The 288,358-nt window shown below is 39.0% G+C and overlaps 2 protein-coding genes across 6 annotated transcripts; both read right to left on the reverse strand.

The window, feature by feature from the left end:
* Positions 1–27,236: 27,236 nt before the first annotated feature.
* Positions 27,237–27,935, reverse strand: LOC126456019 (uncharacterized). Its single transcript, XM_050091775.1, has one exon. The coding sequence runs from the start codon at positions 27,933–27,935 to the stop codon at positions 27,237–27,239; it is 699 nt and encodes a 232-aa protein (XP_049947732.1).
* A 5,853-nt stretch (positions 27,936–33,788) lies between these two features.
* Positions 33,789–238,444, reverse strand: LOC126457226 (uncharacterized). 5 transcript variants are annotated; one of them, XM_050093353.1, is made up of 11 exons: positions 238,309–238,408; positions 232,971–233,099; positions 227,446–227,555; positions 179,417–179,629; positions 177,580–177,889; positions 166,898–167,048; positions 155,928–156,294; positions 152,913–155,444; positions 146,137–146,525; positions 96,809–97,387; positions 33,789–35,809 (listed from the first exon to the last, which is right to left on the reverse strand). In XM_050093353.1, exons 3-11 carry the CDS (start codon positions 227,516–227,518, stop codon positions 35,120–35,122), a joined length of 5,304 nt encoding a protein of 1,767 aa, XP_049949310.1. In that variant the 5' UTR covers positions 227,519–227,555; positions 232,971–233,099; positions 238,309–238,408; the 3' UTR covers positions 33,789–35,119. The 5 variants fall into 5 exon arrangements, 4 of the variants coding, with proteins under 4 accessions (XP_049949310.1, XP_049949309.1, XP_049949311.1 ...); XR_007585451.1 differs by lacking the exon at positions 232,971–233,099 and adding an exon at positions 54,021–54,090 and having other exon boundaries at positions 35,736–35,809; positions 238,309–238,444; XM_050093352.1 differs by lacking the exon at positions 232,971–233,099 and having other exon boundaries at positions 238,309–238,444.
* Between the last annotated feature and the right edge of the window lie 49,914 nt (positions 238,445–288,358).

Below are 288,358 nucleotides of genomic sequence, written 5' to 3' on the forward strand. Positions count from 1 at the left end.
CACACGAGGAAGAATTTGAACCTGCGGCTGTAGCGGTCGCGCGGTTCCAGACTGTAGCGCCTAGAAACGCTCGGCCACTCCGGCCGGCACTGAGTTCGTGTCAAGTATAATGTTTCCTGACGAGACCATATTCCATGTCTCTCGAACTGTGAACAAGCATAACGTTGCGGAATCCACAGTGTCAGGGAAAGGGTACAAGATAGCCCAAAAGCGAACGTTCAGTGTGGCCTCATGTTTGACAAGATAATTGGGCAAGTCTTCTTTGCTGAAACAACTGCCACAGGAACGACGTATCTAGACATGCTGGAGACCGTTGTCTTTCCCCAGGTTGAAGACGTGCAACCAAACCTTTGGTTTCAGCAAGATGGTGCTCCACCTCACGGGTCGCTGGATGTTCGGAAAGCTCTAAATGCAACGTTTACAGGACGCTGGATTGGACGAGCTGCACTTATGAATTGGCCTCCACTTTCTCCTGACATCACACCATTGGAATTTTTCTACGGTGCTACGTCAAGGATAGGATGTTCATCATTGTAGCGCGTGACATTCAAGACCTCCGCTCTCGGACTATGAAAATCATTGACACCATTCCTTCGGACATGTTGCAGTGAACCTGGGCGGAAAATGAAAACAGACTCGACATTCTTCGTGTCTCCGCAGGGGCTCATGTGGAAGTGTTTTGATTTGTTACTGTAATTTTTTTCAAAACTTATCTTTAGATCAACCTATTTTTGTGAAAAAAATAAAGTTATTTCATTTAGTTTTGTATGTGGAAAACATTTAAAACAGGGAATTTCGGCGCAGAGAACCTATATATCTGTGAAGCCATCTTTATTTACACTTACAATATTTTCAACAGTTTGCTGCCTACTTCTTTTCCTCTTTATGTTTATACGTGTTTATTTTTATTATACAGGATCATTCTGTGATATGTGAAATGGAATACTGGTATCAGAAGTACTGAAATTAAGAAAGAAAATCGATCATTCTTATTGAATACCAGCAGAAACACTAAGATATACAATATTTTCCTTCCAAAAATGCTTTCACGAATATTATTTGTTGAACAAAGTTTAAGTAAACACAAGAAAAATAAAAATTTCAGCTATAGTGGCTTACTTTTAAAAACTAAAGTAAGTATACCTACTACTAAACATCTGCCACTGACAAACATTTCCGTCTGATTTCAGCCCATTTCATTAATAATTTGAAAGAGAGGACAAAAATATGATATGTAAATATATAAATCACTTGTAGAATTATCTGATATATCTGTATCATGTTCCAATTCTTCCTGGGTCTTCTTAGCTTGTGTTGACATAGTTTTGGTATATTTTTGTAGAAATAGTGAAAACTTTGAGGCAGCCACCTTAGTAGCTGTTGCATATCTTTATACTTTCCTGTAGCCATGGGTCTGACAGTATTTCGTATAGCACGAATTTTCAGGACATACCGCCCTCTTGTTCGCTATTGTACATCAGTCTCTTGTAATGCACCGTGTGTTTTGTAGAACACAGAATGTGAATACTCTGATCACACTTGTAGATGCACTACTTGGCAACCCAACAATTTTTTTGTTGACAAACTTTTGGTTGTCCATTTAACTAGAGGCGATGATGCTCTAAAGAACTTCAAAGTCTTGCCATTTGTAAATCATACACTTCACTCAGTCCCATGAAGCGGCATTGGCGAACAGACTGTTGCCAATTGCAAGGTGTTGTAGTCATGGTATTTGACCCCAGTTTGCTTTTGGTTCGTCCAGTAACGGCACAGACGCTATCTGTCTCCATATGAGTGTGTCCCTTCAATAAGAATTTATGTTTGATCACTTTAAGATCAGGAACACACCTCAGAATCCAAAAAGATGACACAATTATGCGGAAGTTACGATTCTGACATCCACAGTTACCAGTCCACATCGTAAGTTCCTCAGTTTGAGATTCAGGCAGTTAGATAGGGCCTATTTCAGCAAAAAAGTTGACATTTCTTTAGGTACGTGACCTGCAACAGTTTCATCGCACATGCGACTATAGGCTTTCTGCTTCGAAGCGTCAAGGATTGTCAAATTGTATGTGCAGAGCTTTCTTAGATAAAAGAAACTGGAATTAGTAAGGCGTGGTGTCAGCATACATTTCTGAAAATCAGACATGGGATCCTTTGTTTTTGATCTAGATTCTTTTGATCGATTTTGTCGAAAGTTTTGTTTTTTGTATCTTATATCTGTTTCTGAAAAGTGGGCATCATAATCTGATTTAATTTGGATTGCTTCTTACATCATTTATTAGTTTCACCAGAAACTCATCACAGTCACCACATGTATAATTAGCAGGTTCCTTTAAACCTAAGTTAAACTTGGTGTTAAAAATGTTATGGTAAAGCCACTGCTTTGCACTTAACTCATGCTTCATTTGGTTTTCCTTGCAGTGATCTACATACAAAGAACCTAGTTTTGATATATTGATAAGGCTCCCAAGATAAGCCCAATTGATACTGTTCGACATGGCACCGACATATCACAGCACCATCATGTCAAGGTGTGTTCACACTGTCTGTCATGTCACGGCACTTCACGTCAACTCGCATGGCTGTCATAAACTGTTTTTTCGCTGGAACTCCGATCTTCGGAAGATGATTTTCAACTATTTTATGTGCGAGATTTATAGGTTTTCTTTACATCTTGTATTTGGCTTTTAATAGTTCAAGTGCCTTATCTGTACTCAGGTTAGCTAGTGAAACTACATAAATATTGACCAGTGACACTTGCAAAACTGTTTCACACAATCCAAAGAGCCACTTAACAATAAATAAGTCTACCATAAACACATATTTAAACAAACAATTCTAATACATTACTTTATTTAAAGTTCACAAATGACGCATTTTGCCAGTGTTGCAGGGTTGCAGTGCACTTCTTTATCAGACACCACTAATCAGCAGACAATTATATTCCACTCATTAATCAAGCTGATTCCACTCACAGTACTTTACTCACTTTAAGTTGCAGCCATATTGCATTCCATTTCATTGTAAAATATTAAATATGGTACCAGTATGTACGAAAACTTACTTTATAAATCTAGTAGAGGACCACCTATTTTAGTACACTCATGGACTGCTACCTCATTGCTTCAGTTAATCTTTCATCAGTTATTGTAAATTTTAACAAAAGAAATAATGAAATAAAAGAATTTATAAGATATAAGAACAATTGACATCAACCACAAAAATCACAATCAAATGAAATATGGAGATCTGTGCATGGCTGTGTATTGAGAGGAAATAAGATTGGAGGTTACGTGATCAAAACCGAACTGATGATGCCAATCGTCAAACCTTTCTTCCCAAGAAAAGTTGACGTTGATGTGACTTGACATGGCAGGACAGCCAGTGTGCATGTCGCCACTTGAAATGCAGTGCAGAACGTTTTGACAGTACGTGATGTGACAGCCAATGTGAATTGGCCCATAAAGTCCATCTGACTTCTCTTGTTCGTAGTAACCCTCAATTGTGGGGAACATTTTGATGTTCTGTTGCTGTTCCTTATTTCTTCATCGAACTTATTTTATGAAACCTTATTTCCTCTCTGATCTGGTTCAACAATTCGACCAGTAGTTTCTTGGCCAAAACTGCCTTGAAATACATTTCCAAAATACTCAATGTATTTAAGAAAATTTTTTTGCAAACTTGAAGTCTCTGGCCACCAACTTCAAAGAAGTTAAGGTGTGCCACAACACACCTAAACCCCCTCTTTTGTACTAACCGTCTACTCACATTTTTCTGCAATTACATGTGAAGCTCCATATAATCTCTTTAGGCCATTGTTATTTCCTTCACTCCAGAAACTGTTAAAAATACACTGCTTGTGTTCAGAAGTAATGTTTCCTGTACAATTTCTTCTGCAAGAAGATTTGTATGCCGGTATAACACATTTTTGCCGACACTATTGCACCAGTTTTAGATTTTTATTCTACACTTGCTTCCCGTTCTCTTTTCCTTATACTTCACTTCCACTTATTGTGGTGATGCACTCGTTTCTGGCGTCTTGCAAATTCCGTTCTTTCTGTGGTGTGAATATTAATGTCTTTCAGGGTATTAAATAAAAATTAAATTAAGCAGTATCATCTCCATCATCAGTATTATCAGCCAACCTATATGACTGAACACCCTCAGAATTTAAGGGAACTGCACTGTCAGAGTCCTCTGCCTCAGTACGATTGCATTCTATCTCTTCACGTCTATCTCATAGTTGCGTTTGTTACCAATGTCGTCGTGATCGGAGGTGTCCAAATGGTCGAACCCTCTACACTTGTCCTCAACTCTCAACTGTGATAAAGATGGTGACCTCAAAACATATGGAAGGAAGCAATTTAATACAATTTTAAATGATAAAGTCATCGTTAGGTGAATTTAAATAGCAGTAATTGTGTTTAAGTCTACAGAAAGTCTGTTTAGGTACATTTACATAAATGTATATCATACGGCCAACCAAAATGAAAACTGAAAATTGCACAACTGGAGTTCTTCATTTGTCATCAACATATCGATTCCATCATAAAAGTTGTCATAAGGTAATTTCACAAACCCCCTTCATTCGCAATGTCCTAAGCAAATAATCAAAATAGCATTATTGTGCAAAAACGTGATAAATTTCGGTGGTTGAGTAGTAGAGGTGTACCTTTGCTTGATCATGTGATAAGCATTCCAGTTGTGTCAGTTCTGCATATTTCAGCCACTCATTTTCGTCAGAAGAAAGAGCTGCTTCTGTAGTTGTCTTAGGCTCTGAGAGAGTTTCAACGATGTTAGTACTGTCCATTGGTGGCAAAGCATCCAGATCATCATTCTCCTAAATCGGGAAATGTACTGTACATTACGAGCTTTGTTAGTTTTCATTATAACGAATGTTATATTTCAACCTGTAACAGCCATGCACACGGACTGAAAGTTTTTGATTTATGATGGATTCAGGTTGTTCGATAGAATATTAGTTGTTGAAGTACTTGGAATACATACACATTTGCTTACCTGTATTAACTTTAGCGCTATTTCCAGTATCCTTTTACTTCTTCCACTAATAGAATTCATTTTATTATTCCAGTCCGTCATCAAATGCTGCTCTAAACATAAAATTCTACAGCAATTTGCTGTCTCCTTATGATTAACAATGCGTATGACAATACGACAGGGAGCGGCGTATTAGTTTCGGTGAAATTGTCGTATCATAACTTTCCATTGTTTACCGCTGGGTTCATACGATAGCATCACATTGCTGAATTTCTTTTCTGTGAAATACATATATGCAAGGTAAGACTTAAACAATTCGCATGGGATAAAAACCTCAAAATCCTCGTTTTTGTGCTTACGATAGTTTAGCTCTGACGTCCAAAATTTTGATGAACGTTGCTGATTTCAAGTCTTCTTCAACCTACTTAAGCAGATTTAAGAAATCACACAGTATAGGAAGTCGCAAAACAACGAAGTTTACTTCAAATAAAAGTGTAGAGGAGATGTCATTAATTCATAGTTGACATGAAGACGAAGTCTGCTGTTTTCCCAACGTCGATCGGTCAGGTGTTGCGGTAGAACTGCGAGCAAATCACACTTCATCATTTCGAGGCAAAATAAGATAGTCTTGTGCAGTTGATTAATGCTGCAACGCATTCATATATACCAATGACAGTGATAAGTATGAGTGGATCATTGTTTCTGCAGCTTTATATTGATCTTCAGGGACCCAAGTCACATTAGGGGCAAAAATTAAAAGAAGGTCTATTCAGTGGTAAAAGCCTTATAAAGGATCTATCAAAATCTGGAAAAATAGAAAAGAATAATTTTTAACAATTCATTCGAAATGATTTCTAACCAGTTGCAGAAATTAATTCAGTGCTTTTGTTGGACTCTTGCCCTGGACATAAGGATATCTCTGCCTTTCACGAGGACGACGAAAAGACTGTTAGTACAATTCAGGTTCCACCCAGAACAACCAATGTGACTCTCGATAAAGCAGTTTTTCGACTGTGGAAAGTATCTTTCAGGAAATTATCGGACAATATAATTTCCCATAGCTCCAGGCCACTTGATGTTTATCAGGAGAACAATACTCTTTGATTTCAGGAATTTGTGTATTATCAGTTTGCATCGGCACATATTACGAATTGCTTGTATTACGGTCAGTATGCAGCACAATAAGCAGAACAACGGCCAGGACTCAATAGCAATATTATTTAAATGAAGCTAGTAACAGCTTGGACATGCCTGAAAGCATTACTTTTTTTCCGTCAGGTGTGCCTGGTGTAAGAAAAATGTTGTTTCTCGCCATTCAAATAACACTTGGCTTTATTGTGACGCCTATGAGGAATAAAGAAGGAACTGTTTCATTGTTTCTAAAATATGTACAGATGCACAAATATGTCCGATCTCCTGTGGAAATCTCAGAGTAGGGAACAAGGAGGAAATGGACAGGGACTGTGGATAGGTGGCACTCGATGGAAGTGTGAACCGGTCGTCAGGCGTGCCGAGATATTCTGTGGAGTTAGCATACCGCCGCACGGGATTAGCCAAGCGGTCTGAGGCGCTGCAGTCATGGACTGTGCGGCTGGTCCCGGCGGAGGTTCGAGTCCTCCCTCGGGTATGGGTGTGTGTGTTTGTCCTTTGGATAATTTAGGTTAAGCAGTGTGTAAGCTTAGGGACTGATGACCTTAGCAGTTGAGTCCCATCAGATTTCACACACAGTTAGCATACTAGTGTGTTCTGGATGGCGCAGTGGCTAATGCGCCTGCCTAGTAAGCAAGAGATCCTCAGTTCGAATCCTGGTTGGTACGCATTTTCACTCGCCACCGTTGATTTCATCTTAGGTCCCGATGCAGCTGGCTCCCTTTCCCTTTCATTTTACTCTTCTCCATTTTCAATTTCCATATAAAATATAAATTATACAAAAATTATCATAAGGACTGTCTTACAGGAATTGTTATAAAATGATTTATGTGTAAGAAATATTCTATTTAAAAAAAAATTAAAGTCACAATTGATGGAAGTCGTCTGTGGTGTACCATTAAGCACTGCCTTCATAACAAAATCTGAAAAAGGTAAGAGTATTGTCCTTACGAAAACAAAAGAATACGTTGAAAAAAAGAAGATTTCATCAGCAAGAACAACATAAAAAAGTTAAAATCAAACCCAACTAACAGGTTTCAAACACATGTTAAAAACGCACTCAAAAACATAGAGTACACATTTACAGACAGAGAGAAAAAGAGACTCGTACAAAAACACCCCAAGCCCCCAACAAGAGATGTCAACCAAAGGTCCATAAAGAAAATTACCCAATCTGCCAAATAGTAAAATTCAGAGCAGCTCCTACATACCTACTAGCAAAACAAATGCAGTCAGAGCTCACCCAGTATTATAAACTAGAAAATTGATAGAACAATGAGAAATACCTCTCAACTGGTAGAACATATAATAGACACTAAAATCGCTGACACAGCAACATTGCTCTTCTTTGATGTAGAAAGCATGTACAGCTGCATCCCTGCTAAGGAAATCATAAAAATAATAGAAGAAAATCTGAAAACACACAACCAGCTATCTCATGAACATTCAGATGAAACAATAAAATTATTGCAGTTAATAACACAACAAAATCATTTTGAATTCAATCAAGAATACTACATACAAGAAGAAGGATTACCTATGGAATCACCTATTTCAGGAGCATTAGCCAACATTTTAATAAATCATATAGAAAAATTATTATATAAAGACATAATAACAAAGAAAAGGTACAACATCATATACTCGCACAGATACATGGATGACATAATATGCATGGTAGATGAACCTAAAAACAGAATTCAGCATCTACACAAAGACATAATTACTGTGCACAAAAACATCAAGTTCACAATAGAAGAAGAACAAGAAAACACACTCACCTTTTTAGACCTAACCACAAGAAAAAACAATAATAAACACGCATCTGATATATACAGAAAACCCACAACAAGTGACATTATCTTAAATGCAACCTCAGACCACTCACAGAACCACAAACATGCAGCAGTCAGACACATGTTAAAGAGACTTAAAAGGATCCCCCTAAACACTTCCAATTACCAGAAAGAGTTAGCGACCATAAAACAAACAGCATTAAAAATGGACACAAAGAAACCATGGCAGACAAAATAAACAAATAATGCAAATAACTAAACAAATCACACTTACTCGAACAACATGCACTATAACAAAAAATGACATACAATGACCTTAAACAACAAATTCACACATAAAATAGGTAACATATTAAAAAAAAAACAAGGAATAAACATAGCTTACAAAACAAACAATTCCATCCAAAACTCATCCCAAACTGAAAGCAAAACTAGACCGATACCAATAATGTGGTATCTATCAGCTCAGTTGCAAAGATTGTGAGAAGATATACATTGCAATGACTGGCAGGACATTCGACACAAGATATAGAGATCACATGAGAACATTTAAATATGGTATAAATCATTTGACATTTCCAGATCATCTAAAATAAGAACACCATAGACCAAGCAACATTGAAAACGATATGAAAATCAAAAAAATCAGTAAAGACAGATACTCCTCCTGTACTAAGAAAATTTCCACATACAAAAAACGTTAACATAAAATAAACAGTTCCTCAATGACAAATAAATATTAGAAACCAGACTCTATATAGAATAATTAATGAAATTAGATGAAAAAGAAATGTGCCTTTTCCATCCTTCATCCCTGGCCTCTCTCTCCCCCACCCCCCTACTCAAGTTTCAATTCCCTTCTTGCTCCTCACCTTCTCCTGTAACTCACACTCCATCATCTGCTATATACTTATGTCCACTCATCATAGTTTCCCCCTCTCCTACAAAAAATACCTCTATCGCTATTCCTTCTCTACTCTTACACATTCATAAATACACAGAATCATAATTAAATAGAATTAAACTTATACAATAATCTAATATCAAAAAATATCATAGGTCAAAGACAAAGTAGTGGAAATGTTATATTGGCAACACTACAAAACACAAACCACAACAAATACTTGAAGCACAAAAACAAACAGAATGTAGTGGTGTGCATAATAGTGTATTGTAGAAAACATAAGAAATGTAAAGTGCTGCAGAACATTTAAAAATTAGACTAAAACAATCAGTGTCTAACGCAGAGAAAGAACGTTATGCTAGCAGACGACATTTCCTGATGTAAGAGAGAAATCGATCGAAAATCACCATAAGTACAAATCAAGTTATTCTTAAGGCACTGTTTTTCGATCTAAAAGCAAATCAAAATGTAAATAACTTAATTACAGACCACTGATGATGCTTTACCTCAATAAAGCTATACGCGCCTGGTGAATAAAATCACGCATTTTTGTAGCTGCAATGTCAGAACAAAAATGCGCTCAAAGTTTTGTTTGTCTGTATCTATTTTTATTTGACATTGTACAACAATTTTTAACAGTAATTAATTTCTCTTGGTACAACTCCACATGGGCTTACAAAGTAATTTGCAAATTCGTCACGAATTTCTTTGTATGTGTTTAAAGTTCTCTGTGGTATATTTGGGAGTACAGAAATAGATGATGCGGCAGCATCTGGCCTCCAAGCCCCTGAATCATTTCACCTATCTTTAGGAAATAATAATCGAAGTCTACTTGTGGGCTGTAATAGCTCTTTGACATGACATTTCTCACTAAAAATTTGTGGAGACATACTGCTATAATAGTGACAATTGGTACCTTCAGGGGTGTAACAAAATTTTTGGGGGGGAAACGAAATACTGAGTCCATAATACCGAAAGTATTTTTCACAACCCTCCTTGCTCTTGACAATCGATAGTTAAAAATTCTTTCTTTTGAGCCTTGGTTGTGTCTTCCTGGATATGGCTTCTGATGTATTCCTGTAATGGAAAAGCATCAATTTCCATGTGTACATATGGTAGTGGCTTTGTCCCACAAAGCAAACATTAATGAGGTGGAAAGTTCAAATTTTTTTTGAGTTAGTTCACTTACAGAGATTTTCTTAAAAACACCTCCATGGCAGGGAGATCATCAACTTTATATTCCCCTATGAAATTAACTGTAAATCTTAGGGATGCTGAAGCAGAAGAAATTATCTTCACTGAAAATTAGAGTGTAGATTTAATTAATAAGAATATAATCAAATACACAGTGTGAACATTGATAAAGCTGACAAACTGCAGGGAAGGATTCGTGACTGAAAGTGGATGAAAGAAGCTCCTGTGCACATGCAACCAGAAATGCATCGTTGCCACAGTGATGGCACTGACCAATTGAGGCAAAACAACCGCTGTATCGTGTGTGAGATAAGGAGGCGAGCAAGTGTGCCGAAACTTACCCCAATTCACTGCTAGTAGCGTACGGCGTACGTCACCTTAATGCGCCTGCATGTAGTGCGCAAGTATTGCACCGCAATTAAGTGTAAAATTGAAAGTCAAAATTTACATTTAAAAATTAGGTAAAATATATTTTATGGTAATAACGTTTCAACTATCAAGTCTTAATATACCTAGACCTGATAGTTTCCATAAAAATGCAGTTTTAAGAAAATAATAAGTGGCTCTAAATAACAAAGCTAGAAAACCAGAATTTGGTCAGAATGTGCCTATGGAGCTCATAAAAAAGTGGTACACGTTTCAAAGCTAAAGAACGAAAATAACGACCGGAATCCACGTTTTTAAGAAAAAGGGAAGGCGCTAAAAAATGTTTTCTGCTTCAGTTCACCCTAAAAATCATAACTAAGAGACCATGTTAAGCCACCTCTTATAGTTTTTGAGTAATTAAGTGAAAACCAATTTTGTAACTAAAATATACCAAACTGTAGTAGATTAAGTACCTGTAATTTTAATGATAGAAAATCTTGGTTAAAGCAGACGATAAAAACCTACTACATAATAGAGCTATACCAAATTTTAGAGTTGTAGTATTAATAACAGCCAATACAAGTTTTCGTAAAGGAATGGTTCAGAGGTAACCATCTACTGATCTACTCTTAGTTCCACTATAAAAATTCTAGAAGGCAAAGCTTTTACTCGGGCAAGCTGAAACTTTTTCTGTGCTTTCAAACAACTTACTAAATACATGTAAAAATAAAGAAGATTCTGAATTAATTCATAACTATGTTATTAAAGATTATGTGTCCAAGAAAGCGGTAGTTCTGAGGTGGCTGCTGTGTGTTAAGGCAGTAGACAACATACGTTCCCTCGCCCGTCCGCTGCGGCACCTATATACCATACAGCCCGAGAGGCAGTAGGAAGGTTCACTTCGCACTCAGCCACTGTAAGAAGAGACACTGGAAGGTTTCAGATAGATTATATGATGGTAAGACAGAGGTTTAGGAACAAGGTTTTAAATTGTAAGAGATTTCCAGGGGCAGATGTGGACCCTGACCACAATTTATTGGTTATGAACTGTAGATTAAAATGGAAGAAACTGCAAAAGTAGGAATTTGAGAAGATGGGACCTGGATAAACTGAAAGAACCAGAGATTGTAAAGATTTTCAGTGAAAGCATTAGGGAACAACTGACAAGAACATGGGAAAGAAAACGTAGAAGAAGAATAGGTAGCTTTGAGAGATGAAATAGAGAAGGCAACAAGGTACCAGAAGAGATATTGAAATTAATTGATGAAAGGAGAAAATATAAAAATGCAGTAAACTAAGCAGGTGAACAGGAATACCAACATCTCAAAAATGAATCGACATGAATTCAAAATGGCTAAGCAGGGATGGCTAGAGGAGAAATGTAAGGATGTAGATGCATATATCACGAGGGGTAAGATAGATACTGCCTACACGAAAATTAAAGAGACCTTTGGTGAAAAGAGAACCACTTGTATGAATATCAAGAGCTCAGACTGAAAACCTGTCCTAGGCAAATAAGGGAAAGCAGAAATGTGGAAGGAGTATATACATGGTCTATACATCAGCAATGAACTTGAAGGCAACATTATGGAAATGGAATAGGACATAGATGAAGATGAAATGGGTGATATGATACAGCGTGAAGAATCTGACAGAGCACTGAAGGCCAAACTGTAATTGGAAACAGGCCCTGGGAATAGACAACGTTCTGTTAGTGCTAATAGCCTTGGGAGAGCCAGCCATTACAAAACTATTCTATCCGGTGAACAAGATGTATGTGACAGGTGAAATACCCACAGACTTCAAGAAGAATATAATAATTCCAGTCCCAAAGAAATCAGGTGTTGACAGGTGTGAAAAATCACCAAACTATCAGTGTAATAAGTCGTGGTTGAAAAATACTAATATGAGTTCTTTACAGAGGAATGGAAAAACTGATAGAAGCCGACCTCAGGAAAGGTCAGTTTGGATTCTGTAAAAATGTTGGAACATGCAAGGCAATACTGACCCTATGGCTTATCTTTGCAGATAGGTTAAGGAAAGGCACATCTATATTTCTAGCATCTGGAGAAAGCTTTTGACACTGTTGACTGGAAAACTCTTTCAAATTCTGAAGGTGGCAGGGGTAAAATGCAGGGCGCAAAAGGCTATTTACAATTTGTACAGAAATCAAATGGCAGTTATAAGAGTCGAGGGGCATGAAAGGGAAGCAGGAATTGAGAAGGGAGTGAGACATGGTTGTAGCCTATCTATACTGAGCAAGCAATAAAGGAAACAAAAGAAAAATTTGGAGTAGAAATTAAAATCCATGGGTAAGAGATAAAAACTTTGATGGTTGCTGACCACATTGTAATTTTGTTTGAGACAGCAAAGGATCTCGAATATTAGTTGAAGGGAATGGACAGTGTCTTCAAACGAGGATATAAAGTAAAAATCAACAAAAACAAAATGAGGATAATGGAATGTAGTCGAATTAAATCAGGTGAGGCTGAAAGCATTAGATTAGGAAATGAGACACTTAAAGTAGTAGATGAGTTTTTCTGTTTGAGAAGTAAAATAACTGTGATGATCAAAGTAGAGAGGATACAAAATGTAGGCTCGCTATGGCAAGGAAAGCGTTTCTGAAGAAGAGAAATTTGTTAACATCTAATATAGATTTAAGCGTCAGGAAGTCACTTCTGGAAGTATTTGTATGGAGTTTAGTCATGTATGGAAGTGAAACATGGATGATAAATAGTTTTGACAAGATGAGAATATAATATAGATTTAAGCATAAGGAAGTCATTTCTGGAAGTATTTGTATGGAGTTTAGTCATGTATGGAAGTGAAACATGGATGATAAATAGTTTTGACAAGATGAGAATATAAGCATTTGAAATGTGGTGCTACAGAAGAATGGGTAGGACACATTCTGAGGCATAAAGGGATCACCAATGTAGTATTGGAGAGAAGGGTGGATGGTAAGATTCGTAGCGGGAGACAAAGAGATGAATACACTAAGCAGATTCAGAAGGATGTAGGTGGCAGTAGTTATTCAGAGATGAAGAGACTTGCACTGGATAGAGTAGCATGGAGAGCTGCATCAAACCAGTCTCTGGAATGAAGACCACAACAACAAGTAAGGAAATGTAAGTATTATTATCTTCGTTTAAAAGAAGATTTTTGGATGCATTTTGTCTTGTACTCCTTTTTCAATATTATATTTTCTGTTTGCTCCACTGTTAAACATCAAAATGTCAAGATCTACTGAAACTGTACAACAAGTCGCCATTCTCAACCCACCTAAGAAACGAGTGAAAAGATTAACATTAAGCATTTCAGAGAAGAAAATTATACTGAATGTTTACAAGACAGAATGTGATTTACCTCCAACAACAATAACAAGAGAAATTATTGCTAAAACTCCACATTCCACTGGGGTCAAGTGGCTCATCCATACACTGAGTGCTTTGGGAACATTAAGCTAAACTCACCAAAGAAAGGCAGCCTCACAAAAAAATAATTCAAAATGTTGACGACTTCAGCAGAAACATCATAAGGGGGAAAGTGCACAAGTTTTTGCAATGAGCTGCCTACTGCTGATAAAATCCTCTTCCATTAATGAAGATCCTGATCTGCTGGACTTCACAAGAATGTTTCACTCTTTATTGAAGTAGATAAATTTCATATAAGTTAATCATGGATGTAAAAGCATGCTGATTGAGAAATAAGAGATTATTCTATGGAGAAGGCATTATTTAAGGATGATAAAATCAGCATGCCAGGAAGGTAGGAAAATCTATGACTTGGGCGAGACCTGGCTAAATGCAGGCCCTACATGGAATAAAATCTGGGCAGATGATTCAGTGTAGTCAACTAAGGAAGCCTTTCTGTCTGGTTTGTCTACAGGGAACAAAGTGCCATCTGGGAAAGGAAAACGACTAATAACAACGCATATTGGGAGCGAGACAGGTATGGTGGACAAGTGTCTGAGGGCTTTCAAATTGAAAAAAACCCACAGACTATCACGAAGATACTAATCTCGGTTTTCCTAAGTTCTTCCTCACCTTGAAGCTAATTGTGTTATTGTATGTGATATGCGCCATACCACTCCCACGAACTAGAAAAAATTCCAAACACAAGCTCCAGTAAACAGAATATTATAAACTGGCATTTGTCGGGAAAAAAATCCATTTGAAAATGAAATATAGAAGTGAGAACTACTGGCTGTCGTCAAGGAAAATAAACCAGCTTACTACGCGTAAGTTGTAGATGCTATGGTAAGTTCAGTAAACAAAACAGTTTTAAGAATGCCGCCATACAATTGTGAATGCTACTGAACTTGTCTGGGCACAGATTAAGAGTTATGTTGCAGCAAGAAACGAAACCTTCAAACCGGATGAAGTGAGAGTACTTCTGGTTGAAGTGGTCACTGAAGTAATGCCGGATGTGTGTACATACATTAATATTTGTTTCATAGATCATGAATATGACATTTCATATGTTGTGGAATGTGTCACTTTAATATAAGTTTTCTTTATACAAAATAATTAATTTTTTTACTTTTTATTTATTTACTTCATTTCTAAAAATTGGTTTATTGAATAGAAGGAGTTGTCATTCAGTAATTCTAATAATTATATGTATATGGTGTCTGTTCTTTCAGACATGTCCGAAAGAGCAGACACCATTTATGACCTGCACCCGTTAGAACGAAATTAGGATTATATTAATATCTTCAGCTGCTGATGGGCGTTGATATATATCAACGGGGATAAGTGAAAATGTGTGCCTCGACCGGGACTGAAACCTGGGATCTCCTGCTTACATGGCAGACGCTCTATCCATCTGAGCCACCGAGGGCACAGGGGATAGTGCGACTGCAGGGACTATCTCGCACACGCCTCCTGCGAGACCCACATTCTCACCTTATATGTCCACACACTACATTCGTAGTGTCGCACCCCAACACACTCATTACTCGTGGAAGACATTCTTACCAAGTTCCGTAAGCGTTTGGGGAATAAGTGTGCATCCGCTCAGAAGAAGAAGGTCATGGCCGGTATTGCCAGAACTACATACTTATATGGATATGGTGTCTGTTCTTTCGGACATATCCGAAAGAACTAAAACAAAACAAAAAGAATGCAGTCACCCCATAATGAAGATACTATAGGCGCTTTCCTCCTCCTGCTGTCATCAAAAGGCATGGTGACAGGCTCGAAGATCCCACTTCTGACACCAGATAAAGTATCAGAAGGATGGTAACAGACACAAGGGGCTCCATGGGCAATCATACCTAACAGTTACAAAGAGCTTTTATTGCTTTCACTACATGACATAGTAAGGCAGGCATGCCTTGTTGACTCTGGCTCAGGTTGATGAATGGCCTGCTGTGATGGCATCCAACTCAGCAGACGGTCCTTCAGTTCCATATGCGGCCACAGTGGAGGTATGTGGAGTCTGCTGTGTGTGGGGTATAACCCACTGCCCTTGGACAGAAGTTGGCTGGCGCCTGGTGATGTAGCACCAAGTCCTGCTAGGAACTCAGCAGTGGTGGCAGGAAGGGAGGATGGCAGGCCTGTGACACCGAGTTCCATGAAGGTGATGTTATAGCATCAATGACTATGGGCATTCAAAGGAATGTTAAAGTATACAGGAAAATATTTCTGGTTAGCAAGTGAGACAGCATCAAAATAGCAGAGTGTGTAAGAAGTCAAATGGCTCTGAGCACTATGGAACTCAACTGCTGAGGTCATTAGTCCCCTAGAACTTAGAACTAGTTAAACCTAACTAACCTAAGGACATCACAAACATCCATGCCCGAGGCAGGATTCGAACCTGCGACCGTAGCGGTCTTGCGGTTCCAGACTGCAGCGCCTTTAACCGCACGGCCACTTCGGCCGGCGTGTAAGAAGTCAACATCATATATTCAACTCTGAGGATGAAGATGTGTTGCACAAATGGATAAAACTCAAAATATGCCTTCAACAAGAATGCTGCAAATGAGATTCTAATGAATGGAAGAGACCCACCATGGTTCAATAACAACGTTAGAAAGTTGCTATGATATAGTTAAGGCCTGGTAGGCAAATGGAAACAGGGCAAAGCCAAAACAAGCAGTAGGAGATCGATGTAAGAAGCATTCAGTGAATTTTAAAGTAAAATTTTGCCAGATGATCTGGCTTAAAGTGGTCTTATGTAAAGCCAGTAAGTGGATCAAAATCATCCATTCAACAGGTCAGTGACCATACTTGCACCAAAACAGAAGATAAGAGAGAGGAGGAAATTCCGAAGTCAGTCTTCCAAAATTGTGTCATCATAGTACACCATAACACGGTTCCCCTTTTAATCATTGAACAGAAAATCAACTTGAACTGTTCAACAGTGAAAAGGTAATAGGACCATATAAAATACCCATGGTGTTCTAAAAGTTAATGTGAAATTAAATTGCTCCCCTTCCTTCAATAGTTTATTGTACATCACTTGAGCAACTAAGGGTACCTAGTAATTGGAAACAAGTGCAGATCATTCCTGTTTCCAGGGAAGGCTGTCACACAGATGTGCATAATTGTTGGCCTATATCACCAACAACAATCTGTTGTAGAATTATGGAACATGTGTTATGCTCACACATTGTGTCATTCTTGAAGAATAAAAATCACCTTTATAAAACTCATTGTGGGTTCTATGAGGAGAGATCTTGTGAAACGCAGCATGACGTGCAGAGGATCGATCATTGGCGCAGGGGATGGTAGTTGAACCTCAACATAAATAAATGTCATGCAATGCACATAAATAGGCAAAAAGATCCACTACTGCTCGATTACACTGTTGTACAAACTGCTGGAAACAGTAAATATCGTAAAATACCTAAAAGTAACCATTGCAGTGACCTAAAGTGGAATAACTACATAAAACAAATAATAGGAGCAGCATCTGCCAGACTGAGATTCATCAGGAGATCTTACTAAAATGCAATTTATCCACAAAAGAAATAGCTTACAAAATACTTATTTGACCTATTCTTCAGTACTGTTCATCAGTCTGGGACCCTTACCAAATGGGTTAATAGAAGAGATGGAGAAGACCCAATTAAGAGCAGTACATTTTGCCACAGAATCATTTACTTGGCAGGGAGGCATTATGGATATGCTAAACAAACTCCAATGACAGGCACTACAATGTAGCATTGTGAATGAAGAGGTTTACTGTTGAAATTCCATGAGCTTACATTCCAAGAGGAGTTAGGCAACATATTAATTCCTCCCACATACATTTCATGAAATTATCATGAGAAAATTAGGTTCATATGGAGCTTTACCAACAATTATTTTCTACTAACAGCATTCATAACTGGAACAGGAAAAGGAGGAAACAGATTGTGGTATCAGAAGTATACTCTGTAGATGTAGAACCATAAACTAGTGCTATCCTCAGTTTTTCCTCGAGGCTAGAGCCCACACAATTGTGAGAACATCTGCATTCTGATTTCGCTGTAGAGCAACACCCGTCAATGGCAGGAGTCCAGTGAAGCTCCTTCACAGTCACCTGCGTTGGGATACTCCTTAATCTGTTGTTTCTGCCATTACACTGACACACCAACACCACATTATTCTGGGTTAGCACTCTGGTATGATTACCGTATTTACTCGAATCTAAGTCGCACTTTTTTCCGGTTTTTGTAATACAAAAAACCGCCTGTGGTTTAGAATCGTGTGCAAAGTAAGCGGAAGTTCTGAAGAATGTTGATAAGTGCCGCCACAACTAACTTCTGCCGTCGAATATACACTACTGGCCATTAAAATTGCTACACCATGAAGATGACGTGCTATAGACGCGAAATCTTACCGACAGGAAGAAGATGCTGTGATATGCAAATGATTAGCTTTTCAGAACATTCACACAAGGTTGGCGCCGGTGGCGACACCTACAACGTGCTGACATGAGGAAAGTTTCCAACCGATTTTTCATACACGAATAGCAGTTGACCGGCGTTGCCTGGTGAAACGTTGTTGTGATGCCTCGTGTAAGGAGGACCATCACGTTTCCGACTTTGATAAAGGTCGGACTGTAGCCTATCGCGATTGCGGTTTATCGTATCGCTGCTCGCGTTGGTCGAGATCCAATGACTGTTATCAGAATATGGAATCGGTGGGTTCAGGAGGGTAATGCAGAACGCCGTGCTGGATCCCAACGGCCTCGTATCACTAGCAGTCGAGATGACAGGCATCTTATCCGCATGGCTGTAACGGATCGTGCAGCCACGTCTCGATCCCTGAGTCAACAGATGGGGACGTTTGCAAGACAACAAACATCTGCACTAACAGTTCGACGACGTTTGCAGCTGCATGGACTATCAGCTCGGAGACCATGGCTGCGGTTACCCTTGACGCTGCATTACAGACAGGAGTCCTGCAATGGTGTACTCAACGACGAACCTGGGTGCACGACTGGCAAAACGTCTGGCGTATCACACGGCGTGATGGTTTGGGGTGCCATTGGTTACACGTCTCGGTCACCTCTTGTTCGCGTTGATGGCACTTTGAACAGTGGATGTTACATTTCAGATGTGTTACGACCCGTGGCTCTACCCTTCATTCGATCCCTGCGAATTCCTACATTTCAGCAGGATAATGCACGACCATATGTTCCAGGTACTGTACGGGCCTTTCTGGATACAGAAAATGTTCGACTGCTGACCTGGCCAGCACGTTCTCCAGATCTCTCACCAATTGAAAACGTCTGGTCAATGGGGGCCGACCAACTGGCTCGTCACAATATGCCAGTCACTACGCTTGATGAACTGTGGTATTGCTGCATGGGCAGCTGTACCTGTGCACGCCATCCAAGCTCTGTTTGATTCAGTTCCCAGGCGTATCGAGGCCCTTATTAGGCCAGAGGTGGTTGTTCTGGGACTGATTTCTCAGGATCTATGCACCCAAATTGCGTGAGAATGTTGTCACATGTCATCTCTAGTATAATATATTTGTCCAATGAATATCCATTTATCATCTGCATTTCTTCTTGGTGTAGCAATTTTAATGGCCTACACAGGCATGCTTAGCAGGCACAAAGAAAAATATTGGCACCAAAACCTCTGAGTCAGTAAATAAATTCTAAAAAAAGGTAGAAGACGAGCTTTTTTCTCCGCCCCGAATTTCGACCACTGCATTTTCACACATTATCAAACGAAGTAAAAAGAAATTCCGTATTGCTCATCATCGAATGTAGCAGCCTTTCAAATATTCGTAGCAACAAAAATATATTTCTTTACACAAAAACACCAACAATGCACAAGGCTTTAGGATTGTCGTACAAGTTGATACGCTAGGGCTCATTAAGATTTCACGTAGCGGCACCTATTGCTTCGTGGAATTTTGTGAAGTGCTTGTTGGTGTAAGTGAATCATATTGAAGCGCTTCCATTATAGTGCCAAATTCAAAAGGGGAGTTATTTCTTTTGCTGAACAAAGTTCTAATCGCGCTGCAGGTCCGCGATACGGGACTGATGAGAGCAACGTCAGGCGATAGCGACTGCAGAGAGACAAATTATTTGAATGTTCAAGTAGCAGGAAAGCATTTAGTGGGTCAAAGCGTGGCTGATATCATCCACTAGAAATAATTTTAAATGAATTTGTTGAGGAACAGCGTCAGGAATTCCTGCCTGTAAACGCAGAAATTATAAAAATTAAAGACACATGAAATTGCTAGAGAGCAAAAAATCGAAAATTTTAAGTCTAGTCGCAGCTGGATTAATCTGTTTATGAAGCCCTGGGGTTTTTCACTTCGGAGGCGAACTTCCGTTTGCACAGAAGCTGCCGAAAAATTATTAAGAAAAACTTGTGGAATTTCAGCATTTCATAATTAGGCAGCGCACGGAAAAAGTAATACCTTCTTGGTCAGATAGGAAATGCTGACCAAAGTCCCGTATATTTTGACATGCCGTCAAATTATACGGTTGACGCCATAGTAAAGAAAGACATAAGTGTTCTTTCATCAGGGGGTGAAAAACAGCGGATGTCCGTCATGCTTGCTTGCACAGCAGATGGACATAATTTACCCCCATTCACAGTTTTCAAGCGAAAGACTTTACCGAAATCGGAAGTGTTTCCAAAAACTGTAATTGTATGAGCAAACGAAACTGGGTGGTTTTGGGAGGGCATGGTGCTGGAACGGATTAGGCGTGTGTGGAATCGTCGTCCTGGCGCACTGCTTGGTTTACGCAAGTAATCTCTGGTTTGCGCAGTCTGTTGGCAATAGATGCGTACACAGGCCATACAACGCCTGCAGTAAAACGAGAATTAGAGGAAAGCAAAACGGACGTGGCAGTAATTCCGGGTGGGATGACGTCAATTCTGCAACCACTGGACATCTGTTTGAGTAAACCATTTAAGAACAAGCTTAAATGCATGTACACAGACTGGCTTTCGAAAAGCGAGACAACTGACACCAACAGGACGCGTAAAACGCGCATGTCTGTCGCAAGTGTGACAATGGATTTATGAAGCATGGAAGCGTGTTCAAAATCAGACTGTTCAACAAGCATTTAAAAAATGTTCGATATCCAATGCACTAGATGGTACGGAGGACGATGCTCTGTATGAAGAAATGAGCAACAAAGAATCCAGTGATACTGATTCAGAATGTTTTAAATTTCAGCGTTTAATTTCGATGTTATTTTCAGTCTTATTTTATAAGTATTGCTACTCCGCATTGCACAGGATAAAAAAGCGTGGAGAGCTTCATCAAACCAGTCTACGGACTGAAGACAACAACAACAACACACACTACGCATTTGAAGTCATCACTAAAAATCTACTACGAAAATCCGACTGGCAAGACTGACTGGGATGTGTGTCAATATGACCAACTCTACGTTCTGAATTTTTTCCTACCTGTGACAAGAGATGGTTACTAATAGAAACTTTTATGAATCGTGAATCACATGCTGTATTCTCTTCACCATAAGAATAATACGTATGTAAACATTATGCCATGTATTCTTTCCTGTTTGCTGCTATCTCATTTGAATCCTATCTGCCTAATAAACTACGAAACTACATTGAGACAACAGCAAACGCGGAAGAATATACGAGGGCGGTTCAGAAAGTAACCTCCGATTGGTCACAGTGCGGGTTGTGCGGGGAGTAGCGACGCCATCTGTGCGTTCACGCACTCGACAGGTCAGTTGGCATCAAGCCGTGGTCGAGTGAACGTCGTACCTGCGCTAGTTTGGTTTTTGTGGCAGTTTGAAATGTGTGCTGCAATAGAAAACCCCGCCAAATGTGAAGTGCGTGCTGTCATAAGGTTTTTTACAGCCAAAGGATATTCTGCAGCAGCTATTCATCGTGCGCTTTGTGCCGTGTACGGACCAAGAGTTATGAGTGAAGGAGTTGTCCATGAATGGGTACGTTTATTTAAAAGTGGACGAGAAAACGTTCATGATGAAGAGAGGAGTGGTAGACCATCATTGGTGACTGACGAACTCGTTCAGACAGTTGATGCAAAAGTTCGTGAAAATCGACGTTTCTCAATGTCGGAGTTGTCTACTGGTTTTCCACAGATTTCTAAGACTCTCTTGTACGAGATAGTGACAGCAAGATTGGGTTACCGTAAGTTCTGTGCACGATGGGTGTCCAAAATTCTTACCGACCACCACAAAACTCAAAGAATGGCCTCTGCATTAGACTTTCTGTCACGTTATGAGGACGAAGGAGAACCATTGTTAAACAGAATCGTGACCGGTGACGAAACCTGGATTAAGTACGTGAACCCTGAGACAAAAGAACAATCAAAGATGTGGGCACATTCAAATTCGCCTACCAAACCAAGAAAAGCCTCGCAAGATTTTTCTGCCAGAAAACTGATGGAAACGGTGTTTTGGGATGCCAAAGGGGTGTTGTTGGTTGAATTCATGGAACGTGGTACGACCATTAATCAAGACGTGTACTGTGGAACAATAAAAAAGTTACGACGGGCTATACAGAAGAAACGCTGTGGTATGCTGACTTCCAGTATCGTTTTTTTGCACGATAACGCCCGTCCTCACTCTGCTCGCAGAACAACGGCCCTTCTTGAGTCCTTCAAGTGGGACGTTATCAACCATCCACCTTAAAGCCCAGACCTGGCGCCAAGTGATTATCACCTCTTCATGCATTTGAAGAAATGGCTCGGGTCACAGCGGTTTGATGACGACGAAGAGCTCAAAGATGCGGTCACAGGCTGGCTCCAGGCACAAGCGGGTGATTTTTATGCAGAAGGAATTTCAAAGCTTGTGAAGAGATACGATAAGTGCCTCAATCGCTATGGAGACTATGTAGAAAAATAGTGCAAAGATGTAGTTGTAAGATGTATATATTAAAATATTTTTATTTAACTTGGTGTATTTTTTTAAATCAACCGGAGGCTACTTTCTGAACGGCCCTCATACATATCATGTCATGTTTATATTCGTATTATTCTTATGCTGAATAGTGATACAGTCAGAAATGAAGCACGGCAACTGACTACATTTTTAAATCTAAGATGACTCTAATTTCTGCGCAGAATGTAATGTACTAAAGAGGCGTCCGAAAGATTTTCAAACGGAGAAAAATTTTCGCTAAACTCTCGTTCAGAACATCATCTGTCATACGCAGTGTATTATTTGGTTCGTTTGATCATTATCAAAGAAAGCAGCAGTGTAAGTAACAACAAATAGCAGTCTCTTGCCATTGTTTCGCTAATAAGACAATTCCTCTCTTTTTTTATATTGTAAGCGGCGGTAGTGCGCACAAAAGCAAGCCATGCCGCGAGCGGCGACAGATCGTAAACACTCATTATCAGAATGTGACAAACAATGCATGACATAGTTCAATGATGCATTTTCATCTTAGGGTGACATAAACACCTATAACAAAGAGAACGGCACTTATCAGATCAAAGCAAAATAAGCAATCGATTCAAACCAGACGAAGCACGTGAAACAGAAAGGGTACCTGTATAAATACGGACGGAGTGCCTGACTCATAGCAATGGCTACATGGTAAAGCTTAACTGCTAAGCTTACAACTCGAACCAAATTACTGTAGCTGTCTCTTCATCCATTCGACCTAAATTGTGTCTCATGTTACAATGGACGAACTTTGTTTCGATTTGGAGGTGCGGTCTGAACTTTTCTCTCCCCTTGAATTTCGAGTCTCAAATTTCAGATGCGGCTTAGATTCGGGAATTTTTTTTTTTTCATTGATTTCGAGTCTCGTTTTTCAGGTGCGGCTCATTTATTTATTTATATCCCATAAATCCAATACTGCGAGGCATTCGAATGGATGTAGGATGTGTCAGAATTATTACAAATAATACAAAAGGAATACATAAAAGTACCTCTTGCAAGAGGATATCTGGTATAAGACAAAATGCACATTAATAGGTATAAAAAAAAATTACATTAAAAAATATGATCCATCTTAATAGCTAAATGAAAGACACAGTAATGTTTACAATGATTGTATCATAATATACAATAGCACATCAAATTAGTAAATGAAAAAATCAGTTACAATTAACTCTACTGAAATATTCTTCTACCGAATAGAAGGAATTATCTAATAAATACTGTTTGAGCTGTTGTTTAAATTTGGGAAGCTCGTGGATAAGTAATTTCAGTGATGGTGGGAGAGCATTGAACACCTTGCAAGCTCATGTAATGGACTCCTTTTTGTACAATAGTAAGGTTTTTTTATTCATAATGGAGGTCCATCTTCCTCCTGGTATTGTGGGTATGGTATGAATCATTGGTTTTGTACGATTGTCCATTTTTACCAATGAAACATAACAGGGAGTAGATGATATATTGGCATGCAGTTGTCAGTATCCCTAATTTTCTGAAAAGGTTCCTACAAGAATGTTTAGGCTGGACTCCGCTCATAATCCTAATAGCTCTCTTTTGGGCAATGAATATTTTTTTGGATAGTGGCCGATTACCCCAGAAAACTATGCCATACAGCAATAATGCATGGAAATAACTAAAGTAAGCAGTTTTTGTGGTGTCTCAGTTACATACAGTGGAAATAATATGAACAGCGAATGTTGCTGAGCTGAGTTTTTTGTGGGGGTGTAAAATATGTTCAGACCATTTTAGACTGTTGTCACCCAGAAACTTGGTTGACTCAGCTTGTAGTAACTCACTACCATTAATTGATCCTCAACTTTGTACAATAGTAAGGTTTTTTTATTCATAATGGAGGTCCATCTTCCTCCTGGTATTGTGGGTATGGTATGAATCATTGGTTTTGTACGATTGTCCATTTTTACCAATGAAACATAACAGGGAGTAGATGATATATTGGCATGCAGTTGTCAGTATCCCTAATTTTCTGAAAAGGTTCCTACAAGAATGTTCAGACCATTTTAGACTGTTGTCACCCAGAAACTTGGTTGACTCAGCTTGTAGTAACTCACTACCATTAATTGATCCTCAACTTTGTACAATAGTAAGGTTTTTTTATTCATAATGGAGGTCCATCTTCCTCCTGGTATTGTGGGTATGGTATGAATCATTGGTTTTGTACGATTGTCCATTTTTACCAACTTTTTTCCTTACTTGGAAATGCACAAACTAGGTCTTATTAACATTTAGTGATAACTCATTATTCAGAAACCAATTACATACTTCACTAAAGACAATATTGGCCGATTCCTCAAGATTGAGGTTGGTAGTTTTGTTGATGAGGATAGAGGTGTCATCAGCAAAAAGAGTAAAGTGACTTTTAAAGCTAGTATGCAAGGGAAGCTCATTGATAAAGATGAGGAAGAGAAGGGGGCCAAGTACAGAGCCCTGAGGAACACCACAGCTAATAGAGCCCCAGCTAGATGACAGAGAGTACCCCTCAGAGTCGTTCAACATGACCTTCTGCTTTCTTCCAGCTAAGTAGGATTTAATCCATGAGCCAACTGAGCCACTTATACCATAATATCCAGCTTTTGCTAAGAGGATTTCATGATTAACACTATCAAAGGCCTTAGAAAGGTCACAGAAGATACCAACAGGAGATAATTTATTATTAAAAGACTCTAAGACTTGATGGGTGAAGGAAAAAATAGCTTGTTCTGTTGATACACCCCGTTGAAATCCGAACTGGTTATTGTTTAATACCTTATAATGCATGAGGTGTTCAATAAGTCTTTTCTGAACCAATTTCTCAAGAATTTTGGAAAAGGTTGTTAAAAGGGAGATAGGTCGATAGTTGGTAATGTCGGCTTTATCGCCTATTTTAAAGAGAGGTTTGACAATATCATACTTTAGTCTCTCAGGAACAATCCCGTGCTGGATGGATTCATTGAATATGTGGCACAGTATTTTGCTTATCGGCTTATAGCACTCCTTCGGTAATCTTGAAGAGATACCATCTATGCCAACAGAATTCTTGCTCTTCATATCTCTAACTATATTATCAATTTCATGTACTGTGACAGGGGACACTTAAATCTACTTTGTTTTTTCATAAATAGCTTTTTGAAGGGATAACATGGCTTCATTAACAGAAGAAGTTTTTCCAGTTCGTACTGCCAGAAAGTGGTTGTTAAAAATGTCAGTGATTATTTCAACATTGTCATGAATGGTATCATTTCTTTTAATTTCTATAGTGTTTTCTGCGGCAGGGATTTTACCTGTTTCCCTTTTCATTACGCGCCATATGGTTTTAATTTTGTTGTTGGAGACATCAATTTCTGATTTTATAGAAATACTCTTTGCCCTTATTAGAACTTTTTTAAGGACGGAGCAGTATAGTTAGTAATGTTTTCCTTTTCTACACTATAACTGGATTTGAGTGAGGCATACAGATTCCTTTTCCTCCTGCAAGACGTTTTAATGCGCAGAGTTAGCCAGTTTTTATTAGAGTAGGTCTCGCGTTTGGATTTGACAGTCCTTTTAGGAAAGGCCACTTCAAATAGGCAGATAAATTCATTTAGAAAAGCATTGTACTTGTCATTAACATTGTCAAAGAGCTCAATCTGGTCCCTGTCTATTTCTTGTTGGGAATTACAGAAGCTATTGATAGACTGTGTGTTAATTACTCTGAAAGTTTTACTGCAGGAATTGTTCTTGCAAAGAGGGCTAACATTATCAATTGAAAGTAGTTGACCATCATGATCTGAGAGCCCATTCAATATACGTTTTACAGTCATGTTTAGAATTCTACTGCTGTCTAAAAAGATGTTGTCAATTCGACTTGTAGAATTAGCTGTGACTCTAGTGGGAAAATCCACCAGTGCTGTTAAGTTAAAAAGAGTTCATTAAATGTGATAAATCATTTCTTCCTACGTTATCTGTAAGAAAGTCAACATTAAAATCGTCTACAATTATATCATCTTTTGTTTCTGAAAAGAGATGAGTTAACAGAGATTCTAACTGTTTTAGAAAAATACAGATTTTGCCTGCAGGAGCCCTATAAAATGAAAGGACAGTAATTTCAGAGAAATCAGTACAGATTACAACTCTACAAAGTTGATCAATACAGTATTCACTCAAGTCTAAAGATCTATAAGCTATTTTGTTCTTAACGTAAATCACCACTCCACCCTTACCTAAAGAATGTCTACAGTAAAGAGCTCCTAGGTTATAGTTATTCAGTTGCAGTGTGTGTCAACCAAGTTTCATAAAGTGTTCACTAAAACAGATTACATCAGCATTATTAATAAAGTCCTTATCTAAAATGTTAATGGATAGTTCATCTAGTTTACTTAATAAGTCTTGAATGTTCTGATGGTAAACAGCAAATTTATTAGCACTGGCTGGAGATTTGAGGTGGTTGATTGGGTTAGTCTCTCTTAAAGTATTAACATTAGGCTTACTTGGAGGTGTAGTTATGATACAATTCTCCTTTCCTTGTGATGATACCATAAAAAATCCTCACTACGAACTGCGGCTTTTTTGGACCTCTGTATCCTTCTCCTTGCAGGTGGCACTTCTCCTTGGGTTGGTGAAGAATCCTTGTCTGTTAGCTGCTCTGATGGTTCTGCAACAGCTGCAAATGATACTCTGGGTGCTGATGACGCTTCATCTTTTGGCTCTGGAACCATTCTTGATGCCAGTATATCTTCCTGAGGTGATGCTGGGAAAGCCTCTTCTGCTTGTGGGAGTGATGATATCCCCCGATCTTCTTCTGAAATTGTTGGTAGGTCTATTCTGGATTCAGAAGTGATTTCTTGAATGACCATTGGAGCAACATTATTTGTTGATGCTAGTACTACTGTTGCAACCACTTCTGATGAGGATGATTTTTCTTCAGTTGATTCAGGTTTTGCTGCCCTTGGTGAAATCTCTGTTGAGTCAGCAATTAATCCTGGTAATGCTGCCACAGGTGTCGGCTCTCTTGGATTTGCTGATGATGGTGAATTTGCTAATGCTGTTAATAGTGGGTCCACTGTTGGGAGTTGAGTTGTTGCAGTAATTTTGGGAAGTTGAGCTGCTGCATATGGCGGTGTTTGCTGAGATACTGAAAGTTGAACTGTTCTGGGTGAGTAATTTATTTTTTTTGGTACTTTCATGCAGCATTTCCACATTTTTCTGCAGAGAAGTTTTATGTCCTTCCTGTTAAGGTGCAACCCAAGTATTCGAGTAAATACAGTATGCAAATTCTGAGCCACATGGATACAGACATCCATAATGGTTCATCAGATGGCGGTAGCTGCAACATACTGGTACCAAATGTTCTACCAATGAAATCAGCTGTACTTGCACCATCTGGGTCAGGTGCTGCCAGCTCTCACCATCCCATTTCAGGGACCACTACAGTCTGTCTCACCTCAGAATACAGGAAAACCAGCATCACCCTTTGGAGACTTCTGACTGGCTGTCCTGATGCCCCATTCTCAACCAATGCAGATAACAACTGAAGTTCCTCAACTAAACATCTGTACTGTCTTCATCGTTCAAGGAATGGTCCGCAGAAGAAGACAAGTTTATCAGCCACTACCAGCAACCTATAACCTATCTACAGTACACAGCACTGCAAGATTCCTAACCCCCCCCCCCCCCCCCCTCTGCAAGCTAGGTACGAGGAGGGAGGACTCAACAGCATTGCCAAAAAAACCACCACCACTCCATATAACTGCTACAACACCTACAGACTGTGACCTGCTCGATCTGTGGTATGTGTTTATGTACCAATAGAGCCAACTACTGGGGCCAATAAAAGATCAGCTGCAGGCTGCTGTTAGCAGCAAAAATTTTTTTCTATTCCATAATTTTATGATGATCTCAGGCTACTCTTTACTATAAAGTATGAGGTTCTTTTGACTGCATTTGACAAGACAGTGTGTGACAAACAGCGCACTGTACATCTACATCTACATGATTACTCTGCAATTCACATTTAAATGCTTGGCAAAGGGTTCATCGAACCACAACCATACTATCTCTCTACCATTCCACTCCCAAAAAGTGCGCGGGAAAAACGAACACCTAAACCTTTCTGTTCGAGCTCTGATTTCTCTTATTTTATTTTGATGATCATTCCTACCTATGTAGGTTGGGCTCAACAAAATATTTTCGCATTCGGAAGAGAAAGTTGGCGACTGAAATTTCGTAAATAGATCTCGCCGCGACGAAAAACGTCTTTGCTTTAATGACTTCCATCCCAACCCGTGTATCATATCTGCCACACTCTCTCCCCTATTACGTGATAATACAAAATGAGCTGCCCTTTTTTGCACCCTTTCGATGCACTCTGTCAATCCTACCAGGTAAGGATCCCACACCGCGCAGCAATATTCTAACAGAGGATGAACGAGTGTAGTGTAAGCTGTCTCTTTAGCGGACTTGTTGCATCTTCTAAGTGTCCTGCCAATGAAATGCAACCTTTGGCTCGCCTTCCCCAAAATATTATCTATGTGGTCTTTCCAACTGAAGTTGTTCGTAATTTTAACACCCAGGCACTTAGTTGAATTGACAGCCTTGAGAATTGTACTATTTATCGAGTAATCGAATTCTAACAGATTTCTTTTGGAACTCATGTGGATCACCTCACACTTTTCGTTATTTAGCATCAACTGCCACCTGCCACACCATACAGCAATCTTTTCTAAATCGCTTTGCAACTGATACTGGTCTTCGGATGACCTTACTAGACGGTAAATTACTGCGTCATCTGTGAACAACCTAAGAGAACTGCTCAGATTGTCACCCAGGTCATTTATATAGATCAGGAACAGCAGAGGTCCCAGGATGCTTCCCTGGGGAACATCTGATATCACTTCAGTTTTACTCAATGATTTGCCGTCTATTACTACGAACTGCGACCTCCCTGACAGGAAATCACGAATCCAGTCACACAACTGAGACGATACCCCATAGGCCCGCAGCTGGATTAGAAGTCGCTTGCTTTCCGGAAATCTAGAAATACGGAATCAACTTGAGATCCCTGTTGATAGCGGCCATTACTTCGTGCGAATAAAGAGCAAGCTGCGTTGCACAAGAACGATGTTTTCTGAAACCATGCTGATTACGTATCAATAGATCGTTCCCTTCGAGGTGATTCACAATGTTTGAATACAGTATATGCTCCAAAACCATACTGCAAACCGACGTCAATGATATAGGTCTGTAGTTTGATGGATTACTCCTACTACCCTTCTTAAACACTGGTGCGATCTGCACAATTTTCCAATCTGTAGGTACAGATCTATCGGAAGCAAGCAGTTGTATATGATTGCTAAGTAGGGAGCTATTGTATCAGTGTAATCTTAAAGGAACCTAATCGGTATACAATCTGGACCTGAAGACTTGCCCTTATCAAGCGATTTGAGTTGCTTCGCAACCCTTAAGGTATCTACTTCTAAGAAACCCATGCTAGCAGCTGTTCGTGTTTCAAATTCTGGAATATTCCATTCGTCTTCCCTAGTGAAGGGACTGATGATGAGGCACATTTTACACTACAGGGTTCACTGAATACACAGATCTGCCAAATTTGGGATACTGTTAAAATGCATGTTGCGCATGAAGAGCCATTGCACTCGCCTTATGTGATTGTGTAGTGTGGACTCACAAACGCTTTTATTCTCAATCTGTTCTTCTTTGAAGTGTATACTTCCAGAAAGCTTGTCAGGAGTACTGTGACATTTGCATGTTACTGAGACCTTGTACGGCATGTAATTCCTGTTTTGGAAGAGCGCAACTGTGGGGAACATCTCATGTTACTCACCTAGTGAAAGATCTGCTTAATGTAACCATCCACGAATGTGTTATCTCCAAAGGTCATCCAGATGCATGGCCTGCAAGATCACCTAATCTAAAACCAGGTGACACTTTGGTTCTGGGGATATCTAAATGAACGCATTTACCAGGGGGCAATTACAGTCTCTACCTTATCTGAAAGCCAGTATACAGGAAAATGTTGCTCAGATTCCACCGGAGCTGTTGCAAGCAACTGTTAATCACACCGTTTTACAAATGTAGCATTTCATCGTAGTCTCTTGTGCTCATATTGAACAAATTGTGTAAGAAGTGGTTAATAATGAAATCAACATTTGTCTTTCACACTTCTTTGACCTTTTCTACCAATGTCCCATTACTGTCAAATACATACGGAACATTTCTATACGTCTTTCTTGCATTCAAAGCACAGGTTTGCATGTGGTGGCCAAAATTTGAATTTTTTCCAGCATAAATCAGTTCCCCACTAATGCATTAGAATAGCTACCAAGGTCTGCTGCCATACGACAATTACAGCCCACACTGGACTTCTGTGAGTAGCTGGACTTTATAATTCTATGCACCCGGTATTTATAGCTGTGTATGGAAAGTTCAGCATGACAGTTTAAGATTTAGATACATAAATTACAGACAAAATATTAATTATCTGATATGGAACACGAGTGTGGTGTTTTGGTCATAGAACCTGGTTGGTTTGTGGGATTAAAGGGACCAGACTGCTACGGTCATCGGTCCCACATAGAAGCTGATAATAAGTTGATGCAGCACTCTTATTCCCGATAGCTTTCTTCATTTCAGCATAATTGCTGTATCCCACATTATTGACAATCTGCCTTTACATACACCTATCTAGGCGTGGCCCTACACACTACTTTTTGCCATTCCTTCAAAGGCTTCTAATAATTTCATTTATTGTCTGTGTTTCATACCCTCAAAGAGCTGTGTTCCAAACACAAATTTTCATTAATTTTTCTTTCTTACTAGACTGGCCACACAACTCCAGTCATTCTTTGGTCTCACCAGTCAGCCTCCTACATCTTCTTTTAGTCCACATATTCTGCTCCAGCTAGTCCCATCATACTCGCATCCTCTCTGATTCTCTCAATCCATCGCAGCTGTGGTCTTCCCCTCCATCTGTTGCCTCTGATGTCTTCTTCCACCATTGACTGGTGATCTGGCCTTCTTGACGCATTACGTGCCATATCAATTCAGTCTCCACTCACTGATTTTTATTTTCAAACGTTAGTAGCTGTAATTTTTTTACAGAAAGATCCTTTGCCTAGAGGAGTCCTCGATGCTATTGCTTTTTTGCATTGATCTGTATTTATTGTTTACCTACAATTTAACTGTGCAGCATGCCCATCAATTATGCACACAGTTACCTTCAGTTTTTTCATTTATATGCATATTACAGAATTAGTTTATGAAACATCTGAGTCAGTTCTTGTTCATTTTGATGACCATTACTATCGTCAGTGAACTGTGCTACACTGATTTTCTCGTCAGGGTGAACAACTCCCACATTCACCCGTTAAGACCCGATTTTTTTCTGGAGGAAGGAAAATTCTTTATGTGGCGATACTCTCAGGTGATTCTTTAATGATTTTAGATTTATAAAAAAATATATAGCCAGTTTCAAAATAATTTATACACTTGGCTTCATTTTATGGACTTAAATAACTAATTATGAAATATTCTCATTTTAATGAATAGTGAAATGATCATTCAATAATTACCATGCAAAATAACAACAACAATATTAAATTATACAGTGGAATATAGCAAATCAACTACATCCGTGTATTCTGGTGGTCACAAGCTGCTTGCTCTGCTACACTGACTTGCTCACAGTTTAATAGTGATGGCCAGCAGTTTGCAGCACTTGTGTATGATGGAAAGGTTGAACATTTGCAAATGTATACCTCAGGTTTCCACTGGGAAAAAATACTTCTGTTGTGGCTCAGGCATAGTAAAAGTCAATGTACACAATTGTAGCCAGAAGGTCTAAAAGAATTGAGATAGTCCTTCACTCCTCTCATTTCTTTTTCTGTACACAAATGTAACCAGTGATGAGCAACTCTGGGTTATATTTTTCCTGATTTTGGTCATTTGTATCATTCTTCAATGCACTTCTGTTTTGTGTAGAGAGAGTGGATTACTCTTCTAGCATCATTGACACCACACTACAGTATTGGTGAACAGGGATGCAAAATCAAATTATGATCTGAAATCAAATTATGATCTGAAAACTGTATGGTGCCCTGTCAGGCACTAGGGGCTTTACTTGATTTCCTTTACTTCATTCCGTCCATTGATGCAAGGAAATCTCACCTATAGTGTCTGTTCTTATCTAACTGCAATCTTTTTTTTCTTTTTTGAAAATTTAAAATTCATTTAATGTGTGCATAATAGATACAACATATATCATATCATGACAAGTTACTTTGACACACTGTTTGATGAAGTCAAAGAACCGGTCGCCCTACTTCCTACATGTATGTAGATAAAGGATAGTTAAGGTTTTTAACATCTTGTTGTCAAGGTATTACAGACTGAGCACAATTTATGTTAGACATAAATGGGGGAGGATACTGGAAACTGACCCATTTTAAAGAACTTTCAGTAATTTCAGATAATCATGGCAATACTAAATATAAATAACAGTTGAGTGTCTCAGCCTATGTACCACCTCTATTGGAGTAAGCACAAAAATATCAGACTCACACACTGAGGCTGTAATACATATTCATACTTAATATAAAACAACTTTAATCTTGAACTGCAGTTATAAAAAACTGCAAGGGAAGATGAGCTCTAACTTAGATCAAATCTTTAACTGCTGGGAGATGGAGTGGGGTGGAAAAACAGAAAATGGGCCAGTGTAAAAGAATTTTGGAATAAAACAAGGGAAAAATGGAAAGCCACTGATTAAAAATCTGTCAACAAAATATTTCCAAATCTTACTGTTTTTAAGTCACAGAGGTACGAAAAAAGTGTATCTGTTAAAGCATAGAATTTAGCATGCAAGAAAGACACTATTCCATGACCAGCCTATATGAGTGTAATCCATGGTAACCTCTGCAAAAAATAGTACTATCCTCACAGACAGTGACACAGAAGGGCAAAGGCTGATGGCTTCCACATATTTCCAAGATTCTTTCAACACTATACCCATTTAATATCATACAAGAACAAAACACAAATAAGAGTCATGCACCTTTTGTTTCAAAATCAGCTTACAGTCAGTAATATATGACTGATACATGTCACATTTTGTGTATCATTATGCAGTATGCTGTTAGTTGTCACACTAGGTTCCAGAACAACAGCTTCAAGCTGCAATAACTTCCTGACTTCCAGTTTTTTCTGTGACTATGTTAAGCGAACATCTGTAACTGCTTTTTTTTTTCACTTTCACTGAAAGCAAATGTTTCAACAAAATATAGAATACAAGAATAGTTTTTAATAAACATTACAGTCTTTTGTAACAGCAACGTGAGTTGCATATGCATCACTCACTGCTTTTGAATTCTGTTTTCTACACGAGTCACATCATTTATTCCCACTCTACTATCTTTTAACATTTAAACAGCATACTTGAAAACAAACATAGATATAGGTGTGTGCATAAAATAAATAAATAACAAACTGTTATGCAGACAAAATTCATAAACTGCATCTCCAAACAGTAAAACAGTTGCAGGACTATTTTAACAATGTGTCATAACAAAATCATTACAGGACATGACTACACGTAAGAATGGTGATTGTACAATAGTAATGACAATAGTGAACATAGTGAAGGATATGAGAAAATGAACATTCATGTTCTGATAAGTTACAACTAAAATTACATTTTCTGTGAAATATTAACAATTAACATTGTATGTGTATACAACACAATAAATACTTTTAAAAATGCATAATAAATTACTACAAAATTCAGGAAAGTACTTCAAATAGAGAGCAAATATTATACAAATATTACAATAAATGTAGCAAAAGAATTAATGGTTAAAAGAACTAAATAAAAAATATATAAAGCTAAAACATGTCAATTTCATATAAGACTCAGCAGTTAAACAAAGAAAACTAAATTACAATCAAAATTTTATTTTAGCTGGCAGCATAGTATGTGCATATAAAACCTCTAAAACATTTTTACCAACATCACATTGTAAAAATTTATTTACCCTCTTAACATCATTAAAGGAATTACCCATTGAAAGCCATTTTGCAGGTGAGACAGAAGAATATACAGTAAAAGAATGATAGTGAAATACAGAAATGGAAGACAAACACAAAGTACAATGCTACTTCCCTCTCAACAATACAAATGTGTATATTTGTATAATGAACACTCTTTCACAAGACTTAAGTACATTACACATAAATCAGTCGTGAAAAAATTTTCAAGCCACTCTCACAAGTGTGCATATGTGTCACAGGAGTAACTCAGTAGGCTATAGCAATTTTTGTCCATTGCAAAAAAATCTCTCACAAAAACAGATAAGCTTTCCACATTTCACATCATTCATCGAATAACACAAGTTCCACAAAGGCGTGAAGGTCCTATGCAGTCATCGTGGCAAAAGGCTCCACATTTCTTACATATTATCATAGCTTTCAAATTGCAAGCACACGGAGATGTGTCATTTCTGTTCATAGAAACATGATTATTGTGTGTCTGCTTAGAAACATGGGCCCTAACACCACCCTGTAATACAATCTGAGATTGTCCAACTATAGGATATGCCATATTTTCCCCATTGCTGGGTACTATGGTATAACTCTGCAACATACCGTCTGATGCTACATCACCATAAGCTAAATTAGGATTATCTTGCATCCTCTCTCTTCTAGTGACAGGTTGCATAGCTGGGTTTGGACAGTGTACCATAAATTGTTGTTCACTGTAATTGTTACCCAAGTACTCAGATGATGGTCCATTTTGCTGATCCACATCAACACTGGCTGGGCGGCCTCTGCCTATACCTCCACCAGCAGTAGTAGTACTGCCCCCACTGCTTCCTGGTCTAACGATACCACATGCACCAATTTGATTCTGGTTATTGGATGGTGGCGCACTTGATGCACGTGGAGGAGCATTCTTTCTGTTCAGCATTACATGTGTTGTATCATGTTGCTGCTGATCCACACCTGCTCTCTGTACTAAAATGTATTGACCAACATGTCCAACTTGTGGTCCAGGACTTTCCACTATCTGTAATAATTACAACAGAAAAGAATTATTCATACTATTTTTTTTTTTTAAAAGTGTGGACATGCTATTTGATATAAATTTTGTTCCCACAAACTAAACTGTACAAAAGAGTAAAAAAGAAAAAAATAATGAATGGGAGAGTGGGAACACTGCTGCAATTCAGTTATTCCATAGTTTTTAAATCGTGGAGTAGATATCATCAGTAGTATAAGACAGATTTAGTGTAGCACGAACCCAATAAGGGCCACAGAAAATATGTTGGTTACATTTGTGTGTGATAGGCAGTGTGCTTAATAATTGTTGACTCTTGGTACTTGATGCAGAATCACATCTAATTGTAATTTAGAATTTATTTCCTAAACTGATGGCCTGCAAAATTAGTTGATTATGATTAGTCACCTGTTTCATCACTGGCAGTCTGTTTCAAGTTAAGTGTTTGGCAGTCAAAAGTAAATTATAGTGCAGAATTCAATTTTTTGCAACATTTAGCACCATTACTGTAATATGGATTTATATTTGCCATGTAAAACAACATTGCTTTAAAATTGCTCTAGAAACAAAGCATGTTCCTCCAAGTACAGCTAAAATAACTCTAGTATTAAAGGTGTTATGATGTGCTGCTTGTTTATATTTTCTCTGGTATTTATTGACAGTTTTTTTTCCCCAACATCTTGTAAGCACAAGTGGCTACAGTAAAAATTAGTAGGATGGAAGAAGCTGGAAAGCATGCCAACAATGCATTCATGGGAAGATATAACCTCAAGCCAGCAATAATGTAAGATGACTTTTGACAATGCCACACCTACATGCTAATGATATGTCAGAGTAACAATTGCATAAAGATGAGTTACAAAATACAGATAACAAACAGCACATCAAGAAGCTGCCATGAAAGCCTCAACAAAGTTGTTATGAAATGCTTGCTACTGAAGCAACCCGAATAAAATTTATGTTCCACTGTGTTACCAAACACACAATTATATTGTAAGCAAATTTAAAGACTCCGATTGCAAAATTAATGTCGATGTTTTTGCATGAAAGGAATAATGGTTCTTGTGGTTAAATATACAGTATGATGCTGTACTTCGAAAATTATTGAACAAGACAGTGATGAAATGACGTAAGTTAAAAAAGGAAACAGCACCTTATACAGAGTGAGGATAGAGGGCAGGGAATATTTATTTTGTTATATTAGCATGGAAATAGGGGTACTGTTCTCTCTCTCTCTCTCTCTCTCTCTCTCTCTCTCTCTCTCTCTCTCTGTGTGTGTGTGTGTGTAAAGAGAATGATAATTAATTACTTAATGTATTCCTTAAATTAATTTAAAGTAATCTCCATATGCAAGACAATTTTTGAGCAATTTAAAGGTTGCAGAGGAGAGGGGACTTTTTAGAATAAGTCACCCTACCTTGACAAACTAGCATCAGTATCCAAATAACGTGCTGCCTGTCCCGACATTGCAATGCATGAAACTATTAATACTGTTGTTTTCATAAGATCTGTTGTTACACTATAGACTTTTTATTTCGCTATATTTCAGGTTTGAAATTATCAGTTGTTTTCAAAAGGTAATATGGACGTATTCTGCCTGTGCCCTTCAAATATTAGCTAACAAGTTTACACCCATATGTACTTTTATTCCCATTTCCATCAGTTGTGAGGGTCAGAGGTGGCTTAATCTGGTAACAGCATAAAAATTCCAACAAATTTTACTTCAAATTCTTGAGGTACCCCATTGTAAAACTACTTTGGTGGACAGGTGTTATGCCTGGATGAAGATTAATCTTTTTCCTTCACCCCCTGCCCCTCCCCCAATCCAGCAGGAACCTCATGTATTCTTGCATGGTGTTGGTCCACAACTATTGCAAAGTATTCACTCGTCTTATCAATTCCGGCAAGCTAAGAAAAAACCTTACCTTAATAGTCTCGGATGTTATTGAATTTAGCATATGTTAAAATGAAGGACTAAGTAAGGAACACCTACTTTTTTGTTTTCTCCAAACAAAGTTTCTTCTCCAAGATACAGCCCTGCAAAGATAAAACTGCACATACCGTTGTGAAGATATGAATTTTGGAAAAAAATTTAAAATGCTTTATCTCTGAAACAGTTGTAGATATTTTGTTAGTCTTTTTATTTGCAAGATAATTGCTTAATGATTACAAAGAAATTCTCCATTTGGAGTTATCTGTCAAAGTTCTTTTACTATAGTGTTCTTAACTTTTTCTATAATTTACAGAATTTTTTTTTTTTCCAAAAAATGCCAACCCATAAAATTGATTTTTTTCTGTTGATTAGTACCATATAGTTCTACATTCCATGAAAAGGAGAGCTTCCACTTTTAGGTTGAACAGGTTTTATAGATAGCTGAAATTTTTGCCATGGCTGTTTTATTATCACATAACAGGCTCATAAAAATCAAAACATAGCCTTATTTAACATAATTTTAGTTTTGAAAGTTGAGTAAGAGTGTCATTTTTCAAGTATTTTAAATAGTACCAAAATGTATGTGAAAGTTGCAAAGATTTAAAAGGTTTCAATTTATACAATTTCTGTGCACTCTGTTTTGTACTGAAAGTAGCCAGTTAATGAATTAAAAATTTCTTCCACTGCATCAGTATCTTCCTTTGATATAGAGTGATACCTTCCTGTTGAATCAATAGGAACTGGAGCACTTACAATCTTCAAAACATTGTGAACAGGAAGTGAGCACTGATGGCATTGTTGCTATGCTTGAGCTGGAAACCTATATCCAGCAGCTGGTCCACGTGGTAGCATAAAGTTTACTACAATTTTGTTTAACTCATAACTGGTGTCTATAATCACTACAATTCACCAGTCACAGTCACAGTCACACACACATGCCACAAACATCCCCCTTCTCCGGTTGTGAATCCGAATATTATTCTGCTGTTTCCGAGGTGATGGCCGAACAAACGAAATTTCTCCTTTCTTGCTCTTTAAAGTGCGTGCAATATGAGTTCGCCCATCACAAAAATGTGTCTTCTGAATTCCTTTCCTAGGAGTAGTTAGTTTGGACCATTCTTCTTTTCTCTGCTCACAGAATTCTTCGATTTCCTCTTTCGACAAAAGAATGAGGGCTGTGGATGTATAAGATTTCACTAATCTCGTAAAATCCTCAGCATTCTGAATCGCAGTTTTTTATGGTCTGGAAAGATTATGTTTTGTAGCATGGTGCTTCAGCAGGCCGCCTACACCATCACAAGGCCCTTCCCGTGACCAGTAGCACTGTATACCCAGTCAGTTGGCACAAGCGACAGACTCAGTTCAAACATCAGGAATGATGATGCTCTGCTTGGCCCCTGTTTGCAGTTGAAGAATTTTGTGCATTGCTAGCAAAGCATGTGCTGAGTCATGTCTTGTGTTATCACTTATATCTGCTACACTTCTGGTCTTGTTTTGAAAATACAAGCGGGGAGGGCAAATATAAATGGGATTTTTGTTCCTGAACATCAACATTTGGTAGGACTGGCCCCACACTTCTGCTAAGTTTAGGCGGACTGTTACAAGTGAGGAGAGTGTGTTGTTAGATATTTCCTGCCGTTTCGTCAGTAACGCTCATGATATCTGAGCAACTGGTGTATCCCTCCATTGTGGAATGCATAATTATCGAATTTCTTGCTTGTGAAGGAATTACAGCGGCAGGAATTTGCCCAAGATTGACTGCACAGTTCAGTGCATTATCAAGGGGGTGTGTGTTTGCCTGGCATATAAAGTTCATGGAAGGACAAGAAATCCTCAGACCGGCATTACAGACAAAAACATTTGTGCGGTTAAAGATAATATTCATAACGATCGACGAGTGATAGTGTCAGAAATTGCCCAAAAAGTTGGAATCAGTTATGGGAGCTGTAAAGCAATCATCATAAATGACCTAGAGTTCCATAAAGTGTGTTCCAGTTGGGCCCCTAAACTTTTGACTGAAGATTGAAGTTGAGACGTTTGGAGGTCTGTCGGAGGCTTACAGCAAGGTTTGCGGAAGGAGGTGATGAAACATGGGTTCACCACTACACTCCAAAATCCATACAAGCCAGTAAGGAGTTGTGGAGGCAGCACCAGTGAAAGCCATGACTCAACTGTCAGCTGGCAAGGTTTTTTCAACCCCCCCCCCCCCCCCCCCCAAATCAGCAAGGCATTTTGCTAATTGATTTTTTTGCATGAGTGACGCACAATCAATGCTGCTTACTACTGCGAATTATTGAACAAGGCGAGAGTTGCACGTCACCGCAAAAGACGAGACCAATCAATTCAACAGGTCATCCTCCTCCATGACAATGTTGCAACCCCATACTGCAGCTCTAACTGTCTCCAAGCTACAGGAATTGTACTAGATTACACTTGATCATCCTTCTTACAGCCCAGACTTATTGCCCTGCGATTTCCATTTATTTGGACTGCTTAAAGAAGCTCTAGGAGGGTGATGATTTGAAGATGATGAGAGTGTGGAAGACTTTGTGTGCAACTGACTGGTAACATGACCCAGTTCTTTTTATGATGAGGGCATCAAAAGCTGCCCATACGCTGGGACCAACGCATTTCCAAAGGAGACTATGTGGAAGAATAAATTATAATTGCCTTGAGTTTTTCAATAAATGAATTTAAATAAAAAATAAAATCCCATTTATATTTGATCCACCCTTGTGTGTCACTCCTGTAAAAATTGAAATCTGGTCACTACTCCATTGATACCTTGTAATTCTTGTAGGAGAATTACAGACCAGTCCTCAGCAAAATCACAGTGTAGCAATGAACATAGTTCTTCAGCCTGTACACACCCCTTCACTTCTGCAATGTGTTGTTGTTTCAATTTCTTCAGATGCTGGTGTGTTACTGCTTTCACTGACGATTTACCAAGTACACCAATGAAACTGTTAAAGGCAACAGTTTTCTTTATTAGTTTATTTTCCTCCCATGTTGCATATGTAATTTCTGCAGAGTTATCTGCTACATATTCAAGGCCAAGTGTCTGTAAAGACAGTCATCCCTTTCCACGGCAGTCACCACATTCTTGAAACAAAGAAGTCTCTCGCATGAAGTCACAGGCTACTAATGACTTCACATGCCCAACTAAGGTGTCATATATTACATGTTCCAGTAAGTTCTTCAAAGTTACCACACAAAGTTCAAAATTTGTGCAGGTACACACATAAACGGACATCCCTAGGTGGGTGTGGAACTACCCACTTAGGTCGTAGTGCATAAACTTTGGATCTTCCAATATGTTAAGTTCTATAGTTGCTATTACAAATTGCATAAGTTTCTTTAATATTGCAAGTCATTTATCTCTCCAAACCTTGCACATTTTCACTGTAGGATGCACAATATTCGACAGCTGAATTGATATTTGTGAAAAATTCCTGGCAACAGGTGCAAGAGTGTTTTGATTCATTTTCTTCTGAAGATGGGATTTCTACTTTGAAGAGTGTGGTCAGTTTTGCTGTAGTGTATTCATCCATGGATTTAGTAATTTCTCTGCACTTTCTTGATGCATAGAGCTTATGACCTTGACTTCACTGACCATGGCTTCTTAACAGCTCCCAACACCTGCCTCCGTAGTTGACTGATTCAGGGTATTTAATTCCTCCTCTATTAATGCAAAATCTGCATCATCTGCACCATGGGATGCTTCACCTTGTTCAGATACTATCATTGTTGTTATTCTGTCAAAACATTTAGAACACAAAAAGTCGTCACTGGAAACATCTTCACTTTGAAACAGAGTCTTCAAATGGGAACACTTATTCTCAACCTGAACAAAGTCTGCTTTTTTTGTTTGTTTTATATATCACTCTTTTATGGATATGCAAATAATCAGCACGCTTCACTCTCCTGTGGCTCCAATCAGAAGACATTTCAAACAGTCCTTTTCAGAAAACACACTGCAACTGTGTTAACTGGCAAATTCCTCACCACACAACAGAACTCACTGGACGGTCTCAGATTTCTTGGAAACCCTTTTAGTAAACAAATTAGCACTGAACAACTACAATACAGAAACCAGCAATGAACAACCACGACAAAGAAACTGACAAGAAACTACAACAAAATGTAAGAAATATCTGCAACAATGAAAGTGAAAAGAAATAACTGCAACAGAGAAAGTGAAAAAAAAAGATAACTGCAACAAAGACAATAAAATAGACATTGTAACAAATAAATTAGTAAGAAACAACTTCAGTGAAGACATAAAAAATAAAACCTGTCCAGCTTAAAAGTGGAAACCCTCCTTTACAGAGAATATAGTACTACAAATCAACAGAAAAAATCTAACTTTTCTGGATTGGCATTTTTGAAAAAAACATTTTTTTTAGTAAATTACAAAAACATTCAAAAGGTGACAGTAAAAGAACTTTGACAGATATGTCAAAACGGAGGAGACCATTGTAATCATAAAGCAATTATCTTTCAAATAAAATAAAAAAAAAACCTAACAAAAGAACTAGAACTGTTACAGAGATAAAGCATTTTAAAATTTTTTCTGAAATTCGCATCTTCAAAATGGTGTTCGCAATGTCATTTTGGAGGCCTGTATCTCGGGGGGCAGGAATTTTTTAGGAGAAAACAAAAAATGCGTGTTTCTTACTTACTCCTGAATTTTAACATATGCTAAATTCAATAACATCCAAGACTATGAAGGTAACCCCCCTGCCTGAAGTGATACGGATTATGCCACCCATTACTGCTTTACCTTGTGCAAGGTGATCAACAAAGGATAATGCCCTTTACCTGACAAACGACACTGTCCATATTCTCCCTGGCAAATGAAATCAGAGAACCACAGTCTTCTATTTTACTGTTCTAGTAGCTGTTTCATTTCTGGTGTGTAGGCGTGTAGAACTGTTGAGCCACACTATTGGCAGAGAGAGAGAGAGAGAGAGAGAGAGAGAGAGAGAGAGAGAGAGAGAGAGAGAGAGAGAGAGGGGGGGGGGGGGGTGAGGGTGAGTGTGTTTTGGACATGAGGTGGGGGGGGGGGGGGGGCCTTGAGTCAGCAGGTCATAAGAGCTCAATGTCTGACACCATGAATTTGTGCCCGAGGGAGAGGTCATCACAGGTGCTTTCAGGTGGAAGTGGTGTAAAGATTGAAGGGAACGATCAACAAAGAGAGTCCAATCATTGCTGCCAATTTGAAGCTGCATCTTGGCAATGCACCAAGTGACACCCACTTCATGATCTACATCTACATTGATACTCCGCAAGCCACCCAACGGTGTGTGGCGGAGGGCACTTTACGTGCCACTGTCATTACCTCCCTTTCCTGTTCCAGTCGCATATGGTTCGCGCGAAGAACGACTGTCTGAAAGCCTCCGTGCGCGCTCTAATCTCTCTAATTTTACATTCGTGATCTCCTCGGGAAGTATAAGTAGGGGGAAGCAATATATTCGATACCTCATCCAGAAACGCACCCTCTCGAAACCTGGCGAGCAAGCTACACCGCGATGCAGAGCGCCTCTCTTGCAGAGTCTGCCACTTGAGTTTATTAAACATCTCCGTAACGCTATCACGGTTACCAAATAACCCAGTGACGAAACGCGCCGCTCTTCTTTGGATCTTCTCTATCTCCTCCGTCAACCCGACCTGGTACGGATCCCACACTGATGAGCAATACTCAAGTATAGGTCGAACGAGTGTTTTGTAAGCCACCTCCTTTGTTGATGGACTACATTTTCTAAGCACTCTCCCAATGAATCTCAACCTGGTACCCGCCTTACCAACAATTAGTTTTATATGATCATTCCACTTCAAATCGTTCCGTACGCATACTCCCAGATATTTTACAGAAGTAACTGCTACCAGTGTTTGTTCCGCTATCATATAATCATACAATAAAGGATCCTTCTTTCTATGTATTCGCAATACATTACATTTGTCTATGTTAAGGGTCAGTTGCCACTCCCTGCACCAAGTGCCTATCCGCTGCAGATCTTCCTGTATTTCGCTACAATTTTCTAATGCAGCAACTTCTCTGTATACTACAGCATCATCCGCGAAAAGCCGCATGGAACTTCCGACACTATCTACTAAGTCATTTATATATATTGTGAAAAGCAATGGTCCCATAACACTCCCCTGTGGCACGCCAGAGGTTACTTTAACGTCTGTAGACGTCTCTCCATTGATAACAACATGTTGTGTTCTGTTTGCTAAAAACTCTTCAATCCAGCCACACAGCTGGTCTGATATTCCGTAGGCTCTTACTTTGTTTATCAGGCGACAGTGCGGAACTGTATCGAACGCCTTCCGGAAGTCAAGAAAAATAGCATCTACCTGGGAGCCTGTATCTAATATTTTCTGGGTCTCATGAACAAATAAGGCGAGTTGGGTCTCACACAATCGCTGTTTCCGGAATCCATGTTGATTCCTACATAGTAGATTCTGGGTTTCCAGAAATGACATGATACGCGAGCAAAAAACATGTTCTAAAATTCTACAAGAGATCGACGTAAGAGATATAGGTCTATAGTTTTGCGCATCTGCTCGACGACCCTTCTTGAAGACTGGGACTATCTGTGCTCTTTTCCAATCATTTGGAACCCTCCGTTCCTCTAGAGACTTGCGGTACACGGCTGTTAGAAGGGGGGCAAGTTCTTTCGCGTACTTTGTGTAGAATCGAATTGGTATCCCGTCAGGTCCAGTGGACTTTCCTCTATTGAGTGATTCCAGTTGCTTTTCTATTCCTTGGACACTTATTTCGATGTCAGCCATTTTTTCGTTTGTGCGAGGATTTAGAGAAGGAACTGCAGTGCGGTCTTCCTCTGTGAAACAGCTTTGGAAAATGGTGTTTAGTATTTCAGCTTTACGCGAGTCATCCTCTGTTTCAATGCCATCATCATCCCGTAGTGTCTGGATATGCTGTTTCGAGCCACTTACTGATTTAACGTAATACCAGAACTTCCTAGGATCAGTGATCATCTGCCCCAGAATGCCATCACAGTGCTTCCCCCAGCCAACTTACAGTCCAGATGTGGCCTGGTGGCATTTTTCCTATTCTCTGAGTGAAGAGAGCCTTCAAAGATCAACACCATGAGGTCATAACAAAGATCATAACAGATATCAAAAAGTCTTCAAGCTGCTGTTTTAAGAACATTCCAGAAAATGAGTCGCAGGGTACCTTCCAAGCATGAAAACTTGTTGGTATCAGTGTGCTGACACCCATGGGTGCTATTTTGAAAAATTTGAACTGTTTTTTGCGATATCCTCAACACAATTTTGAATCATCACTCTTCATATAAACTGTCCACAAAGAGCACCAGTCTTAATACACTCCCACAGATCACTGGAAATATTACTTCAGTGTCTATACATGACTGTAGCCAGGAATATGCACTCCATCCTGCCAGTTGCAAACATATTTGGATACCTCATAGGAACATACTTTCTTTAGCACACGTACATACGGTATTGAGTGTAAAGCTATCCGGGAAGTGAAGAACATCAAACATGGTATTCATTTTTGACATCACCAACCTACTCATTTCCGAGCCACTTTGAGATCTGAAAACAGAAAACTGAAATGGGCCAAATTTCGAGAATAAGGTTGGTGGAGAACTATTTTTATACCAAGCTCATATACTTTTGTTGTCAGAACAGATGGTGTCAGATTTTTCCCCCGACAGGCAGTGCTTTTATTGTACATTTTCACTCTCTTCACCCACATTTTTCATGTTAGTTTCATCTCTAGGTTGTTGTGAATGGTCCACATTCAATTTACAACTATAGAACAATGCCGGAATTCTTTGGATTATGTGGCAACCTTTCAAATATGGTTTTTAAATAACTTTCCTCAACCTTCTGTTTTCAAGACAATAAATGTGTCCCCTATTGAGCATTTAGGTGTCCAAATTTCATCCAGGATATTATGTAACCTGCCATGAGAGCACTACCACCTCAATTTAGTGATCTTCACAGTCTTCCATAACATCATCATAAATGTTAATGACTAATTCTTCTTCGGAAAGCCTTTGTTGGTCGTCTACAATATACCAAGTCTGACTGTCTTACAACTACAGAAAATAATCCATTGTTATTAATTGTTTCTGAGTGCTGGTACAGAGTTTCCATTAATTTGCTTGATCTCATTGTGCATCATTGTGCAGATGACTTTATATTAAACAAAAATGTCTCATAACCACAAAACTTAGCATATTTTAACTCTTTACTGCAGTACACGCAGTGATAATATTTCGTGACACATTATAACAGCATTATAACAGATTTAACTTGACCAGGTTTTGACACCGACTATGGGTGTCTTTATCAGAAAAACTAAAATCAATTGTCTGTAAGGATTGTAACGCCATTAACATAGAGCGAAACCAAGAATAGATGGTTATTATACCAAACAAATTTATGAGGTGACTATATTGTATGTAATGACACATGAAAAACATTAATGAGCAAAATGCTCTTATCATATAAAATAGCTTCTTAAAATTGTATACAAATTACAGGTATTGGAACTAACACAACAATGGTACTTGCCGGTAAAAATTATAGCTACATGACATAGCACACTGTACGCCACTAAGGGCTGTAAGAGGAAACAGGTGCTGAAGGTGGCATCAAGCTAAGAGGCTCACAGGTAGAAGTTGCCACAATGTGGACATGAAATAAGTCACTCCTGCTATTAACAACTAAAAAATCAGCTGCTTACATTAACAAAAGTATTTTAAATACCCAGTATTATATAAAATAAAAATTTTAACCAGGACAGTGCGATAGCAGCTGGAAATATCACTTTGCCACGAAGAAAAATGATCCTAATCCTACTCCTAATGATCCAACTCCCCAAGACACTATCCAAATTGAACCCTGCCTGGAACAGTTCCGTCCTCCGTCACAGCGGGACCCACCTCCTCTTCCTCAAAATCACCCTCTCCAAACCTTCCATGAATTTCTCACTTCCAGCCTTGCTTCTCAATCCTCCTTAAAAAACCTTAATCCTACTCCCAACACCACCACTGCTGAAGCCCAAGCTATCCGTGATCTGAAGGCTGACCGATCCATCGTCATTCTTCCGGCGGACAAGGGTTCCACGACCGTGGTACTTGATCGTTGGGATTATGTGGCTGAGGGACTGCGTCAGCTTTCAGACAACACCACATACAAAGTTTGCCAAGGCAATCCCATTCCTGTTGTCCAGGCAGAGCTTCAAGGAATCCTCACAACCTTAGGCCCCCTACAAAACCTTTCACCTGACTCCATCAACCTCCTGACCCCACCGACACTCCGCACCCCTACCTTCTACCGTCTTCCTAAAATTCACAAACCCAATCATCCCGGCCGCCCCATTGTAGCTGGTTATCAAGCCCCCACAGAACGTATTTCTGCCTACGTAGATCAACACCTTCAACCCATTACATGCAGTCTCCCATCCTTCATCAAAGACACCAACCACTTTCTCGAACGCCTGGAATCCTTACCCAATCTATTACCCCCGGAAACCATCCTTGTAACCATTGATGCCACTTCCTTATATACAAATATTCCGCACGTCCAGGGCCTCGCTGCGATGGAGCACTTCCTTTCACGCCGATCACCTGCCTCCCTACCTAAAACCTCTTTCCTCATTACCTTAGCCAGCTTCATCCTGACCCACAACTTCTTCACTTTTGAAGGCCAGACATACCAACAATTAAAGGGAACAGCCATGAGTACCAGGATGGCCCCCTCGTACGCCAACCTATTCATGCGTCGCTTAGAGGAAGCCTTCTTGGTTACCCAGGCCTGCCAACCCAAAGTTTGGTACAGATTTATTGATGACATCTTCATGATCTGGACTCAAAGTGAAGAAGAACCCCAGAATTTCCTCCCCAACCTCAACTCCTTTGGTTCCATCAGATTCACCTGGTCCTACTCCAAATCCCATGCCACTTTCCTTGATGTTGACCTCCATCTGTCCAATGGCCAGCTTCACACGTCCGTCCACATCAAACCCACCAACAAGCAACAGTACCTCCATTATGACAGCTGCCACCCATTCCACATCAAACGGTCACCATTACACCAACAACCTGACAACAGCTTTCACATCCCGCAACTACCCTCCCGACCTAGTACAGAAGCAAATAACCAGAGCCACTTCCTCATCCCCTCAAACCCAGAACCTCCCACAGAAGAACCACAAAAGTGCCCCACTTGTGACAGGATACTTTCCGGGACTGGATCAGACTCTGAATGTGGCTCTCCAGCAGGGATACGACTTCCTCAAATCCTGCCCTGAAATGAGATCCATCCTTCATGAAATCCGCCCCACTCCACCAAGAGTGTCTTTCCGCCGTCCACCTAACCTTCGTAACCTCTTATTTCATCCCTATGAAATCCCCAAACCACCTTCCTTACCCTCTGGCTCCTTCCCTTGTAACCGCCCCCGGTGTAAAACCTGTCCAATGCACCCTCCCACCACCACCTACTCCAGTCCTGTAACCCGGAAGGTGTACACGATCAAAGGCAGAGCCACGTGTGAAAGCACCCACGTGATTTACCAACTGACCTGCCTACACTGTGAAGCTTTCTATGTGGGAATGACCAGCAACAAACTGTCCATTCACATGAATGGACACAGGCAGACAGTGTTTGTTGGTAACGAGGATCACCCTGTGGCTAAACATGCCTCGGTGCATGGCCAGCACATCTTGGCACAGTGTTACACCGTCCGGGTTATCTGGATACTTCCCACTAACACCAACCTGTCAGAACACCGGAGATGGGAACTTGCCCTTCAGTATATCCTCTCTTCTCGTTATCCGCCAGGCCTCAACCTCCACTAATTTCAAGTTGCCGCCGCTCATACCTCACCTGTCTTTCAACAACATCTTTGCCTCTTTACTTCCGCCTCGACTGACATCTCTGCCCAAACTCTTTGCCTTTACAAATGTCTGATTGTGTCTCTGTATATGCGGATGAATGTGTGTGTGTGTGCGAGTGTATACCTGTCCTTTTTTCGCCCCAAAGGTAAGTCTTTCCGCTCTCGGGATTGGAATGACTCCTTACCCTCTCCCTTAAAACCAACATCCTTTCGTCTTTCCCTCTCCTTCCCTCTTTCCTGACGAAGGAACCATTGGTTGTGAAAGCTATAATTTTGTGTGTATGTATGTGTTTGTTTGTGTTTCTATCGACCTGCCAGCGCTTTCGTATGGCAAGTCACATCACCTTTGTTTATATATATATATATGTGTGTGTGTGTGTGTGTGTGTGTGTGTGTGTGTGTGTGTGTGCGCGAGCGAGTTTATACCTGTCCTTTTTTTCCCCCCTAAGGTAAGTCTTTCCGCTTCCGGGATTGGAATGACTCCTTACCCTCTCCCTTAAAACCCACATCCTTTCGTCTTTCCCTCTCCTTCCCTCTTTCCTGACGAAGCAACCGTTGGTTGCGAAAGCTTGAAATTCTGTGTGTGTTTTTGTGTGTTTTTTATTGTGTCTGTCTACCAGCGCTTTCCCGTTTGGTAAGTCATGGAATCTTTGTTTTTAATATATATAAAAATAACTTTCTTGCAAAGAAACCTTCACTGATCAAATAGATCCATCCTGTTCGACACACCCTCATTCTCACAAAAAAGTCTTTTTTATTCTTCCATCAGCTGAGCTGTTTCCACTACTTCATCTGATGATAATCTCAATGCTGTGATTAATTTGAGAAGAACTATCGCTGTCAATAATGGATACCAACCAACCATAGCAAACAATATTTTCAAAAATAAAACCAACAACAGAATCACCACCGGTGACACTTCACCTAATAACGAACATAATGATACGAAAAAAAACTCTTCTATACTACTTTGAGAGCCTGTGTCTTACAGGACTAAACATCTCCTCCAAAACAAATAGGATTGTAAAGTACCATTTGCTACTAATAATAGTTTGAAAAATAATCTTATTCATAATTTGAAACCAATGCATTCTCCCTAACAAAATTCACATGTTAATCATAACACAAGCTGTGATACATGCCCAGCCTACTGCATAGGTCAGACTGGACAAGCAACTGCTATTAGATTTAAAGACCATCTCTTAGGAAAGAAAGATACAGATATAACTTGCTCTTTGCTGATCATTTATTAATTACAGGCCATAAGCCTAAAGAACTTCATGACTTCGGTATCCTGTGAAAAGAAAAAGGTTTCAGACTTAACATCCACACAGAATTAATTTTTAAACGCCTTTCTCTTAATGATGGTTTCATTCTGAAACATTTGCAGCTACTTAATAAAAATTTCTTTAATGGTGAAAAGCCCTTACATAGAACACCTAAAACTGACTCCTCATTTTCCTCAGAGCAGACTCTAAAATACCATCTTTCTCTCTCCTTTTCATTTACTACATAAAATTCATTTTCACACAAAATGCATAGAATATCTGCTATTGCATTGTCCTGGTTAAAATACCAATACTGGCTGTCAACTTGTGAGATCAACACTTACATGCTCTTTAAAATATATTTGTTAATGTAACAAGCTGATTTTTTTCAATTGTTAATGGATGGTTCGTGTCCACATTGTGGCAACTTCTGCCTCTGAGCCTCTTAATCTGATGCCACCTTCTGCGCCTGTTTCCTCTTACTGCCTTTAGCGGCATACTGTGCACTACATTAAATAGCTATAATTTTTCCTTTCAAGTAACATTATTATGTCAGTTCCAATACCTGTAATATTTATATGGTTTTAAAAATTATTTTAAGAAGTTACTCTATATGATGAGAGCATTTTGCTCGTAAATCTGTTTTCATCTGTCACTAAATGTGGGAATATTTGTTTGGTATATTAACCATCCATTCTGGGTTTTCCTTTATGTTAACTGATTTTGGTTTTTCAGACGCAGACCCCCATAGTTGGTGTCAAAACAGGGTCAAGTTAAATCTTGTAAATAGTCTTCACGGGTTGCCGCCAGGTCATGTTGTGCAAATTCGGTGATATTTCCTCGAAGCAACTGTCCCGACATCTTCAGGTGGTTCAACCTCACTGGTAGCTAGGTAAGATTGATGGTATCCACACGTCAATGCCCCATTTCTAGAATATGCGCACGAAGAATCCACAGGTGCGGAAATCATGCTTGCGCAATGATTTGCAAATAGATGGTGCCATACTCAAACGCCCTCTGCGGAAAATCACAGAGGGGCTCTCCTTCGCGTGTGCCGTATGTTGCGTTAACTAACAGTGTGGCCAGACATTATTCACTAAAGACCATACTAGACCATGTTATGATGGGCCTGTTATCGAAAAATCTTGATTTCCACGTCGTGGTTTAATAGCAGCCAATCCAGGGTTCCGGGTTGTGCTCAGTTGAAATCCCGCATCCATGTATATGAGAGTATCGGCTGTATGGATATGTATCGCTTCCTTAATGAAGCAAACCCAGAAGGTGATACCACGGATAAAACTTCCGTCTTTTCATAAATCATGCAATGTCCTGTACTCGGACAGTGTTCCGCAATTGCCGACTTCTCCAACTGACGAAAGTGTGTATGACGTTTATGTTCATTGCAGCGTTCTTGTACTGTGCGACATGTCTCACCTATATATGCCGCACCACATTGAGAAGGAATCTTGTACACACCACATTTCCTCAGGCCAAGATCATCCTTAACCGAACCCAACAGGTTTCTCAGTGTTGCAGATGGTTGAGAAACACACTTAATGCCATATCTTCCGAAGACTCCTCCGATTCTTGACAACATGGCACCAAAATACGGCAATAAGGCCAAAGTGACAGTTTTGTCAGAACACTGTCTTCAAATGTTGTATTTCACTCGACAAGCTTTCAGGATCAGATACCACATGTGCTCTATGAACTAATGTACTACTGCATTTTCCACGATGGCAGCTTGTGGCCTGCAGATATAGTTCTGTATGCGTTGGCTTGCGGTAGAGGATGTTTCCTGAGGTTCCATCTGCTTTCCTTCATACAAGAACATCAAGAAAAAGTAAAGTACCATGTTTTTCCACTTCCATTGTAAAGTTTATATTCGGATGGAGCGAATTCGAAACGTAGGCAGAGTATCAAGCCCATGCGGCCACACCAAAAATGTACCATCCACATACTGCACAAAACAAGGGTTTGAGAGTGGCCGACTGTAGTGCTGCTTCTTCAAAGTCCTCCATAAAATAATTGGCCACCACAGGAGACAGAGGGCTTCCCATGGCGGCACCATCCAGTTGTTCAAAACATTGGTCATGAAATAACAAGTATGTTGAAGTGTAAGCATGTGTTTAAATAATGCTACTATGTCCTCCTCAAACTTGTTCCTAAAAAGACACAACATTGAAACTTACTAAGAGGTCCGACAATTGCAATCTAAGAGTTTTCAGGTGCCCTACGAAATCTTCAGAGTTTCGAATATGATGGTCGCACTTGCCTACGAGAGGTCCCAATAGTGATGTCACATATTTGGCAACAAAGTAAGTGAGTGCTCCTTGTTACTTACAATGGAACAGAGAGGCACACCATTTTTATGGATCTTGGGTACACATACAGTCTAGGAGGAACTGCAGCCCACTGATGCAAACACTTAGTGACTTGTGCTGGAATCGAGCTCTTTCTGATGAGTTCCAAAGTCTTTCTCTGGATCCCACCCATTGGATCACTTTTTAATTTACTGTATGCAGGATCATTGAGCAGTTTGTATATATTGCTTTTTTTTTCTTTTTTTTTCTTTTTCTTCCATGAGAGACTGTCTGAGTATGGCACCATCTACCTGCAAATCATTGCATATGCGTGATTTCCGCACCTGCGCTTTCTTCGCGCACTTTCTAGAAATGGGGCGCCGACGTGTGGATGCCATCAGTCGTATCTAGACACCAGCAAGGTTGAACCATATGAAGATGTCTGACAGTTGCTCCGAGGAAATACTGTGGAATAAATTCACACAAAATGATCCGGTGGCAAACCCGTGAAGACTATTTACAACATATCTGCTGGGAAAGCTTGAAGAGTCACAAGTTAAATCTTGTTTGCAACCCGTTGGCTGTATTATATAAATCATACTTGACAGACACCTTGCTTCTGCAGGCAGTGCACTATCAGTTGTGCCACTGAAAAGCCTCACAGAGTGATTCAAACTTACCACAATATTAACTTTTACCCATTTCAAAAAAACCACATGTCACCCACCACCCAAGGTAGCTACCAATAAAAAAAATGGTACAATGTACTTGTTTGAAAGTTAGAAGACACTGGTTACAAGAATTACACTTACTTACAGTAATAATGTGTAACAAAATTTCCTGGTGTTTTATAAAAACACCCTATCTTCATAGAACTGCCTGTGATCCTCCCGGCTACTGGTCCATGTGTTCCCACTAAAAGGATTGCTTCTCTTGTGGACAAGTTCTCCACCTGCTCCCTAAATCACACACATCGTCTGATACCTCTTTGCATTACTAATTGCATTCTCATCTCATTTTCTTGTTGTCACCTTGTCTATACATGGATATGCTGCCACTGTACACTAACTTTCTCAGCATTCTGTATGCATCCAATTTCCCTCTTCCCTCTACATAGAGATATAAAGATGACATGCTATATGCACCTACACAGCTGCATGCCTTCAAAGGCAATGCCTGTGAACAAAGTTGGAGCAATTGTATGGCACTATCTTCAACTTGTTTATGAGTAATCAACAGAAGTTGGCCCTATGCATCCAATAAGCAAAATCTCTCATCTGATTCAGATTTACTGACAATATCTTTATGTACTACATACAGTATTAGGATTCTGTCTTTTTTTTGCCCAACATCACCATCTCTTCACTTTATTTCATTGGGTTCTCTTCCTGTGTTGAGAGAGACGTTTTACTAAATGATGCCCACCTTTTTAACTGCTCCTTATATAATTGTAGCTAAGAAAAACACACACACACACACACACACACACACACACACAACCAGCAACAGTGTGTATACATAGGCTGTGTGGAGGCATGTACAAACACACACACACACACACACACACACACACACACACACACACACACACAGGGAGAGGGAGCTGAAATCACCACTACAATTTGAGTCCTGGATTGCTGTAGTTTTTTATGGTGAGAGATTATCTTCCGCGTACTAGTTTTCATATGTAGTAAATTTACAATAATTCAAGGGCATATGCTTAGCTACAAATTTTGATCAGAAGTTCAACAAAAATATATCAAGTAATTAAACATATTTTCTTCCTTAAATTTCAGGATAAAGAATGATTAGTTACCATGCTAAATGATACTTCCGATCCACTGCACTGCACTGACGATACTCGGGAAAAGAAGTTAGAAAAACCACTGCAATAGAAGGAAGGTAGGTTAGAGTTTAACATGTTGTCGACAATGAGAGCATTAAAGACAGAGCACCAGCTCAGTTTGGAAGGATTGGGAAGGAAATTGGCTTTAGCCTTTTCCAAGGAAGCATCCTGGCACTGGGCTGAAACTATTAGGGAAACCATGGGAAACTTAATTCAGGATGGTCATTTGGGGATTGGAACTCTCTTCTTCCTGAACATGAGCCTAGTGCCTTAACCAATGCACCACCTCATCCAGCTGCTTCGATAGAGGGTTCCAGTAAAATGCAAACAGTGTATGTTAATCACATTACATATGACAATCCGGCAAGAGAGAAGAAAGGGCTGGGGGCAAACAGGAATGTTAAGTGATTAAGTGGGAATGTGGGACAAGGTAATGTAGGTAATTGACGTCTTTTCTTTTTAAACAATGGAAAATCCAGGATGGGATGTAACAATATTGTGAAAAGGATAGCTGCTACTCATTATATTGCAGAGACGCTGAGTCGCATATAGGAAAAAAATGACTGTCACACGATAAGGTTTTGGCCAACAAGGCTTTTGACAAAGGACTTGTTGGCCGAAAGCTTATTGTGTGACAGTCTTTTTTATTGTGGCTATCTGCGACTCAGCATCTCTGCTATATGGTGAGCAGCAGCTATCCTTTTTATAATAATTCTCTTCTTTTTGTATATAAAAGATCATTACATTCTGAAAGTTAGACTTTGTTTCACTATTGTCCATATGTGTATATGTTGTCATAAGGTAGGCAAACTTAAATTTTACCTTTATTTGATTGTAATTTTGTCTTGTGAGGCCAACCTTTTGATGTGACATATGTAGAAATTCAAACAGAATTGTACAACACAGAGATTAAGATCACAAATTGGTAAGGTATTATAAATCAGAAATCTGAGACTCATTTACTACGTATTTCAACAGGAAGGAAAAACTTAATCTGATAAATTAATGGACTTACTAATAAAGTAAACAGCACTAATTGATCCAATGAATGAAATTACAGACTCAATTTGGCACAACTTTGTTATCTCTTATTTTGGATGACATGTTGTGATAATCATATTTTGGATGACATGTTGTGATAATCATAATGATGCAAATAAAAAGTTAAGTTGAGGATGTAATTTTTCAAAGTGACACTCTTGAATAAATGTATGACGGAGTTCTTGCCACGTCATATTTTTCAATCTTGAGCTTTCGAGAACTTCCTCTGCCATCATTATCAGGAGATTAGAGTTCAGTAGACTGCTATGTATTTTAGTTGGCCGACTTCATGGAAACTTCAATTTGGCCAACTGAAATCTAACCTCCTGTCATCGAAAGCTTGAGGCTGACCTATCTGATGCTGCAAAAATTCTGTGAAGTATTTATTCAATCAGTTAAGTTATTCTCATATATTTACAGGTTCAAAGCATCGTAAGTAATCATTTTTCAAATGCAGTAGATGTAAGATAATTTGAACAGATACCTACACCTGACAATGCCCCAGCAGCACAAAACTAAATGTCAGGCAGAACATTATGTCTATGTTCAAACGCCACCAAGAATGTGCAATAGCTATAAGTCAGTCAAGAACCCTTGTTTCGACTATGGATAGATTCACAATTTCTTCTCTGCAGTGATCAACATTCTGCCCTGAAAGCACTTTTGGCTCAAAGTTTATGAGGGTGTTCTCTCAAATTTCTCACAAAGCTTACTGTCTGGGACTGTAGCTGCATTAGCAACCACAGACAAGACCTTCAGATTCTCACATGAAAAATGAATTACTGGAGGCTTACTGACTGAAGTTAAATGTTTTGTTCTTTGCATCTACATTAAAAGCGGTATATTTAATGATATTTGGTGTTTTATGACTGGAATAGTGTATCACTGATGGTGCAAGTAATTTTCTCGTCCATCTGAGATTTTATACTTTTGTGATATCCCTATATGGGAATATGCTAATATTAGTACAGGTGCAGGCTGATGGCAACAACTGCTGTTCACTACAATGAAGATTGTCAAATGATCATGAGAGGAGAGTACATAATGTAAAAGTATGGTGATTTGCACCACATGTTCATCTTCGCTATTCTGTTTCTCACTACACAGAGAAAAGTAAGAAAGATTAAACCAAAATAAAATCACAAGTGACATTTCAAAGGAAAAGAACAATTATCTACTACATGTTTAAAGCCCAATGAATTAAATAAGTTTCTATTCTTTAATTCAGCATTCTTCCAAGAGTACTCATCTGGAATAAATTGTTATTGTAAGAAATTACTTAAGAGAGAGGACTGAAATGGAATATTAATGAGGAGCCTGTGCTTCCACGATTAATATTCTCATGTAATAAAAATGTAAATCGCACACCATGAGGAGTTGTTATAGATAAGGTTCTACCATTCTACACAACAATGGTCACCACAGAGCACAGAGAGTTAAAAGTGTGTATCTCGTCAACTCCCAAGTCTCTGGGACTGCGAAGTCTGTATCCAGCTAGAAGTAGTTGAGCCCTCTCGGGATTACATATTGTGCAGAAAATTATGTAGAGCACCAACAAACACAACCAAGAAGGAAATATATGACTGAAAACAACAGAAAATATTCTGCAGTGTATTTTGAATTACAACGATCGGAATCTTGTACATCAGAGAGTATAAAATCTGAATACAGGTCCGAAGCAATACAAACTATGACTGCACTGTGAAGAAAAAGAAAAGACCTTGAAGGTTAAATCAGTTCAAAATACTGCTGTCTCATTGATTTATTTATAGAAAATATTAAAAAATGATTAACTTTTAGCAACTAAGCTACATTTGATGTTACTTAAAACTACATTAACATTTTTCTACAACTGATTTCTGAAAGGAACACTTCGGCTTTATATACTCCTAGCTGTGATGATATTTTCACTAACTAACGTCATTTCCGCACATTACCTTCACTGCGAACAGATACTAACGAGAACCTGTCAGCTCTATGGACTCCACGTGGTTTGGGTGTCAAGTCACTTTGCAGTAGCTGTGTGAAAATAGTGCAGAGCACATGTAAATGTGATTTAGAACAGGATAAAATTATTAAAATTTTGGTGACTAACCAAATTTACAAAGCCATTATTAGTGAATCTAGTAGTTGTCAGGATACAAAGTGACAAGCAATAAGTGACAAAGACAAGCCATTAGAGACAAAAAATGTCAGGCTGGGGAAGGTTAAGAAAGGTTGGTTGATTGGTTGTTGGAGTTAAAGGGGCTGAACTGCGAGTTCATCAGCCCCCTCATCCATCATATATGTATCGAACCAGAAATAACCCTTGGAAGAAGGCTATAAACGTCAAATCATGGGAAGCCCGATTGTAAGCAAGATACAATAAGACAGAGATAAAATCAAGGAGAAGTAGGAGGAGAGTGAGGTGAGCAAGCTGCTCTGCCGAGACTGAAGTTGATGTCCCTGAAGCACGGTAAGTGGTGAGAGCTGCATCTCACACCAGCAGAATCTCATTCTCCGCTGCACCAACAAAACAAGCAGCACAGAAAGATATTGCAATTTAGGAAAGAAAAAACATTAAAAACAGCAAATATAAATGAATAAGGAGAATAAAATTATGAGAAGGGTAGTGGCCAGGCCGGACCACCAAGCAAGAGCCGCCACGGGCCCCTTAAAGCCAGACCAGGCAAGGGGTGGTGCACCTCCAACCCCTCAGGTGGTCAATGAGGCCAAAGTGCTCCACCCTACCAATGAGTAGAAACCACTTTAGCAGGTGAAACGTAAACCCAGGTCAGCCACGTTAGCGTTATCTGCTAGCACCAGAGGTAGCACGTCAGCAAGGTTTTCGATGCCACAAAGCAGCCAAATTTGGGCAGTCTAGTAGGACGTGGGACACTGTCAGGCGGGCACCACATCGGGAGTAAACTGAGTCCTCACATCGAAGCACATGGCTGTTGGTCAGCCAAATGTGGCCAACGCATAGTGAACAAAGAACAGTGGATTCCCTGTAAGAAGCATGAAGGAAAGACTGTCACACGGTTGTCGTCTCCTTCATCACCCACAGTTTGTTACAGGACTCCTGGGCGAACCGTTCCCAGTTCCAGACATCCAACAATTGATGGCATAGAGATGTCCCAAGATTCAATTCTCGGATCCATATTTCCAAAATGGGTGTTCTGGTAGCCAACTTCAACAAGCGGTCAGCATGTTCACTCCCAGAGATTCCAATGCATCCAGCAGTCCAAACAAAGACTACTTGCCATCCACCTTCACGGAAGTCAGAAAGACAATCCTGTATAGTCGTAACTAATGGGTGATGAGGGTAGCACTGATCTACAGCCTGAAGGCTGCTCCGGGAGTCACTGCAGATTAGAAGCATCTTGCCGATGCAAGAACGAGCATGCCTGAAGGCTTGTTTGATGGTCACCAATTCAGCAGTTACAACACTGCATCCATCTGGATGCAGTTTGTCCATCGGCTGTTGAGACGTCAATATATACCAGTTCCAAACCTGGAAATGCATCAAGGACAACCAGGAACAGGTATGAAACACCACAGGGTCATCTAAATCTTTCAGTCCAAAGAATAAATCAAGATCGATTTGTGGTCAGGGTACACGTCAAGGTGGTGTACGTGACTGTTCTCCATCATGAGGTGACAGTAGGGGAAGTTGGGAGTTCAGAGCAGAGACATAGTAGTCGAATTGCAATTGTGACCTCAGTTCCGGGTCTCTGTTGTGGCAGGTGGACCTCCCAACTAGAAAAAAGGACATGGTAGTTTGGATGCCTATGGGAGCTGTGAACATGAAGAGCTTAATTGAGTAGCTATTGTTGGTGACTTATCTGTGATAGACGGACTCCAGCCTCCACGAGCAGGCTGTTCACAGGGTTAGCCTGGCAGGCTCCTGTTGCAAGACAAACCCCACAATTATGTATCAGGTCCACACAGTATAATCACAATGGTTTATCAGGTCCAGTAATCGCAATACTGGAGATGATGCCGAACCATATGCCAGACTCCCGTAATCAAGACGGGACAGGATCAGGGCTTTGTAAAGATGCAAAAGGGTAGTGCAGTCTGCACCCCAGCTGATGTTACTGAGGCAGTGAAGAGTATTATGATGCAGCCAGCACCATTGCTTAAGTTGGCAAAGAAGGGGAAGCCACGTCAGACAGTCATCAAAGAACAGTCCCAAGAAACAAGAAGTCCACCACATGCTGCTAGACCATTTATAGCCAGTAAAGAGAGTGGGACATTTAATACAGAGCTCTGCAGGACCCCATTCTCTTGGATATCTTGACGGTGGGGGTGTTACTGTAGGCAGTGCTAAATTGAACCCAGAAAGTAAGGTATGACAAGAAGTTTTGGACAGAAATCTGAAGTGCGACCCTGAGACCCAATTCATGTAGATAGTGAGTATCCGGTGTCACCATGTGATGTTACAAGCCTTTTGTAGGTTGAAGAAGACAGCAATAAAGTGTTGACAACAGTCAAAAGCTGTCCGGATGGCAGACTCCAGGCAAACCAAATAATCAGCAGTGGAACCACCCTGAGAGGAAGCCAGAGGGCCCAAAACTCAAGGAGCCAACACAGCTGCCAATTCCAGACGTGTTTAAGTAACTTACAGAGAACATTAGTGAGACTAATTGGGTGACAACTGTCCATCTCTAGGGGATGCTTACCTGGTTTCACTACCGGGACAATAATGCTCTTGCTCTATGGAGATATAGTTGAAGATGGTAAAGATGATAATGACAATCCACTGATTGATGTTTGAACATTTGGACATGGATGTGGCCTGGCTCTGGGACTGTACAGGGCACAGCGCAAGAACACTGAAGAATTCCCACTCACTGAATGGAGCAGGAGCATTGTAGGGCACCTGGCAGTGAGTAGTGAAAGGCAGGTTGATAGTTCTCAGATGCAGAGCCTCTAGTATAATGCAAAAAAAAAGGATGTGTATGTGGTCCAATGGCTGAAACGTAGGGTTCCCAGCATTCTTGCTTCCATCATTTTATTAAGTAGTGGACCTAGGTATGGAACCGTTTAAAGGCAATAAGGTGCTTGATTGATGGATACTGCTTATGGCGATGGAGAGCCCACTTACGATCTCTACTGGCCTCGGTGATTTTTGGCATCCATCAAGGTAATATCTTCCAACGGAGGGGGGAGAGGGGGGGAGAGAGATCGCTAAGTTGGTTGCCGACAGAATGACTTCTACTGCATTCTGGACAACCTCATCAATGCCTCCATTTAGTGGGGAACTCACAACGACAGCGGAAGTCACAGTGTCCCAGTCAGCACTGTGGAGAGCCCATCTAGGCGGGTGCCCAGGGGAGTGACAGGTAGATTGGGACGTGATCGCTACCATACACATCATTGTGGACCCTCCCGTGGATGGATGGGAGAAGGCCAGAGCTGCAAATAGAAAGCTTAATGGCTGAGTTAAGTTCCACGAACCACACAGAAGCGTATGGAGGCACAAGTACTGAAGAGACAGAGGTTGTGATCTGCCAGTGAGTTTTCCATGTCTTTACCCTGGCCAGTGATCGTGGTCCCACCCCAGAAAGGATTACTAGCACTGAAGTCTCCCAAGATTACAAAAGGTGGGGAGCGCCGAGAAACCAATGCAGACAAGACGTTCTGAGGCACTCTACCACTGGGAGGGAGATAAACTTTACAGATGATAAAATCCTGCAGTGCCTCCGAAGTTGTAAGAAGGGATCCAAGTTCACTATATACAAAGTTCAGAATGTATGGGTACAATTCCACCTGACACCCTACCATACCTGGCATAATTCTTAAAATATCCCCAATAGGCATGAAGGGCAGGGGTATGCATTGCTGGAAACCAAATGTCCTGAACGGTAATATAGAAAGCCGGGGAGGAGCTTAAGGGATGCTGTAGCTCAGAAAGGTGGTGGTGGTGGTGGGGGGGCTTGAATTCCACTGGAGAATTGCGCTATTGGTATACAGTGGGGGCATGACGGGATCAAGGAGGCAAGTTATGCTCCATGGTCATTCATCTGCTGCCAATGGTTGAGAGGGTACAGTATTAAGACACATAGGTTCTGAGACACATTTTGTGGTGTGATCTGGTCCCGAAGTACCCCTTCCTGGCTAGGGAAGTCAGACGAGGGTGATGCATCTCCAACTGAGGGATGGGAATCGGCGTCCTTAGTGGGTGGGGAACCATTGCTCCCAAAGCGGGTGTGGGGGAAGTACCCAATTTATTTTGACCACCCTAAATAACTGTTTGTCCAGATGCAAATTACAAAATGTTTCAAGCAAATGTTCTTTAGCCTTCAGGGGGACATCAATTAGCATGATTACCTTTGTTGTAGCTTTGCTTTTTACAAAGATATGAACAGTGGTATGACTTTTTTAAATGACACCCTATATTATTTATTCGATAATTCATTTCCTCTCCTAAAGACCATTCAAAAATGTATCACAGTGTACCATTCACTGAAATACAGCATTATTAATAATGTAACACAACACTGACTTTGAGCCCGGGATCACAAACTTGTCCACTTGCTGGAGTTTTCAGAAAACAAATGAAAACCAAGTAAAATCGTAACACAAAATTGACTTTGACTCTCCTGTACTATTGCCCAGGAGTAGAACATTCAAAGGTATTCAAAGTGGTGATCCTGGACACTGATACACTGGTGCACTCATTAAATGAAAGAATTATTTACTGCTTCCAGTGTTGCCTGCTGAAGAGAATACAAGCAATCACGATACGTTCCTGCATGTCCTCTGGAGTTGTTGGAATATCACGATAGACATCTTTAATGCATCCCCAAAGGAAAAAGTCCAGAGGATTTAAATCAGGAGACCTAACAGGCCAAGTTACTGTTCCTCCTCGACCAATCCACCTGGCAGGATACCTTTGGTTAAGAACACGATGTGCACGCAAGGGTTTACGTGCTGGACATCCATCGTGTTGATACCACACAAGCATTCTGGTTCTTTGTGGTACTTCATCCAGAAGAGGAGGAAGAATTTGTCCGAGGAAGTTGGCATACTGTGCCGTTTAGACTACCACTGATGAAATAAGGGCCAATAATTGTAGTTCCAAGCATCCCACACCAGACGTTTAACTCTCCATTGACGCTGATGTTCCACCTGTCTAAGCCATCGTGGGTTGTCGCTGGACCAATAATGCAAGCTCCTTGTTCGAGAAGGAACATTCATTGGTAAATAGAACATTGGAGAAGAAGATCGGGTTGACGAGGATTTGCTGCTGCGCCCACTGACAGAACAGTACACAATTCTGGAAATCATTCCCATGCAATTCTTGATGTAGTTGTACATAGTAAGGATGGAACTGTTGACTAGGGAGAATACGATGTACACAGGTTTTAGGAATGCCAATCTCGTGTTCAAGCTGTTGTGTGCTCACACGTGGATTCATAGCAACAGAAGTGAGAAAAGTAACTTTGGCAGCTTTGTCTGTGGGAGTGCTACAACGATTGCATTGTCATGGGTTGAAACTTCCAGTTCCCTGAAGCGTCGCAACAAGATGAGAAAACATCTGTCAGGAAGGTGGGTTCTTGTCAGGATAACGCTCTCTGTACCGTTCCGCTGCCTGCACAGCATTTCGTCTAACTTCAACAACAACAATAAAAGAAACGTTATGTCGATGAAATTTGTAGGAAGGACAGCCTTTACTGCGTGCCTACTCTACACAACAGTATTTAAAAGGACTAAACTATTGTACTAAATGTACCTGTACATAAGAAAACAGTACTGCAATTACTGTTCTGATAACTTACATTCCCCACAGATGAGTAGCACTTCCACCTTCTTTTCGATGGCGTACATGCTACTCACGCAACTCTTCAACTGACGATCGTTGACGGAATGACGGGTGTGCATTCTACTTATGTTTACATTTGTCCTCTGTCAATGTCAGCACGTGGATGTGTTCCATTACCCCGAGTACCTGCACTAAGTGCAGGGAGCGCCAATGTCAAAGTTGTGTTATGTAATTAATAACGTCGTGTTTCAGTGAATGGTACACTGTGATACATTTTCAATAGGTCTTTAGTAATTAATAACGCCGTGTTTCAGTGAATGGTACACTGTGACACATTTTTAATAGGTCTTTAGGAGATGAAATGAATTACCGAATGAAAAATGCAGAGTGCCATTTAAAAAAAATCAAACCACTCAGCAATAACCACACTAGAGGGGCAACGGTAAAAGCAAAAATCAACAGCATACAAGGAGGGTGATACAAAAGACCTTTAGCATCCATCACTTTTCAGGCAAAAAATTCCCCTCAAACACCAAGATGAAGGCCCTGGTAGCAACCCTATTGTCCTTTGACCCCCTATGGACATGACGGACAAAGCATACAACCTGCTGCCCCAAACTGTCATATAGCTCATCATCATCAGGCTGCAAGAGGTGGTCATGATGAAAATTATGAACTGAACCATGTTTAGAATATTATGGGGAGAGAGTCATCGGAATGTAACCCAGCTTGTCACAAGCAAGGAATGCTCATGAATGGGTAGGTGCGCTGTTTTAATCGAAACTGACCCACTCTTCACTTTGGGGAATACTGCGGACTTCCCAAACTTGTCCTCTATAGTCTCTACAAAGAGTAAAGGTACTGTGGCCCCATCTGTCCTCGTACAAACCTGGTATTGGGGGACCATTTCTCTGCTTGTTACTCAGCCCTCGGTTCCTCCCATGGCCTAGCCAGCAAAGAAAGATTTTGGGGTCGTATCTCTCTCAGTGTTGAACGAGTTCTTTCCTTCTGAAGAGATTGCTGTGTCTGTATGACCACCAGTGGGAGAAAGCTTCATATGCTTCAGATGCAACTCATCTGCCATGGTGCACCCACTTCAAATGTGGGTTCTCCCAAGGTACCAACAGCGCGACCCCCGCCTAGTCACGAGGCTACTACCATGGAGGTACCTGACAAACTGCTGCCCCCCCCCCCCCCCCAACACACAAAAACAAGATGGCTATTGTGCTGGATTTGGGGCATACTACCTTACTGGAAAGGAAGGGTGCTAACATGAAAAGTCACAAACTGGAACAGGCACCACACTGAGCGACCTTCTCTGCATGCCTGCATGATCCCCATTTCTGAAAAATTAAATAAAGTGGTGGATACTGAAACACAACTATGGAGATCATGTATTTATTAATGAATAGGTGTAGAGAGCACCAGAGGTGAAATGGAAAAGAATAGTGAAAGTATAGGCTTGCAGCACATAAAGGGAAGCAGTGCTGCAAAGGCTGGGGCCCTGTGGTAGCTAAGAATTGTGAGCCTTCTAGCCCTCTGGGAGGAAATAAGTTATATTTTATTTTTCTTCAAAGGAATCATCATGGCATCTGTCTTACAAGAACCACAGAAAACCTACATTTGGAAGGCTGAGTGGGGTTGGACCTACAATCCTCCCAAAAGCAAGTTCACTTTTTCTTGCCAATGCGCAGCCTTGCTTGGTGTTGACATGATAACACAGATAAGTAAAACGCTACCAGATAATCAAAAAATTATGGTTATAATAATGGGAACAAAGAATGGAAAGAGAGGAGTCATTTTTACAGTTCATCACAAATTTGAATTCATGTTAGTAGTGACATTCAGATGGACTTCACAGATGAGGTTTTGGGGAGTATTTTTAAAATGCTTTTGGCATCGAGATTTAGGTACGCATCATCAAAGATACGTAAACACCAACCATTTCTGCTGGCGCATTCTAATCTGAAGGTTCAGTGACAGGCTAGAATCTGGAATGCCACAACTGCATAAGAAAAAGTAGCTGACTGGGAACCTGAACCTGCTTTTTCGTGGCGATGTGGAACTACACGAAGTAATTGAAAGACATTTCTTGTTTCTGTGACCCAAACACTGGTGCAAAGAGAACCCACTGCTGCAACACACAGGCGTTTTTGTCAGAACATTGCATGATGACAACATGGAAAAAGTGGCTTCAAGGAAAGGAACAGACCAAAAGTACTTGTATTTGACTATAACACGCATATGGCAGCTGTTTGGAAGAATGAGAGACAGCTTGCAAACCATACAACAAAATGAGGAATGTATTAGCAGGTGGCATTCCACTACAAATCTGAATGGTATGTTTGAAAGTGCACACAACATTCTACAAGAATTATGGGTGATTATGGAATTGGAATTTCTGCTCACAATGCAGGAAAACTTGTGATCTGTGGGAGTGCAGACTACTCCAAACAAATACCAACCAAATTCACTCCTACAAAAATGTTTCCTACCTAACATGGAACATCATGAATTATCTTTCAAGGCAGTGTGTGGGGTGAACTGAAGCTACAGAAATATGTTTTACATTTCTTGTAATGATTTTTGTGTACACTTGTTTGATTGAATCCAATAAATGGACAAACAAAATGAATACTAATGTTTTATTCATTTACATAATACTTTTATTCTGCATGTTTAAATGCAATTCCTTTTTGAGATTAAAACACTGCTTCACTTTTCTTTCAGTAGCTCTAAACTAGCAACAGCCAGAGAGATTTCACTGCCTACATGGAAAATACACAAGAGTAAAATGTTTCAATTTTAACACACACTTTTTGTGCTGTTGCTATCAAGTCTACCACTGCTTCTTCTTCACAAGGCAGGGTAACTGCATTTTATATGTGGGGGTTATGATTACAATTCATTCATTTATGTATCATGTTCCTTCAAGCATATGGAAAGACACAAGTTACACATAAATAGAAACTACCACTTCAGGCAACTTCTGTTAAGTACACTAAAAACAAATTATGACTAGTACCTGATCTACTTACACTGATAATTATGAAAATTACTGCAGACTGCTTGTGCAGTTTATATCAAATATGTCAGATTGAGCATTTAGATAACTTTACACAGAACACCATTTTATGCATGTACAGGGTGAGTCAATGAAGACTTTACAATTTTGGATGATATAGAAATTTATTGAGATAACTTGCCCTTTTGTAGCAAACAACCTCAAGTTTCACATAAAAGTGTCAAGTTTATTTTGGTTTGATGTGACTGCCATTTCTCATATGGCAAACATCCCAATGTTAATAAATTAATTCCCACATCTGTTGCAGTAAATCAGATATAACTTGTGCAATGGCAGTGTAGATTTAATTTTTCAGGTGGACTAAACTGTTTAAGGGGGGGGGGGGGAGGGGGGGGGGGGACATGGTCTTCACTGAAAACCCAGAGAAAGAAATCTCTTAGTGTGAAGTCTGGGGAGCGAGGTGGCCAACCGACTGACCTGGGAAGCAATTATCGTGGAAACCTTGAAATTTCTTCAGGAAATGAGGTGGTGTATTGTCTTGCCGCTAGTAAACCATCCTATCTCGGTCATCATCACTGATCTGTGGAATTAAAAAATTTTCAAGCATATCCAGATACACAATAGCTGTGACAATTTCCTCCATGAAGAAGAAAGGGCCATACACTTTCAGTCTGCTAAGAGCGCGAGAGTAATTTGTAGGCCTGCTTGGATGTTCTTTAGCGTATTCAGTGCAAAATCTATGCCAAACATTTGTTGTAGAGTTCGTTTCATGAAATCAAAACACACACAGAGCACATTCCATACCACTGAAAACAGCCATTTTAATCGCGCACTTTGCTGGCACTCCTGGTGACAGAATGGGATACTGACACACCATGTGAATCAAATTTGACATTGTATGCTTCAAAATGACACATCCCCATTTCTGTAAGTTACCTCCATAAATTACTATACCATTCCAAAGCTGTAAGTCCTTTTGGACTCACCGTGTATAGCGGCAAAGTAGAAGAAGAAAAACCTTTTAAATTTGACTCATGTGAAATTTACATTCCAAAACCAAAATATTTTGATTAGGTACACCTTTAATTTGTTTTTGAGCATCTGAGGATTTTCGATTTCCAGCCCTTTAATATACTGGTAATCTGTTATATGTTTTTGTACTGTATATTCTGAACCCCAGACAGGGACACACGTTCTATATGGAAATTATTTTTACTTCTAGTAACATAGTTGTGAATTTTGTAGTTCATCGTAAATTAGTTCTTATAGGTAACCGGAAATAGTATTAGGGTGCAAATGATTCGTTTACCTGAAGAGGCTTTGCAAGATGTTTGGCTATGAACTTTATGTAGTATTCTTACAGCATGCACATGTTGAATAAATATTTTCCTGGTCTCAGCTGTGCTGCCCCAGAGAATTACATCTTAAGATAGAATTAAAAAAAAAAATTATTCCACAGGGCGGTATTGAGAGGAAGTGTGTAAAATATGCTAGGAATCCAGTCTGCAGGTTCAGCACAATGCACAGAAGGCAAAGTCAGCTCATAGTAAATTTATCCATGAGTTTGTGCCACTTCAGTTCATTATTGACCTGGGGCCTCATACATTGTGTAACCATCGATTCGACTCGGGGTACCTAAGTAATTTTTATTTGTTGGGAATTGCATAATATGAATCTTTGTAAGATTATAGGCTTAACCGTTTCCTGGGAACTTGTAATTCTGTACCATTATTCTCCTGGGTGTGTCTGCTACAGTTTATTTATTTATTTATTTTTTTACTCAACAACATTATACTTACATCATCAGCAGCCATCACAATTTAAGAGTCCTACAATCTTACAGGCAAATAATTTGCTTATGTTAAAATAGGAATGGGCCAAGCAATGTATCTTGTGGGATACCATATTTTACTTTTCCCCATGCTGACTTTGGTCTCATTCCTGTGGTATCTTTTCTGCATTCTATTGTTGTGGCTCCATCAATGTACTGCTGATACCAGTTGGCAATATAGTAGAAAATATCAAGAGAGTAGTTTTTCTTGTTTGGTTCTTACAGAACCGGAAGAATATGGAAGCCAAACAGAGCTGTTTTGTCAGAAAAGTAATTCACTGAAGAATATGGAAGCCAAACAGAGCTGTTTTGTCAGAAAAGTAATTCACTGATTTCTTACAAGCTACCTTCTACAACAATTTTGTTAGAGTGTGAAGGAACGAGTTTCAGCTGCAATTAAAGGCATCTTGCTTATTTCAGTGTTTATAAATGGTTGCTATTACCACATACTTTTTTTTAATTAAATATGCCTTAACTTGTTTACTGATTACAAAGGTAAGTTAAATGAAAGGGGGATGGGAGGTTTGAAATCCTACCATTATTGCTTTTCAGTGCCCAAATGAACACACTCTTTAATGGCTGATTTGGCAAAAGTGACGTCTGCAGCTGGATTACCCAAAGTTTTCCATGACCCATCTTTTGTCCCTGTATTTTCAGCTACTGTTAGCACAAATGCACTGATTTTTTTAATTAACATTTTGAATTTAACTACATCTGCCTCATTGCTAAGCACTACTGTCACCAAGGAGTTGAATATCAGGAGCTGCATTACTGAGTTTAATCATTTTATACTTACTAATGTTCCAAATTGCCCTTAGCGAACTTCTTTCCTTTGTTCATGCAGTAAACTCACTCTGAATAGTGCACTACAGAAAAGTTTGCTTTTGTCTTCCTAGCTAAACCTGATTGATGGGGGATGTTTCACTGCTGACATCTGACTTTCTTGGTCAAATAAATCAATATGGGGCTCTTTATCTACTTTATGAAAGACAGCTGGATTAGAAAGAAATTATCAACTGCTCTTTTTACTTGTATTCTTACTGGGTACATTACTTTGGGCTACAAACCAAAGCTCATCATCATCAGTAGTTCAAAGTGTCCTTGATAAAAATGAAACATGTTGTATAGTCTTCAGTCCAAAGACTTGTTTGATGCAGCTTCCTACACCAGTCTGTCTTGTTCAAGCCTCTTCATTTCTACATAACTATTGCAACCTACATGCGTATTAACCTGTTCACTGTAGTCAAATGTTGATCTACAATTTGTAATGCCAAACTTACTTCCATTTCTGAACTGACTATTCCTTAATGCCTCAGGATGTGTCCCCCATCAATCAATTCCTTCTTTATTCAAGTTTTGTCATAAATATCTTTTTTTCCAAATCAGATTTATTATTACTTCATTAGTTACCTGGTCTGCCCAGCTACATTCTACAAACATTTTCCTACAACATTTATACTAACTAATGTTTATCATCCTTCTCGAGAGTAACATTACAAATGCTTCTATTGCCTTCTTGTCTGTGACATTTGTCATCTTGGTTTTGCTTCCATGTAAAGGTAAATTCCAGATAAACACTTCCAGAGAAGACTACCTAACACTTAAATTTATATCAGATGTTTCAATATTTTCTTGTTCAATAACATTTTTCTTTTTTCTTTTTTTTCCCCCTAGCCAGTGTTCTGTAACCTTCTACTATGGTCATCATCAGTGATTTTGCTACTGAAATAACAAAACTAGTCTTCTGATCTTGTATCTCATTGCCCAATATTCTGCCAGCATCACCTGATTTAATTTGCTATACTTATTCACTCCACTATCTTTGGTTCACTTTTGCTGATGTCCATCTTGTAACCTCCTTTCAAGGAACAATTCTGTTCAAGAGCTCTTCCAAGTCCTTTGCTGTCTCTAATTGAATTACAATGTCACTGGCAAACCTCAAAATTTTTACTTCTTACCCCTGGCCTTTAGTTCCCTTCTCATTTTTCTCCTTGGTTTCTTTTACAGCTTGCTCATCGTACAGACTGAACAACGATGGATATAGGCTACAACCATATCTCATTCTGTCCGTAACTACTGCTGTATTTTAACCCTGCTACCTTCACAATTTCAAAGAGTGTATTCCAGTCAACACTGTCAAATGCTTTCTCCAAATCCATAAATACTTTAAATGGTTTTTCTCATTCTATCTTCTATTATGAATCCTAGTGTCAGCATTTTCTTGTGTGTTTCAATATTTCTCTGGAACCAAAACTGACCTTCCCAAGATCAGCTACGGGTTAATTTAAATGACATAAAAAGCGTTTATGAATCTGGGAAGTGACCCAATTGCAACAAGTGAAGTAAGTGGAAAGAAATAATAATTAGAACATATATGAACACAAATGGCAATGCTGTTTGGGATGGAGTACTTTGCACAGAAAAAGTGGTAACTGAAAAAGTTCGAAGTAAAGAGCAAGTGCTACTGATGCCCCCCCCCCCCCCCTCTCTCTCTCTCTCTCTCTCTCTCTCTCTCTCTCTCTCTCTCTCTCTCTCTGTCTGTGTGTGTGTGTGTGTGTGTGTGTGTTCATTGAAGTAGAAGCTACAATTTTTGATATCGGAGAGAAAATCAGTACTTCATGCCGTAAATGAATTTCCATATATCTGCAATACAAAAACTCTTCTTCAGCTGAAACAATGGCATCTAATATAAATGAAAACACAAATCTGGTTTTCTGTTACACTGGCTGAATTAAAGGCACATTCTGGTCTCTGTATTTGCACTTTGCAACTGAATCAACAGAAACACTTAGTGATAAACTGAAGAACATAAGGCCAATCATTTTGCAAATTGTTCAACACCAAAATGATATCACTGATGAAGTCTGAAGAAATTTAGGGGCAAATTTTCATGTGTTAAGTACAACCAATCAAAAAGAGTTAAAACTGCCACAAAGACATACAAAGTATTCTTAAGAAAACGAATACTGCCATAATCTGAAGGAAAAAGGAAATTGGTAATGTGGCTGTCAAATTTCCAGTGAGTTAGAAGGCTGTGCCCAGAATGTCTACTGCTTCGTTGGGGGAATGGAGAATGATTTGCATGGACAACTGGTACTTGTTCACGGAACTGTTAGACAGGAGCAATCGTGCTATCGACACTGTTATGACCAGCAAGGAAAAATATGCCACCTCAATTCAGTTGAACTACCCTGAGAAAGGGGGAATGAACATATGCATTAGTCAGTAATATTCGTATAGTAAAATGAGCTAATAAAAGGAAGTACAATTTTACCAGCACTTCACAGAAGGCCAGGATTTTCGGAGGTGAATAAAACTCGAAGAATGAAGTTTATACCTGATTTTTTTTATCAATTACAATCAAGGACGGAATGGAACTGACACACACACAATCAGCATCTATCTTCTTATTCTAAGACAGGTCAAGGACTATAAGATATATTTCTAAATTCTGGATGTAGCAATGTTGAATGTAAGCATCATCGATCATTGAACCAAGCACCTAAGCGAATAAAGTCAATGTGCAACTGCAGCTCTTGAAGAACGTGATGCCTCATCTGATTACGTCCACAATGTGTGGCCAAACAAAGTAGAAATCCAACAGGGTTTTAGTCAGGAGTTAGAGTCATTTTAAAGTGAAAATAATGCAGATTATCTCTCTAAAAGATGCAAGGTCTGTTATGATCATGGTCCAAATGGAGACTCATGTTTTCAGTGTTGCACAGTAACTGTTCATGTGGACAAATGTTTCATGGTGTATCACAACGAAATAACCATAGACCTTGCCGTTGGTGGGGAGGCTTGCGTGCCTCAACGACACAAATAGGTTAAAGTTGGATATAGTGGGAATTAGTGAAGTTTGGTGGCAGGAGGAACAAGACTTTTGGTCAGGTGAACACAGGGTTATAAATACAAAATCAAATAGGGGTAATGCAGGAGTAGGTTTAATAATGAATAAAGCAATAGGAATGCGGGTAAGCTACTACAAACAGCACAGTGAACGCATTGTTGTGGCCAAGATAGATACGAAGCCCACGCCTACGACAGTAGTACAAGTCTATATGCCTACTAGCTCTGCAGATGCCGAAGAAATTGAAGAAATGTATGATGACATAAAAGAAATTATTCAGATAGTGAAGGGAGACGAAAATTTAATAGTCATGGGTGACAGGAATTCGACAGTAGGAAAAGGAAGAGAAGGAAACGTTGTAGGTGAATATGGATTGGGGCTAAGAAATGAAAGAGGAAGCCGCCTGATAGAATTTTGCACAGAGCACAACTTAATCATAGCTAACACTTGGCTCAAGAATCATGAAAGAAGGTTGTATACATGGAAGTACCCTGGAGATACTAAAAGGTTTCAGATAGATTATATAATGGTAAGACAGATTTAGGAACCAGGTTTTAAATTGTAAGACATTTCCAGGGGCAGATGTGGACTCTGATCACAATCTATTGGTTATGAACTATAGATTAAAACTGAAGAAACTGCAAAAAGGTGGGAATTTAAGGAGATGGGACCTGGATAAACTGAAAGAACCAGAGGTTGTACATAGTTTCAGGGAGAGCATAAGGGAACAATTGACTGGAATGGGGGAAAGAAATACAGTAGAAGAAGAATGGGTAGCTTTGAGGGATGAAGTAGTGAAGGCAGCAGAGGATAAAGTAGGTAAAAAGATGAGGGCTAGTAGAAATCCTTGGGTGACAGAAGATATATTGAATTTAATTGATGAAAGAAGAAAATATAAAAATGCAGTAAATGAAGCAGGCAAAAAGGAATACAAACATCTCAAAAATGAGATCGACAGGAAGTGCAAAATGGCTAAACAGGCATGGCTAGAGGACAAATGTAACGATGTAGAGGCTTATCTCACGAGGGGTAAGATAGATACTGCCTACAGGAAAATTAATGAGACCTTTGGAGAAAGGAGAACCACTTGTATGAATATCAAGAGCTCAGACAGAAACCCAGTTCTAGGTAATGAAGGGAAAGCAGAAAGGTGAAAGGAGTATACAGAGGGTCTATACAAGGGCGATGTACTTGAGGGCAGTGTTATAGAAATGCAAGAGGATGTAGATGAAGATGAAATGGGAGATATCATACTGCGTGAAAAGTTTGACAGAGCACTGAAAGACCTGAGTCGAAACAAGGCCCCAGGAGTAGACAACATTCCATTAGAACTACTGACAGCCTTAGGAGAGCCAGTCCTGACGAAACTCTACCACCTGGTGAGCAAAATGTATGAGACAGGCGAAATACCCTCAGACTTAAAGAAGATTCCAATTCCAAAGAAAGCAGGCGTTGACAGATGTGAAAATTACCGAACTATCAGTTTAATAAGTCACGGCTGCAAAATACTAACGAGAATTCTTTCCAGATGAATGGAAAATCTGGTAGAAGCCGACCTCGGGGAAGATCAGTTTGGATTCCGTAGAAATGTTGGAACACGTGAGGCAATACTGACCCTACGACTTACCTTAGAAGCTAGATTAAGGAAAGGCAAACCTACGTTTCTAGCATTTGTAGACTTAGAGAAAGCTTTTGACAATGTTGACTGGAATACGCTCTTTCAAATTCTGAAGGTGACAGGGGTAAAGTACAGGGAGCGAAAGGCTATTTACAATTTGTACAGAAACCAGATGGCAGTTATAAGAGTCGAGGGGCAAGAAAGGGAAGCAGTGGTTGGGAAGGGAGTGAGACAGGGTTGTAGCCTCTCCCCGATGTTGTTCAATCTGTATAATGAGCAAGCAGTAAAAGAAACAAAAGAAAAATTCGGAGTAGTTGTTTGGTTGGTTTGAGGGATTAAAGGGACCAGACTGCGATGGTCATCTGTCCCTTTTTCCAAATACTAAAAACACCCACAGAGAATAAAAACTAGTGACAGAATAGATCACAGACAACACAGAACAAGAGAGACTGAGACAAAGACCAGACAAAACGAACTAAAATCACACAGAGTGTGACGGTGGTTGGCCGACCATAGAAACAAAAAAGGAAAAGCCAACCACCGATAAACACATTAAAAACTCAGATTAAAATCGTAGGCCAATGGCCAGAATCAACACAAAAGAACATAACAAACACTCATAGTAAACGATAAAAACCCCCTGCCCGAATAAAACGTAATACTAAGCCAGCTATGACAGGGTCATCAGATAAAAGGGCAGGGAGCGTATCAGGCAGCACAAATGTCTGCCTGACCACAGCTAAAAGGGGGCAGGCCAACAAAACGTGGGCCACTGTCAAAGCCGCCCCACAGCGACATAGAGGAGGGTCCTCCCGGCGCAGTAAATAACTGTGCGTCAGCCGGGAGTGGCCAATACGGAGCCGACAAAGGACGACTGAGTCCCTGCGGTTGGCTCGCATGGATGACCGCCACACAGTCGTCGTCTCCTTAATGGCACGGAGTTTATTGGGCGTGATCTGATTGCGCCATTCAGCGTCCCAAAGCGCAAAAACTTTTCGGCGGAGGACTGCCCGCAAATCAGTCTCTGGGAGGCCAACATCCAGAGATGGTTTACTCGTGGCTTCTTTGGCCAGGCGGTCAACATGTTCATTGCCCGGGATACCGACATGACCGGAGGTCCACACAAAGACCACAGAGCGGCCGCAACGGGCAAGAGTATGCAGGGACTCATGGATAGCCATCACCAGACGAGAACGAGGGAAACACTGGTCTAGAGCTCGTAAACTGCTCAGGGAATCGCTACAGATAACGAAGGACTCACCTGAGCAGGAGCGGATATACTCTAGGGCAAGAAAGATGGCAACCAGCTCAGCAGTGTAAACGCTGCAGCCATCCTGCAAGGAACGTTGTTCGGAATGGTCCCCTAGAGTTAGCGCATACCCAACACTACCAGCAACCACCGAACCGTCAGTGTAAACAATGCCAGAGCCCTGATAAGTGGCCAGGATGGAATAAAAGCGGCGGCGGAAGGCCTCTGGAGGGACTGAGTCCTTCGGGCCCTGTGCCAAGTCAAGCCGAAGGCAAGGGCGAGGAACACACCATGGTGGTGTACGCAAAGTGGCCCGGAAAGGAGGTGGAACAGTGAAAACCCTAAGCCCGGAGAGAAGCTCTTTGATGCGAACCGCGATCGTACAACCAGACCGGTGCCGACACTCTGGCAGATGGACGACCGATTGCGGGAACAGGAGACGATAGTTTGGATGCCCGGGCAAGCTAAAAACCTGGGCAGCATAAGCGGCCAACAAACGTTGGCACCGTAAACGCAGGGGAGGGACACCTGCCTCCACTAGTACGCTGTCCACAGGGCTGGTGCGGAAGGCACCAGTGGCAAGTCGTATCCCGCTGTGTAGTATTGGGAGCAGTACCCGCAACACAGATGGGGAAGCGGAGCCATAAGCCAGGCTCCCATAATCCAGACGGGACTGGATTAACGCCTGGTAGAGCCATAACAAGGTAGATTGGTCGGCGCCCCAGCTGGTGTGGCTCAAGCATCGCAGAGCATTGAGATGCCGCCAACACGCCTGTCTAAGCTGCCGAATATGAGGCAGCCATGTCAACCGGGCATCAAAAACTACACACAAAAACCTGTGGGTTTCCACCACAGCAAGAAGTTCGCCGTCAAGATAAAGCCGCGGCGCAGGATGGACTGTTCGGCGCCGGCAGAAATGCATAACGCGGGCTTGGCAGCCGAAACCTGAAAACCACGCGCTACAGCCCAAGACTGCGCCTTGCGGATTGCACCCTGTAGCTGACGTTCAGCAGCTGCAATGCCAATAGAGCTATAGTAAAGGCAGAAGTCATCAGCATACAGGGAAGCGGAGACAGAATTTCCCACGGCCGCAGCGAGCCCGTTAATGGCAGGCAGACACTTAAAACAGAACCCTGTGGCACACCGTTCTCCTGGACGTGGGAGGAACTATTTGAGGCCGCGACTTGCACGCGGAAGGTACGATACGACAGAAAATTGCGGATAAAAATCGGCAGAGGACCCCGAACACCCCATCCATGAAGCGTAGAAAGGATGTGATGCCGCCATGTCGTATCGTACGCCTTCCGCATGTCGAAAAAGACAGCGACCAGGTGCTGACGGCGGGCAAAGGCAGTACGGATGGCCGACTCCAGGCTCACCAGATTGTCGGTGGCGGAGCGGCCTTTACGGAACCCACCGTGAGACGGAGCCAGAAGGCCCCGAGACTCCAGCACCTAATTCAAGCGCCGGCTCACTATCCGTTCAAGCAACTTGCAAATAACGTTGGTGAGGCTAATGGGACGGTAGCTGTCGACCTCCAGAGGGTTCTTTCCAGGTTTCAAAACGGGGATGACAATGCTTTCCCGCCATTGCGACGGGAACTCCCCCTCGACCCAAAGACGGTTGTAAAGGTCGAGGAGGCGTCGCTGGCAGGCTACTGAAAGGTGTTTCAGCATCTGACAGTGGATGCCATCTGGCCCAGGAGCGGTATCAGGGCAAGCGGCTAGGGCACTGTGAAATTCCCACTCACTGAATGGAACATTGTAAGATTCTGGGTGGTGGGTGCGAAACGAAAGGCTCCGACGTTCCATCTGCTCTTTAATGGAGCGTAAGGCCAGTGGGTAATTGGAAGAAGCGGAACTAAGAGCAAAATGCTCTGCCAAGCTGTTGGCAATTTCGTCGGAGGCTGTACAAACTGCTCCATTCAGTGAGAGCGCAGGGACGTTGACAGGGGTCCGATAGTCATAGAGGTGTCGGATCTTGGCCCAGACCTGCGATGGAGAGACATGGAGGCCAATGGTGGACACATACCGCTCCCAGCACTCCTGCTTGCTTTGGCGGATAAGGCGGTGGGCCCGTGCATGCAGCCATTTGAAGGTGATGAGGTGTTCAATGCAGGGATGTTGCTTGTGACACTGTAGCGCCCGCCGGCGATCTTTAATCGCTGCAGCGATCTCAGGCGACCACCAAGGTACAGTCCGCCGCCGAGGGGACCCAGAGGAACGGGGAATGGGGAATGGCAGATTCGGCGGCAGTAACGATGCCGGTGGTGACCGATTGAACCACCGCATCAATGCTATCATTAGAGAGAGGCTCAATAGCGGCAGTGGAGGAGAACAAGTCCCAGTCAGCCTTATTCATAGCCCACCTGCTAGGGTGCCCAGAAGAGTGACGCTGTGGTAGTGACAGAAAGATCGGAAAGTGGTCACTACCACACAGGTCGTCATGCACACTCCATTGGACAGACGGCAAGAGGCTAGGGCTACAGATCGAAAGGTCAATGGCGGAGTATGTGCCATGCGCCACACTGAAGTGTGTGAAGGCACCATCACTTAAAATCGAGAGATCGAGCTGCGACAATAAATGCTCAGCGGTGGCGCCTCGACCTGTTGCCACTGACCCACCCCACAGAGGGTTATGGGCGTTGAAGTCGCCCAGTAGCAAGAAAGATGTTGGCAATTGGGCTATCAGCGCAGCTAGGACATGCTGCGAGACATCACCATCCGGTGGAAGGTAAAGACTGCAGACGGTAACAGCCTGTGGCGTCCACACCAGAACAGCGACAGCCTCTGAAGGTGTTTGGAGAGGGACAGACTCGCTGTGAAGAGAGTTAAGGACATACATGCAGGCACCACCAGACACCCTTTCATAAGCTGCCCGGTTCTTATAATAACCCCGATAGCCACGGAGGGCAGGGGTTCGCATTGCTGGAAACAAGTTTCCTGAAGAGCAATGCAGAAGAAAGGGTGAAGGCTGATAAGTTGGCGGAGCTCAGCTAGATGGTGGAAAAAACCGCTGCAGTTCCACTGGAGGATGGTATTGTCCATGTCTGAGAAAGGCGTGACGGGACTTGGAAGGCAGAATACGCCGCTGGGTCACCTGCTGCCTCCAATTGAGCACCGGTGCTAGCGCTATCCATGGCGTCTGACGGACCGGCAAGATCGCGGTCCTCAGCGGACGCCAGAATTTCCACCTCGTCCTCAGACGCAGAGCTTGTAGGAAGCGGTGGGATGGGTGCCACCGCAATGTCGTTAGCCTTGGGGACTTTCTTCTTCTTCTGTTTCTCTCACTGTGCCTTTGGTGGTTCAGGCTGGGAGGGCCTCACTGGGTCAGTCTCAGGGACAGACGACGACCGTGAGGCCCTACGACCAGGGACCGGTGGTTGTTTGAGCCACTTGCGGCTGTCTGCTTTTGTACCGGTCGGAACTTGCGAAGGGAGGTCTCCAAGGGGCCCCTTCCTGGCGAGAGGAGCTGAAGAAGACTTACGCTTCTCCGGCTGGGAAGGGGGAGCTGATGTCCCCAATGGTTGGGGGGTTGGGGGGGGGGGGGGGGGTGTTGCTCCTGAAGTAGATGGAGCAGGAGCAACAGGGAGTTTAGCGGCCTCCACCATCAAGGGGGCAGGTGTGGGGCTTCGACTCTGAGAGCTGACTGGAGCTGATGGAACTGTAGCAGGAGCGACAGTTGCGGCATAAGATGATGTGATACGCACTGGATGAAGCTGATCATATTTCCGCTTCGCCTCAGTGTACGTCAGTCGGTCGAGGGTCTTGATTTCCATGATTTTCCGCTCCTTCTGCAGAATCGGACAGTCCGGCGAGCAAGGCGGATGGTGCTCACCACAGTTCACACAGATTGGAAGCGGAGCACAGGGATGATCAGGATGGGATGGTTGACCGCAATCGCGACATACGAGGTCGGAAGCAAAGCGTGAAGACATATGGCCGAACTTCCAACACTTGAAGCACCGCATCGGGGGAGGGATATATGGCTTGACATCACAATGGTACACCATCACCTTGACCTTCTCAGGTAACGTGTCACCCTCGAAGGCCAAGATGAAGGCACTGGTGGCAACTTGATGATCCCTCGGACCCCGGTGGATGCGCCGAACGAAATGGACACCTCGTCGCTCCAAGTTGGCGCGCAGCTCGTCATTGGACTGTAAAAGGAGATCCCTGTGGAAGATAATGCCCTAGACCATATTCAGACTTTTACGGAGACATCCCCTAGCTTATTACAAGCGAGCAAGGCCCGCGACTGGGCGGAGGATGCCGTTTTTATCAACACCGATCCGGACCGCATCTTGGACAAGCCCTCCACCTCCCCAAACTTGTCCTCTAAATGCTCTACAAAGAACTGAGGCTTCACGGATAGAAAGGATTCCCCATCAGCTCTGGTACAGACAAGATACCTGGGCGAATACGTCTCGCTTTCATTCAATGCCTTCCATTCCTCCCATTGTGTGGTGAGGGAGGGGAACGATTTGGGGTCATAAACGTTACCTTTAAAATGGGCCCTCGAACGCTTAGAGACCGCTGGTGGCTGGCCACCAGCAAGAGAAGATGTGCCACGCTTCATTGCGTGTCATCCACCCTGATGCCACCTACTCCGACCAAGGGCCCTCCCCACGGGCGTCACCAAGCCACAGCAAAGGCCACCTGGCAGGATGGCTGTTGCCGGGAGTCCCGATACCCCAGGAGGATAGGTATCTACTCCTTGGCATACGTGGGGAGTTAACGGCGCAGGCATCAGTAGAGCGATCCCTGTGTTGTCAGGGGGCTACAACCAACAGGGTACAAGGCGGCCCCACTACAACGGACTGGCTACCGTGCTGGATGTTAGGTGACATGTGGTCCATGGTCGCTGTCAGTGCAGAAAGTGGCCCCGCACATTGCTTGGCCGAAAGCGCACACAGGAGCGTATCCATGCCCAAGAGATGTAGAGCGGGCAGGACTGCAACGCAACGACGAATAAGCTGGCGAAAGTTCTCAACGCAAGATGGACACAATGCACCAAGTAAGGCGCCCTTGGGGTAATTCGGAGTAGGTATTAAAATCCATGGAGAAGAAATAAAAACTTTGAGGTTCACCGATGACATTGTAATTCTGTCAGAGACAGCAAAGGACTTGGAAGAGCAGTTGAACGGAATGGACAGTGTCTTGAAAGGAGGGTATAAGATGAACATCAACAAAAGCAAAACGAGGATAATGGAATGTAGTCGAATTAAGTCGGTCGATGCTGAGGGAATTAGATTAGATTAGATTAATACTAGTTCCATGGATCATGAATACGATATTTCGTAATGATGTGGAACGAGTCGAATTTTCCAATACATGACATAATTAGGTTAATTTAACAACATACTTAAGTTAATACAACAACTTTATTTTTTTGTGTTTTTTTGTTTTCCTTTATTTTTTATTTTTATTTTTTTTTTTATTTTTTTAATATTTTTGTTTTTTTTCCTTTTTTTTCTTAATTTATATCTAAAAATTCCTCTATGGAGTAGAAGGAGTTGTCATTCAGAAATTCTTTTAATTTCTTGTTAAATACTTGTTGGTTATCTGTCAGACTTTTGATACTATTTGGTAAGTGACCAAAGACTTTAGTGCCAGTATAATTCACCCCTTTCTGTGCCAAAGTTAGATTTAATCTTGAATAGTGAAGATCGTCCTTTCTCCTAGTATTGTAGTTATGCACACTGCTATTACTTTTGAATTGGGTTTGGTTGTTAATAACAAATTTCATAAGAGAGTATATATACTGAGAAGCTACTGTGAATATCCCTAGATCCTTAAATAAATGTCTGCAGGATGATCTTGGGTGGACTCCAGCTATTATTCTGATTACACGCTTTTGTGCAATAACTACTTTATTCCTCAGTGATGAATTACCCCAAAATATGATGCCATATGAAAGCAATGAGTGAAAATAGGCGTAGTAAGCTAATTTACTAAGATGTTTATCACCAAAATTTGCAATGACCCTTATTGCATAAGTAGCTGAACTCAAACGTTTCAGCAGATCATCAATGTGTTTCTTCCAATTTAATCTCTCATCAATGGACATACCTAAAAATTTGGAATATTCTACCTTAGCTATATGCTTCTGATTAAGGTCTATATTTATTAATGGCATCATACCATTCACTGTACGGAACTGTATGTACTGTGTCTTATCAAAATTCAGTGAGAGTCCGTTTACAAGGAACCACTTAGTAATTTTCTGAAAGACAGTATTGACAATTTCATCAGTTAATTCTTGTTTCTCAGGTGTGATTACTATACTTGTATCATCAGCGAAGAGAACTAACTTTGCCTCTTCATGAATACAGAATGGCAAGTCATTAATATATAATAAGAACAACAAAGGACCCAAGACTGACCCTTGTGGAACCCCATTCTTGATAGTTCCCCAGTTTGAGGAATGTGCTGATCTTTGCATGTTATGAGAACTACTTATTTCAACCTTCTGCACTCTTCCAGTTAGGTACGAATTAAACCATTTGTGCACTGTCCCACTCATGCCACAATACTTGAGCTTGTCTAGCAGAATGTCATGATTTACACAATCAAAAGCCTTTGAGAGATCACAAAAAATCCCAATGGGTGGTGTTCGGTTATTCAGATCATTCAAAATTTGACTGGTGAAAGCATATATGGCATTAGATTAGGAAATGAGACACTTAAAGTAGTAAAAGAGTTTTGCTATTTGGGGAGCAAAATAACTGATGACGTTCGAAGTGGAGAGGATATAAAATGTAGACTGGCAATGGCAAGGTAAGCGTTTCTGAAGAAGAAAAATTTGTTAACATCGAGTATAGATTTAAGTGTCAGGAAGTCGTTTCTGAAAGTATTTGTATGGAGTGTAGCCATGTATGGAAGTGAAACATGGACAATAAATAGTTTGGACAAGAAGAGAATAGAAGCTTTCGAAATGTGGTGCTACAGAAGAATGCTGAAGATTAGATGGGTAGATCACATAACTAATGAGGAGGTATTGAATAGAATTGGGGAGAAGAGGAGTTTGTGGCACAACTTGACTAGAAGAAGGGATCGGTTGGTAGGACATGTTCTGAGGCATCAAGGGATCACCAATTTAGTATTGGAGGGCAGAGTGGAGGGTAAAAATCGTAGAGGGAGACCAAGAGATGAATACACTAGGCAGATTCAGAAGGATATAGGCTGCAGTACGTACTGGGAGATGAAGAAGCTTGCACAGGATAGAGTAGCATGGAGAGCTGCATCAAACCAGTCTCAGGACTGAAGACCACAACAACAACAACAACAATATGTGTGATTCTACAAGGGCATAAAACAAGTATATTTGTTCATATTTGTAAACCAGCAAGAATGTAAGAAGCAACTACAACTCAAATGACAGCTGAACAGGTCTACAAAGTGGTTTACAGCAATGATTAAGTCATATGTAAACACTTGAAGTGTAAAGGAGACCACTCGCCAAATAGCAGCTTTTGGCCAAGAAGACCTTCATCAGAATCACACACACACACACACACACACACACACACACACACACACACACACACACACACACACCAGTACCCCTACATTGTGCTGGCTGGAAACAGAATGCCGGGACTGCATTTCAACAAGTGGACTAGGTTGTGTCGGGTAGGGTGGGTAGGGAAGGCAGGAAATGGAGAGAAGCAGCACGTTTGCTGCCTAGGAATGTGGGAGGTGGGAGGGAGGGGTGCCAGGTGCACAGGCTTGGCCTGTGACACGCAGGTAGCAGAGCCAGTGTGCTGCAGTGCACAATGTAGATGATGTGGATATTGAGTGTGTGTGTGTGTGTGTGTGTGTGTGTGTGTGTGTGTGTGTGTGTGTGTGTGTTGGTCTCCTTTATTCCTGAAGTATTTACATTCTGCAAGAAATTCCCTTACTCAGCTTAAGTCTGAATGAAAGAAGTTTCAAACCAGCTGTAATGATCTTCACATCAGTAGTAATGGTCACACATGAATGGTATGAAAAATTCCTTGGAATCCAGCAAGGTAACAAGTTAAAATGGAGCTTACACGTGGATAAACTAATCAAGAGGCTCAGTTCAGTGAGTTTTCTCTTGGAAGCATCTTCCACTGTGTTGACCTGAAGACAGGGGTGTCAGCTTATTTTACATATTTTCACTCCCTGTCATCTTAAGGAATTACCTTCTGGGGCAACATACTTCAAGTAAATAAAGTATTTTGTTCAGAAAAAATGAACAGTAAGAATACTGTGTAAAGCAGAGCAAGACATTGGAAACTCCTCCCAATTAAAAAAAAACAGACCCCATATGCTACTATTACTACAATTTATCTGAATATATTGATTCAAGAATTGGAAAGCTCTCTTAGCAACATGTTAAGTGAACAACAACAACAGCAGCTTCCTTACTAATTTAATAAACTAAATTTAGATTGCGTAAGTGTGAATACAATTAAGCAGTATTATGAGAGTCTACTGTTAATACAGTGTACAGGTTGAGTTTCTATAAAATGTTTGTCTTATGTTAATGTATATCTTGACTCATTCCACCTCCCTGGAAGCTCTACAGAATGCAATGTATGAATGAATATAAAAATATTCACAAAAATTTTCTAAAGTAATTCCATTTTACATATTGTAATCGAAGTCCTTAGTGGAACAACAACAACAACAGCGTTAACAATAATAATAATGGAAGAAGCGAAGGTAACAACTCATCATACAGCTCAGGTGTTGAGTCGTCAATAGGTATGTAAACAAGACAGAGAATTTTGATGAGCTTTCAGACAAATCCTTCTTCAGAATTAATAGAATGCACATACGCATGCATAGCACAGCAACATTCAAATTTTTGTTTATGTGCTTGTTAACATCTCAACTGTATAATGAGTTGCTACCTTCATTCCTTCCTTTGTTCATTTCCATCCGAGTCAATTCTGGCAGTTTTTATGTAATCTTAAATCCAAAATGTGCTCGATACTATACTGCATTGCATGTTTGAAGATGCACCAAAGCAAATTAATAAAAGCCTAGATCATCATCATCATGCACAGCAGAGTATACAAAAATATAGTCACACAAACTCATTATATCATGAATGAAGGTGCAGAGGGCAAACAAACAAATGTGAAAAAACTGCTGCTGAAAGAGCAGAGCATCTGACATAATGGATTCGCATTAGGATTTAGTACTCAGTCCAACCCTTCAAGATTTAGGATTTCTGTGATTTCCTTAAACCATTATGTTTTGATGGCTCCTTTGATAAGGCAATAGCTGATTTTCTTCCCCATACTTGTACATGGGACATTATGGCATCTGCTTTCTGCCTTCTAAATACTTCTTATTTACACTTCTAAGTAGCAAACTGATTGTTCACTTTTAAACAGTAACTAGAGCAAGAAGGTGTATCAGTGAGTTACATCATGGTGGGTGACCAATTACGTGCAATGGTAAGCAAAGTTGTGGTGACACTAACTCTCCACTGATCTTCACAGTTACTCAACTACAGGAATATTTTATTAGAATAAAGGCTCAGTAAGATTAAAGTGAGATAGTAAGACATAGTGGAAATCAGTAAGGAATGGCTAATGCCACCAGCACAAAAGACAAAGGGAGGAGGGGAAAGAGCAAATGGGCCGTACTAGGACTGAGAAAATGTTGAAGGTGTAAGGGTTACCACTCTAAATAAAGAGCTGATCATAGGTGAAGAGAGAAAAAAAAAATTGTGAAGTGGCATCATCAAGAGAAGAGGTTGACTTGCAATCCTTTTTTGCAACACTTGAGAGACAGAGATCATAATTATGTTTTATCACTGTTGTTGTATTGCTTATATTTGAATATTCAATTGACAGTGATAAAACGCAACTATGATCTCTACCTCTAAAGTGTTCCAGAACGGATTCTCCAATATGATGAAGATTGAGATCTCCACAAAGCTAAATATGCCATATAGTTACTTCAGTTAGTGGATATCAGTCATGTTGATGGACAAAGAACACACCAACAGAATGAAAAGTATTCATGAAATGTGCCATGTTAACTACAGCATTTAATGGCTTAGCATAATTAGTTACAAAAAGATTTCAAATTAAAACACAATCCACCCCTCTGGAGGTAGTCAACTTTCCATTGCAACTCCGATCCCTCTACATTCACTGAACTAGGCTTTTAATAGCACAATATTTTTGTGAGCTGTTTTTCACCCTACATGTGTGTCCTAGTTTTGTCAGATATCTGATACTGAAGGTGTTTACTTTTTCAGACTGTTTCGTACCTTTGCCCACAATATATAAACTATGACTGAGAAATCTCATCTCCTTTGCTCCTACATGGCTTTTATCTATTTTGACCACAACCAGTGTTTTACTTCCATGTAGAAATCCGTAAAAAAAAACTAAAATGTCCTTTTTTCCCCTTAGAAATTGCATCTAGTTGTTTTACTGTTTGGGGTTTATAGTTTCATACTGTGATATCTGGAAGCTAGAAATTTGTTTCACTAACATATTATCACACACATACATACTTAGATCAAAATAAAAAAGTGATTTAAAGTTGAGCATAAGAGATGGCGATGTCAGTGTGCACACAATTTAACTCCAGGAGCAACAGTTCGGCATTTCTGTTCTGAATACATTCACCGGGTACACATTAATATACAGTGTTCGATTTACTTAGCAGGTGGTCATGGACTTATCACTTTTCTGCACACTCTCATAGCTATTTCAGAAAATTTTGCTGTGTAAAATAAACAAATGGCACACAGAAACAACGCAAACAATGAAAATGAACCACAATTGTTATGCCATCAGCGGCAAGTGTTGTGTGGAACTTGTGTGGCACACACACATAAGGTAACAGAGTGAAACGACAATGGTGAACAGAATAGAGAATCATTCTATGATTAGTTGATGCTGTGTTAACTGCCTTGTAAACAATTAGCTGTCATTCTGATCAAGTGTAGGACACACTGCCCAAAATGGACTGTTTTTTGAAAACTGTTTTTATTGCACAACTTACAAACAGCTTTGACTGTTCTGGTTTACTGATTCTAAGTGAGTGAAGAACAAATTTTTTTGGTATTTGATCTACATGGGTAAGCACATTTCACTAAGGCAGGAAGATAGATTATAGTCTCCTCTGACTCCTCTACAGCTGAAAGGTCATCAAAAACAATCAATATTTCTGATGTAGTTTCTCCCATATTTGTATTTCATTTTGATTAACCAACTTTTTTTCCATGTCTAGGGATTCATTTACACGTACAATTAATGGGGCTGCATCCCTTTTAAAACAATGGTTTGCACATATTTGCTCCCAACTAGAATTTAACCAATCACTATTTATTTTAATTTTGTTGTCCAATGCCCAACTACTCTTTATAAAAAGTTTTTTAGCTGTCCACAAACATGAGAATCTACCACAAGACTTTTGTGTGTAGTTGTCAACAATCTTTTCGACAAGTCTTTCCTTAACTGGCAATAATTTTGTGTTTCACTTTTCCACATTAATATTTTATAACTCCAGGAGCCTATAGTTATTCAACCTCTGTGCAGGCCTCATTCAAATCCATCTTTCATATTACATTTTTAGGTGCACATTCCTCTGTTTCTAAGATGAATTAACTTAACAAACAATGAATTGGCACTAAAATATACCAGATACTACATTCTCAATGAATCTATCGCAGCTCGTATCAAGAGAACCTTCTAACAACAGTCTTTTTCAGGTGTCTCAACATGTGCTCTATGTTCTGCAGTTTCTCCTCTGAAATCTACTCTGCAAACCACCAAGAGGTGCATGGCAGTGGGTCCATCCCATTGTACCAGTTATTAGGGTTTCTTCCCGTTCCATTCACACATGGAGTGTAGGAAGAATGATTGTCTCAATGCCTCTGTGCAATGATTATTCTAATCTTATCCTCATGAGCCCTATATGAGCAATACATAGGGGGTTGTACTATATTCCTTAAGTCATCATTTATAGCCAGTTCTTGAAACTTTGTTAATAGACTTTCTCGGGATACTTTATATCTATCATTAACAGTCTAACAGTTTAGTTCCTTCAGTTATCTCTTGGCACTCTCCCACAGATCAAACAAACATGTGATCACTCGAGTTGCCCTTCTCTGTATACATTCAATATCCCGTATTAGTCCTATCTGGTACGGGTCCCACACACTTGAGCAATATTCTACAACTGGTTGCATGAGTATTTCGTAACCAATCTCCTTTGTAGACTGACTGTAGTTCCCCAGTATTCTACCAATACACGTAAGTCTACCACATGCTTTACCCACAACTGAGGCTATGTGATTGAATCCGTTTCATATCTCGACAAAGTGTAGCACCGAGATATTTGTATAAGTTGACCGACTCCAATAGTGACTCACTGATATTATAGTCACAGCATTTTTTTTTCTTCATTTTGTGAAGCAGAGAATTTTACAATTCTGAATATGTACAGGAAGTTGACATTCTTTGCTCCACTTTGAAATCTTCGTATATTTATGCAGTTTCTTTCAGACAGTACTTCATCATGGATAACTACATCATCTGCAAAAAGTCTGAGGTTACTACTAATATCGTCAGCAAGGTCACTGGTATACAACACGACCATCAAGGGTCCTGAAACAGTTCTCGGGGGCACCTTAAGTTACTTCTATATCTGACGACGTCTCTCCGTTCAAGGTAACATGCTATGTCCTTCCTGCCAAAAAGTATTCAATACAGTCACAAATTTCACTTGATGCCCCGTATCATCGTACTTTTGACAATAAGCATAGGTGTGTACAGAGTCAAATGCTATTCCGAAATCAAGAAATACTGCATCTACCTGACTGCCTCGATAGAAAGCTTTCCGTATGCCATGTGAGAAAAAGTGTTAGGTGGGTTTGACATGATTGATGTTTTTGAAATCCATGCTGGTTAGCATTGAGGTGGTCATTTTGTTCAAGATAGCTCAATATGTTTGAGCTCAGAATATGTTCTAAGATTCCGCAACAAATCAGTGTCAAGGATACTGGATGGTAGTTTTGTGGATCACTTCTAGAGGGTGTCCAGGAAGTAAACATGAATTTTGCACCATCTTGCCATATGATGATGGGCAGCCATGATTTTTTGTTATCTGTGTTCCTTCCCATTAGCATCCTGATAGCTTGTGTGTGGTGAGTATTAAAAGTCATCACAAAACCAGTCAAAGTCCCAGGCAACCATTCGTGAATTGTGTGTGACACTCTGATGTAAAGCTGAGAGTTGAGTTGAGTTCAGTTCAGTTCAGGAGTTGTTCTGGAAGTTAGAGACAACGGGTTCTGTTTCAAACATTAAGGAAAAAGGGCAACTGCATTCTGTTCGAACACAATGAAAACACTGCTCTTGTGCTTGATAATGTAACCATAAGTCCCAGAAAATCAGTTCACCAATGAGCTCAGCAATTGAATTTAACCCCCAGTTCACTGCATGAAATCCTTCCAAAAGATCTGAAAGTGCATGCATACAAGATTCAATTTCGCAACAGCTGAAACCTACAGATCATGGAAACAGATACCGACTTGCTCAATGGGCCGGCTCAAAAAGAGGAGAACAAGAACTTCACAACCAGGGGCTCCAGCTCATTGTCTCAGATTCGACTGAAATTCAGTACACTAATTCTACAATGTGCGGAACACTCGTGTACAAAGTATTAGCTTCCCTCGCCAATTAGTTCCAGAATTATGACTTGTGAAAGAAGGTGGCGTGACCCGGAAATTGCAACCCACATCTGGCAACCTATCTTCAGACCCAACTACAGGTCTTAATAACTTTGGAACTATTCCACACAGTCCAGTGACATTTTTACAACCCAGTAACATCCACTTAGAGAACACACTCTATGAATCAAAACACCAACAACATATTTCTGAAATAAAAAATTCCAAAATGTGATTAAAAAAATGTAATATGTTAAAAGGTACATACTGTAGGTGCCCTCTATGCCAAATACAATTCACTCAAAAAGGGTATAAATTTTTTGTGGTAAGCTTAATGTGGTCTAAACACACACACAACTCATCATGCCCATATCAGTCACAAAAACTGTGTTACATGCACACGAAAATACAAAAATTTGAAAAATTACCTGAAAAACATGGATTTTCTAAGTGTGGTAGCACAACAGGGACAAGTGGTATCCAAGACAAATTTCAAACACTGCATAAGTAGAGCATAATATAACATGTGGCAGAATTTCAACTTGTTATTGCAAGACATTTGTGTACAATGGAAGTTGACAGATGTAAATTGTGTTGTGGAAAAACGGCCACATCAAATTTTGTAAAAACATGCCGTAAACTGTTCTGCGTCTTCTTATCCTCTCCCACAACTGTTTAATCCCTAAGCAACAACATATAGACAGATTAACACAACCTATCATTAACGTTTACTGCACCTTAACTGCTAAAAACCAGTCGATTGTGCTTCGAACAGAAGTTCTCCCACACTTTAGCTACTGTACTCTGTACATTGAGTGGCAAATTGTACTGTCTTCCTGACACTGTGGTGGAAACTAGAACTGTCTTACGAATATGTTCAAAAGGTATCCAACACCTGTCTGCCAAACGTGGCCAATGAAATGATCTTGCTGGTCCTGCTGGTGCCATGAAGTTCACAAATATATCACCTTCTGCTTCACAGCACTCTGCAACACATCTTAAGTACCATTTCTCATCATAAACAGCAACAACATAGCAACCTGGTTGTATGTTGCTGCTTTTGCTTCTGAATCCTGAATCAGACACACTGTGAAGACACATGCTGTGCATGAACCTATAGTTATAACCGAGCAGTCTGCTCATCTGCACATTGTCAGAGTCTGCTGGAGCGAAGTGATGATGGCTCCTTGTGCTTGCAACAGTTTTAAAGTGTTCTAGTCTGCTTTTTAGCAACTCTTTGACTGATTTCACCTCATCTTTCGAAACATAGAATGATTGTATGCCAGATATATTTTTCTGTACCCAAGTAAATAATTGAAGATGTGTTAGAATGTGACCTTCTGTAGGGTGCTGCAGACTAGCTTGTGATGCCATGCGCTTAATGGTAGCACCAATACCATCATATACATTTTTACCATGACCTGTTGCGAAAAAATTCCATTCTGCGTGAATCTGAAAGTCATGGTAATGTACACATAATTTTGAGATTTTTACAGTTTTTGTACTGACTATCTGCCCCATCACTGAAGTATTTCGCAAAAGGTATGTGAGACAGCTTGTTTTTCACATATGCCATGACAGTGTGAATGTGGGCATGAATTGCAATGGCATCATGAATTAAACAGTCACTAAAAACGCACAGGTTCATGACAGACACATCACCTGATTCACCTCTATAGTAAATCGCAAATGGCTGGAGAGTTTCTTGACTGTTGTCCCAATGATATCCTTGGATGGCATCTTGAACTATAAATGCATAATTTTCAGAAAAGTCTAGTATTACTATTATTTCATCTTGTTTCAAATTATCCTTACAAAACTGGAGATAAGCCGACTCTGCTGTTGCTGTGAAGCTGTGTGTGGTCAGTTTGTCCATTTTTTGACAACACATTTCAACAAAATCTTCCACTGTACTTTGCTCTGTTTCAAGACTTGTGTGATCCATGTGTGTCCATTGTTTATAAGAAACAAGTTCATTGTCATTCATAAGGAGTTGACCACACAGTTTGTTATTCATGTGTTCTGCAAGATTTGCCTTACCAGGACACTTTTCACACCTGTGTATCATGCACTGGTAGGAACAATTTTGTCCAAATCAGAGCATATCTGGCATGATTTCTGTTCCTTTGGAGCAGATAGTTCTTCCTGTTCCACCATTAGTGTGTCAGCTATTTTGTGTTTTAATTCCATTTGAGCTTCTTGTAGTTTTCTTCTACCACATCTGGGCCTGTCTCTTTTCCCAACTTTGTGTGTCTTCATGGGGGACAAACCACAAGCAGTCATTGAAGTATTTAATTGCTCATCCACTGTCGTTGAAGGTGGCTGATACTCTTCGTCACTGTCATGTAAATTATCAGAATATTCTTCATTTTTTAGCATTGTAACACACATGGAACGTAACTTTTGTCCTGGTTTCATGTGAAGTCCCATGCACTGATTCACTTTCAATACTGATTTTATATCAATTTCTTCGAGGCTACACTTCACTCTCTACTTATGAATCCAAAATGGATCAAAACAACTTCTTTGTAGGAAAGAATACTTATCCAGAAACACTCTCATATGATGATAACAAACACTAAAGTTTCCTGGAACTGTACTTCTTGTGCCCACAGGGTGTATCCCGGATCTCCATAGCAACAAATCTTGGTCTGATTCATCCAGATCATACAGTACAAAGTGAATGCCACATTTTGTTCCATATGTTGTTTTATGTCATTCAGATGCTTGTGCTCTACCAATACTGCAACTTGTTTGAACAAAAGCACCACTAGTACACTCTTCTGTCTCCATACCGACTTTCCACAACAGTACTGATCAGTCTGAACTACAATCTTAAAAACATTAGTAACCTGTATTGTTGCTTGTTTCCTTTGTTGTTCCTGCCTAACAATGACTCATTCTGTCCCTGAAAACTACCATTGTTTAACTTTCTGTTGCCTAATGGTTCCCAACAATTGCTGCAGCTTTATGTGAAACAAGCTGTCTGCATCATCACTATTACTGCTAAATCGTGCCAAAAGAAACATAACCAAATACATCTCTGTCAAATTTTATTGTACACAAATGCCTTGCAATAACAAGTTGAAATTTTGCCACATATTATATTATGGTATACTTACGCGGTGTTTGAAATTTGGCTTGGATATCACTTGTCCCTTTTGTGCTACCACACTTAGAAAATCCATGCTTTTCAGGTAATTTTTCAAATTTTTGTATTTTCGTGTGTGACTGATATGGGCAAGATGAGTTCAGAGTGTGTGTTTAGGCGACATTAAGCTTACCACAAAAAAATTTATACCCTTTTTGAGTGAATTATGTTTGGCATAGAGGGCACCTACAATATGTACCTTTTAACATATTACATTTTTTTAATCATATTTTGGATTTTTTTGTTTTCCCTCAGAAATATGTTGTTGGTGTTTTGATTCATAGAGCGTGTTCTCTAAGTGGATGTTAATGGGTTGTAAAAATGTCACTGGACTGTGCGGAATAGTTCCAAAGTTATTAAGACCTGTAGTTGGATCTGAAGATAGATTGCCAGATGTGGGTTGCAATTTCTGGGTCACGCCACCTTCTTTCACAAGCCAGAATTCTGGAACTAATTGGCTGAGGAACTTAAAATTTTGTACACAAGTGTTCCACACTTGGTAGCATTGGTGTGCTGAATTTCAGCCAAATCTGAGACTATCAGCTGGAACATTTTCTCAAATTGGTTCAATTGACAATGAATGACCCACAATCATTTTCTCAGATGAGGCCCACTTCCACCTCAGTGGGTACGTCAACAAGCAGAACTGCAAAATGTGGGGTAACAAAAATCTGCGAGTGACGGTGGAAGATGAGGTGTGGCCACAAAGCAGGCCTGTGTTGTGTGGTTTCTGGAGAGGGGAGTGATCAGCCCACACTCTTTTTGAAAATGATGAAGGAGCTGCCGTAACTTTGAATGGCAACTGTTACAAAGCACGCTATCTGATTGGTTTTTCCCTCTTATTGATGAAAATAACGATTTTTGGTTTCAACAAGGTAGTGAGACATTTCACACACCCCGTGAAACGATTGCTCTGCTGAATGAAAAGTTTCTTCAAAAAATTCCCTCTTTGCGTGATAACCAGGAATGGCCTGCCATGTCATGCGATTTTAGGCCTTGTGATTTTTTTTTTTTTTTTTTTTTTGGTGAAACAAAAAATTTATTTGAACAAACCGCAAACAATCACTAATAATGATTTCAACCGTTTCTCAACTCCACTGACACTAATACTTTTAATTCACTCATCTTTTCAGTGGCATGGGGATTAATTTGGGCAATTCTCCTGGGTTTTCCTTTGTAAAGAAACATTTGAAAATGGAATTAAGCACTTCAGCTTTTGCTTTTGCTACCCTCAATTTTAGTTCTTGTCTCATTCGCTCGGGACTGGACACTAACTTTCCTGTCAGAAACCACCTTTACATATGACCAGAATTTCTTTGTGAAAGATCATCTGACAATATTCTGCTACAGTAGTCACTGAAGGCTTCATGCATTGCTCTCTTGACAGCCAAATGCATTTCATTCAGCATATCTCTATCTGTAGCCCTACATTCTGTTTTACATCTATTATGCAGTAATCTCTGTTTCTTTAGAAGTTTCAGTACAGTGAGTGTTTACCATGGAGGGTCCCTCCACTTATGAACTGTCCTACTGGATACATATATACCCAGAGCGTGGTCAACCACTCTTTTAAACTTGAGCCATAGTTCTTCTGTATTCTCCTAACCTGTGCTGAAAGTTTCAAGTTCCTCATTCAGGTACACAGTATTGTTTTATTTATTTATTTATTTAAAATCTAGTTTACTGAACATATAGATCTTTCTGCTTGTTTTATTTGTCCTTTATACTTTGATAATCACTGTTGCCACAACCCCGTCATGGTCACTGACACCAGTTTCAAAGTGGACAGCCTCGAAGAGGTCAAGTCTATTTGTTGCCATTAGATCCAATGTGCTTACATCACGAGTGCCGTTCGTAACTATCTGTTCTAGGTAGTTTTCAGAGAAAGCATTTAGTAATGCTTCACAAGATGTCTCATCATGCCCACCACTAACAAAACTGTAATTTTCCCAATTCGTAGTTCGATGATTAGTCTCCACTGAGGATTACAGTATTATTGGGGAACTGATGTACTAGTGAACTGAGGTTTTCTCTAAAGTTTTCAATTACATCAAGAGACGAGTTTGCTGGACAATAGAAGGATTCAATTACTATTTTATGCCCAGCCCTGATACTCAGTCTTGCCCAAACAATCTCACATGCAGCTTCAACTTCTCTATCTCTGTGGATCTGAGTTTCTCGTCTACTGCACAAATAAACTACCCCCATTTCCCATTTGCCTATCCTTTCGATCTATACTCAACATTTGCCCAAAAATCTCACTGCTATCAATTTCAGGTTTCAACCAGCTTTCTGTAACTGGTATTATGTGAGCTTCACTGCTTTTCATGAACGCTTCAAACTCTGACACTTTGTTGTGAATGCTTTGGCAGTTGACTAAGTATTTTAAATCTCTCACCTCTGGGTGAGTAAATTACATGTACACTAATTTATCATAATACTGTTTCTGGAGAAAGCTATATATTGTTATTAAATAATTACCTGGAATGACTGCTGGGTGAAAAAAGAAGTTGTTTGGTCACATAATACAGGTATATGAGATAAAAGTTAAGGATGAGAGTATATTACATAAGGAAAGCTACAAGATATGTTATTGTCAAGAAGAAATGGGGAGTGAGTGATCCAGAAAAAAAGAAGAAGGGAAACTATAGTTTACCTTCTTGTCAACTACAAGATTATTACAGATGGAGCATAAGCTGGGATTAGGAAACGAATTTGGCCATACCCTTTCAAATGACCCATCTTGGTATTAACTGTATGATCTGTATGATATTTAGGAAAATCACAGTAACCCTAAACCTGGATTGCGAGACACAGGGAGGGGGAGGGGGGAGGTGCTGAACTGATAAACTATCGAATAAGTCCAGTGTCTTATCACAGTGCCATCTTGGTCGATGGTGGGGGTGAGGGGACGGGGAAAGAAGAGGATAGAGAGTGGGGACACAGGGATGCAGCCAGAGGATGTGATCGGTCTAATAAAAAATACAAGATAATTGAACACAAAATGATACACTAGCAACACTACCAGATTAAGTCAAGGAAAAGGGAGGCACTTTCATACACACATCCTGTTGGCTAACCATGAGATGTGCATCCGTTATTGAGGTCACAGTACACTTCATTGCAGAATGTGTTCTGCATGCAGATGGATAGATTAACAGTGGACATGTGCACCACAGCAAAGTAAAATTGACAGAGTCAAAGGCATGGGAGGTGGAATAGGGTTTGAACAACAACTTTGCAAATTTCCTGTAAACAAGGATCTAACATGATCTTCCATATCAATATTAATTGTAGAACATTAGTTTGTGGAGAAAATTAAGAACTTAAAAGTCTCTCCACCAAATATGAACTCCATCACATATGAGTACATGATGTATGTCCCACCTACTACACTGCAAAAGCACTGAGAGATTCCAGCAGTATTCCCAAAATCTTTTCACAGGTGTACCATTCATATCATGTCATGTCATAAACTCTTATTTTGTACAAATAATGCTTCCAAAACATTACAAACAAGACATCAATTAAGCAGCAAGTAAAAATAAAATATACGATGAACCCAAACTCCACTGACATAATTTTGGTAGTGGTTGTGGGGTATTTTCTGAGTACTTTGGTGTAAGAGAGCCATGTTCTATGCTGGCTCATATCACAGCAATAACGTAATTATGATTTATTCAAACTGTTACCCCAATTATGTTTGTTTCTATGAAAATATCTTCGCAATAGTGAAAAATTCTGTAATACCCTATCACCAAAACATACAGCACAAGTAATGGAACAACTCTCGGTTATAACACGTATGATTATCACGTTTTTAGTCTGTTCAGCCAGTGTACTGTACAGGCTGAAAAAAGTGCAGTATTGTTCAAAATCCCAATTAGCATGACCACAACTAGATGTACTGTGATGCATCATCAACAGTATTACGTGCTCCAGAATTTCAAGAGTTTGGTTACTGTATATCACTGTAAACATATAGCTAACAATGAATGCAGCTGGATGGTGAAGGGTAAAGTGGGCATTACTGCTGTCGACAGGAAGTACCTTAAGTGAATGGAACAAGTTTTGTTTTCACAAAAGACATTCAGTACATACCATTGATAATTGCACTGTTGTGCAAACATTTTTGTCCAGTATTGATACAAATACAAATGGGGGTAAGAAATCAAACACGATGCAATTACTCTGTAAAAAGCCCTGAACAATCTCAAATTTTGTCAGCAGAGTTTGGGTTCACCATATATAGTAAGGTTAGGTTCCTGTCACCTACAAGCTCTTTTTTTTTTTTTTTTTTTTTTTTTCAATTTAGTTTCAAAAGTAATCGTGGAAGTTATCAAAAGAATCATTAAGAAGAGATACTGACTGTGTATACTGGTAACATAAAATACTTTGTAGAACAAATCTAAATTTTAGTTTCACAGTCATGTCATGTCATAAATAAGGAAGGAAAATTGCATCTAATCTTAGCATTAGGTTCTTTTACTGTCTATTGTACTCTCATTTCTTTAACTTATTTCCATAATCTTTCTTTCCAACTAGATTTATACCTTATTAGCCAGTAACAACATGCACTTCCCCTAAATAACACATTCTGCAGTGCATTTAACAAAATTTTGTTTTGAAATAAGACTCTCATTAATGAACACCAGTATTTTGAACATCAATGCACTGCCTTCGCTGTGTGTCTACATGACAGTTTGCTCCGAGAGAATTATAATTTTTATTGCCAATTATTCTGATTCTTATGTGTTTTAACTGCTATCTTTGTCTCTTTAGTTCCAAAGGGATGACATTTTAGCACCATAAATGTGCAGTGTTCTATGCTTTTTCGCATGCTATCAATCTTTGTACCAGCCTGAGAAAACAAACAAGTCACCAAAGACTGAGCATTAATTTCTTATTAACATTAGCTTACGCCCAGCCCTGGATTGCGTTTTACAGGTAGTCCTTTTTAAAGTGAATGTTATTTGATTAAGGTGTGTAACAACCTAGAAGATATGGCAGAACAGAAAATACATTATCTCCAGTTAGCTAATATTACAGACAGGAAATAATGATGAGAAGCTGAAACTGAGAAATTAACAGAATGTTTTGCAAGGAATGTTTGAAATACAGCGTGAGAAATTTCATAAAGTACAATACAAGAATGTGTACTGCACGTGCATAATGATTTTGCATTCCAAAGTCTTCTTTCTCCGAAACTTGGGATTAAGCACTGACACTATTACAAATTGTGACTGAAAAGGGTTCACACAGTGACAGTGCAATCTTAGCCCACAAGACAAATAGAAAAATCAACTGACACTACCTACATTGAATTTAATGAGATGCCAAACTTGTTCAGAATATTTTGGAACAGATGTTTGTATTAATATGTTAGCAGGTGAAAGAAGTGACAATATTTACAAATGAAATGTATTATCTATTACAGCTGCTCGTAGAAGAATGCAACAGCACAAAGATCCATTTTTAAGCACAACAAAGCATTAAAAAACAGATCCTGTCAGTATCATTCAAAACATTTCAAGTTCTTGTGATGGCAATGGAAGAATGGTGAAAAGCAACTTACCTCAGGTACAGGAGGAGCTTGTGATTGTGGTAAGACAGCCATTGTAACTGGAATCCCTTGAGGGGATGTAAAAACATGACGAACCAATACAGGTGGTGACTGCTGTCTCTGATGATAGGAGCCTCCCTTTGAACTGGTCACTTTGTTTTGGCCACCAATGGAAGTTACGGATACTGGCTTTGACACACCAACGCTGTTGTTTACATTTCCATTATTAGGCAATACAGAAAAATTTCCAGAGGCCGGCAAAGGGGGGGTAAATGCCTTGGTGTTAGTGGAATTATTAGTTTGTCCATTTCCATTTCGTGAAGAAGTAACCACACCATACTGGGTAGCAGCTCGAGCACTACCAGGAGTTTCTGATTTTTTTGTAGCACCGACACCTGTAGTGTTCGAGTTAGCAGCCAACAAAGATGGAGGTGGCTTCAACTGACAACGTAACTGGTCTCGATTTGGGCTGTTCTGTATGACAGCTTGACATATTTGATAGCTTCGTTCTAGATTAACTGCACCAGGTGGTGGCTTATTCGAAGAGCCCCGAGAGCTTCGTCCTCCACCACTCTGCCCTCCGGAAGATACCTGCACATTAATAAAAAAAAGTCCTAAATATTGAAAAGGCATAAATAGTATGGGACATAGCATATTAAAGTGACAGAATTACAATGTGAATATAAAATTTAGAATGTAGTAATTGCTGGTGACAGCATGAAACATCAAGTCTCAAAGCAAAGTTTCAATAATCATCCAGCTACAACACTTATTGTTTGGGCAATACAACTGGCTGTTGAATGATTTTTTACACAACAGGCTTTTAAGCTAGTAAACTGGAGCCAAGATGAACAACTAAGTGATTTCAACAACCCACAACTTATTTTACCAAAACTAGTGAAATGGTATGGGACAAATGTTACTGTCATTAACAAGCTATGTTAACAATTTCTTAAAATTAGTAGTAGAACAAATTTTCTCTACCTACAAAATCATGTTAACAGACTACACCTGTGACATACTGAATAATGATATAATTATACAGGCTTTTCACCAGCAACTGTCTCTTCTTAATTATTCATTCAGTTGTTACAAGGAGAAATGGAACAATAGCCACAAAAATTTAAGTGACAGCATCTTTCAGATATACAATATCAAAAGATATAATCCCTTTTAGTGCCAAATACAATCTAACCATAATGCAAGATTTCAAAGGGGACCGGAGGGGAGGGGGGAGTCATGATTCACTTTCGGCACTATTCTGTCCACCTAAACCCTCCTTCTTAAACGAAGTTAAACAGGTTTTACCGTCTCTGCAGCCTGAACTCAGAAGGAGTTTCAAAGTATATGTGTTTCATTAAGATTGATTAGATCGATGATACACATAATTGAGTCTGATATGTTTAAAGAGTTCTTGCTGAGTGACTGAGACAAGTTAAAACTGTGTGCTGGAATGGTGCTAAGCCAGATCCCTGCCTTTCATGGACAGTCCACTACCTATCATACATGTGAGCATATTTCATGGAAAGACTCAAGGCTTCAACTTGTCCCAGGCTGCTATCAGACTTTTGAGGCAGGATGAGAGGCACGCTCAACTGAAGTAATTTGTACCATACTGGCCAGGAGTAAAGGGACTCATGTTCAGATCCTGAACTGGTACACTATGCTGGAGTAAAGGGACTCATGTTCAGATCCTGAACTGGTACACTATGCTAACTTCCCACATACAACTGAAGCAGCGTGGAGTAAATGAAGTGTTTTTCATCTTTGTTGTTACTACCTTTGAAAGGCCTCATTGTGCCATCACGCAGGGAGTTTTTTCTGAAGGTATTCTATTTTGATAACAAGAACAGTACAATAAGGATGGGTTTTCTAGTATTGCAATAAGTGAATTGTATTTAAAAACATATAATGTTGATAACGACTCATCCTTTTATTCTCTGAGTGATGCATGTGCATCAAGAATGAGCAAGATCAAATATAAAGCAGATTAAGTGAATCAGAGTAGCAGTTCGAAGACAGGTATAATGCAGCTCTCCATGCTACACTATCCTCTTCATCTCCGAACAACAACTGCAACCTTCATCTTTACAGGTATCACTATAGAAAAGGGGTATGCCCCAGATGTACTGTGCAACATTTGGACACAGTAAATAATGTCCCGAATCTTCATTTCTGTGATTTACAAAATTCAATGAGAAACTCTGCATGTGTGTTTGACAGATTTTCTCTTAGTTCCTTCCACTAAGTTCTAAAATCTGACAGAGAAACTGACCACCTTTTGTTTCTTCTACTGAGAATAGTATGCCATGTAACTGAGGTTTCTAAATGTTTCTCAATATACAATGAAGTCAGGGTCTCAATTTTTTTCCTTTAAAAATCCTTACTGAAATATCATTTTCTCTAGGAGTATGTGTTTCAATAATTTGCTAGCAGTTTAGATTTTACTTCAAATTTCATAGAGCACATTTCACCGGACAGCTTGAGAAAACGCATGCTACTATGAGTGTTAAAAACAATGTACCACTTCTTTATCTCTACTAAATAAGAATTTACCACTTCTACTTTTAATTTGTGAGTACTTCAATCACAGGCAGTACTGCTGTGTTATTGCCTCTTTGTGCATTACAAGTCAACAAAATGGCAGAGGACAAACTATGATTAATTTAGTCAGACTCATTTATATAATTCATAATGCAATCTAGAACAAAAATATAAGTATTTTCATTCAATGCCATCATTTGACCACCACAGAAAGAACCAACACAATATAGTGGCAACAGTTGTGAAATGCAATTTTAATAAACATTTTTGGAATAGTGATCAAAAATTTTTTAAAATTTTTCTTTCAAAAATTCAGTCTTGATCACACCATGTATGCTTCAAGAACAAAGGTGACCGGTTTCGGTCATATCACATGACCATCATCAGACCCATGGCAACCTTTGAAGATGGTAGGTGGAGCACTCTTCTCAGCTGCTGTGATGTCAACTAACAACTAGTTGTGAAATAAACTAACGAAGAACGAGTAGTTAATTAGAGGAAATGTAAACATATTCTGAAAAATATGGCTATTACAGGCAGTCTGCATGACCAATAAGCAAGAAAATAAAGAATTCATTTAGAAATTTCCCCATTACTGCAATGACTGACAACGCCTGCACCACAGTGTGTCACTGTATAAATCTATTAGATAAACAGCAATTCATCTTGTTACTTAAGGATGTCAGAGGTATTGAGAGATTATGCAGACTGCTGGAAGGGCACAAGGGCTTTAGGAAAGGGAATAAAATTCTGTCTTGGCTCATATAAATGAATATACTACCTCCCTGATGAAACATTTTCATTTAGTTTTACAGTCAATGTTTGTATAATAACTAGTCTGAAATGGTGAAACACACTTTTTACATAACATTCAAACTTGGTTACAAATTTGAATTTCCTCACAATGCTTTACAAAGGGTTTGTGGTGCAACTGAACTTGAGAAACTCAGTAAACGAGAAACTTGCATTTCAGCAGCCTTATCATTGGAAGAGGAAGCGTACTGTTTAGATGGTGGGATGTGATACCGAAGGGTGTTTCACCATTGGTACTACGCCATAGAAGGTGTGACACCTAATATTCTTGATTTCTTATTATATTTTGCAATTCAATTAATTTCTGCAGACATGTGAAGAGATATTGACTAACACGGACCAGCCAACTGATTTAGTAATGGTACTGTTGGACACTACAATATTCACAGTTCTTTTTAATATTGTCAATCTTTCACTTTCCAAGGAGAACAGAAAAAAGTAACTCTTAACAACAGAAGCAACATGGGATAAAGCAATTCTTTGTTTCACTTGTGTAGCTCCTCATTTGAAAATACATATGCCCACACAACTATGGCTGGACTGTACACACTGTAATAAAGGAACACATAACTACTTGTGTGGAAATCTATATGTACACACCACTGTGCAGATAAATGAGAGGACAGTAAGAATAATGCCTACTATCTATGACTTACATATGAACAAGATTACAAAAGAAGCATTTATGAAGTTAAAATGTGAAAAAAATCAGAGGATAAATCTCTACTCATTCAAGGCCAAATTTCCATCACAGGGACTTTAGCACCTTAAATTCTAACAGAAGCACAACCAGCATCAAAATCAAAAGAACTAACAGCAAAGCATCAGCAATCAGTTACCCCCAAGCAAGATAAAAGCGGGTTAGTTGTCACATTTCATGTGATTTATTTAATTAGCAAAAAGCACCAGAAAAATGCTAATGCAAAAGCTGAAATGTACAAATGCCTCAACATTTCTGTATCAAACTGTGCAAGTTTCAAGTAGCAATTTGTTTGTATCAGAAGCCCTGCTAAATGATGGTATCATGTGCAATATTTAAACATATGTTGTTAGAATTTCAGTTGTGGATTTGTAAGCTGCTTCTGCAGAAAAAATGGTACATTTCACAGAGCATGCTTTCAGGTTTGAAAGGGTCTTACATAACGTAAGACACTTTCAAATGTTGGAGGTATTAAAAATGGTCAACACTAAGATGTGTCAAACAGAAATCAGACTTAAGGTAAGATTACAGATCACCCACAGACAATGTTACATTTATTTTATAATCTCTAAGCACTCATACTTCAGACCAGAATCAAATCTGCGTGGCAGATCAACAAGCATTGGTCTAGTACATAAAACAGCCTGAGTGAGGTTTTGGGCCAATTTTCCATGCTCATTTAGGCAAACGCTACGCTAATTTTCAACCCACACCTCAAAAAATACAGTACACAAACAGTTATCATATGATGACACAGCACACAGTTTACATGATTCACAGATAAACTGTGAATGTGATTTCCCTCCCTTTTGTTAACTGATGAACATGGTGGCAAGAAGTGGATGCAGCCACAAAGCTAAAATAAAATAAATCTGCCAAATCATGAAAACAGTAGATCTCATTGTGATGGGATAAATACTAGGAAATAGAGAAACTAAAACCTTCTAATACAGTTTAAAAATCAAATAGAGAAACTAAAACCTTCTAATACAGTTTAAAAATCAATCAAATTGCATGACTGACCTTTCTTTAAAACGGATTAATACAATAGCATTTGTACATAAGCCCACAATGGTGAATAAAAAAAGTAGATATCAATTTGGAAAGCCATTAATAATAACGGGGACATAAAAAGAAAACCACCAATAACTTGTTGCAACACATGAAGGGACAAAACTACAAGAATAAATGAGGATTGCTAAAATAGTGAATGAAAATTATATTATATAAGCACAGTACAAAATTTAGTTAAACAAAAAATGTAACTCAAAGAACAATGTAGACAAGCTCAAACATTAAAATTCAATACATCAGTCTCCAGTAACTACAGTAATGAAATTTATCAGATAATAATCAGAAGAAATATTTTGTGAACCAAATTGCAACAGCACATCTTCCCATATACTTCTCACTATATTTTACACACAAAAATAGTGATGATGATGATGAAATTGAAAACTACTGCTATATCACTCACCTATAATAATCTGGAAATCACATTCTCGCTTGCCTTACAAAGTATTTTACTTAAAGACTTCAAATAATTTTTGAGACAAAATAAGAGTCGGAAAAGTTTTATACGCAAGATGCATTGACGGCAAGGAATTCTTGGGCTCTGCAGGTACCAGAAATATTATTTTCTTATACAAAATTAATTTTTAAAAATGGGGCATTATTACTTTGAGATTGGAATAAAATAAACTTGCAGATTATCAACAACAATTGACTTCATTTTTGTAGCTCAAACATCACAGAAGAAGATTACATATTTAAAGACTAACAACATCAACTAACTGTCTTAATTTCCAACCTGTGACATTAGGTATTAAACAAAACAACTTATGAACACTACTGCTGTCTCCTAAGCTGCTGTTCTGTCTCTGTAAGTGTTGAATAACAAATATGCGCAACAGCAACAGACAAAATATTAATCACACCCTTAAAAGAGCACTCTGACCACCTTGCATTGAAGAACTGGTGTCAGGTGGCCATGTGATCCTCCAGTGAAGTACAACATGGCAGTGAAGTGGTGTGTGTGTGTGTGTGTGTGTGTGTGTGTGTGTGTGTGTGTGTGTTGAAGCGTTTACACATTCGAAGTGTGACCTCTCTGAAGAGAGCATGGAAATTATGACAATGATCCCTTTTGAAAAGTTTTCTGTAGCTTGATAGTATGTGGCTGAAGAGGTCTCTCTCTCTCTCTCTCTCTCTCTCTCTCTCTCTCTCTCTCTCTCTCTCTCTCTCTACTGATTATACTTAATAGGTATAACAATTTTTTTTTCAACAACATAAATAAGTGCGATAGGTAATGTCTAATAAATGAACACCGGGAGAGAGAAAGTTGAGGGGGAGGGGTGGGGGGATTGGGGAGGGGGAGAAAGAAAGCTGCCAGAAAAGATCGTAAATGGCAAAAATTTAACACTGAAATTGGTCTTAGATTAACACCCCTACTTGTCACTACCATCAAGTGACAAGGCAAAACAGCAAAAGTTACAAGATGTGCTTATCAGAAATCACCTTCAATGGAGGGAGAACACTGAACGATAATACTGTAAATAACAGTGAAGTCAATAAGCACCTCAAGACAATCTGTGGTCACAAAACAGCCCGTAGGAGGTTTAATGCTCTGATATGCCAGGATACTTGTGGTACAGTCAAAAGACAGCGATACCATAACAAAGTCAGCGCCTCACATCAATACCAGAGAAGGTAATGAGGTCTCATAGCAAACTGCAACAATGAACGGGATATGCCGGTTGAGCCACACCCTCTCTCCACTTTGCAGTGCTAACACACCGAGGTGCCAATGTACAGGCCACCTGAGCACAGGAACGCTAAGTCCCAGTCCGTGATCAATGTTTAATATGGCTGCATTGTGTTAGATGGGGCACCAGCGTATTTAATATTTTATGCTAAAGTGGGAATATTACACTCATGTAAATTTTTAAAAAAATCTGAACCACGTAAGCCTGCAGGTTCAAGGTTGACATCAATATCAGACGACAATACCACCTATCAGTAAAACGGTGCCTGCAGCTCTCGTTGTTGCTGTAAACTGAAGGTAATGGATCACTGTGACTTGAGCAGACGTGCAGAATGCCTCGCAGACATATGCACAAACCATACCATCGTATCAGTGAGTTTAAAAGAGGGTGCATTATGGGCAGGACAGAATGTGAAATTGCTGCTCGCATGTAATGACGTGCTGCAGCAGTGCAATGGGTGTGTGCAGGATGGTTCAGCAGTGCAATGGGTGTGTGCAGGATGGTTCATGGAGGGACGCAGAACACGACAAGATGGGTGAGGTCATACCATCCAGACCACATCTGTGTCATCCTCAGCTCTGGTAGAACAGCGTAACTCATTGTACACTATCAGGGGGTGACAGTATGTCGCCATTTATTATGGCATAGATTACATGCGCATAATACACTTCTCCACCTACCTTACACGAATGTGTGGAAACACGCTAGATGGCAATGGTGTATGGAACAATGTCACTGAGAACAGGAATGGAATCAGATAGTGTTTTTCGGATGAATCCAGGTTATGTCTGTCTGAAAATGACGGGTTTCACTTGGGTTTGCCGCAGGCACGGGGAGGCACCAACTCGAGGCCCTATGGTGTGGGGTGCCATTATGTACAACCACAAACCACAGTTTGGTGCTTGTGCAGGGTGCTGTGATCAGTGTGACCTATGTGAATGACATCCTGTGACCTGTAACCATACCATTTCTGCAAAACACCCCAGATGCCATTTTTTCAGCAAGGCAACGCACAACTACCACATGTTGCTGCACAAACACGTGAATTCTTGGTGTCACAGGATGTCAGCCTTTTGCCCTGGCCCGGAACATCACCAGGCTTGTCACCGGTCGAAAATATGTGTAATATGATGAAATGGCAGTTGCAGTGCTGTAACCCAATGATAACCACTACAGATGAACTCTGGAACCAGTTGAATGCACCATGGATGGTTATACCACAGGATACCACTCGTGCTTTATATGTGTCAATGCCACCACGCATGGAACAAATTATCAGGCTTCATGACAGACCCTGCGACTACTAGGTAACAGGACACATGCTAAAGCGAGGTGACTGAAATGCTAATCATTTCTGCAAAACATACTAATATACCTGTCCTGTGAATATGAACATCCTATCTCTAGTTGTTCAAGGTATGCTGTTTTTTATGTACATGAGCATATATCTACATACTTCGAATGAAGTGTCTTGTAGATCTGTCTGTATCCTGTGATACTTTAACAGTCAGAGATAGTTATACAAAATCAGAATATTCCTGTGGAAATGGATTATACAAAGTTAAGTATACCAGTCTTGTTATGAAGTGAAATAATATTTTACATGTTCTACTTTCCACTCATTCTCCTTTTGGACCTAAAGAACCCACCATTGTACTGATGATAGTATTTCTGTCAGTGAACAATACTGTTGTTTAATTTCTAGACTTATTTTGCCAAAAGATTACATGTGGATCATAACATCAGGATTTCTCCAACTGGTCAGTAATAAAGTGCTCTAAGAAATTTCTTTCCGTTTAACCGTGACATTAATGATTTATTCGCTGACAGTGCCAAAAGCTGCCAAACTGACTGATTCCCACTGTGAAGCTCAAAGGTCAATGCAACATCGTTTGGCTAGCAGTCACAATGTCCTGCACCTACTACTTACTTTGGCTGACAGATAAGTAAGTAACACTGGCTATGTGAACACATTATAAAGAAATAAAATTTTTGTCTCTGTAATTTAATGAAAAGGAAGTTGCTCCTCACCATATAGTGGAGATTCTGAGACGCAGATAGGCACAACAAGAAGACTGTCACAAATGAAGCGTGAGCTGTCGTAGCGCGCGCGCATGTGTGTGTGTGTGTGTGTGTGTGTGTGTGTGTGTGTGTGTGTTTGTTTTGATTTTGACGAAGGCCTTATTGGCTGAAAGCTTTATTTGTGACAGTCTTTTTGTTGCGTCTACCTGCAACTTAGTATCTCCGCTATACAGTGAGTAGCAACTTTCCTTTTCATTATATTGTCCCCTTAATTTGGATGTCAAGGAAGACAGTGCAGTTCGGTCAGTCAAAGGCAGTGGAGGATTATAATTGTTGAGACTTTTGTATCTACTTGTTGAAATATTGCCTGTTGGCTACCAGTTTGGGATCTTTGGCAGACATTTTTCTTCTCTGGTCATTACTGCTGTAGCTCTTCTCCACAGCAAGAACCTACATGTTGCTAAATTTTATTACATGGTCGGTCTCACACAGCACATGCTCTGCCACAGCCGATTTCTCCACCTGTCACAGCCTGCAATACAGTGTATATTCAATGATCCTGGTGTTGATGGACGGTCCAGTCATTCCAATATAAACTTCTCCATGTGTAAACAGTATGCGGTATATTCCCAACAACAGGAGTTGTCTCCTTTTACCATTTGCCAATCAGGGACATTAATTTTCTTGGACAATTTGTAAATAGTCTTTACGCCATGTTTGCGCAATATGTGACAGATTCTGTCCATTACCCTGGGGATGTATGGCAGAAAAAGTTATATCCGATACTACTTCTTCGAACATGTCACTTCGCATGCAGCTGGCAGAGTACCTGTTACCCCTTAGAACACATTCCAGTTGTTGCATCTTATGTCTGAGGTGCTCAAGCTCACATATTAATTCTCCTCCATGTTACAAGCATATTATTCATTCCTCTTTTGAAACTCTATTGACGATTTGGAAGTTTGTGCAGGTATCGGTCTGTGCGCTATTCTTTTTTGTCACACGCTAAGACCCAGGTTCTCGGCATTCCTTGTAAATGTCAGGCACGAATGCCTTCTCTTCCTGCCTTCGTCAGCAGTTGTGTGTGTGTTTTGTGTGTGTGTGTGTGTGTGTGTGTGTGTGTGTGTGTGTGTGTGTGTGTGTGTGTGTGTGTGTGTGTGTGTGTGTGTGTGTGTGCGCGCGCGTTGGGGGGGCGGGGGCAGGCATCATCTATTTTTGATGAAGGCCTTGTCGACCGAAAGCTTATTTGTGACAGTCTTTTTGGTGTGCCTATCTGCGGCTCAGCATCTCCACTACATGGTGAGCAGAAACTTTCCTTTTCATAATATTGTTATATTCCAACATGGATTTTTCCACTGTTTGACACCAACTTATTATAAACGAAAAGCCTCGTCTAAACAAGGCTGAAAATGTTGCTAAGCTTCCTGATGATGTCCTTCTTCAGAAGTAATTACCAGAGTACACAAATATACACCACCAGTGACTAAGAGCAAAACTGACCACTCAATGGCAGAATATACTGTATTTACTCCAATATTAAAGCATTTTTTCCCAAATTTGTCATTCGAAAAATACAGGCTCATCATGCATTCACAGATTAAACTATTGCTGCTGAGTTTAACACTTTTATGTTGTTAAATTTACAGATGAAGCTTTGAATATTGAGGTCACATGCAGATTTATTTTGAAGAATTCAAAAGGGCAGGTCTGGGCAGATGATACTCGCATTTGAACAGGTTCAAGATTTCCTGATATGCCAAAGTGCTAGATACAGTATCGACGTTGCTTGAACAATCATGTGACATTTGACTCGCGCAGCGTTAGTGGAAAGGATACGGGTGAAACTATGAACTAGGCACTACAACGATCAATTGCTCTGCTTAGAATCTGAAAGTTTTGTGAAACACAGGAGGAAATAGCACTACATTCTATCCCCTTGCAAACTCTTTTTGTATTCAAACAGGTTTGCAATAAAAGCTCAAAAATATACATGGATACAAACATTAATGCTGCCTTTTAAGTAAAGGTAACATTCAAAAGCGGAAATGTTTTTCTTCAAAAAACATGACTTTACTCTGAACACAGACCAACATTTTATTCGGTTAAGATACTGTAATGATGCTTTACTAAGTGGCTTGTCATGAGAAATTAGAATAAGGTTTAGAACATGATAGTGATGTTCATCTGAGAATAAATTATGGTGGCAAGACCACCCATAGAGATAGTACCAACAGATGTCAGTACATCACAGGACGACCGAAAGTTCAAGAATCAGATTAAATCGTACTGGCAATCTTTTGTTCCTGTATTAGTTGCTGTTGTTAGATGTGACTTGCACCCAAGAAGATATTGTTTCAAATTGCTCAGCCACAGCACTACAAAAGATTTAGACTGGGAAACACTGATATGAGCTTGGCTGTAGGGGCAGGCAGCAAATTACGACACGATGCCAGACAGGTGCAATTTATACTGTGTACTTCAGTTGTTTAGAAACACCTACCATGTTTCAATCGCAGTTTGCCTGAACCTATTCATATTTGGAATTGAATTGACTTTAAAGTTGCACAAATATTCAACAACAGTATTCACTTCTGCACGAGATGGTACATATCGAGATAAGGAGCAGTGGTGTACTTATGTTTCGTGCTACAATGTTGTTAACACTCACCATGATGTATGACAGGAAGATGCTGCTACTTACAGCAGCCAATGAGAGAGTGACGGGTTGATGATACGTTTGGAAGCAAATGACATTGTAACACCCTCATGTCGGCACAAAAGTAAAATCCAATATGTATATGGATAAAAGCAGCTGTGTTCTCAGGTCCCACAGTAACCTCAACATCAGAAATCACATCTTATTTGGAAGAAACAGCCAAATATTTGTGACAATGAAGATATAAATTTCACAGCTGTTCTGTTAGGATAATGATGAAAAATTGAGAGGGTCAGTAAGTGAAAAATATAAAAAGGAATAGGTCTGCAAATTAATGTAAACCATTTCTTTTTTGTTTATAAAACAGTTTGTAATCCTGATTAGTCAGAATATGTTGATATGAAATTTTCTAAAGAAGCTTCTTGCGAAAAAAAGAAAGAAAAAGTGAGTTGTCTTATAATCAGGGTCATCTTAAGTACTTCAATGGCTGGTTCACAATCCATCACTCCCCCCCCCCCCTGCCCCCCCAATATCAGATTCTGTTCACTATGCAGATGGTAATTGTCATTACAACACATCCTTTCATAATAAAATTGCCCTGGTCTTGTTTTCTGCTAAAACCTATCCCAAACCCATCTCCACTCCTGCCACAATCACCCTCACTTCATTCAATTTACACCTCCCTCTCTGCAGGCTCCCACTTCCCCTACTTCATCTTCAACCTTCCAGTCCACTCCTTCACATAAAACTTGAGTGTCACACCCGACTACCCTGATGCTGCCAGGGTAAGTACACTGATGCCACATGTCCATCCCATCCACTTGCTGCTGCTCCCTCCCACCCATCAGTCACTTTTTTCTCAAGCCCATCCTCCCCCTCCCCACATCTTTATGCCTCTCACCAAATCCATCAATATCTCTGTATTCTTAGCCACACTAAATCTAATATTATATAACATAAAAATCTCTTGACTATAACCTATAATTTTACTTTAGCTTTGTAGGTAAGATTCAGTATGTGATTCTTTTTTCCCATGGCAGCTCAGCAATCCAAAATACCAACAACCAAACATTTATTTTACTCGTCCACTACATAGAAACAAAATTCACAAGTTACTGTAAAACATATAACTGGAATCTGTAAATAAAGAATGGGACACACTTAACAGATGCAGTGTTGTGAAGCATAATCATTTAAGAAATTCATTGTAGTGGTAACACAGCAACTGCCACTATGAATCAAAAAATAGGCCAGCACAGCTCTGTACAAATAAAAAATGGAGGTAAATCCACAGGAAGTAGTAAAAATGTTCTCAATCTTAAGAAAGAAAAAGACTTCAAGTTAAGAGAGCAGTTTCAGATCTTAAACAAAAATGCACTGATCTAGCAAACAAGATGTACTCCATAAATCAGTGCAAACATTACAACAGACTGTACAAAATATCATCATGTATGGGCACAATAGCCTTTAAATTAATTAACAAAGAAAGGAAAGAAGGGATACAATGCCAAGGCACATACATACCCCAAAGTGCTCACAATAAGAATTCCAATGACAAAAAGGGTAAGGCATTCCCCACTGTGGAAGCAATGTGTAGTAGTGTGATTTCAACAAGTGCTCCACACTGCAGCAAAATTTACCACGTCAGCACCAGGACTTGAGAACTTTTACAAGCCACAGCAAAATATCCTCTGCAGTCAATTGTAATCATATGGCAGTGGACAACGTTCAGACTCTTCTAGATCACATTGGTCAACAGCATTTTCATCACAAAGAATGTCAATGATGATTTTGTTTTTTAGTGGCATTGTGGATCCCATACTCAAAAATGATATCAGTTTCTATTTATTGGGCTGTTTCCTTTCACCGCACTGCCCTTTATCTATCGAAATCCTTTGCAAAATTTAATTTAATTGTTCTGCAGATGTTGAAAAACTTGAGGCTTTCCCAATGCATTAGTTGTAGAAATGGTTCTCAGGCTTGACATCAGATAATATCTCATCAGTTCAACTGATAAACATCTTCAGGTGTGATGAACACACTGTCAAGCTATGACCAAAGCCTCCGATTTATGTCAGTCTAAGTGGGAACCATGCAGGTGTGAAGACGCCAAATTTTCCTGTACATTTCCCATTTAGCTCAGCTGTGTGTTGGTCACACCTGGATATTTCAGACAGTTGTGCAGACAAAATATTAAGGGTCTGACATCTCTGCTGAGAATAGTTTCTACAACTACCATACATGACGTTCAGTTTGGAAATCCATCTTCAGGAAATGATGGAAATTCAGCAGCATTCTTGATTTGTCACATTGAAATGGATCCCACGGTCCCAGTTAAATAACCATTTGTGACTAATCAATGAAAAAGAATTTGTCATGATACTCTAAAGCCTTAAAAATAATAGTATCATTCAGTGTGATGGCATAATCATGCCAACAACATAAACAATGTTGGACATCCAGATTGCTCACAAAATTTTAAAAAGACATTGAAACATCTTGGTAACTATCGGTCTTAGTGCTCTGTGGTCAGATATGTGGAACTATTAACAGTTCTTAATGGATCTGCTGTAAATTTTCTCGGTTTTGTAAACAATGAATCTTATTAAGTAGGCTTCCTTTGTATTCAGTGGTTCCCACTCATTGCCTATGTCTTTGAGATCTCTCAGAAAAAATACATTAACGTGCTTTTTCAATGAGAATGCTACAATGTTCCACCTACTGCCTTGGAAATGCATGATCGGTTGCATGATAACTTCTGTGTTTCAGGAGATACTCCTGAATTCACCCAGATAGAGAATGGAAAGTATGTTGTGTTCTTGTATAACTCTGGTTTGCTGGACAAGATTTTAATGAAAACTAAGTGGGAGTTTGAATTTCACCATTCGTGATGGTGCTGTTAGCAGGACTGACACCTGTAATGTAAACAGTGAACTGGAAACTGCTAGAATTTTGAATCTTCCCCAGAACTAGGAAACAATCACTTAACACAGGTTCTTTCAAACTGAATTTGAAATAAGGTCCAGTAGGCACAAAATCCAGTGTTATAACAGTTTACAGTCAATGCAAGTGTTCATAAAACTTGAGGTTCACTCCCACATTACTGTATCTGGGTGTACGGCGTGTTATCTACCCAGAACAAATCTACATGTCACTAGTGAAACAAGTCAGCGCAAATTCGCAAAAAATGGCCTGCAGCGGTGGTGTGTTTTAAGGAATGATCTACAACACTGCATCAGACATCTACAGAATAAGATACCTTGCCATTAATGTAGGAAGTAACAGTATGCAGAACAACCATTAGTCTCATTTGAAGACTTCCTTCAAACTTTGATTGAAGAAACAAGAACAGTTTTATTGGACAAAAAGATAGGAGGGGAAGTAGTATTCAATTCCAACCCGCAACTACAATACAAGAAAACAGCATAAAAGCGGTTGGTGCAGGAATTTATTGAAAATGACAGAAGAAGATAGAGGAAAATCATCAAAAACTCCAAGGAAGCAGAAGTCTGATAATGGAATGAATTTACCAGCCTGTCTTGAGGTGGTACTCTTAAAGCAAGTGAAAGCTATGATACATCAGGCACAACAACCAAATGTAACAGACCACTTGAGTCTAACACGACAGGAAAGTAAACAACTGATGAAAAAGGAATATAGCAGACTATAAAGCAACAACAACAAACAAAGATTTCAAGTAAAAAATAATAATGAAAACAGTAAACATGTAAATAAAGTGAAACATGCTTCGAAATCTCTCTCACTGACAAACTACCAAGTGTAATGCAGCAATAATAAGTTGCTCAAACACCAAAGTGCAGCACAATTGTCAAAGGTGAAGGTCAAACTAAATTTAATGTTGCATGTCCTAAAATGAAGAACGAAGAAAAGAACACAACATGAAGATGAAGCACAGGTTGATATGATACAATCAGAAAATGAATCTGGACAACAAAAAATAAAACACATTAATAAATTGGAAAATATCAACTATTAACTGCAAGAAAAGTAGAAGATTGCAAACGCTCATAACTTTAAATATTTGTGGGATTAAAAATTAAAAAAAAAAAAGAGAGATGAACAATTTTGGGGAAATTTCTTAAAACGAATGATACCAGCCTTGCCTTTTTGCAAGCAGTCATTTGTGAAGAAATACATTTCTTTCAGACACACAATGTATATAACAAAGTTGGCTGCGGCAGAAGAGGTTGCTTTATTTTAACCAAGAATGGATTAGAATTATAGTGTATAGAAGAAGAGCTGCAAGGATGCATTGTCAAAGATGTTCCGAATGGGATAATCTTTTTAAACCTCTACAATACCTCTGGTTCAAATAACAGAGCAGCAAGGGAAAAGGTTTTCAGTGATGATCGCCTGTATTTTTTGAGACAAGCAAAAGGTATCAACATCATCAGCATTATTATTACATAGTAGATTTTTATTACATTTTAAGGGCAATGGATTCAAAAGGCACAACACCCTTCTGTAGCACCCAGCAAATCATGATTAGAGGGCTAAACATAAAGATGCAGTTGAACAACTTGCCGTCACACGTACTCACGAGGCATATGTCTAGGCAGCAGCAACTTCATGGCTTGACAGACTACTTCGCAACAGGAATAACTATGCAAGATTACAATGTAATACCCATCACATTTTCCAACCATTTTGTTGTAACTGTTAAAACAAAAGATCTAACGCATCCCAAAATAATTGGCAGAGGATACTGATAATTAAATTGTGGCTTGCTATACACGACATCGGAAAATGAGTTCAGTGTTTGTTACAAATCATGAGTTAACTGAAAATTTTTTTTCCACAATGTGACCGAATCGTGGGAGGACCAGGAGAAATAACAGAGTACTACTATCTTTACCACCTGTGAACTGCAAGGAAAAATAGGTGACAGATAAGATCAACAAAAGCAATTTTTAAAAATTCCAAAAGAAAATTTTAGAACTGCAGAAAAGCAAATTACAGGGGAAAATTATTATCTGTAAGGATTACAGGCATCTAACAGATGAGGAGTGGAGTATTTGTTACCTTACATACGACTGCCCGCCCCCCCCCCCCCCCCCCCCCCCCAATGAACCACGGACCTTGCCGTTGGTCAGATACCCGTACCATAGGTGCAACCACAACGGAGGGGTATCTGTTGAGAGGCCCCACACACGTGTGGTTCCTGAAGAGGGGCAGCAGCCTTTTCAGTAGTTGCAGAGCCAACAGTCCGGATGATTGACTGATCTGGCCTTGTAACACTAACCAAAACGGCCTTGCTGTGCAGGTACTGTGAACGGTTGAAAGTAAGGGGAAACTACAGCCGTAATTTTTCCTGAGGGCATGTAGCTTTACTGTATGGTTAATGATGACGGCGTCCTCTTGGGTAAAATATTCCGGAGGTAAAATAGTCCCCCATTCGGATCTCCGGGCGGGGACTACTCAAGAGGACGTTATCAGGAGAAAGAAAACTGGCGTTCTACGGATCGGAGCATGGAATGTCAGATCCCTTAATCGGGCAGGTAGGTTAGAAAATTTAAAAAGGGAAATAGATAGGTTAAAGTTAGATATAGTGTGAATTAGTGAAGTTCGTATAGTGTGAATTAGTGAAGTTCGGTGGCAGGAGGAACAAGACTTTTGGTCAGGTGAATACAGCGTTATAAATACAAAGTCAAATAGGGGTAATTCAGGAGTAGGTTTAATAATGAATAAAAAAATAGGAATGCGGGTAAGCTACTACAAACAGCATAGTGAATGCATTATTGTGGCCATGATAGACACGAAGCCCACACCTACTACAATAGTACAAGTTTATATGCCAACTAGCTCTGCAGATGACGAAGAAATTGAAGAAATGTATGACGAAATAAAAGAAATTATTCAGATAGTGAAGGGATACGAAAATTTAATAGTCATGGATGACTGGAATTCGGTAGTAGGAAAAGGGAGAGAAGGAAATGTAGTAGGTGAATATGGATTGGGGGTAAGAAATGTAAGAGGAAGCCGCCTGGTAGAATTTTGCACAGAGCACAACTTAATCATAGCTAACACTTGGTTCAAGAATCATAAAAGAATGTTGTATACATGGAAGAAGCCTGGAGACTTCAGATAGATTATATAATGGTAAGACAGAGATTTAGAAACCAGGTTCTAAATTGTAAGACATTTCCAGGGGCAGATGTGGACTCTGACCACAATCTATTGGTTATGAACTGCAGGTTAAAACTGAAGAAACTGCAGAAAGGTGGGAACTTAAGGAGATGGGATCTGGATAAACTGTCTGAACCAGAGGTTGTACAGAGTTTCAAGGAGAGCGCAAGGGAACAAATGGCAGGACTGGGGGAAAGAAATACAGTAGATGAAGAATGGGTAGCTTTGAGGGATGAAGTAGTGAAGGCAGCAGAGGATAAAGTAGGTAAAAAGACGAGGGCTAGTAGAAATCCTTGGGTAACAGAAGAAACATTTAATTTAATTGATGAAAGGAGAAAATATAAAAATGCAGTAAATGAAGCAGACAAAAAGGAATACAAACATCTCAAAAATGAGATTGACAGGAAGTGCAAAATGGCTAAGCAGGGATGGCTAGAGGATAAATGTAAGGATGTAGAGGCTTATATCACTAGTGATAGGCTAGATACTGCCTACACGAAAATTAGAGAGACCTTTGGAGAAAAGAGAATCACTTGTATGAATATTAAAAGCTCAGATGGAAATCCAGTTCTAAGCAAAGAAGGGAAAGCAGAAAGGTGGAAGGAGTATATAGACGGTCTATACAAGGGTGATGTACTCGAGGACAATATTATGGAAATGGAAGAGGATGTAGATGAAGATGAAATGGGAGATATGATACTGCGTGAAGGGTTTGACAGAGCACTGAAAGACCTGAGTCGAAACAAGGCCCTGGGAGTAGACAACATTCTATTAGAACTACTGACGGCCTTGGGAGAGCCAGTCCTGACGAAACTCTACCATCTGGTGAGCAAGATGTATGAGACAGGCGAAATACCCTCAGACTTCAAGAAGAATATAATAATTCCAATCCCAAAGAAACCAGGTGTTGACAGATGTGAAAATTACCGAACTATCAGTTTAATAAGTCACAGCTGCAAAATACTAGCGCGAATTCTTTACACACGAATGGAAAAAAATAGTACAAGCCGACCTCGGGGAAGATCAGTCTGGATTCCGTAGAAATATTGGAAAACGTGAGGCAATACTGACCCAAAGACTTATCTTAGAAGCTAGATTAAGGAAAGGCAAACCTACGTTTCTAGCATTTGTAGACTTACAGAAAGCTTTTGACAATGTTGACTGGAATATTCTGTTTCAAATTCTGAAGGTGGCAGGGGTAAAATATAGGGAGCGAAAGGCTATTTACAATTTGTATAGAAAAAAAATGGCAGTTATAAGAGTTGAGAGGCATGAAAGAGAAGCAGTGGTTGGGAAGGGAGTGAGACAGGGTTGTAGCCTCTCCCCGATGTTATTCAATCTGTATATTGAGCAAGCAGTGAAGGAAACAAAAGAAAAATTCGGAGTAGGAATTAAAATCCATGGAGAAGAAATAAAAACTTTGAGGTTCGCCAATGGCATTGTAATTCTGTCAAGAGACAACAAAGGACTTGGAAGAGCAGTTGAATGGAATGGACAGTGTCTTGAAAGGAGGATATAAGATGAATATCAACAAAAGCAAAACGAGGATAACGGAACGTAGTCGAATTAAATTGGGTGATGCTGAGGGAGTTAGATTAGGAAATGAGACACATAAAGTAGTAAAGGAGTTTTGCTGTTTAGGGAGCAAAATAACTGATGATGGTTGAAGTAGAGAGGATATAAAATGTAGACTGGCAACGGGAAGGAAAGCGTTTCTGAAGAAGAGAAATTTGTTAACATAGAGCATAGATTTGTGTGTCAGGAAGTCGTTTCTGAAAGTATTTTTATGGAGTGTAGCCATGTATGGAAGTGAAACATGGACGATAAATAGTTTGGACAAGAAGAGAATGGAAGCTTTCGAAATGTCGTGTTACAGAAGAATGCTGAAGATTAGATGGGTAGATCACATAACTAATGACGAGGTGTTGAATAGGATTGGGGAGAAGAGAAGTTTGTGGCACAACTTAACTAGAAGAAGGGATCGGTTGGTAGGACACGTTCTGAGGCATCAAGGGATCACCAATTTAGTATTGGAGGGCAGCGTGGAGGGTAAAAATCGTAGAGGGAGACCAAGAGATGAATACACCAAGCAGATTCAGAAGGATGTAGGTTGCAGTAGGTACTGGGAGATGAAGAAGCTTGCACAGGATAGAGTAGCATGGAGAGCTGCATCAAACCAGTCTCAGGACTGAAGACCACAACAACAACAACAACAACAACATATGACTGAAAAAAGTGGAAACAGAGACATACAAGTAACACACTGGCTACATATGGTAATGTAAAATACTAGTCAGTAACGCGTAAAAAAATATTTACAAAAACTGGACAGTGCGAGAGAGAGAGAGAGAGAGAGAGAGAGAGAGAGAGAGAGAGAGAGAGAGAGGGGGGGGGGGGGGGGGCGCACAGTGATGTTGATATGCCTATACTCTGATAAAGAAAGAAGAACTTAGAATCATCATATTTGTTCCCCAGAAACTGATACTATGAAGAACAGCAGATATAATGCCAATAAAATTGTTATGCCTAGAGTTGAAAATAATTTCTTGGTTCATAGTGGCAAGATTAAAGCAAACTCCTTCAGAAACCTCTGGTCAGAAAAGATGTTTAGTGTAACTAATGAAAGTATTAGAGCTGTAACTTGCTCCTTAAGAGATATGACCTTCTGTTCATGGAAGCATCAGGCACAAACACTAGGGCTACTGAACATAAGAGTTAGAGAAAGCCTTTGATGAAGTTAGCCATCAATACCTAACAAGTTTGTAACAACACTTCAGATTTTCACAAACAACGATAGATTTACTGTTATTAAATAAATACCAACTGACTTCCTAGGTGCAGGTCAACAGACATTTCATGGAAGCAATCCCAATCCAACCTTCTGTTTGGCAGGGTTGCCCCTTATCAATGAAGCTGTTCATCACCTCCTTACAACAGTTAATTTGAACAATCAACTCCTCAATACCAAGATTACACAATGGTGAATAATGATTCACTGTGAACACCTAATGACGTTACCATTATAATTACAGAACCCAAAGCCACCACAAAAGTATTGAAAACAATGGACTGTTATAAAGAAGCAGCAAGGACAATAATAAAGGAAAGGCAACAATAAAACACATGTCTTGTAGCTAATTGAAATTGCTCATCCCATGCCACAGCCCTTCATCAAATGTGATGAAATGGACCTGCTAATAAAGAAATTAAGGAAAAACACAAACAAGATAACAGACATCAATTTCAAATGAATGGCAGAAAAAATAAGAAGTGCCTTGTAGCAAATATTACAAGAAAATTAAATATCAATCAAAAGACTGAATGTGTAAACAGACTGGCCCTATCCAAAATCTGCTACGTTGAAGAAATCATACCCATAATTAGAAAATGGATTGTACAAATCAAAAACTACATAGGCTGGTTAATTTCAAAACGTATGTTGTTTCAGGTAGCCAATAATCAGCTGACAAAGCTACTTAATGAGGATGGCCTACCCTTAACAGGTTGTGAGGAAAAATATTCAGCTCTCGTAATGAAAAGCCTTGTAAATAGCCTCAAGGTGTCATCAAGCCTGTTGAACTTTGAAGTATGGGCGAGATATCACAACATATAATATGGCTACGACATATAATATGGCTGACAGTAGGGTGTCAGGATATATAATCTTTGCCTTGCAAATCACAAAATATGTTTTAAAGAAGACTCCCAACCTAGGATTCTACATGACAAAGAGAGTAATTGAAATCAATGGCAAGAAAGCTTAACGGTCCCCAGCAAATCAGATGAAACATGAATACTTAAACTGGCAGATGCTCTGGTCTAATTTTGCAGACAAGTCATTGTTCAAGGTTGCACTCAGCAGCTTACATGTTTACAAATGATTTAATCGCGACAGTTGCAATATGCCACATAATAAAACTGACTAGTAATCCACACTGCCAGTACTGTGGAAGGTTGATTCTGCCATACACCGCATAGTAAACTGCTCCAAATTACAGGTCTGTGGGGACAGATAAAGTTTAAATCCACAAGTCTACTATTCATGACTGTCAACCATACAGCAAGAAAATAGTGTACATGAATGTCTGTGCGTTCAGAGCACCCAAGGTGAGAACACTCACCTCGATCATGTACTGTTTTACAATAGAGGAGAGGCTTTAAAGGACTTGACACCACATTATGAACAAAAAACAAGACACTGTCAACAATAAATGGAAAAGAGAAAAGTTTTTACTTTCTGTATGCCATATTTAAATGTTGTATTTGAAGTTAATGTACGAATTTTGTTACATCTGTTGCTGAATAAATTCAATACCGTCAACCGGGATTACTTTACATGCTTCCTACTAAGTTTTATCGAGCAGTGTGTGTGGTTGGTTTTGGAAGTTCTGAGCAAAATGGCTCCTTAGATAAAGACAGAGTGAACTTTACTGGTAGGAAAATCATGGTTGTGTTACCCCTACATCATCCTGCTGGATGATAAGTACAGTTAACTGGCTGTGAATATCTTTATGTATTTTATGTTGCCTAGAAACTCTCACTGCATGTCATAATTATGCCTCATGAGAAGGGAACTGTAGGCAAAAGTTGTCTTTTGTTGAGCCATGTCACTAGGAAGCTGAAAACAACCGAAGGTGTAAGACTTATGCTTGGGTGGGGTAACTTTGCAAAGATTGTTAGGTGCAAACAAAAGCAGAAAAGAAGAAAACCAAGAACTTTATTGGACAAATGGGCAAAGTGATGTCTTGTGATGAGAGAATGACAAGTGACTCAACACATACATTTGTATAGGCTAATGTTGGAGATATCTCTGAAATCAATTACCAAGACATTGTAGGTATATAAACCTAAGATATATGAAGATAGTCTCTGAAGTTCAAGGAACACCTGCCATCACTTCTGTAAATATTCAAACTTTACTGGCATGAAATTAGAGTTAGAGGCACTGCACACTGCTGTAGAAGAGCTATAAAAGTGTAGGGTGAGAAAGCTGTGCTCTGTACACAGCAGAAACATTGATTTCAGCTTACTTCATAAAAACTTAAAATTAAAATGACTCTCCACATTTCATTTATTCTTGTAATGTGCTCCAACAAGTCAATAAAGCTATGAGAAATGTCACACTAGTTCAATTCAGATTTCTGGTTTCTTTCCATCTAAAATTTTCAGGCATGTGTAAAATTACCCATTATGAGGCAGTATTGTTAAATATCTTGCCAAGTATATGTCTGTGTAAAGTTTCCCCTTTAGAGGGAGTACCTTTACACACAATGTATTTTTACTTAAGACATGTCATAAGCATAATTTTCATTCATTTGAGGTTTCAATTGTCCTTAAAAACCCTGAGGGTATAAACAAACTTGTATCAATCAATTATATAACAAATCACACTTTATAAATTCAGGAAAACACAAAAAATGGTTACCACTGAAGGTTGCGGGTTTGTATCTAGTAAGATGTTTTGAAATTTTTAATTAACATTTAACTTTATCGAGATGACTTCGATCATTATTTTTGTTCAGTTAACTGATTTAAATGCATTTTTTTTAAATTTCTAATACTTTGCCATAGCATTTTAAATGTTTTATTTGCTCTCACTTTTTTCTTCCTAGCATTCTTTTTTGATTTGGAATCTGTGCCCATGGGACATGTGAATTGAATTATTTTTTGGTATTAACTTCAATTATTTCCTTCATTTTACCATTTTATATTTTTGTTCATGCCATTGCATTCATTATTTCTGTTCCTCATTTTGTTTATAATCTCTTCTTTCTTTTAAATCTTCATCTGTGTTATTGTGATCACACAGTAACAAGAATTTATGTCTGAATGTTTGTATGATGATTACCTTCCAAAACATAACTCTCTTTTAACAAAAATACATTTTTGACAGCATTGCACAACCAATATAAACACAAAGAATATTTCATCTTTTGATTTTTTTAAACCAATAGATCAGTATTTTCAAATGTTTAAATATTAGATACATAAAAATAATTAAAATCAGATGCACAAACATTCCAAATGAAAATGGAATGATAGAAATAAAAAATTTGAGCAAATAAGAGAGTTAATACAACGATTAAGATGGCAAGACAAAAGATTAGAACAAATAAATAAATTTCAATCAATTAACTGAATGATAATAATGATCAAATTCTTTTTGATAATGATTTAAAATCTTGCAACATCTGGAGGGATCCAAATCCACTATCTATAGCTTATCAGGAATGCATCTTCACTACTACACCATACCACTGTTCTTCATAACATTATTTTTTTTAAGCCTCTAGAGCATCATGCAAAATTTTTCTCAATGATTACTCACAAATGAGGGCCCACTAAAGTGAATGGCTGCAGGACGTGGTACCTGGGATCCTAACCAACACTGCTGTATATGTGGTTTCAAAAAGTCAGTTCTACCTCTGAAGAACCTTCTGTCCTTAGACAAAAACTTAATCATCTAGTAAAAAAATTCCTACAAACTTCATTTTTGGTGTAAGTTAGGTGACCAAGAAGTGGCCTTCCCATGTATGCTATTCCACATGTATCACATTACCGACGCGTCAGCTAAAAGAATCATTTCTTGTTGGCTGTTCCCATGATTTGGAGAGGACCAAAGAATTGCACTACAGATTATTATTTTAATCTCACAGAAATAGTTGGGCCCACCTCAAAAATAAAGCAAAAATGTGCAATATCCCAATTTTCCAACATTTTGAAAACTGTCTGCCACAGTGAATAATTACCAGTGTAAGTGATTCCCGAGCCCATGGCAGTGAGTGCAGCTAAACACAGTGAGGAATCAACAGAAGACTGACAGATCTATGCATGTTCTTGATATTTCTAGCCCTTGCCATTCACAAAGAAAGAGAAGACTGATTGTAAGGAAAAATGGACTACTAGGAATGACCCATTACCTGTCCAGGACAATTAATATTATTAAACGTGATAGGAAATTATTAAAAGAGTATCATTGGACTCATTTAATAGCCTTACATTAGAAACTGTATTGGTAAATGAATGCTGAAAAGTTCTTGGAGGGCATGTGACAAATTTCGAAAGATACCACTGTTAAACACGTGTTCACATTGTCCATTAAACTCCAAGACAGTGGTTTAGATTACTTCAGAGTGATTACTTTACTTCAATTTAAAATTTCATTGATCGCATTGTAAACAGAATAAATAATTATTGTGAATCAATAGCCCCCCCCCCCCCCCCAAAGTAAAAGAACCACAACATTATAAACACATCTTCTAAAATACTGTAAATATATTGCTATCAGTAAAATTACTGGAAGTTGTTTTGTGGATAAAGTTTTACACAGCAGACAAGAAGATGGTATACCTCTCACATGGAGAAATATAACACTGGATTTATCACAGTTTGTGTCTGCAACATCGAGTACAATGCAACACAGCATGCTGCTACTACTACTTTTAAAATCGATGTTGTTTAGACTGGAAATAGAAATGACTGTACTTTCACTGTTAAAAAAGCTGTGATATGTTAGCCACATTTCTTACCTAAGGTGCACCATACATTACGTATCCAGTGATTATATTGTTCAGTGCAAACACTACTAACAGGTTACTTAAACTTGAAACATGAAACATCATAATAACTAGAGTCAATAATGAAATTATAGCTAGACCACTTATGAAGTAATGATGTGAGACCTTTGGGCATAAGATTACCAACTGTTTTAACAGGACAGTCTCCTCGAAATATGTTCCACTATGCATGTCATGAACACTAGCACCATGGAGTGGTGAGGCAGTGCAACAGCAAACACCATCTGCAGCCAACGGGTGACAATACAGCATAAAATGCAGTACTGTTGGTTGGACCAACACCACCAGGTTAGCAAGGGATGCCCATAAGATGCCATGTGTCATAAAATTTAGATGTGATATTAAATGTTGCAGTGGTCACAATGTGGTTTGTGGAAAAGGCCTAAATTTGCCATTAGGCAGTAATTTAAGCAATAATTTCAACAATTTAAAGAAATAGCCACTCTTTGAACAATTACTCTTTTGATGTAGAGATGTGGACTCAGGCTAGTAAAGAAACTCTTGGAAAAATAATTCTCTTTATGGAGATTCAATTTTAAAGGGTTCTAGAATAAATGACTGATTATGTACAAAGGATAGAAAATATGAAATGAAAAAGGCAAACATCACATTTTTAACACAAAATGAAGAACTGGAATTAAAACAGTCAGTCATTAACTTAGACAATAAATGGAACAATAAACATCACACAGTAATTATATGTTGGCAAAGTGCCAGTGGGTATTGATTAATGAAAGCACTTTCATTCCAGGTACATGATTTACATGTATGATTTAAAAAATCATAGCCTTCAGCTGTCACTTATACAAATGAACACAAAGAAAATGTTAAGTTACACAGAGACTCTGACTGTCTTAGATAAGTATAGTTTTTCGCAGCACGAAAGAGAATAACCCATACTGCTGTAGCTTTTCAATTTGAAGATGAATTATCAGCCAGATCTATGGAAAGATGAAGTTTCATTATTAGTTTGGAATACTAACTCTCTCCTGTTTTCCCATAGACATAATTATATGAGAAAATGGCACTGTTCACCTTTATCTGCCACCTTCACACAGAAGTGTGGATTGATTTAGAACAGGAAAGTAACAATGTGACAAGTGGATGGGAAAATTAGGTCACCAAATAAAATTATGTGATGATTATAAAAAGAGAGATGGTTTGATGAATAAGAAACTGAAAATTTAGTGACAGTGGGCGTCAATTTAAGTGAACCATTATGGTAGCTTCAGAGCAAAGGGCAATGTTATGAGACAGAACTAATGCAGATCGTCATGTTACTGTTGGCAGTTAATTGTATTCCCAACAAATCATCATCGAGATCGAAGGAAATAGAAATACAAGTCCTGTTTCTCACTCCAAGTCAGCATTAATTACGTTTAGCGTCTAGGCATGAGCATAAAAGTACTACACTTCTAAGAACATCTGAGCATATGGAACTACTAGTTCCATTTCTCTAGGGCATAAATGTAAAGGTTTTGCACCCTGGCTACACTGACGGCTGATTTGGTCAGATCTAGTTCAGGACAAAAATAGTACAGTTAAGAACAGGAAGAATGATCCTGAATATTATACAATACTAGTTGTCAACCGATAAGTAATGGAGAGGGGAAAAGGGGAGATATAAAAATCCACTAATTTATATTATTCTGAATTACATTGCTGACCAGTAGTAAAGGCAGTCATTTTCCAGATCAAGACCCCCAAATTTCAGTAGTAGTAATAATGCAAATAATCAATCTGGCAAACTGGAAATTGCACTAAATAAAATGATAAGTAACAACTTTACAGGATGTGATGTTGAAGTGACTGAAGCAATTTGGAAGTCTAGATAACAGCAGAAGAGATGGGAAGATAAAATAACCAATGAATGGAAGCAGACAATCATCATTCCACTGTTGCAGAAAGGCGACTTAAAATTGCTTCAATTCAATATGAATCACATCAACGAAGTGTCAAATTACGAATTATTTTGTCAAACTTTAAGTACACTACGTAGCACTTCCTATCAGACAATGGAAACAATCTGTAAGCCTTGAATTTAATGAACTGTTAAGTAAAAATGTCATAAAAACAACTTCTAATTTCCAAGTAATAGCCACAACACAAAGGGCTAGGAAGGTAATGTTGCACATACATACTCATCAAGCAAAGATGATTCATGAATTTGAGAAAACTCCTAGTGAGTTACCTCATATGAGTGCAACTCCTTCAGAAATTGTAGGCAAGGGGCAGCCACAGCCGTGGAAATACGTCTTCATAAATGAAGGAAACTGCTGTTAAATGATCCTTTATTAAAATGATCTGTTTCACAGCTTATAGCTGCATCCTAAGGTATACATCAAGTAGAAAAAAAAAGGAGGAAAAACTATAATAGACAATACTGTCTATACCCAGTTAAAAAAGAATGTAGTAAACCATGGATAAAAGTACTCACAATCAGTTCATACAAAATTCAGACTGGAATTAAACGGACGATCCAACATTCTCAGTCTAGTCAAGATTAAATAATGGTAGTGAGATAATAAAATTGGCAGAATGATGGAATCAACCATCCCAAATAGCAAGCGATCCTACAATAAAAACCAAGAGAACTTAAGGGGTTTAAAATTACAAGTCTGAAAACATGGCATTAAAATGAAGGTAATTAATAAGACAGAAATATAATTAGTAGATAAACTCACTATTGGGAGATCATAGATGTGTGTGGCATTAGCATATGATGATATGCAGGCATGTCTTTATTGGCTACATTTTAGGTTTCCTATTTTATTAGGTTGTTATCTGATCAATTCCTCTGGCTGCATACCACTGCACACTGCTTCCATAGTAGTCTGTTCTGCACTATGTTGCTCTCTCAACAGTGTGTTTATCTAAATATACTCCTGCATCATTAGTTACCTTCATTTTAATTCCAAATTTTCAAACTTTGAATTTTTGACCCTTGATATTTGCTGTACGATTCCTTGCTATTTGAGGTGGTTGACTCCATCATTCTGCTGATTTTATTACCCGACTACCATTCTTTCAAGGGGAATTTTTATTTTGACTGAGACTGTTGGGTCATCCATTTAATCCTAGTCTGGATTTTATATGAATTAGTTGTGAGTACTTTCATCAATTGTTTACCACATCCATTTTTAACTGTTTGTTATATTTTTTCTCAATTTTTTTCTACTCACATGTATACCTGATGATGCAGCTATAAGCTGCAAAACTGGTCATTTTAATAACTGGTCATTTAAAAGCTGTTGCGGTTTGTCAAAGTAATTTTTTTAATTCTTCTATGCTTTGTGTGCAGACTGCAGTTTTTTTAAGACAAATAAAAATAAATAAACTGGACAAATAAATATCTTCCTTAGGACAAATAAATATCCTTGACCAAATAAATATCCTTGATGGTCGAATGAGGAGTACTGTCTTATCAAATCAGGACTATTTAAATGCTGAATATGGCTTTAAGATGTCACAAAATAATAGTCACAGGATGTTTCTGTTCCTATTTATTATTAACTATGCGTTTTGGGCTCTGCCCATCTTCAGATAGCCCAGTGAAAAATTTGTAACAGAATTGTTTCTAGAATCTTGCAAATTTACATAGAAATCTTGCAAATATACATAAGTGTCTTAAAAGAGGACCTATGTTAAAACATAACTGAACAACTGAGTTATGTTAAACAAAATACAGTGAAACCCCACTTTCACAATTTTCAAGGAACTTCAAAAAATGATGTAAAATGTGGGTAAAAGTAAAATGTGGGATATAACATTTTAACACACTCCAGTCACTGCCCGTAGAAACTGCGAGCGTGCATTTATTGCCGTAACAGTCGGCGCTTTGAGAATCTCAGAGCACCGCCTTCTTGATTTTTTTCAGGTTGCTGCGCATTATATCTGTGTGATGACATCTGGAGTTGAGTTTTTCATTTTTGTAGTATATCTGAGGACTGCTAGATGGGGTTCCTGCCTCCTCTACGTGCTATTTGACTCTAAAAAAGGCACCCAAGACAATTCCAGCGCACTCGTTCTTGCAGTGTGCTTCAGTAGTTCTCTTTATCGCAAACGTTTTGTTGTAAAATGAGAGACAGTTTGACTGAAGAGGAAATTCTGAGGCTGCCTGAAAAATCTGGATCTGAAGTTGACTACGATGGGTTAGAAACTGAAAATAGTACTTCTGAAACAGATGGTAATTATAATGGTCAGTCATTGTGTTTAGGGATCACAATTGTACTCTCGGCAGTTTCTCTGACTAATATAATTTATTTCGAAGGTAACAACGAGTGTTCCGAAAATGAAAATGGGCTATCAGATGTATTAGAAGAGTGTGAAGCTCCCATTCAATGAGGCAGAGGCAGAATACAACAACAACAACAACAACAGGAGTCCCAAAGCAATGTTGTTGACTGGGTAAATGATGTTCAACATCAATTACCGCTCTTTGAAGGTGTAATGTCTTGGCACCTTTGAACACCGACAGCACTGACTTTAACTGTTGGAGCGTCTTTATTGATGCAAATCTCATAAAAAAACAAAGACAGAAACAAACGAACAGCTAAGCTGCAGCAACAATTTCCATAATGTGGGGGCAAAATAAAATAACGTCCAGGTTGCTTTGGGCCAATTGGTCTGCTGTGACACTACATGAGATGTATCAGTTTTTTGCTATACTTATTCACCTGCGCCTTGTACACAAACCAAATGTTATGGACTATTGGAGCAATGAGCTAATGCCAGATTCCTCTTTACCTGCAAAAATCATGAAAAGAGACAGATTTGGGTCAATTTACTTTATGCTTCACATGAATAACAGTGACAAGTACGTACAAAGGGGTCAACCAAACCATGATCCTATACACAAAATCTGACCTTTTTTTTATATATAAAAAACTTTGTACTGAAAAGCAAGAACAGTTTTTATCATGGCGAGAATCTCACAGTTGATGAAGGTTTAAGTCCATCCAAAGGGAGAATTCGATTTCGAGTACATATCAAGAACAAACCGAGCAGGTATGGCATAAAATTTTTCATTCTAATTGATTCAGCAACAGGATATGTTTTGAACTGTGAAGTGTACACTGGGGCAAGTAAAAAAGACAACCGTGTAGATTCAGTGGTGCTACGTTGGTGCAAGCAACAGTTATCTACGTTAAGGGTCATACGCTGTACATGGACCTGTTTTATACTTCTGTAAAATTATTTGATGTTTTGATGTTAGCAAAGTAATGAGAAACAGAAGAGGCCTACCACAGAAATTCACACAGAGTAAGCTAAGAAGAGGTGAAGTAGCACTCAAGAGAAAAAATTCTGTGCTAGCACTTCACTGGAAAAATACTAGGGATGTTTTACCCTTTCTAGCAAACAGAGTGACAAGTAGTGTTACAAAGACTAAATCCTAGGCTGTTTGGAATGGTAGAAGAACTGAAGCCTGATCTCATACTTAATTATAATAAAAATAAAACTGGTGTTGATCATCGAGATCAGATAGTGACTGCTATTATTTTTAATCATGAACAATGAAATGGTGGGAAAATATATTTTTTCATTTGTTTATGATGTGTCTGGTCAACTCTTACATACCGTACAAGAAACTTTAGACCTGTCTCTTACAAACGAACTATCTTGTTTACTTTTATGGTGAACCTGGCAAAAAAAAAAACCAACAACTTAAGAAATCAGGTGAAGCTTTCAACAAAGATGGAACACAGGGTTCAGCAGCAAACAGGCTAACAACACGGGATTTCCTCACTCACGTTCCATCGACGACAAGCAAGAAGTATGCATCAAGATACTGCATTGTTTGCTCTGAGAAGGGTGCACGCAGTACTGGCAAATGAGTGAGAAGGGATACTAGACTGTGGTGTTAAGAATATAATGTAGGATTGTTTCTACCTGACTGTTTCAAGCAATATCACACAAAGAGAAATTTTGCTCAATGAAAAGAGTTGTATAAATTCAATGAAATCGTTTTGTACAGTTATTTCATAATAGCGGGTGATCAAAAAGTCAGTATAAATTTGAAAACTGAATAAATCACGGAATAATGTAGATAAAGAGGTACAAATTGACACACAGGCTTGGAATGACATGGGGTTTTATGATAACCAAAAAAATACAAAAATTCAAAAAATGTCCGACAGGTGGCGCTTCATCTGATCAGAATAGCAATAATTTGCATAACAAAGTAAGACAAAGCAAAGATGATGTTCTTTACAGGAAATGTTCAATATGTCCACCATCATTCCTCAACAATAGCTGTAGTTGAGGAATAATGTTGTGAATAGCACTGTAAAGCATGTCCGGAGTTATGGTGAGGCACTGGCGTTGGATGTCGTCTTTCAGCATCCCTAGAGTTGTCGGTCGATCACGATACACTTGCGACTTCAGGTAACCCCAAAGCCAATAATCGCACGGACTGAGGTCTGGGGACCTGGGAGGCCAAGCGTGACTAAAGTGGGGGCTGAGCATACGATCATCAGCTAACGACGCGCATCTGTCGGACATTTCCCCCCCCCCCCCCCCTCCCAATAAAGCCCCATGTCATTCCAAGCACGTGTGTCAATTTTTACCTCTCTATCTACATTATTCCGTGGTTTATTAAGTTTTCAAATTTATACTGACTTTTTGATCACCAGGTACATTCTGATTTATTGCAACTTCAAATTTTTTTTCTACCACTGAAACTTCTAATTTTCAAAATATAATGATTCTGTAAATGTGTGATATCATTCAAAAAACTTGTAACAAATGTTGAGATATAGGATGATAATGCAAACATCAGTTAAAAGGTTTTGCTTTTCTTCATTATCTTTTTGTCAGGAGCCATGCAAAAAAAGGTGAAAAAGTGTATGACTTCTAAGGGATTGCAGCGGTCCCTGTGGCCCGACTGCAATGCGTTAAGCTGTAAAAGTTATGTATGGAATATCCCCTTGCATTTTTGCACTTTATGTATGATATAAGGGCATCAAAAGGCTTGTCAGGGACTTGTTTATTATCTAATGAAGGTTTACTATCTTTATTAATGTTTATTATATAATAAAAACTGCTTATGTAACTGGAACTGGTAACTGGGAAGTAGGAGCGTCTGACTCAATTTCATACATCATTATCGATTTTTTTTAAAAGCCTGCTGCTGTTATTCATTGTTTAAATAATGAAAACTGCACTACTTAAGTATTTTTTCATGCTTAGTAAGATGCATTTTAGATTTTTTTCCTCACTGTCAAGTGCAAATATGTATTTTGTGTGGTATTCTGCATCTCATGCACTGTACTTGTCTTTTTGAGTTGGCCTGGTACTTTGCCTACTCTGTTACGAGGAAAACCATACACACGCGTGCAAACTATCACTAACATTGTTTGTTTTGTGTAACATCACAGAACATATATACATAAATACAGCATTTGATAACGAGAATAAATTCTCGAAACATGTTTTGCTCAGCTTGAAAAAAATACATAACCTGCACTGTGTTTTTATTTTAAACATTTGAGCAACACAAAGTGAATGACAGTGTTAACTAGCGCTACAACTGGCCAAATGCCAAAACATGGTAAATATGGTTCGACAAATGTATCACGATGATCACAAAACCGTGTTTGCACAGTAGAGACAGTTTGGAAATGGTTATGATTGGTCATAATATCTTTATTCGAACGAACCTAATTAATCCCATCAGACACCACACCCTTGTACAGCTCGGCAGCAGCGGGACTTATGATACGAATTTTTCCAACTTTTACACGTTTACCGGTTCAAATCCGCTGAGCAGTGCTATGGTGTCAAAAAAAAACTTAATCATGTAATATTAGTAAACACTACTGGATGGCCAGCATTATGCCAGCGTCATTTTTTCTCCATGAGCATTTTCTCGTAATGTGTAAACCGCGGGAAAATTACAAATATGTTGACATAAAATCGTGTGCAAATTAACATTGTGGACATAGGAAATTTGATGGGAATGATAAAAAGAAAAGTCATAAATGGCAGGAAAGTGTAAGCGGGGTTATAGTGAACAGACCATTTAGTACAGCATGAATACACAAGTTTGACGAGAATGTCAATTAACAATGAAAGAAACAAAATTTACTAGTCCACTCAGCAAATAACATTAATGACCTAACGTGTGTGCTGCTTACAGCTGAGTAATGGGGCTGGCAGAATGCCCCATGTAAGAGAGTTCGTTGATGCTATGCGATGTTAAGTGCTGTGACACTGCCATAAACGGCCAATATTAATCACAAGTGGTAAAAATGTTGCCTGTTACAAAATTTATACAGATATTAGATACACTATAATTAAACCCCCCCCCCCCCCAATGAACCATAGACCCTGCCGTTGGTGGGGAGGCTTGCGTGCCTCAGCGATACAGATAGCCTTACTGTAGGTTCAACCACAATGGAGGGGTATCTGTTGAGAGGCCAGTCAAACGTGTGGTTCCTGAAGAGGGGCAACAGCTTTTTCAGTAGTTGGAGAGGCAACAGTCTGGATGATTGACTGATCTGGCCTTATAACACTAACCAAAACGGCCTTGCTGTGCTGGTACTGCAAACGGTTGAAAGCAAGGAGAAACTACAGCTGTAATTTTTCCAAAGGGCATGCAGCTTTACTGTATGGTCAAATGATGATGGCATCCTCTTGGGTAAAATATTCCGGAGGTAAAATAGTCCCCCATTCGGATCTCCGGGCGGGGACTACTCAAGAGGACGTCGTTATCAGGAGAAAGAAAACTGGTGTTCTACAGATCGGAGCATGGAATGTCAGATCCCTTAATCGGGTAGGTAGGTTAGAAAATTTAAAAAGAGAAAAAAATTTAAAAAGAAAAATTGATAGGATAGATTAAAGTTAGATATAGTGGGAATTAGCAAAGTTCGGTGGCAGGAGGAACAATTGGTCAGGTGAACACAGGGTTATAAATACAAAATCAAATAGGCGTAATGCAGGAGTAGGTTTACCATATTTACTCGAATCTAAGCCGCACTCGAAATCATGGAAAAAAATTTTCCCGAATCTAAGCCGCACCTGAAATTTGAGACTCGAAATTCAAGGGGAGAGAAAAGTTTTTGGCCACACCTCCAAATCGAAACAAAGTTTGGCAATTGTAATATGAGACACAATTTAGGTCGAATGAATGACGATACAGCTACAGTAGTTTGGTTCGAGTTGTAAGCTTAGCAGTTAAGCTTTACCAGGTAGCCATTGCTGTACGTCAGGTGCTCTGTCCATATTTACACGGGTGCCCTTCCTTTTTCACATGCTTCATCTGGTTTGAATTGATGGCTTATTTTTCTTTGATTTGATAAGTGCCGTTCTCTTTGTTATAGGTGTTTATGTCACTCTAAGCTGAAAATGAAAATGCATAACTGCAGTCTCACTGTCTCATGCATTGTTTGTCGCATTCTGATAATGAGTGTTTACGGCCTCTCGCCGCTCGCGGCATGGCTTGCTTTCGTGTGCACTACCGCCACTTTTAAAAAAAAAAAAAATCATCTCATTAGCGAAACAATGGCAAGATACTGCTATTTGTTGTTCCTTACACTGCTGCTTTATTGATAATGATCAAAAGAACCAAATAACAGACTGCGTATGATAGAAGATGTTCTGAACGAGAGTGTAGCGAAAATTTTTCTCCGTTTGAAAATCTTTGCAAATGCTTCTTTAGTACATTACATTCTGCAAAGAAATTAAGAGTCATCTTAGATTTAAAAATTTAGTCAATTGCCGTGCTTAATTTCTGACTGTATCACGATTACGCATAAGAATAATACGAATATAAATACGACATGATATGTATATTCTTCCGCGTTTGCTGTTGTCTCACTCTAGTTTTGTAGTTTATTAGGCAGACAGGATTTAAATGAGATCGCAGCAAACACAAAAGAATACATCGCAAAATGTTTATATTTGTATTATTCTTATGGTGAAGAGAATACTGCATGTGATTCACAATTCATAAAAGTTCCTATTAGCAACCATCTCTTCTCACAGGTAGGAAAAAATTCAGAACGTAGAGTTGGCCATATTGACAAACATCCCAGACAGTCTTGCCAGTCGGATTTTCGTAGTACATTGAAATGCTGCTACATTCGAAGATGAACAATACGGAATTTGTATTTACTTCATTGGATAATGTATAAAAATGCAGTAGTTGAAACTCAAAGGCGGAGAAAAAAGCTCGTCTTCCACCTTTTTATTTTTTTTAATTTATTTACTGACGCAGAGGTTTTGGCAACAGTATTAAACTTTGTGCCTGCAAAGCATGCCATTGTAGCGCTACATATATGCGACGGCAGAAGTTAGTTGTGGCGGCACCTACCAATATTTTTCAGAACTTCAGCTTACATTGCACTCGATCCTAAGCCGCAGGCAGTCTTTTTTTGGATTACAAAAACCGGAAAAAAAGTGCGGCTTAGATTCAAGTAAATACGGTAATAATGAATAAAAAAATAGGAGTACAGGTAAGCTACTACAAACAGCATACTGAACGCCTTATTGTGGCCAAGACAGACACAAAGCCCACACCTACTACAGAGATAAATGAAACTATTCAGATAGTGAAGGGAGACGAAAATTAAATAGTCATGGGTGACTGGAATTCGAAGAGAAGGAAACGTAGTAGGTGAATATGGATTGGGGGTAAGAATTGAAAGAGGAAGGTGTCTGGTAGAACTTTGCACGGAGCATAACTTAATCATAGCTAACACTTGGTTCAAGAATCATAAAAGAACGTTGTATACATGGAAGAAGCCTGGAGATACTGACAGGTTTCAGATAGATTATATAATGGTAAGACAGAGATTTAGGAACCAGATTCTAAATTGTAAGACATTTCCAGGGGCAGTATGGACTCTGATCACAATCTATTGGTTATGAACTGGAGATTGAAACTGAAGAAACTGCAAAAAGGTGGGAATTTAAGGAGATGGGATCTGGATAAACTGACTAAATCAGAGGTTGTACAGAGTTTCAGGGAGAGCATACGGGAACAACTGAAAGGAATGGGGGAAAGAAATACAGTAGAAGAGGAATGGGTAGCTTTGAGGGATGAAGTAGTGAAGGCAGCAGAGGATCAAGTAGGTAAAAAGACAAGGGCTAGTAGAAATCCTTGGGTAACAGAAGAAATATTGAATTTAACTGATTAAAGGAGAAAATATAAAAATGCAGTAAACAAAGCAGGCAAAAAGGAATACAAACGTCTCAAAAATGAGATTGACCGGAAGTGCAAAATGGCTAAGCAGGGATGGCTAGAGGATAAATGTAAGGATGCAGAGGCTTATATCACTAGGGGTAAGATAGATACTGCCTACAGAAAAATTAAAGAGACCTTTGGAGAAAAGAGAACCACTTGTATGAATATCAAGAGCTCAGATGGAAACGCAGTTCTAAGCAAAGAAGGGAAAGCATAAAGTTGGAAGGAGTTTATAGAGGGTCTCTACAAGGGCAATGTACTTGAGGGCAATATTATGGAAACAGAAGAGGATGTAGATGAAGATGAAACGAGAGATGTGATACTGTGTGAAGAGTTTGCCAGAGCACTGAAAGACCTGAGTCAAAACCAGGCCCCGGGAGTAGACAACATTCCTTTGGAACTACTGACAGCCTTGGAAGAGCCATTCCTGACAAAACTCTACCCTCTGGTGAGTAAAATGTGTGAGACAGGCAAAATACCCTCAGACTTCAAGAAGAATATAATAATTCCAACCCCAAAGAAAGCAGGTGTTGACAGGTGTGAAAATTACCAAACTTTCAGTTTAATAAATCACGGCTCTAAAATACTAATGCGAATTCTTTACAGACGAATGGAAAAACTGGTAGAAGCCGACCTCGGGGAAGATCAGTTTGGATTCCTTAGAAATGTTGGAACACGTGAGGCAATACTGACCCTATGGCTTAGCTGAGAAACTAGAGTAAGAAATGGCAAACCTACATTTCTAGCATTTGTAGACTTACAGAAAGCTTTTGACAATGCTGACTGGAATACTCTCTTTCAAATTCTGAAGGTGGCAGGGGTAAAATACAGGGAGTGAAAGGCTATTTACAATTTATACAGAAACCAGATAGCAGTTATAAGTGTCGAGGGACATGAAAGGGAAGCAGTGGTGGGGAAGGGAGTGGAGACAGGGTTGTAGCCTCTCCCCGATATTATTCAATCTGTATACTGAGCAAGCAGTAAAGGAAACAAAAGAAAAATTCGGACTAGGTATTAAAAATCCATGGAGAACAAATAAAAACTTTAACGTTCACCAATGTCATTGTAATTCTTGTCAGAGACAGCAAAGGACTTGGAAGAGAAGTGAACGGAATGGACAGTGTCTTGAAAGGAGGATATAAGATGAATGTCAACTAAAGCAAAACGAGGATAATGGAATGTAGTCGAATTAAGTCGGTCGATGCTGAGGGAATTAGATTAGGAAATGAGACACTTAAAGTAGTAAAGGAGTTTTGCTATTTAGGGAGTAAAATAACTGATGACGTTCGAAGTAGAGAGGATATAAAATGTAGACTGGCAATGGCAAGGAAAGCGTTTCTGAAGAAGAGAAATTTGTTAACATCAAGTATAGATTTAAGTGTCAGGAAGTCGTTTCTGAAAGTATTTGTATGGAGTGTAGCCAAGTACGGAAGTGAAACATGGACGATAAATAGTTTGGACAAGAAGAGAATAGAAGCTTTCGAAATGGGGTGCTACAGAAGAATGCTGAAGATTAGATGGGTAGATCACATAACTAATGAGGAGGTATTGAATAGAATTGGGGAGAAGAGGAGTTTGTGGTATAACTTGACTAGAAGAAGGGATCGGTTGGTAGGACATGTTCTGAGGCATCAAGGGATCACCAATTTAGTACTGGAGGGCAGCGTGGAGGGTAAAAATCGTAGAGGGAGATTAAGAGATGAATACACTAAGCAGATTCAGAAGGATGTAGGTTGCAGTTGGTACTGGGAGATGAAGAAGCTTGCACAGGATAGAGTAGCATGGAGAGCTGCATCAAACCAGTCTCAGGACTGAAGACCACTACAACAACATAATTAAAAGTTAATAAATTAAAAAGACAGATAGGGTTTTAGTTCCACACAAGAGAGCTTTCTGGTGCTGGCTGGCATAAATGCTATGACGCTACTGTTGATGACCTGCATGTACTTACAAGTGGTAAGTATAAGACATATTACACTATTTGATATAACGTATGTAGATTTTTTGTTACATTATAAATAAAAACTGATGTCAACATGACAGAAGTTTAAAATACATACAGGGTTCTGCAATAAAAATTTTTTGTGTAAAAAACATACACCAAGAACAAAAACAAAACTAAGAGCTTGTGTCAAGAGGTGAAAGTTGCTATGTAAACCATAAAATATGGAGGAGGACACAACCTAAATTAATAAAGTACAGAAATCCGGATTTTTGTTCGTATTTTTACCCTTTTATTTTTTCAGCAATAACTCTTTCAAAAATGCTAAAGGACGGTTGTCTTTTGTTCATTAATTGTTAGATTTGAGGCTGTTAGTGTAAATTTTGTTCTCTTCAAGGCTACCTTTTTGTTTCAAATGTAAAAGAGTCGGTCTATTTCCCATTGACTGTAAACAGTGATTCTGTTCTATCAGGTGCCAACCAGGGGTATTATTGCTGCTGGCACATGTGTGCTCCATAAATGTTATTTTAAAATTCTCTACCTGCCTGCTCAATATAGAAACTATCACAAGCAATTTACAAATACAAACAAAAACTTTCAAAAAGTTGAGGAAGCAAACAGACAGTACTAAAAATGCAGTCGTAAATATTTCTCTTTCTTATGATGACACATGCTCAAAAAAATCTGATGCTTTCAAAAAATCTAATATACAAGCAAGTTTCTGAACGAATAAGAAACTAGGACTATTTTTGCACCATAACCTAGATGAGAGTACAGACAAATACAGCAACACAGGTGTTTACAAAATAAGGTGTAGGTCTTGTGATACATTTCTATGTTGGCCACACATTTAGGTTTAGATCTGACTGAACTGAAGATGTTTATTGGTATACGCCTGATGAGCTGCTTACAATATCCTATTATCCATATGTATTGGAATAACAGAAGGAGAATACTTTGAAAAGTGATAAAATGACTAGGAACAGATTCTTAATAATTAGGACCAGTTTGAAAGTTGTGTTTGATGATGATGTCAAAGAAGAAGAAACAAAGGACAGGCTATGGAAATTACACCCACTTATCACAAAAATTAGAGGAGTGTGTTTGAAGCAAGAAAAAGAGGCAGATGTGGCAGTACATGAGATGATGGTACCATTTTATGGTACAAGTAGTCTGAAGCAGTACCGCCCAAACAAGTCAAATCCTGTGGGTCTGAAAGTATTTGTTCTTGCAAATCCCAATGGACTTGTGATAGACTTCACAATTTATCAGGGGAAGACAACGTACCCTAATTATACTAAGGATTTGGCTTAGGTGAATCAGATGTAATCCAGTTGACAAAGTCTTACCCCTGGACATTTAATTTGTCATGACAGATTTGTCACCAGTCTGAAGCCGGTACACGAGCTTCTGAAAAGAGGTTTCATTTAAACTGGCACTATCCAGAAAAACAGGATACCCACAGAGGCAAAACTGAAAATGGACAAGGAGCTTACTAAGGAAGGCAGAGGGTTGTCAGATATGCTTGTCCATTATGATGGAAATATATGTTTAATTAAATGGATGATGTCTTCTGTCCATGGTATGGACCCAACAGGCAAGTGCGTAAGGTACAGCAAAAATGATAAGACTCAGACTGAAGTCACCAGACCAACGGCCATCCAAGCATACAATGTTAAAATGGGGGGAGAGGACCTCTTCGACAGAATGCTCTCGTATTGTCCCATAAGAGCCAGAACCAAGAAATGGAATTTAGAACTATATTGCACTTGACTGACATGTCAGTAGTTAATTCTTGGATTAAGGACCAAATCCAAAAGAGGGTACCTTCAAAAAATATTCCTCAACTTAGAAAGTACACACTTATTCTCAGAGAAGTTCCTCTGTACAGTGATATAAAGGAAGTAAAAAAACAATGCAGAAGACGGTGAACAAGATGAAGAAGAACAGCCAAGTACAAAAGAGGAAGAACAGCCAAGAACAAAATGAAGAAAAGTGCTTGTTCCACTGCCCCACGAAAATTTTAGATCATCAAAATCTGCACACACGCCAGCAATTTCTGATGTTGAAGACTGGCAAAAATGTTGAAGACCAGGCTGCAGAGAAAGAACAAGAACACAACATACAACTTGTAACATTTTCCTGTGTCTTGCAGTGAAAAGAAACTGTTTTAAAATGTTTCATGAAAAATAAACTCCGATGACTGTGTTATACATTTTATTTACTGTGTATGTCACTTTTTTTTAATTACACTAAAATATGTTTTTCAACATACATTGTAATCGATTTTATTACTTTCAATAAATATGTTTGAATAATATTACAACTGTTTACTTTGGATGTCATTAGTGAATTTATATGTATCTTTCATTATACAGAGTCCCAAAATACAGTATACTGTACCCATCATTTCACGAAAATTATAATTTCTACAAAAATGTGTCCGAGTTTCAGAAGGTTATGGTAAGCAGCAATCTATCATTTCCTAGACTGTTGATATACCAACATGGGGTTTCCATTGTTTTCTGCAGGTCAAATACTGTAGTATGTTTTGAAATTACTGGAAATAAAACCCTGTGTATCTCCTAAATTTGTCTTTATCTAAGTTTGGCATTAACTTTTATTCGCGGTGCAAGAAAAATCTGCATAAATTTTGTAAATACTTTAGAATTAAAGGAGACCACGCACTGAAAAGCAGAGACATTGAACTGTTGCTAGGCACAAAAAAAGAAAGAAAATTTGCTATCTTTAGAAGTTATCCTAGGTGCTCTGGTTATTGGAGGGAGGGGGGGCAAGGGGTATAGTGTTGGGTGGAGTGGGTAGAGGGAGAGGGACTCAGGTGAGCAGCTAGTGGCTCGGAGGGAGGCAGCTGGTTTGTCAGCTAGAAATGCAGGAGGGAGGGGGATGGTAGATTTATGAGATGGCACGAATGCAGTAGCTGGTGGGAAGCAGTACATGCTGAAGGCGACGTGGTGATATGAATTTGGAGGGAATGACATGACACAGAAAGGGAAACTATTGGGTGGAAGATTCAGGGCAGTGTGTTACCTGAGACCAAGGCCAGGATGATTACGGGAGCAAAGGATGTGTTGCAAGGATAACTCCCATCTGCATAGCTCAGAGAAGCTGGTGGTGGAGGGAAGGATCCAGATGGCCCAGGTTGTGAATCAGCCATTGAAATTGAACATATTATGCTCTGCTGCAGGGTTGTGACGCCAGATGGTCAACTTTGTTCTTGACAACAGTTTTACAGTTGCCCTTCATTCTGGTGCACAGCTCATTGGTTGTTATACCAACATAAAAAAAGGTCGTGCAGTGTTTGCAACAGAGCTGATATATGACACGGATGCTTTCACAGGTGACCCAGCCTCTGATGGAGTAGGATAAACCTGTGATACGCACGGGAATAAATGGTGCTGAGTAGGTGGACCGGGCAGATCTTGCACCTTGGTCTGCTGCAGGGATATGATCCCTGTGGCAAGGGCTTGGGAGTGGGAGTGGGAGTCGCACAGGGATGGACTAGGATGATATGTAGATTGGGTGGGTGACAGAACATCACTTTAGGAGGGATGGGAAGGATCTTGGTTAAGATGTCCCCAGTTTCACATCTGGATGAGAGATAATCAAACTCCTGGAGAAGGATATGGTTCAGCTGTTCCGGTCCAGGATGATAGTGGGTGACGGGGCACTTCTTTGTAACTGGTTCTTGAGGATGGTGGGATGATTGGGGGTGTGTGAGCATATGGCAAGGGAAATCTTGTTTGTGGACTACAGTGTGTAAACTTTTAGATGGCAGACCTCTCCCTAGTCCTGAATCGGTAGAAGTCGGTAAATGTCAGAAGGCTTTGGTAGGCACGCAGTTTCGACTGCTGCCAACATTACGTAGCTGACTGTGTTGTACAAGGTAGCCATTGTCGTCTGCTTCGTTATTGTTTTGCGCTGTATTGTTCTGTGTGTTTTTATTGTACAGTTGTGCTAAACATTATCAAAATGAGTGAAGAGGCAGTTGCTGGTCCATCTCGGGAGTCACCAACAGCCCCTCCCGGTAGGCCTACGGTTAGAAGGAAACCAATATTACGTAGCGATGCTCGCAAAATTATATTGCGTGTGACTGAATGCTGCGCGGCACTTTTCACGCATCTCGATGTTTACCACGTCATATCTCCTGAATTATATGTCGTACAGAGACATAAATTTGCCGGTGCATTTACTGATATATGTGGATACTGTATGCGAAATATGTTGCGATTAGAGTTAATAGTTAACGAAATAATACATTAAAATGTCATGCCTACTGCGGCAGATTTACAGTATGTACTGAGAAAATGTAGTAAGCGATAACCATTTTTCCTTTCATTATTTTGTGGGGGGTGTCAGCGAGAAAAATTTTCATAAAGGTTTGAGATTGTATGTAACGTTTGTTGCTAGTCGCTAAGTGCTCTCATTCTCAAATAGTGGATGCATAAATCTGGGTATTTTCCCGCGGTGGCATCTCATTGTTTATGACGTCATATCTCCTCAAGAATGTGTCTTATTTCTTTTTTTTCGGCTAGGAACCTTCTTGGCCGAGATGGACCAGCAACTGCCACTTCACTCATTTTGATAACTATATATTTAAAAACAAAGATGATGTGACTTACCATACGAAAGCACTGGCAGGTCGATAGAAACACAAACAGACACATACATACACACGAAATTCAAGCTTTCGCAACAAACTGTTGCCTCATCAGGAAAGAGGGAAGGAGAGGGAAAGGCGAAAGGAAGTGGGTTTTAAGGGAGAGGGTAAGGAGTCATTCCAATCCCGGAAGCGGAAAGACTTACCTTAGGGGGAAAAAAGGTCCTTCCCTCTTTCCTGGTGAGGCAACAGTTTGTTGCAAAAGCTTGAATTTTGTGTGTATGTATTTGTCTGTTTGTGTTTCTATCGACCTGCCAACGCTTTCGTTCGGTAAGTCACCTCATCTTTGTTAATAGAGGGAAACATTCCACGTAGGAAATATATATCTAACAACAAAGATGATGTGACTTACCAAATGAAAGTGCTGGCAGGTCGACAGACACACAAACACACACAAACATGCACACAAAATTCAAACTTTCGCAACAAACTGTTGCCTCATCAGGAAAGAGGGAAGGAGAGGGAAAGACGAAAGGATGTGGGTTTTAAGGGAGAGGGTAAGGAGTCATTCCAATCCCGGGAGCGGAAAGACTTACCTTAGGGGGAAAAAGGACGGGTATACACTCGCACACACACACACACACACATATCCATACACCATGGATGGATGAATATGTGTGTGTGTGCGCGCGCGAGTGTATACCCGTCCTTTTTTCCCCCTAAGGTAAGTCTTTCCGCTCCCGGGATTGGAATGACTCCTTACTCTCTCCCTTAAAACCCACATCCTTTCGTCTTTCCCTCACCTTCCCTCTTTCCTGATGAGGCAACAGTTTGTTGCGAAAGCTTGAATTTTGTGTTCATGTTTGTGTGTGTTTGTGTGTCTGTCAACCTGCCAGCACTTTCATTATATATATATTTTAATGCACATGATTATTTCAGTTTCGTTTACGAACAACATTTAAAGCGAGTTTACTTCCAAGCCTTTCGTCTGCTTTCGTGTAAGCATGACGCGCAATTTGTAGTGCCAGCACTGCAACTGGTAGGCGTGCCTTGTCCCCCCCCCCCCCCCCTCCCCCAACGGCTCCTCTCCCATCGTCAGCCAATGCTTGCTTCCTCCTCTCCCCGCACTCCGCACTCCCCTCACAACTCTGCCATCTTACAGTTAACACACTGTACATTTGGTGGCGTCCAGGAAAGTGACACATGGGGTAGAGGAGGACCATGTGAAGCAGCTGGGTGAAAAGGTGTTGACGTTGTGAAGGAAGCAAGGCCACGAACGTGAAGAATGTTGGTGTATAGGAAGGTAGCTTAACAGTAATGAACAGGGATCCCAGAGGTAAAGCGATGGGATGGTGTGTGTGCGCTTTATTCTAGCTAATCAAAGGATAACTCTGAAAGGTAGCAGGTTTTCTTTCTTTTGTGGGTGCCTATCAACAACTAAACACTTCTGCTCTTTGGCGGGTGGTCTCTCTTAACCCTAAAGCATTTACATTGTTCAAGAACTTTCCTACAATGTGTACAAATTTTGTAATAGCTAATGTTATTACCACTTTCAATTCAATATCGGCCATTTAATGCCATGTAGCATCAACAAGCTCTTTTACATGTGGCAATCTGTCAGCCACAACCTTCAGCTGTAAGCAGCATACACGCTGGGTCATTACAGTTACATGCTGAGTGGACTAATAAACTTATGTTTATTTTGACATTAATTGATATTCTTGTCAAAGTTGTATATTCATTCTATACTAAATAGCATGTATTTTGTTTAACATGTCTTTGTCGTTCAATTATGTTTTAAGGAGGGTAGGACGTCAAACGGGCCGACTTGGAGCAGGAGAGGCATCACAGGACATTTTAATTTCCAATGTCTATACTTTTATGAATAAACTCATTAAACTTTGTCAGCATCACCAGGAAGGATTCAGGATTCACACTCATTGCAGTGGAAGTTCGAAAACATAACAAAATAATTTTTTTTTTTTTTTTTTTTTTTCATGTGAAATTTCATCATTTTTTCACTTACTAATGGCTGCATTTGTTGCTATAGGTACAATTTTCTTCATAAGTTAGAGAGATTCTTCAACGACTTTTGCACAGCATACATACCATACTTACAGGTGTATGAAATTCTAGAATTTATTTAATTTATAAAAAAATGAATGATCTATTGTATTTTAAACTTCATGTTTAGAAAAAACACAAATGTTGTAGTTAATTACTTCAATTTTTACCACAGTTTTTAATAGATTTGGAAAATTCTAGAGTCTCATACACTTTTGAGTATGGTTTGTATGCTGTTAAAAATTCATCGAACTATCTCTCTTACTTATGAAGAAAAGTGTACCTATAGCAACAAATGCTGCCATTAGTAAGAAAAAAATGCTGAAATTTCACATGTAAAAAAAATTACTTCGTTATGTTTTCGAACTTCCACTGCTATGAATGTGAATTCTGAATCCTTCCTGGTCATGCTCACAAAGTTTTATGAATTTATTTGTAAAAGTATAGACAGGGGAAATTAAAATGTCCTGTGGTGCCTCTCCTGCTCCAAATCGGCCCGTTTGACATCCTACACCCCCCCCCCAACATAGGTCCTCTTTTGAGACACTTGTGTCAATCTGCAACAGCATAAAAAAAATTCTATTACCAGTTTTTCACCAGGTCGTGTAAAGATGGACAGAGCCCGAAACACGTCACGAATACTAAATGGGTCCACAAACATCATGAAGCTATTATTTTGCCACCATCCACCTACTTTAATGTTATTTTCATCATTGTGATTATACTGTTTGCCCACCTCTACTGTGACTCAGTCACATCTACGGTGTTTAAATGGCCCATTACTTTTTTTATCGGGGGGAAAGTGAGGATAAACTCGCGGTTGTAGATTACGTACTTGTACTTTTCCCTAGATTCTGAATCTGAGGAAATACCTCAGACAGCTCAAGGAAGAGAGTTTCCTAGTGAATGTGAAATTAATTCTGTTTGGACATTTGGTCCTGGGAGTGGAGATGTACTGTTTCCCATGTGAGAAGTGAGACAACCTCTACGAAGTTTCTACCCAAATGTATTTAGCATATGGAAAACAACATAAATAACAAGAGGTTTCCCTCTACCGTCTCAGCTCAGGGTTTTTAGAGACACAATCATCACTGCAATAGTGCAATGAAGTAGTTTATAAGGTTCAAGAACAGATTTACGCTACATCTTGTTCCTATGGCATCATTAGTGGCATGAAATACTAATATAAATAAGTTTTTTAGCCTGTCACCATAGGAGATGCAACATTCAGTCAAAAACTTATTAAGTAGATGAGGCAATGCACTTTCAGTTTAGCATAGTGAACTGGCTAACCGTATGGTGGATATAGTGGGATGATACAGTTATTACCAATGTTGATCAAAAATTATACTCAGTACATCATTTATGCTTGTTCAGGAATCAGCAGGAAGCAGAAATATCAAATTCTAAACAAAGGAAAATCCAAGACGGAATATAACAATATTATGAAAAGAATAGTTGCTACTCACCAAACAGAGGAGATGCTGAGTCACAGAAAGGCAGAACAAAAAGATGGTCACCCATTAAGGTCTTTGTTGAGAAGACACACACACACACACACACACACACACACACACACACACAAAACAGGCTTTAGCTACCTGAAACTACTGTCGCACGCGTGCATGTGCATGTGCGTGTGTGTGTGTGTGTGTGTGTGTGTGTGTGTGTGTGTGGTGTCTATTTTTGACAGAGGCCTCATTGGCCAAAAGCTCATTTTGTGATCGCCTTTTCGTTGCACCTATTTGCGACTCAGTATCTCCGCTGTATGGTGATTAGCAAATATCCTTTTCATAATACTGTTACATAATATAAAATTTAGTGTTTTTTGTATTTTAATATGTCACAAAAGATAGATTTAACTTATATTTTCATATGAATTGATTCTGTTGTCCGTTTTTTCTCTCACTGTGTTGAGCAAATGAATACCACAGCCAATCTAAGATCATCTGGTACATGGGTGATGAGCTAGTCGCTATTATGCTTGCTACCCATACAATGACCGTAAGAAAGTGAACTTCATAATGTAGCATAGGCATCATCCTTTGGCACTTGACAATCTTGAGCAGACTGTAGCAAAACATTATTAAATCCACTTGAATATTTGCAAATTGTATTATTTTCTGTTTACTTGATTCCACAGTCCTGCAATAGTTTAGAAATGACATTTCCTGCCTGGACTGTTATTAAATGTATTTATTCACAATTACAATTCTGGTCTATTATACCATTCTTAAGATACAGCTGCAACACCATAATCTGCTTGGAGACCAGTTCAACTTTACGAATGCATTCTGTTCTCACAGTATTTTTTAATACAAAATTATTGTTCTTTAAAAAATATACCTCTTTCAATCTCACTATGAAGTGAGTCAACATATAATCATTCATTTTAAGAGGACACTGCCCTCATGTCAACCATGTTTACATATTCCATATGCATAATAAGACAGGAGTCTTTGTCATTCTTATAAAATAATGTAGCCATTTCACAAAGACGAGAACATTATGTGAAAGCAGGTGTCTACAAGAGAATTCACTCTATTTACTGTAAACACATACTGCTGAATTCATGTCCCCTGTGCACTTAAATTTCCTTGTGCCTCTACTAGATGTAGCATTTGACAGCTGAAGTTCTACAAATCTACTGGGTGCCATAGTTTATATCTATAGTGAGAGAGATACTTTCCTACATAATTTTCATGTTATATGTTACATTATTTAGTCAAAACTTACAATTTTCTTTAAAACCATTGTATTTCTATGTGGGAGCACAGAGAAAGATCTTTACCGTGGCAAAAAACATTCTAGGAAACTAACAATGCTAAAGACATACAGTAACACAATCATTTGTATATATTCTTGTATGTAGCACGTTTCACATCTTGTTTATGGACAATTACACCTTGACAAAAAAGTCAGTACTAAAAACTGTGTGTCTTGAACGCAGACAATTCATTACAAAATAGAATTTTGTATGGCAGCAAAACCCTACCTTAAAAAAATTACTTGTAACATTGTACAAGGTGTAGGTACCTAATCTGCTTAAGTAGGTCCTTTGATAGCTTACTTACATGAGTCCACATATATGGGGCTCAGTGCTGAAACTACATTCTTAGCAATACTTTGCAATGTCTATTATATCATAATTAACCTTCTGTTAATTCTACCTCCAAAATCTTAAACACTTTACCTTTCTTTACTTTATGGAAGATCATAAGAAATGTTTTGATAACTGATATTTGGCATCCCCCTCTTCAAAGTAGGCTGTAAAACTTGATGTGTTGTGATAGGTTAGCCTTACACGTTCCTGAAGTCTGGTAGAAAACGATCCCCCATTTGACCAACATAGCACTAAGAGGATGCCCTGCAGTCTACTGTATACACCCCAGAGCTGGAAAGCAGCATAACTTTAATAGCATTATGTTGAATGTTCTGTTTTATATTATTAGTATGGAAGCTAACTGCTGCTTTTGTTTTCTTAAAAGACATACAAAAATTTTCTAACAGTGTTCCAAGATATGGCATCATAGTGAATCTTGATTATACATTCTTTGTTGCTTCTCTCTCTAGTATAATTTCATCTTTTATTGTTCTGTGCACTATATTGCATTACTGTTTATACATTCTTATCACCATTCCTGCTCCAAAGCAATTTTTAGTTGCTATATTTTGTAGGAAATTTAATTCTTCTTCGATATCCTGATTATTTAACGGTAAGCTCTTCAGGTGATTCAAAATTGCATGAAAGTATCGAATCTTCTGTGCTGATGACAGGATTGGTTCTGTATTATCAAATCTGTAGTATCTTTCTGATATAAACAAAATTTGTGTTTCGAATTAATGTTTGTCTTAATTTTTTAAGAAGCTGGTACAGTTCGTCTTCTCCATTTCCTTCGTGAACTTTGCAGTTATTCATAATAAGCAAAAATCATGATTGTGAATAAATACATTTAATGACAGTCCAGCAGAAAATGCTGTCACTTCTAAAATTTACAGATTGGGTGAGTAAGCAGTAATCAGAAAACATTTCAGTAGAAATAACTCATTTTGAACGACACAGCATTATCTAGCTAGCAACATGATTAACAAAATAACAACATTGCAGTCTCTTGAAACAAAAGTACACATAAATTTTCACATAAGTAAAAAGCTGAATATGGCTGACACTATTAACTGAAGACAAACAAACTGGAATTTATATTCCGAATTAAGCTACTTTGCATCACACAAAACACTGTAATATAAACCATTATCACTATTTAAGCAAAATAGTTGCAAAACAAAATAGAAGGATAATGTTTAAGAACCTGTGAAGTTTCTCGGACTGGTTTGCTTTTCATTTGGCTCTTTGGTATATGTGTTGGCAAAGCTCGCACAGGAGTAGTGCTGCTTAAGGCAAGGTATGGCACAGCACTCGAGCTTGCCACAGCAGCAGTCTTTGGTAGGTTAGAATTGATAATTCCATTTGATGGGACACTGACACAACCGGTCAGCTGGCTTGTATGCTGATTCATCAGATTCGGTGCTGATACCACAGATGGAAGGCATACAATCGTAGTCGGTGGGATAACAGTTGCAATGTTAGTCTTTGACACTGTTGGAGTGGGTAACGCTGCAGAAGCATTTTGGGGCAAACCACCCACACTGCTTGTCACCATAGATTCTGCATTTGTAACAGTCTCTGGTGTCAACGTCACTGAAAAATAAAAAGACAGTCTACAACACTTGCAATGACGAAACCTATTAAGATCTTATCTAAAAAAAAAAAAAAAGAAGATAATATGGTCAAACAGAAAGGAGATTATGAATGTAATGTCACAGATATTATATGTTAGTGAGAGAACAAAAAAGTAAATAGGAGGGAAACAGTATAACTTGGGTGAATTGCGGATCTTCGCCAAACATAAACTTAATTATGTAATTCGTGAATTTATACTACATATTTAGAGTATTTAATATAAAACACAATCAACCAAAAAAGTTAACAATAAGCTGCAATAAATTACCAATCATTGTGGCAGTAACTATTACCGTATGAATACCAAAGAATCAATGCTAAGAAAGATTTCATTTGCTGAAACATGAAACAATACAAAATGAACCAATGTGCTACATATTTGCATCAATCGAAAGAGATGTTTGATGTACATCCAATTAACTTTATCTGCAAATTATACATTCCTATACTCAAGGGAGTCCAAACGGAATGTGCAGTGAGAGATCACCATTCTGCGCATGATGTCACTGTCAAAGCACATGACTATAACACCGCAGAAACTACGATTATTGCAGACGCTTATATATAAACAAAGATTATGTGACTTACCAAACGAAAGTGCTGACAGGTCGATAGACACACAAACATTCACACAAAATCCAAGCTTTCGCAACAAATGGTTGCTTCATCAGGAAAGAGGGAAGGAGAGGGAAAGACGAAAGGATGTGGGTTTTAAGGGAGAGGGTAAGGAGTCATTCCAATCCCGGGAGCGGAAAGACTTACCTTGTTGCGAAAGCTTGAATTTTGTGTGTATGTATGTGTTTGTTTGTTTTTCTACCGACCTGCCAGAGCTTTCGTATGGTAAGTCACATCATCTTTGTTTTTAAATATATTTTTCCCACGTGGAATGTTTCCCATATAAACACAAAGATGATGTGACTTACCAAATGAAAGTGCTGGCAGGTTGACAGACACACAAACAAACACGAACATACACACAAAATTCAAGCTTTCGCAACAAACTGTTGCCTCATCAGGAAAGAGGGAAGGAGAGGGAAAGACGAAAGGATGTGGGTTTTAAGGGAGAGGGTAAGGAGTCATTCCAATACCGGGAGCGGAAAGACTTACCTTAGGGGGAAAAAAGGACGGGTATACACTCGCGCACACACACACATATCCATCCACACATATATTGGTATATGTGTGGATGGATACGTGTGTATACCCGTCCTTTTTTCCCCCTAAGGTAAGTCTTTCCACTCCCGGGATTGGAATGACTCCTTACCTTCTCCCTTAAAACCCACATCCTTTCGTCTTTCCCTCTCCTTCCCTCTTTCCTGATGAGGCAACAGTTTGTTGTGAAAGCTTGAATTTTGTGTGTATGTTCGTGTTTGTTTGTGTGTCTGTCGACCTGCCAGCACTTTCATTTGGTAAGTCACATCATCTTTGTGTTTAGATATATATTTCCTATGTGGAATGTTTCCTTCTATTACAACCATATATATATATATATATATATATATATATATATATATATATATATATGTGTGTGTGTGTGTGTGTGTGTGTGTGTGTGCGTGGTGTTTTAAGACAAAAATGATTGGGTGTGGCTGGTTGGTTGCTTTGGGAGAAGGGACCAAACAGTGAGATCCTTGGTACAGGGTGTGCCATCGATTGTTTTACAACAGGAAGATGAAGAGAACTGGACTTCTTTAGCATCAGTTTCCCAGAGACATACAGCTTCAAAAAGTGTGGACTGTGAAATGTTATTGAAAGGACCACATCAATGTGTCAAATGCTATTGTTTGTACACAGTACTTTAAATCTGAAGATTATGTGGGGGATTTGCAGGCACAGCTCTTGGATATAATTGCCATGCAAGTCCTGAAACAATATGCTGTGCCAAGTGGGAACCTTCTAGTTGGTGCAAATGTTTGTTCGAGAGCTGATAAAAAAACTCAAAGAAAGCACGGATGTTCCACGCAAGAGAACGTCTGAAAAAGGCTCTAGAAACTTTTAAGAACTTGACATCCAAGAAACTGAAGGTGGTTCACTACATGTTAACCATTTCAATGAGCATCAGAAATGATGAATAGCATCAGCTCAGAGATTGAGTATAAAAGAGAAGAAGACATATGTGATGCAGTGACAATTCACACTCTTTTTAGGAAATGTTACACCTTTTTAAGGAACAAACTCAATTTTCCATTAGCTGGTATTTTAATTTTGAAGAGATGGTCTTGCCCATTCCTTTGTCGTCCAAGAATGTTGAGTGACATGGTACATTTGATGAAAGTGAAGGGAAAGGCATTTTCTGACATGTGTGGATGACTATATGAACATCAATGGAAATGTGACATTTGATGAAGTGGATGATCAAGTTGCAGGCCCACATAGTAACATGTTTGTCATTAGATAGCATGTTTGTCATTATGGTTCAAGGACTTTGTTACATATGGAAACAACCAATATTTTATGAATTCACTATTCAGATGACAGCGATGTTGCTAAATTCAATTTTCTGGTGACAGTGGCATTGCTAAACTCAATTTTTTTTCTCACTCCATAACGCAGATTAAAGTGTTGGCGCAATAGTTTCTGATTTGGGCCATAAAAGTGTCTTTAACAAACCGCATATTGATCACATACATTCACATTTCCCCACATTTGCAGTAAATTGCGAAAAAAATGGGTATTTTCAGAAGTTCCTCATCTGTACAAACTGCTTAGCAACTGCTTTATTCACGATGGCATAAAGCCCTCTTTCAGGTTGTTAATGAATCATATGATATTCTTAATCAAGGGTTCATGCACCCGTAGCTCTCACAAAATGGGAAAAACATAGTGTAGTCAGGTGAATTTGTTTCGAGAAAATGATTTAAAAGTTAGTATTATGCAGGTTTTTGAGGGTCAGAACTGTAGTTGTTTTATGTCAACTAACAAGTTGCCATCCGTCTTCCAAAACATTAAAAGTACCAGATACCCACAGGTCTATCGTCTCCCCCCCCCCCCCCCCCCCCCAACTATTGTACAGGCACCATCGCTCTGCATTCTTGTAGAATGGTTGACAGAAGAAATTAGTGAGTGTTTATGGAATTTACAACAGCTCCAGAAAACAATCCAAGCTAAAATGTAATTATGCCGCGAAAAGAGGCTGGATGGCAACAGAAGGCAACTACTTCTGATCCAGAAAGAACTGCTAACACTGATTAATTCTTTGTTAGTACGCAATTGTTAAAAAGCTCCAGGAGCCACCACCACCATGGCTTCACTCAAAATAATTCTGAGGACATACAAGACTACTCCCATCCATGACCATAACCCAGTGCAGCTACTCCATGTGCAGCAGCCTCATACTCTCATCCATCTCCTTGGTCCACTGCCTCAGGAACCCTGGGCCTGTCATGCCAAGTGTTATCTACTACGCACAGCAGTGTCAACACACTTCTAAAGGTGCTTCATTTCTGACTACAGTGGTTACTTCACAACAGTTGACACTCCGAGGGGTTTGGAGTGCTGTCATACCAACTGACTCCATCTAAGCTTATCAACTGCACAACTACTGGTGGCTCAATCGGGCCTGAAAAGCAGGCTTTTGTCGGTCCCATAACCATACAGGTATAACCTGCGTTCCAGAACACCAGCAGTGGTTCCCTGGAAGAGAGCATGAAGGTGGAGGTCTCACCACAGCCTCTGCATGCTCAGCCGAACACCAACTGTACTACATGTTCACCTTCCAAAGCCCAAAGCATACTCCCGGTCACTTCCAGTCTTCTGCACCCTTTTTAGGGGGGGGATCTAGTACCCCATCTGGGTGACTTTGAGAGCCTGCCAGGGGACACAGAATTCAAATGATGGCCACTAGATGGCACTGCTACATATATGAGCTCTAGTTCTGCTGTTGTAGCACTGGCTACAGAACCAATTAATGCTCACTGCCATACTGTAAAGCTAGCCCTGTCTTCAGTTGCGATTTCCCTGCCTCGTGTCGTTCTTGCTACACACCACTGTTTTGGTTACAGGATTGGCTACGCCTTCGGTTTTCCTCTTGAATTACTCATCTGCACAAATTATTCTGATGTGCCATCTCCATTTCCCATCTTTCTCTTGCTGTTGTCCTTACTCAGTGACTCTGCTGTACCCCTTGGATGGTTGGATAGTTTCTGCTGGTTCTTGAGTCATAATCGTTCACTATAGGATAACCCTCCACGGTGTGTGTGTGTGTGTGTGTGTGGGGGGGGGGGGGGGGGACATTACAAATTAACAGTTGAGCCCTAAAACCAGTTGAGTTTTCGCATTTTTGAGAAGAGTAAAGACGTCTGGACTGTGTTTTATAGACTAAACAGCTTTCAAAATTAAGCTTCCAAAGTGTCTGAAAATGTGAGTGAAAAACATTCAAAACCTACGGGTTGTTCAGTGATCAATAGTGTAACATATGTTAGGAATAAAATGCTCACAGAATACAAAAATAAATGAGGCAAGAGAATACTCTGGAATGGTAAGAGTGATGATGACTGTAATGAAAATTGGAGATAAGCAAAACAAGTAGCCACACAAATGGATGACATAAGGGCCCAAGAAGACCAGGTAAACCTGACTGACTGGGAGAAAGATATTATAAAACATTCAGGAGCAACATGAATGCACTAATATGAGTGAATGAAGCTTTCATAGAGCAGGCAATGTCTCAAATGGCTACTGCTGCGGCTGCTAATGATGAATATATTTCGAATACAAACAAAGAACTACATTTAACAGTTACCAATACACGTGCAATTCAAAATATAAAATGGTATTTTAATAATGCAAACAAAATAGGCACCTACTTACCTGCACCTGACAGACATGTGCTACAAAGATTAATGCAACAGCATGGGGAAAAAAAAAATTAGCAGTCAGTCAACCACCTGCAAAGGTACTGATTTTCTATGAGTGACTAGTTGAGTATTCTAGTGTTGCTTGGGTTTTTATTTATAAACGTGCCCAAGACTACGCACATGCAGAATTTATTTTTGAATTATAAAGCTTCTTTGTACACAACATTTGAAGTAGTATGATTGGGGACAAGAACAAAGAATTCATTTGCTTCACTAACAGGGGAGGGATGGCAGTGCGAAAAGTAGGAGACACTAAGTTTCACGCCCGCAGCACGCAGTGTCTGGCACTGCACTTTTTTTATGGTCACGGTAACATACAATCACTGGGAACTTCACACATTTAAAGCAAAAATTGCAATCTTTTAGGAATAAGTGGGATTCAGTATATAAATCCACTCACTTGTTCCTCTTCCCGTCAAAATTTCAGTTTCTTTGACATTACATTGGAGAGAAGTTAACATCAAGCCTCCGTAAGTGAAGGATTCTGATGAGCTAGATAACACATGATGCTTTCGATCAGAATTACATCATGCCCTATTTTTGGAAGGAGTTTCCAAAGAGTGAGTTAAAGCCTGATGTTATCAAGATGCTGTTACGTCTCACCTTCATCGTATTCCTAAGACTGCACAGTCCTCTGTCTTTTAGCTATTCTATTGTCTCCAGAAAAATTCAAGTTTAATAGGCATTTTTATCAAAATGTAATCACAAATAAACTTAATAAACTTGCTTTTTTCTAACATAGGATGTAAATAAAACCCATCAACAGCAACCAAGTAATGTTGTAAAGTTTTTAAAATTCAAAGCAAAACCAGTAAACCCGTGTACCCTAGCCAGGTAAATTCAATGTTAATTTGTATTTGACTGTGTATAAGACTATGGCATCTAATTCTGTCACTGATGTAAACTTTCAAAAATAAGTCTGCCCCCGAGTTAAAAAAAAAGCTAACAGCGCAATCTATTGGTTCTTTTGTTTACTATGCCATGATGATTAAACATCTGAACTACTAAGCTGAGCAGATTATTTGAGATAGAATGTTTACAAGATTATACAGTTTGCTGAGCAGGTGATTTTAGGCAGAATGTTTACAAGATTAAATAGTTTCAAAAGTATTTCCGCCCCTCTTTACCACAGAATTCTTACAGGCATTTCTGTGACATTATGGAAGGAATGATGGCTCTACCTGTTTCTGGATCCCATAGACTCTTTGTCGATTCACCATACAATTCATACACACCAGATGGTAATAACAAACTGATGTAAAAAATAACAAACTGATATAAGCATTAAGTGTAATGTCATTTAACTCTTACAAGCAGTCACCATGAACTTTTTGAACCTCAGTAGTAGCCATTTCCATTACAATATTCTGATGGTTAACAATTCATCTCAAACTGTCACATGTTAAACCAAATCCATCTCCCAAATATTTGTAGGTATTATAACTAATAATAAGAATAGTAATAATAATAATAATAATAATACACAAACCTTCTAATTCCAGTTTTACACCTTGACTTGTTGGATAGTCAGCATACTGTGACTGCACAGATTTATTCAGCCCCTCCTGGTCCGATGTTACTGCTACCATAGATGGATCCATCTTTACGGCATACGGCCAGTCCACTGATAGGCCGTCCTCAGAAGCAACAGGAAATGTTCCTTCCTCTAACCTCACTTCCAGCTCCTCCTGCATTGGAATTACTTCTACTTCATCAGCAGCTTCTCCATCTTCAATTACCCTTAATGCTACAGGAACAGGAACTGGGACTGCCTCCAACGCAACAATAGGCACCTCTGTACTTGAATCAACATCCCAGCAACAGCCATCTCCACTAGAAACAGTTGTGGCAAAAAGGGCTGTCTGATTTTCTTCAACATCATCTTCTGCATCATCGTCATCGTCATCTTCATCCTCCTCCTCCTCCTCCTCCTCCTCTTCATCATCATCATCCTCTTCATCGTCGTCATCATCGTCGTCCTCATCATCGTCGTCGTCATCGTCATCATCTTCCACTTTGTTCATATCTGGTTCAGAGCTTGTGGGTTCAACAGTCACAGCGTGCAATGGTTTTCCTGGTACACACGCACTTTCCTCAAGGCTGGCAGTTACTTCAACTTTGGTGACAACACCTGAGCTACCGAACAATTCACTACTGTCAGTTCCAGCATGGGAAACACAGTTCTGATCATAAGGAACACTATCAGATGTCTGCGAGGTCACATTATTAGCAATGTCCACTTCTTTCAATTCTTCTTTTATATCCCCTAATGTTACAGCACTATTCACAGTTACCATTTCCATTTCAGAGTCAATAATTCCTCTGTTGGTATTGTCTGCTTCACATTTCTCAACAGAAAACTCACTTCTTGTAACAAGCTCAATCATCACATTCGTTTTCGAGTCTGTCAAATTTTGACTGTCACATTCTTCACTTTTTACGATATCATCACACATCTCACACTCAACAGAAATTTGAGACTCCAATTCCAGAGGAACGTCCGTACTAACATCTAACTTATTGTCTTTAATATCATATTTAGTATCCTGTTCATCACACTTAAAACTTGGTCCAAACTCACTGAAAAGATGACTATCACTAAATAATTCCCCTTTGTTTTCACTTTTAATGTCCTCTTTACTTTCACTTTCAACTTCATCTCTGCTTATAGTATTAAACTCCTCTCTGCTTACAGCGCTAATCTCATCTCTGCTTAAAGTGCTGACCTCATCCCTACTTTCAGAGCCAACGTCAGCCCTGCCAGCAGAGCCAACGTCAGCCCTGCCAGCAGAGCCAACGTCAGCCCTGCCAGCAGAGCCAACGTCAGCCCTGCTACCAGAGCCAACGTCAGCCCTGCTACCAGAGCCAACGTCAGCCCTGCTACCAGAGCCAACGTCAGCCCTGCTACCAGAGCCAACGTCAGCCCTGCTACCAGAGCCAACGTCAGCCCTGCTACCAGAGCCAACGTCAACCCTGCTACCAGAGCCAACGTCAACCCTGCTACCAGAGCCAACGTCAACCCTGCTACCAGAGCCAACGTCAACTCTGTTACCAGAGCCAACGTCAACTCTGCTACCAGAGCCAACGTCAACTCTGCTAGCAAAGCTGACCTCAACTCTGCTAACAGAGCCAGAATCATCACCACTAACAGAGCCAACCTCATCTCCACTAATGGAGTCAACCTCATCTCTGGTAATAGAGCCAACCTCATCTTGGCTAACAGAGCCAACCTGACCCCTGCTAACCTCCTCCCTGCTTCCACAGCTAATTTCCTCTCTGCTTACAATGTTAACCTCCTCCCTGCTTCCACTGCTAACCTCATCACTGCTAACCTCCTCTCTGCTTCCACTGCTAACCTCATCTACACTTCCATTGGTAACCACCTCCCTGCTTCTACTGCTAACCTCTCTGGTTCCACTGCTAACCTCCTCTCTGCTTTCACTTTTAACTTCACTAAATTCAACAAGTAGATCTATATGTTCATTACTGACTTTAATTTCAATTGGCATTTCAGTTAAGCTCACAGTTCCACTAGCAATATTCTTGACTGTGCATTCTTCAATTTTTATTTCACTTTCTTGTTGCATATGAACATCTGATGAACCACCAACTATTTCTTGGATTTCATTCTCAGACAACTTTGTATCAACAACTTCTGGAACATCATTTTCTTCACACTCCATAGCCGTCAGGTACTGATTACTGTGTTGTTCTTTGCTTTCTGTAGTACTCTGGCTGTCACAATCTACGGATTCTTTAAGAAACACATCTTTGTCAGATGTCAGAACATCAACAGTTTCACCTGCCACATCAATGCATTCACCGGATAGTGTTTCATGTTCTGGAACATCACATGGTGCTACTTCATTGTTAAAACTCAGTTCATTGAGCACACCAAGTTTTTCTTCATTATCTTCAAATTCCTCAGCGCTACTTTTAGGACGATCCAGTTCCAAATTGCTTTCAGGAGTATCAGTTTCACATGATACACTGGCTGGAGCAGCTTCATTAAAGCTAATATCTGAAATTTAGAAAAGAGAAATTTAGTTACAGGACACATTAAAATAAAAAAAGACCACAACAACCTCTTAATGGATAAAACTCTACTGAGTAGAGAATCTGGTACTGTTGAAGAATTCAGTTACTACATGCCCTTACCAAATCATACAAAATGATATGCCAAATCACAAATATAATGAAACAAAAACCAGTAAAAACAAAATTACCATAATCTTAATTTCTAACACAACTTCATTAAACATTCACCACTAATCAACCATACAGTGAAACCACCATTACAATATTCCATCACAGCAATAGTTTATGAATGTAGAAGATGGAAGTGAGATTTGCTTCCAAACTTTCTTAATTTCTCTTGGCACGCAGTGAATTGCATGTGGACCCTTATCATCACAGTGCTTAATATTGTAACATAAGCAGAGAACTGGAGCGACAGCCATAGTTACTTGCTGAAAAACTGTTGTAACAAAAGAAAAACACCTACCACTCTTTGACTCCTGTGGACTCAAGGCTCTCAACTTCTTTGAGGTCCGTTGAGAGTAGCATTCCGGACTTTCGAGGCTCCTCTTCTCTGTGCTACTGGTTACTGCCAAATCTGCTACTTTACAAGCTACAGCACTATCCACCTCTTCCCTGTAGCTTGCAATTGCTCTCGTAACTGCACCAACTGTTCTTAATCGCCTTGCACATGTCTGTACAGGTTTACTGTGACGTCCTCCACCAACTGATGTTGATGGCCTTAGCTTTATAGTTGTTTTCAATGGTGGTCTTACTGGACTCGGAAGCATAAGAGGTATATTTTCCGATCTCGCATCTTGCTTTTCACCCCAAATAGGTTCAAAGTGTTTAAGCTGTAGCAAAAAGTAGTAACATGAGGAATTACAAAAAGAAGGTAAAATTTTACCACAGAAAATTTATGTATGAACAACAGCTTCCACATGTGTTTTGTGTGTGGTTTTCTGGTACCTACATAACAACGCACACTAATTCTAAAAACATACAAATTGGTTTAATATAACATAATTAACTCTTAGCTTACACAAATTAACACTACAGGTTAAAAAATATGTTGACATTGCTACACTGGTACAAATGACCATATAAAAAGACGCCTGTAGATTCAAAAGAAAAGAAGCATCTGAAGGTGGGTCACCAGGATCTGAAATGTCATAGCGCAAAATTCAAATAAAGTTATTTTGGGACAAAGTGGAATTTAAAAATAAATTTACTTATTTAAACAAAAAAGTTTTTATTACTTTAAAATAAATAATAAATGTGTTATTTTTACTGTTTGCTGCTTGTAAGAGTTACTGATAACCTTACTATAGTGGTGCACACATAAGGAGCAGTGTACCACATGTTACTCCAGCAAATAGCTTCTTTCTACTCCGTCTGCCTGTAGAAAGTGCATCGGGATGCATGTACACATTTAGCACTGATTTTCATTTTAGTTTCAGTATGGTGTAGTTACTCAGCCAGTATAGAATTCATTACGGATGGCATAAAGCAAACACAAGTATTATATAAAAAAATTAGAACAAAAGTTTTCTGGTCACAAAATTTCTGACAGGCAGAGTCAGAAGCAGATACACTGCATTACCAGTTACCGGTGTAGGCTGTAGCTCCACTGTGAGACATGGGACTAAGACAGAGAGCACACTGGCACCACTGCAAAGTGTTCTCTGCCTCTCTCCCTGCACAGAATGTCACACTGCTCCCTTCTCACGTGCATCCCACTATAACTATGGATATTAGCAGCTCATTTCTGGCAGTTGTGATATTACTGATATACCAGAAAGTTCTAGATGCTAATGCATGCCTAGAGTTGGTGACAAGATATTAAGTGTGATGGTTGTACCCCAGCCCGGTTAAAAGTTAATTTTGAAAAAGGAATAGTTTAAAAGTGGTATATGTTTCGAGCCATGGAGATAAGAGAGAGTTCATGGATAGTATTTTTGTGAAAATTGTGAAAAATCCTTAGGTTTTGTCAAGTTGAAGACTGCTGAGTGATAGGTGTCTGGCAGCTATTTGTGGTACATGGAAAATGAATTTCTTTGTAGGTAACATTGTTTAAAACCTTGGATATCAAAAGAAGTCAAACCTTGGATATCAAAAGAAGTCAAACCTTGGATATCAAAAGAAGTCAAACCTTGGATATCAAAAGAGGTCTTACAGCTGTGTGAAGCAACAGAATAATTAATATTTTCCAAACAAAATCACAATGAAACAAGCTGATCTACGTGGCTAAGTGGAAAGTGCATTATTTAACTGATTACAGCCAATTGTAATTGCTCAGAGCTAAATAAATAGTGTTCAAACTGAATGACTTATTATTACTTAACAATTGTTACATGTGGTTCTCTATAATTATTGGATGCACAACACAGAATGGTTGTAGGCACATGATTTCCTGGTATAGCCACCTGTGCATCAGATGCAATGAAATCCTTCACTCATGTTATTGCTGTAAGTTAACTGATCATTTATGAAAAGAGTATGTACAAATACATAAGGGGGCTTTATGTGCTGCAGCCATTACTGTCATAAACCTTGGGATGCTGCTAATAAATTAAACATAATCTATCTGATAGCTTTTTCTTTCCTCTGATTTTTTAGTAGTTAGACAAAATACTTCTACAAATTTGTAAAACTGTGTGCAGATGAAAGAAAAGAGTTTTCAGTAATAAGGAAATACCTGCAGTCAAACACAAATCATTTCCAATATGCTTTGCACTTCAGAATGTATGATACATATCAACAATTTTATATTGAAATTTTACAACATTACACACACAAAAAATGTACTCATTAATTCACAAATGCTATTCACAAAATTCTTATAGATTCCCATACCGAACAAGAAATTGATAATCGATACTCTCACAGCTATGTGAAAGGGAGGGGGGGGGGGGGGGGGGGGGGAGGGGGGCAAAACTGTCACTGTCATCAAGTCAATGGTTGGTTTGAGCACCACAATGCTATACAAGGCATGGTCATACTGGGAGGTGATATGCGCTTGCCTTCCTATGAATTTTGAAATGACTTACCCAGCCCACTGTAGGGAGACCTACTGTTTAATGTGAACTCTGGACCATGGTACAACTTGGCATTTTTTCCACATCAGCAATCATTGCCAGAGATGAAAGAAAGTGGTAAGTGACAGACAAAAACTGAAGGACTGACAAGGCATCGAAGCCCAGACCTTTAGATCCTCCCCTTCAATAGCTGTCACCCGTTCGATGTGAAAAAGTCTCTTCCATACAGTCTTGTCACCCATGCACACTGCACCTGCAGTAGAAAGCAGGAGTTGTTGAAATATATGGATAATCTTACCAGAGCTTTCACTGGCGGAAAATATTCTGGCCTATAATCCATAAACAGATCTCCTGTGCCATCTCATGCTCTGACACCAGTAACCCACTTAACCAGCCACCAACCACCACTCCTAATCCCCCAGTATCACCCTGGCCTTGAAAAGTTCAATCACACCCTTCACCAGGGCTTGGACTCCATTTTGTCGTGCCTTAAGATGCGGGATGTCCCACGCAAAATCCTATCCACATCACCCAAAGTAACGTTTTGTCGCTCACCAAGCCTACAGAATATCCTTGTCCATCCCCACTCCAATCCTGTTCCCAGTACTGCGCCCAACTGTCTTGTGGCTGCACAAAATGCAAGACCTATCCTATACATCCCCCTGCCATCTCCTACTGCAGCCCAGTCACAGAGATCTACACAATAAAAGTCAGAACCACATGTGAAGGCAGCCATGTTACATATCAGATACATTGCAATTACTGTAAAGCATCATGTGAGCATGACAAGCAACTAACTGTCCACTCACATGAAAGACCACCGCCAAACTGTGGCAAACCTTAAGCTTGACCATTCAGTTGCCAAACATGTTGCACACCCCAACACTAATGACTTCAACAGTTGCTTCACTACACAGGCCATTTAGATACTCCTTTCCAGCTCAAGTTGCTCTGAACTACGAAGGTGGGAACTGTCTGTCCAGCATATCCTGCACACACTCCAATCCACTACTCTCCCCTCTCCCTCCTCCCCCTGCCCGATACAGGTTTCTCTCTCTCTCTCTCTCTCTCTCTCTCTCTCTCTCTCTCTCTCCCTCTCTCTCTTCCTCCCCACCCCCTCCCCTCTCATGTCCCACGTCCTGCTTTTTTCCACAACTCTCCCTTACTCACTCCCCTCCCCATCCCTCTCTTCACCATCACTTTCCTCTCATTTCTTCTACTCCCTTCCTTCCTTCTTCCCTCTATCTCCTATACGCTCTACTCTCTGAACTCTTTTCATATAGTTGTCCAGCCGCTAAGTCATCTGGTGAAAGATCTGCCACACAACACTCTACTGCCACCGCCTTGACTCGTGCGTCCTTCCCTATACCCTTCACACCTCCATTTACTCAGGCAAATGCTTTTGATAATTGATAATCAGTCTCACTGCTATCAAAAGCATGTACGTTTGGGCTACTGCTAATTGTTTTTCACTGTGTATTTCTGCACGCTACACACCAATCCTGCTTATTTTATGCATTATTCTTTTAGTGATATTCTTGGGTACAGGTGTCTACAAATCTCAAAAGTCATTAGGTATCAGACTGTCTGCTGTCATTCCCACAACTAGCTGTGTACACAACAGAGAATTCACACAGTACACACGATCAAGGTGATCACATGGATTGCATTAAGATCCATGAGGTACAGGCAAGTTCTTTCCAGTCTTTGTCTATTCTAGTCATTCAAGCATACTTCTAACCATGTAAGAATGTATGTTATTTTGAGTTTTTAATATCACTCTCCAAAGGAAAGGCAACCATTAGTTGTACGTCAAAGTGATTTGAGGTGGATTTTTAAACAAAATGACCAAACATTTGTTACAAATGGATTAATACCATGAAACATTGTTGAGACTATAATGTCGCCACCACTGAAACATGTTGTTCCAGCAACGGCTTCAGAGAGTGCCGACCTCGAATTTGGGTTATGCCGTGCTAGGGTTTCATGATGGACCTTCCACGAGTTATTTGATAGTGTTAGTTTTTCCTGAAACTCACATCACAGCTGTAACATAAACTGTACTGTTATCCATTCTTGTAATTACCCAGAGTAAACAAGTTATCATTTCCACTCGACTTGACTGCAATTATTCCTTTGTGCACCTACAACAATACTTGCATTTTTGCCTAAGAATAAGTAACTGAAATTCTTCAAATTGGCACAAGACAGTACTACTACATGATGTTGACTAATGAGTATAGTTGGATTATGAGAACGAATTATTTTGGATTATGAGAACAAATTATTTTGCGACAGCACTATTGTATTAAACATTCTTGGACTTCTCTCCATGTCAGTTCCCTCAACTGACACGGCAGGAAGCCTGAGAATGTTTTATACAAAGTTGCACTATAATTAAAAACTAAATTTCAAAAACCCCTATCTTCTCTGTACCACTTGCACATTGGTTACCTCACGACAAAGCAGCCACCGCAAGTGACCTCATCTAACTATTGTAAAGAATGTTCTTCCTTTGTTTCCAAGTTGTTCTCAGAAATCCATGGTGGCCATGAGCATTTTCCTTCGGACTTCTAAGCATGATTACTCTGGGTTCACCTGTCTCCTTGTAATTTCCTAACATTGTTAACAAATATATAAACATTTCAGTGGTCACATGAAACTCCTTAAATGAATCATCACACAATTATCTTCTTGTCATAACACCTCTGAGAGCTTGTGGTAACAAAGAAAAGTTGTGTACAATCTGATTAAAATTACTTGACAATCGAAGTCAAACAAATGCCACTACAGTGTTACCACATCAGCTGCTGGCTACCACTCGGTTATAGGCAACACAGAAACATGGCAGGTCACTTCACAAATGCTGTTAATGTACAGCACAGAGCAATGTTGAAAGTGGCCAGTCTGAGATGCAACAGAAATGTGATATGCTCTTTCGACAGCAGATTTTAAGTGATCAATGAATGAACTGTAGCAGATGATGCATTTTGTAGTTCTGTATGTAAACCTGTCCTAACCTAACCACAACCTTATAATGTGCAATATATCCGAGGATACGACGGCAGCAACTATGGTTTCTGCAGCAGAAGAGTTGTTACGGGACAGAAAACTAAAGAGAAGTTTCCTTTACTCTATGATGCAAACAAATAAACCAATACGTTAAAACAAGATTCATGATCTCTTCTAACTAAACACCAAAGTCCCCATTTGAAAGATGTGTGTTTCCTTCAATTTCTTTCATTCGTTATAATCATATACTATAGTCTGATTAAAATTACTTGATAGTTGACACTACATGTGCTGGAACTCGTTTCCTGCAATCGGAGCACTCAACATCACACCCATACTGTTTGCCGTTGCCAAACTGCCACAACAATTATCAGTTGACTTTGAATTCCTTGTCTGACTTTCTTTCTTGATGTGTTTGGATCCTGAATCATAGGTCTGGTCCTTTTATTTCATATTTCATCACATTTGATAACACACCAGAACCAGAAACAACGCGCACGCACACGCACGCACACACAAAATAAAAGGAAATAAAATACACCCATGGCATTCACAGCTCTAACCAAAGCCAAGATGCAATTCAGCATCACAGACACAGTTATTATAATCACAGAATCACAGAGATCGGCTTGCATTAGAAAGCTTCTCACAACATTCATAAAGCCGAAATTTAGAATGTTGCAGTTCATCGTTGCAACTGGATCATCATTGATTATCATATTAACCCAATATGTAAGAGGTCACAGCTTTGAATTTCGTCATAAGCCCCACATTTCTTTTTTTATTTCTACCTCTAATCAAGAGTTCATTGTAATTTTTTCTATTAATTGTTTAAAATGTAATTTATTCTATTTGTAATTCTTTGCCGTCATTTTCATTATCATACCAACTATTATATTTGCTCTTACGTTTCTTCCTGTCACTTTTCTCGTTTGGAATCTGCTTGTGTCGCCTATAATCTGCAACCACATGCCAATGAGGAAAACTCATCGGTTGGTAAGGCGACAGCTCTTATTGTTACAGGTAACCAATGACAGATTAGTTTGCTTTTAGCGTTGAAACTGAATTTTTTCTACCTTGAGTTTGCTCGCAGAGTCTAGGTTTAATCACCATGGACAATGTGATTAAGATTTCACTGATGCCGCACATTGTTGCCCACTGTTCTCTTGGATACATTGCACAACATGAGGTTGTGATTAGGTAACTTAAAATCAGCTGTCTACAGGGCATTTCACATTTATCTCACACCTTGGGACACCCACTTCAAACATTGCTCTGCATTACACATTAACATCATTTGTGAAGTGACCTGCCACGTTTCTGTGTCACCTATAACTGAGTGGTAGCCAGCAGTTGATGTGGCAACCCTGTAGCAGCACGCGACAGATGTCAATTGTCAAGTAATTTTAATCAGACTGCACACAACTTTTCTTTGTGATCACAAGCTCTCAGAGTTATGTCAAGCAGATATATTACACAATGAAGAAATGTCTCTCTATACACACTCAACATATTCTCTTTCCTATATGTAACAGTGGATTTTTCAACTGGGGCAGTACCTGCAAACTGCATTCCACATATCACTGTTTCACTTTATTCATGGCAAACTCAGGGAAAATATGAAGATGTCGTCATTTTACTTGGCATAATTTCTTTATGAGATTACAGTATGTTATTTATCGTAGGGGATAACATAAGGGGAGATCAAACAGTTTCAATCTGCAGGCGTAGCCGTAGTGTATATGCAATGCAGAGCGAGTCCAATGTGCATATGTAAGCCGCAACATGTAGGCACTCATCTTTCAAATGCGTATGCAGTAAATGTGAACTATAGCAAAGTTATTACCCAATGGGCCCAAACAGGAACAACTTGCTGTTTTTCTTTTCTCGACTGCCGAGAGACAAACAGCAGCAGACATCCATCAGAGAATTAAGAATGTTTATGGGACAATATGTCAAGTTCCGTGCTGGGTGCTGCTGCTTCATGGTGATGCAAGTTCCCATACCAAAAATGTTGTAATGCAGAAATGGAGACACTCAAGCACCTGTCCTATAGTCCTGATCTCTTCCTATGGAATTATCATGCCTTCGGTCTCTTGAAGAAGGCCTTAATGTGTCAATGTTTCCTGTCAGATGAGGATGTGCAGCAGGCAGTGTTGGGTTTCTTCATGCAGCAGGGCACAGTGTTTTACAAAATGGGTACCTTCAACTTGGTGGGTCAATTGGATGATTGTCTCAATGCTCACAGCAATTTTGCCTGACTGGCTTACCAATTTTTTACTGTATGGCCTTCACATGGAAACTTTTTGACTGACACTTATACATAACAGAAATACAACTAATATGGGTTAAAAGATTGGACCAGAAACACAAATCATACAATTACAGTAGAACAACATTCCTGGAGTAGAGATTTTGTTAGCACAATATGAAGTTGCAAATGCTGCACAATGAAAGAGGCTTTTTTTCCCTACATGAAATCTGTTGTCACGAATGCTAACATACAATAACGTTCATAAACATAGAGGAGGCATTGAGTGCAGACAAGCACAATGAAAAGACTACTGAACATTTAAGCTTTTGGCCAAAACACCTTCTTCGGAAACAGAAAGCATATATACATACACACAAGCACAGCTCTCACACACAGCTGCTGTTGTCCAACTGTGGACTCTTAACTGCATCTGAAATGAGCAGTAATACGAGATAGGCTGTGGGGATAAGGAGCAGACATATGGAGGGGAGGGGGGGGGGGGGAGAAAGGATAGCAGGGTAGGGATGGAAGAGAGCCTGCAGGGACACGATGGGGACAGGACAGGGCTGCTAGTTGCAGAGCAGGTGCCCCATAGTACTGGCTGCTGGAGAGGCGGGAGAAAGGGAGCAAAAATGGGAGAGAGGATAGGAGAGAAACAGAGAAGTGGAACAGGCTAGTGCAGGCTGTTCCAGCTCATGAGCTCCATGCTGAGTTGTGGAGCACTCCCTGCTCCAGAGCACTGTCACTCACTGTGAACAATCAAATGGGTCGGTGACACATGGTATGACAGGTGGCATGGCATGCCTTTTGATCCACCTGCAGCACCTTACATGATCACCAACAACATGCTCCTAGCAGCTATGATGCAGTGACATGACTACCTCGGGGATACAGGAAGTTAAGGAAATAAATGAGAAATAACTGTTTTGTTTTAAAAGAAATTGTATATGTTTATTGGGTGTCTGAAATTATACATGTTTTTCATATTGACAGCAAAGTGTCGCAGCGTTAATGTGGAGAATGGCCTTCAGTGTCGCATCCTAAAGAAAAGATCGTACCTTGGTTTTTATTTTTTCCATTGTTGAGAAAAGCTGCCCACAAGTATTCATAGATCCAAACAAGCACGTGATGTGTGGGGTATTTTTGTGGTACTTTTCCTTTTTTTGGTGTAAGAACGATACTACTGTGACAAATTAAGCATGTAAGCATGTTGCAGTATCTGTCTTTCATCAAAATTGAATTTTGCTAACCAATAACTTCAAACTGGAGTGCAAACAGTAAATCATCACGTGAAACCGGGACAGAAGTGCTGAACAACTTCATTTCTACTTTAAAAATGCTGAACTGTCGGAATCATGTTTCAAGAACATGATGAGCTGCTTTATCTTGGCTTGATAGTCGCCAAAACTGGTACCTTCCGGTAGTTTTAAAGAAGCCAGACAATTGAAGAATGTTAAAATTCCGTCACCTATCTGCTTCTCAAACAAGCATAACTTTTCCATGAATGCTCTGATTAGGTCTTGCATGTCTACTAATGCTGCTCTTTGCCCTGACCGATTTAAATAATTCATATGCACTTTTGTTTCGAATACTAGAGTTCTAATGTCCATTTTATATCTTTCAGACAGTATGTTTCTTCTCCTTTCATTTTGAGAAAAAAAGAGGTATTTCCTCATGAATGGTAAAGAAAACATCAAGAACTTTTCCCTGACTAAGCCAAGGAACTGTGCTGTGGTAAGGTATGTCCCATACTCTGCTTCCATATCTTTCAGGAGTTCTTTGAAATGGAGGCGATTTATAACGTGACACCATACAAAAATCACACATTTTATGACTTTCATCATACCATCTAAATCCAATAGTTGAGAATGTAGTGTCTTTTGGAGAATGAAACAATGAGCAGCAAAATATTTTTTCTTGAATTCATTCTTGAGTTCATGTTTTAAATGAGAAGTGAAACCTTGACAATGCTTGATCATTTATGGAGCACCATCTGTGGCTACAGAATGAGGCTTATCCCAAGACAAATTCATGTTGTCCACCAACTCATAACAGCTTCAAAAACATCAAGTCCTGTTGCTGTGTAATCTCGTTGTACCACATCCAGAAGTTTCTCCATTACTTGCAGCTCTATATTGACACCAACCACAAATATTGGAAGTTTAGCATAGTCTTTTGTCAAGTGCTAGCATAAATGCAACAAAGCTCTTGGATTTTCTCCTGAGCTGTTTCACTAAATTCGTTGTCACGCCCAGGTTTCAACGAGACACTGTTTGCTTTGAAAGGCAAACCCCTTCAAATGACCACAGCTCCGTTGGAAACAAACATTCTGCAACCGCTAACATGCATGATTTTATGAAAGGTCCCATGGAAAACAGCTTGTCACTCATAGCTATAATGTGAGCAACTCTGTACCTTGCTCAAACTGTATTTCAGTTCCATTTTCTTCACTGTCATTCAACAGAAAAGTATAAACACATTACAGTACATGAACTCTGCTGCACATTTCTATAACTTCTGTCCTAAGAATGCTTTTTCAAACTTACATCTCCTGGTATGTTGTTCTTAAGCCTGGCTACTAGCTCTCTGCATGCTTCGCCTTCTATCTACTCTTAATGCGCTGCGTGAAGATGTGTATAGTGACACCTTATGTTTTACTCCTTGGCAGAATTAAATACTTTATGACAGGTGAGGCACTCTGGACGTTCACCCATCCCCTCAATATATAGAAGTGTATCCTCCAATTAAGGCACAGGACTTCCGCAACTGATCACAGCTGCCACTGCCATGGATTGTTGTACGAGTTCCGGCCTGAGCACAGTGGCTTTGCTACCCCCCCTCACCCCCCATTACACAGGCTCCAAGCCACTACAGCGAGCACTCCTCCTCCCTGGGGCACTTGTGGAACAGCCTGGGCTAGTGGATGAAGTGGTAGAATAGAAAGCATGAGTGGTGCTGGAGTGGGAGCTGGGAAGTGGGTAGAGAAGTTTTGCTATTCCATCCTGGACTTTCCACGGTTTGATACTCTCATACAATATTTGTTTCAGATAATGTCCTTGCATTGCTGGTCATGTTGAAAGCAATGATCATCCCAGAGCAGCATTAAGAGTGGATAAATATGTAACTACAAATTGTTCAGTCTGAATAACTAACCTTCCACGGATCGAGACGGCTCATTTCTTTCTCCGCTTCTGCTTTCAGTCTTTGTTGGTTCTCTGGAGTAAATTCACCTTCAGCTAACCTTTCTCGCCACTCAAGACATGCTCGAGCAAAAAATTCATTATTTAAACCAGAAGAATTCAATCTGTGGAAAGAAAACAATTTTATAAGGTATTTTCAATGCCACATTACAGCTCACATTTTTACATTTATTTGTAATGACTGTATAAAATTGAAAGTATAGCCAGCTACATAGTTGTAAATGCTCTATATTTAAATCTGAATGTTGAATGTTACTATACCAAAATGCAATAGTGAATTGAATGGTGATGTTAATTTTAGGAGAACGTGTGTGTGTGTGTGTGTGTGTGTGTGTGTGAGAGAGAGAGAGAGAGAGAGAGAGAGAGAGAGAGAGAGAGAGAGAGAGAGAGAGAGAGAGAGAGGGGGGGGGGGGGGGGGGGGGGAGTTACACATGAAACCCCTAACACAATATTACAGTCTATTTCAATGAAACAATTCTGCTACAAACTTGTAACATTTAAAAAATTTTCTACTACTCATCAGGAACAAACATGCCAAGATCCAACCTAATGTTTTTCTGAACCAGGAGTTTATTTCTCAGTAAACGGTGTAACAACAACATCGCTGTACTATTGTACATATAAGTAATTTTTTTTTCCATCTGATTTTTCGATAAATTAGTGTAATCGATGTTCTGATGTCATTTCTTTTTTTTTTTTTTTTGTTTCATGTCACTGTGTTAAGAAAACTGTAAACAAATTTCAATGTTAATATTAATGTTTATGTCAAATGTCAAGCAATATTGTAATAGAATTGAAAGGTAACAAATGTTGAAACTGTTGTAACATGATTGAAATTGTAACTGTGCGTCTGGTCCATACGTAGACAATGTGTTAGGATAAGTAGAATGCAAAACCTCGGGTAAATACCCTGTCTGAAGGGGAGCGGTAAAAGGTGGATGACAGGCGAGCGCGGAAAAATGCACGCGGGTACTGTACGGCACAACGGGCTCAGCAGTAGCAGTTGGAGTTTGGCACTGGTCTGAGCAACACGTTCTGGAGCGAGGAGGCTCTCCTGGAAGACGTAGTTTCACTGAGCCTCGGGTATGCCGTTCCAACACCCATACAGCATGGCAAAATTCCATTGGCACTAAATGGAAAAGTATTGCGACGCTATGAAGAAATAAAGTGCCGATACGTCAAGAGCCATAGCTGTGATTGTATGCGTGCTTTGTGCCTCGCCATCTCGCCGCCTGCCAACCGCCGCATCGATACGAACAGGTTGAAACTTTTAGTACTGTATTCGTATGGACCAGTGTTACTTTTGTTCCATACTGTTCAATAACAACTTAAATTTTACCAGAACTTTCCTATCATTTAATTATCCTCACAACTAACCTAGATAGGGTCCTTTCCAAATGTTGTGCAATCCGAGTGTCCCGAAATGAAAAATTAAATTTTGTGTTAATAATAATTACTTGCAGACCTAACTATGTTAGAATGGTGTTTCAAGAACTGTTTTGTTAATGAATCAGTAAATGAATAACGAAGGTCTGATAAAGTTGGAGGATAACTTTAACATTGATTTAGTAATGAAGTTTAATTATTTCGAGACAGGTATAAAGGTATTTAAATGAGTAGGAAATAAGATAAAGAGAGTAGTAACTCATATATTGGAAATCTTTAGCGCATAATGGTGTCAGTAATTAATTTTTTTTTATACAGTGATCATAACAGTTTCATGGTGTCCCCCCCCCCTTTTTTTTTTTATTCATTTGAATTCTGAAGTGTTCTAAATTGATTTGACCAGCAAAAGTTAAAGTCAATATAAAAGCCAAAATTTATCAGTGTTTTATCTTTATTAAAATTGACATTTTGTTTGTGGCTCGAAATTACTATTTCTAGGGTAACCTATGCCCGATTTTAATCAGATCAAAAGACAGTACGAAGTTTTGTAGTATACATTATAGTGTAGTGTTATGTATTTATGTTTTTTCCATATCAGTACAGAATGTGAAACTATCAGTTCAATAGATTTTCTGGTTCTAAAATTTACTATATTATGCAGGGTTACTACGAGTTGGTTTGCACGAATATACACCAACTTGTACTGGAAAGAAACTCAGTTAATGTCTAATTAGGCTGGCGACCGTATTATTAACAAATTGGTAGCATCTTCTGTGTTGTTTCTTGTCCGTCCTGACGTGTAGTTGCATTTCGGATTTACTTGACGTATCATTGTTATTACAGAGTGGGAGTAAGTCTGATTTGCCACCCTTCAGGTACACGCGGTCAATATCTATACAAAAATCCTGCCTCGTAAGGTGAACCCCACTCACTTACCATAGTACAGGCTTTAATGAGTATTGTGTGCCCCGCGCGCACGTTACAAGTGGCTCCCGGTGACAGGACATCCAGTTGTTGTCGGTCACAAATTAACGGGAAACAGTGGATGTTCAGTGGCACGAATTGCAATATTATTCAGTAAAGTAAATAGCAGTGAACGTCAAGTACGGTATTGAGGTGTAATTTGCGTTCGGTATGGACAAGAACGTAAACACAGTAAATGAGCCGAGCGTAATGGAAGATGCGGCTGGCAATGACAGGAGTTTACGCGGCCAGATAACAGATGGCGTCAGCGGAAGACAATTGGCGTACATACAATATCACGAACATGTTAACGAACAGATTGAAATGTCGAGATTGGCTAGAACACAGCAAGGAATAAAACAGGAAGTAGAGGGTGACTTTGTAGATGATAGTGGGTATGTGAATGAATCCACTGACATGTTTGATTCACCACAGATAAAGAAAGAACCGAAAGAAAATTTTGAAGTAGGATCGGAACACACCGATTTCGTAGAACAAAACAGCGTGAAAATTTTAAGCACGAACGATTTATTTGAACAATTAACCAAACAAATTTGCAGGAAAGAGCGAGCCGCTCAAAATACAGAATGATCAGCTTGAAACACACGTTGACGAGCAGCTTAAAACACAAAGTAATCAGCTCAAAACACAGAATGATCAGCTTAAAACACAAGTTGGTCAGCTTAAAGCACAGGTCGAAGAACAAGGAATTAAAATTAGTAAATAAATAGAACAGGCAGAACAAAAAGTGGGTAATTTAAGTTCTGCAGTAAATACTATGAAGTCTGAAATTGACGCAATTAATAAAAATATGAATACTATGCAGGGGGAAATTGACGACATTAACAGTAGGTTTGATGTTGAAATTCTCAACATCCAAGAGAAAGTAGAGCCTCTAGTTGAAACAAAAGTAGACGAAAAAGTTTTCGGTCTTAAAACTGAGATCGTAAACGAATGCCAACATGGAATATTACAGTTGAAAAAGGCAGTTTCAGATACTGAAAGAAATTTAGGCAAAAAAGTTACCAGACGTGTACAAAAGTGTGAACAAAATACATCGAAAATTCAAGGCAAAATTTTCGATCTTGAGAGTAAAATCAAAGATAGGCTTGGTGTTGTCTGTAATGGCACGCCACTTACGAAGCTGTTGGAAGGTGAGGAGCGCTTCGATTCCGCCAGGAAACATAATGGATGGCATCCGTTAGATTTCATCAAAAATTGCGAGAGGATGTTTCCTGAACACTTGTCTGGTCAGGAGAAGATAAACGTAGTAATTAGCGCCTTAGCAGGTGACGCTAAGCGCTGGGGAATTAACTTGAATACTGAACTAATGATGTTCGAAGAGTTTAAACAAAAGTTTACAGAAGAATACTGGTCCGAACAAAAACAGGATCATTTGTGGCACGAATTTATCATGGCCGAACTTCATGATAACAGGGGCAGGAATTCTTTGAAAGATTTCTGCGAATATTAGTACCGAAAGTTGACACATTTAATAGGGAGAAGATCCGATTCTGAAATCATGTGGGAGTTACATAAAAAGCTTCCAGAAGATTCGAAGAGAGATGTGGGAAGCAATCATCGCAGCTTCCAAGCTTTTCTCGAAAGGGTCGAAGACGAAGAGCACTGGCGCGAAAGTCGTGCCAATTATCAGAATTTTAGTAACAGGAATAACCGCAATAATGACGAGAGAAATGACGGCGATGGGTTTTGCGTCAACATGATACAGAGAGGTAGAGGCAGAGGAAGAGGGAGTTATCCAGGTCGCGGTAGAGGACACACCACGCAAAATAATAACGACGCGGGAAACTGATTTCCGCGAACGTTGCGGGCCAAACGGTAGCGGACAGAACATACCAGCCCCAATTTAAGAAACATTACCGGACTGACAGTAAAGTTATGAGACAGCTTAAAGACAGGCGTGGAACGACGCAACGTGTTGTTGCGAAACAAGCGTCAGGTGCGAGCGTAGATGACTCATCTTCACCGCGCAAAGCGATACATGTTAGCAGGCGAGTGGAGCATCAGAGGGCAACGGCCCAGCCTAGCAGAACAGCTGTTCAGAGAGAAGCCACTAGCAATGCGGCAGAATTAGGTACAAACATTGCCGTAAGAGCTGGTGAATACATTACGTGTGGTAATTCCGTGGCGAAGGAAATAGTAGATGGAACAGTGGATACACAGAGAGGTGCGGTTAGCAGTGTTAGTAATGAAGTAAATGGCGAGAATGCTAATTAGCAGAAGTAACTGATTGGCGTGTGCAGATCGATGATCTGTACAAGGGCCTCAAGCAGTGTGAGTGGGAGGATTTTAAGAAGGAATATGAGGCAAGGAGGTTAATTAGTGAAAAAGGAAATAGTAGGGATGTCGATAAGGTGACGTGGCCCAAATTTGGAGGAGAGAGTAAATAGTGCCGCGCAAAGTAAGCGTGCTGCCGATAGGACGAAGGTTAAAGATAGGAAGGAATTGGAGGATGAAATCCTAATCATTGACGAGGAAGTAACTTCTGTTAATGATCCGCCAACAGTACAAGCGGTTACCGAAAGGCACCGTGGGGAAGGGGCAGGTAATTACCTATGAGTAATGGAAGTCCACGAGGATTACGCTAAATATGAAGTAACAGTGGATGTGAGTAAAGCTGATAATGAGGTCGTTTTGTCAAAAGAGGATACTGAGTTAAAGTCAAAGCTTGACGAAAATGCAGAGGAAGAACTTAGTGCCTGTCTCAGAAAAGCTTTTATGTTGGAACCTGAAAGCGATCCAGAATGGTCGGATTCTGACGATAGTTCAGATGACGAGTAATTCGGTACTAGTGAAAATAATGGGAATACAGCTAATTGCGATATCGTACTTACTGATGACGAAGTTTCAAAACAAAACCCAGATGTTGAGAATGAACACAGAAAAAAGGAGCCACCGGACGACTCAGTGTCAATGTTACAAAGAGTTCAAGTATGTGATGACTTTGAGCTCCGGGAACCAAAGAAACCGCCAGATATAGGTGATGTGCAGGTCAAAAGCATATCTTGGGACGATGTTATCGTCGACCCGGATTTGCTTAGGGAAGAACACAACAATGAAAGGCATTTGACGGTTAAACAAACTATAATACCAGTTGAAATTTATAATGTGAAATTGCAAGTACTTCTTGATACATGATCTCAGATAAGTGCGATCTCCCAATCGTTTTTCGAACACATCTGTGATAAGCCTCGACTAGTAATTATGTCAGTGACTGGTGTAAAAATTGTTGGTGCTACTGGCAAGACTAGCAAGCCGGTAAAGAACCAGATCTTGGTTGAATTTAGTAGGACAAAAGTTTAAACACGACTTTTTGGTTGTGCCAGACTTGAGTACTGAAATGATTCTGGGTATAGATAGGCTAGATAAAGAAAAAGTTGTTATTGATTGTAGCCGGGAAGTGGTCAAAATTAATAATGCATCTATGAATTTGGAAATAAAATTTGAGGAAAATGGGAAGGTGGCCGATTCAGAAATTGGTTCTTTATTGTTGGAGATCGACCAAGGGAATGATGGTTTGACAAACATGTATGAAATGTACCGTGTCAAGAGGTTAATAGATGAGAGTGACAGGAAGGGGCATGATTTAGAGTCTGGGGCAGATTTATATTGGGCTTTGAGAACGTCATGAACACAGTACATCATGAAACTACTGGATTCCCACCGGAAGAAATTTTATTAGGCAGCAGAAGTAAAAGTTTAATTGAGGAAAAACTAGAGTTTCCACCTTGTACAAGCTTGGGGTTGAGTCAAAAGAAAGAATTAGTCAGAAAAAGGGCAAAGCAAAAAGCTGAATCTAGATCTAAAAGACATATAAAAATCTGAAAGTTTCAAAATTCAAAATTGGGGATTATGTTCTTTTAAAAACCCACGAAAAATCTAGTGAACTGAACCATGAAATTTCCAAATTTAAATACATTTATAATGGACCGTATATAATACAGAACATTCCACACGATAATGCTTACTACCTGATCTACCCAAAATCCAAAAGACCTTTAGGTGTAAGAAACGTTGTGGACCTGAAACTATGTTCCTAGGAGTGAGTAACCTAAGTACAATCAGAAAGCAATCTGCAGTAAATGTGCTGGATCTAATGCTCAAACTATTTTATTCCAAATGTAACAAACCTTTGTAAATGTATGTATACCAATGTCAGTGTGCTAATGTACTTATGTGAGTTTCAGATTACCAAATGTACTATAAATGTAAAGATGTATGGAGAAAAGGGCTGAAAAGAAAGGGTAAATGCTGCAAGCCAAATAAAAGATGAGACTGCCAAAAATCAAAGTGGGCAGTATATGAGTCATAATATAAAGGACTGCCAAACACCAAAGAGGGCAGATAAATAGTCAAAGGAGAATTGTAAGTGTGGTGCAGGTGATGTGATAAAAAGATGCGAAATGGACTGCCCAAATCTGAATAATAGGCAGCAAATATATGTAGTGATTTTTCTAAATATTATTGTGTGTTTATTAGTAAATAAGGAAATGGACTGCCATTCGATACAAGCAGCAACAAATTGTCTTATAGTGTATATAGGTATTTGTATATGCTTTGTAGTTAAGTGTTTGTGTTTCAGCTTTTGAATTTATTTTTCTGAGAAATTTAATAATAAGTAATTTGCTATTTAAATCATGTTCCGATAGGAGGTTGGACTGTGCCAAAGGCACTTAAGCAAACGATAGGTAAATGATCTTGATATATTAAAAAGTATAGACCTATATAATGTGAGTGAAAGGAAGTTTGTGGTATAAACATTTATGATGGCACATTCACGCAAAGATTCAGAACCCCTGTATAAATATAAAGTTTGTGTTCCCATCAAATTTGCACTTAGTGAAATTTACTTGAAACAGGGGCATGTGTAACAACAACAAAACTGTACAATTGTACATATAAGTAAATTTTCTTTTCCATCTGATTTTTCGATCAATTAGTGTAATCGATGTTCTGATGTCATTTCTTTTTTTTTTGTTTCATGTCATTGTGTTAAGAAAACTGTAAACAAATTTCAATGTTAATATTAATGTTTATGTCAAATGTCAAGCAATATTGTAATAGAATTGAAAGGTAACAAATGTTGAAACTGTTGTAACATGTTTGAAATTGTAACTGTGCATCTGGTCCATACGTAGGCAATGTGTTAGGATACGTAGAATGCAAAACCTCGGGTAAATACCCTGTCTGAAGGGGAGCGGTAAAAGGTGGATGGCAGGCGAGCGCGGGAAAATGCACGCAGGTACTGTACGGCACAACGGGCTCAGCAGTAGTAGTTGGAGTTTGGCATTGATCTGAGCAACACGTGCTGGAGCGAGGAGGCTCTCCTGGAAGACGTAGTTTCATTGAGCCTCGGGTATGCCGTTCCAAGGCCCATACAGCATGGCAAAATTCCATTGGCACTAAATGGAAAAGTACTGCGACGCTATGAAGAAATAAAGTGCCGATACGTCAAGAGCCATAGCTGTGATTGTATGCGTGCTTTGTGCCTCGCCATCTCGCCGCCTGCCAACCGCCGCATCGATACGAACAGGTTGAAACTTTTAGTACTGTATTCGTATGGACCAGTGTTACTTTTGTTCCATACTGTTCAATAACAACTTAAATTTTACCAGAACTTTCCTATCATTTAATTATCCTCACAACTAACCTAGATAGGGTCCTTTCCAAATGTTGTGCAATCCGAGTGTCCCGAAATGAAAAATTAAATTTTGTGTTAATAATAATTACTTGCAGACCTAACTATGTTAGAATGGTGTTTCAAGAACTGTTTTGTTAATGAACCAGTAAATGAATAACGAAGGTCTGATAAAGTTGGAGGATAACTTTAACATTGATTTAGTAATGAAGTTTAATTATTTCGAGACAGGTATAAAGGTATTTAAATGAGTAGGAAATAAGATAAAGAGAGTAGTAACTCATATATTGGAAATCTTGAGCGCATAATGGTGTCAGTAATTAATTTTTTTTTATACAGTGATCATAACAGTTTCATGGTGTCCCCCCCCCCTTTTTTTTTTATTCATTTGAATTCTGAAGTGTTCTAAATTGATTTGACCAGCAAAAGTTAAAGTCAATATAAAAGCCAAAATTTATCAGTGTTTTATCTTTATTAAAATTGACATTTTGTGTGTGGCTCGAAATTACTATTTCTAGGGTAACCTATGCCCGATTTTAATCAGATCAAAAGACAGTACGAAGTTTTGTAGTATACATTATAGTGTAGTGTTATGTATTTATGGTTTTTCCATATCTGTACAGAACGTGAAACAATCAGTTCAATAGATTTTCTGGTTCTAAAATTTACTATATTATGCAGGGTTACTACGTGTTGATTTGCATGAATATACACCAACTTGTACTGGAAAGAAACTCAGTTAATGTCTAATTAGGCTGGCGACCGTATTATTAACAAATTGGTAGCATCTTCTGTGTTGTTTCTTGTCCGTCCTGATGTGTAGTTGCATTTCGGATTTACTTGACGTATCATTGTTATTACAGAGTGGGTGTAAGTCTGATTTGCCACCATTCAGGTACACGCGGTCAATATCTATACAAAAATCCTGCCTCGTAAGGTGAACCCCACTCACTTACCATAGTACAGGCTTTAATGAGTATTGTGTGGCCCGCGCACACGTTACTACGGGTAGCGGGCAGAATTAAAGAGGACCACTGCATTTCCTCAAGCTCTTTATTTTTAGTGACTAACGGAATCGTGTTTTTGAAAACACTTAGATCACTTCCCAATTTCTGACTGTTCATCAATTTGTTAAATACACTCTATTTTTATGTGTTCCACTTTAGTTCCCGAGTAGTTTTCTGTTTATATTGCCACAACAACATAAGAAATGCAACTCACATTAATTCCAATGTTAACACATTTGTAAGGCTAATGGCATGCATTCATATGCGAATTGTCTTATTTTACATTCTTCCTATGTATTTAGACAATGTGATTGTTATTTCCATTAATCTCTTACTTTGTCAATACTCTTTCAGTTAATTATGACTTCACACACCAAATGTTTTTAATACCTCTGCCGAGGATTTCATGTTCTGCAACTATCTCTCTCATCACTCCTACTTCCTTGGAACCATGTGCTTAAGGAAAAAAAGAACATCCAGAGGAGAAACTCATAACAGATTTTATTGTGGCTCCTCAGTTATGTCAAAGTTGAAAACTTTTTACATAGTTACAGCTTGTTATGTTTTGATGTCAATATTTTCCTTAAATCGTCAACCACCCCCCCACCCCCAGTCTCAGTTTTCTCCTTCACTACCATCCCATTTATTTTGTTTCACTCTTAATGGTTTTGGTTTCATTGTAGTCATTTACTGTAGCAATTTTGTTCAAAGGCATAAATGTTATTCTACACACGATACATTAACCTTTCTTAATAAGAGTTTGACAGGTCTTCCATCATGTTTATCAGCTGTATTACTTCAGCAAGATATAACATTCTATTAATATCCCACCCACTGTGCATTTCATTCTTTTATTATTGCTGTTTCTTTATTATGAGATTGATACATAATCTGTAAGGAAAGCCCAAACCATGAATTCATGTATCTCAGATTTATAGCATGGTCCAAATTAGTTACTTATTATTCATTTCCTGAGTCCTCCCTCCTTTCCTTGAAAATATTTTTGATAGCTACTGTAAACACAAATTGTGGACAATGAATTCCTTTGATTTTACGGGTATTTAGCAAACCTCTTATAATTTTTGTATTACTGTTGTTAAATTTTATCACGACTTGACTAATTACCATTTTGTCCACAATAAATAATGCTCAGAATACACATCTGGACATACATGTACACTACTGTAATTAAATATGTTATTTTCCTTATTTTTACAAACATCAAGGACTTTTTGGAAGAGAACATTGCACCAAAAATATTATCATTAGAAGAATGTACAGTATTATATCTAAATAACAATACGGCATCTGATAACTTACTTTTCCACGGCAATGTTCTTGAATAAACGCCTCACAGAGTGCTTGTCACATCAGATTTGTATTCAGTCTCAAGCTTTTGACAACTTCAGCTATTGTCATCATCAGAAGATTTCAGCAGGCCGCTTAACAAGGTACCTAATAGCTTACTACAATCTCCTGACAGTGGCGACAGAGAAGTCACCGAAAGCACAGGACTGAACACAAGCCTTGAATATAAGTCTGACACGGAAAAAACTCTGTGAACCATTTATTCAAGTACGGCACTTGTTACATAAAATACTGATGGCAAACTTTACCTACCTTAATGAATTATCAGACTGTGTAGATATGCTAGCTCTGTCAACATCTGGGAGAAGTTGAACAAGCTTGCGCTGATACAGTGGAGGTAAACTAGAAAATGTATGCTTATTCAAAAGAGCTCTCAAATTGGTATTCACAAGGATAGAATCTGGTGTTTCAAGATCAATACAGCCTTCCTTAGTTTGTTCCAACTGTGCAGCTGCAGAAAGTTTCTTATTTGACCTTTTTCTTGGTTTTATACTAAATCCAGGTATAGAGGCCAAGACTTCACGCATTGTTGAAGGTTTGGAGGCTATGCAATTGCCTTTAGCTAAAAAGAAAATTTGAAATGAGTCAGTACTTAAGTATGTAATCACAAATGTAATATAATGTAGTGAGAATAAAATGATAATTTCCATTTTATAAACTTAATAAAAAAAATGCAGTAACAGCTGTAGCTGCTTCTCTTTACCGCAAACTCTTTATTTCCAATTTAACAGAAACTAACGAAGATAGATAGAACTTCAAAAACATGTAACACATACAGGTATATTAAAGATACAATGTGCACACAGATAAGGACGTCATACAGCTACTTAATGCTAGTTAATGCTTCTATTGTGAAAGAGACTGTTTGCAGTGAGTGTAAGAAGATGGCTGCCCATGTGAAAGATCTTGTGCCCAAAAGTGAATCATCTGTGACAAGTTATTCTCAAGTACAGCATAAAAGACAGATCAAAAAGCTATACACCACTCTAACCATGTCAACCATCAGATTCTGGACTCTAAATTTTAAAAATTCCACTTTACTGAATGTAAAAAGCTCCAGTGCTACACCAGGATAACTGATACATTAAATGTGTCTGAACTATGGTATCCAACTGCCAGTTGCTGTAATCATACGAACAAGCATTCCAGCTCCACTCTGCCTTTTCTCACTACAACCAGAAACACTGACATTATCTGATGTCCTGCGTTCATTGTGTATCGTGATTATGCTGCAACATTTGTTTTTACTCTGCTTTCCTTCCATTGTATCCTTCTGAAACTTCAAGCTGCAGCTAATTTATTGGTGAATGATTTGCTACTTGACAAATCTACTGTCAATGCAGACAAACTGATAATTTTATGGAGTTTTGGTATGGTCATGAAAAGGTAGATTACAGGAGAAAGAAGAACGAATGAAAAAAGAAAGAAAGAAAGGAATGACGACAACCACCACCAATCCTAAAGAGAGCAATGTATCTTTCTGTCCTGAAGACCTAGAAATTTAAAAGTGCTATTGTGGTGTACATAAATCTGCATGCACCCATTAATGAAACATACACAGGCCATGATGAAACACAGAAGCTGTCATTTATTTGTTACTGGCAACAAGGAATTTCAAAATACTATAATTTTCAAAATACTATAATTTTCAAACATAACTGTATTTTTTCAGTGCAGTAGCAGTTAAGATCTTTTACAGATTTCTCATAATCTAGGATAAAGGGTAAAGCAATCTACAAACAGGGAGGAACACAGAATCAGAGAATTTTCACAGAATACCAAGTATTCACAATGCTAGCACACATCTATGTGAGCATGTTTATCACAGCATCTTTACAGGGAACTATTGCCACTACAATGTGATGTGAGTTCAAAGGATGTTTCACAAAGAAACGTGACACTCTGCAAAATATTTGCAAACTGAAGCTACACATTATTAACAACAAAGTAACAATGGCAGCAGTTGTGAAAAAAAAGTTCAGGGAATTCACAGTAATGCCCATAGATAACAGTCGACATAAAGAGAAATACATTGCAATGGTGGGGAATCGGAATTAATCAAGAAATTTCTAAACTATTATGGCATTACCTGCATTGATTGTAGTATTCTTCCTGCGCCTTCTAGCTTGCTGACGCAAAGCATGCTTAATTACTTTCTTGCTATGAGTATGTGAGATTCTTGCACTAATATCTTTTAAGGAATCAAATGAACATCCGGGCATATTTTCCATGCTACTAGCATACAACTTGGTACCACGAGACCTCTGTTCACATTTGATGCGGCTGCATCTCTCTGATGTTCCTGGAGTTGGTGACACAAAAAATTTAACTCAGCTGTTAGTAAAATAAATAATGTACATAGCACACACCTAATATGAATATTATTTATGAATTTATGAGAGAAATACTTTTTTTCTTTACTTTCAATGAAGATGATGTGCATCAATAATCTGAGATTATAGGCACCATATGCCCTGCAAAAATTCTGTCGCCTTCAATGTTAGGGTGATAAAGGAGGACATAGTATGGATCATATGAGATACCTGCAAATACATCAATATTAGGCAAGTGTGTGTTTTACAAACTGGAAAATATTCTTGCCTGCTATTGCAATGAGCAAACTGTAACTCTTCTTGAGAGGCTGTTATTTATTACCAATGCCTTAAAACTGGATGCTCTTAACAGAAGGGAGAGAGGTTAGTGTTCAATGTTCCATTGAAACCTGGTTCAAGATGAAACACTTGCTCAATTGGACACAAATGGGGAACACACAAACCAGGGATTTGTAGAAAGGAACTTCCTACCATTTACTTCCTGCCATTTCCGTTAAGTGATTTAAACCACACAAAACACAAATCAGCCAGATGGTGACAAGAACCACACACTTCTTGAAAGAGAGTCCAATGCCTTCACCAATATGCCACCTCACAATGTTTCTCAGTTGTGGCTGAGGAAGTGTAAGGTTCTTAAAGATAAAGAACAAGGAACTAGTGTGACTGGCGGTATGAACACAACAGCAACACCAAGTGCCACATCCTGACTGCGAGCAAAGAAAATAATGTAAAAACTGCAAAGATTTGATGACGGCCTAGGAAAGTATTGCTTTCAAGTTGGAAGAGTTCCATGCTAGATTTAGAGAGACGTCTTCAATACAATGAAGGAAATTTACAATCATAGATAAGCTGGAATGCAAATGAATTAAACCGATCCACAACTGAAAATCAAAGAAGCCATGCACTTGGATGGGTCACCGTCCAAGTCTGCCGCCAAGTGCTTTTGGCAAGCATGGTGCACTCGGCCCTTGTGAGACAAACTGAGCAGCTACTTCACTGAGTAGGAGCAGCACCAGTCACAAAAACTGACAACAGCCAGGAGAGCCGTGTGCTGACCACATGCCTCTCTGTATCCGCATCCAGTTATGCCTAAGGTCTGAGGATGATGTGGAATCCGGTATCCGGTTCGTACCATTGGGCCTTCAAGGACTGTATCCACAATCTAAAGCAAAAATCAGAACATCTCAGGAAACAAGAAACAAAATTTGTATGTAGAATGTGTGTCATGTTATGGAACAGATCATAACATGGTTCTCGTTCTGATTTACACTGACAGGTCTTCGAGACGGCAATTGAAAAACTGTGAAGGCAGGACAACAATAGTCCAGTATAATATCTTAGACTTTCCTGGCAATTTGTTATCATCTCATTGAGATCAGGTGTTCTACCACTGGTTCCTATCTTCCCAACAAGGTATTTTGACACCGTAACTCTACATCTTCATCAGGTGTTCCCTGAGACTAGCTGACCAGAGCCCATATTTAAGCCTGCCAAGCGCCCCGAGTTTCGTTCATCTTCCACTCCGGATTGGATGTTCACTCTTTGGTCTGCACCCGTGAGATGTACTTCCGAACAGCTGTAGGTGTTCCTCATTCTGTCTGCAACTGCTGCGGCAGTCTCCTGTCGTGGTGGCTGCATCATGGTGTTCCACATTTGCTTCGAGACCATAAGATGCCCTTCTGCACTGCTCCAGCTGTTTTGCACCTGCTGTTGCCATCTCTTGCAGCAGTGTCAGTCTCCTGGTTCCCTGTAGTTAAGTCTGCGGCCACGAAGCGCAGTTCTCACATCCCACACTGCTGCTGAAGATCCGTATTACATCCGTGCTCACTGCAGCAGTCTCTTGCACAAAGATTGCCGTCCAATGTTCTATATTAAGTTTCTCCGCGCAAGGTGTGATCCCTGAGGTGTCAGGTTGTTGTTGCTCTTGTTGTTGTTGTTGTTACATATCTCATCGGTAGCTGCTGTGGTTGTCTTCCGCGGCAGTGGACATTGCCTGGTGCCTGTACGTGGTCTGATCCTGTAATTTACGCCAACAATTGTCTGAGGTTTGTTACTGGAGATATTTTTTCCAGTGTTTCCATAGCAGTTCAAACGCCGGATTCCACATAGTGCTGCTTTGGTACCCTGCTCCCTGACAAAGTTTTCTGCAGTCTTAATTTCAATTGATTCACTCATGACACTATCCCAGAATCTGCAGGTTTGGGCCAGGACCCTGGTTTTATTGTAGTCCATGGTATGTTCACGCTCCAAGCAGTGTTTTGATATGGCTGATTTTGTGACCAGCTGAAGCCTAATACGTCTTTGGTGTTCCTTAAATCTTAGGTTCACCATTGTGGTAGCTTGTCCAATATAAGCCACACCGCATTAACAACATATGTGATAAATATCAGGTTTTCTTAACCCCAGGTCATCCTTGACTGTTCTGATTTTGTTGGCCGGGTAGAAATATTTTAGATATTGTGTTTCTTCAGGATTCTGCTGATCTTGGCAGAGACAGGCCCTGCATACAATAGAAAAGCTATCTTCCTAGTATCTTCTTCTTGTTCCTCTTCCAGCGTATCAGGTGGTCGTCTAGTGGAATGTAAAGCTTTGCAGATGTCCACTGCCGAATACCCACTGTAAATGGACACTTGCTGGAAATGTTCTAATTCCGTTGTGATACCATCAAAGTTGGAAAGTTTCTTGGCTTGGTGTACAAATATTCTGAGTACCCTACTCTTCTGTGCTGGGTGGTGGCAGCTGTCAGCCAATAGATATAAGTCAGTATGTGTTGGTTTTCGATACACACTGTGGCCAATGGTGCAATCTGCCTTCCTCCTTACCAGGACATCCAGAAACGGAAGCTGACCATCTTTCTGTAACTCCTTGGTGAACTTAATGTTGGGCTGTCCTGAGTTCAGATGGTCCAAGAATTCTTCAATCTTTCTCAGCCTTGGGGCCAGGTGACGAATGTGTTATCCACATATCTGAATAAACACGCCGGCTGGTAGGTTGCAGTTGTAAGGTTCTCATCCTTGAACTTCTACCTAAACAGACTGACCACTAGCGAGGAAAAGTGGGCCACCAATCACCACTCCTTCAGTCTGTTCATAGAAACGGCCTTCACATATGAAGTAAGTAGATGTTAAAATATGCCTGTAGATATCCAGCAAAGTTTCGTCAAACTTCTCACTGATCAAATCGAGCGTATCCTGGAGTGATACTCTCATGAAAATGGATATCACATCAAAACTGACCATGGTGTCTGCGTCCGAAATATGCAAGTTTTCACAAGCTGAGGCCCTCACAACTGCCATCTATCAGCCAAAATGTTTCTTCATATATGTTGATGACGCATTCATCATCTGGCGTCAGGGCCAGGAATGACTGACAAATTCTTGAACCATCTGAACTCATGACACGCCAACAAAAAATTCATCATTGAGCTAGAGAGAGATCAGGTCAACAGCTGCCATCATCAAGCACAAAAGACTGGGGTGCTCAGGGCACTTGGACACCAAGCCAAGACACTTTCCAATTCTAGCAGCTTGACAATGGAATTAGAACATCTTCAATGAGTGTGCACTGACAATAGATATTTGACCAGGGACATTTGCAAAGTGTTACATCCCACCAGACAACCTGATCTTTTCTATGTATGTCAATATTAACAGAAATCTGAAGAAACATGAAATCAAAAGTGTATTCTGTCCATTCATCAAAATCAGGGCTTTTCTTGGATTAGTCAAGGATTATCTGGGGCTATGAAAACCTGGTATTTAGCACATACTTTGTGAATGCAGAATGTTCATCACACCAACAGAACAGTGGACGTAAGACATAAGGAACGTAAAAGACATACTAGGTAAGGGTAGGCCACAACATCAGCAATAGCAGAACACTGCCTGGAGCACGAACACCCCATGGATTATTATAAAACCAAGACCCTGGCCCAAACCCCTAGATTATGGGATAGTGTCATCAATGAATCAATTGAAACCAAGATGGAAGAAAACCTAATCAATCGAGAAGCAGGATACCAACTAAGCACTGCGTGGAATCTGGCATTTGAATTGCTGTGGAAACACCAGAAAAAAACTCCCATCTCCAGTAATGAACCTTAGTCAACTGCTGGCATAAGCAAAAGAAAGAGTCCACATACGAAGCACCAGGCAGCGCCCACCACTGCAGATGGCCACAGGGGGCACAGACAAATTGTGGAACATCAGCAACCTGAGACCCAGGGAGCACACTTTGTGGCTGCAAACCGAATATGGAACAACACGAGGCAGCCGCCAACACGGGAGACAGCTGCTGTGGGCAAAGATGGAATAAGGAACATCTGGAGCAGCAATGAAGTAGGCAGCCTGAATACGGAACACATGGCGACTCATACTGCATGGACAGCATATGGAATGCCTATAGCAATGCAAATCTGCAGATAATGCACCTTGTGGACACGGACGAAATCCAGAAACACATGATGAGGCTGCAACCACCACAGGAGACTGCCACAGCATGCTTGGATGGAATGGGGCACAGAATACCTGTATCGATGCGGATGAGGGCGTGGACCGTAGAGGGAATATGGGATCTAGAGCAGATGGCACAAATAACTCCAGGAACAGCCCAGGATTAATTATTGGATCCAATCATCCAGGCAGCCTGGGTCAGGAACATCTGGTGAAGACATCGAGTTAAGGCATCGAAATATCTTGTAGGGAAGGCAGAGCAACAGAACCACACTCAATCTCAACAAGATGACACTGGCCCAATATATACAAAGATTTGAAAACTAATTCACACTGGCATGTGGACTGCTTCAGAAATATAAATGGAAGGTTTCACTGACAAATTAGGTGTGGTGAATGAAATGTAACACATAGGTCCAGCAAAGAACAAACTTGATTCCAAAATGTGAGTTGGTTGGACAATAATAATAATAAACATTTTTAAAAAGGAAAGTAATTGTAATTTTGATGAAATAGTTCACAGGTGAATGGCCAGATGTTAGTGACCAAAAGACACAATATTTCAACAAGCAACCGTGCTATCATCATCAAGTGCACTGATCAGCAGAGCACCTGGCTGTCCAACACAGAGCTTTGATCTCTCCTCACTGCCCCTTCCTCTGATCTAATTCTGTATCTGCCATACATGGCCAACATCATCTCCCGAGTCCTCCCATAGAAACACTGCTCTGTCCTAGGTTCATGACCAGTGTAACAGCATGGTGGCAGCACCTCTACTGCCGCTCAGCCTCCCCGAAGTCAGTTCATTGTGGGTATCATCATCATCATCATCATCTTGATAGTGAACCAGCACATCACTTCCTGCTTACACTGTGGTTGAGTTTCACGCAGCTCACTGTCCTGTGTATTCATTGCACCCTGTGATTTTGTTTGCAATCATTTTTACTGTTGCAGGAGTTACTTTGTTGTTACAGTTGTTGTGTCGTAGTGAACAATGTTACAAAGAAATACATCGAAAGTTATGAGTGGTGAAGTTCTGTGTCATTCTCTTGGCCAGTGGACTGCCATAGTACCAGATCAATCAAGAGAAATGGTAACTAGTCTGAGACCAGAAAACTTAATGGTAGTCCGCTGCTTTCCAGTAACAATGTGATCAATGTACCTGTTGCAGCACTGAATAAAAACAAAAAACTATAATGAAGATTGTCAAGTAAATGTTCAAGAAAGAAGCTGGAAAACATCAAAGCCTGAAACTCTGGGGAGGGGGCAGAGGGGAGGGGTGGGTGAACTTTCTTTGGACAAACAAATTAAAAATACAGATTCATTTACTGAGGACATGATCCTTGTTAAGATCATTATCACAGTAAGACACATGTGGCACTCGCAAGTTATCGTCACCAATAAGGGACCTGATGTTTGTCCCCCCCCCTTGTGTGTGTGTGTGTGTGTGTGTGTGTGTGTGTGTGTGTGTGTCCTTCAAGGCAGTCACACATTCTTAGTCACAGTTTTGCACAACCTACAATTTCATGTGGATGTTGCTGCGGCTGTAAATTGTTGATGGAAAGGGAGGATATAGCTGTAATGCAAAGTCAATTTTTAAGGGACATCTGAGGCACAAATATCTATGAAATGGTGTGTCATTTCTGGTCTCGTTGCCAAAAAGTGGGACTGGACAGATAATGCAACTAATGTAAGAATGGCAATGCCTTCATGGCAAGGGGGGCAAGAGTTATTCTTTGTCATGCAGGCACTTTATAATGTTTTCTCTTGAAAGGTCTCTTGCTTTTTAAATCAAAGGAGACAGGAGATGATTATGAAGATACGGACCACGTTATGTTTACAGAGTGGTCCATAGAATCACTAATTCAAAATCTCTTAAACTGTCAATAACTGTTCGAGATAATGTTTCTTACCATTTAGTTATTGCTGACAAGCCACCCACAAAGGTAGAGAGAAAGGGGGAAATAATCGACCACAATGTTGATGTATATGTTAATCTTAGAAACATGGAGCTTATGAAACTAATCTCTTTATTAACCACAGTTTCAAATACACAAAAACTACAAGCTAGCAAAAGCATAGTACGAGGGGCATTTGAAAAGTCCAAGCACAATCCAAGAGATGGCACCATCGGTGCGTATCGAGGTCATGTTTAGTTAGTAGCATCTTTGGAAAGAACGCACACCAAGTTTCAGCCATATTGGTCTATTTCTTTGTGTTTGGCATTCGTGTGAATCAAGGAAGTCGAGTGATTGTCAAAAATGGATGAAAAAGAATTTTGTGTGGAGATTAAACATTACTTTATGAAAGGTAAACCGCCTCAGGAGACTTAAAGAGAAGTTTGATAAACATTATGGTGACTCTGCACCTTCGATTAGAACATTTTATAAGTGGTTTCAAAATTTTCGGAGTGGCCATAAGGGTACAAGTGATGCTGAACATTCTGGATGCCCTGTGGAGGTTACAACTCCAGAAATCGTTGATAAAATCCCTGATATGGTGATGGATGACGGAAGTGTTAAGGTGTATGAGATTGCTAGTGCTTGGGCATCTCTAATGAATGGGTACATACTATTTTTCATAAACATTTGGACATGAGAAAGCTATCCGCAAGATGTGTTCCACGATTGCTCACACTTGACCAAAAACAGAATCGCGTGAAGTGTTGCAAGGATGGTTTTGCAGCTGTTCAGGAAGAACCTGCAGGACTTTAAGCATCGTTTCTTCACTGGGGATGAAACATGGATACATTACTATACTCCTAAGACCAAACAACAATCTACACAATGGTTTACCAAGAGATAATCTGCACCAAAAAAGGCGAAGACCATTCCTTCGGCCAGAAAGGTTATGGCGACTGTCTTTCGGGATTCGCAAGGGATAATCCTCATCAACTATCTGGAAAAGGGAAAAACTATTACATCGTTATTGGACTGTTTGAAAACCAAGCTGCAAGAAAAATGCCGGCGATTGGACTGCAAAAAAGTCCTTTACCATCACAACAATGCACCAGCACACACCTCAGCATTTGTGATCGCAAAATTAATGGAAATAGGATTCCAACGCATTACACATCCCCCCCTATTCTCCAGAACTGGCTCTCTCGGACTAGTATTTGTTCCCCAATTTGAAAAAGTGGCTAGCGGGACAAAGATTTTATTCAAACAAAGAGGTGATTGCGGCAACTAATAGCTATTTTGCGGACTTGGACAATTCGTATTATTTGGAAGGGATCAACAAATTATAACAACATTGGACGAAGTGTACAAGTCTAAAAGGAGACTATGTTGAAAAATAAAAAAGGTTACCCCAAACGCATAAGTAGTTTTTATTTTTGCACGGACTTTTCAAACGCCCCTAGTACATGTACAATCGTGAACCTATTATTTTAATCCAATAGACTTAATATGGTCCCAAATTAAATGTCATAATAAATTAAAGGTCGTAATAAACTTACTCTGTTTACCAATGAGGATGTCAGTGGAGGTCCATTATCGCCATAGAAATGAAGTAAAGTTGGATTCAATTGTATGTGTGAGGTGCAAAGTTTAACAAAATTATATTTTTGTTAAGTTTTAACATTTAATAAGATGGCCTTATCAGTAACCAAGTACAAACGAGTTTGTCTCAGGCATGCAGTAAATATAAAGCAAAATAAGTATTATTGTTCATCTGTTTCTGGTATTAGTTTTGTTCCTTATCCCAATACAGGACGGTCTTTTTAACACACGTTTTCTCACAGCATTAACCACACATAAATCTTATGTTTTGTTATGCTACAAATAAGTAGGTGGATCAGAAAACTTAATAACAGAGTAATTATAAACCTATCAACCTGTTTTTTGTAACATAACCCTACAGGTAACCACTTGGCACTTGACGTGCTAGTGGACCGTAATGCGTCATATTTAATTGACATTATCTCATGTGGGAAAACTGTAACAGTGGTCTGGTTTGAAGTAGATGAATATGTGAAGTATTCTTAAGATTTCATTCACTTAACTTCAACAATAAAAAAGTTTCCTGCATGTCGAAAATTAGGTAATGGTGTAAAAAAATGCATTTTTGTAAACTGTCAGTGTATGGTATTAACAATTTGTTTCTGCAGATAAAAATAAAAGGAAAACAAAGAGCAGCTCACATAGAACACATTGATTTCAGTTACATAATTACAAAGTGAGTAGTTTGTGAGTTTGAGCAAACTGAATGCAATGTGAGATTGGACATTTGTTCTGTGGTACATGGCAACTCTGCTCCACACCTCCACATGCTCCTGCCGAACTGTAAATTCTAAAGTAATTTTGAACAGACTATTGATGTCTTTGTCAGAATCTTAACGTGGTCATAATCTACTCCACGTAATTCCAATAGTCAATGTTCTGCTACTGCTAACTTATTAAGTACCGCAATCTGGTATGCCATTGACATTCTGGGGAACTGTCTTTGACAGTAAGCACAGGGTACGTCTTGCCACATTTGAAGGGTATCTGATATATTCCAAATTTTCGTAACCCGAGGTCATATTTGACACCAACATACAGTGTCCATGTATAGCTGATGGGCAGCAGAGTCTTCACTTGTTTTTCCAGAGAACGGATTCTATCTTTTCAGATAATGCACCACAAAAAGAAATACATGCGTCCTCCTGAGGTTCCTCTCCTGTTTTTGCCAGTTGTTCTGCAGAACATAGGGCTGTCCGAATTTGCCACTCATTGTAGCCATTCTTCCAGAACACTGTCATCAGATGTTCAAGTTCTTGATTGAGATTTTCATTGTCCGTGAGGGTGCGAGACCTAGTTACCAATGTTGTGAACATGCCATTCCTCTGTACTGGGTGGTAGCAGCTGTTCACAAGAAAGTATAGGTCAGTGTGCATCTTCTTCCAGTACACACTGTGGTCTAATGTGCCATATACTGTTCTTTTCATCAGGACTGACAGACAGGACAACACTCCATCGAATCAGATTTCCACGGTAAAACTGATGTTCCGGTGTATGGAACAGAGATGAATGAGAAAGCCATTCAGCTTGTCTCTTCCATGTAGCCATATGACGAAGGTGTGACCATATGACGAAGACGTCAATATACCGAAAGAAACAGTTAGGTTTCCACTGAACTGATTCCACGGTTCCTCTCTGAAATGTTCCACACAGATGCTGATGACAACTGGTGAAAGTGGACTCCCCATGGCTAGCCTTCTGTCTGTTCATAGCAGTCACTGTGCAAAAGAAAATATGAGGATGTCAATACCCGTTTCTATGTAAAACTTCTGGCACATTAAGTTCTAATTCTTGTAAAGGCACTCTGCTAAAAAGAGAAACATCAAAGCTTACAAGCATATCGGTATCCTTAAGCTTAAAGTTGTTTAGGTGACCCACTAAACCCATGGAATTGCAAATGTGCTGTTAACTTTCCAATGTAACAGCTACATAAATCCTTTGGCTACTTAGCGAGTGAGTATGTCAGGGCAGCAATGTTGCTAACAATGAAGAGGAGAGTATTGGCACCAAATTTTAGTGAACTTTTTGGTATGTTGATGACACCTTTGTCATATGGCCACATGGAGAAGACAAGCTGAATAATTTATTTATACATCCCAATTCCAGATACCAGAACATCAATTTTATCAGAGTCAAAGGGGATGCAGTGCTCCCATGTCTGGATCTCCCCATAGAAAGAAGAGCGGAAGGCATGTTGGGCCACAGCGTGTACTGGAAGAAACATTCACTGACCTATACTTTCATCCGAACGGACCCCCTGGCCCAGAGGAATGGAACATTCAAAAAACTCGGTACAGGGCTCGCACTCTCTCTCACAATGAAAGTCTCAACCATAACTTGAACATCTGAGGACTGTGTTCCTGACGAACAGCTACAAGGAGTAGCAAATTCAGAGAACCCTATATCCTGCAGCTGCCACACAACAGAGGAATCTCAGGAGGATACGGACATTGTATGTATTCTTTTTTGTGGAGGAATCACCAAGTGAAGATGGTCTGCTATCTACCAGCTAAAACAACTAACACTGCTTGATAATGACAAAGATGACCTCAAATTATGAAATACCCTACCAATGCAGCAAGACATACATGGGTCAGGCGGTATATACTGTTAAAGATCATTGCTGAGAACACCAACGGCACACCAGATTGCAGCAGCCTAACAAGTCAGCAGTCACAGTACACTGCCTATTGGAATCATACAGAATGGATTATGACCATAATAAGATTCAGACACAGACATCTAACTTCTGAGACTGTGTTGTTAAAGAATCTATAGAGATTCGAGTAAAGAAGGAGATACCCACCAGCATACTTATCTGGGGAGCAAACCTAGGACAGAGCAGTGTGTCTGCCAGAGAAGTGTGAAAGGATGCTGGGTGTGGGTGGCAGATACAAGCAGTAGATTAGAATATTGCACTGGCCCCCAAATGTTCAGTTCTTATGCACACCTGATAATAGCAACTAGGTCGCTTGCCAAAATATTGTGACCCTGGGACACTGACATCCTGTCATTCACTTATAAACTATTTCATTGTGAAGTACGTTGGGAGAAGCTGAAGAACCACAACTGTAAATTTACTTGCAATTGGAGCAGTAAGGTTGCAAGGCTCAGATTTAAAATGAAGTTAAAACTTAATAACTAGTTAACAAGGAAAAGAAGTTCAGTTTGGTAAATGAAAATTAAGGCATTCATTGCATCAGTGTCTAAGAGAAGAATGGCACAGGAGCAACCAGTAAAGATAAAATTCTAAAGAGATGGGTGGTCCTCTTTTCCAAACATCTGGATGTCTGGGAGTTATTTGCACTGGTAGAATGATAAAAGGACAGAAAAATTTACAAAATCAACCCGAAACAGCTAAAAAAAATTTCCGTGGACTTTAAAAATGGAATGTAGTTGAAATAAATCAGGTGATGCTGAGGGAATTGGATTAGGAAATGAGACATCTAATGTAGTAAAGGAGTTTTGCTATTTGGGGAGCAAAATAACTGATGATGATCGAAGTAGAGAGGATATAAAATTAGACTGGCAATGGCAAGGAAAGCGTTTCTGAAGAAGAAAAATTTGTTAACACAGAGTGAAGATTTAACTGTCAGGAAGTCGTTTCTTAAAGTATTTGTATGGAGTGTAGCCATGTACGGAAGTGAAACATTAGATGATAAATGATTTAGACAAGAAGACAACAGAAGCTTTCGAAATGTGCCGCTACAGAATAATGCTGAAGTTTAGATGTATAGATCACATAACTAATGAGGAGATACTGAATAGAATCGAGGAGAAGAGAAATTTGTGGCACAACTTGATTAGAAGAAGGGATCAATTGGTAGAACATGTACTGAGGCATCAAGGGGTCACCAATTTAGTATTGGAGGGCAGCATGGAGGATAACAATCATAGAGGGAGACCAAGAGATGAATACGCTAAGCAGATTCAGAAGAATGTAGGTTGCAGTAGGTTCTGGGAGATGAAGAAGCTTGCACAGGATAGAGTAGCATGGAGAGCTGCATCAAATCAGTCTCTGGACTGAAGACCACAACAACAACAGTGAGAAAACAGCAATGGCAGAGCTGCTTATTTAGAGCAGACAGAACTAAAGTACGTAACTGGGCTGTTGCAATCAAGGGATATTGTGTTGCGTTATGAGAGGAGACTGGACGCAGAGTGAGGGTAGGTGGTCCAGTTTACACCCTGAGGCGTCAGCGACACAGTGATATCTGTGATAAGCTATCCCTTGTGTTGCATTTACACAGTTATAAAGTGTCTTCAGGGTGGAAGTTGATGGCTGGGAATAAGCGCATGCGGCACAGTACTGCTGATGCCTCGTCAGTGAGACGTCTCCCCACACGTCAGTGAGCCACAGCCACGTGCTATGCTGGCGGCAGCAGTGGGTGATATGGCGTCACCTGCCCAGATGTTTTGCGATACAGCATGGCTCCCACTTCAGCATTCCTGTAGACAGCTTGTCACGCATTCAGGTGCAGACAGCAGACTGTGATCCAGAATGCTGGTTGTTGTGAAAACTAGGACCTGATCATCCACCATGGATTGACCAAGACTGCAGCAGATGTCCACATGTCAGCCATGGTGTTGTGTGAATGTGCCATATATGATCGGAGTGGAAATGACAGAATGCAGATCATCTACAATGATCCGTAGTGGAGAAGGGTTGGTCTCACACCAGTCTCCTCATCAGTGATTTCCCAGTAGGCAGCAATGTCAGTAAAAATCGGGTTGGCTGTGTCTCGGCACTGAATTCAACAAGCAGGTAGCAGGCAGGCCATCCTCAATCAGTTTGTTGTGGTTTCACTAGAACTGAATAGACTGTCATTCTCTCTGGTTCTAGCAACACTGAAAGAATGGCAGCACAGCTGAATGTGTCTTTCACTCTCCTAAAGCCCTCTTATTTAAAGGGCCCAACCTGCACCTATGTTGCAGTGGCACCAGGTATACAAACGCATTTGCCCTCGTTTATCAGTTCCACCAATTCTCCTTGCCTCACTCTAGTAATTCAATAATTATTCTGGGTTACTGAGCACTGGTCTTTCTGCCTACACTTGACTTTGTAGTGGCACTTTGTCTGTCAGTCTGGGGAAAGAATATTTGTGTGTCTGACACAAAAATAAAATACAAAAATTGCTATCAGAAACACCGCAAGACTAGTGGTCGTAATACTTATGGTTACCACATTTTTGAATCCATTCTCTCAATACAGCTGAGTATGTTGCAATGTTTGCCCCATGGGAATTTTGCCTTGCAGAGATGCTATTAGTGCGTCTAAAGTGCATAAGAGATCAGGATTCAGGGAATTTTTAAGATAGGTTAGATTGTGTGTTGGCAGTACTTCATATGGTTTCTCTGGCCAATACAATGCAGATTCGTTTAGTTGGAGTAAGTCATACCTAAGAGTATAGTTGGGAGGTGAAAGTTCATTCCAGCTACATCACAAGTTGTGCCATTCGCCAAAATACTGTCGTTACGTAACTCTACCTTTGTCATATCTTGAGGTTTTAAATTCTCATAGCAATTCATGACCACAGTTTCCATTGCAAAAACTGAGTAAATCCAATGTGCTCCTACCCTCTGAAAATGAAGCTGTGGTGGAAAGACTTGCACTTTGCATGTCTGTGTGTCAGTCTGCACTTTTCCAGCGGGACAAATGGTGATATTTTCTTTCAAACAATCTCTTAGACCCCTAAGAGACATAAGAGCAAGAGCCTTCCACACTCAAATTGTTATCACCTCTCACGATCTTACTTGTACCCATTTACCCATCATTCCCCATCTTACTAGATAAGGGTGAGCAATATAACAACAATACTGTACATATGTTCCTACCACTGATAGTCAGACCAATATGTAGAACTTTAGCCTGACTGTATTCATTTATGCAGTTGCTATGAGGTAGAACAATACTAAGTTCTTTCTCAACACCTCTGTCATATCACAATCCCACAGAAAATTATTTTCCTGGTAGGAACGGTTGTGAGGGTAGCAATATCAGATTCAACTGTCTGTTTGCTTCATGCTATCCTAATTTCCGTAACGATCCCACTCCAATTGTCACGCTGATGAGTCTAGTCTGACTATTGCTAGTTTACTGTCCAGTGTGCTCAGTCATTTTTATTTCCCCCAAATCACTGTTCACTGTTTTTTCTGTATTCCGGGTGTACTGGGACAACACTACACTTCAACTCAAGTACCATTATGGTTTTATTCAAAATGCTCTGCACGAAATGCAACAATTGTGTGTTACAGTTTTTATAGCATCTGCCATCGTTTTTATAGCATCTGCCTAACTGTGTTATTCAGATCTTGGAGATCTTCATCATCTGCTGTTCCAAACACTGTTTTTAGTATTTTTCCTCCTGCATCCACCTGCCCTCTTCCCTACTAATTAGCATCCACGGCACAACGTCAGTGATTTGTACCAGTTGATATCTCCGAGTTTGCCACATGACAGCCTAAATTCCTAGTATTCAACCTACACCTTGGTGAGAATTTTGTTACCTGATGCTTTCCTATGCAATTCTATGAATTCATCTTGTAATCCAGTCTTCTGCAACTGGTGTGCCACCACAAAGTGAACAATGTGATGTGAACATTTACATATTACTATAAGAAATTAATGGATTTTGATTTCAGATATAGCACAAATTTTTATTTTTTTAAATAAATTTAATTTACTTTATTCCTTCGATTTTAAGCAAAAAGATGTCTGTTTACTGTTTTATTATTTAATACATCTCATAAAAGTTATATTTTCATAGAAAATTAAATGTAATTTCTATGCTCAACTTTGTTGTTATACTTTTTATCTTAAGTTAACTGTATTCCCACCTGTACAACTGCACTGGCTATGCTGCTAGGGTGAGAATACTTTCTTACATTGCATCTTTTGTGTATGGTTGGCTATACGTGCCTTTCCTTAAAATTCCAGGGATAAGCAAAAATGTCCCTCTCTTACCATTTTTATTGCCTTGTTTTGATATTTGTTCCAATTTGTAGGCACTTCACAAATTTTATTATTCTCATCCTTCACCGCCAACTGACACACACACACACACACACACACACACACACACACACACACACACACACACACACACACACAGTCACATAACAAGACTACATTTCAGTTCAACAATATTGTTGTTGTTCCATCCTGGACTTCCCATTGTTTGATTACTTCAGTTCAATTTCATCACAGCTGTGCTCTGCAGTAGTGCAAATATCGTGACTGCTTCATCAGTATTTTTTCAAGTTCATTGTACAGAGTGGTCTGTCCAAGTACTGAAACCATTGGGCCAAAAATAAAATAGAAGTTCAAAGGCAATATACTGATACTAACTTTTTTTTTTTTTTTTTTTGTACAGTGACAAAACATATTCAATCCCCAGGTGTGTTGTGCCTGGTGAGAAAATAAAAAAAAGTGAAGCTCAAGACCACATCAGTGAATGTTTTGCAAAAAGTACAGGAAGTTAGCTATAAGGTAGTGGAACGTATCTTAATGGCAAGGAACTACTTAACGAGCAACCAGTGAAGAAATATTTTGTGCGCTTAATAAATATTTGGTCTGTAATAAATTAACGTCCGAGCATTTTGATAGTGTTTGTACAGATAGAGCCACTTCTATGAGGGGCCAAGAGAGAGGGTTAGTGACTAAAATATGCTAAGTAAATCCTAATGTACGAACAGGCCACTGCCTCATTCACTGAAGAGCCACAATCTTTGTCATCTCATCTGAAAACAGTGATGGATGAAGCAGTGAAAGCCGTAAACTCCACCAAATCTTAGCGCCTAAATATACTATGTGTCTAAAAACAGGATCACAGCACACTAAACTTCTGCTACATACAAAAGTACTGTGGTTTTCTTCAGGTAAACCGTTAAAAATGAGCGTTTGAACTTAGAGACGAGGTAACTAAATTTTGTGAATACTGAGCAGCATGCATATGCAGATTTATTCACAGATGATGAATGGATATCGAAGTTGTCACATCTTTCTTATATTTCTGTATACTTAAATGGACTATACAGAAAAATGCAAGGTAGAAATGAAAATATTCTGACCAGTATAGATAATATTCAAGGATTTATTAATAAGTTACATTTGTGGATAAAGACAATTGAAAACAGCCCATGTGATATGTCCCCAACTGTCTGGCTCCTTATTGACGACAATAAGCTGCTGACAGACTTAATTACAGAACATATAGTAGTCTTTTAGCAGATTATTCAAAACATCTTCCAAATAATTTAGTTTTAGGCTCACAAGAGAAACTGGCAGATTTTAAAGCAGACAGAACACTGAAATCAAAAATTTTTGAAGAGCCTTTGGATACAGTTTGGTTGTGAATAAGCAGTTAATGCCCAGCTATCTCCGAGATGGCAGTTACTGTGTTATTACCATTTTGAACTACAGATTTTTATGAACTAGGCTTCTTGAAGTTGACCGAAACTAAAACATCGGGGAGAAAGAAAGAAAGAAAGAGAGAATGAGAGAGCGAACAAATCATCCGCCTGTGTGCAGCTACACAAGGTGAAGTATCACACGGAATGTACTTTAAAATTCATATAATAAACGTCTATCCTCTACAGCGAATGTAAGTTAATAAGTTGCTAATAAATGCACAAGTCTATTCCTGTTTTATAACAACAACAACAACAACAACAACAACAACAATAATGATAATTGATTGCATAACAATATAATAATTTGTAATTATATTTAGATTCATATAATTTTGTGGTGGCGTGTTGAGTCTAAGCCACCTCGATGAACTGTGAGTAATAAAAGATTGTGGAACACTGCTGTAATCTGTGAACTTTGTTCCTTGTCTCCCACACATCAGCAGTCAACCTCTGTGCCCTCTCATAATTAACATCATATCCAGTTCTTGAAAAGTAATACACCTGACTAACAGTTGAATGCGAACATTACGCAATGCTCCTCTGTTGATGACGTGCGGCAATATCAGGATTACCACAACCCATACGGTTGTCCCTGTGATCCTTCACTTGAGGATAAGAACTTTCATCATTCCATTCCTCGTTCGAAAATAACTGAAGCTACGGTAACTATTACAAATTCACAATACACTTTAATAAAAGTAGAATAACACACGCATTAACCAGCTCTCAGACATAACGCAAGTGAACTCAAATATTGTTACTTGTAACAATTTCAATGCGTAGGGTACACTACGTGAATCACGATTAACAACTGGTACATGCTTTTTTACTTTTTTAGTCTTTTTCATGCACCTTGACTGTTGCTGGGCCTAGTGGCAATGCCTCCACCATTCCTCTAAAACGTTTACCCCTACTTACATGGACAATAGTTGTTTTAGTCTGAAACTGCACAATCACATTCACTGGAGAAGTCATCTCAATGATTTGATAAGGACTCTGATTCTTAGTCAAGAACTTCCTTGTCTTTCCCTTAGGCGTGTAGCAGTTAGTGACTAATAGCCATTGACCCATTTGCTATTGTGGCAATATTCCAAATGTTGCAGAGACCGTTCCTGTATTTCCAAAGCTTTAGTATTGGAACACTGTACTTTCTGCCCTACCTCACCTACTTTTTGCACATTTTTTAACCACTTCAGAGTTAGGTTCTAATTTAGGAATCATGATGTAAAAGGGGGATAGTGTTTTCCTACTGTATACCATCTCGAAGGTTGAGAGAACTGTACCAGATATACTTTAGGGTTATATGCACAAATTGCGTATTGCAGATGTTTGTCCCAATCAGCATGATGGCTGTTAACATAATAAATCAACTTTTCTTGATGGTCTTATACATTCGTTCCTTTCTGCCATTAGTTCGTAGATGGAATGGACTTGTCTGTAACTTCCAGATACAAAGTACACAACTGTTTTATCAAGTCTCATACAAAATGTGGCCAACATAGACACGAAGCCCATGCCTACTACAGTAGTACAAGTTTATATGCCAACTAGCTCTGCAGATAATGAAGAAATTGATGAAACATATGATGAAATGAAAGAAGTTATTCAGGTAGTGAAGGGAGACGAAAATTTAATAGTCATGGGTGACTGGAATTCGAGAGTAGGAAAAGGGAGAGAAGAAAGCATAGTAGGTGAATATGGATTGGGGGAAAGATATGATAGAGGAAGCTGTCTGGTAGAATTTTGCACAGAGCATAACTTAATCATAGCTAACACTTGGTTCAAGAATAATAAAAGAAGGTTGTACACATGGAAGAATTCTGGAAATACTAGAAGGTATCAGATAGATTATACAATGGTAAGACAGAGATTTAGAAACCAGGTATTAAATTGTAAGACATTTCCAGGGGCAGGTGTGGACTCTGACCACAATCTATTGGTTATGAGCTGTAGATTAAAACTGAAGAAACTGCAAAAAGGTGGGAATTTAAGGAGATGGGACCTGGACAAACTGATAAAACCAGAGGTTGTACAGAGTTTCAGGAAGAGCAAGTGGTGTTACAGAAGAATGCTGAAGATTAGATGGGTAGATCACATAACTAATGACGAGGTATTGAATAGAATTGGGGAGAAGAGGAGTTTGTGGCACAACTTGACAAGAAGAAGGGACCGGTTGGTAGGACATGTTCTGAGGCATCAAGGGATCACAAATTCAGCATTGGAGGGCAGAGTGGAGGGTCAAAATCGTAGAGGGAGACCAAGAGATTAATACATTAAGCAGATTCAGAAGGATGTAGGTTGCAGTAAGTACTGGGAGATGAAGAAGCTTGCACAGGATATAGTAGCATGGAGAGCTGCATCAAACCAGTCTCAGGACTGAAGACCACCACAACAACAACAACAACAACAACTATTTGTGCAGTGTTACATGCTATTAGGATTGTCTTCCAAAAGTTGAAGCAATCCTGTTTGTGTTTAACAGCTGCTCATATTGATGTTGCTTTCCCTGACTTCACTTCCCACAATGCTGTGCTTAGTGTCCAACGTGGCCACATTCAGGTTGCTGACACTGCCTCTGTTTGTGCCCTTTACACCTACACCTATGAGTCGCAGCCGAGTTCCCCTATCCTTACCCTGTGTGACATCTCGGCAGAGATACCATATAGAAGAACACGCATAGCACTATTCTTGGTTTCCTGCAGCAAGACTATCCGCTTCTGCGTTTTCTCTCTGTCGGTATGTCTGTGCACTGATCCTTGCGTACTATTTGAAAAGGTATCCACTGACTTCTTATGCTCCTGCGTTAAGGTTTTCAATTTTTCCAGAAAAGCCTCATGCTATTTCGCTTCTGATAGCATTGTGATAAACCATCAGTCAACTGGAATGTTCCTAACTTCCTGAAATCTTCACGATACTACAAGCATGGCTTTGTTTCATCTGACAATCATAAATTCGCGAAACAGAGAGTAGTCTCATCTGAACAACCACTCACTGGAGTGATAGATTAACATTATCAATAAATGCAGTTACAACCTCTGTTAATTTGCAGGAAAGAGGCACCGTACAGCAACTACCAATGAATCGAAAAGAGGGAAAGGTACACACACTAGTGTCTTGGTTTCCTCCAAGCCCGATTACAATTCTACCTGCCTACATAGCTTCTCTTTTTCCTGCTGTTGCTGGGAATTCTACACCAACAATATCTGTATCTGCTTTGTCTGTAGCAGATCATGCCTGTCATTTATTTGTAATATACTACTGCTGTTCACAACAACAAGGAATAAAAATAGAGCAACTGCACTCCCAAAATATAAACAATAATTATACATTAACCCTTTTGGCATATCATTGCTAAACAGGACTCAGAACCATCCTATGCCAAATGACCAAGTTATCTACAAGTACTACACATGCATAACATAACCCTCATACATGGGATTTCATGCCCTGACAGGTTACAAAACTTACACCGAACTGATGTTAAGCCTTTCGCTGCTACAGACATGCACTCTGCATTCTGTGCTGAGGACAGCATTGTCGTAACTCACCAAATGCTGCTACCCGTGCTGAAAGACAGCGTTCTGGCCCCTTTGAAATACTTACACTCTGATCTTAAGAAAACTATTTGGTGACAAAATCTGATTTTAGCCAATATTCCAGACTGGTATCTTCACTCAATAAAGGGCTGAATTTCTTTTCATTATTCGTCATCACTGCATCAAATTAAGTAAATCACTGGGCAAAGTTTTACAGAGTTTGCGTAGATGATAATGCATTGCATAAACTTTGCATACGGTCAATTTTAGCTCATACACTGCTGTATATGAAATGTAGATAAAATACTTAAAATTTTATTTAAAAGTGAGAGTAGAAAAATGTCTCATTTCATTCTCTAGCTACTGGTTTTTATATCAGACAGACGGTCCCACACGACATGCCCATTTCTGTCTCTACCATTGGGAACCATGTGGTCATAACAATCATCATATTTCATAAACAGCTCAAGATACTGAAACAAGATTTTATGTAAATGACAGGATGCAAAGCAGCATATATGTTAGATAATAAATACTATAAACTTTATAATCAAAAGGAAAGTTGCCACTCATCATATAGCGAAGATGCTGAGTCGTGATAGGCACAACAAAAAGACTGTCAAAATAAAGCTAGTTAGGCCTTACTGGCCGAAAGCTTTATTTGTGACAGTCTTTTTGTTGTGCCTATCGTGACTCATCATCTCTGCTATATGGTGAGTGGCAACTTTCCTTTTCATTATATTGTTACATTCCATCCCGGATTTTCCACCTTTTTTCTCTCTCCGGGATATGGAAGTAATTCGTCCACACCAGTGATAGTTCGGCAGAACATGATGCATAAACACATCAATAGCATTTAAGGAAAACCCAGTAGCTGCATTTAAACATTTCCTCATCACCCAGGGAGCAGTGAAGCACAATGTGTTACCTCATCCACACAGCCATAGTTAGCTAAGTTTCCTTAAGATTCCCTCTGAACAGTGACAAATCCACAGGCTCTTGTGGTTTAACAAATGATGCCGTAAGGATCTCTCTGACTTTACATGGCCCAAACTGATACACATTTACAGCTGAAAGGCCATCAACAAAGAAAAAGTTCATTCATCACACCATAATAAGCTGGTAACTATAGATACAGGTCAATGCTCTAGATGTAGCTCCATTGCCACTGAAGTCCTGAGGTGACAGCCAATTCTGACACCAATGTTGTGACTAGGGGAGCTGGTGCCCCACTGTGATGAGCAGGCCAGGCATAGAGTGAACATCAGAGACCCAATGGTGTCAGTGACATATTGAAATCTGTAATAAACATTTATTCCTAGTACTGAGTTTACAGTTTTAAAGGTCTTCAAGGTGGCAGTCAGCAGTCGGGTGCACGTATGTGCCTCAAAGAAGTGCTGATATCTTGTCACCAATACGTGACGTCACCTCACAGGTTAGTGAGCCACACCTGCTTTCTGTGCTGGCTACAATGGGGGAACAAGAAAGTGTCACCTGCCCAGATGTTCTGAGATATAGTGTGGCTCCCACCTCAGCACTCCTGTTGACAGCCTGTAGTGCACTCGTGTGAGGATGGCCCTCTGTGGTCCAATATGTTGGTTGGCATGAAGACTAGCCTGGCATTCACAAGTCAGCCAAATATTTATGAATCAGCCTAGGGGGCTCTACGAATGTGCCATGCCTGGTCTGTGTAGAGACGACATCATGCAGATTGTCAGTCTGCCATGACCTGTAGTGGAGGAGGGCTGGCCAAACACCCAGTAGGTAGCAACAGCAGACCACGGCTGTGGTATGCGCCAGGCTTGCTGTGCCTTGGTGTTGAAGTCACCAAGCATGCAGCAGGCAGACCATCAATCAGCTTGTCGTGTTTTCGCTGGAACTCAATAGACTGTCATTCTCTCTCGTTCTAACGACACATACAGAATAGTAATGTGACTGAATGTGTCTTTGAGCTCTGAAAAGCACATTATTTAGTGGATTGAGCCTGCGCCTATGACACAGTCGCGCCGGTGTAAGAATCCATTTGTCCTCGTTTATTGAGCCAATCGGCGTTCCTTATCTTGCTGTAGTAATTGAGTAGTTATTCTGGTTTGCTGGGCTTGGATTTTTCTGCCTACATTTGACTTTGCAGTGGCACTATGGTGCTGAAGGTACAAGTGTTAATTCACACTGCTTTATTATGTAGCACGTTGATGGTTGTATTTCTGCCTTCCTTGCTCAGAGGTTGTATGGCAATGAGCATCAACAGAGTTTAAAAATGTCATGGAAAATATCGTTCTATGTTTTTTTGGTCTTTTTCTATTTGTCTGTTACCTTATAATACACTATGCTGTATGTTTCTATGGTTAAATGTTTATAACTGCAAGTACAAAATAGGAATTTTACGCCCAAGGGTACATTTTGCCCAGGGTTGGTACTCCATGCGACCATAATTCTTAGTATCTTCCCCACAACCACCTAGCTTGGGCAAAATTTGCCCGTATGTTTTTCTTTCTTTTATTCAGTTGGCAACCTCGAACACGAGTTTTACAGTGGTTTGTTGAGCGTCTAATTGTTGAGTTTCACTTTCATTGTTGATTTTAGACTTGACATTATTACCAGTAGCAGTTTGTGACAGTACAGCGACGCCTTTATTGTAAAGTAGATTTTGTAAGATGAGTTATAGAAGGTTGAACGACGCAGAAGTTCTTGCAGAACTGTTACTCGACGACGAATTACCAGATTTAAATGATTTTGAGTCAGATCATACAGAAGTAGAAAAGGATTCCAGTGAAGACGAGGAGGACAATGAAGAAGAAACAAACCCTGCAGGTAACGCTCCAAATAAACATGTTACAAGTTCTGGCAGAGTATACCTTGCAGAAGCTCCAAAATATAGTAAAAGGGTTTTGGTAACACAGTCCGTGAACGTCAAAGAATAACAAGTGCTGGGAAAGTAACAAGCATATGTGAATCATTTAAAAAAATTTTCACTCCTGAATTAGTACGGAAAATACTTGACCATACAAATGAAGAAGCTGAAAGAGAAAACGTATCTCCCGTTAGCGATTCTGAAATATATGCATTGATGGGAATTTTAATTCTAATGGGAGTTTAACAGGACACCAATATTTCTTTATCTGATTTATGGACAAATTTATTGGGAAGAGCAATTTGTAGAGGAGCTAAGGGTAAGACAAGAGCATATCAGCTATTGAAAATTCTTCGTTTTGATGATAAAGGCACCAGGTCAGAAAGACGTGTACGTGACAAATTTGCTCCGCTGCGTGAAGTATTGAATGGAATATTCCCACGCTACTTCAGAAGTGGACTTGACAATACAATTGATGAAATGTCGTGTCTCTTCAGAGGTCATTGTCCTTTCAAAGTTTTCCTCAAAGACAAACCTGGAAAATACGGAATATTAGTCAGAATATGCTTTGTAGTGCAACTGAACAATACATAATAAAAATGGAAGTTTATGCTGGAAAAGACAGTAGACCTGCCAGTGAACGAGGTCCTCTTGAGATTGTGAAGAGACTGGTGGAGCCAATAAAGAATACAGGCTACAATGTCACAACTGACCATTTCTACACTTTTGTGGAGTTGGCGGACATTCTCTATCAAGACTACAAACTTACACTGGTTGGGACACTCAAATCAAACAGAAAACATGTACCGCAGGAGCTTAAGATGACAGCAGGCAGAGAGCTGTATTCCTCCAAATTCGCATTCACATACTCATCTTCTAAGAAGCCGCCAGTAAAAATTGTCTCTTACATCACAAAAGAAAAACCAAAGAAAAATCTTTTGATGTTGTCTACACAACATCGTAATGCAGGAGTAGAAGTTGATACACCAAAAAAGAAAACACACATAAACCTGTACTATAATTCCACTAAAGGAGGAGTGGATGTCATAGATCAAATGATTAGGACATACTCTACAAAAAGGGGTACAAGAAGCTGGCCACTATCAATGTTCTACAGCCTACTTGATATAGCTGCAGTTAACTCATACACACTGTTCAAGATGAATGCGCCTAAATGGAATGAAGGGAAACCAAACCCCAGGAAACTGTATATCCATGAATTAGGCCACGAACTTTTGAAACCATACGTTGAAGAGCGAGCCATGGATTTGAAAGGACTCCAGTTGCCTATTATTTGCGCAATGGGAGAGATCCTAGGAAAGAAACTAGAGGTAAACAAAATTGCTGCAAATGAAGAACCAACTAGGAAAGCAAGGTGCTACTTATGCTTGAAGAATGCAAGTAACCAGAGAGCAAGAGACAACATCACAAAAACCAAGTTAACATGTGGAAGCTGTGGGCGCCATCTGTGTAAGACTTATTCAGAATCAACCATTTTGTGTGCAGGAGGTAAACCTCATCTGTAAGTGAAAATATTCTCTCCATGTGAAAAGTGTTTTCCGAGCGTTTTCAATGTACAATAACATGTATTTTAGCAAGTGTTTTCATTTCTGTTTTTGAAACTTTCTCTCAATGACAAAGCTGTATTATTCAGTTAATAGATCAAAGAGTGCTTAGAAACTTTAGACAGCCTTCGTATTCAATTACAAACCTTGTTATCTTGTTTACACAAACTTTCATTGACCAAGATTTGACCATTCTTGGTTGTTATATTCACCCTAAGAGTGTTAAAAAATTAAGCTTTCAATTATGTTGTCACTATTTCCTGTTAGACTAATATCTCAATGGAAACAGAATTACATAAAATAAATACATATTACAACAAATTACATGATTTACAACTTATTGTAACACGGGCAAAATTTGCTCTTGGTTGGTGCTCTGTGTAACCTAAAATACCTTGGTGTTTCTAGGGTTAACTACCTAGACCAGGCAAAAAACACTGTCAAACAATAATTTTTAAGAGGGCATTTAATGAGACATTTAAAACCAGAATGCGTCTGCTCTCTCTCTCTCTCTCTCTCTCTCTCTCTCTCTCTCTCTCTCTCTCTCCCCCCCCCCCCCCCCCCCCTCTTTTTTTTTTAAGATCTCTAAGGAAAAAGTCTTCGTATGATGCAGGGATTTTTAAAAAGAACATAGGCTTTTAAAAAAGGTATGTAAGTAAGAGAATCTTTGGTCTTTTTCTACTGACTCAAAGTGTTTCAACTTTAAATGTTAAATGCTTTGTGTAACATATGTGTCAAATATTACGAGCTTTTACCTGTATACAGTATAGCAAACACTGATTACTATTGCAAGTATATGGCCTAATGAACAGTTGGTATTCAATCCTTCTGTTTCATCCTTTAAAAGTTTCACAAGTTGGGAGAAATGATCTTGTACATTACAAAGATGAAAATCTATAATTTTGTTTTCATAAATCAGGATAGAGAAGACCAAACACAACATTTCTGATACTTCAAAGAACATGGCACACATTTAATATATTCAATTTTCTACTTTTTATTTCCTTTTTGCTATTTGTAATGGGGAAGGTGATGTAATGATAGAAGTGTTTCCTCTTCAATCCCCATTTTGAAACTGATATGACTCATGGAACACACAGTTAAAGTAACAATTTGCAAGTTACAAATCGTGCACAATAATCTGCATCTAAGGGGTCATTTCACTTTGTTTCCAGACAAAGAGAATGTTTTAATGCAGGGGAGTCCAAAACAAGGACCAAAACAGGATTGGTAATAAATAATGAGGTACCATTGCCCTTAGGACAACATTTAAAATTAGTAACAATACAGACTGATATTCAATGAGTCAACTAAAAATAAACACTTCTGAATCAAAGTGTGACTGACAAACACCTACATTAAGACTGATACCTTTTAATAAGAAAGTACTATAACAGGGAAACTGCAAACGATCTTCAATTGCCGGGACAACAACATAAATAATACTTTAAACAGACAATGGGATTAGTTAATATCACAGAAGTATAATTCAATTCAATATCATCATATGATTACAGGACACACAACAATGTTGGTACTGTCAATGGCTATGTCAACTACAGTCATAACATTCATACTCTTTATGACAGTACCAAATACACTCCAATCAGATGAGTGATGAATTTCTGGATGCAACAGGTTTCTGTTTAAAACATCTAAACTCATAATTTCTGCTATCCACATCCTGAATTTGTAAGGGTTCAAAACCAGAAACCCTGTACCTCACACAAAAAGATGAGCAATCTACATTTACCACACCTACTAGTCACATACGAGACTGAACAGTGGCATAACCCTTGTACATATTTGTTAAATTTTTTTTTTCTTTGATGAATGTTATGTTTGTCTGAAATTAGGTCGCAACTAATCTGCTACATGTTCTATACCATAAACAAATAGCACAACTGCATGTGCCCCGTTATGAAAGAAAAAAATGTACCACGGCAAAATTAGGGACACCATTCAGTTGCCTAGTGGAACAACTATAGCGTATCAACGCCTTTAATTTCTACAAATTTTGGTGATTTGGGTGAAAGTGAATAATGTCTGATATGGTTTAACTACTAGAATATGACCTGGGGAACACACTTCTGCAGGAATCAGACTAGTTGTAGGTGTAGAATAGAATAGATGTTTAACACACTGTAAGTGCGATACTTATTTTGCTAACAAATGGAGCATGTTGTAGTGTCTCACATCTTAGAAGTATCATGATATAATTAAAGAACAATATGGTTTTAAAAGTACATCAAAGCAATTCAAGTGCGAGTTGCTAGAACTGTTACTGGTAGGTACAAACAAGCAAGTAAGTGTTACAGAGATACTTCAGGAACTCAAATGGGAATCAGTGGAGGAAAGGAGACATCTTTTTGAGGAACATTTTTAAGAAAATTTAGAGGACTGGCATTTGAAGCTGACTGCAGAATGATCCTACTGTTGCTGAAATATAATTCACATAAGGATCACGAAGATAAGATATGCGAAATTAAGACTCATAGATCGTATTTTCCCCACACACTATCTGCGAGAGGAAAGGAAATGACTAGTAGCAGTACAAGCTACCCTCCGCCACGTACGGTACGGTAGCTTCTGGAAGAGAGAGAGAGAGAGAGAGAGAGAGAGAGAGAGAGAGAGAGAGTGAGAGTGTATTTAGTATGTATGTATCTGGGTATACGTATAAGATTGCAAGATTTCTTGCATTCAAACTTAAATCACTCTAGGCCTCTAAGGGAACCAGGGCGGTACTTTATTAAATCCCTCACTGATTATCTTGAGGTCTCAAACATCTAACTCAACAAAACATTATTTAACATGGATTCCAAAAACTTGGTTGTATCAGGTAATTTCTGAACATATACTCAAAGTTTGGATGTGAAAACATTTAAACTAATGACTGTGGCAATTCCAGAACTTTAGGCTTTATCTCATCACAGGGAGCCATCGTTGTTTTCACACTGATATCTGAGTTGGTCTGACATGCATTTGTGGTGAATATTATCTAGCAACTAATCTGGTTTGTACAGAATAATGCTTTTCTTCAACATTTTATTTGGCTATAAGTTAATCAAGGATGTTGAGTTGCAGAGTGATACCTGTGGAGTACAAAGCACTATGAGTGATTGTGTGAAGACAGATTTTAAACAGCTGATAAAGATATTAAGCAACATGAAGTCAGGCTGTTGTGTGGTTCTAGGGCCCTCACTCAAGTAAAGGTAATGGTGTGATGCTAGAATGCTAACACACAACAATTTATGCACATATTGAGCTGTGATGTGGTTAATGATTAAAAAATATTTTTAGTTTCATAGCTCTGGGGAACAGAAGGATGAAAATGTGGAGGCCACTGCAATTAGCAAGGCTAGAATCCAATGAGTGAATAGGATCAACTGCTCAAGGTAAGGCACAGAGGCCCATAATTAGCACTGTGTGGTGTTGTCCTGTAGTTTGGAGGGAGGCAATATACTATGCATTTGCTTTTAAAGGTGAACAAACAATGGGATCAAAGATTTTTTATTGTATTTATCTTACGCACTGACAAAAGCAATTCATCAGCTGCATACACTTTCCTCACTTTGGGAAGAATGTGAGAACATAGTGAGCATAAGAGATGAAGCTGGTCCTCAAATAGTCTATTACTTTGCTTCCCACCCTCATCACCAAGAAAGACAAAAGAAAACTAAAAGAAAAATTTTTTAATAAAATATTTATTTGCCAAGATCGCTACATAAAAAACAGTGACTAGCAGTGTCAACCTCTAAAACTGACATCTTCAAATCAGGAGTCACACATCTGGCGTCTACATCAAGATAATAGGTAGGAAACATTTCAGTGTCAACATCCTTAGTGAAATGCTAACTCTAGAAAAAAACTGAATAAAACTACACGGATATGATCCAAAGTCAATGGCATGAAGCTAGGTGCAATAAGACTCCATAAAAAAGATATATTACAACTGTATTAAAAATACACATATCTGAAATATACTGTGCAAATACCAGTATCATCATCTTGATTTAAAAGCCAAATCACTTTGAATAAAACACTCGAGCTTTTGATAGCTGTCTCTGCCATTGTCATCAGGAGTTGAAATCACTGACTCCTGGGGCGGGCACGGCGTCACGCTTATATAGATGTAATGGCAGCATGTGAAAACTTCCAGAGGGGGCAAGAGTGGCGTACGTGCGAAAAGGCAAGTTGGGCAGCTCCTAGCAGCTCTGTCCCACTATGAAACCGAGTGACATCACATGGCACGAGCAGCCGGTACCACATTTGAAACTGCCACTTCCCAATCCCTACAAGGGTTGAGCCAACGTCTTTGCTTTCACACGATGTCCAAAGCTCGCCCCCCCCCCCCCCCCCTGCCCAATTGAGTGTCCCATTCCCTAGTAAGATTGTACCCCTGGATTCTGTTAAATATGTCTGAAGCATACTTGTATCAAATTTACTATGAGAGTAGTAAAAACATATAAGATACAAGCTATTGTAACAGAATTACACAGTTTCTTTAATCATGCGAATAACAAAGTAAGGTGTTTAAATTTCCTGGGAAGAAACTGATACAAAGGCATCACTGTCCCGTTGTGTTATTGCACTATCATTACTTAGTCCAATGTTTGTTCTTTCCAATTACCTCGAATTTTCTCTTCAGGATTACTTAGTTCTCGCAGTGAAATTGTCACTCACTATTCTCATATCGCTCTTTTCAGCTTACATACAGTCTCAAACTGCTTTCCATTGCAATAAACATTCCTTGCAAGTATTCCACAAAGGTTTTCCATTGAGTTCAAATCTGGCCTATTGCAGGCCTGGGAAATCCATCAATATCTTTATCTTCAAATCACTTTTTGGTTGTTGCAGGACCTACATCTACATCTTGGGGGTGAAGCTGACTCCTGCACGTGGTGCCCCTGCATAGGTACTGGACTAGATTCTCCAGTACTGAACTGAACGTCAGCATTCCAAAAGCATTGCATTATAGGTTTCACTATGAATGGAAACCAAAGGTCTTTATCAAGACCTCACCTTGTGATTGTATCAATCAACATAGAAGGATTGTCTGTTGCCAAAGAAGAACTCCTGCAACATATTGCCAAGGAACCTAGGTGTGATATTTTATGTATACAAGAAACCCATCGAGATGACACCATGAGAAGACCAAAAATCCTTGGGATGAAACTGGCAGTTGAGCGACCCCATAGACAATATGGCAGTGCTATCTTTGTGAGGAACGATATAGCTGTTCTCTCTACCTCACTTACAGAATTCAACAATATTGAAATACTGTCTGTAGAACTGAATGGTTGTATTGTGTCGTCAATTTACAAACCCCCAGGAGCAGATTTCCAATTTTCACCTACAGACAACTACACCAATCAACAAGCTCACTTTATTGTTGGAGATTTCAATAGTCATAGCAGTGTTTGGGGTTATGCTGAGGACGACAGTAATGGTGAAGCAGTTTTGACTTGGGCTGATACCAACCATCTTAATCTTGTCCATGATAATAAACTCCCACCATCTTTTAACAGTGGGCGTTGGAAACGTGGGTATAACCCCGACTTAATTTTTGTTAGCGAGAACATAGCTCACCAATGCAGAAAAACTGTTCTAAATCCGATACCAAATACTCAACACCGCCCCATAGGCTGCCAAGTGTTTGCAGCCATTACTCCTAGAATCACATCATTCCGAAGGCGATACAATTTCAAGAAAGCAGACTGGCAGAAGTTTGCTGATCTCCTTGACTCAGAAGTTTCACGCATAGAACCCTCAGTTTCCAACTATGATGAGTTTGTAGAAGCCGTGAAAAGATGCTCAAGACTCTCAACTCCCAGAGGCTGTCGAGTTAACTACATACCTGGCTTGACAGAAGAATCCGTGAAGCATCTACATAACTATATCCAACTTTTCAATGATAATCCTTACAGCATTGAAACCTTAACTGCTGGCCAAAATTTATCCTCAGCCTTAGCCAAATCCAAAAAAGAACGATGGATAGAGCTACTCGAGAACCTTGATATGTCTAAAAGCAGTCAGAAAGCCTGGCAGTTGCTGCGACGCCTGAACAACGACCCTGTCCACAATCATGGCCATGCAAACATTGCACCAGATCAAATTGCTCATCATCTAGTTCAGAATGGAAGGGTCAATTGTTCTAAAGATAGAACAAAACTCAAAAGAGAACCTGAACGTGAAAACAACCATATATCAAATGACTTCATCTTACAAGAACTCAGAACCGCAATTCAGAAATGCAAAAATGGTAAAGCGCCTGGTCTAGACGACCTAATGATTGAGCAAATTAAACATTTTGGTCCCATCACGGAAAGATGGCTTCTGCAATTCTATAATGGTTGTCTGAAGCGGAAACAGATCCCTGCCATCTGGAGGAAAACTAAAGTTATTCCCTTACTAAAACCTGGAAAGGGTGCAGCTGATCCCAAGAACTACCGACCGATTTCGCTCCTTTGCCATTTGTATAAAATCTATGAAAGAATGTTGCTAAATAGACTCACTCCCATTGTTGAAAAACAACTCATACCTCAACAAGCAGGTTTCCGACCTGGAAAGAATTGTACAGCACAAGTCCTTAATCTGACTGAACATATTGAAGAGGGATATGAGAAAGGATACATTTCCGGGGCTGTCTTCGTGGATCTCACAGCAGCATATGACACCATTCAACATCGACAATTATTGCACAAAGTCTATTACATCACTAGAGACATTAATTTCACCAGAACTGTGCAGACACTTTTGGAAAACCGGCGATTCTATGTGGAGTTCCAAGGAAGAAAGAGTAGATGGAGAAGTCAAAGGAATGGCTTGCCTCAGGGTAGTGTCCTTTCCCCCATATTGTTCAACATATTTACAAATGACCAGCCTCAACCTTCTCTTACAAAGAGTTTCATCTATGCAGATGATCTTGCCTTAGTCACACAAGCCAGAGATTTTGACACAGTAGAAAACCAGCTTACTGTTGCTCTCAAGGACCTATCTGAGTACTACAGAGTCAATAACTTAAGACCGAACCCTGCTAAAACTCAAGTTTGTGCTTTCCACCTACGCAATCGAGAGGCCTATAGAAAACTTACAGTGTTTTGGGAAGATCAAGAGCTTGAACATTGTTTCTACCCCAAATATCTGGGTGTCACCTTAGATCGAACGTTGACCTACAGAAAACACTGCACTAACACCAAGCAGAAAGTTGCTGCTCGTAACAACATCCTGCGGAAGCTCACTGGCAGCGTTTGGGGTGCAGATCCCAAACTACTAAGAACATCAGCCTTGGCCTTGTGTTATTCCGCAGCTGAATACGCATGTCCTGTATGGTACAAGTCATCTCATGCAAAGCAGGTTGATGTGGCCCTGAACGAAACCTGCAGGACAGTAACGGGATGCCTCAAAGCTACACCTATTGATAAACTCCATAAACTAGCAGGTATTGCTCCTCCAGACATAAGGCGTGAAGTCGCAGCCAAACTTGAGAGACATAAAGCAGATCATAACACCGATCACCTGCTACATGGATACCAGCTACCAATTAGTAGACTCAAATCTAGGAGGAGCTTCATGAGAACTACTACACCCCTCACCGGTCGGACTGGAGCAGCCAGACTATCTCAGTGGACAGCAAAATCTGACAGTAACGATTGGATGACTCCTTCTGAGACCCTTCCTCCTGGTGGAAATCAAGTCTGGACAGTGTGGAAGTCTCTAAATCGGCTCAGGAGTGGCGTCGGACGAACTAAGGACAATCTGTTTAAATGGGGCTTCATGAAGGAATCTTCCACCTTGTGTGACTGCGGAGAAGAACAGACAACCAAACATTTAATTAACTGTCCTAGATGTCCTGTATCATGTTCCACACAAGAGCTTGTTGATGTTTCAGACAATGCTGCTGCCGTTGCACAATTTTGGGCTAATACCGTTTAGTTTGTTCTTTTATGATTTGACCTGATTTGTTATATTGTATATATTGTAAATATTGTTGTAATGTTTTTGACTCGAAATAAATAAAAATCTACATCTTATGAACATATACTCAGGTCAAACATAATAAGGCATCTTGAACAAAACAACCTCCTCCATACCAACCAGCATGGTAACAAAACATCAATCATGTGAAACCCGACCAAAAACTTATCATATGACATACTGAAAGTTCTGGCTCAAGCCAGTCAGGTAAATGCCGTATTTCTTGATTTCCAAAAAGCATTTGACTCGAACCACACTTACATTTATTGTCAAAATTACTATCATATGGGGTATCAAGTGAAATGTAACTGGACTAAGGACCTTTTTTGCAGGGAGGACACAGCATGTTACCTTGGGTGAAGAGTCATCATCACATTTAGAAGGTTTTTCACAAGTGCCTTAGGAAAGTGTGTTGAGCCCTTGCTGTTCATCTTGTAGGTCAATGATCTTGCAGACAATATTAATAGTACTCCAGGCTTTTTGCAGATGATGATGCTGTTATCTATGAGGAAGTACTATCTGAAAGAAGCTGCATATACATTCAGTCAGACCTCGATTAAGAGTTCCAACTTGCACACACAGACGCATTATCTTGTTGAAACATTAGACTTTAGTCCCCTAAGTCCTTGTACATTCTAATCAATGCTGCCTCTCGCATCTCAGTGTACATGTCAGAGTTAAGTCTGGTGATCAGTCGGACACTGTGTATTACAGTATATTAATAATTTTTACTTATGGACCGTCTGACAGCAACTGAATAAAACACAATTTTAGTGCCATACGCGTTTCGCCTTTATTTTCTGCAAGGCATCATCAGTGGCCTGGAATATGTACATATGTTAGCTATTTTATTTACATTTTTGTCATTGTGCCTATAGGTTATAAACAGTTCTGGTGGTTGGTATTTCCTATTAAGTAGTAATGTTTTGAACTGTACTTACAGGTTGCGTGGACAATTTCCTACATATTACGCTCCTGTTGCATTTTTGGTGTTCTTCTTCTTCTTCTTCTTCTTCTTATGAACGCAAATTTGCGGTTTTTTCCCCCATTCCACAACACTATGCACTGAACGCTTGTTTTAAAACAATGTTTTGGTTTCTGTTACCGACTGTCAAATGTTTTTGCCAAAGATCGAATGCTATTGCCAAACTTATGAGTGTAACTATTGAAGTATCTGTGGTCTGTTCGTGTATGCATTTGTGTGTGCGTTTGTGTGTGTGTGTGTGTGTGTGTGTGTGTGTGTGTGTGTGTTTTATGGTGTGATATATATATATATATATATATATATATATATATATATATATATATATATATATTTTTGCTGTGTGTGTGTGTGTGTGTGTGTGTGTGTGTGTGTGTGTGTGTGTGTGTGTGTGTGTCCAGATGATGTGGGGAAGAGTTTTCTTTTTTTTTTATGTTATCATTTCCTTTACTAAGTATAGTAGGGAGCCTGTGCTGATGTGTGTTTGTTCATTTATCACATGTTTGTTTTCTGCTATGGCTTTCTGGATGTGGAAGTTTTCTTGCATTTGTATAAGATGTTTGTCATGGTTGCTTATTCTCATTATTTTCATTTCTTGTTCCATGTTTGTAGGATGATGGTTGTAGTGTTTTAAATGCTCTGCAAATGTGGAATGGTTTGTTTCATACTTCCAACATCTGATATGTTCTTTGTATCTTGTTTGAAAATTCCTGCATGTCATGCCTACGTATACTGCATCACAACTTTGACATTCAAGTTTATATATTCCTGATTGTTGGAATTTGTCTCTCTTGGTAGCTGGCTGGCTTAGGTGTGATTGAAGGGTTTGCCCAGGCTTATATGCTATTTTGAAGCCCTGACTCTTTAGGATGTTTGCAACTCTGTCTGTTAGTTTATGTGTGTAGGTCATGGTGTACCATCTGGTTCTTTTCTGTGTGGTGTTGTCATTGTGTGTGTTTGTTGAGTGTGTTTGTAAGTTTTCAGCTTGTGAGTTCTTTTGTATTGTGGAACTGTTGTGTTTGTTTTTTATTTGTGTTTTTATTTTTTGATTGAGCTTGTGTACCACATGTGTGTCATACCCGTTGTTCCTAGCTATTTGTATGATTGTACTCATTTCTTGTTCATAGTTTCTCTTGCTGAGTGGGATTCTGTTTAATCTATGTAACATGTGTCTTAGTGCTGCAAGTTTCTGGCTGTGGGGGTGGTTGGATGTGGAATGTATTATTGTGTCTGTGGCTGTTGGTTGTCTAAAGATGTTAAATGTATGTTTACCATTTTCTTTTTTAATTGTAATGTCAAGAAAATTTATTTGATTTTCTTTTTCTTTTTCAAGTGTGAATTTTATGTTGTGATGAGCTTTGTTTATTTCTGAATGGAGTTCATCTATTTTTTCACTTGGCTCATCTACCAGACAAATAATGTCATCCACGTACCTGTACCAATATATGATTTTAAAACTTTCATTTGTGGTTATCTTATCAAATATCTGATTTTCTAGGTGACTGATGAAAATGTTTGCTAGTGTTTCTGATATTGGGGATCCCATGGGCAGTCCATCAATTTGTAGATAATATTCTTTCTCAAACTGAAAGTAGTTTTGTTCAGTTGTCAGTCTGAGCATATCTGTTATTTCTTTTATTGCGTCGGTGGTGAGGTTGCTGTGGGATGAGAGATTTTGTTCTATGATTTCTATTGTTTCTGTGATAGGGATGGAGGTATACATATTTTCTATATCGAATGAAATCAGTGATGCTGTGTGTGGTACCTGTATGTTCTGTATGTTTTCTATTAGGTTTCCTGTGTTTATCACTGTTCTGTCGTTTTCTACTTTATAGTGTTTTGTAACTAACTTTTGGAGGTGTTTGGCTATGCGGTATGTTGGGGCTTCCTTGAAGTTGATAACAGCTCTCATTGGCATTCCGTCTTTATGTACTTTCGGTTGACTGCGGAGTGTTGGTGCTTGTGGGTTTTTCTGTGTTAAGTAGTATTTCTGTTTGTCTGTGAGTGTATGTTCAATGTTTTTCAGTGTTCGTTTCACATTTGCCTGGAACCGTGTAGTTGGATCTGACTTCAGTTTTTGTATGGCGTTGGTGTTTATGTATTCCTTGGTTTTTGTGATGTATTGCTCTTTATCCATGAGTACTGTTACATTTCCCTTGTCTGCTCTTGTTATTAATACGTTATTGTCTGTTAACTTTTGTTTTAACCTTTTCATAGTAGCTGCTTCTGTTTGGTTGTTCTTATTGTGTGTCTGCTATGTTTGTTTTATTATGCCTTTTATTTCTTCTTTTACTAGTTCTCTTGTCAGTCCTATGTTTATTTCACAATAATTTTGTTGTTCTTCACGTGTAAGGATGTGTTCGGTTTCTACTATGAGATTTTCTATGTATTGATTGTTCACTTTGCTATTGGTGCAGTGTTTCAAACCTTTTTCCAAGAGCATTTTCTCATTTTCGTGTAGTTCTGTCTCTGTTAGGTTTACTAAGCGTGGATGGAATGTGTGTTGGTGTTCATGTAGTTTCACATTTAAAATGTAAATGTGTTTTTGCGTCTTTTTTACTGTTAGTTTCATTATCTTCTGTTTATGTTTGGTTTGTAAATGTTTCATTGCTGTGTATGTGTTGTGTTCAGTTTTTTCTACTAGTGCCATGAAAACTGCGGCGTTTTCTACGTTTTTTGCCAATTCTAGATGAGTCTCATAGAGCATCATGTTTAGGTGCTGTTTTTTCGAATAGAGCATCTTAATTTCATGTAGTAACCAATATCGTTCTGCAAATGATTGCGACTTCTGTGCCACTGTAGAACTGTTTTTAACCTTTACATTAATGTAACTTGGAATTAAATCGTTCTTTTTGCATGTTTTGTTGAATTTTATATGCTGTATCGTCTTATGGAGTCTCAGATGTATTTTCTTGAACCTGTTGTGTGAAGTGGACACTATGTAATTTACCTCAAGTGCAAAAGCATGCCCAAATTATAAAACTTTCATCATCAAAATTTCTGCTCATTCTTACCTGCTGCTGTTCTGTTCTCAGATTACGTCAACAATATTGAAATCCATCTGGCCCATCTAAATTTAACTTCTTCTCATAACTGAAGATCTACATCTACATCTATACAATGCAAACCACTGTGAGGTACATGACAGAGGGTATGTCCCACTGTACCAGTAATTAGTGTTTCTTCCTGTTCCACTCACATATAGAGCGCAGGAAGAATGATTGATTGACTGCATCTATGCATGCAGTAATTATTCTAATCTTATCCTCATGACCCCTATGTAAGCGATACGTAGAGGGTTGAATATTTCATTTAAAGTCAGTTTTTGAAACTTTGTTAATAGACTTTCTCAGGATAGTTTACATCTATCTTTAAAGAGTCTTCCAGTTCAGTTCCTTCAGTTATCTCTGTGACACTCTTCCACCGATCAAACAAACCTTTGACCATCCTTGCTGCCCTTCTCTGTATACATTCAGTATCCACTATTAATCCTATTTGGTACAGGTCCCACACACTTCAGCAATATTCTATGATGGGTCGCACGAGTGATTTTGTAAGCAATCTCCTTTGTAGACTGATTGCACTTCTCCAGAATTCTATCAATAAAGCAAACTCTACCATCCACTTTACTCACAGCTGAACCTACGTGATCATTCCATTATTCCTGCGAAGTATTGGTATGAGTTGGCCAATTCGAACAGTGACTCATTGATTTTATAGTCATAGGATACTACCTTTTTTTTTTTTTTTTTCTGAACATTTAGAGCAAGTTACCAATCTCTGCATCACAGTGAAATCTTATCAAGATGTGAATGAATATTTACACAGCTTCTTTCAGATAGTACTTCATTATAGATAACTGCATCATCTGTGAAACTCCTGGTTTTTACTGTTAATACTGTCTGCATGGTCATTAATATACAACACGAACAACAAAACACTTTCCTGGGGCATGCCCGAAATTACTTCAACATTTGACGATGACTCTCCATCCAAGACAACATGCTATGTCGTCTCTACCAGAAAGACCTCAATCCAGTCACAAATTTCACTTGATACCCTATATGACTGTACTTTTGACAACAAGCATAAGTGCAGTACTGACTCAAATGCTTTTTGGAAGATTCTGAAATAATGATACATGTTTTTCAGATAACCTCAATCTAATCTGTTTATGTTTAGATGTTAAGAGTGGCTTCATGCAGTTATGTCTTGAATGCAAGATGTCGGTTATTTGACAAAATTTGTCGCAAACATCTGCAGTTACAGACAACCGTAAATCAGCAACAAGTCGAGAAGAACGGTTTGTGGCCCTTGCTTCGTGCAAAAGGAACCATTTTGATGCCTCAAGTAACTTTCTACTTTGCCCATATTTTCCATTCTGTCCATTTTGTGCACCCAATCCAACAAAATTATGCATCGCTGTACATGAACAATTCAACTTCTTGGTAATTTGACAATTAGTGTGTTCAATTTCCTTGTATGTATCGACTTTTGCTTTTTCATCACATGACTGTTTTCCATGTGGCATTGCCACAATCGTGGTTTAGTACACAACATTCACATCACTAATGGTACGTCACTATTGATGTCTCTTTCCTATCTTCAGTAAAGGCATGTATGCACTCACAAACACCTCACAGAGCCGAATGCCTATATACCAAGTTCCACCCTGTACCACCTGAATCACAGATGTCTTGCTATATACCATACTAACAGACATCAAACACCCCATTTGACCACATCTGTTGATATACTAGATTTCATACTACTGCATATACATTATGCACAACTATTCCAATCGATGATGTTAATTTTCCTGCAAATACTCATGTCTTCTATAATACTGATTTCCACAACTGTATAATGTAACAGAATAATAAAGGGGAAAACTACAGAGTCACTTTTAAAAACAAATACTACAACCAATAGATAAAACTATAAAATTATCACAATCAGTGTAAGAAAACTGAAGCTGCAAGGATAGAAGACATCTACTAATGGCATCAATATTAAGAAAAACTAATAATATCTTACAGAGAGAATAGACGGTAATAACATTTTATTCTTTACATTCTTCTTTTAAAAGAAAAACACAAACTATTACACAACCAGAGGCTAAATGACATTACATGGAAACTCCAGGCTGGAATATCACCAGCGCTAACGGCAGGTGTGTGTGTGTGTGTGTGTGTGTGTGTGTGTGTGTGTGTGTGTGTGTGTGTGTTTTCTTTTCTGGACAGAGCTTTGGCTGAAAGCTATAATGTTTGACAATTTTTTTGTTGTTCATGTCTGCAACACACCTCAACGGGTGATCTTTGCGGTGAGGTGCAATCTATCCTTTTCCTAATATTGTTTACTCTAGACTCTACTGCACAATATGACAGCTGGGAGGAACAGCCTCTACGTATAATAGTGACTTTATAGCTAAAAGAAAATGCTATGTATCTAATGTTGTCATAAGGGATCTAACATAGTACGTGTAGCAATCAATTACGTTCTGACTTACGAAACAAAGTGGTTTGAGTAAATGGCTGGTAGTGAAATTGATATGTAGTTCGATGCCTACTTAAAGCATTTGCTGATATTCACAATACATATTGGTTGTTTTTAATAGTAGAACTTTTTTGTTTCCTGCTTTCTGTGTTATTCTTTTCTATGTATCATAAAGCAGATATGTTCAGCATGTAATTAATGCTATTAAGAGCAACCAGTACGTATCCTGAAAATCGGTAAATTCACCATGTACCATCAGGCTAGGTGTCACTTCCTCTAAAAGCCAATTATTTTAACTAATTTATTTCATAAGACAAATTGTAGTTGAATGTTTTATGTATTGTCTTAGATCCTTTACAACAACATTACATGAATAACATTGTGTTATAAACCTGCTATTATACAGACAGGCTGTTTCTACTGGCATTCAGATTGTACAGTGAAGTCCACTGTGAGTTCATTTAGCCTTCTGATATGTGATAATTTGTGTTTTTGTAATGAAGGATGTAAAGAATAAAATATTATTACTGTCAATTCTAACTATATGATGATGTTAGTTTTTCATAATAGTATGCCATTAATGGGCATTTTAGGGAGCAAAATAACTGATGATAGTCGAAGTAGAGAGGATATAATATGTAGACTGGCAAGGAAGGAAAGCGTTTCTGAAGAAGAGAAATTTGTTAACATCGAGCATAGATTTAAGTGTCGGGAAGATGTTTCTGAAAGTATTTGTATGGAGTGTAACCATGTATGGAAGTGAAACATGGACGATAAATAGTTTGGACAAGACGAGAATAAGAGCTTTTGAAATGTGGTGCTACAGAGGAATGCTGAAGATTAGATGGGTAGATCACATAACTAATGAGGAGGTAATGAATAGAATTGGGGAGAAGAGGAGTTTGTGGCACAACTTGACTAGACGAAGGGATCAGTTGGTAGGACATGTTCTGAGGCATCAAGGGATCACCAATTTAGTATTGGATGGCAGCATTGAGGGTAAAAATCGTAGAGGGAGACCAAAAGATGATTACACTAAGCAGATTCAGAAGGATGTAGGCTGCAGTAGGTACTAGGAGATGAAGAAGCTTGCACAGGATAGAGTAGCGTGGAGAGCTGCATCAAACCAGTCTCTCAGGACTGAAGACTACTACTACAACAACAAGTAGGCATGTTCTATCTGTACAGCTTCAATTTTTATTATGCAAATTGTAATTATTACAACTGTAGCTACTGGTTTGCATTTTTTTTTTTTTTTAATTTGTGTTCAGGGATTTCTCCCTTTTAAATATTGTATTACATTATATCTACTTCATCAAACTGTACTGCCACCTAGTGGGATCTTCGCTAACATATGAGCTACTGTACGCAGTGCCAACCAATCTGTTGCCTTGCTCTTGTTAACTTTGGCTGACACTGCAGTCACACAGCAAGCCTTATCTGAAGTCACATTCAGTCCGCTACAATGACGTTTGCACAGTCTGTTTCACATATGTATTTTATAAATACTATTTTAAGGTATGTTTTTATTGGACTCTTACTGCACGTAGCTTTGTGCCATCGACTTGGGATCATAACCATATACACAGCCTAGTCACATTAATGTGACCTCTGTCACAAGCCGAAATAACGACCTTTTTTAGTGCAGACCACTGCAAGATGTGCAGGAAATGAGTCAATGAGGTTCTGGAAGGTATCAACAGGGATGTGGAGCCACACTCACTTCAGTGTCATGGCCAGCTATGCTACATGTCTTGGCTGAGTACCCATGGTATACAGCCCTATCAAGGTGGTCCCACACCTTCTCCATTGGGTTTCAATCTGGGACTGGTAGATGATACTGTGCCGAGGAAAAACAAACCACATGAAGGGTGGACATGGTCCCCAAGAATACACGCATATTTGAGTTTATCCACTGTGCCTTCCAGAATGATGATATCAGCCAGGTAACGCCATGATAACATTCCACAGACCATAACACTAACTTCCTCCAGCCTGTACCCTTCCTATGATTGTTGTAGGGTGTTTGCTTTCTGATGTTTCATCCCATACCCACCAATGCCCATCTGTCCATTGGAGCATAAAGCGTGATTCGCCAGAAAAGACCACTTGTCACCACTCAGTGGACGTTCCAATTGCAGTACTGACATGCAAATTCCAAACTACGTCGCTGACGAACAGCAATCAGCATGCTGCCTGCTGCAGATTCCCTTACACAACAACGTTCAAGGAACAGTCACTAAGGAGACACTTTTGATACCCCTGGGTTCATCTGGGCAGTCAGTTGCTCAACAGCTGCACGACTAAAAGGTCTGTTAGAAAAGTATCCGAAAGTTTTGGAACGATCTTTGATGTGCAGCAACATGTACGCTACATATTTTCATATTATGAAAAGTATAAATTTGAATTCCATCAAACACCGCATGTTACTTTCCGAAGTGTTCAAATCGAGATTGCGATGCGCTTTTGTAAGGCAGTCATAGCTAATGTCACGTGATCTCACCAGATGATGACAGTGGATATTTAGAGCATAGGATGCAAGACGTAGTTAGCCAATAATAATATCACTGTTAAGTAGCGCATATACACAAATTGAAAAAGTTAATATACATATACATAGTATTGTTACAAGAAAATCAAAGCTTTAACATATAATACTGGTCTCGGAAATTAATAAGCTGCAAGAGAAGCTAAACTTTCACATATAATATTGACCTTTTTTGCGCATGTTACACTTTAAGATACATCACACAAATGTGCCAGTAAAATTTTTAATAACTACATAAATGTCTGATCTTGAGGGTTCAAAATTTTTCTAAATGGTTGTCCTCAAAGAGTTGATTTTTAAATGAGAGTCAAACACTCTGTGATTTCCGAAATTCATCGTACATTCTCGCACACAGTTCAGCTTGCATAAAAGGATATTTACTATAAAAGTAGTGCTTTTCAAACAACCATCTGCAATATTTTCCCGCGACCAGTTAAAAATAGGTTCATTTCTGCAATTGTCAGAGAGCGCAGCTACGATGATGCATGAAGACCGTATGTTCATACATGTAAAACATTAAAAGATCTTACATTATGTCATAAAAGAAACACATCAGACGATACTCCAAGAGCATTGGAATTTCGTGAACTAAAATGTATAATTTGGCTTACAGTGCACATTCATATGTACAGATTCAGATGTAAATTTTCTTAGAGTACCAGTACTATATTTTATCACATTTGGTTCTTTATTACGGCATAATGCCATATGTGCTAGAAGATGAAAAGCTGCACTTTTGAAATTCAGCGAACAGTTGAAACTAGCCAATAGTGTAGAACTAAACACTTTGTTTCAAATAAATTGACTGCCTCAGCGGAAAAGATTGATAAAAGCCAAATTTCTTTAGCAGGCCAACAAAAATAACTTTACTGGTCTGCAAGGCAATTAATGCTAGACTGTCAGAAAGGTGGAAATAAAACAAAATCTGAAACTAATAACGTATGTTAGCCTTCCGTAATGATGTGAATGTATTTTAACCCACTTGATAGCTCCCAGCCACAGAAATTCGTTTTGTTTTCATGTGACGTGAGAGCAATAAACAAAGAGGAAACAGCAAAATCACTAAACATAAACATGGGTCACGTGGAGACTATCCACCTCCCCACTACCACTCAGACTACTCTGTGCATCAGCATCGGCTCAACGATTTTTACAAACCGCAGCAATACTAGATAGTGGTGCCCCCACACTCGAGCGTTTGAGGTAGGATGAGGGGAAAAGAGAAAAGACTTTTCAAAGATATGTTCCTTTTGTAGCACACATCTTTTTGAAGAGTCTGATATATAAAACATGTTCGAGGAAATAAATGTAAGACATGTTATTTGGTCTTAAGTGTGCCAAAGTGCAGTGGCACGCCTCTTACACAGCATTCTTCTATTACAAGTCATTGTATTTCGCTCTGTGGAATTCAAACGTATAATTTTTGTAATGGATGCCATCAAACTATATTCAAAGCAGTGGAAATTAAAATGTTCTGTGGTGCCTCTCCTGCTCCCAGCCAGCCAGTTTGACATCCCCCCCCCCCTTTTTTTTAACCTCGCAATTAATATTGGATGGGATTATTTGTAACCCGGAGAACAAGAACTCTTCAGAAAATCTGCACTCTATATTGCCTATTAGCTAATAACTTGCTTTTTTTGTGTAACATAAAATTAAATATAGGATACATGAAACCAATAAAGACAAGTGACAAGCAAGACCGTACACTTTTTTTCAATCCTTAGGGTGATGATGTGCATTTTGTCACTGTCTGCTAGATTAAACAAAATAGGCCTGTCTAATACTGCACACCAAATAAACGAGACCGTTTTGGCACAAACGGTCACTTTTTCTTAACACGACAGAATATAAGTCATGAAGTACCAATGTCAAATGCCTATTAGGCCTACTACAAGAAAAAACTGTATGTTTGGAAATAGTTTCACATTTCATTCATAGGCTCCAGCTTCTAAAGCATGAGATCAAAAAGTGGTAGTACGAAATTTTTATATAAATTTGGAATCGTCATTCTTCCATAATTTGTCTGATGTCCCCATTTCTTTTCCTTCCTTGTTCTAACGAACAATCTTGTCATCACTAATCCTGTAACTATTCCTGCCAGTTTCAAAACTTATTCTCCAGTTAACTTCACTAACCCTGCCACAATCAACGGCTTAGTTATCTCGCATTTATTCTCCGGTTAGGTGTTATTATGTGATCGTACAATGCATTTTCCATGCTACTCGCAGAATAGAACTTAGGCAGCTGCTACCTGGCTCTGTACAACTGGCCGTTACTAGTGTAGCAGTCTGCCCAAAAATTTTCTATCAAAATTTCATTTTCTTCGATACACCGAGAAGATTATGTATTATCTTTTTTACATGTTATCTCTGTTAGTTATTTATTTCCACTATGGATTTTGCTGGTAATCATAACAACGCTCATCATTCGCGAACCCAGTCAACCACATAAATAAACAGCGATTGCCATTCAGCCGTTCGGCTTTATTCCGCTCAGCTCGTGTAGCCCTGTCCCCTTCTGTCTGCAGGAAAGTTATTTTGAGATGTGACTGTGATTCCCCTGGCAGACACACAACATACACTATACACGCATTCAAAAGTCAACTTATGATTCATTCAGAAATAAACTTGGAATATGTTCAAAAACCAACAGGAATGCGTTTCAAAATCTATGAATAATCAATAGATCAACGTGCCCTGGATACTAGGCGCTTTGTGAAACAAAGTTGTTTTCTTCAAGAGTATGAATTTGGCACCCCCCCCCCCCCCCACACTTGAAATTGCCGCCTGGGGCGGATACCCCGGCTTGCCCCACTGAATCTGACAGCTTGCATGCGCCAGTAAAATTTTTCCAGGTAGCATCTTGCTGCTACTGCTTATACAGCTAACAGCCACACTTCTATAGCCAGAAGCGGGAGATGTCGGCCTCACAGGAGATGTCGACCTCACATCGGAGGCAATTTGTTGTTATGAAGCATTGCACAGTCTTCCTAAAGTTGTTGACACATTTTGCTGTTGGCAGATGCTCGTATGAGCACTGTGTTTTGTTGTTATATATGGTGCAATTCCTTTGCAACTTACGTTTTATTTTCATTTTTTTTTCCTCTCTCGTTCATGTTTTATTGGTGCATTATTATTCTGCAGTAGCGGGGTAAAATAACATCCTTTGTTAGACTATTGTTTCTCACCAGTCAAAATTACAAAAATTCAACTGAAAACCAAAACAAAATAAAAAAATTCCGGAATTATAAAAAATTCCCGGTTTTCTCCCAGATGAAAAAATTTCTGGGTTTTCCCCAGATCTCCCGGTTGTGCCGGGTCATATACACCCTGCATATTCACAATGCCGCAGTCGTCATTCACCTCTGTCAATTATGGCCCATGATGCACCACAGTTGTCTCGGCATTGTTTTCCAGTAGTGCCATTTTGTATGCATGGTATATTGTAACCATGGTAGCATGTGAACAACAGTTTACAAACTTAGCCATTTAAGAAATGTTCCCACCCTTGGCACAAAAGTCAATGATCATGGCCTCTTTTGGATGTCAGTTCAGTTTCTGCACTATGACAACAACTGCACTGTTTTCGCATTCCTGCCACCCCCCCCCCCTCCCGACATACTTTATATACCCTCCACCGCCATTGTTGACACCTGCGAGTGGTTACTGCACGTGCATTGACATCTAATATAGGCAGTGGTCGTAGTGTATCTGGACCGTGTACAAGTCTATATAACCTCCCGGGAAATTTCAGCAAAGAAAATGACTTTCACAGCAGGACAGATTAGTGTAAAGTAGTTCTTATTTGATGGATACCAATTACTTGAACAAGTGCCTATTTTCACTTACTTTACAAGATTTTAACTTTTCATTTTGACCAAAATATGTAAATAAAATTATTCTATAACTAAACAATCACATAATTGTGGGTAATCAGCTAGTTCACATATAATCACTGCTCCCTTTTGAAGATTAGCATGCTTGGTGGCACCTAGTCAAGATATCAAAGTTGCAAACAGAAGCATACAGTATTTTTGAATATTCTTAACAGAACTCTCTCCATTTTGACCTTTCCAAAATGTTAATTTACTGTTCATCTGTCCCATTGAGAGGAACATTGTATTTTTCAATGTCAATATACTAAACATGTTCTGCTACTGTTGTGGCATTATCAAGGCTGGTAGTCACATGATATCAATAGATACTCTAAAAAGAAATAGAAAAATCTGCTGATATTCAGTAAGATTTCTCTAGTAAAAAATTATTTTGCTGAAGATACTAAAAATCACTCCCACTACAGGAAATATATCTTGCAAATGTCCTTTCTTTTTAGGGGGGGGGGGGGGGGGGGGGGGGGGGGGGAAGCACCCAACTGATAGTGTCATAAAATCAAAGAAACGTGACAATATACACTTTCAGTGCTGTGGGTTACCTGCAACTATTTCTTTTATTCACTGTTACATAATTCTAAACAATTTTCAGAGTAATGGGTATATCTGAGGCCCTGACAATAACAAGGGCCTAAAGCACATAGGTGTCAATTTTGAGAATGTAGAATGTATGTGTGCTCCTGTCACATGTTGATCTTAATCCGTGCTGCAGGCATTGTATGTAAGAAAAGTCACGAAAAGCTATTGCGCCAATTTCTCCAATACTCACTTCCGAATGGGCCCAACGAACAAAGGATAATTTTGTTTCTGGCCACAATTTTCTGCTATGTGATGCTGACTTTGGTCGAATCATAAAAGTGAAGATGAAAACCTTCAGTGTTCTCACCTGATGCTTGGCTCAAGTTTCAAAGAAAGCAAGATTAGCTAAAACTTTACAGTTTGTAAAGTAAACGTTACAATTGTCAGAGACACTATTATCACTAGCCTGAATATGAACATATAAAGACCTCGATAATCCATCAGACCTAACAGTCCACCATGCATCAGAAATTTAGCTGAAATTTTTAGCTCAGAGCAGCTGGCAGTACAATCAGACGCCTTCGGCAAATATCAGAACCATTCGATGTAGTGCCGTGTCAATAACCACTATCTGCCTCACTGAGACTGAAAGCTATCTAAATGACGATGAGTAGACAACAGATTGTTCTTAAAATATACGACTGACCAATTCTGCATCCACTAACGAACTGAGTGCATTTTCAGCAGCAGATGTTGACAAATGGATCGACATTGACGGAAACTTAGCTATTGATGGAGAGCTGAAAGGCAACGTGAGATAATGAAGTATTTTAAACCCACAGGAGGCACCAGAAACTGAGTGATGAAGAAGAAACACCAGTAACTCACATCTATTGAGATGTGGCTTCAGAAGTCTTAAATATTTGTATAAAATTCACCGAGAGCAGCTAGCAATACAATGCTTAGTCAGTTATGAATTTGCACACTATACAAATTAATTTTTGAAAAAAAAAAGAGCTCAATCCAAGAAACAAATTAGCATTTCCGCAATGTTTCAGAGGGCTCAGAAGAAAATTTCAACTGAACCATCAATGGTAGATACCAGTGTGACATATTCCACTTCCTCGACAACATCAGATATCTGCACTATTCCTAAAGACAGTGATTATAATTAAACTGTACCCCATTCTTGTTTACAATTTTTATTAATTTGCTTGTTCTTTATCTTTTTAAATCAATGGTGCTTATTTTATTTACAAAAATTATTTATGTTTATTGAACGTTTCCAAAACTTTCAGCCATAAAGTGATTTAATAGAGCCGTACAGTATTCGACTTTCATTCAATTCCATTTTTACAGAAAAGTAGTACATACTTTAAACTTTTACATACTGTAATCTTCCCTGTCGTGTTTAATAAAAAACAGTCCCTTGTCTTTGTAAATTGAAACTACAGGTTTTGCTTGTATCCCTGTTGTTAAACAAGATTTTTAAAATCACCTTCATAATTTGGCATATTTGATAGTCCGGTGTTGACAGATCCCCGTGCATGCCAGATTATCAAGGTCTTAATGTAAAAACAATCCTAAATAAAAGGAAATATAGGACGTTGAGACTTGTTAAAAAGCAAGTCGAATCTGTGAGACTTATGGTTTGTCTACAAATCTGATTTTAACAAACATATATCTTTCTCAAAACTTTGTGTCTGTGTTTTGGGCTATTATGGTTTTCAGTGCCTCATTTCATGTGATGCAGGACTTTCCTACGATTGAAAGTTAAGATAATCTCACATTCCAGTTGTAAAATTGCAAATCTTACGTGGCACATGAAATGTAACACGAATAAATATTTTAGAATTAGTATGAAGCTGTTTCTTTTGTAGTAGTATTGGGTTCACATACACAATGCTTGAAAAATATTTAACAATAACAAATAGGTTGGTTTGTGAAAAAAATAAACAATAATGTTTGTTCCTTGTTATGTTTTCACGTGTTTAACAAAACAGAATAAATTATCATGTAAAATTTGAAAATTTTATGCAAATGGGCATTCATTACTGACCTTTGTATTTAAATATAATATCACTGGTACAATCGCCATCTGAGTCTGCTTTATCATCTACTTCCATAACCATAACTTAGCTCAATTACTTTACACACTGGTGCCGCATCCTGCAATGAATAGAAGCACAGAAATTTTACAACAAAATTCTTGAAATAATAACAACAACTGAAAGTAAAGGCGAACAACCTGGAATGTTGAGCCACACTGTTCTTTGTCTTGTTCATACACGTATCGAAAGCCCAACAACACAGTGGAGCTGTACAACAGTATTTTTACAATGTTAATATTAATCAACCATTTTTACACCAAACTAATGTAATTTACTACAGTCAAAAATTATTAACAACATCTTAAACAAAGAAAGAAGATTAGGGTTTCTGTACCACAGATCATGAGATCATTTGAGACAAGCTCAGATTGGGAAGGAAATCGGTAGCTTATTTCAACAGCATTTATTAAGTGGGCTGCCATGTTTGTGTATTGCCTATAACCAGGCTGTAGCCGGCAGCCAATGTCACAACTCTGTAGAGGAAAGTGACAGATGTCAACTATCAATTAACTTTGTTACAACCTGTTTTCACTTTTCTAGTTATCCTGTAAATTCTAACAACACATTTGCACGTATGTTACGCACAACTGTGTTTAACATTCTCTAGAATATTTACAGAAGATATTTTGACAAAAACTGTATCTCAATAGTTCTTCATACGTGACCTTTTAACAGTCACTGAAAACTGTCACAATTTTAAAAATGTCTATAGCTGAGTCAGCGTAAGTTGACCCCAGACAGGTGACAATGCTGTTGCCGGCTTTCAACTATGAAGTGCAGCACTGAGGCATTGTCATAAGGCCGTTTACAAAATCGCATCTGTGATTGGTTGCAGTAGCTGCGGTGATGCTATGTACAGCCCATTGTAACTGTCAGGGACCTCCTTACAGCCACTCTACTATAAGCAAATGCATCCAGAGCAACCTCAAGTGTAAATTCTACCCTCATCTGATGAATTCTTGAGTATTGCACATTAAACTGGGACCCTTACTATATAGGATTAATAGAAAAGAGAGACAGAACATCCAAAATTGGTATGCTATGGGGAGTGCTACTTTTAAAATGTAGAATGTGTAGACTACAAGAGGAGCAAAACAAAATATTACTCTCTCCCATGAACATCACACAAAAAAACATGGCAGTAGACAGAGAAATTCAGAGTTCATATGAATGCATACCATTAGCCACTCTTTCCAAGAACATCCTTTCCTGAATGGAACAGAAAAGGTGGAAATGATTGTAGTACTACACCAAACTCCTTTCACCTCACTCTAAGTTAGCATGCGACAGACACAGATTTGTTTCTAATTTTTCTTTTTTAGTCTTTGTTCAACCAGGCCTTTCAGTCAGACACATAAGGTCACAGGATATCCACAATATAGAGATTAAAAAAATAAGAATAATGAAATGTTGAAGCATGAAAGTTTATAACTAAAATAACAACTACAGTTACAATAATAGTGAAATTAAACACATACATTATTAATAACAAGTAACGAAAGATAAAGGCGTCTGGTAAGGCCTGTTACAGACACCATAAAGGTAATGTGGTATGCTAAACAAGGCAGGATTACACGAAGAGATGACTTGATCCAAAGAGCAGTATTGCTGTCACATACTCATCTGTCTCCTCTTGTCCTCACAACAGGTGGGCTCCTTCCTCTTTCACCTTTCCCAGTGAATCCTCCTCTACTCCCTGATGCAGGAATTATTAGTTCTGAAAGCTAGGATAGTACATGTACTTTTATATGTCTCCATGTTTCAAGGATGAGCTGTCCACCAATTCAAACCCCAGACAACATGATGAGTCAATATATTCATGTAGACTAGATAATTCATGGATGGTACAGACACAGACTGAAGCCAAATACAATGTTGATGATGATATCTGGTTTGTGGGGTGCTCAACTGCATGGTTATCAGTGCCCATACACATTCCCAACTTTTACTAAGTCCAATCTCATCACTTTCTAGAATGATGATGAAATGATGAGGACAACACAAACACCCCAAATACAATATTCACTGGAGAATTGAGTGCTGTGGTAGCACCTTGTTAGTGTACGAGTTAGTGTTGATACCAAGCTGGGAGGGTGAGACTGGTGTGAACACAATTTTGCCATGTTTGAATGTACTGCCAAAAACTTCAGGCTAGTGTCATACTATTAGTGTTGTTGCAGTTCCTGATAAATCAGAATTCTGCCCAATGGCAAAATGAGACTAAAAGTCATACTATCTATAATTTAACAAATAAAAAAGAAATTGTATTACAGTGTGCAATAGCCACTAACTACTACTGAACTGCAACTGATCAGACACTCAAAAGATTCACAGAAAATTTGGATTTAAAACAACATTCATCAAACAGGAAGTCATAAATGTAGCGTATTATAATTTATTTACAACAATTTCACCAAGTTGAAAACCAGAGGAGTGTGACGAAACTATAGTATCTTATGTTACAATGGCATACAGCATAATAACTAACAGAGAGAAAACTGAGCCAGCAAGCATTTCATGAATTCTCTAACTATATGTACAGTAACAACAGATGAATCAGACCTACAGACAGTTAATAACGAAAATAATGACAGCCCAGATCTAAAGCCAGATGAAGTGAAATAAACAACTCAACTTATTAAGGAAGGAAAGTTGCCTGTGAAGGATGTTGTTTACCTAGGAGGCAAAGTAACCCAAAAATAACTAGCCTAGTGAAATTATTTCCAGAATGGCAGTGGAAAACTGAGAAACATGTCAGTATTACCGCTTTGCCTGGAATTCATGGATTCTGAGAAAGCTTTCACTCAGTTTCAACATAATCTGTGCTAACCGGCCTTAAGTCTATACCACCACATCAAAGAAAATACACTTCAACAGCTCAGCTTCTATTACACATCATCAAGATAGTAAAAAACCCAAAATTGAAAGCAGCTCAGATACGGAGATTCACGAAAACAATTCGTGATAGCCTTAGAGACTACAGTCAGATCATAATGTAAGAGAATTATGATAGACTATGGGTTTATGAGACTAATCTGGACCACCATCAATTTGCCGATGACACGGTACTGACTGTTCACTCCAAGAAAACTATGTGCAATGGTTAACAAAAGTATCTGTTTCTATAGAAAGAGAATGGCCTCGGCTGGTAACCCACAGCTTATTAGACACAGCCCACCTAGTCAACCTCAGGTAGCAGATGACACACTGTACAGAGCACCTACGTACACGTAAACAAATCTTATATTATCGGTTTCCAATAATGGAAACAGAAAATCAATATGGTTACAATGACATAAGTGTGCTAGCACATTTCTGGTAGCAACGAGTAACAAGCAAGTTTTAGTCCGAAGTCATACACATTCCTCAGACTTCTATCAGAAAACTAAATCCCATCAGGCACCACACTGTGTGGCTTCGTAGAGTGAACAATCTAGATTAGTAAATGGCTAACCTGGATAATGCCATCCAGTGTGTGTTGCTAATAGCTTCCAGAGGCAATGAAAATTTGTTGTTCAGCATCCCACATTATTACTGACCAAATTTAATAACTTAAAATTCCGTCTTAATCTACTCATTTCGATGTATAATCTTATGCTAAAGGTTTAACACAGTAAATAAATATTACAGTCAGAAACTGTGTATATGTCTTGAGGCAGTGTAACACACCACATTAAAATACCCATACACCATCCATTCAATATCTGAGAATGAGAGCACTTAGTGACTTCCAACGAGCTTTACACATAATTACAAACCTCAATGAAACTTTTTCTCGCTGACAGCCCACACAAAATGATGAAAGGAAAGAAGTTAGACACTTACTACATTTCCACTGTTCATGCACTACAACTGCTGCATTGGGCATGACATTTTGATGTATAACTTCTTTACTACTAATTTGATTCACAACACATTGTGCAGACAGTATCCACATATATCAGTGAATATGCCTTCAAAATTATTGCACTATACAACACAAAGTTCAGGAAATGTGACGTCATAATCATTGAGACACGTGAAAAACTAGCTTTTGCTTAAAATGGAGTACAAATTATGCAAACTGCTTTCATCCAGAGTTCAATAAAGAGAGCACTTAGCGACTTTCAACAAACTGTAAACATAATTTCAAACTTTTTCTTGTTTGCTTGCTCAACGTCAAACATTTAACACATTAATCCATAATCAGAAGTTTGAAGCTGTTTTACACTTAAAAAAATAATTCTTTACAGATTTGGGAGTTCAATTGTTAATATCTATGCCTCCAATGCAGATGAATTCAACAATGGAAGAATGTAATAGATAGTACACTTGAAATTAGGATTGAAAATTAACTATATTAAAACGAAAAGTAGAAGAATTATATTCCTGACTCTGAAACCATTCTTCTTCAGTTACCATTCCAATTGCGTTTATTTTGTAGAACGAATAACTCTTACTCCTCTTTAGCAACTGGTTTCAGATGTGAACGTTAATTTAAAGAATCAGTTATATACATTTTGTATTTAAGACAGGTAAACACAACTACTAGATGGACACAAAAAAAAATTAAACAGAAGAGTAAATTTACATGACATGAAGGACATTTAATCAACTATACAAAGTTTTCAAAACATGCTTCCTGCATGTCTGAAATGGAAATAAGAGGTTAGTTTAGTTATTTGCATGTTCTATGGGTGATAATAATTGCGATCTCTTGCTACTGAGTGGACCAAGTCTGGTTTACGATTACAATACACTTCTTGTCTTTGCATAAAAAATTACACACACACACACAGAAATTATGAAATCTTACTATTATGATTATAGTTTGGGTTTGAAATTTTATAATCTATTAAATCGTATAAGGGATCTTGTTAAATCGTGTAAGGGATCTAAGATTTTTACCTTACTCCTTTCTGTGCAACACTAATACCAGGTGAAGAACAATGGAAGTCATTTCTTCTTGTAGTATTATTTTTATAAGTGTTCCTGCTGTTTTCAAATTGTGATCACTGACAACAAACTTCATAACGCAATGCGCAAGGCTCTAGAAGATTTAACATATAGCAATAGAACATGGACTTTCAATGTGAAAGTCACCCAAAACCTTAGATTGCTCAGTGAGCACTGGAGAGATGGGTACTGGTGCCTGCTATGAGAGACAGAAAAACAAATAGGGGAGATCAAGGAACACAGTAAAGTGTTAACTACTGACAATGAAATGAAAGTATGCTTTACACACACACACACACACACACACACACACACACACACACACACAGAGAGAGAGAGAGAGAGAGAGAGAGAGAGAGAGAGAGAGATGAATGAGTCATATGCTTTCCATGTAAATTATTTACAAGATTAAGACAGAAAAAGACCAAGATGATTACCCCATCAAACATTTGTAAATGACATTAAAATATGCACGAGCAATATGGATGCAAATAACTGACAGTGAAAATTCATGAGGGAGTCTAGAGAATCCACTTACAAAAGGAGTGTTGTCAAATACATGATGATGATGATACTGTCATCAACACAGTCAAAAGCCTTTGTTAATCCACAGGATACCCGGTGCCCAAAGTTTTTTAATGCCTTCTGCTATCTTGTATATTGTTAACTGAAACCCAATTAATAAAATCGAACAGTAAATCTGTCAATATGTTACAATTACATAAAACATCAACTACTCTAATGTACAGAACTGTTATGAAATTTTTTGTTTAACAGGTAACAGTGATTGTGGCACTAATAATAAAATCATCATTTTTTCCACTTTCCTGTGTAAAAGATGCACAATTAGATATTTAAGCCTCTGCGAAGGCATCTTCCTGCAAACATGTTATACAAATTACTGTATGCACTGCCAACTTGGGGAACACAGATTGAAACCTTCCAACCAAACCTAGACCTCAGGCCATGCTGTGTAATCACAATCATGGTTTAAGGAGGGAGGGGAGGGGGTCTCAGGCACTATCACATTCTAACCTCTTTCTAATCTTTAATTATCCTACTTCCTATCCGGTTAAAATAATGTGAATTGTTACATCACAAAAACTTAGTTATTGCCTCGATTTCCTGTCTGATAGCTTCTGCCCTGTCTTCAGTCCCCTAACAAGTCTTCTGAAAGACACCCAAGTAGTCCTCATTAATACTCTGTAAGCCTTTATACAATTTGCACTTTTATTTTAAATAAGATTCTTTGGAACTATGTTAACCATGTTGGCTGCTGGTTTTTAACTGCATTAGTGGAAGACGGCTTAACACGCACAGCCAATGACCGTCCTTCAAGTGTTGAAGAAATTATTCTGCTGTAAGTGGTTTAGTGCACCCCCTCCTTTCCCTTCCCTTTCATATCTTGGTCCTCATCACTGCTTTCTTAAAACATACCATCTCATTAAGATGAGTATATCATGACAATTCATTAGTAGCCCCTTACACATTGAAGCTATTCAGTAACAGGTCAATTACTTATTTCTGTGCCGGTAACTCCCTGTTTTACTGTAGTGTGCACATAAAGAGGACGGCTGTGGGGCTATGCACAGTGGAAAGTAGCAGTGTACCACATGATACTCCTTCCAATAATGTCATTCTGCTGCATCTTGGAAATGTCACATTCAGACGAAAATTAAAAGCAGCAAGGTGATGCTTCACTGCTCTTTTTTTCTGTATGATGTCGCTATTCAAGTCCACATTTAGTATTATACTGCCTTTTTTAAGGCCGATTTTAACACAGTTCTAATTTTTTCTCAGAAAGATAGTAAAATTAGTGTTAGCGTGATTCTTAAATAACTACCAACCCAAAAAATTTGACTCTAATTAATTCAGAATATTGCTCATGAAAAAAGCTCATAAGAACATTTGGTCAGATGAGCTTTTATCTTACAGAATACTTGCAGAAGAAATCGGGCAATGTTTATCCCTGCAGCTGAAATTGGCCAATGTTTATTACCACAGAGAGAGTTTGTGTAATTCTTCATCTCTGAGCAAATCAAGAGTTCTAATTCAAAATTACTTTTAGTTTGTTACAATATTCACTTCAGTCCCCTGCTATGTTACGTGGCCTGCCTTTTATCTTAACCACTGTATGAACTACTTACGAAATCTGAAGCAAGCAGGAAAACCTGACAACCACAATAAAAAAAAGGTTTACCTTTATTTTCCATGGTATGATAAACTATGTGATATAACAGGCCCTCCCACTACACTCTGATTAATAAACTTAACCAGCTTCCCCTACCCAGGCTTGCACAATCTGATCAAACATATACAGACATTCATACATAATGGAGAAATGACCACTAGGTGTCACAACATGAGCACCTGTCAATACAAAAAAGGATTGGGAGGATTGTGTTGTCAGTAGAGAAGCAATAACAGCAGAATGGATCAATCAGGAGAGCACTGTGACTGGGAGCATGGGCTAGTCACTGGACGCCACTTGAGTAACAAATCCATCAGGAGCATTTCAACCCTTCTTGAGTTGCCCAAAGTGACTTTTGGTGATGTGACTGTGAAATGAAGATATGAAAAAACAACCACAACTCAAACAAGATCAGGCAGATCTTATGCACTGATGGATAAAGACCATCAAGCATTGCAAAGGGTGGTTGTACAAAATCACATGAATTCAGCTGAAGCAATCACTCAAAGAGTTTCAAAGTGTTACCAGCATTTCGGCTAACAGAAGAGACTTTAAAAAAATGCGCTACAATGGTCGAGCAGCACCTCTTAAGCCACACATTTCTGTAGTAAATGTAAAGCAACACTTGAGATGGTGTAACGAACAACACCACAGAACAAAGGATGTCCGGAAACAAGTGATGAAACCTACAGCAATCCCATGGAAGGGTTTGGGTTTCGTGAATGCCTAGAGAACATGACCTGTCATCATGTGTAGTGCCAACAGTGAAGTACAGAGGAAATGGTAGAACTGTACGGATGTGTTTTTTATGGTTTTGGTGGCCCATTATCGCGCTTAAGAAAACACCAAATTTTCATAGACATGAAAACATTTTACAGTATTGTGTACTGCATAGAGTAGATGAACAATTCAGAAATGATGACTGCATAAGCGTGACAATACACCCTGTCATAAAACAGTATTGTGAGGCAAAGGCTTGTGGACCATAACACTCCTGAAATGGACTGGAGAGCCCAGAGCCCAATCGGAACTAAATGGAACACCTCTGGAATGAATTAGAATGTCAACTTTGTTCCAGACCTCAAGCATCCCAACGTCACCACCTTCTCTGGCTTCACTTCTTGAGAATGAAAGGGCTGCCATTCCTCCACACATTCAAACCTCTCACTGAAAGTGTTGTCAGTAGAGTTCAAGCCACAATAAAGGCGAAGAGTGGACACACCTTATGTTACAGTCTGTTAACAGGTGTCTGTATACTTTTCTTAAGATAGTATCAAGCTGAATATAGGATTCAACAAACCCATTTGTGTAGCTTAAGCAATTGTTTATATGATAGATCTACTTTGTAAATATCAGTTGGTCTACTTATGTGTAGTGATATACGAGAGCAGGCCTGTAGCTCAGTCTTGTTATCCTTTTGGAACACGGGTGTGACATGTTCACTTCTTACCACTGAACATTATTTTTAGTCTAATAATATGCACTTCGCCATGTTTATATATGGAGGCATAACAACTGAGACAATAAGTCTGTGACTTCCGTTGTGCATGTTTTAATAAATGCAGCATTCACATCTGCGGCCAACCCCTGAAATTACTACAGGTGGAAAGCAAAAGGTACGTCTCAAACTATACAACAGGATTCCTACCAGTTCCATTAAGAGATGAAACATGTGAAGAATAACTGATAATATGACTCATGTTGTTAATAGTCAAGTTTGATCTTCATTGTCTCTTTGAAAGTGAAGAAGGGAGGGGGGATTCTTATTTCTGCCTTGCAATAATTTCTTACAGGATTTTGTACGGTATTAGGTGGGCATCTAATGGTGTAAATGCAACATTAAATCTACTGCCTGTAAGACAAATTTTTGCTGTTGCTAATTTCAATTTTCATATAGTCAACAAACATCAATGTACTTATCTTAGTGTCATCATAAGCATCAACATGATAGATCATTCTCTAAGCCATGACATAAATTCGACTACCGAATCCTACTACAACATTAACAAAGTTTCGCATCCAGTACATTCACTACCACGATACAAGCAATTCTACATTTTACTTTTATTGTCACTGTTATTGCAATTTTATATGCTTCATAGAATCCATTACACACTGTGAAATATTCTAGCCATAGTTCATAATTTCATTTATGTGTCATGTGGAACTATCAACCTCCACTACTAGGTAAAGTCTTCCTTCAAACTTCTTGATGCATTAAAGTCTTAAGCCAAACAAATCCACAGAACAGCTGCTGTCTTCTAGTGCAATGAACTCACCTTTCACATACTGCATCTCACTTTTTTCTGAAAGTTAAATTAATTATTCACCTAAACAAGAGCTAAAGCAAAAACTATCTGAGGGTGAAATGGCTGGCTGTTTACCAATTTTACAGAACCTGTAAATTTCCCCATTCCTAAGTAATAGTTATTGTTACTATGGCTGTTCAGGCCAATTTGGACATTTCTCCCAAAACATGTTACTTTCACATTCTATCTCTATGTTCTCTCTCCCTTTCTTTCACGTTTTCAAGCTGACTGTAAACATTTCTAAATACTACCATGAACAGAAAAACTTCCTTCAAACCACAATTCTGACACTTCAATGGTAGTGACATCACTTACTTACTTACTCCTATGTAATTACTGTATTCCTATTCTCAGAGCGAAAGTCACATGATTCATTATCCGTTCTCAACTAGTCTCTTGACACCTGCATGAGCTATAATGGCTATGTCAATAATTAATCTTACTGTCACACTTAACACATTGTTGCCACAATAGTCCCAGCATTAGAGACTACAGTGTTTACAAACACTGAACATACATCAGTTTTGACACTTTCTATCACAGCAGAACGGAAGTGTTTACGTTAGAAAGCAACAAATTAAATGAAAGCGCATTACCTACAATTAATCATTATTTCTAAATACAGGTCTACATGGAACATCAACGATAACACCACGCCAGTAAAAATAAACAAAACGAAAACAATTCTCTGAAACACAAAAATTGTCAATATATCTAACGCCTATTCATAATTTGGAAAATTTACAAGAATTTGTACGATGTTCACCAAGACATCTGAGCTGTTGCATTCTACAGATTACAATTTCTGGACGAAGTTATCCGTTACCAAGGTTTTAGAAGAATTATGAAAAACCAATCGGTGTACATCTTCATTCCTACATATTTCACTTTCGTATTATCATCATCTCGGTTCAACTATAAATAAAATCTGTCGTCTCATCTCTCTCAATGAAGTCTCCCACAATTACCTTTGCTAATTATGCGTTCTCCTCCTTTCAGTACCATCTACGGGATATAATGCGAATCATATAGCGTGACTATACTTGCAGAAACAACAGACCCTAACATTCTTCAAGAATAACACAGATTTCCTGCTGATTGGCGACGAAGCTGTGGCTGGATACAGGTGCACTCCACACATCAAAACAAATGTTTCTTCAAAATGGTGCAATTGTAGAACAGCGTTCCACATATATTTAAAAATAAATATTACAATAAGCACAACTTGTATACAACTACATATATAGCGAACAGCGACTCCAAATTATCTCGAGGCAAACGTTAAAACCACGACACGGCTTTCTACGCATTCAAACAATGATGGACTGTCACTTAAAACCACTGCCTGTGGGAACTCACAAACACATCAGACTTACAATATCAGTATCACGTACGCCAGTGAAACCATCTCCTTCAGCCCATGACTGCCACTTTAAGATTTTATATTTCTAAGTTTACTTGAATTATGTTACTCGACACTATCGTATTGACAACCGCAGCAACACAATTGCGTCTTTCTACTACACTCTCTGAGCTATTACCAACACAATGGTACTTAGTGATGAAACTCTTTGACCACGAGAACAACTCTCGTGTCCGAAGCGATCTCCAAAATTGAGGACTTAGTCAAGAAGACAATAACACAAGGCTATCGTTTGCTGCATTAGAGTTTTGCCAGTAACCCCCAAGGCCGAATCTTTACACAATCTAACTCTCATGTATAAAATAGCTCTCATTATCAAATAATGGATGAGTATAGCCTTGGTAATTTGCGATCCGTTCTCGGAAAAGGTAACTCTTCACGCTTCTCAGTTCTTATGACCTAATATCTTCTGAACTATGTGCCGCATAATGCTATACTTTTGCAGGTAAAATCAGTGCTGAAGTAATAAATTAAAACTGTGAAGTTACAGGACATATCTGCAACACCCTTATCTTCCCACCTGAGCGAAGCAACGTGGATAAAGCTTAATACAGGTAATGTAGCTTATACAATATTTCTCAAGATATTGGAAGAACTTTTCTCTGTTTCATATTGAGCGGAGGATTTTGGGACAAAGTGGCCTGCTGTTTTTCTAAGGACGCAGCAGTGTGGCAAAACACATCAATAAATACATTTTTTTTTCTTTTTTGCCGCCGACCAGCGCCCAGGTGAAGATGTCGACTGCATTGACAAGAGCCTCGCTGCACATTATTAGAACGAATACACACAGAACACAGAAAGGGATGCAGAGGGCGGCCCTTTTGATCTGCATGAAGTCAAGCGTTGCGCTCAACGCCATATTGAAACTTAATAAACGCGAAACTATAGTTGCTTATTACTACGGCTCGAAAGAGGCATTCTCACGAAACGAAACCAATCGAACCGACTAATGAAAACTATTATGCAAAGAAACGCAAACGAAACAAGTTGAGATTAATCTTTGGTTAAAAAAGTATCACATAAGCTTCTTAAATCATTATTATTCATACAATCGAACTGCGAACTATTACTGCTTTCATCTTCAAACGTCACTGAAACTATTTTGTTTTACAATTGTCGTTTTTCCTTCCAGCAAGTTTATTTTATTTCTTAATTTTTGTTTCCTGGAACTGTGAGCTGATAAATGAACTTCACTTCCAACAGAAACACTGTTATGAGACACCATGCAGGAGTTTCAGTGTTTGTATCAGTGTTGGAATTTTCATCCCTGTTTTCAGCCTGAAAGTAATACATAGATATCAGTTTAAATTAAAATAGGCGTCTGCATTAATATTCAGTTTACACAAATGCTTTGAATCGGGCCCAGATCTATAAACTCACTCAAACATATGTAATATGAATCGTATTTATTTAATGACTGATGATTGATAAGTGTTGAGAAGAAACATTTGTCAAGTAATCCAGCTTTCTGGTTAGGTAAGTATCAGTGAAGAATGTCTTCATTTTCATCATTTTCTTCCAGCGACAAGTGCAGCAATAAACCACAGTCACTAACTGGAGAAATGTGCGTCTACTTACACAAATTGTTCACGACTGAACTGCTTTGTTCTAAATTTAAAAACAATTTCGACGTGTTAGCTACATTTATTATATATTTCTAACTTTACAGAACATCAAACAACTGTTTACTTAAAGCTAAGTCCATCAGCTGAATACACACTTAATAAAATAAACAAAATGTATGCACTTCCTTTGGCTTCAAAAAGCAGCTGTTCACTCAATTTTAATATGGCAGATTTCACTTATGTGCGCTAATTTTGGGTACATGAAGTCCAACAGAATTTCTGTACTGTATACTCCGTATTCTGTGGAATAGGTTTATGTATGACTATTTGTAATAAAAGATTTAATACGAGTTTGAATTCTAAAGTACAATGTTCTTGTAGTCTGCAAATAGCTTAGATGATCCGAAATTGTGCACTGCTCTGACTGCAATATACTGTAACAAAGTCGATTTCATTGATGAAGAATGAATGAAATTTAATTTGAGAGGAGTACTTATTTTATACAGAAATCCCTTTAATGCAGATGAAATTAATAATTAAATTTATTTTCATTGTTGGAAAACTAACTGCAGTGTTTACTTTGTACTGAAATATCTTCAAGAGAATATAAACAATAATACTACACAATATTATGAAGGGTTAAATATTGAAGTGAAATACTTTGACTTTGGTGAATTACTCTGTGTAATGAGAGTTATGAACTAGAAGAATTTAAAATACTAAGATTTTTCCTGTTCTCACCTTTCCAGATTGGAACAACCAACAACAAAATACTAAATTCAAACAATCCTAATGATCAGATTAAACTGTTTAAAAAGATCAAACATGAATTTACCTTGTTTTGTGGTGTTGCCATTCACCACACAGTCATTCAAGTTATTAAGTGAAAACAACCTACAAGACTCCACTAGAACATGATGGCAGTCAGGGACATCGAGCTGTATCAGCTGTGCAGACTTCTGCATCCTCAGCAACACCAATGTCTCATCCGTTTGTGCTGTTGGAGGATGTCCCACTTTTTCTACATTTGTTCTTCATTGGCGCCATTTGACATTGTCCCACAGCCAACCCAAATGGCAACACCACAGCACAGGCCTTCCCCTCATCATCACCTGCTCACTCACTATCTGATGACAGTGTGCCATTTTGACTGGAGGAATGTGGTGTCAACAGCATTTTCAGTGACCACACCCGGTTCACCATGCACTGCCGACAGCTACATGAGAGACAGCACTTTTAAATCTCCCTCCAGAGCCTGGCTCAGCATGCTCATTCTCCAGTTCTTCTTCTTCTTCTTCTCTTCAGGGCATAACAACTCTGTGTGAATCTTAGCTTTTTCAACAAATATCCCTCATTCTGACCTTGTCACCCCAGTTCACCAGCATCCTCTGCTCTGAGAAATTTCATATCTTCTTCCACATCATCTGTCCACCAATTTCATGGCCTTCCTCTCTGTTTTCTTCCAGTTGGTCTACATTCAAAAAAATTTTTAGTTGTTCATTTATATCCATCCTAAGGACATGTCCAAGCCAGGTTATTCTCGTATTCTTTATTGTCCTTACACTGCTAGTTCTTTGTATGAGGTGATCCAGCTCAGTGTTCGTTCTAGATTTCCAGACAGCATTGTTATCCTGAAGTTCTCTGCAGCTCTTGCACATAACCCTGCATTCAAATATCCTGAGATGCTGCTCGTCAGTACTCGTTGGTGACCATGTTTCACAATTATAGGTTACTACTGGCCTGATCTTGGCCTAATAAATTTGAAGTTTACTCTCCAACGCACGTGGTCTCCAAAGGAGGGCGCTGCAGCTCTGGTTGGCTAAGGAAATTATTTGCACAACCGTAGTTCAGAGCTTTGCCACAGATACATTGTATCTATAGACTTATTAGCATTAGTACAGATGAAGGCAGTGTGGACTTAGCACAAGGACATAGTATGATGCTGGTAAACATCAGGCTCTACTAATATTCATAGACTCAGAGTGTATCAGCATTCAAAACTACTTGTTTCTATCAAGAAAATTACTTTCACTGAATGCAACTCAACATCACAGAAAAACCTACAGTTATACAAAGTTATGTATATCTCAAATATTAAGTCTAAAACTTATTCACCTGTTATCTTTTGTAGATGTCTAATTGTCTTTATTCGCAACCTATACTACTGACACATCAAATATTATAAAATCGGAAGAAGAAAGGATGGTACTGTAATCCTTCATAGGAGTACTGTACAGGAGTTGATTTTATAAGCAAATGTTACAAGTGTTGAGAGTTTCTCAAGCTTTCGAGAATGAGCAAATTAAATTGTCATGTATCTTCAGTACATTAGAAGGCCAACGTCTGCGAAAGAATTGAACAGTATCAAACTCACAGATATAAATGTAATAACAATACATAAGAAAATTTCAAGTAACGCTTTATTGCTATGGTACAAGGTTTGAAATCAGATAATGAAATCTTCTAAAAATAAAAAAGTGAAATCGAAAAGAGAAGACTTTCATATTATAAAACGTCATGCTCAAAACATAATTAAAGAGGGGTTCTTCAAAATGGAATGCTTACAAAACACTTGTGCATCGCATTTTTGAATATTACATATGTGATATCCACAACAAATATTTCTGATGGGGGGGGGGGGATATCGAATGTTTGCAAAGAAGGACAACATAACTGACAATTGGTTTGTTTACCCTGTTGAAGAGAATCGCCAAGCCGCTGGAAAATATGAAATGCAGATGCTTGAAGAAAGACAGCTATTATCGAACAAAAGCCTACTTACAATGCTTCAATAAAGAATATTAAGAATCTAAGGTATCCTTTAGACTTCTGTGTATCCCCATAGAGACAGGATAAACAAGATTAGACTAGTGACCATACACACAAGGGTTTTTATGCTGCAATTCTTTTCGTTCCCCATACATAAGTGGATGAAGATATATTGAGCTACTGCTTTACTTCTTCAGCTGGTACTGCTACCACAGTTTAGGATCACAATACCTAGAGAGCAATGGGTTTATAATAAACGGAGAAGGCCCTATTATTTGTTCACTCTAAGAAGAGTTACGGCACTGTAGATATTGGGAAAAGGTATTCTCATTTGCCACAGTCAATTCTGATAGCTTTCTCGGCACAGAAAACCTAGTCAGTCATAGTTAGCAGACAACACTGTGTTCTTTGCGTCTATATACTCGGAAACAAAAACAGGCATAACACATGGAATTAAAGATCACTGAAATATTACATGCAATTAATTTGGAAAGGATTAAATTTGTTGAGATGCCCAGTGAGGAACCTTTCACGCCCAGTATTGAAATATGAGTTTTGTACTGGTTGAAGAAAAAATTGAATATCAGACCAAAGGCGTCGTACACCACAAATGAGATATTATTAGAAAAAATTAAGTTGACACTCGGTGCTGTGGCTGATGGGAGCGATTGTAAATGGTAAATGCCTATACAAGATCTGCCATCAGCAACTGCACTGAGTGTCAACTTAGTTTGCACACGATTCATGGAGGTATAACAAGGGAATGACTCTACAGAGTTATATAATACCATGGCCGTGGGTATTAGAGGCTGTAGTTGTGAAGCTGACAGCACTTTAGATTTTAAAATCAGTGGGCTGGCTCAGATGGGCTGAGATTACACTTTACTTGCTAAGTTCAGAAGTTATGATAGCTATTCTAAATTTGTAGTCTTTTTGTTGTAGATATGATTCCAATTATTTATGAAGTAACTTCAAAAAGCTTAAGTCTCTTATCAATATGCTGACTTCTTGTTAGTGATGCACACTTTATTCTTATTTTGACGCAATGGTTGAAAACCTTCCTAAGCCTATTGGTAACCCATACTTACTTTATAACAGCATTTTTTTATCTGACATTCATAGCTACAATTTCAGTAACCACGCATTCTCATGAGATGACAACATGTAACATTTCCTAGACCTGCGATTATTTCAATCTATTGTTATCTGAAATGTGTAATCACTGTCATTCCTATGTAAAAGGCATTAAACTGACACAACAGGTTCTAGAAACTGCAACATAATATCTTTTAAAAACTTTATATTTGACTTCGTCATTGTAGTTTTTAACAAACTTTATGTATATTATTCATCAGTATGTTGAATATGGATTTTTGTCACAGATCATCCATATCTACACTCCTGGAAATGGAAAAAAGAACACATTGACACCGGTGTGTCAGACCCACCATACTTGCTCCGGACACTGCGAGAGGGCTGTACAAGCAATGATCACACGCACGGCACAGCGGACACACCAGGAACCGCGGTGTTGGCCGTCGAATGGCGCTAGCTGCGCAGCATTTGTGCACCGCCGCCGTCAGTGTCAGCCAGTTTGCCGTGGCATACGGAGCTCCATCGCAGTCTTTAACACTGGTAGCATGCCGCGACAGAGTGGACGTGAACCGTATGTGCAGTTGACGGACTTTGAGCGAGGGCGTATAGTGGGCATGCGGGAGGCCGGGTGGACGTACCGCCGAATTGCTCAACGCGTGGGGTGTGAGGTCTCCACAGTACATCGATGTTGTCGCCAGTGGTCGGCGGAAGGTGCACGTGCCCGTCGACCTGGGACCGGACCGCAGCGACGCACGGATGCACGCCAAGACCGTAAGATCCTACGCAGTGCCGTAGGGGACCGCACCGCCACTTCCCAGCAAATTAGGGACACTGTTGCTCCTGGGGTATCGGCGACGACCATTCGCAACCGTCTCCATGAAGCTGGGCTACGGTCCCGCACACCGTTAGGCCGTCTTCCGCTCACGCCCCAACATCGTGCAGCCCGCCTCCAGTGGTGTCGCGACAGGCGTGAATGGAGGGACGAATGGAGACGTGTCGTCTTCAGCGATGAGAGTCGCTTCTGCCTTTGTGCCAATGATGGTTGTATGCGTGTTTGGCGCCGTGCAGGTGAGCGCCACAATCAGGACTGCATACGACCGAGGCACACAGGGCCAACACCCGGCATCATGGTGTGGGGAGCGATCTCCTACACTGGCCGTACACCACTGGTGATCGTCGAGGGGACACTGAATAGTGCACGGTACATCCAAACCGTCATCGAACCCATCGTTCTACCATTCCTAGACCGGCAAGGGAACTTGCTGTTCCAACAGGACAATGCACGTCCGCATGTATCCCGTGCGACCCAATGTGCTCTAGAAGGTGTAAGTCAACTACCCTGGCCAGCAAGATCTCCGGATCTGTCCCCCATTGAGCATGTTTGGGACTGGATGAAGCGTCGTCTCACGCGGTCTGCACGTCCAGCATGAACGCTGGTCCAACTGAGGCGCCAGGTGGAAATGGCATGGCAAGCCGTTCCACAGGACTACATCCAGCATCTCTATGATCGTCTCCATGGGAGAATAGCAGCCTGCATTGCTGCGAAAGGTGGATATACACTGTACTAGTGCCGACATTGTGCATGCTCTGTTGCCTGTGTCTATGTGCCTGTGGTTCTGTCAGTGTGATCATGTGATGTATCTGACCCCAGGAATGTGTCAATAAAGTTTCCCCTTCCTGGGACAATGAATTCACGGTGTTCTTATTTCAATTTCCAGGAGTGTACTTAAATTCTTTTATACATCTTCCCGCAACAGGGTGAACTGGGTACTTTGGTATTGCATTTGATAAGAAGCAAGACTGGTTCATTATTTTATCAACTACAGTATACTTATCTTTAGTACATTACTGCATAGTGGTCACCTCCAAATTTTCATAATCATAACATGAAAGGTTTCAGGCCATGGACAGAAAAAAGTAGCCTCCTCGTGTTCTGCAATGACACCCAACAACATGGTGTATGAAGATGACAAAATAGGTTCGTTTTATGCTTGGTCTATATAAAACCGCTGATTTTAATCTGTAAAACTCAATTACAAACTGTAGAACAATTGCAAGCACAGCAAAGTGTGATCTTTGGAAAATTGGGAAACTAACAATATTAAACATACGCTGTAAAGAACCTGATTTATCAACAGAGTAAGATGTCCTTTAACATATGGTGTAGGTCTACAATATGTAACATTAGAGATAAAAAAAAAGTATTTCACTGTGTTTACACCATATCCATAGGAAGATTCAATCAGTGCATGCTAAATTTACGGCAGCTGTTGTGTCCGGTGGAGTAAGTTTGATATTCCAGGTCAAACATACGAGGTTTGGAACTTAAATAGTGATAACTATTTATTCACAACCGATACAAAAGAGTTACACGTTTGCACTTGTTACTGTCCTTCAAAATAGTCACCAACCTTGTGAGAACCCGTTGCCAGGCGTAGTATACCGTTAGCAGAGCCTGTTCGGTTGATCGTGCGAATGGAGTGGTCTACTGCCTGTCGAATCTGTGTAACAGTTCTAAAGCGAATGCCATGAAGTGGTTCCTTCATCTTCGAAATCAAATTAAAGACACAAGGACTTAAGTCCAGGGAGTAAGGTGGATGGTCAGCACTTCCCAGTCCCATCAATTGAACAGAGCAGTCACAGCTTGCGCTACATTCGCCCATGCATTGTTATGCAAAATGATGGGTGGGTTGCGCAGAAAGTGTCGCCGCTTCTTTCGCAAAGCTGGTCGCAGGTTTTGCTCCAAAAACGAACAGTAATACTGTGCATTGACAGTCTGCCGTGGAGGAACGTAACGCGTTACAATAACAGCATCACAGTCATATACGAGAATCACAATAGCTTTAGACCACTCCATTCGCACCATCAACAGAACAGGCTCTGCCAGTGGTATACTACACCTTCCACATTGCTGGCAACAGGTTGTACACAACACTGGTGACTACTTTGAAGGACAATAACAGGTGCAAACATATAACTCTTTTGTATTGGTTGTGAATAGATACACTCCTGGAAATTGAAATAAGAACACCGTGAATTCATTGTCCCAGGAAGGGGAAATTTTATTGACACATTCCTGGGGTCAGATACATCACATGATCACACTGACAGAACCACAGGCACATAGACACAGGCAACAGAGCATGCACAATGTCAGCACTAGTACAGTGTATATCCACCTTTCGCAGCAATGCAGGCTGCTATTCTCCCATGGAGACGATCGTAGAGATGCTGGATGTAGTCCTGTGGAACGGCTTGCCATGCCATTTCCACCTGGCGCCTCAGTTGGACCAGCGTTCATGCTGGACGTGCAGACCGCGTGAGACGACGCTTCATCCAGTCCCAAACATGCTCAATGGGGGACAGATCCGGAGATCTTGCTGGCCAGGGTAGTTGACTTACACCTTCTAGAGCACGTTGGGTGGCATGGGATACATGCGGACGTGCATTGTCCTGTTGGAACAGCAAGTTCCCTTGCCGGTCTAGGAATGGTAGAACGATGGGTTCGATGACGGTTTGGATGTACCGTGCACTATTCAGTGTCCCCTCGACGATCACCAGTGGTGTACGGCCAGTGCAGGAGATCGCTCCCCACACCATGATGCCGGGTGTTGGCCCTGTGTGCCTCGGTCGTATGCAGTCCTGATTGTGGCGCTCACCTGCACGGCGCCAAACACGCATACAACCATCATTGGCACAAAGGCAGAAGCGACTCTCATCGCTGAAGACGACACGTCTCCATTCGTCCCTCCATTCACGCCTGTCGCGACACCACTGGAGGCGGGCTGCACGATGTTGGGGCGTGAGCGGAAGACGGCCTAACGGTGTGCGGGACCGTAGCCCAGCTTCATGGAGACGGTTGCGAATGGTCCTCGCCGATACCCCAGGAGCAACAGTGTCCCTAATTTGCTGGGAAGTGGCGGTGCGGTCCCCTACGGCACTGCGTAGGATCCTACGGTCTTGGCGTGCATCCGTGCGTCGCTGCGGTCCGGTCCCAGGTCGATGGGCACGTGCACCTTCCGCCGACCACTGGCGACAACATCGATGTACTGTGGAGACCTCACGCCCCACGTGTTGAGCAATTCGGCGGTACGTCCACCCGGCCTACCGCATGCCCACTATACGCCCTCGCTCAAAGTCCGTCAACTGCACGTACGGTTCACGTCCACGCTGTCGCGGCATGCTACCAGTGATAAAGACTGCGATGGAGCTCCGTATGCCACGGCAAACTGGCTGACACTGACGGCGGCGGTGCGCAAATGCTGCGCAGCTAGCGCCATTCGACGGCCAACACCGCGGTTCCTGGTGTGTCCGCTGTGCCGTGCGTGTGATCATTGCTTGTACAGCCCTCTCGCAGTGTCCGGAGCAAGTATGGTGGGTCTGACACACCGGTGTCAATGTGTTCTTTTTTCCATTTCCAGGAGTGTACTTTGGAAACTGAAATAGGAATCCCTGGAAGGAAAAAGATGTTCTTTTCGAGAAATTCTATTGAGAAAACTTAGAGAACTGGCATTTGGAGCTGTCTGTGGAATGATGTTATTGCCGCCACGTACTTTGCAAGTACGGACATCGAAGGTAAAATTCAAGAAAATAGGGTTCATGAGGAGGCATATAGTCAGTCATTTTTCTGTCACTCTATTTGCGAGTAGAACTTGCAATGAATCTGGTTATGGTGAGATAAGTTTACTAACCGATATTGGATCATATCCGATATTGGATCATATGAAAACCCGGAGTTCCGAGGTGAAGACTCAAAACCGTGAAATCCACCACCATATAGCAATATGAAATAGTATAAACGTCAACATGTATAAATATTTGATGTAATTACGGTGATGATTATGGCCTTCTTAAAAGGATAAGCAATGATAAACAATTATTGTATATTATTTATGAAATGTGTGTTCCAAAGACGATTTTGCACAAATAGATCGATATATGATAATACTTTCTTTGCTATGTGCTGTTAGAGGTAAAACTTTGTTTTTGAGTTAATAAGTAGTACGAGTTGGAAGTGCGAGGATGGAGTACAAATTATGTGTGCTGTGTTAAGATTGTGGTTGCCGTTGACCTGTATTGTGAAGTGAAATGATTGAAAATGTATGCATTCCACACCAAAATGTCCACCAGTGTTCATATTATTTAACAAAATGAACCAAAGCGTCCTCTAAAGCAGTATAAAAATTACATTTTATCATGGACTACGAGTCTACAACTTACAACAAAGAAGAAGAGTAAAAAACGAGTGTTATGAAAACTGTTTATTCAAATTCTATCATTACTACTTCTCTCTGTAGAGTGTCACTAATTGAGTACCAAGTGCTGTGAAGATGTGACCAACCGCCAAAATTAATCTACTTTGGGTTACAAGATGGTTGTGACGATCAGAAACAGGAAAGGAAATGACTGGTAGTGATACAGGGTACCCTCTGCCATGCACTGTACGGTGACTTGCGGAGTATCTATGTAGATGTAGAACCTGATTCATACAGAGCTCGCCAATGGGCTTCTTTGGGGATTCTGAGAAAGCTTGTACCACTGTGTCCACACCTCTTTTGTCCACTACTGATTTCTTTCTGCCACACCGTCACTTCTTCAGATCATGTACAATTCCTTACTTCACTGATCTGCTGTAATTTCGTTATTGTTACATGTGACAGTGGCGCAGTATCAAACTCTGTCCACCTTTTTCTCTGCACTTCTTTCATGTTTTCATATTTCCAGTAAACATTTAAAATCCACTTCCTTTGCTCCAAGGATAATTTTCCTCCCATCTTGTTATTTATGCCTAGTTACTGACAACTGAAAATAAACAAACGAAAAACAAATGAATGTGGATACAATAGCCACGAGAGTACCATAGAATCAGAATTGGATAATGCCGTCATTAACTACTCAATTATTAAAGTTCAAACAGTGTAAACCCTTTGTCGGACACCATGTACAAACACACGACAGCAGTAACGGCCTCTCCACATTTTTTTTACCTCATGACATTGGATAAAGTTAAAAGGAAGGATATGTGATGTGAGAAAGGAGAAATGTGAATTGTCACTTGCAGTAACAGAAGTAAACATTTATTTCATAACAACACTCAGTCCATCTAAAATTTAAGAAATACATTCCATCTAGTAAGCAAAAACATACAGGAACGAACCTGAAACTGGAAAGAGGATAACAATAAAGGAATATGCAAAATGTAAATCAAAGAATGACAGCAAAAGTTTTATTAAACATTACAGAAAGCTTTTTCTTTTTCAGTTACAATATGCAGGTAGCTGTACAATTTTGTGCCACAATCTTGTGCAATATTTTTAATTTCCAATCGGTTCCCTCCTCCTTGTAATATATTAGTTCTTAGCAATATGTTTCTTTTATTTACTTCTTAGTATTAATAATATATAACCACATGAGAATAATATGAACAAAGTGTACAGTTACTGAACGTTGACCATTTTCAGTTTTTAAGCCCACAAACATTGTGCCATTATAAATATTGCAGACAATGTTGACAATTTGTCTTTCTATCTACTGGGGTACACAGATTTATAAGACAATCAAGGAGCTAATTTCAACAGCCAGTTCACTTCTTCCCTAAAGAGGTTCTTAATATCTGAAAATTTTGCCATTAGCAGGTCGCTGGACATTGACTCAAAATGAAGTAATCTTAATGTTAAGTCAATGTCGATCTGGTTCAGCCAGTTGTTCCTAATACTTCTGAATTAACGAATGGAGTCAGGCATCACAAACACATGGGAACCACAGATAGGAAGGAACATGGACCACTAGAAATCCTTATCATGAATGAAAACATATTACTATTGATTATGTAATTTTGCCTCCTATCTACGTAATTCTGTAGCTCTAAATTCGTTCGAGCAATCAATCATTCATGATAGGAAACACAGTCATAGCTCAGTCACTCAAAATGATTCTGAAATTTTACTTGTTAGAATGAAATCAGGCGATGGTTCTTCTTCTCTGCAGGCTCGTGCTTTGCGGCAGTCTGCTAATCTGTACAAATAAAATACCTCGTAATTTTGGGAGCGTTGTATAATCAGTCGGGAAACCTCAGATCAAGCAGATATTTGGCTTTGATGAAGTTTAACCTTCCGAAGAAGTAATGGAGCTCTTGGATTATTAAACGCAGATTCGTATCCAGTCTTTTGGAAGTCCCTTCTGATTAACAACTACGCAATATATCAATAAATATCATTAATTCTCAATTGTCAAATACACACCTTTGTATGAAGGAGCAATCTATATATATATTTCCTTTTTAATCGTGCTGTTCGTATCAGTTATCTTCTGTTATAAATCTCAATAATCAGATTACAGTTCTTCCAAAACCAAGCTCAGGCATGGATTCTGCGAGAATGAAGATAGAAAATTAGTAAACGTCATTCAAGGGTAGAATTGTATCAGAATAATTCATCGAATATAAAGAGATATTACAATTATATTGTTATCATGTATAATAACTAGTGTCAGACCACAAGAAGAAAGAAAATACAACGCAGTAAGTGTTAATTTTTTGGAGACTGAAGTGCAACAACTGGTTAACAGGAAATAAATGAATAGCTTTTTCACAAATGCCATACAAAAAAGGTGTAAGAAGGAGAACCTCTGATGGGACTTTATTATCTGCATACACATGAAGTTTGGTCTCCTTAAATCAAATACAAGGCTTTTACTCACTTGCAGAGGTATGAATTTTTTCTCTCGTCCCATGTATCCATAACAGTTTCAAGGAAATGAGCAGTTTGTGTATCATTGATAGGGCATATCTTCAGTGAAGTAGAAAGACGCAGAATATGTTCCACATGTGGTATGGTTAGTAATACACTTGCACAAATTCTATAGCTAAATGCATGTAACATATCAAATGAATATGTCTGCTTATTCATTGTCAGTGGTACAGCAATTTGCATTAGCCTCTGAATGCTGAATAAGTTTCCTTGCAATGTTACTTAATGCACTTAAAAGAGCGCCAAAAGGAAGTCTGTAGCTACCACTGTTGATATGCCTACACTAAATATTTTCTATTGGTGACCACCTAGTTACTCTAAGTGAGACAGGTAAAAGCCAATTCAGCTCACCATATAATAGAATGAAACTATACATACATTGAAAATGAGTTTGTCATTGATTTCAGTATTCAGTTTGGCCGGAGGTACCTCTCCAGGCAAGGCTGCAATATAGAAGAATATTTTATTGTTTTTAACTTTTCTATCCTATTTTCCTACACTAATTATGTTTTACTCAGTACACAAACATTGAAAATTTGGTATGATATCCTCCTTTAACAAGGTTAAATTCATAGCTTCTCTTATTTGTATGCATATTTTCTTCTCTTTTCTGGATCACACCTTGTTGGTTTTCCATTTCATTTTCTTACATTAATTATGTTTACTAATTACATTAACATTGACAATTTGATATGATATCCTCCTTTAATCAGGCTTAGTTCTTATCTTCCTCTTACGTGAATGCATATTTTCTTCTCTTTTCTGGATCACACCTTGTTGGAGGCTACACCTTACTTAAAGAAGTAACCCAGAAAATAATTGCGGCACTGTATCTGATAAAAGCAGCGGCCCCTGACAAAGGAATTCATGACAGTTCCTGTTAACTTCCAGTCCTGTCATTACATTCATAAAACAATACTTCTGTTGAATGGTTTCCAGTCACTTCTGGGGACGTTTTTTGTTCAGCACTTGCAGTACTCTTATTTGACTTGGAATCTAAAGGCTGATGCTAGGATTGTAAGTATTTTTAAAAATATTGGGAATCCTATATGTATCGACATTTAAAAGAATATCAATGGCTGACCCCGATATATCAAGAAAAATGTCGATACAAAGGTATATCGAATTAAAAGTATCGACGTACAGCCCCAAAAAATAGGGACTGCATATTCTAAACATACTGTCAGTTTTATATCTGTATATTTACGTATAGCAGCCTGCTTATCCCCCTTAGAGCAAGAATTGAAAGGAAAAGGATGCACGTTCAAGACTGGCGATTACCACATTGCTAACAAAGGTAACTATATCAAAGTGACACAATAAAAGGTGCCAAAAGGGTCCGTCATTCGGTTTCACCACATATCAGATTGTCATAAACATTTCATGCCGAGTACCCTATTTTTTCACTCCTGCAAACGCCAGCGACCTAGCAATTGTAGTGCCAAAATTGCATGATGAAGTTAAACATTGCAGTTTCTGCTGTTAGCGCCGAGTGTCGATTGCGTCAGCATTGCCCCTCACATGTCTCTTGTCTCCATTAGAGATAATCAAAGGATGTTAGCGTTTATCTCTAATTAAAACGGAAACCACGTGTGTACCTCACCCCTCATGGTAATGTACATGTGCGTCAGTGAAAAAGACCAATAAAAAGGTGTTACCATGTGGACGTAATGTGCTGTTCCAGTCTCTTCTGTACCTAAGGTCCATCACCGTTCCCTTTGAATCCCTACGTAATTCGGTGCTCTCCGATACACACGATCGAACAGCGGAGGAGTGGTACTCAAGCGTCAACTTTAGGTTACACTATCTCCGGATATAATTAACATTTTACAATGCAACAAACGGCACTGATTACGTATTTGTTTATATGTTCAGATGTGCTAACAAAACTAACGGGGTTCCATTTAAAAAAACGTAGGTTTGTGTTAAAAACATACCTCCATGCATTTTTTTATGGTTTGTATTAACCAATTACACTAGCCCCTCTCCTCATGTTCGGTCTGTGGAATCGATTCGTTAGTATTTGATGTGGTTTACGAAATATATCCAGCGGTAATGTTAGGTGACTCACCCTATATATATATATATATATATATATATATATCTGTGTGTGTGTGTGTAGTAATCAAAAAACTGACTTTGCATTAAAATTGTCTTTAATGCAACTGATATGCTATTTCTTCAAATCAGAAATCTTATTATTCCATTCACAATACCACTCCTATTGCAATGGGACTTCTTCTTTTGTTCCACCTACACTTGCTTCACACAGTCAAAGAGAAAGACTGCATGTGATGAAAGTTCAAAAAGTAGTAAGACTCCTTCACACAATGAATGTAGAATTGTGTTCTATTTCAATTTCAAAAGAACAGTTCCAAGTATTTATTGACAAAAAGTAATATAAATAAATATATCTGCTCTCGATGTTGCCATTTCGATATTGATATATCATGGGGGGACATAAAGATTAGATATATAGATGTATTTGGAAAAAATATCGATATTTTATCAACAGCCTCTTGCTTGTTGGATATCTAACTGCTCTTGCTGAAAGGAATACAACTTGTTTCTGGCACCTGCAAACAGAGTGTGTATTAAATGGGAACATATTAAATCAAACTACTGTTATGTGTGGATAACAACTGCTTCAACAGACTGGTCTTTTGTACTACTTGAGCATTAGAAACTAAGTCTACGAACCAAGTTGAATGTATGGAAATATTCCCTGCCATAACATTACCACTGCCACCACTATTAATCATTTAACTAGTGTCTTCAGTGTTTTTGGACCACCCAAGCAGCTAGTTAGCGGTGAGCCTCCTGCCTTTCTTTCGGCCCTTTTCAAGGCCTTCTGTTTCCAGAACAGTGTCAAGCATGTCACCACCACCCCATACTATCCCCAGGGGTCCTTTTCGGAGAGAGTTAATCGGAATCTTAAGTCCGCTTTGATTATTTATCATCAGAAAACCCCCAGTAAATGGGACTCCAGTCTTCCCTGGCTTAGTTTTGCCTTTAATACCGCCAGTCATGAAGCCTTGCGAGCTACGCCTGCATCCTTGATCTTTTCCTGTTCAATTAATTCCCCTCTTTCGAAGTTGTGGGGAATTCAAGATCTTATTCCAGCCAATATTAATCTGCGTGTTATCAAGGAAAACTGGAACTGAGCCTAGTGTAATATACTCAGAGCCCATAATAAGCAAGCGGAGCGTTATAGTCGTAATCGGGAAACCTTTAAGGGCAGGCCAGGGGACCAAGATTATGTCCACAATTTCCAGGGGAGGAATGTGCACACTGGGAATCTTAGTAAATTTACTCCTCGTTTTTGAAGCTTTGCACTATCATGTGTAAATTGGGTCCAGTAAATCTGTTGGTCAAGGTGAACAGCTCAGGTAAGCAATATCAGGTTCACCTTAGTCAAGTTAAGTTCAAGTAGATCAGGGTTTGGATTACCCCCTCCCTGGGTTAAATTTGAGGTGGGGAGGTTGGAGCCTTGCTGGCCCCGGCTTATGCGTTTGTTTAAACCTTGACTGTTACTCTGCGTTTGGCTTCCCGTGGTTATTGCGGTTATGCCATGGTTCTTCCTCTTTCTACATGTGGCAGGAGCAGTGTGTATCGATATTTGCACTGTGTACTATCTTTGGTCTGGTGCTTACAGTTTCCGGCTAGCTGGTGTGCGATAGTCCATCGGTTGGTGTGGATCGGTCAGGAAATCTCTGTGCGGTGCAGTGGGCCAGGCATGCTGGCAGTCTCTACACAGTGTCAGAGTGTGTGGGAGCTGTTCCGATTGGTATGAAGTTCGTGGCTCACTGACCCTGGACATCAAAGTTGAGTGGTGATTTAATTACAGAAGCCAGTCTGTTGACGTTGTGACGTTGGTTTTCATGGTTGGCTGCTGGAGGTATTCCCGTGAGCAACAGCGACTGTTTGAGTTAGCGAAATTTTGGCCACCATCCGGTGGAATTTAACTGTATTTTGGTTACTTGAAGTCCAAGTGCACCAGCGGAATTTTCTGCCTTGTGGCCGTTAGCGTTCTGGTTGCCTGCCCTAGCCGCTGCTGTAAAATTCAGGCAGTGTCCTTTCCTCACCATGTTGTCACAGTCACACGTGTATGTAGTTTTGGAATACTTAATTGTGGATGGCTACACCATCTACGTTTTGGCTTTGGAGTTCCTTGTGTACTGGTCGGGTGGAAAGCAAGTCATCTTGTCGGTGGGTCCATTGACTGTCTCTTGGTTGGTTTGCCGTCAGATTGGATATGGTCTCCCCTAAGTGAACGTTAATATTTCAAGTGCAAACCGAACCCCAGAAACTTCTGAGTGCCACTGGCTGTACTGCCTTTTCTTATTGGTGTTTGATTGTGTGTTTTAATGGCTCATAGCCGTTGGTTTAAATTTGTATACTTTTAGTTGGGTTTTAAATAATGGGCCTTCAGCCTCTTTTTTAAAAAATGTTGAATGACAAAGCTTTGCTCTTTCTGCCCCGTAAATATTTAATGTAGTTGTCTTCTCAAATCATGGGCCTTCAGCCATTTCAGAATTAAAATTCCTTACTTGCTAAATCTTAGATTGTTTGGGATTTAAGACTCTTTAAAATATATTTTTTCTAGCTTTGGGCCTTCTGCCTTTCGAAAATTTATTGTAGTTGCGTTTTTAAATCATGGGTCTTCAGCCATTTTAAAATTAAAATTCCTTGCTTTTCAAGTCTTAGATTTGTTTGAGCCTTCAGCCTCATTTGAAATATTATTTAAGGATAAAACCTTGCACTTTCTGCCTTTTAAAATTTATTGCAGTTGTGTTTTAAATCATGGGCCTTCAGCCGTTTTAAAAATTGAAGAGGTTGTGCCCATAAGTCATAGGAATGTCTAACATATTCAGTCGATAGTAAAGCTCGGAAATTTGCGCTGTAATGTTTGAGCAACTACATAAAGTTATATGTGTTCAAGTGTAACTGACTCATTTTTGGCCCCTTACCACAATTTCAACTACCTGTTCTGTCCTGCGCATTTAACCAGGCGTTTCATAACTAAAATGATGACGCTAAAATGTGTTACACAGATGTTCATGTCGCAATGACGTCCCTCACTCAGTGTGTGGTGCGATCTTTGTCTTGACCATCGAATTTACGAAAGCATTGCTAGAAGTCCCCAAAGATGGACCAGGTGTTAGGACAATAGTTAAAATCTTGGCTGGAATCTTTCAACTGTCTTATATCTGCTTGTTCAGCAGACCTCACTGGCTGCTGTCTCACAAGTAGTAGTCATCTGGCGAATGGTAGTGAGTGCATAACAGGATCTGCCTCAGAACTGGCTCACTGCAACTAAATAGAGGAAGGGCTCAGAAGCCCGAATATTTGTAGCTGCCTGTCGGGGGCAGATGTTCTTCATCACATGTGTCCCAGTCTTCAGTTTCAGGCAGCCAGCTTGGTACTTTCTGCAGTGTCAAAACTGGTGAAAGTCATTCTTGTGTATGATTTATGTATTGTTACTCCACTGTGTGTGGTTGGCAGAATGACGTTATGCTCCCTTCGTAGTGAGGTTACACTGCTGCATTGGTGATTTAGACACCTCTCTCACTCAGTGTGAAGTAATGGACTCAGTTGCATGCCACACTATTTGTAGTACCAGGCGTTCTACCTGTGTGACATGCAAATGTTATGGAGTGCTTGCCAAGGTGGCTCAACATCAGCCAGGGAGAGGTTTAAAAATTTTTATAGTGGCCCATGATACTTTTCTGCAGCACAACAATTTACTCTCCTTTAGAAAACTCGCTCCTCAGGCTACTTCTGAAACAATGTCATTATGCACGTATTTACGTTGAAAAGTATATGTTGTACAGGATATGTTATCTGGACTCTCATGTGAGCTGAACCACAAAGTTCTTGCTTTGTTCCTTTATTTTATAACACTATTTTCTATTTTTCACTCACTGACCTCATCTGGTTAATCCTATAACGTATCTCTACTTTATGCTAATACAAATTCATTGTTTCATTATGTTACGCTTTATGTTCCTTACTTATATGAGTAATCTGTTCCCTGCTGTAACTTCATCCAATAGTGTAAGAGGTTGGGTTTCAGGATCGTGTTTAGGGAAGTCAGACTTTGCTCTGGTAACACAACTGTTTTCCAGCCAATACAACGCACTGTGTGATAACTTGATCATGCTCATGTCAGTGATGGTAGCTGGAAGACGAAACTGTGCTCCTGCTATATCACAAGTTGTATTATTTATCAATATATCACTTTTCTGTAAGTCAACTTTTGTCACGCCTTTGGATTTGCGATTCTCATAACAGTTCTTGATCATGATTTGCAATGAGAGAGCTAAATAAAGACAGCGTGCTCTCACTCTGTGGAAAAATGAGATTGTGGGGCCAGCACTCTCTCTTTGTCACTTCTCTTTTCTCTAATGACAACTATATCTATCACACACCTGTGTCTGTACCACTCTGTACAAATTCTAATGCTTTCTCCTATAGATTCCTGTAAGTTTTCCAGTGACATCAGATTGTAATCTTTCCTGTGCTCCGAGATTATCAACACTTTCTGAGTTCGCACTTGCAGTCACTTGCTATTAGTTCCCCACTTTATTGAATATGATTGAAATGGGAAACACTGGCACCATGTGTTCCTGTCTACTATTGGAAATCGGTTTGACACATATTGTACTGCTGTATTAGTACTAACCTCGACAGCTGCTATATGACAGAATAGCGCCAAGTTCTTCTCAGTTAATTCTACTACATGTTGTACTTCTGCTCGAAATTCATTTGTTATCTAGCGTCATCCTGCTAAGAACTATCATACTGGTAACAGTGCAGAACACAGTTGTGCTCGTGTGATGAGATAAACTGTTTCTTGCAACATTGCTACTTCAAGTCTTGCATCATTGGGGCTACCCACCAATGCTTGCAAAAGCATAGTTACAATCATTCTCCCATCTAGTAACCTCAACCTATTCTGTTCTCTCTCTAAGTTGTCCTTCATTGTCCAATAGTGCTGTCAGGCTCTGTACTAATTCTGTAGTTAGCTCCAAAACCGTTTTGGTGTTATTTAACACATTCTGTTCTAAGTTTGACAGATACATAGTATGCCATTCCACTGTGGTATTGGCAGCATTCGCTATTACTTGTGTTTGTCAAACCATGTTATTCAAGTTTGCTCAACTTCACTATATGCGATACTAAACACTGTTTTCAATAAGTGTTCTCCTGCAACTAAGCATTCTCTTTTCCTTTGCACTAGTGATTGTGGTACTACATCTGTTGTTTCCATCAACCGTGTTCTTCGTTTCCTGTATGAAAGTCTCATCTCTTTGTATACTATTCTTCCTTTATTTCCGCTAGAACTTCCTCTCTCTGTTCTTCCTAGGGTAATATCAAGAACACATCTTATAACCTGCAAACCTCAATCTGTACTTCCCATTCTAGGCGCTACAGTCTGGAACCGCGCGACCGCTATGGTCGAAGTTTCGAATCCTGCCTCGGGCATGGATGTGTGTGATGTCCTTAGGTTAGTTAGGTGTAAGTAGTTTTAAGTTCTAGGGGATTGATGACCTCAGAAGTTAAGTCCCATAGTGCTCAGTGCCATTTGAACCATTTTTTTTGTACTTCCCATGTATCGAAACTTAACCTCACTGTCCACTGATGGCTGGTCAGAAACACTTCTGGCGTTCTGGAGAATAATATTCCATGAGTGTGTAAGGTGCAATGTGTGTATCCTGATCATCATTAGGTAGTCTTTTCCTAACTTTCTTAGTGTTTCCTTTGGCAATGATGAAGCTGGTACAATATGTGGTAATGTATCTACAGTCTCTTTGAAGGGTCTTGATCCTACTGACGTGCACAACAGATGTTTTGATCGGTAATTTTAACTTTACATTTAATGGCGAAGTCATTCCAACGACTTAGTGTGGAAGGTGGTACTTAGTTAAAACATCTTGGTTTTGTCACTAGTATCGACTGACCATTTCTATACTGCGACCGTTTCGCCATATGTTGCCCCATTTGTTACTGACATTCTAAGTCTTTTGTGTTGGCGCGTTTCACCCTTTTGCCAGACTTCCTGTAAACATTTCGCAGATTCCTTTACTGAGCCAGTATTAGTTCGAAGTTTAGGGTTTATCATGTTGAAGGGCGAGAGCGTCTTTCTACTATAAGCCACTTAGAATGGCAAAACAACGGTAATGGTATGGACTTTGGAGTTGTATGTCGAGACTGTGAATTCAAGGTACATGGCCCAATCGTTGTGTTGGCTGCCTACATACTGCTTAACATTTTAGAAATGGCTCTACTCATCCTTTCCGTCCACCTATTTGCTTGTAGATATCATTTTCGAATGTGAAGCAGATGACATAACTTTTTCATTAAATCTTATACAAAATTTGTGCACTGATTAGTAAGTAAGATACCCAGTACACCAAACGTGAGTACCCATATACCCATCATCATTTGTGCCACTGTGTTAACTTCTTGATCAGAAATTGCTACCACTGTTATGAATCTCGAAAAATTGTCTATTACCATCAGTATATTCTTATTCCCCGCTGGTATTCTACTAAATGGTTCTAAAATATCTAGACCAATCGTTTCAAAAGGCTTAGTTCCCTTGGCAACCTTGGTAACTGAATGTTCTGATGACTAAGGTCAGCCCTCTCTGTGCTTTCACATAGTTTTCCATTTCACATTTCCTCTTTTTTCAGCAGAATGTTTCAGCATCTCATCTATCTGTTTTGTGACTACCGTGAGCAGCTAACATGTGGTCATGCTCTTGTCTTAAAACATCGTCCCTGAACACTACCAGAATCATCAAACATTGTCCGCACTTCGTCAATCTGCAGAGTAAGGCATCATCTGTCACGAACTGCAAAGTGACATGGATGCCTGGCAGTCTATGTCAGATACCTGTGCCTTCAGCTATTCTTCCCTTCCTTGGCCTAGGTCTTGCAGTAATCTGACTTCCCTGCTTAAAGTATCAGCATTCATATGCTTCCTACTGGGCCTGCAAAACAACGTCACAGCTGAATTCATTGAATTTGAGTGCCAGTCTCATCACTCTAGTCGAAGGATCTATAATCTAAATTATCAATTTAGCGATACATAATCTGTTACTACCCTAAAATTTCTGACTATACAAATAGCAGTGAAAGGAAGTGATTTTGTAGGTAAGTGCAAACAACTCCTTTTCTGAAGGTGAGTGGTACTGTTCCACCTTGTTTAGTTGATTTGATGTGCATGCTACTGAATGTTCTTTACCAACTACATTGTAATTCAGAATACAGTCTAGTGCACCACTGCTGACATCACATGACGAAATGTACTCTTTCTCAAGGTCAGGAAATATCAATACTATATCGATCTCCTTGAATATTTCATTGTCTCAAATGCTGTTTGACACTCTGTTGGTTAAAATTTGCTCCTTTTTTAAAAAAAAACGATTCAACGATTCTGTGCTTTCTGCAAAATTTCAGAAGAACTTCTTGTAATGGTTACATGTGGCTAGGAATGACTGTAGTTCTTTCGATGACTATGGTGTTGAGAATTTATCACCTGCTGATGCTAACTGGGGATAAGTTTATACACCATCTCCTCTAATTACATTTCTGAGGTAGCTCACTTCTGTTTGTGCAAAATGACATTTACCAACACTGAGCATCAAACATGCTATACACAGTCCATTGAATACTTCTTCTAAAGTCTTGCGTGTCATTCCATATTTTTCGAGAATACTATGATGTCATCCAAGTATATCATACGCCTCTTAAGCTTTAATATATGAAGTACTCTGTCAAACAATCTCTGAAATGTACCTGGTGCATTCTGGAGTTCAAATGGCTTTCTGTGATACTGATAATGGCCCCATGGTGTTATGAAGACATTTTTCAGTCTTCTGGGACTACATCTAACTGGCGATATCCACTGCGCTGGTCCATCATTGGGAAATACGGAAATTAGCCTAAGTTGTCCAGTGTCTCAGTAATATTTGTGATGGGATGTAATCAGTGACAGTTTTTCATTCAGTAAATGCTGATCACAACACAATCTGTGTTTTTAGTAGCATCTGGTGATTTCTTTGGAACACATCCCATGGACTAGTACTATGTTCTATGAGTATTATTCCCTCCACTAATTGCTGATCAATGAATTCTTCCTTTTGCGACTCCAGACGACTTTACACAGGATATCTTCCTAGAGATGGGGTATAATCATCATGGGTATACAATTCTGCACAACAGGCATTGCTGATAATGGATCATTTATATTAAATACATCCAAGAACTGTTGCAGTAAAGCTTCCCTCCTTGTTGATCACAGTCTTGCAAGTGATTCGAATTTTCATGTAATCGAGAGGCACAAATGGCTTGCCTTCATCCTGCTCATCACATGATCTACCTTCTTAGTACAAAACGTATAAAGTGGGAACCATTATGCCCTTTGGCAGACTAACCTTGACCATGTCAAAATTATTTAGTTTAATAGGAGCCATAAACTCAGAAATTGTATTATTAATGTGCACAAAATAATGCATTTATCCAATCCTCTACTGGTACTACACACACAATACTTCTCGTGGTAAGTCTGTAACTGCTGTAACCCAAAACAACTTCCCTGTACTGGACAGTACATTGTCATGCAAACCAATCCTTAGCATATTTATTTGCAATTCAATTGGCAACACCTTCAAGATTAATGCACCTTGTCACATTGCCTTGCTTGTTGATGTTACTCACAACAGAAAAAACGTTCCACCAACCTCAATTGTATCCCAACAATGACCAATTTTAGCATGATGTTTATCAAGGAAGTCAAGTCCAAGATTTTCAGAATCCTTTCGCCAATATGTCTCAACACTTCCTTGTGTTCCTGAAAACTCTTAGCTCCAATGCTTAAATCGAGCATTGTTGTCTCTAATGACTTAATGTCATTGCCACCTAGCCCATGTAACATGTGACATGGAGACCTTCTGTCTAAGAGGTTCAGGCTAACGACTGATATGTGTGCTCAAAGATCCTTAAATACGAGGTGCAGGGCATGTAGCTCACATGATCCAATTATCCCATTCCCAAACACGTAATTCACTCTGAGTTAACAGTGGGCAAAGGATGTGTGGGAGATCAGAGTAAACGATTTATTGCAAGCAATGTAGGCAAACATGAAGAAATGTCACATTAATGTTAACAGTTGGTTGACCTCAGCTCTTGTTCATTCAACCTGGAGGATTCTAGCCCATCGTGGGGCGCTTCTTTTGGAAGAAAACAGCTGATAACCAGCGACTGATATGAGAGTGTATAGAAAAGAAGATGAAAAGCTGACACAAAATGGAAGGATAGATCTCCACCAAACTGGAGCACTTGTCGTCAATGTGGTAAAATTTGTACCACTCACATTGGACTTTATAGTCGCCTCAAGACTCACAGATGGTTGGGAGTAAACTCTTCACGACTTTAAGTGATTGCTATGACTCAATGGGTAACAATTCCGATCGAAGTTAAATATTTTTGTCAAGCAGCAACATAAACATCACTGCTACTTGTTTCACTAAAACACATTCCTGATAGAGGGCGCTCTTATGCGTAAATAACATGAAAAACTCCAGAATATACTTCTATCCCATGAGCAAGACATCCCCAGAATCTGCTACAAATGCAAAGATAAGAAAATATTAGCATGTAGCAGGATGCAACCCTACTTCTCACTGCTCTGTAAATACCCATCCCTAACATCTTTCTTATTTTTGTATTTTAGGGCCTCACATCTACCCTTATGCCTATCCAGTCTCTCTCCAATAACGTCTTGTTTGCTAGGTTCTCACACTATATTCTTCAATGTGCTGTTTTGCTTTTTTCTCGTCTTTTTTTCTTTATTTGATATTAGTTGTTGAAATTATATTTCTCCAAGTTGAAATTGGAGAAAATATATGGAAAACTAAAATAATGTCCCTTCTTTGTGATTGTGATATCAGTTCTAGCCTAGAAAGGATCATTAGCACTTCAAGATCGTCATCAGTCGTTATTAAATCCCAACTTGTTTTCGTCATCAATACAAACCAAAAGAGATGATTAAAAATTTTGGAACCAATCTACATATTTCCTTATGGACTTTTGTCACATGATCCAATGTTGCTGTTCCAGATAAGACTGAAAGTCCAATATATCCAGAGTAGTTGTGGTTACCAAGTAATCAGTGAAATGACCCATGTACCAATTGTATGACTGATGTTTTCTGCCTGGGAACAGTGCCATTCCAGTTGGATTTTACAGAACACACTCCTTTTAGATAAAAAATATTAGTGTGTTGTATGATGTAAAACTACAGCCTTTGTAACTCCAAGTCTTTAACCACAAGGTGAAGATGATCACGTACAATTCTGAATCTCCTAAAGGTTTTAACATAAATAATTCATTAACTAACATTTAATTATTACAAATTGTACCATGAACGACATCTTTGCAATTAATTTTCATTGCACCAATGCCTAAAATGGCCAACTCTCATAACACTCAACTTATTACACGAAAACAACGAAATATGTAAATCCAACCTGATGTCTCCAAAGTATCAAGTGAGGTACACCAAATGACCAATAACAGTCTAACGCCAGATGAATTCGGTTGTAACATCCTCATCTTATTCATCTTTATTTATGTTTAAGCCACTGGGCAGGGTCTGGCAGCATCTTAGAGACAACGTTAGGAGACAACTGTTTATTATTGTTTATTTCTCTTATTTTATCTCATGTACTCACAGCAATTGTTGTAAACAATATATGTTACAGTGCTTCCATGAATAACACTGTGTCTGGAAGGCATTTTAATACGTTTTCTTGGTCTTAAGTGAGTTTTCGATACAATATGATGCAAAAAATTTTATTATACATTTACAATAACAATGAAGATAATTACATGATATGAAAATGTTGTTTTCATCATTCATTTAGGTCATCTTTTCAGTCTTTACGTCAGTAGCAGATAAAGTCCGAATTTAGAAAAAAAATGTTTGTTTGCTTTTTGCTACTGATTCTTATTCATTTAATTCTCAAACTTTAACTTATATTCACAAGGTTTTCATGTTCGTATTCATGAAATAATTTACCTATATATTCTTTGATGACCATAAATGCATGCAGTAAGACCTGACATTCGAAGTTGACCGTAGTACACTGCTTAACAAGAAACTACACAGTCAACTCTTGAAACTATGCTTAAGGCAAAATTACAGCTCCAAAGTTAGTGACCACTAGGTATAACAAATGCGAAAATTATTACATTTTCCAGCTTATACATCAAACTGAAAAAAATCATTCTGTACTGATACTGATAAGACTGATGTCAAGTAGAAAATATATGGGAATAAAGTGTTGTAGCTGTTTTGAAGTTTATTCTTTTAGTAAATAGAAAGAATGTAAACACATCGCCAAAAAAGTCCAAAATGAGTCAAAAAATGGCTCTGAGCACTATGGGACTTAACATCTGTGGTCATCAGTCCCCTAGAACTTAGAACTACTTAAACCTAACTAACCTAAGGACATCACACACATCCATGCCTGAGGCAGGATTCGAACCTTCGACCGTAGCAGTCGCGCGATTTCGGACTGAAGCAAAATGAGTCGATATCAATCAATGCATACAGTTGAAATTTGTATTACTCCAGCTTTACTCAACAGTGTTTATTATTTTGTAGGATAGTTGAAATTATTTGATCTTATGTCTATTCTGTAAGAAGGACTACGATGTAAACAAACAATCACTGTCAACTGAATACAAAGGCAACAGCATTTTATTAGCTTCCTGTACTAAATTAAGCAGTCCCACATACATGTAAATAGGGAGACAAATAACAAGGACATGACACCACATACCCCATAGTGTATGAGAAAAATCTGTTGTTTAACAGAAACCATGTCAATGTATATTCATAACTGGAAAATCAGGAGCAAAATTAAACAGATAAACACTGGAAAATCTGGATCGATTGCTATGTTCAGATCTGTGACTTTCTTTCCTAGGTGTCATTTCGACTGTTGAAGAAGTTTTTTTTCTTTTATTTCGCATTTGTTGTTAACGGAAAACTCACATTCTTCCTGAGCTTTTTCACCTAAACACTTTCAGAGGGTGTCAACAGTAGCAGAAGACATTTCACAATGTTTTTCAAGCCCACAGTGCATTTTATAGCCTTCTGCCTTTCTGCTGGTAGTGGTCTCTTTCTAAAAAATATAGAACAAATATTGCTGAACATAATACATTTGAAATGTGTTCCACTACAAGCTACAGCTTAATTTTGATTATTCTCATTCTTTCATTTGAAATCAAATATTCTTAATACTTAAAAATATTTGATCAAGCTTATTACTACCTATTTATATCACATTCCTTTATAAACAGTTGTTATACATAAGCAACACATCTGAAGATAAGAGGGGTGGGGCAAGACAAATGGTTACTAAAGAAGCTCCATTTGACTGTTGTTGTTGTGGTCTTCATTCCATGGATTGGATTGTTGTTGTGGTCTTCAGTCCTGGGACTGGTTTGATGCAGCTCTCCATGCTACTCTATCCTGTGCAAGCTTCTCCATCTCCGAGTAACTACTGCAACCTACATTCTTCTGAATCTGCTTAGTGTATTCATCCCTTGGTCTTCCTCTACTATTTTTACCCTCCACACTTCCCTCTAATACTAAACTGGTGATCCTTTGATGCCTCAGAACGTGTCCTACCAATTGCTCCCTTCTTCTAGTCAAGTTGTGCCACAAATTCCTTTCCTCCCCAATTCTATTCAATGCCTCCTCATTAGTTATGTGATCTACCCATGTAATCTTCAGCATTCTTCTGTAGCACCAGATTTCGAAAGCTTCTGTTCTGTTCCCGTCCAAACTATTTATCATCCACGTTTCTCTTCCATATGTGGCTATACTTCATACAAATACATAAAGAAAGGACTTTCTGACACTTAAATCTATACTCGTGGTTAACAGATTTCTCTTCTTCAGAAGCACTTTCCTTGCCATTGCCAGTCTACATTTTATACCTTCTCTACTTTGACCATCATCTGTTATTTTGCTCCCCAAACAGCAAAACTCATCTACTTCTTTAAGTATCTCATTTCCAAATCTAATTCCCTCTGCATTGCATGATTTAATGCGACTACTTTCCATTATACTCGTTTTGATTTTGTCGATGTTCATCTCATATCCTCCTTGAAGGACAGTGTCCATTCCTTTCAACTGCTCTTCCAGGTCCTTTGCTGTCTCTGCCAGACTTACAATGTCATCGGCAAATCTCGAAGTTTTTGTTTCTTCTCCATGGCTTTTAATTCCTACTCCACATTTTTCTTTTATTTCCTCTTCTGCTTGCTCAATATACACATTGTATAACACTGGGGATAGGCTACAACCTTGTCTCACCGCCTTCCCAACCACTGCTTTCCTTACATGACCCTCGACTTTTATAACTGCAGTCTGGTATCTGTACAAACTGCAAATAGCCTTACGCTCCCTGTATTTGACCCCATCACTATCAGAATTTGAAAGATGAATTTCAGTTAACATCGTCAAAAGCTTTCTCTAAGTCTACGAATGCTAGAAATGTAGGTTTGCCTTTCCTTAATCTATCTTCTAAGATAAGTCATAGGATCAGTAATGGCTCACATGTTCCAACATCTCTATGGAATCCAAATTGATCTTCCTGAGGTCGACTTCTACCAGTTTTTCCATTCGACTGTACAGAATTCGTGTTAGTATTTTGCAGCCATGATTTACTACATGGAGAGTTTGGTAATTTTCGCACCTGTCAATGCCTGCTTCCTTTGGGATTTGAATTATTACATTCTTCTTGAAGTCTGAGGCTATTTCGCCTGTCTCATACATCTTGTAATTTGACGATATTGAGATAAAGGTTAATGAAGTGGCTGCATTGTCAAAGTGCTAACCTGATAAAGTTTAAATGCTCTTGCATGTCTTGAGATTATTTTCACTATGACATGCTCCAAAACCTTAAATTTCCACAAATGCATACAGGTATTAAATTCTTATGCCAGAGAACAGATGAATTTAATGAAATTTTCCAAAAATAAATGGTCTGTAATTAAATATAAATTTTTCATTAATGTGTACAGCAAAATAAGTAATATCTACAACCTTCTGAGAAAGCAATCAAATAACAAAGTAGGACAATGAAGAACAGTAAAGTGTACACCTATAATTTGAATGAAAACTTGTTATTAAAACAAAAAAATGCCTACCTTATAAAAAAGAAATAATAAGTCACAACACACTCTATAGATGTTATGCTGTACATTGCTTTTAGGCAGATGCCGCCATGTTAGTGACCCCAAAAGAATAGCGGACTATTGTTTACAATTGCTTTATGTTCTTAATTTATGTCAAGTAAATGTAACATTCATTTTAAATAGTAAGTGTGACAGTGCTTTCTTGAGTAAAACTATATCGCGAATGCATTTGCAGAGGTTGTTCTGGTCTTATGTGCATATTTGATTTACTAATATGACAGTTTTTGGCCTTATTAATGCAACTTTCTTTCTGTTATACGTTTCAAATAACCAAGAAGAAAAGTATGTGATACGAAAAGGTTACTTTTGTTAGCCAAATGTCCCTTAATACAGAATGACAAAAGCGATTTTTGGTCTCTGCTCTCTTCCCGAAAATGCTGAGAATATATTTTACTATGTTGGGTCGGTATACAATCTTAGCTTTTAACAGTATTCACCCAGAGAGCTTTTGAAATTGGACTAATGGGAAATCCAAAGTCAAAGGACAGAAATAAAATCTGCGCATCCAAAATTCGTGCGTGTAAAAGAAAATATCACTTCAACAAGTCTGCTCCTGAATGAAATGTTACTTCTCTGTATTTTACACTATAATCGGAACTTTTAGCACCCATAAAAGACCAAACTGTCATTTTCTTAGTTACCAAAACGCTTCCATCAGCAGCTAATGTTTGGGACACCTCACATGGAGGGAATTGGCTACAAGTTGTCGGAATAATGACAACACCCTCATTATACCGTAATGACAAGCCGTCATTACACTGAAACCAACATTTTCATAAGCTGACTAATGATGGCATCCACTTGCAGACATCATCAGAAACACTGTTCAATTTATATTTATCCTAATTGTCGTTCTTTTGGTAAAGGATATTACAATGGTGAAATCTTGACTAGTGTTTGGTTGCAAGCTACGTAAAAGGAAGTACTCGTAAATTTTGTTGACAAGTTGTTTTAAGAATACAGAATAATTTGCTAACATATTTTCTGAAAGTAGGATGTATGTTGGTCCTTAGGCCTAAAACTTCTTGAACGACAAAAATTCTGAGCTACTGTAATGTTAATATCTAATTCACTACGTGAGTTTTCTCTTTAATCGACTTTTTCTGATATCTTATGTTTCTTAATTTTTAACTGTTTCAGTAGTTGTACCAATTTAAGCTAAAATTACCAAATATAACGATATTTTTGTGTAAAAAGTGGACATTGTTGATAGAAATTTGTGGCATTTCTAATAAAAGTATGATAAAACATTTCACCTGTATCATTGAGGAATCGTCAGAAAACAAAATGTGCTCTGCCAAACTGATGTTTTGTCTCATACTTCCATGAAAGTGGCAAAGTAAGTGACTCACAATATGACAAAAACAGGAATTCTGTGTAGAGCTGTAATTCTGTCTTTTCTCTTTAGAAAAAAGAACTCTCACAAAAATGTTACAAACTGTTTGTTACCATTTCATCTGGCCAAATTTAAAATTCTAAATATCACATAACCTTGATAATTTTAGGGAAATTTTCTCAACTTACTACTAGATTTTTAATACTATTACCACTAGTCATTCAGATGCTACAGTCAATGATTTCAGCCACAAACAAGTAAAAAACTGTAACTGACAGCTTCACTTCTCACAGTGCATAGGGCCAGAAACTTGCCTTTTTGTTCTCTGTCACCTGACTTAGATATTGATTTCAAACCTTTGCATGACAGAGTTTAGGGTGTGCTTGGTCAGTATGTATCTATATTCTAAGGAAGTAATAGTATGCCCATCAAAAGATTTAGAATAGTACCAGCAGACCCTCTATACCATAAAGAATATAACTCCCACATATAAAACGGCTTCAAACGTCTGACTATTTTACAAATGAGTTAATGTTTTAAATATTTGAGGTAAAGTATGTAAGCAAGAACAAGTTTAGAAAATGGTCGAAATTACGTTTAAAGCTTGTTGGAAGTCGCTAAGAGCTCTCGTTTTGAATCACTGGATGAATATAGCTGAGGTAATAAGCACTCCATTTTAAGCAAAAGCAAATTTTTAACACATCTGAATGTTTATGACATCATAGCTCCTGAATTATTTGTCTTACAATAATATAATTTTGGGGGTACGTTCAGTGATGTATGTAGATTTTGTGTGAAGAGTGTGTTGCAAATAGAGCTACTAGAAATAAAATAATAAATTAAAATGTCATGTCTGATGATGAAGTTTCACTGTGCACCATTTTATGCCGAAGTATTGTTTTACTTAAGCTTTCTGTGAATTGTGTGAGAGAGAAATGTTATATGAAATGAAAAAGAACTTAAGTACAGCTATAGAACAGATGCTTCCTAAAAATTTAAATTAAAATGTCTACATACTATTATCCTATTCTGCTGTGAAGTTTAAAACTAAAATAATGCGTCTAGTTATTTTCATAAATTACTCAAAAATCACCAGATGGGCCCTGTATATCATGACTGTAGCTATCAATCTCTCATTAATTTCTACTTGTACAACACTAGCTTGAAAATGCCAAAAATTTCAAAATCAGCTTCTGTTTCACTTTTCATAATGATTTGTGATCCCTGAATAACTTTATACAAGAGAGTATCAAAACATTTCGAGACTAGTCTTGCAAAAAGCCAATGGCAATGCTGCACTGAATCATGCGAGGTGTTTTGAATGCCACATCTGCTTCAAGAGTGAAGCAACATCACTGGAAGACAACGAGAATTCAGGATGAAGTTCCACGAGCAAATCATTCTAAATCATTTGGCAACTTGTGCTTAAAGATCATTGGAGATCACTTCACAACACTGTTGCTATTGTGTTGTGGAGAACAGTGCAGGTAATTTCAGCAAAAGGTTTGTTGCCACCAAGTTCGGCAGCACACTGCTGACCCAGGTCCAGTACAAACACATGTCGAAGTTAGCGAAGAACTCTTATCAGTGTGCTGTGGATGACCTGACCTACTGTGTAGGTACATCATGAAGGAAACCCTAGATATTGTAAAGTTAAAAATTGTTAAAAAAAGGAAAAATGAAACATGCACAACATTTACTAATAATGCATTTGTACTATCCTTTAACTTTTTCCATTTTAATTATACATCATCATTTTTTCATTATTATAATAGACTTCGTGTCGAGCATCATTATTGGTGACGAATCATGGGTGTATGGATACAATTAAGAGACAAAGCAACAGTCATTACAATGGAAGAGCCCATCCATAACCGAAAATGGCGAGTCAGGTCTGCAGCATGGCCAATTACATGTATAAAAACGTTATTTATTTAGTTAGTACAGAGAGGACTACTACTCGTATTTCCACATGTTGGTTTGATGGTTGTACAGAGTCGGTGTGCGACATGTGAGTGCAGAAAGTCCCCACCTGCTGTGAAGAGGGTTGCTTAAGCTTCAGCTTTGCGGCTTGGTGATTTTTTGGAAAGCAGAGAACAGTAAGCACTACCTACAATTACAATGCCCAGAAACAGCTGACAATCTGAAAAAAATGTCGTTTCATTTTCTCCTGTTCTGTTTTCAGATTCACTTTGGAGATGTTCTGATTAAGAAGAGATCTATGCACACAATGTTGTAATTACTATATAAGGGCAACAAAGTACAGTCAGCTCATTTCGTAGCGGCTTGGCGTAGATATTAGTTCTCTTATAGCTCTCAGCCCTCTGCAGAAGGAGCAGATGTAAGGAGTGGCACTGCATAGCAGGTGCACAGCTACAAGAAACTATAAGAAGGCAACTGTAAAAAAAATCGAAGTAAAAGTTATCACCAAAAGCAAGGGTGACAATCGTTAGTGAAGTAATTGACTACGTTACAACACATAACTCGAATAGAGACATTTTATTTTGGCGACCAAGGTGAAGGATGCGGATAAGAGGCGCTGGAAACACAAAGCTTGCGTGATAATAAAAAAGAATGTTCAAGAAATAACGGAAGAACATACGACATTAGCTAGAGCGACCCATGTAAAAAGGGAAAACATTATAAGTGAGCACAAGCTGGTGTATCATCCAATGTAATCACAACTTTTAAGAAGAAGTAATTCCGTGATTTGGCAGGTGAGAGAACCAAGTAAGTGTGCATTATCACAACAGAAGAAAAAAATGGCTCTGAGCGCTATGGGACTTAACATCTGTGGTCATCGCTCCCCTAGAACTTAGAACTACTTACACTTAACTAACCTAAGGACATCACCCACATCCATGCCCGAGGCAGTATTCGAACCTGCGACTGTAGCAGTCGCGCGGTTCCAGACTGCGCGCCTAGAACCGCTAGACCACCGCGGCCGGCCACAACAGAAGAGACAAACGAGATTAGTTGACCATTGCTTCCAGGTCAACAACAACACATATTTACGTGTTGAAATAACCATCGACACTTAAGTCCAGAAACATTATGTCGACGAAACGGAAGTTTTCGGCATGCTGATTTCGAATGCAGCATCGATCTCTGGGAGAGCAACTGCGTAGCAGCCAGCCAAGGCAACAGGAGGGTTGCTTCACAGGGCATTGGGGTGTCAGCTAACTCGGTGATAATTGCACAGCGGTTGATCATGACTGCGACAGCAGCAGCCTGCGATGTGTCCAGTTAGGAGATCTATGTTGATAAACGTTCTACTAATTCTTCATGTTGGTATCAAAACAGAATCACAGGATATCATGTCAAGATTGTTGTCGTTTCTGTGCGCCATCTAACACATGTATTATGGAAAGCTGTGTAGACAAAATATTAGAAAAATTAAAAAAATAGAAGAGTTAAACGAACTTTCAAATAGTATTACAAATATAAAAACACAAGTAGGGAGTTAGCTACAAAAGTACACTCTTCAAATATTAAAATTTCCAATACAGGCGCGACCTTGATCAGATTACCTAAAGAGCTGCAGCATTAAGCTCATAATGGGGTCCTTTAGGGATATGGGTGCCAAGGAGAGAAAGGAATCCAGTGTAGCTTCTAAGATGGCAATTTCTGATGATGTTATTGGATGTGTTATATTTGTAAAGGAAAGCAATATATATGAAGAACTGCGGTCAAGGAAACAGTTGTTAGACAACAGTATCTGCGTTTGTAATGGCAGTACTGTGGAGTCATAGAGTTTTTGACAGCTGTGGTGTGGAGCAGGTGGGGTTTCGTTGAATGTACAGTGTAATGTATGGACGCACTTTTGGAGATATGTGAGTTTCAGATTCATTATGAGAAGGAATGATGTCTCAGAACAATGGTTGGATAGCATACAGACATAAAAAAGATTTTGAAATGAAGAACGAGGTATTATTTGATGGGGTTAAACGTTTATTTTTATTTTTGTATTGTTCGATCACCTCAGCCTCGTCACAGTCGAGTTTTTGATAATTATTCTATTGATTGATTTTCTCAGTTAATTTACTGTACTGTGGAAGTTATTAGATTAAATGAATTTTCATATCTATAATTGTTCTCTTTGATAAGTTCCTTCCTAACTGAAATTTCAGTACTTAAACGTTCATTCATGTGTTTCATTGGCATCCTGTGTCAAGATTATGAACACAGTTTCCCTGGCCCCCCAGTACTTAATATTTAGGAGTATTTTTTTAACTGTTGCGGAGTCTTTCTCTGTTGTTGTTTCTCCCAGTACTTCATTTTGCAGATAACATTCATAATACGTGATTGTGTCGTTTCCTTTGTGCAACATAGGATGTTTCAGTTTCTTTATTTTGTCAGAGCCATATGTCAGTGCAGAAATTTTCAGGTTACATTCTTATACATGTCGACATTACAGTTTTTTTTTATATCCAGTTACATTTGTTTTTCAAAAAGTTTGCACTGACCAACTCCATTGAGCGTGGAATTATTTGTTGATTTATTTATTTATTTGCTTATGAATGAGATCGGCTTTCACACACACAGAATTCTTTTCAGTTTCGTGTAATTGGTGTGGATTTGACTCAGTAGCACATTTAGGTTGTCAGTTCACCTTCCCAGGTGTGTGTTCACTATAACACACACGCAAATAAAGGCTACTCACTTACAACCCTCTATGTGCATAGTAGGAGGAATCATTCGACATGTGAAAAGGCTGCTTCCATATGCTGTGAAGAGCATAGGGACAGCCAGCTGCAGATGGTGGCTTATGCTGGTAGTAACGATATGTGTCTTTTTGGATCAGAAGAGACTCTCTCTAGGTTCAGACGTGTAATTTAAAAGACAAAGAGCGCTACTCTTGCTTGTGAGATGAAGGCAGAGTTCGCCATCTATTGCATTAGAACCGATAGAACCGATTATGATCCTTTGGTTCACAACCAAGTGGAAGGACTGAGTCAGAGGATGAGATGGTTCTGTGATCGTGTAGGCTGCAGATTTCTCGATTTGCGCCATAAGGTGATGGGTTTCTGGGTTCTGCTTAATAGGTCAGGGGTCAACTACACACAGGAAGTGGATACACGGCTAGTGGGGGCTCTGTGGAAGGGTTTTACGTTAGAGGGTCTTGGGAAACTACAGAAAGGGTGTCAGTCTAAAAGTGTGCAAGGGGAACACAAGAAGATATGACTAGCAGCAATCGGTATTGTAGATGTATGTTTTCGTAGCTTTGTTGGGAAAGAACCAGAGGTCCAGGTGGTAATAGAAAGTACTGAAGCTCAAATTATAGGTACGAAACTGGCTAAAGCAAGAAATAATTTCATCCAAAATTTTTACAAAGGACCTCACCAGGTTCCCAAAGTATATGTTAACTACAATTGGTATGGGGTGTTTGTTGCTATTAGAAGTAATTTACCTCGTAGTGAAATTGGAAGTGATAGTTCCTGTGAGTTAGTAAGGGTAGAGGTTATACTCCACAACTAGACTAAATTAACAATTTGTTCCTTTTAGCGACATCCTGACGCAGATAATATCAGTTGCTGAACATTTCAGAGACAATTCGAGTCTCATTTCCAATAGATATTACACTCATACAGTTACAGTTCGCGGTGACTTCAATCTACCCTCAATATGTTCTCAAAGAATCGGTTATGGGAACAAAACGGCGTCCGAAATCGTACTGAATGCTTTCTCAGAAAATTATTTTGAACAACTATTTAAGGAGTCCACTCGAAGAGTAAATGGTTGCGAAAACATATTTAAGCTCTCAGCAATAAATAATAAAAAAATAGCAACCACGAATTAGTAGTAGCGAGACAGAATACTGTACCACCCAAACCCCCAAAAATAAACGGAAAATACTCTATTTTTTAAATAGCTTGATGCCTTCCTAAGAGACAATCTCCACTCTTTCCATCTGATTATGTAAGTGTAGACCTCATGTGATTTGAATTCAAAGAAATATATTGACAGCAGTTGACAGAGATATAGGGTAAAGGCTCATAATATGACAGTACAGCCTAGTATGGGTTACCATAGCTGTTATTACTGTTGGCACCTGACATCTGCTAGAAAGTATCAGAATTTGTTCTATATGCACCACTACGTCCTTTGATGACTGGAAGCTTTTGGTGAGCCGTAGTTTGTCGTGGCTACAAGAATTCGTTTGATCTGCCATTTGAAAATTTTTTGTAGCGTGCGGAAATAAGGCTGTACTGTTGATGGAAGTTATGAATTTTGACTTCATAAGCACTTTATTTATTTGGTTTTAATGATAAGTATGTGTTCTTTCAGTACTTATTCACTTTTGTGCAGCTGGATAGCATGTGGTTATGATGGAAAGTGAAGATAGCAGGGAACTTAATATGGGGTAGTTAGTTATTTATTGTTATTGTAGAATATGTTCTTTATAATATTTTTGAAATGAAAAAAACCATTATGTTATATATTTTTTCTCGTTAGGTAGCTTCACTGAAGAAGATAAGGGATAAAGACCAAAAGAATGGAGTTTGGAAGCCGTTTTCAGGAAAGAAATGGGTTACTTAAAACCATACAGATATTTCTGTGTACCACAAGCAAGGTTGAAAAAGTATGTAAAGCAAAGACGGGAATATGACAATGAAGATATTACTACAAAGTTAGTAAGAAAGCCCATACTTCCATTGGATCTTGAATCTGACTTGGTAAGGCATCGTCTGTTAGTGGAGGAGCGATTTTTTGGGGTAACCAGGACGGATTTATGACGATTGGCTTGCCACTTAGCACTGTCAAATAATATTCCAACTACATTCAGTGAAGAAAACGGATCTGCTGGTAAAAAGTTGTTGCAGAAATTTCTAAAACGCCTTTCAACAACACTGTCTGTTAGAATGCCACAGGGAATTTCGATGGCTCATGCGAAATCCTTTTCTACGGAGAACATGAATATGTTTTTCAACATATTGGAATCTGAAATGCAGAAAATTAATTTCAATCATAATCGGCTCTATAAATTCAATGAAACGGGGTCAGTGAGCACAACACAAGGTCACTAAAGTGATTGACTTAAAAAGAAAAAAATCTGTGGCATCATTGACATGTGCAGAGCGTAGCTGCTCATTACCATTGTACCTTGTATGAATGCTTCTGAATGTTATGTCCCACCTTTAATTGTATTTCCACGAAAAACATGCAAGTGGTGCTCTGGATGGAACTCCACCAGGATCAATACATGCTTGTCATATTTCAGGGTGGGTACAGGCAGATATTTTCACATAGTGGATCTGACTTTTTATCATAGTGGTACAATCGACAAAATCAAACCCTGTCGTCCTCATACTTGACAGACATTACTCCCTCACTAGAAATATGGATGTCATTGGCTGGGAAGGGAAAAAGGGGTTTCAATTGTATACCTTCCTCCCCACAGCTCTCATAAGATGCAAACCCTATACCTGGCATCTATGTAACCACTCAAGACTTTCTACTGCCAGGAAATTGAATCGTGGTTGAAAATAACTTCCTTTGGACAATCACAACATGCCAGATGGGAAAATTATTTGGCTATGCATATTTCCACACTGAAACTGTTGAAACATCAGTTAACAGTTTGAAACACGTATGTAACGCAGCAGCGATGGCGAGGCATTGTAGCATCTGTGACCAGAGAGTATGCGCTTGACCGCGCGAGTGTTGCGAGCGGTTCTCAGTCAGTAGTAGTCTTTGCGAGTTAGTTGTCGCTATGCAGAGTAGCAGTGAGTCAGTCGTTGCGAGTCTGTCAGTTCAGTCGTTGCGAGTCTGTAGCTCTGTCTAGTTGAGAGCAGTACTCAGTCTGTAGTCGTCATGCAGAGCGGTCGGTCAGTAGTAGCAGCCCAGTGCGGTTGTGTGATGTAGGCGGTCGGCAACAATGGTCAAGATGAGGAATAAGGTATACTGTTAATTAATATAATCATTAGATAATGAAAAATTTTATTTATTGTAATTATTCTCCAACAAGTCTCCCAATAATAATTTTTTATTTCAAAAGCATTTTCTCAAAAGTTTAATTTTTTGAACTAAAGATCTCATTGCACTTCCCATTTCATTCCACTTCTTTTTGAAGAAAAATTTCACTAGAATTACAAAAAAGGAGAATATTATTATTTGCAATGTAGTTCCTCCAAGTGGTGCGCAACAACAAGAGCAGATATGTGACATCCATTTATTCTGAGGTAAGACTTTAATTCTGATTGTTTTTACACAGGGCCAAAAACCGATATTTCGGTTTAATTGAATTTTCTTGTCACTGAATGGACTTATTTTTTGAAGGATTTATAATTGAGTCAGATTGCGAATTTCACATTTGTTGCCATTGTCAGTACATTTGTTTGTGGGCAGGTTACGCATAGAGCCATGTCCATCAGCATTTCTAATTAGTATCGTTATTTTCTTTTAAAATTTTTGTGGGGAGGTTACACTTGGCTCCCATTTCTATTAAGTATTGCTATATTTTCTTTCTTTTAAAAAATTGCGGTGGGGAGGTTACACTTGGCGACACCCAGTCCAGGATCGTATTTCGTTGAGAGTCTTTTGAGCGACAGTCAGATATCTGCTCTTATTTGCTTAGATAATTAGGATTTGGCGCAACGCTTTTAATAATATTGTGACTTTCTTTCTACAGGTCAACGGCAATTTGCTGCTTTGTTGTATTTGTGTGTTGCTTTTGCATTGTGCTTATTTGCTTTGTGAAAAATTTTGACTATTGTAAAAATGCCGCGAAAGACTGTGAATAGTGTATCGCGAAGTATTGTGAATGAAATTACCGACTTAAACAACGTGACTGATAATAATTGTGACACGCAGAGTAATGATGACAATCCTGCGTTCACTAACAATCAGTGCATTCCAACCACTAGTGATGACTTTTACCCTGATGATGAACAAACGAACCCAATTGTCTCGTCTGTTAATTTGACGACAATTGATGACGCGGGACGCCCTATTATAATGAGCGCTGCCCAGCCTAACACACCCGATTTGGAAAACTCAAGTAACGTACAGACGAATTTGTGTAATGAAAATGAACAGGATACACAAAGTACGACGGATTTATTTAATTCCGAAATAGTGAGTGACAGTGTAGGTCCGACTGATAAACCTTTCTGTAAATTACAGAATGACCAAATGGTCACGCAAAACGAGAAAATTCCAGATCCACCACTAAACAGCACAGAGAATATAAACGCTAGTTTTGACTTGGTACGAATTATGAGAAGTTTGCTACAACAGCAAAGTGAGAAAATAAACAACAGTAATAAAGATCTCAAACAACAACTTAGTGCAGATATCAAACAACAGAGTGAGAAAACAGACAACAATTTCAGACAACAGAGTGAAGATTTTAAACAACTTAGGGAACAAAACAGACAGCTTAGTGAGCAAATTAGAGACGTTGCCGCGCAGTGCCATGACACTAAGGAACAGTTGCGCGTGGAAATTGAGGCTTGTTCTCAAAAAAATAGCGAAGAAATTAAGTCTGTTGCGCAAGAATTAAGAGAAATGCAAACAGCCGCAACAGAAACACTCAGAGACGAAATTAGCGGAGTCGCTAAACAATGCTCTGAAAAAGCTGCACAATTACGGGACGAGTTTAAAGCAATGACGGTAGAACTTTCGCGCACTATGGACGCAAAGATAGACGCGAAATTCGAACAGCAGAACACTCAGATTAACGAGCGCTTTAATCAGCACATACAGAACAGTAATACGCGTTTCCGCAGATTTATTCAAGATCAAAACAAAGTAAAACGACAAGTCCTGGAAACAATCACTGCACAGAGACAAGAGGACAAACGTAAAATATTCGCGAAAGCGAAGACGTATGTAGACAATAATATTACTACAGTGTCCGACAAAATTAATACCATAGAACAATTGAACGCGGAATTACGGGATGAAATTTCTGATCTTAAAGCAAAAACGGATACACACACAGTAAATATTCAAACAGTGACAGATAGATTCGAACAACTAGATCTAACACAGGATTGCGATGTCATCAAAGCTGATGTTAAAAAACTGAGCGAAACTACGCGCAAGTTGCAAAAACAGATTAATGCGTCTGATTCTAAAACCGATGATCAGGTTAAAATACTGACTGAAAAATGTGATGAATTGGCCAGTCGTATTGATGTTATCGAAAATACTAATGACAATAAATCAGACGATACTGCACCGGTTTCTTTTATCCAAACACCTGAATTTCAAAATTTACAGCAGACAATTAATGAAATCGATTCATCTAACAACACGTTACGTCGGAAGTTATCAAATTTACAACAAGAAGTAACAGAAATGAAAAACATTTCAGTTAATAACATATCACAACAGACGCCACTTTATGAACATGTGTCAGACTCACGCAGCGCGTATAATTTGGGTAATCTGCAGAGAGTACGGGACTTAGATTCCGAACAACCACAGTTCAATAGATACTCTTACGATCCTGAACCTGTTCCATTACACAGAGATGATAATTTCGACTATAAACATTTTCTGTCAGTAAGAAAGTTCAAAATATTTAAAAACGATAGAACGCAGATTCACCCACTGGATTGGATTCAACAGTTTAGCTTTGCTCTTCCACCGACTTGGCCTGTAACACATAAACTTGAATTTATTTGCAGTTTTTTGGAAGGCGAACCGGCAACTCGTATGAGACCGATCGCGAGACAGTGTTACTCGGTAGAGGAATTTCAGAATGCTTTTCTGTCAGCGTACTGGTCGAAGACGACACAGCGCGGAATTAAAGACCAACTAATTAGTTTGCCAAACTATGAAAACTCAAATTTTCCCAGTGTAACGCAATTTTTTGAGCACATGGTACAACAAAACCAGTACCTAAGTGAACCGTACAGTGAATCCGCACTTATACAACTATGCATCTCTAAATTACCACGGTCATTACGAGTGTCACTTCTAACGGGCCAGCAAAAAGAAAACATTTCAGCATTCAGAGATCTTTTACAGCTCTTGGAGGTACAGCAATCCGATTATTCTTTTGTAAACAAAAACTTTTCGTGTAACAACCAAGGTCAACAACAGTACTGCAATCATGATCAGGGACGTAATTTCAATCGGAAAGATAACAGACGCTTTAGGAACGACAACTACCCGAACGTCAATAACAGGCAAAATTCTAATTATCAATACCGTCAAAATTTTCAGCAACAGGAACAACACTTTAGTAACAATAGAGGTGTTTCACAACAACAACATCAAAACCAGCCGGTTAACATACCTAACCAACAATGGAATACACAAGGTCAACCAGGCTTTAATGTTTCGCCGCGTGGACGTATAGCCCCTGGTCCAACAAATAGTAATGTACGTCAGCAAGGAAACAACTACGTACAAAGAAGACAGTATTTCAATTCCTATCGTAATGCACCGTATAGGAATGACTATTACGACAGACGTAAAAATAATGAAGACAATTTTCAGCGAACATCTAACAACAGTCGGTCATACCAACAGCAAAATCATACGCAAGAACATATTCTCATGAATGAACCCGACAGTAGGTACCATCCAGAGCGTAACACGCCTGGAAGAAGTAATAGGACAGTTCAAATAGTCGAAATGCCACAGAATCCTCCTAATAATAATAACACGTCAGATAGAATCTGACTAGATAATGTACAGGACGCATCTTCCAATAATACAAGCACTACCTTAGACACGCAAAATGTTGTTCACGAAAATGTAATTACTTTTGACGACATCAGAGACACTCTTTTACAGGAAAGACCAGTTATTCAGAAAACCATTTCACATCCTGTTATCGAAATTAAAATTGGTTCATCAAAATTCTCAGCAGTAATTGATTCCGGCTCACCTATATCAGTAATAAATGAGGAGACTTTTAATGAGTGCAACAAAGAGAATACCTATCCGACATTACCTTTAGGCAAAACAAAAGTGAAAGGAGCAGTATCGAGTAAAGGAGTAGACGTTAAATTACAGACACATTTATCATTTTGTATCGCAGGTCACACGTTTCACTCTAATTTTTGGATTGTTCCTTTATTGACAACAGACGTTATTTTAGGCACGAATTTTCTGGTACAACACGACGCAGTCATTGATTTTCAGAATTCTTATTTAATGTTAAAGGATGAAAATGTACAACTTGCTTTAGAATTTCAGCACTCATTATCTGCGGAAGAACAAACAATTAACCGCACAGAGGTCATTTCCGCAACACGTGACATAGACTGTAATCCCACATTGTTAACGGATACGTACGTACACAACTATAATACTCCAGACGAAATGGACTACGACGTAATACAAATGATTTCCGATAAAGTTAAAGAGAGTAGTGCAATTACAGACGACGAACGAACGCAATTACACAAAATTCTTTTACAGCAAGCTCCAGTTTTTGACAACATTCCTGGTACTATGTCCGGCTTTATGTATGAATTTCAAGTCAAACCGCATGACACATTTAAAGCAAAGCATTATCCTATTCCGTACATTCACAGAGAACAGGTTAAAAAAGAATTGCAGGATATGCTCGACCAAGGAATTATAGAACCAGCAGTTAGTCCGTACATAAACCCGCTACATATTGTTAAGAAAAAAGATGGCTCACTTCGCCTTGTACTTGATTCACGTCACATTAATGACATTATTATTAATGAAACAGATCGACCACAGACATTAGAGGAACTTTTACAGAAATTTCACGGTACAGCTATTTATTCCACATTAGATTTGAAATCGGGATTTTGGCAAATTCAACTTCATCCGAATTGTAGAAAATATACAGCTTTTCTCTGTTTCGGCGACTGTTATCAATTTTGCAAACTACCGTTCGGCTTAACTATTTCTTCTGCAGCTTTTATTCGCGGTTTGAACACAATACTTCCGACAGAACTTAAGGACAGAATTACGACGTACGTAGACGATATTCTTATCGCAGAAGCTAACTGGTATGAACACAATCTGATTCTTGAACAACTGCTGCAAACTTTTCATGCACAAGGACTTACAGTGAACCTCAGTAAATCGCATTTTGGCAAAACTTCCATAAAATTTCTTGGACACGTAATTTCAGCAGAAGGCATTGCGCCTGATCCAGAAAAACTTCAGGCTCTACGTGACATTAGTGTTCCTACGACGAAGAAGCAATTACGCAGTTTTTTGGGCTTAATTAATTTTTTTCGTAAATTTATTCACCACTCTGCTTTAGACACACCCAGATTATGTCAATTAACAGGTAAAAACAGTATTTGGTCTTGGGATAAGCAAGCACACTCTGAATTCATGAACCTGAAACATGCTCTGTTGAATGCTCCACTGTTATCGCACCCCGATCTTACTAGAAATTTTTCCATTGCTACCGACAGTTCCAACACCGCTTTAGGCGTACATATTTTCCAGGAAATAGAAGAAGATGGTTCAACAGTTATTAAAAACATCGCATTTGCAAGCCGCATTTTGTCACCTGCTGAGCGAAATTATTCTGTTACAGAACTTGAAACATTATGTGTTGTATGGGCTTTCACGAGATTTAGGCATTTTCTTTATGGCAGACACACCACCGTTTACACTGACCATAGAGCCATACAATTTTTGCTTTCAGCCAAATTCACTCACGATAGATTAAGTAGATGGAAGCTGTATTTACAGGAATTTAATTTTACGATTGTTCACATTCCCGGCACACAAAATGTTATAGCAGACGCACTATCGCGTTCTCTCAGCAACAATCAGCAAGACGTAGCAACCCACTTCTGCAAAGCAAATTTCAGTGTCATGTACATTCAGCAAGTTGCATTTGAAAATTTTATTTCATCGTCATTACAGGACATAGCACAAGAACAAAACAAAGACAATGTGTGGAAAGAAATTAAACAGCTTTGGCAAGATAAGAATAATGTTACGATTAGAAACCACTACACTGTACGCAATGACATTCTGTTTCGCCGCTCTCATCCTGACAGCAACAATTGGTTATTATGCATTCCTGACGAACTGGTTAACAAACTAATTTGGTACACTCATTTAAGTTACGCACATTACGGAGCAAGAAAATGTTTTCTTATACTGAGACAGAACTGTTATTTTGCCAACATGGAGAAACGTATACGACGAGTTTTAGCGTCTTGTAAAATTTGCCAGAAAGCTAAATCAGACACCACTTCACATATTCCTCCTTTATATCCCATTATACCTGTGAAATTAAGACACATGGCCGCAGTAGATATTTTTGGTCCGATTCCGAGAACTAACAGAGGTTTTTGCTACATTTTTGTCGCTGTTGAGCTCACTTCAAAATTTGTTACTTTCACTCCGTTACGCAAAGCTACTGCTAAAACTATTTCGAAAGCATTTGTAAAACATTTTCTATTTCATGTAGGGCATGTAATGAAAGTAATTTCTGATAATGGATCTCAATTTCGTAGTAGTGTATGGACACGCATGTTACGAGCTAGAAACATTTCTCCGATCTATATATCCAAGTACCACGCTTCTTCGAACCCTTGTGAAAGATTAATGAAGGAAATTGGTAAGCTGTGCAGAATATACTGCCACAAAAGACATATTGATTGGGATACACACATACTCTCATTCCAAGATGTAATTAATTCCATTCCAAATGAATCCACTATGCTATCTCCGACTGTTATACTGAAAAACGTTGAACCACCGAACAAAATTAAAGAATTAATAGAATTCCCCAAAAATCGTCGCCTACGACACCACGAAATAATTGACATTGCGCTGAACAACATCAAACGTGCCGCAGAGCGCCGGAGAAGACAGCAAAAACTGGTTTGTACACGCCGCGACTTTCACGTTGGACAGAAGATATTAGTACGTACACACTATTTATCCAGCAAATTAAAAGGTAAGTGCAGTAAATTTGAACTTCTATACGCAGGTCCGTATCGGATTCGCAGCATCCCTCACCCCAATGTTGTACACGTCGAAACTTTGAGAACCAGAAAATCGAAAGGCAATCACCATATCTCAAACATTAAACCGTTTATTGAGTGAAACCACTGTATGATTCAACACACTATGATGCCATTTACTAATGCAATTAATTCACCTGACTAATTATTGATGATTATCGTATTTTTTTCTTGGCAAGTGCCCGGCAAGGTAAGGTTAGCAGGTCGCTTTTCTTGTCGTCACACATCAGACCGTGCATATTTTTCCAGATGAATTTACACATTTACGACTATTTCTGCAATTATATTTATGTGACTACTTATTGATGATTATCGTATTTTTTTTCTTGGCAAGTGCCCGGCAAGGTAAGGTTAGCAGGTCGCTTTTCTTGTCGTTACACATCAGACCGTGCACATTTTCCATTTTTTTGTGTATATGACTGTACTCCAGTTTTGTTTGTATGCACTATGAAATAGTTAAGATATAACACACACCAGTCGACTTTGACATTTTTTTTTTGCCTTATGACATCTCAACATCGTGACTGTTTCACATTTTTTTTGCTACTGCATTGTATTATTCTGTGTACATTTTTTCGCATCCGAACACTGTCAATGTCTTGGACATATTACGTTTTCTGTCATGTTATGCTGTATGGTTAATTGTGTCACCATAAACCAGTCATTATTTACTGGGTATAGGATTTAAATGCAAGACATTAATCTTTGTTCATCAATTTCAGAAAGGAATGATGATTCTAAGAAATAAATTTAACATAAATGGGAATTTCACCTACGGAATAAACGAAAGGAGATGCAATAACTTTATGAGGAAGAGTAAATGGATCAGGATTAACAAACATTAACAAGAATATACTATACTCATCGAAGAATAGCAGTCTTAACTAATTTTTTCTTTCAGAATACAAGGTGATTGATGCAGGCTGTCAGAGAGAACTACACATCTTAGTTTTAGTGATGAAATATGCTAGAGATAAGGAATAGTTATGTAATGAGTAATGAAGTGATTTTTTTGCAGATGATAGTGAATACTGATGAATAATGATGAAGGAAATGGTATTATGAATAATGAAGTTTTTCTTTACAGGTGATGATAATGGTGAAGTTATGATGATATGGATAATGAAGTTTTTTTTTTCTTTATGCCACGTAGTTATTTAAGTATTTGTTGCGGTTTGCTTTGACAGCAGGTGTTACATTGCATAGTAGGATGACGGAAAGTTTTGGAAAGGACAGCTATGGAACACATTTTATACACATTTCACTACTTGTTAATTCGAAGTTCACTACTTTTCAGCATAGTGTGCGTTTCTTCTTTCAGGTCAATAATCCGTTTTTGTATTTTTTCCAGGAGAAGTTTTTCATGACACTTACTAAACCTGTTACTTATTATACCTGTTCTAGTACTTGCATTTTTATATTTTTTACCCATTTGTGTTTATCATTTATAAATGTGATCACATGTACTGCCTTGTTACATAATCTTGCTACAGCTGACTCATGACGAATGACGTTACCTATCCTCATTTGCAGCAATAGGTCAAAAGCAAAAAGTATTATGCCTCAGCAATTAATTATCGATCCCAACGCAATGCATTGCTACCAAAAAAATGTATTACCAGTCCCACATAATGTCACTAGTTTATGATAATTCTGAATAATACTGATCAACTCTGAATAGCATGTCACTCGAGTAATGACCTCTTAATGAGACTATATTCAAAATAATGCTTTGTCACTAGCTAATAACTGCCACTGTTTATTGTAATGCCTGTGATTACTAATGATTTGACTGTAATTAACTGATTTTTAATAATGACTTTGTAATGATCTGAATAATACTGAATGATGAACTATGTTTTATTCTATTCAATACTTGATGGCCACTGAGTGCCAATAATTAATGTCAATCAACGAAATTGTTATTAATTATGCCATTAATTAACTCTTGTTTTCAATGTTCATACTTTGTATTTGGAAATGAATGTGACTGTTTCATAATGCTTTGTAATTAGGAAAAGACTAATGATTCTTAATAGATTGGAATGACACATAATTAATTAACTATGGTACTGTTTAATAATGCTTTGTAATTAATTAAGGCTAATAATTCTTAGTATATTGAAATGACAAATGATTAATTAATTAACTGTAATTAGACAAATGATTAATTAACGACAAATGATTAATTAACTGTAATTATACAAATGATTAATTAACTGTAATTAGACAAATGATTAATTAAAGACAAATGATTAATTAACTGTAATTAGGAGAAGGTTAATGATTCTTGATTATACTCTGTAACTGAAAAGAATGCGATTATTTCATAATGCTTTGTAACCAGGAAAAGAAGGCTACTGATTCTGTGTAAAACAATTAATGAACATTTTTCTGTAATACTACATACTTGGTACAGAAATGTTCAATAACTGGGCTATGAATGCCACGAACTATCAATGAAGACTGTAATTGTCAATATTATGTGACTTGATGTCCTTCACCTCATAAGCTGACTACCCTGAATTACTGCAATGTCCATTTGTCCTGTTTATCCCAGTGATCATGGAGCACTATATTTGGTTTTGCACTAATTCTACGTTGGTGTGCCTTGTAAGAGTGTGGTGTTGACACGACATGCTGTCCACCACCATGAGCGATGAAGACATTATTATGGTCCCACTGTTTGGTGTACCTAATGTACTGCCAAAATGAAAACATGGAACATTACTACGACAGTTCAGTGTCTTGGCTACACTGATAAATTCTGATGGGAAAAGAACTTCAAGTTGTGTCACTTGGTGTTGTACTACTGTGGAAAGATATGGACTTTCAGAGCAGCTGTGTGCAATCTAAAGTGCTACAACCATGATGCAATCCTTCCCTTTCCTATCCTGATTCTTGTCACATAAAGAAAAAATTTTTTTTTTGGTAACATCATTTATGTTCATAGGTTATACATTTTTCGATTCGCTAAACTCCAGTGTGAGTACACTTATGTCACTGGTCGACATGATGTTTGCCATTATGTTTATTTGTTGTGAAAATACTAAAGACATTTTTCAGTGCATGTGCACTTTGGACATGAATTTTTTTTTGCCATTATGTTTATTTGTTGTGAATATGCTAAAGAATTTTTTCAGTGCCTGTGCACTTTGTTATCTGTCAAATAATTTGTATATACTTTTCTGATTTGCTACTATGTTTTGTACTCACATTTTGTCTTTGTCTGATATATTTTGTACTTAGTGCGTGTGCACAACATTTACTTTATGTACTACATCTAATTATTCTTGCCAGTCTGTTTATTTGTTCTGCATATGCTAAAGAATTTTTTCAGTGCCTGTGCACTTTATCTGTCAAAAAGTTTGTATATACTTTTTTCTGATTTGCTACTATGTTTAGTATTCACATTTTGTCCTTGTCTGATATATTTTGTACTTAGTGCGTGTGCACAACATTTAAATATTCTGTAAGTTGTAGGATTTTGTTAATTAAAGAAAAATTTTGCCGCGCTTGGCAAGTCCAAATGACTCACCATCGCTGCCAAATTTTTGCCCCCCGAGTGGAGGGTTATGAAACACGTATGTAACGCAGCAGCGATGGCGAGGCATTGTAGCATCTGTGACCAAAGAGTATGCGCTTGACCGCGCGAGTGTTGCGAGCGGTTCTCAGTCAGTAGTAGTCTTTGCGAGTTAGTTGTCGCTATGCAGAGTAGCAGTGAGTCAGTCGTTGCGAGTCTGTCAGTTCAGTCGTTGCGAGTCTGTAGCTCTGTCTAGTTGAGAGCAGTACTCAGTCTGTAGTCGTCATGCAGAGCGGTCGGTCAGTAGTAGCAGCCCAGTGCGGTTGTGTGATGTAGGCGGTCGGCAACAATGGTCAAGATGAGGAATAAGGTATACTGTTAATTAATATAATCATTAGATAATGAAAAATTTTATTTATTGTAATTATTCTCCAACAAGTCTCCCAATAATAATTTTTTATTTCAAAAGCATTTTCTCAAAAGTTTAATTTTTTGAACTAAAGATCTCATTGCACTTCCCATTTCATTCCACTTCTTTTTGAAGAAAAATTTCACTAGAATTACAAAAAAGGAGAATATTATTATTTGCAATGTAGTTCCTCCAAGTGGTGCGCAACAACAAGAGCAGATATGTGACATCCATTTATTCTGAGGTAAGACTTTAATTCTGATTGTTTTTACACAGGGCCAAAAACCGATATTTCGGTTTAATTGAATTTTCTTGTCACTGAATGGACTTTAATTTTTT

The sequence above is a fragment of the Schistocerca serialis genome, chromosome 2 (genome assembly GCF_023864345.2).
Source record: "Schistocerca serialis cubense isolate TAMUIC-IGC-003099 chromosome 2, iqSchSeri2.2, whole genome shotgun sequence".
Taxonomy (NCBI): domain Eukaryota; kingdom Metazoa; phylum Arthropoda; class Insecta; order Orthoptera; family Acrididae; genus Schistocerca; species Schistocerca serialis.

What these genes read in the sequence shown, in the direction of transcription:
- LOC126456019 (XM_050091775.1), bottom strand. Translation starts at nt 27,935, where the DNA reads ATGTGGAAATGCTGCATGAAAGTACCAAAAAAAATAAATTACTCACCC.
- LOC126457226 (XM_050093352.1), bottom strand. Translation starts at nt 227,518, where the DNA reads ATGGTTATGGAAGTAGATGATAAAGCAGACTCAGATGGCGATTGTACC. An exon ending in GAATACTACAATCAATGCAG is followed by an intron (nt 177,890 to 179,416) that starts GTAATGCCATAA and finishes TTTTCTTTTTAG; the next exon opens with CTAAAGGCAATTGCATAGCC. An exon ending in CAGTCCGAGAAACTTCACAG is followed by an intron (nt 97,388 to 146,136) that starts GTTCTTAAACAT and finishes ATTAATGTGCAG; the next exon opens with GTATCTTCCGGAGGGCAGAG.